The sequence below is a fragment of the Hermetia illucens genome, chromosome 5 (genome assembly GCF_905115235.1).
Source record: "Hermetia illucens chromosome 5, iHerIll2.2.curated.20191125, whole genome shotgun sequence".
NCBI classification, from domain to species: Eukaryota; Metazoa; Arthropoda; class Insecta; order Diptera; family Stratiomyidae; genus Hermetia; species Hermetia illucens.
This window is the reverse complement of record NC_051853.1, coordinates 4,201,940-4,490,297: the sequence shown is the minus strand read 5'-3', so window position 1 is coordinate 4,490,297 and position 288,358 is coordinate 4,201,940. Positions and strand designations below refer to the sequence as shown.

Sequence of the window (288,358 nt, the reverse complement as noted above, 5' to 3'; positions counted from 1 at the left end):
GATTCTTGTTAAAGCGGTGGAGCAGTCCATTAGGTTGGTAGATAGTTTGAAGAGGGTGCAAAGATCGACGAAGATTCTACGTTGTTGGAGGTAAGGGAGACGAAAGGTACGGAGGAGGGCGGGATAGTCAGCACGGAGGAGGTTGATCTTGAAGAAGAGCGAGGGAGGGTATTTGCGCTGTATCTTCTCTAGGGCAAGACAATCACAATTACAGAAGGGGACCAAATCATGGAACAATACTCAAAGATACTTCTCATGATTATCGTCGAAGTTTGCGCCCAGGTTGAGGACAGAGTTCAGATAGAACAGAGAGTAATCATCAAGGGAGTAGGAGAAAGGGGTGAGAGAGGGATAAGTGAGTAACACATCGAGTGACATTTGCTAACATTAAGAGGCAACTTATTAGCGGGGCACAGCTATGGCCCAAAGTACCCAGATTTGCTTGCAGGGAAGCGCAATCCATTAAGGACAAAACAGAGGAAAATAGTTTGAGGTCATCGGCGTATAGCAAGCAAGGACAAGTGAGGATAGTGGGGAGGTCATCAACAAAGAATAAAAATAAAACAGGTTCTAGAATGAATCCTTGTGGCCCACCAGAGGAGGGGGGAAAAGGACTAGAAGTGCAACTCTTAAAGGAAACACTACAGGATAGGAAGGAGAGGTAGTAGGCAAGCCATGTAATAAGTGATGAATGTTGAGAGAGGCGAGTTTGGGCAATTATATCTCATAGTTAACCGAATCGAAGGCCTTAGGAAATTCCGTGTAAATGACGTGGACTTCCTGCCGATAGTTGAGGCGATTGGCCACAAAGTTGGTGAAGTCTTGAAGATTGGTAGCAGTAGATCGACGTTTGATGAAGCCGTACTGCTTCTTAGCTCAGCTTAGTTGGCAACCAGTCATTGACGTACCTCTCGGGAATCTTAGAGCAGGATTAGAAGAGTGAAATAGGGCGGTAATTCTCAGCAAGAGTATGGTCACCGCCTTGGTGTATCGGGAAAACAAGGGCTTCTTTCTACAGGCTGGGAAGATGATACTCTTCGATGCTCTTATTGAAAATAATGCAAAGAAGAAGGGAAATGAACTTAGAGGTTTTAATCAGGAAGAGGTTCTTAAGACCGTCTCGGCCGGGTTCGACATTGGCATCAAGGTTGTCAATGAGGTACTCCACCGAAGAGGGAGTAACGAGGGGAATGGCAGGAGATTCGGAGGAAGCTGTACTCAGAAGGGGGAGAGAGGAAGAAGAGGAAGAGTAGAGGAGCAAAGTAAAACACAGGATAGCTGAGGAGAGGTAGCAGCGAAGCGGGCTTTACGGATATGAGTCCAGAAAGGCTTCAAGTTACCACGCGCCTATGCAACTTCAACACTGTCCAAATAATCCTTCCTAGACTTAATTATCAGCGACTTAACTGAAAGTCGGAGAGGGCTGAAATGGTCAAAGTTTGCACGGTATTCGGTGGATAAAAACTTTTTCCTCGCGGCTTGTTTCAGGCGAAGTTTTTATGGATTAACCGTAATGGGTAGGAGCTCAGGGATTTGGTAGAGAAACGAACATAACTAGGCAGGAGATCAGACAGAATGGAATAAAAGGGGAGGAGGGCTTGGTCGTATGTTAATATTAAGAGAATGGGAGTCCAGTTGAATGACGCCAGAACTAAGTTCAAATCTTCCAAATTGCCATTAAGAAAGTTGAGCTTAGAGGGATTGCGCATATTATGGAAGTTGAGTCGTGGCAGTTGTACCCTGAATTCAAGAGCAAGATGATGGGCATCAGGAGCAACATAGGAAAGAGCAAGAGAAGATTGAGAAAGGAGCCGTTCGGGCATGTTGGAGAGATAGTGAAATTTAGATGATTTGTGGTGCTGTTGAACTGAAGAGCAGCATAGATGTTCATGAAAGTGATTAAAGGAAGAGACGGATGAGAGAAGCAAATTGGAAATTGTGGCGGGCCGGGAATGTTAGGCCAGGAAAGCAAAGGTAGGCCAAAGACAAAGCAGACAATGAAGGGAGGACAGGAAGAAGTAGGTAAGTAAGAACTTCTGAAAGACTGTCGAAAATTGTATCGTATAGATAGGAGGGGCTGAGGCAAGGGAAGTATACGCAACATATAATAAAAGGACTGGCGTTGGTAGGGAAAACACGTAAGGTGATCCGATCATAGGGGGTTGAAGATGAACAAAAGATGAACTTGGCTCGTATGAGGGACTTAACCGCCATCAAGGCACCTTCATCAGATGACTTACCTGAAGCTATGCGATTTCTGTCGAAGCGAAAGACAGAGAACCCCTAGAGGAGCTCAGAGCTTATAATGCTATCAGCCAACTAAGTTCCAGTGGTACGCATGGGATGGTGTTGGAAAACCCGGACAGAGAGATTGAAACACGGTAGCTTGGTACGTAGGCCTCTCACATTTTGATAATAAAGACTTAAGTTACTTGACAAGTTGTTTATGTTGGTCGGCGAGGCAAGCGGGCGACACGGACATTTTTCCTTAATTTATTCCGCTGGTAAGGCTTAATGATTACTCCTTGCGGGCAAAAGAGACAATAGAGATAAACCAGCTTTATTTCTGACGTAAATAAGAACTTCATCAGAAGTGGAATAGGCAAGACTAGTAACGAAAAGTTGCTAAAGCGGTGAAACGACTTGCAGTGACCCTCTGGCCATCCGAGTGCGTATGAGAGGAGCTTTGAACGAAGACGGCTGATGTCTGGGGCACTACTGTGGAAGACATTGATGATCCGGTGGAGATATAGCGCGCTGAAGATTGGTTAGCTGCTACCGAAAGAGCTATGGAGCTCCCAAGTACTCCTAACGGCGGATGAACAGGGAGGGTTCGCCGGGAAGGTGAAAGCTATCGGAGCCACAACAAAACACTGCGAAGCAGTTGGAATAGGCGGGTTCCGTGGACGGGGGACTTATGTATAGCACCCATATTTTGCGCAAATTTTGCGGGCATGTTAGCCGAAGCACGTAGCGGGGATGATCTAGTGGCCGGTGATATATTGACCCCAGATAAAGTGCCCGGTGCCGGATATCGGTAGTAAGCCCGGGGGATACACCAGGTGGCTGCAGATTGGAGTTGGACGTTCCAAATGCTTGCTGGAGCCTGCCGCAACTGCTGTATGCTGTTGTATCGCTGTTGACGCTACTGAGTGCTGATGCAGAAGCTGGATCGCATCAGAGAGCGTAGTATCACAACAACTGTTACAGTGATAGGATACATTCGAACGCCGAGGAAATCCGCGGAAATGCCAAGACATTTAGTTCGATAAGATTCACCAGAGTATCCATCGTAATCAACGAGCGGCTTGATTCAGGCTCATTACAAATAACGCAGCGAATGTCGTAGGTTGGTGAAGATGACACCATAGATTTTGTTGTCGCGAGTGAGTGAGAAGGCTTTTTCACTTCTATGAGCCGTTTAATGGCTGCAGTTTCATATATAGTACTTCCATATAATTCCCAGGTTTAATTTTAGGGACGACTTGTTCAATTGCATTCAGCGTCAAGTTCTCCAGCTTGAGAAGATACTGAAGTATTTCCTCGTTGCTCAAGTTCCTGGCACCTGGAGCAATTTTACTATCGTTTTTCACGTCAAGAGGTGGACATTCCTCTCGATGTCCCCGAATATACCTCTCTTCAAATTTCTTCCAATCAGTTTGTTTAAAGTTCAGCCTGCGGATGCCACTGTCCTTCGGCAGAAGGCGAACTCTACGTCAATCAAACAGAACCTCAATAAGAAGAGCGTTTCGATCGCTATTGTAAGGAAGAGTCTGTAGTTTCTTTTGAGGGTTCCTAAAAATAAAGTTCAGGTGCGCGTCAGCAGTGCACAAATCCAGATAGGAATTTGCCCTGGGCCAGATTGGACTATCTGACCCGTATAATTCTCATTTATCCTCTATCTGGTATTGGTCTATCCAAGATTTGAGGGATACCCCTTCCGGGATTTTCTGTGGTGTTTAGCCACGAGGTATGCCAAATCGCCGGCTATAATATAATAATTATACAGCCTGTTAATTTCCAGTTTCGTAAACAGAGGACGGAATTCGTCCTTGAACTTGGCTCGATTGTTTCCCACTGCTAAGACTGACAGAATGTATAAAGTCCCTCCTCTAGGCAGTGAAAAAAGAGCATAAGAGACTTCCAAACATTCAAATGTTTCAAATTCAGGGCTATTAATATACCAGAAATGATAATGGCGACCCAGAAGTATTCTGGTACCACCTCCCCCATCACAGTTTCGTATATCGTTCCTCACGAAATCAAAATCTTTGAATGTTATCGGAAGTTTCGGACTGAAGTGGGTTTCTGGAATCAAGACAATGTCAGACTTTTGCCTGGCAGTGAAAAAAAGGAGCTCCGCTCTTCGGTGGATTCCTACGATGGAATTGTCGACTTCTTTTGTAAAAGGCATCCCCGGGACAATTGGTACCGAAAGGACAGTATCGTCCAACACCGCTCACACCTTTGTCCTTTGGGCCGATCTCGGCGCCTGCTGCCTTGTGACCTTAACATTAAGGTATTCAGGACATACACGGAACGAGGCCGGATGCGCTCCGCTTCCGCAGTTGATACAGAAGTTCTTTTCTTGCCCTTTGCTTCAGTCAGCAAACATTCGAGAGGCTGTTTCGCCTCTCAGCAGGCGCTCAAAACGAATAGTCTGGTAATTGAACGATCTGATGCCTATCAGATCGCTTCCTCGGCTTTCCGGGCTTATCTGCACGAGGAAGTGTGGCATAATTTGTTTTCCCAAAACGGATCTCCTCGTACTAAAACGCGACACTAAGAGGAACTTGACCTCAGCTCTCGTCTGCCGGAGCATTTTGAGCACGTCGTTTGGCTCTTCCTCCGGATCCAAGTATTTCAGAAGGAAGGTTTGCACCTTCTCTTCCATTGGGGTGTAGATGAACACTAGCTCGAGGACCTCTCATGCTTTCTTGTAATCCGCTGCCTTTTTACATTTGATTTGCACTCTCTCGGCCTCTTCAGGACTATCATTGCCGTATTTGCCACTACTGCAACCTTCCAACCTAGTTAGCATTCTCTTCTGGGACATTTTTACTGTCACCGTTGTCACTGTCTCTTGTACCGTCCGCTTGATGGTTTTCTATGTCCTCCATACGGACAGATTCGCTGCCGAAAACTTGTTGGCTTTAAGGCGGCTCGGCTCCTCCATGGCTGCAGAAGTATTCGAAGAAAGCTTCACTTTTTTCCTGGCTACCTTTGAAAACGACGGGCTCGCCTCCCCAGCCATAAGCTCCACTCCATTTTTTTTTATCAGTATTGACAGTTGATTTTTAAAATCTTCGAGTGTCTTCGCCAGCTCGCCATTTCTTCTTTGAAGCTTAGCTGTCCTTACTTTGATTTTTTGAGGTCTGGATCCCCCTCGTTCCGGACTTCACGGCCGATCCGAGTGCGCCTAGTCCTTATGGTGGGGAGCCGGTTCAGCCCGTCACACGTCCGCGACTTTTTTGACAAAATTTTTCGGGGAAAAAGTAACTTAAATAACAGATCAGAAGTAAGCTAGCTTAAATTAAGTTTAAAATTATATTGTATTGTATGATGCACAGAAATAAGCGCGAAGTTCACAGAAACCATGCACAGGCAAGCTCAATGGTACATAGGTTACCACTGTAAGACATATGCAGCTTTACGTATCGACCTTGATGGTAGCCGTTGAAGGAATTCTCTTCTTTTATTTCCCAACAATATAGTTTTTTCCATTTAAATAATAATTAACGTAGTTTACATATCAATTGCAAACTTATCTTTTCTCCATCATGTATTTTTCCCTTAGTTGTATGCCATTCGATGCATTTTGCCTAACGGTTCGATATAGGTAAAGGAGACATTTGGGAGCTGCTCAATGTGCTTCATTGCTTGAACGTTTTGTTGTTGGCTCGAGGCAGTGCGTGCAAGCGACAAAATTTACCCTAGAGGTGTTGTTGTCACTGCAGATAATGGATTTCTAGTACATTGTACCAGATTTAGATAAAGGATCTGGGTCGAAGAATTATAATTTGTTTAGACTCTAATTTAAAGTTTCGTATTCAAAAATTCAATAAATTTAAAGGGATAATTTTAAGTTTATTGTGCCATTGCTTTAAGCAAGGGGGTTACTTTGTCACAAGGTATAATGTATCCCCTGGCTCTCGTTTACCACGACGAAACACGTTCAGTATAATCTTTAATTAATCATTCCCAATCTTCCGTGCAATCCCACGCATGAAGGCTTACTTGAGGAAATCCTCACGGGTGTTTCTAGGAACTTCAAAGCGTTGATTAATTTTAACAGAATGAATCTTTGCACATGTATCTCCACTCTCTTTCGATTCAATTCAAGTCAGATAATCAGAATATGCAGAAAAGCACATTTGTCTCATTAGCAAATCCCGCGAAATTCCCGGAACTTTTATTACCTTCCGATGTCAATCCTTAAATCTATCAACATATCTAGATAGCAATTATTCATCTAAATTCAAACAGCAAACTCGTCACACATTCTTATCTCCATACGTACTTGCAAAGGATTCTGAAAAGTTTGTTAGATACTTTGTAGAGTTCAAGGCTAGGCTTCGTAGTTACAGAAGAATCTAAAGTGGGTATAATCCTTACGCGCTTTGGGATACATTTGTGTGTATATGTATGAGTGTGTATAAACGAGTGAAATGCAAACAGGACGTCTTTGCTCTTCATTTTGTATGCGAAGAGTGCTATTCTGGCGTGTAAATAAATTTCCTGAATGCTGCTCGACAGTATTAGCTAAATTGTAAATTTCACATCACATTTGTAGATACTTTCTTGGGATAAATCTGAAGTGGTTGGAAAATGACTTTTGGTGATTACAATCGGTTTGTTGATAAATTCGCGAAAACTGTAGACGTAGTTGTGACGACGGCCGTTACGACTTTTGGTAACTGCTTGGATTTGGTTACTTAATTTGCTTGAGCTTTATGCAGGGTGCGGTAGCATAACTTCCTTTTTTAAAATGCGCGCCACTCAATTAGTTGATGTCATAGCGGAGCGCTAGTGGTCTCGTTCAAGAGGGGATACTGTAAAGTTTTGTCCCGACACGGTTCAGTTACCATCATGCGTTGGAATAGTGAGCGTGCCTTTGCCGTTGAGGTTTACTTTTCAAGCGGATGTTCGGTTATTGCATTTCGGAATCGCTTTGATTTAGCCCCGTTGGCTCCCGTCCCAGACCGCAAATCAATTGTTACATGGGTCACTACATTCAGACAAACTGCAAGTGCGACAAAAGGAAGAACTGGAGTCCCTCGGCCCGTTAGATCACCTGAGAACATTGAAGCAGTGAGAGCGTCAATGTTACGATCGCCACGGCGTTCTGCGCACAAACACGCATCTGCCCTTGGACTATCCGATCGTTCTGTGAGAAAAATTCTTCGTGATGATCTTCATTTTCATCTCTATAAGATGGCGATAGTGCAGGAACTTTCAGAACGTGACTTCAATTCTCGGATGAACGCGTGTGAGCTTCTTCTTGATGTCGTTCCCAAGGGTGCTTTTGTTTTTTTTAGCGATGAAGCCCATTTTCATTTGTATGGGTCGGTTAACAAACAAAACATGCGCTACTGGGCTGACACCAACCCTCAAGAATTGCATCAAAAGCCTTTGCATTCACCCAAAGTCACAGTGTGGTGTGCAATTTCCTCAGCTGGAAATATTGGTCCCTAGTTTTTTGAGGAAAATGAGGTTACAGTGACAGTGAATTCGGACCGGTATGTAAACATGCTACAGAATTTTTTTTCCCACGGCTAAGAAAATTTGGATTTGGGGGACACTCGGTTCCAACAAGACGGTGCAACAGCATACACTTCAAGAGCATCGATGGCTGTTTTGAGGGAACACTTTCCAGAGTGCCTTATCTCAATTAGAGGCGATTTGGAATGGCCGGCACGCTCTTCCGATCTGTCCCCTTGTGATTTTTTTCTATGGGGTTTTTTGAAATCCCGTATTTATGTGAACCGTCCAAGAACCCTACAAGATTTGAAGACCAACATCCAAGAAGAAATTGTCAACATAACACCTGTTGTATGCGGGCTACAATACACTAGGTGCGATTAGGAGTTTCTGGTCGTGAATTGTTCCCAAAAAAAAAAACTTTATCTGAGGCTGACAATGAACCGAAGGTTAAATGGCCACAGGGGTTAAATCTGGCCGTTAATGGTGAACTCTGGGTACCAGGCGACAACCAGTTTCAACTAACCTTGTCTCGTCAAAAAGGGCTCTGCTGAGATCGGTTTACTTTCCCCCGTAAACCCAGAGCAGTTAATTATGAAAAATCTAAAAATAGAAAGCAAAACCGGAGCTTCGATATTGACGCTAAAACCTTGAGTGATGATGCAACTCTGAGGCCTTCGATAGAGGGGCTATACTCAGATTCTTCACTCATTCAGTTGGGAGGACTTAAGTTTCGCCTTAAGTTTCGCTTCCATTCGGTAGGTGTATACCATAAAATTTTACTTCTAAATTTTGTCAATGAATGCGTGATAAACAGGATTATGCAGTACTGTTCCTCATTCAAGATTCTAAACGAAGTGTGGGCGGGTGCGCGAATAAACTTGAAGAGGGTCTTTGAGCTGCCATTGTCAAAAGGTCTTTCCTTCGGCTTCCAGATGAGGAGCGCAATGAGTTCTGGAACCTGGTGTCTAGAAAAACCTCTTCACCCCCACCTGGATTGAGAGCAGGAGAGAACGCCGATAGGCCGGGAACTTTCCTTTCACCTTCCACTCTGCACCTCCCTGAACCAGATATTGATCTTAGGGTCGTCAAATTACAAGTCTCGGCTTCTTAGGCTCGCGAAGGGGACGTGCATCCCAAGACAACTCAATCTGAAACGTAGATGTATGATTACCTTTCACTTCTTCATGGGGTACGACGCATCAATCACACCTATGGGTCATCGTTCGCGGTTGCGAGAAATGCCCTTTATCTCTCCCCAATACTTCTCCAGTTGCTCCCACTCCTCCTCTACTGTTCTGTGCCAAGTGCCCTTGGGGCGGCCCACTCGTCGGCTATCTTGAGAGAGTGGATTCCACTTCATGGCATAGCCCGCCATGAAATTGTCGCTTTCCTTAATGTGTAACCTATCGACGGCCTCTTCCGTCTTTCTATCACATCACATACGAGTGCCAAGCCTGAGAACCGACCAAACTATTTGTTTCAAATAGTGTCAGGCCAGCGTACTCCGATGATACGATACAGACAGGTATTGAAGAAAGCTTGGAGCTTTTGAGTAACAGTGGAGGGCAATTTCCATTTGCTACTCACACTACCACAGAACAATCTCAAATTCTTTTTAGTGTTGAGGTGACTGCATTTCCGGACTTTAGACAGGGCAGCGCTATTAATGCGTTGGACACTACCTAGTTTGGGGCCGCCGTCGGTAGAGATGGCGCTCCCTAGATGCACAAATTGATCGACCCTATCGATGCTCTACCCATTAATGCAGATAGGGAGAATGGGATGGCTGCCAAACTTGGTTCTGTTGGTTTTTATCTACAGCCCAACTCTACGCCTCTCTTTCCACATCCAGAGCCATTTGGCCAAAGTCCATGACCTGGCGAGACAGGGAACAGATGTCGAGGTGTTTGAAGAAAGATGTCATCGCCCATTGAATTCCTCACGTCCCCCGGACAAGGCATGAAGAACGCCACCGATAACAAGAAGAAATAATATCGGTGACTCTATTTTGAACCTCAAAATCTCCCGAGATTTTACTTCGGTACAACACGTGACATTTTGTGCATCATATGTCGCTCTGATAATAGCCAATAATTTCTCTGGAATGTCCCTCCTACGTAAAGCACTCCAGATACATTCCCTGTTCACGCTACCGAAAGCTTTCTCGAAATCGATGCAGGTATAGCGAAGATCTATATTCTCCGTACTGTCACAAAATGATCCGTAGGTTGTTGATGTGGTTAATGCAGCAGGATTCGGAGCGGAAATCAGCCTACTCTCTGTCGACCAAGCTGTTCTTTGATGCTTTCCAGGATTACTTTAGCTACTTTAGATACCCCTCCAATTGTCACACTCAAAACGAGGGCCCTTTTTATTGGAATTTTACCGATCTTTTCCTTATTCCATTCTCTGGGAATTGTCGCGGATTCCCAAGATTTCGGTACGAGTAGAAGCAGAAGATCTGCATTAACTGCAGGTGCAGCGATAAATAACTCTGTGGCTAGACCGTCAAGTCCAGCGGCTTTACTCCGTTTGAGTGCATTGATGGTAGAAATGATTTCGCTTCTGTTTCGAGGAATGGTTAGCCATTTTATCCAAAAGAGGGAGAAACTCACCAGATGTAATACGGTTAAGGACCCTTGTGAAGTCTTCTTCCCACCTCTCCAGTTGTTCTTCATTGTGGATGTCCGTTAACGTCTTTTACAGGACCATGGAAAGACTTGCGACCACATGCAAGCTCTTTCCTGATGCGGTGTACAGTTGGGAAATCATTGCTATCTGCGGGATCTTCCGCTTCCCTGGCCAATTCTCTTAGCAACTCTCTTTTGTCACGGCGTATACTACGGTGAACGTCTTGCGACTTCACTTGGTGTCAGAGTTCGAGCGCATCACGCCTGCTAGCTCTCGCAGCAATCAGTTGAGCCTTCAACCCCTTCCCTTCACTGATCCGCTTCCATGACTCCACAGTCAGCCAGATATTATAATGTCCTTTCGGGACGTCGCCAACGACCTGTGCAGCACCAGAGGAAAGAGCATTACTGATGGCGGCCCAACGCTCATCGACATTGTCAAGAGCGTAGATCTGCCGTTCGATCAGTAAGATAGCTCTCCCACTGGGTCGTGCAAGTGGTCGATTTTGAATTTAGGGCGTTGCAGATCCTCAACCCTACGAAAAGTGGCGGACGCAACGCGCAAGCGAACGGAAGTGTCCATCAGATGGTGATACCTATCTAGTCTGACGTCAGACTGCAGATCGCGAAGTGGTCGATCTGATTGTTCGTACGGCGTCGGCCAGTTGGATCCCAGCTGGTCTTATGGCAGGCTCTGTGCTCAAACAGTGTGCCACCGATGACAAGGCGGAGGAAGTTGTAGAAATCCACGAACCTCCCACCAATAACGTTACGATAGCCAAGAGCATGCTTCCCCATCACGTGTTCGACGAACGTGTTGCCAGATCCCACTTTGGCATTCATCCATCACGATCACAATGTCGCCTTTTGGAAGCTTCCCCTGAATCGTGTTTAATTGTTCAAAGAAAGCATCCTTCTCTACTACATTGGAAGTCTGCTTTGGTGCGTAGCATTGTACAATGGGGATACTCCTTAACCTGGAGCGAAATCTAGTAGAGCGCATCTTGCGGTAGCCGTCAAAGTCAACCCGACACCGGATTCCCGTCTACTACCACTTGTCTTTTCAAAGTACAAAACCCATCTCTGGTAGAGGAAGAGGAGCACGCTTCAGAACCCCACCATCTTACTTTACTTAGGCGTAAAATGTACCGTTTAGATCCTTGGAATTCCCACTCAAGTTGGAGAAAACTAGTATTTTGAGGACCCTCGCTACCGTTGGCGAGGAGCTTGCATACAACCAATCATACCAATCGAAAAGTTGAGCTTGCATGTGGCATTCACCACAGTGGTGAACATCCAGAGTTCCTCGGCCGAAGAACCCCCTTGAGAATATGCATGGTTTTTTGGTACTGTCCCTTGAGCAGGACACCAGACGACATTCGCTTCTTAACCGGTTTCCGGTGAACGACTTTCTTGTCGGTCTTTATTTTTGAGGGATCCCCTGACATCAAGGGTTTCGGGTTAGGAGTACTATGCCTGGTACTCACTACACCCAGCTTAACGGCAGTGGATTCTAGGCTGGAAACCACCAGTCCGTCTCCCGTCTCGTTCTGGGAGATCCCTGCGGTTTCAGCACAGCGGTGATATGGTTGGCACCGAGTGTGCTGCTGGCTGCCAGCAGCTCGTCCTCCGATGAGGCACCTGACATCACCGGCACTTCTTCTATCGTCGGTTTGTTAGTTTTCTTTTATTAATTCCCACTGGTCAGGTAGCACTCGGCGTATGCCTTTCTACCTTGGCTTGGAGTCCTATTAGCACCTTCTGCAGTGCAGGGAGGACGATCCCCGGGCTGGTGCTTCAGCTCCTCCTATCGCCAGATCCACTTGCCCCTAGCACAGGACCAGCAGACAAGCGGATCTTCGTCAGTTGGATGAGCCTATTCCCAGCGCGGCTCTACAAACTCTTGACCCGCCTGAAGACCGTTTCCACTGGCCCGAGGAGGTCGTGTGATGATCTGCCGAATTATGCGACTTTATCCTGAAGCCAGGCCGTCTATTGTTCTCGGAAAATTCTGGTGTGACCTGAAGCCCATTTCGTCGAACAGGGAACGATGGATTATAGACGTGGTGGATGCGCTATGCGCTATTTAGGAGATATCAGTCACCATATACTACACAGTGCTCTCCGCTACTCTATTGAATTTTAGGCTACATGCAAAAAGGACATTCGGACGGTCAAAGCTGCTTATATAAGAAAAACACAAAACCGTTCAGCTTCCGGTTTCTCGACCTGCTTAATTATTCAACCAGATGCTCATATCCCTGACATATGAAATTTATCCTAGCTATGCCTTCCCTTGATGGTCTTTTGAGTGGTTGGTTCTTAAACTTTCATTCATTTTCATAGAAGACTTACTCAGGGTTGTTGATATATTCCATCCTAGTTTTCCGTTCCTTTGCTTTTATCTTTAGGTTTTAATTAAAATGGAATCTCCTTATCACATATATACTTACAAATCTCCAAGTTGTGACGCAAATACGTTGAGCCTATTTCAGTGTTGCGACGCATTTAAATAAGGTTTTCCGACGAGGTCTACACCTTCGAATCTGGCCTCGCCACAACGAATCACACGCTAACCCGCCAATGTATTTGTTGAAATGTCCTTCTATCTTGAAATGTCAATTTATGTAGATTTTGGATTGTGTAATCAGTGCCGCTACCACCTAATCCAAGCTTCCAAACCGAACACGCCGTACGAAGAATATTGGAGGTCAACCGAAAGGCTATCAGGCTTCAATCTTTATGTTGGGGATCAAAAGGCAACACTGAATACATTATCCTTAATGCCTGCTGATGCCAATGGAATTTAGTGTGTTTCTTTATCGTCAACATTATATCCGCAAGGCAAGGCAATGGTTGGCAGGCAGGTGGGCGGCATCCACCCAGTGCGGGGCCGAAAACTGCCGGTGACGACGACGGGCGACGCACTTTCACATCTGCAAGGATACAAGGGTTCGCTTCATACCCGGCTCTTTTTGTTAATGAAAGTTTTGACCGGCACCTGATATCAATGAAATTTGCACATAGGAACGCCTAGACAGGAGTCTTCCTCCGGGGGCTGCTTATATTTTGTTATTCATGCAATCTTTGATGATGGGGAACAAGGTTAAGTCCTATCTGGAATATCGTATCAATGATTTAGGTTGCAAAGGCTTCCAGAGTGTAAATAACTAGAAGTTTGCAGATAAAAAGGAAGGTGACGCACCGAACTTGTGTTCGAATGAATAATGATGATTTGCAGTCTGCTACGGAGGAGATAAGAAGTTGATGGAACGAAGATTCCTTTGAGAGATAAGTAGGATTGTAATGAGTTGCTTCCTTCGGGGAAGGATTCAAATTTTTGTTTCTGAGATACTTGTCACGATATAAAACATCTGCTTCGAGTGGTAAATTTTTTGAAAAGCTAATGCATAGACAGGTCCATAGATTTATTCTCCCTGTTGCAACCCCAATTCCCCCATCAACCGAGGTTTTACTTTCTGCAAAGATCATCATCATCAACGGCGCAACAACTGGTATCCGGTCTATGCCTGCTTTAATAAGGAACTCCAGACATCCCGGTTTTGCGCTGAGGTCCACCAATTCGATATCCCTAAAAGCTGTCTGGCGTCCTGACCTACGCCATCGCTCCATCTTAGGCAGGGCCTACCTCGTCTTCTTTTTCTACCATAGATATTGCCCTTATAGACTTTCCGGGTGGGATCATCCTCATCCATACGGATTAATTGACCCGCCCACCGTAACCTATTGAGCCGGATTTTATCCACAACCGGACGGTCATGGTATCGCTCATAGATTTCGTCCTTGTGTAGGCTACGGAATTGTCCATCCTCATGTAGGGGGCCAAGGAGGATTCGGAGGATTCTTCTCTCAAACGCGGCCAAGAGTTCGCAATTTTTCTTGCTAATAACCCAGGTCTCCGAGGAATACATGAGGACTGGCAAGATCATTGTCCGGTACAGTAAGAGCTTTGACCCTATGGTGAGACATTTCGAGCGGAACAGTCTTTGTAAGCTGAAATAGGCTCTGTTGGCTGACAACAATCGTGCGCGGATTTCATCATCGTAGCTGTTATCGGTTGTGATTTTCGACCCTAGATAGGAGAAATTGGCAACGGTCTCAAAGTTGTATTCTCATATCCTTATTCTTTTTCGTGTTTGACCAGTGCGGTTTGATGTTGTTTATTTATTTATTTAATTAACGGACAACAAACAGAGAGAATTCCAATTAATTATTGTCCTCAGGAGGAGGAGGAGAAAGCAAAAAACTTATCCTACGTTTAAAACTACTTAAAGTAGGGAAGTTAAAAGGACCAAGCTGTTTTGCATTATAATTTCGGCAAAGCCTGGGAATCGGGGAATGGAAATAGACTTCGAGCTCCGCGAAGGGCACGTTGAAAATATCTGCGTTACGTGTGTTATAAGACGCAGGACCACAGGTGATCTCGTCAGCGGCGGAGCAGTCCATCAGGCCCGAGCAAAGTTTAAAGAATGTGCATAGATCCAGATAGGACGCTGTTGTAGGAAGGGAAGGTTTAGAAAGCGGAGGCGGGAGGGGTAATCCACACGAGGGAAGCTTTTCTTAAAGAAGAGGGAATGGGTGAATTTACGTTGCACATTTTCAAGGGCAAGACAATCACAGTTACGGGAAGGTGACCAGATCACAGAGCAATACTCGAGGGTATTCCTCACGAGGGAATTGAAGAGAGCTAAGGAGGGTTGGATGGAGTCAAAATCAGAGAAGGAGCGAAGAATAAAGCCTGACAATTTTGCTGCTCGATTGATGACATCGAGGCAATGGGTGTCAAAGCGGAGCTTATTGTCGAAAGTGACTCCGAGGTCTTGCGTGGAATTTAAGCAGGATAAGGAATGTCCGTCAAGCGACTAGGAGAAAGAAGTGGGTGAGGATTTTAGGGAGTAGCACATAGAGTGACACTTTCTGACGTTTAGCGCTAAACCATTAGTCGAGCACCAACGAACCAGAGTGTCCAGGTTATTCTGAAGCGAAACACAGTCCATAGGCGACGATATAGCGGAAAACAGCTTAAGGTCGTCTGCATGGAGCAAACAGGGACAAGTAAGGAGGGGAGGAAGATCGTTAATAAAAAATGAAAATAGCAAAGGACCCAGAATAGACCCCTGTGGGACGCCAGAAGAGGGGGAAAAGGAGCGGGAAGTACAGCCGTCAAAAGAGGCGCGGCAGGATCGGTTGGGAAGGTAAGAGGCAAGCCATAAAACAAGTGGTATGGGAACGTTTAGGGACGAGAGTTTGGATAGAAGTATCTTGTGACGAAAATTAGCGGCAGAGTAAATCACAAGATAATTGGGGGGAGTTAGCTGACAAGCCAGAGAATTTAATGGACGGAGGGGATAACTGGGCAGGGCAGCGGCAGTTGCGAATGTGGGACTAGAAAGGTTTCAGATTTCCGCGCTTTAGTGAGTCTTCCACGTTGGACAAATATTCGTGTCTGGACTTACGTATTAAGGATTTAACCGAGGAACGAAGGAATTTGAAAAAAACTAAGTCAGCAACGTTTCTAGAAGACAGGAACTTCTTTCTCGCAGTCTGTTTTTGACGTAGTTTTTTTGTGAATTTCAGTGGTGAACCAGACGGGGTAAGAGCGTAAGCACTTAGGAGAGGAGGGAACGTAACAAGGATGAAGATCAGATAAAATGGTATAAAAAGTGTTGAGTGCTTGGTCACATGTAAATGGAGAGAGCAGGGGGACCCAGTTGATTGACGCCAAGGCTGAGTTCAGACCTTATATTTTGCCACCATATATTTTGTCTTGCCTTCATTGATGTGCAGCCCAAGATCTCGCCCTAGTCGCCGCCTGCTCGATCTGGATGAAGGCAGTTTGTACGTCTCGGGTGGTTCTTCCCATGATGTCGATATCGTCAGCATAGGCCAGTAGTTAGGTGGACTTGAAGAGGATCGTACCTCTTGCATTTGCCTCAACATCACGGATCACTTTCTCGAGGGCCAGGTTAAAGAGGACGTATGATAGTGCATCCCCTTGTCGTAGACCATTGTTGATGTCGAATGGTCTTGAGAGTGATCCTGCTGCTTTTATCTGGCCTCGCACATTAGTCAGGGTCAGCCTAGTCAGTCTTATTAATTTCGTCGGGATACGGAATTCTCTCATGACCGTGGACAGTTTTACCCTGGCCATGCTATCATAGGCGGCTTTAAAGTCAATGAATAGATGTCGCAACTGTTGTGCATATTCCAACAGTTTTTCCATCGCTTGCCGCAGAGAGAAAATCTGATCTGTTGCTGATTTGCCTGGAGTGAAGCCTCTTTGGTATGGGCCAATGATGTTCTGGGCGTATGGGGCTATCCGGCCTAGCAAGATAGTGGAGAATATCTTATAGATGGTGTTCAGCAACGTGATACCTCTATAATTGCTGCACTGTGTGATATCTCCCTTTTTATGAAGGAGACAGATAATGCCTCGTTGCCAATCGTCAGGCACTGATTCGCTGTCCCATACCTTGAGCACAAGTTGACGAACCACTTGGTGCGACTGGTCGCCTCCATATTTAACCAATTCGGCTGTAATTCCATCGGCTCCTGGCGACTTATGATTTTTAAGCCGATGAATTGCACGGACTGTTTCTCCTAAACTTGGTCTCGGTAGGATGAACATCGAGGTGTATAAGGCTTCATCCTGCTGACTTGTTGATAAAACTTGCGCGCCTGGTGCGGTTGCTCCCTGTACTTTTCGAGTTCACAGACTTGTTGGTTCTTCCAGGCTTCCTTTTTCCGTCTCTGAAGTCGCGTTCTTTGAGAATGCAACATTACTCGGTATGCGGCATTCTTCCGTTCCGTTGCTAGCTTACATTCATCGTCAAACCAGCCGTTCCGACTCCTTTTGCGGCTGGGGCCAAGTATGTTTGTGGCCGTATCCATGATAACGTTCTTCAGGTGATTGTGAAGATCATTTATTGATGCTTCATCTCCAGGTCCTCTGTTGACTGCAGTTATTGCGGCATCCATTTCCCTCTTTTAGGTGTCGCGGAGGGTTGTGTTGTGTATGGCTTCAGTGTTCACTCTCACCTGATTGTCAGAGGGGATTCTAGGTGGTATTGTTCTTCGAGCTCGGAGCACCATGCCAACGAGACAGTGATCCGAGTCTATATTGGCCCCCCTATATGTTCTGACATTCATCAAGGCTAAGAGGTGGCTTCGTAACAAGTTGTTTTCCATGTAGGGTTGTCAGCCCTACCCAACCCCCAACCTGGAGGAGCAGGTGGTCCAGTTTTTAAGCGCGGCAGGCTCTCCTTCATCCTTCTCCGTCTGCAGCTTTTCGTTAAGAAAGAGCTCCCAGCGGTCACCACGTGGAGGTGGAGATAGGGTTTGGTAGTAAAGCTGTTGGTGTTGGTTCAGCAGGCATTTCCCAGGTTTTATGCTCCATCGTGGCTACCAAACCACGTTTCGCCCTGGGACCTATACTACCCTTTGACCATTTGCAAAGATACTTATCCAAAATTTTTAGCAATCAAGCTTTCTACGTGAATGACACGTTGCACTTTCTTAACATGACGTAACCACACTCCTGGAAAGGATAACGAGGCAACCTTAATAACATTTATCTGTGATAAGTCGCATATTAGCGCTGTTCCTGGCGCTTTATAATATTTATGGGCCGTGTACATGTTTGTAAGTAGATTAAAATTTTAATACGGTAAATTTTAATTGAATTTTCCAGGATTTGCATCATATTCAGATTAAGTTCTCTCACCTTCGTGGGAAAGCAAGTGAAATATTCTAATAATATTCGTACACGACGGTTTGCAGACGGGGGTGGATTGCAAACTTGCAAAGTGAGCTTCTTGGCAAACATACTTGAAAATGCTGAGAGTGCAGGTACATGTACCACCAGCGTATAAAATGTTCGCTTGGAAGTGAAACTAATTAACTCGGCACATCAAGGATACGCACGAAGGTGCGAGGAGGTGAAGAGTGCTTTTGGCTGAATCTCATATTACATTTTGGCTTTTATGTTTGAATATGTGGTTGCGACCAGAAGAGTGCCATGCAAGCCGCAGAATATCGTTTGAAATCTCATTCGCGGAATTTTTTGTAAAGAGTTCAAGGATGTTAATATGTAAGTATCAATTTCGTTGAAGGAATTGCTTGATTAAATTTAGATTGCTCATGGTTTTAATTTAAGATAGCTATTGAGTTGTTAACTCCATTCGCGGAGAGGTGGGGGAGAGGCAAAGCCTCTGAGCGCTTAGACCCTAGTGATTCATTGTATTTGATTTCCCTGTCTAACGGAATGTGGAAAGATAGTGGAAAGTTTGGTGTATTTAGTAGCATGAATGCTCAGCCACCTGTCATTGCGGAAAGCTTGCCAATGCTACTGACATCCCAATTGCTGGTTCCGGTCCAGGTAAGGGGGAAATTGAACCCTCTTTTGATAAAGCATCCGAGATTTCATTTCCCTCTATACCACAATGGTCAGGTAGAGTAGTTCCACCGCATTGAATCTAGAAGGAAAGTTGAATCGATCTCTTTTTTTTTGAACAATTTTTGAAGTGATCAAAGGACTATTTAACGTCTCCAATGCAGTTTGACTATCGCTACAGATTGCGATTCAGCTGCCCTTCAGGATCGCATACACTTCAACCTGAAATACCGTTGCATATTGTCCCAAGGGAAAGTCCACTTTTAGTTCTTATTCGAAAGGACTCCTGCCCCAGAATCGGTTCTTTCGCGGCATCATAGGGTTTTTGGAAAGCCGCTCAATCAAAGGTCTCCCTCAATGTCCACAAACACCCCCATCGCATACTCGCTTTTGAGAGTTGCGTTTTCTATAATCAAAGAGTGAAGGGCAGACTCACAGGACTTTTCACGTTGGTAAGCATGTTAGCTTTCATTTAGTGGGTGCAATTTTAGCGCTTTCTCGCGAATGTGACGCTCAACCAGCCTCTCTAGACATTTCAACGAAAAGGATGATGTCTGAAGTTCTTTGGATTAGCATAGTCAAGTAAAGTGCCAAGAGGAGGGCACGTAGTCCATAGTAACACATCCCCGAAAAATATTTCTTAGAAGCTGCTCTAAGTACTCTATACTCTCCTTTAGAATCGTTGGATAAATGCCATCCATCCCAGGTGCTTTGAAGGGTTCAAAGGATAGTTTCGCAGCTTTCGCCTTTTCATTGGTAACAACCGCTTTCGCAGTGTGCCAATTCCCTTTACAATACCTTCGTGTTGAAAGTTTTGCAGAAACTCCCAGGTGGTGTACTTCCAAGAGATTCTGTATAGACTCTACTCTGGTGTTCCTTGAAAGCACCATCTGGTTTTTCAAGAAAGTCCAATTTGGCCGACTCATCCTTATTAAGGACTTTACACAGCTTGGAAGACTCCCTTCCATCTTCCAGTTCCTCACTGTATGCTCTAAAGGAGTCTAGTTTCAAGCAATTAATGAGCCTCTTATATTCACGCTGTGAGTTCCGGGAGTTTAATAAGTTTACATTTTTATTGCTTTTGTAAGGACGATTTAAAAGTCAACCGGTTGATTTCCTGAGTTCTCTTCAAAGTACTCTAAAAGTGTGCGATTCAGAGTTTCCAATTGATCTTCTAGCTGAAGTGCAGATTGTTAGATGAATTACTTCAATTCTTGTTGGCCCCACGAACGAAGGAATGCACCCCTAGTTCGCGGCCATCAGACTAGTTGAAGTGATAAAATCAAGGAACTTCTCTCCTCTAGGATTGCATTTGCTATTGCCCCAACACGCTAAGCGTTTGCATCACAACCTGTTAAGAGTTCAAGGCCACTTGATTCCTGTGTCGGCAGAGAGGACACAAAGAATTATAGGGTAAGTAAGCAGAGGCAACTATGACGTTTTCCCCCTACCATTACTGTGGTACTGTAAGTTAACCGCGACTAGGTCCTGGGAACAGAATTGTTTCAGCATGGTTGCCTCTAACAATTTTGACATCAGGATGCAGGCTCTTGGTCTCGAGGAGCTCTCATGGAAGAAGATCCTGCTCCTTTTTACTGGTCCAATACGGCAGGTTTTCTTAAAACGAACCTGTGGCTCCTGGACCAGAAATATGAAAGGACAGTACTACAATTCACCAGCCTTACTGCCAGTATATAGGAAGATGCTTTGGTATGCTGCAGGTTAATTTGACTAACCTTTGTGTTTGTAGACATAAGTGTAATCTAATATGAAAACCATTGCTGACTGATGAGCCTGCTGCGTTCACTGTAGATCTCACCGGGTTTACCGCATATCCTCACCTTCCACCGGAAGTTCACCTTTCTTGCGTCCGATTTTTCTGGGTATCGGCACACTTGCTGGTGTACCAACGCCCATGTCCTCATTCTTAGGAAACTTCGCCTACGTTCACAGTGTCTTCCGTTGCCGTTCCCTGGGAACCCTCCCAGGTTCATAGTGTCCGGGCTGTATGGATCTGTTTCCACATACCGGAATTAGACCAGTTGCGTCCATACCACAAACTTTTCTTTCTTCTGCTTTTCCAGATAGATGCGGAGGAGAAGGTTCCGTCAGGCAAATCTGTGGTCCCTTCTCCTGTGCGGCTGAAGTTTCCTTCCCCTCCCGTTTTTTGGAAGAGCTAGGCAACAGTGTCACCGACAGACCGGCTATAGCCCTGGAGCTGCTGCGCTATTCTTTTTGGCTGATCGCGCCATAGGTTTTCCACTGAAGTGTCGTATACAGATTTCTCCGTGGGGGAACGTGAATCTGGTGAGACCTGTAAAATGTGTGCCTTGATCACGACGTGATTCTTACCACTTGGAGAGTTACGATCCTTTGCTTTCATCTACATGTGTTTCTGGACATCCTTATTGTAATAGTAAACTGCCACAGGCTCCTCCACCACGACAACATGTCTTATTTCGTAAGGTAAATGTGGCCTTTCTGGGAGAGTGCTGCGAAGAAAGGCTTCTCACATTAACTTTGCATAAGGGAGGATTTTGGCGTGGGGATGGTTGATCGTGGCGATAATTGTTATTAATATAAGAATGTGTAGGTTAAAATGAGGAGACAGATAAAATGTCTAGATTAGGGAATCCAAGGAAAATAGCAGAAAACTTCTAGAATTCACAAACCCTGATCGGATAGAACTTGTATGTCCTTGCTCTCTCCAGGAGTAGCTGAAACATGACCGCGTTCAACAAGACATCAGCTGGGTGAGTGTTTTTCAAAAATAAAAGACAAAGAAGGCTTACAGTGAGGACCAATGCAGAGGCAGTTAATCACATGCTGGCACACCTTTGCCTTAGAAGCGGTTTATAGATATTGGCGCTCGTTTTTATACAGTTGAAAGCACAACGTGAGTGCAGATTGTAACGAGTGTAATCCGCCAGAGTTTAGACCAAAAGATAAATTTTCGTTGTGATTACGAAATAACGCTTAGAAAGGAATAGTCTGCCACCTCATTTCTCACCTTGCCTTCTATATTTTGGAGCTCAACCAGAATTTCAAGCCGGCCAGTAGCAGTATAGAAACGCTTGTGTGAAGTTTTTGGGACTGTCTATGGAATGACTCCATCAACCTCGGGCTTTTTTTGGGGTAGCGACTCTCAGGCGGACTACCGGCTAAAAACCCCTGGAGTGTTTAGGACCCTAATCGGGAACTTGACACATTACTTCAAGTCAGATCTATTCAGTATAGGAGCAAAATCTCGTGGTTTCAGGCAACCTCAGCTACCATTGCACTTCTTCTATCCATAAACCCTTTTCGCCTTAAGAATGCCTTGAGTGTAAGGTGCCACTCGGCTCCACGTGTGCTCGCTCAGCAGTATGGTCTCCGGGGAGCAAAACACCCTCCCATCGAAAGGTGATGTCGATGGTGCATTAACCTTCGGCAGCAGCAAAAGATGTGGCAAGCACTATCCATCACATCCTTACAATAAATGCAGTAGGGCGACCGTAATTACCCGATTGTATGCAGATTGAAAGTACCCATCTCCGTTAGGTGATAGTCAACTTCACCCTGCTTTCCATTGAACCACGGATGGAAATTTTCTATGAGATGCGTGGCCTATCTAGTCCTAGATTCTCTTTCCGAAGATAGTTGCATGCGTAGAGAATACGGGCTCTCCCTTCGCAAGCTTTGGCCACATGGAGAGTGATCACTATTATCATTGGCTCCGAGACGGTACGATAGGCGGACACAACTCCTAGTTCCTTTCGTCTTTCTACTCACGCTAGGCGCTTCCGGTACATTTTCTAACTGAGGGAGTCAGCCCATACTTTGGAGCCGTAAAGAAGGACGGTCTGAATCGCACTTATCAGCAAGCGACGCCTGCTGGATAAGGGACCTCCGATATTGAACATCAGCCGGAAAATCGCAAACAATCTAAGCGGAGCTTCGTCGGCGGCGTGGCGAATCCCCTTGAAGAAGCTCATCTTCGTGTCTGTTATGATGCCGAGGTATTTCACAGCTAGCTTCGACAAAACTAAATTTTTGTCCTGTGGAGTTGGTTGACTTAACTCCCCCCCTTCTAGGTTGCAGAAACCTGGGTAATCCCTTTTTATCGCTTCCTCCACCTCTTTGGTGTTAGTTAGACAATCCAGACCCTTATTTGAAAGGTGCAGGGGAAAGGGGGTGGTCGGTGTTCGACCTAACCTCGACAAATACGTCGTCCGTTCGAGTCCACTGGATACATTTAACTTCTACAACAGCGTCTTCTGATTTGGCTTTGTAGTGGACTTCTCGAAGAATTTCGATGAAAGATCTCCCTTCTTGCGGCTTGATGAGAATGACCGATTTCCTCCTCATTACCTTTTGTCGATTGTGTGCTCTGCCAATAGCAGGGTGAGGGCTCTGCGTTTTGTGCTCTAGCGATTTTTTCCTCAGTTCCTCATCGGTTATCTTCTAGAAGTTTCACTGATGTACAATAAGGTCTAGCAGTTCTTCCATCTCCATTATGCTATTTGTGATATCGATGGAGATCGTTGGTTGGACGATAGTAGTAGCCTTTACTTTCCTTAGAACCCCCCCGCATTTCTTGAGTAGGCTTTCTTCCTGTACCCTTGTCTTTTGGATGATGTTCATCCTCTCTGATGAGATGACTTGCGTTTCCGCATGGTTGGGGAGTTGGTCCCTCATTTTTTTTAAAAAAAAAGGGGTAGTACGCAGCTTACAGTTTGGCATCTTTTCCGAACTCGAATTCGATGGCGTCTTTCATTTTTGACCGCCAGGACTTTAGCCTCTACAGTGTCACTCCCTTTTTCACCTCCAGTCGCCTTCACCGTTAAGACAGTGGACCTTTCTACTGTTTCAGTAATCAGTATGTGACCATCGTAGCTTCACGCTTTTTGCAAAGGAATTTGTAGTGGAATCTCTCATTTAGTTTTTTTTGTCATTTTATTATTATTATTATTCTGTTAAGGGAAAGTCGCACCGCGTCCTTGAAGAACTATTGTGCCCCTTTTACTGGTTATAGTGTACCTGTTGATCATAGTATCTCCAGCAGGCCTGTAACCGTTAGGAACTTTAGTATGTTCCCCACTTCCAGATGTTTCAGCCTTGCATCTGGTATTAAGTGTTCTCCCAGATGTATCGACCTACTTTGCACAAGTGCCGGACACTGTCCCAGGACGTGCATTGAGGTTTCGTCCTCCTCCTCACAGAACCTACAGGCAGTGTCCGTAGATATCCCTAGCTTCCCTAGGTGGTAGTTCAGCCGACAATGACCAGTGAGAATTCCCACTATGAGTCGGAGGTTCTTTTTGGTGAGGTTTAAGCAATCCTTTGTGCGCATGGGTTCGTATCCCCCAATAAGCACCCTGGACTGCTCCATCCCTGGTAGGCCCGCCCAATATAGTTCCCTTAACCGTTTCTCTTCGTTTCTTAGATTCATAGCCATGAAACCGTTTCCGATTCCACAGAAGGGTTCTGGCTCGTGTAAAGGCATCCCTGCTCCCTTCTTGGCTAGTTCATCCGCTGCCTCATTGACTTCCAACCCAGCGTGGCCTGGAACCCAAAGTATCCAGATAAGAGACGGAAACGGCTTACGCTTTCGACCAGGACCGAAACAATTAATTAGATGCTGCCACACCTTTGCTTTAGGGACTTTTATACATTAGAAAGCACAACGTGAGTCCAAATTATAACGAATGTAAATCAACCAGAGTTCAGACCGAAGCTTGGACGAAGCTAGATTTTTCTTAATATTCTTGCAGACCAAACGAAAGGGAAAATTAGCGGTAGTGAGTGAAGAATATTCTGCCACCTTATCTCTCACCTTGAATTCAATATTTTGGTGGCGAGGTGAAATGCATTTACGCATAAAGTGCCGGACTTAACATATGCCTCAGACACATTACTATCACAAGTCCTCTATCCCCTTTTCGCCTTAATAATGCCTTGAGTGTAAAGTGCTACCCGGCTCCGCGTGCGCTCGTTCTGCAGTGTGGCCTCAATGATGGTGTCCGGGGGCGCAAGACACCCTTCCATCGAAAGGTGATGGGGATGCCAGAGAAAAAGTTCTGGTAGGCATCATCTATCACATCCTTGCAACAAATGCCCCGAGTATGGTAAGATTGAAAATACCCATGTCTGTTAGCTAATAGTCAACTTCACCCTGCTTTCGATTGAACCATGGCTGGACGTTTTCTATGAGCTGCGTGGTCTATCTACCCCCAGATTATCTTTCCGAAGATTGTTGTAATGCGTAGGGAATACGGGCTCTCCCTTCACAATCCTTGGCCACATAGAGAGTGATCGGAATAACTCCTGCTATTGCTATTACCACAGGCTCCGAGATGGTACGATAGGGGGATACAACTCGCAGGCTACCGCTATTTAGAACAATAAGTCCTGCTTTGACTCCTGTTGAATCTCCAAAATTCTCCCTTCCGTGTTTCTAATCTCGTCCTCCAAGGCGTCGAGCCTGTTCCGAAAAGAGGGCAATGATGTGTTCGTTGTGAGGTGAATGCTGAAAAACGTTACTTCCGCACAACGAATCGAAATGAAGCCTTCTCCTCAACCTTGAGTCCGCACTCGCAAGTTAATCGTCGATACTGTTCGCTGAGAAGCAACAAGTCAGCTCTTTTTTCTTGGGCTATCTGACCCATCAGGTCGCGAGCAGTTGTACTCCCATGCATGTTTGGTTGTAGGATGTGGATCATGGTCATCTTTGAAGACCTGGCACCATCCAGAAGCGGGAACATAGGTCACAGCTTCTTACTGCACACTGCTGTCCTTGTAAAGAACATAGAACTTTGCCGACTCACACGTCGTCGCTATGTGCCCAGGATCGACACACTTGCAACACAAGGTGCTTCTGTACTGCCCTTCGCCTTATTCTGCAAATAATCCAAGCGATCTTTATTATTCCCCAATGGAGAAGTTGGCTCGTTGTCTTCTCAGGGGCAGTGACAATGGCCAATTTTTGTCCTCCGGAGTTGATAAACCTTAAGGTTGCTCACATGTGGGTTATCCTTTTTATCGCTTCTTCCACCTCTTCCGTGTTAAGGAGGCAATCCCTTACTTCAAGGGTGAAGGGGGAACCCATTGCTTGCGTACCTAGAGTCTTCTGGACAGTTTCACCGAACGTACTCTTCTTATCGGTTCTCCGCCGGATCTTCTGGATGGTTTCACAGAACGTTTTCATTGGCCGGAGCATGCTGTTTTCCACTCGTCCCCACTTGTGGATTGTTTGTTCCCCCTCTGGCCTACTGACAGCATTGCGTTTTGTGCAACTAGGAGTGCAATGGCGATATATTTTTTCCTCAATGCCTCTTCGACTGTTTGCCAGGAGTTTCACTGGTGTACAATAAGGTCCAGTAGTTCTTTCACTTACATTATGCCATTTTTGACATCCGCTGGGAGTAGGACCATCGCGCACTATTGGAATAGCCCTTCTTCCCCTACCCTTATCTTTCGGATGATGTTCACCCTCCCCGGTGAGATGACTTGCATTTCCCCCTGATTGGAGAGTTCATCACCCTTTATTCCCGAAAAAGGGGTGTCATGCAGCTTGGAGTTTGTCATCTTTCCTCGTGGCCCCTTTTCTGAACTCGAATTCGATGACGTTTCTCCTTTTGGTCGCCAGGACTCTTAGCCTCTCCGGTGTCACTCCCTTTGTAACTTCTAGTCGCCTTCACCGTTTGGACAGTGGGTTTTTCTATTTGTTCGGTAAATGACCGTCGAAACTGAGCCTTTCTTGCAAAGGGATTTATTTTATTTTGCTATTGTTGCTCCTTCTAAAAATTTCGCCTATTGCCAGTTTTATTGTCAAGTCAGTTTTTGTTGTTGTGTTGTCATTTTAATTTAGATCTCAGCTGTAAGCCACTATCTCGGTTAGAAGGTGCAGGCACCTTAAATGATCCCAATGAATTTTCATGCAAGCAGGGACGTCACGCGTGGGTTGATATAAATCCTTATTGGAGTTTGTATTCAAAGTCGGAATCAGGCGCTAATCAGGAGTCCATCTAAACTGAGCCTGCACTGCTAAATTAATGGTGTCATAGCTTCGAACGTACTTGTAGCCTTTTTCATGGGATGTCAGTTCAGGTGCGACAAATCATAAACCTATGCAATGCCGGGTGGTCCTTGTTATCGCCGCTCACGGCTACCAACTGGGTGGTATGAGTCGACTCGATTCGGATATAAAAGGATCGTGGTCATTCAGCAACTTTGTTCTGTCTACACGAGCCCGTTTGACCTTCATAAATATACGTGACTACAACTTTGAGACTAAATAATAATTTTTCCTATCTAGGGTCGAAAATTAGCTACGACGACGAAACCCGCGCAGGGTTGTTGGCAGCCAACAAAACCAATTTCAGCCTGCAGAAACTGTTCCGGTTGAAACGTCCAACCATAGGTTCAAAGCTCTTACTGTACAATGATTCTTAAGTATCCCTCAAAGACTTGGGCTCTTGGGAACAAAAACCTTTAGAAACCCCCTTTGAAAAAAAAATCCTTCGAAAGATTTTGGGCTCATATTTGGGGATGTTCGATTCTGTAGCCTATATAAAGACCGTCTGGTTGTGGATAAAATCCGGCTCAATTTGTCACGGTCATCGGGCCACTAAATCCGAAGTGCTGATGATCCAGACGGGAAGGTCTATAAGAGGAATTTCTGTGGTAGAAAAGGAAGGCGTGGTGGACTCGTTAGACAGTCCTTGGGATATCGAATTTGTGGACTAGGATGTTTCGAATTACTACTGTTACTAAGGCAGGCCTACCCCGGATACTGGTGGTTACATCGTCGATGATAATGATTTTGTTCAAAAAGGCTCTACGTAGTAAAATTCTTTGATGTTAAGCGTTCTAGGAAGTGGATCATTCTTAAATGGGGGACATTGGAAAATTTTGTTTTAATTTTTTTTCTTATAGAATGTCAGTGTCGCATTGGAGTGAATAGTTTGACATATTAACAATGGCTTGATGTTCTGGGCTTTTTTTTTTGTGCGTACACGCAGGTGGAAAATCTTAGAAAGACACGTCCGCCGCGTATGGGATTCACACCCACTAAAAATCACCCCCGGTCTTTCCAGCCCCAGCCCCGCGGGACCACCATTGAGGTATTACTTCGCGGGGTAGGTTTGCTCTTAGGCACTCATCCTTCTCCTATTTGCAGCATTCCTCCTTCTTTGTTCCTTCAGCAACTCCTCCTGCATTTGGATGATTGCGGAGCTAACCGAAAGCCACTTCTCCTCGGACTCCAGCATCTCAGTAACCAAGCTCTCCGGGGTCCCGCTCCTGCCCAGCACCTGGTTTAAACTCCTTCTCTCCATCGCAAATCGTGGGCAGTGAAACATCACATGCTCTGGATCCTTCGGTATGCCATCGCATCTGGGACAGTTCGAAGAATCATCCAACCCAAAGCGGTGCAGATACTACCTGTAACAACCACCGTGTCCCGTGAGGAACTGGGTAATGTGGTAGTTAGTCTCCCCATGTTTTCGCTCAAGCCACACCCTAATGTTGGGAATGACCCTATGCGTCCACCGACCCTTCGTAGACTCGTCTCATCTGCGTTGCCAAAGATCAAGCGACTCTGACCTTGCCGCATTTCTACGCTGTGCATGCCCCTCCATACATCTTGCATTGTACAGGACACTCATTTCTTTGGCCAGAATGTCAACCGGGATCATGCCTGCCACCACCAATACTGCCTCATCTGATGTGGTTCTAAAAGCACTGCAAACCCTCAGAGCCATCCGCCGGTAAACCGAGTTCACCTGCTTCCGTCTCTGAGAGTTTGCAAGCGCCTCTGCCCACACAGGCGACGAGTAGAGCAGGATGGAGCGCATCACTCTGGCTAGCACCAACCTCCGGCAATGTTTCGGTCCACCAATATTTGGCAACATTTTTGCAAGTGCCGTGGTGGCACTGGCTGCCTTTTGGCATGCATACTCTAGGTGTTCCCTAAAACTCAATTTGGTGTCAATTATTACCCCCAGGTATTTGATAGCCGGCTTTGATACGACCGTATGTCCACTGACCTCCACTTTTACAGTGTTATTTTTCCTGCGTTTCGTTATTAAGACCGATTCGGTTTTCGCGTCCGCCAAGATCAGCCCGGACTTTTCTAGCCAGGACTTTACCGCTCTCACTGTTTCTGTTGCGTAAACCTCCACATCTTCTGGGTGTTTTGCTGCAACAACCACAGCTAGGTCATCAGCAAAGCCGACAGTCGTAGTCCCCTCTGGGACGGGAAGAGCAAGCACCCCATTATACATGATATTCCACAACAGGGGACCAAGTACCGATCAATGTGGTACCCCGGCTGTGACAATGTACTCTTTGGGACCCTCATCCGTCCCGTACCAGAGAGTCCTCTCTAAGAGGTAGTTTTCCACCAAATTCGCTAAGTATTCGGGGACACCTATGTCAACCAACGCCCCTTTAATTCTATTCCAGTTGGCCGAGTTGAACGCGTTTTTGACATCCAACGCCACCACGGCACAGCAGCCGCCAGAAATCAGTGCACCTTTTGCCAGGTTTACCACCATGCCAATTGCGTCGACCGTAGAGTGGGCGCGTCGGAAACCAAACTGGCGTTCCGACAAACCATTGCTGGCTTCGACGATGGGCAGGAGTCTGTTGTAGATGACTCTCTCCATCATCTTCCCCATTGTATCCAACAGGCAGATAGGACGATACGACGCTGGGTTTCCAGGTGGCTTGCCAGGCTTCGGAAGAAACACCAACTTTAGCTTTTTCCACTGGGCAGGGAATATTCCTTCTTTTAGGCACGCCTTGAAGGTGTTGGCGAAAAGGTCGGGTCTAGTCTTCACTGCCAGTTTCAAAGCTCGGTTGGGGATCCCATCCAAACCTGGGGCCTTGTTGTCACCGAACCTACCACATATTTGCCGCAGCTCCTCCACAGTTATAGGCGGTATTATGCCATCATTTAGCTGGACAAAAATTTGCCTTCCCCTATTTTCGTGGTGAGGGAACAGAGTGGTAACAATGTGTTTCAGGAGGCGCAGACAGGTCACCTGGGGGGATTTCCGCAGCCTTTTCATCACCACTCTGTAAGCCTCGCCCCAAGGGTTTATGTCGGCATGGTCGCACAGCTGTTTGAAGCAGTTCTTTTTGCTCCTCCAAATGGCTTCCTTTAAGCGGCCACGCAATTGCTTGTGTGCCCCCTCTCGACCGTCGCCACCGGGTTTTCCCCTGAGCCTCTGGCAAAGCCTCCTTGCCCGAAAACATGCGGCTCGCAAACTTGCGATTTCGTTGTTCCACCAGTAGTTGGGTTGCCTACTGGGGAGCAATCGCCTTCTGGGCATAGTAGCATCGCATGCTTCCGTCACCCATCGAGTGATCTGGGTGACTTTCTCTCCAGCCGTACCACTCAGGGATATGTCGGATTTGAGCACCGCGAAAAACGTGTCCCCCTCGAAAGCTTTCACTGTCCAGCCAAGCATACTACCCGGCATTCCGCGAAAACTCTTTTTCGAGCTCGATCCACCCTTGATCTCTATGCAGATTGCCTGGTGGTCGCTGTGAGTATAGTCCTCACTGACATGCCAAGCGATTCTACTGGCTAAAGTGGCACTCACGTATGTCAGGTCCACTATAGACCCCAGGCTCCTTCCCCGAAAAGTGTACGAAGACTCAACATTCGCCAGTATCACGTCCAGCTCCGCGAATGCTTCGAGGAGAACACGTCCCCTCACATTAGTTATCCGGCTGCCCCATTCAAGAGCCCACGCATTGAAATCGCCTCCTATTATGATTGGCTAACGTTCTCTTGCATCCAAAACAAGAGCGGCAAGCATCCGCTCATTCTCGACGAGTGTAGCGCTGGGTGGAGCATAGCAGCTGTAGATGTGGGTGCCCTTCACCTTCGCTCTGATGAAGTCCTCCTCCGGGTGCTCCTTTATTTCCTGGAAGGCATGTTCTCCACAAGTCCACAGCGCTGCTTGGCCCGTTTGGTCTTTGACCCAAACGCTACCACCGCGGTTTCGGTATGGTTCACTTAGTATGGCCACATCGATGTTTTTCTCGCGGATGGTTTGCGCGAGTAGATTCTGCGCCGCCTCGCAGTGGTTGAGGTTGATTTGTATCAACCTCATCTGCGATTTGTGCTAAGGGCTCTCCTGTATTCCGGGCACCTGCTGCTGTCCGCAATGTGCCGATGGTTCACACCTCCTTTCCTTTGCACAGTAGACAATTCGGGTCAGCTCCGCAGTCTTTGCTGATGTGGCCTTCTACTTCGCATCTCTTGCCTTGCTTTGACCTGTCATTTGGGTTAGTGCATGACTTTGCAATGTGACCAAAGCCAAGGCATCTAAAGCACCGTTTTAACGCCACCTGTTCCCTAAGGCGACACATAACCCAGCCTATTCTCACTCTCCCTGCTGCTAACAGTTTGAGTGCGTTCTCCACTTGTAGGCTGATGATGGCGGTTTGTATTCCCCCATAGGCTTTCCTTAGGGTTTTCACCACTGACTCTTGTAGTCCGGCAAGATCGAACTGTTTCTCCAACGCTTCGCGAACCTCCTCCTTCGCCGTGATTTCATCTATATCTTTGCAGATTATAGTGATCTCCGGCCTGCTAGCTCTTATGTCGGCTTCCTGCCCTAAAGTCTTCCCGATTTGGCTTAAGAATTTGTCCGCGGTTACATCCTTGGATTTCTTAAGTTCCAACATAAGATCTCCCTTCTGCGACCGTCTAATACGGCTGACGTTGCCTCCCAAATTGTTGAGTTCGGGGTCTGCCTTCACTTTCCTGAGAATGTCGGCGTATGACCCTTCGCCTCGTTTGGAAATGAAAATCACCTCCGGTCTAATCTTCCTCCGATAATTTCTTTTATGCGGTTCCACCTTCCTCCACGCTTCCGCATCCGCCTTTGAAGATTCGATCCCTTTTCTCGAGGTAGCCACTGCAGTATTTTCACTGGTAGCTTCAGACGTACTTTTCATGAACACCGCCTTTTTGGGAGTTGAGTCCTTTTTTCTTTTCGGGGTTTGCTGGCTTGTTGAGTCATTCAGCTTCTCGCGCAGCCTCTTTCCCGGTTTCTCCCCTTTTGTGTTTTGAACCGGCGTTACTTGAGTTGCCTGGTTCACTTTTCCAATCGGCGACTTCCCTACTCGTTCATCCTGGGCCTTGCCGTACGTCAAATGGATGCCTCTTATCATGGCCCTTATATTTTTTGGTGAATGTTCCTGCGCTCCTTTATAAACTAACACAGCTCCATGATCTTTTTACCGAGGGCAGTAAAGGCAGCTCCAGACTGATCATTGCCCAAAACATCGCTCGGGCGAATCGGCGTCAGTGATTCTTCCTCATCGAAGACTCCCGCTATACGTTTCCCACTGGGGGTAGCGATTGTGGGGGTTTGTGCCCGTGTGGGAGGGGATCTGCGAAAAATCGAGCTCCTTCTAAACGGATCCATCACTGGAGCCAGTTCAAGTTCCTCCCGTACGCTTGTAACATTAGATGCCACAGTAGCCAAGGTTCCCACTACTGAGGCACTGCGGTCGTTGGTTATCGACGGCCGGGAGCCCGCTTGCTCACTCCCAAAAACCGCCGGCACTGGGTCTCCGAAGCCCTGCACCGTAACTTCATTCTTCTTCTGCTCCTCCATGTTTGGTTTTATTTCTGGGTATCCTTCCCATAGCCAATTTTTATCCACGGGTGGGCGTTTACTTCCCACCTACCCGGCCTGCGCATAAACATGCCCATACACGCACATCTCCGGATGCGTGTATGTGCATGGCCATGACACATTCACCGAGCATTCCCTTATCCGCACGAAGGGACGCGCCTGATGGGAGATTTGGCAACTCCACACAGACACTCTAACCTCGTCGGCAATGAGGAGGCTGACAGACTAGCTCGCCGAGGGTCTGGATCCACAATGGTGGGGCCAGAACCAGTTCTTGGAATTCGACCATCTACTGTCAAGTCTACTCTGAAGAGTAAAATTGCAAGGATTCACGCAACCGAGTGGAAAAATTTGGACTCTTGCCGGCAAGCGAAAATCCTTGTGAAGGAGCCTAGAGCCACTAGAGCCAATGTGAGGAGGAGGAGGAGACAACCCTGCACTTTTTATGCAGCTGCCCGGCATCCTCAGATCTCAGACGAAGACACCTTGGCAAGGTTTTCTTCAATGAAGAATCTGCACACTCTCTGCCTCTGGAGAATGTTCTCAGATTCGCTAAAGCCTGCAAACACCGTAGGCGTGAAGCCATTGAATAGGCAACTACGGGGATAGTACAATGGGCCTAATAATGGCCTGAGTGCTCGGGGCTGCGGCTCCCCCCAGTTAACTAAAGTAACCATCGTATAACATGTTCTAAAGGTCCGGACCAGGGATAGAACCCTGAGCTGCCCTGGAGTGGTGTTCATTCATTTTTGCCATTTATGGACAGGACCGCTTCCTCGAGTTCCTTTCCAGTGAACTTTAGGAATTCCTCAGTACTCACTCCTTCATTGACAGCGTGAGCTCGGATGAGGTGGACAGTGGTTGTGTTGCGTTCTAGCCGACTTCAACTTTGTTACAGTGGACTTACTGTCATCGCTATTCAATTTCGGTTGTTGTTCCTGAGTTTCTTCCTGTTTTTGACGCTGTTTGGCCCGCTTGGTTATCACTTCGTGGAATTCTTCTTGATACTTTCTCGTCAGCATTTCAACGCTATCTTCCCCTCATCGCCTTTTGCCGATTGCTTGTTCCCCTTCTGGTCGCCTTAGGGCGCTGCGTTTTGTGCAACTAGGGGCTGCACTAGAGGTGTGGTTTTTCTCTAGCTTCTCTTCGGCTGTCTTCTAGTAGTTTCACTAGTGTGCAATAAGGCATAGCAGTTCTGCCATCTCCTTTATGCCGTTTTTGACATTCATGGAGATGTTTCGCTGGACGATGGTAGAAACCTTCATTTTCCTTAGAACCATCCTGGACTTCTTGAGTAGCCTTTATTCTTCTACCCTTGTCTTTTGGATGATGTGCATCTTCTCTGTTTCCACCTGGTTGGGGAGTTTGTCACTCTTTTTTTCAGACAAAGGGATGTCACGCAGCTTGGAGTTTGTCATCTTTTTTCATGGCCTTTTCTGAACTGAAATTCGATGACATCTCTTCTTTTTGGTCGCTTAGCCTCTTCGGTGTCACTCCCTTTTTCACTTCCAGTCGTTTTTAGAGTTGAGAGAGTGGGCCTTTCTATTTTTTCAGTGGGTGACTGTCGTAACTTCGGGCTTCTTGCAAAGTGATTTATAGTGGAATCTCATTTAGGTGTTGCTCCCTCTAAAAATTTCGGGTATTCCCAGTTGTGCCATCGTGTTGGTTGTCGGTGTTGTTATTTTAGTTTGGGTCTCAGCTGCACGCTGCTTCCTCCGTTATAACGTGCAGTCGCCTTAAATGATTCCGGTGAATTTTTATGCGGGCAGGGAGATCACAAATTGTAGTCCACTTCAACTATGTCTGCACTGCCAACTTAATGGTATCCTAGCTTTGAAGGTACCCTGGTACCCTGCCAACAGAATGCCACAGCTGTCAGCTCAGGTGCAACAAATCATAAATCAATGCCATGCCGGGTGGTCGTGGTTATCCCCGTTCACGATAGCTCGCCACCAGGTTCACTAGTTGCTATTTAGGGCTACCAGCTGAGAGGTATGACTTGGTTCGGATATAAAAGGGTCGTGGCCATTCAGCAATTTTAACCCTATCTGTCCGATCCCATTTGATCTTAATAAAGATACGTGACTACAACTTTGAAGCCGTTGATAATTTCTCCTATCTAGGTTTGTTGCAGCCAACTGAACCTATTTCAGCTTGTCGAAACTGTTCCGCTTCAAATGTCTCATCATAGGGTCAAAGCTCTTACTGTAGAATGAACCTCATGTATTCCACAGAGACTTCTTAGGAAGAAAAACCATTACCGCTTTTGAAAAAAAAATTCCTTCAAATAATTTTTGGCCACTATATGCAGATGGTCGATTCCGCAGCCTATATAACGACCTTCTGGTTAAATTTGTCACGGTGGCCGGGTCACTAAATCCGAAGTGCCGATGATCCAAACGGGAAGGCTTAAAAGAGCAATTTCTATGGTAGAAAAAGAAGGCGTTGCGGACTCGTCAGACAGCTTTTTGGACTATCGAATTTGCTGGACTGGGATGTTTGGAATTACTACTATTACTACCTTCGTACTAAGGCAGGCCTACAGCGGATACAGGTTGCTGCGTCGTTGATGACAATGATTTTGCTACAAAAAGGCTCTACGTAGTCAAATTCTTTGAGGTTAAGGGCTCTTGGAAGTGGATCATTTTTAAATGGGGGACATTGGAAAATTTTGTTTTAATTTTTTTTGTCAGTGTCGCATTGGAGTGAATAGTTTGACATATTAACAATGGCTTGCTGTTCTGGGCTTATTTAATGGTTTGATGGTCATACTGTCTGGTATTGTGATCTCAGGTTCAAGTGCAATGATTTTAGAGAGTAGAGCCATTTTCGACTGAACACAAACATATTGAAATGTGTCAAAATGTCACTCCACAAACTCCTCTTACAATCAGTCGTTATCAATTAATAGAGCTCCATTTCTCTAGAAATGAAAAGGTACCCAAGTGAGTAAGTCTAAATACCAAACGGCGAAAGCATTCTACATCTCCTAACTCTTCAGTGAAATTTCCACCTTGTGGCACCCTGTGCTCTTCGGCCTCAATTAATCATCAAACGGAAATTATGCAATGTAATTCGAAGGGAAAAACAAAGGGAAAGGGGAAGCTTCCGGGACACACCGTTCTCTGCCATAGCCATGTATATCCATGCACATATATGGTCATGTATATTTGAAGTTATCCCTTTCGGGTGTTGATATGGACAGATTGACGGGCCAGAGCTTTGTTGGGAATAGGAAATTGTACACATTAGATATATTACACATAGTCGGTCATTTGAGGTTCAGACGTGCAAAGACCTTCATAAACTTGTCAGACATCAAAACGTGGTGATGAGTGCTGGTCGCATTTTAGATGAACTTAGGCACTTTCTGTAGGTAAACACTGGAGCATAGACCGAATGTTCTCTTTTAGTGGTTGAATATAAGCCCGTTGATAGCTGCACATTTATTAGTGCTTGTGGTGAAGGTGGAGAGTCCTTCCCTCCTCAACAGTGAGAGAGGGGCGACAGTTCAACTTTGGGGAGCCATACCTTTTTACCAGGGTATGGTTTCCGCGGATTTTTTGGGGGACCTTCTTCATTTCCCCACATCTTCGCCTTACTCTCTCCTCCTTCGCGGGTTGAGATGGAAAATTGAACTTTACGATGACTTCAAAATAAGTCCCTTCTCTCTGCTGACACATTTTTGGGGTACCAACAGTTTGGACCCTCATACAGGCGTGGGGTTGAAAGTGAGATCCTGCCACTAAAAATGGCTATGAAGTGTCAAAACTTTTTGAAGGTGAGACAATTTTTCCACGAGTTCAGAAAGGGCGAACCTTCTCTGCTTCCTAAATACCCTACCTTTACCTAGTTCATAGTCTGTCTGCACATTTTATTGAAGTCAAGCGTGATCCAAAAGTTGCCCTTCACTGTAGCATGTCCAACTTTCAATGTGATTTCGCTCTCGCTGCCGGCCCAAGTGACAGTAAATCTCGAAATTGGTCGGAAATACTCTACATGATGTTTACATCCTGTCGACTTACAGCTTGCTTTACGCTTCGAATAAGATTTTAGCACCATCACATCTTCCACGGCAACAAAGGAATTTCTCATTTGCTCCTAAAATGGACACGAATTGTATTTGAACTCCATGACAGCACGCCTGTTGTTCCAAGAATTGAGCCTGACTTCGAAAGGGATATCACACGACAGATTTCCTATTTCATTAATCATAGTTCTCCGTATCCTTATGTAGCGCTCGTTATTATCTTGTCGTTTGTCGGAACGAAATGTGTCTACCAAGGCAATTTATAAATGGTATCCTGTTGTCCTCTAATGTGATTATAAACGCTATTAGTAGGATAATGTCCCAAAAACGACCTTAGAGATGAGCCTGGAGGGTTCCATAACGTATTCTCACATCACGTGATGGAGGATTTTATCAAAGAGCGAGTTGGGGAAAAGTTTTCCTTTTCCGTGTAGGAGGGCATATGGAAGTAAATTGGTGGATGATGTGATTTTCCCAACGTGCAGAAAAATGGAGTAAGCAAATGAAAAATGAGCTTCTGTGCTGCAGTTATTGAATTTGTGATGCGAATTTAATTTCACATCTTTATTTGGAATGGAGGCATGTGAGATGGAAAAGCTGATTCTTAGGTTATTCGATTTTAATAACCGTTATCTGGACTTTTTTCTGGTTATCACACGAACGCAAGATGAATCGAATTAGCGTCACTGGTTAATGGTTATCAAATTGGACGGGATGATTCTGCATACCCCTGTTGGTGTGCCCGGATTGACAGTTGTTCCACCCTTCTTCGAAGAGATGGAAATTTACATGAATGAAGCAATTTGGAGATTGAGTCCAAATTGAGCCAAAAATTGCAACCAGTAATAACTATGATGATGAAATCCGCGCACGGTTGTTGGTAGTCAACAGAGCCTATTTCAGCTTACGAAAATAGTTTCGCTCCAAACGTTTCACCATGAGGTCAAACTCTTACTGTACAAAACTATAATCTTGTCGATCCTTATGCATTCCTCAAGAATCCTCCGAAGAATTTTTGTTCCCTTGCATGAGTATGGACGATTCCGTAGCCCACATAACGAGGAAATCTATGAGCGATACCACGATCGTCAGACAGCTTTTAGGGATATCGAATTGGTGGACCTCGGCGCAAAACCGAGATGTCTCAAGTTCCTTACTAAGGCAGGCCTAGACCGGATATCGGATATTGCACCGTTGATGATGGTGAACTTAAGGCAGAGGTAGTACTGTGGAGGCGCTGTAGTGTGGAGCCGTTTAGCGGAGATTCGTCCGAGCTCCACACCAGGTTAGCCAAACTCATCACGGCTGGAACTCACCCGCCTGAGAGGCTCGCCTGCCTGTTGGGGGTACGTTGACAGCCGTGAGATCAGCGGAGCAACCAATTATTTAAAAAATAAATAATAATATAAATATAAATAATAATGAATGGCTGTACGCCACCGCAGCGTCTCAGGGGGTAGGTGAGGAAAGTACAGGACCTTTGCAGTCTTGCAGATTACTCACTAAGGAAGCTATCTCAACACCTGGCAGCTAGGGATAAAATGCAACACCAAAAATGAGAAGAAGGAGAAATTTAAGGTCCGGTACGGATAACGGCGGGAGTCGTCTGACTTGGTGATTGGGTCGGGCTCTCGTAATGGACAGCACGGCGTCGAAACCGCCACGACGACCAGGAGCACAGCTCCGCCTGCTGCAGCTGTTTCGTCACAATCTGTGGCGACCACTTCAGCAGGTTCGCGTAGGAAGCGGATGAAATGGACTAAAGAAATGAATCTCTTCATCATCCGCTCCTATTACGAAATAACCGCGGGGGCAGGTACAACATCTTACCGCCTCTTGTTGCACCAGAGATTCGTCGAGCGTTTCCCGCAATTCGCGCACATGACTGTACAGCGAGTCGCAGACCAGTACTGCTTTATTACTCGCAGCGACACAATCCCGGCCACCATCAGGGAGCGTATTCGACTTGAAGTCATCGGGGAAACTGATGACCGAGAGTCGATGGGGGCAGAGGCGGCAGCATCAACAACACCACGCCGCACTGCAGGTAACAGTTTCAGTACTCGCCGAAGCACTCTTCTCCACCGTCCAGCTGAGGTTTCTGCTGAGGTTCGGGACGAATTCCAAAGAGCGTGTATAGAATTCTCGGATATAGATCGTTTGCATAGACCAGGTATTCCCAGGCTCTATGCATCTCCAGCAACTCCGGGAATTCTATCTCAAATCAATAATGAGATTGCATCCTGACTGTGTGCTGATATGTCGCTGCTGCAACTACAATCACTTGTGTATTGTGGTGCAGTTGTGGCTATCAGACTGCACGGTCAGAAGATTCACTTTCGTGTTATTGGTTTGAGTGACAAAAGAGATCCACCATGGAAAATTCGTCTGGAACGTCGGCGGGACTCACTAAGACAGGACATTGCCAGACTAATTCAGATCAGCACTGGCAATGCCAGCCAATGGGTGAGAAACAAAGTGCAGAGGGTTTACCGGAACTATGCCATCCCCTGTGAGACACCCGTAGTTGAAATTCTGGACACATTAAAACAGAAACTTTCTGTCATATGCAGTCGGTTACGACGGTATGGCGAAATTTATTCCAGACGTGTCCAGAATGCAACATACGCGAGGAACCAGCGGAGCTTTTTCAGATCTCTCAACGAATCCCAACAGAGCGCTCAGACAATATAATTCTCGGTGACGGAAACGAAAGAGTATTGGGGTGAACTTTGGGGGTTGCCTGCCCAACATGCTGAGCATGCTGAGTGGATCACCGCCGAAGGCACCCGCCATGCCAATACACCTGGCATGAATTTTGTGGATGTTACCGAAGAGGAAGTTCGACGAGCCATAAATAGCTCGAAGAACTGGAGAGGTCCAGGTCTGGATCGGGTGCAGAATTTCTGGTATAAGAAATTTACCAGCGTACACAGTCGGTTGGCACGCAGTATAAATGAGGTCATCAGTCGGCCGGAGGAATTTCCATCTTTCCTCACTGTGGGGATTACCTACCTTCTCCCTAAGAAGGACACGATGCAGGAACCCGCAGACACAAGACCGATCACTTGCTTACCAACCCTCTACAAATTCATCACGTCCATTATTAGTAGAAGGATCAATGCGCACCTCGAGACCAACAACATTCTGTTCGAGAAGCAGAAGGGCTGCCGAGTTGGGTCAAGGGGTTGCAAAGAGCAACTCATTATCGACTCGGTAGTTGTAGGACAAACAACTAGAGGCCAAAACCTCTTCAGTTGCTATATCGATTATGCCAAGGCTTTCGACAGCGTTCCGCTTACCTGGCTAATCGATATCCTACATCTGTATCGCATTGATCCGAAACTAATAAAGTTTCTGGCGACAGCCATGGAAGGGTGGCATACCACCTTATCAGACCGTGCATCTGAGGGTGCTAATACCTCAGAGCCCATCCGTATAAGGAGGGGCATCTTCCAGAGGGATTCGTAGAGTCTCCTTTGGTTTTGTATGACACTGAACCCCCTTTCATGGCTACTGAATGATGCTAGAGGGTATGGTTTTGCAATAAAATATGGCCTACGTGCTAAGTGCGAACTGACACACTTGATGTACTTAGATGACATCAAGCTGTATGCTGGTACTGACAACCATCTTAGAAGTCTGTTGCGAATAATAGACATGTTCAGCCGTGATATTCGGATGGAGTTTGGATTAGACAAGTGTCGAATCCAAGCCATCCGCAAAGGTCATCACGAGCCACATGCCGGACATAGCATTGGTGACCTCCACATCGAAGCTATGACCGAGACAGACTTCTACAAGTACGTAGGAATTCTGCAAGGAACCCATGCTCGAGTTGGTGATCTGAAGGAAGCTCTGCTGTCCGAATTCCTGCGACGTGTAAAGCTGGTGCTGAAATCGCATCTTTCGGGGAAGAATAAAATAAGCGCGTTGAATGTATTCGCCATCCCTTCACTGGCTTCTGCATTCGGAATATTGCCGTGGACGAAGACCGATCTGGAAAACGTCCAGCGGCGGATACGGACAACTATGTCCAAATTCCGAATGCATCACCCAAAGTCTGCCGTGAAGCGGATGAACCTGCCTCGTGATATCGGAGGTTGACATGGCGGCACAACATCATCGCCAAGTCGACTCGCTGCGTGCTTATTTTTAGAGCAAAGAGCAGGCGAGTCCCTTGCATGCGGCTGTCTGTAAGGCAGACTGTGGACTGACTCCACTTAACTTGAAGGATCGATCTTTCAATCCTCTGAGTGGGGTGAAGTCGGACCAAGAGCGGATCGATGAATGGAAGTCGAAGGCAATGCACGGTAAACACGTGAATTGTCTTTGGCAGCCATTTGTCGATTTGCATCTGTCGAACACATGGCTGTGTGCTGGGGAGCTCTTTGCTGAGACGGAGGGGTTCATGTGTGCCATTCAGGATGGCGTGGTCGCCACTCGAGCTTATAAAAAGCTCATCATGAAAGAACGGGTGGAGAACGACCAGTGCGGAATGTGTGGTTCGGCGTTAGAGACGTTGACCATCTCATTTCTGGCTGTACTGTTATGGCACTGGTGCAATACATCACTAGGCATAATGTTGTATGTAAGGTTATCCATCAAAACCTTGCATACAAGCATAGGCTGATCATGGGGACATGTCCGGTTTACCGATATGAGCCGCAAGCAGTACTTGACAGTTCTGCTTACAGCATGTATTGGGACCGGCAAGTTCTGACTGATCGCCACACTCTACACAACAAGCCTAACGTACTGTTGGTTGACAAGACGGGTCGCTCCGCGTATATTATTGATGTTGTTATCCCCCATAATAGCAACATTGAACGGAAATACGTGGAGAAGAAGGGAACTATGAGCCATTGGCTCGGGAAATCAAAGAAATTTGTCGTCTCGAGTGGGTGGTTGTAGTTTCCATAATATTGTCAGCTACAGGTATTGTACCTAAATCCCTGACGGCTTCCCTTGATGTCCTGGGACTTTCGCACAGTCTGGTTCAAACCATGCAGAAGTACACCATTCTGCATACGTGCTCGATGTTGCGGGGAGTACTCGACGGATTCTCCCACTGACCTACCACCGGCCACCACCACCAGTGCCCCTTTAGGTTTTAAGTAGGTAGGATCGTCCGAGCCTAAATGCTTGGCACTTAGTGCTAGTAATAGGTAAAATCCGGCATCTGCCGAGATTGTGATAACTCGGAACTAAATAATAAATAATTTAGAAAAGTTAAAAAGTTAAGTAATACTCACGACAGTTAAATAAATTGTTTTAAAAAAATAATAAACAGGTGGCCCTGAGATAAGAAACAGATTAACGTAGAATTGCTGCCAAGTTTTCTGCAACCGAGCGAGGTACCGCAAATTCGTTTGAAAGGACAAGAGCTGGCCAGGCAGACCCCGTAGTCGCATTTTGAGTCCCACCCAGCAGACAGAAACCAGGTGCGCCGTCATTCCCGAACTGCAGACCACAGAAGCCAATTGCGAACGCCTCGCCGTTCCTGATTCGCAGGCACACCGCGGAAACCTGATCTAGGTCCCCAAGTCAGTCTACAAAGAAAAGCCAACGACCTCCGGTATGATCAGCAATACTTCCGCGAATTAACTCGCCGATCAGAGTGAAAATTCGTAAATAGGAAGTGCAAGGAATTCAACCTATCAGGACGACTGCGCCTGTTTTGTTTCGCGTCATCTCGCGTTGAATTATTCTGTTTTGTGTGCCTGGAATTCCGGCCAGAATATTAAACGATTCAAAATCCCGGCATCAGATACCGATACCGTTGACGTTCAAGTGGTTCCGTTCTGGGGGTGAATTCTGCTTCGGTCGTGATAAAGTTTTTGCATTTTTCCCTTGTTGAGGGGCTTAAAGACCTCTTCGTTTTTCTTCCAAGTAATCCATATAATTTAGCAGATGTCGTTTGATTGCAGCACGCCAGATGCCTCAGGCGGCTTCGTACCAGCCCGTGCACGTTCTTGACTTCGAAACACTGAACTCGTTGGGAAATCCGGCGGCGGCTACCTAGTATACAGCTCCACGCTGGTTACCAATATACGATCCCTTGAGCAAGTGCCATTACCTGGCCGACACTGGCGCAGATGTCTCAGTTCTCCCGGTATCGTGGAATCACAAACTCATTCCGCAAAAACTTAAGCTAGCGGCCGCAAACTCCTTAACCATACACACTTATGGCTACAGACAGCTAGATGTAAGTCTAGAACTTCGATGAACGTTCCCATATTGGGTGCAAACTTTCTAGGCCATTATGGATTGCTAGTGAATATGCAGAGTAGATCTTTTCTAGATCAAGTAACTTCGCTCAGGTCTGATGGAAAACTTGCCACCTGCTCTACTGTCAGTCTTCCAATCATTTTTGAAGAAGTAACCGAACCTCGCCCTTTTTCAAAAATACAGCAACATAACTACCGAAAGTTGTCTCTCGCAGCCAATTAAGCGTAGTATACAACACTACATCCGCATTACCACCCCAGAAGCTCGCTAAGAAAGAATTCGATACTCTTTTAAAACAGGGTATTGGCAGACCATCAAATAGGTGTTGGCCTTCTCCACTACACATGATCCTAAAGTCCAACGGCGAATGGAGACTATGTGGCGATTACGTCTGACGTCTGAATGCTCAGACCATTGCAGGCACTCCATTCCACGACTTTGTGCACAACCTTGCTAACTGCCGTATTTTTACGACCTTAAAATTAGCGAAGGCGTCTCTACCGTGTTAGGTGAGGCAGCGTCTGATGAGCTGCCTCTGCCCTGGACGAAACCGTTAGTCCCTATTTTTGAATGCTTGGGTGACATGCCCCAAAAAACGTAAGAGTAAGTTGCTCTCCATTTGGTCCGGTCCAACATCAAATGGATGGGGACTTAGGATTCCTCACTATCCTAAGCAATATTCACACCCTTCGGACTCTTCGAGTTCATAAGCATGCCTTTTGGTCTGTGCAATACGGCGCAAACTATCCAGAGCTTCGTCCACTCTGTCCTGTGAAACCTTAGCTTTTGTTTCGTGTATTTGAATGATGCTTTGGTCGCCTCCTTTTCAAAGTTTGAGCAGTTGGAACATCTCGAATGCATTTTCACTGTCTCCTTGAAATCGGTCTTGTGCTTAACGTTGAAAAGTGCAAACTCCTTCAACAGCTGGTGAAGTTTTTAGGCCACATGATTTCTCTTGAGTGAATCCAACTAGCTCAACAAAACTACAGCACCAACGATCGTGAGCTGTTAGTCGCGTACATGGTAATAAAATACTTCCGATGCTCTTTAGAGCTTGTCCAAAAATGAAATGATCGCCTCATGCAACATGGTCTCAGATTGAACCTAAACAAAACTGAATTTTTGACGACCGATCCCCATGATACAGGCACAATCACTGTCAGCGGCAGTGATCTACCTAGAACTGAGCGATTTAAATACCTCGGGTCAACGCTAACAATCAATGAAGAACTACGTTATGAGATCGCTTCACGCATTCACGCAACCTGAATGAAGTGGCGTTCCACAACTGGTGTTCTTTGTGATCGATGTATTAACAAACGTCTCAAATCTAAAATTTACCACAATGTCGTCCGTCCTGTCGCTTTCTATGGTTCTGAGTGTTGGCCGACTATAAAAGACAATGAACGGTGTCTTGCGGTAATGGAGACGATTGATCACATCCGAAATAAGGATATCCGCGATCGTTATGGGGTTGCACCGATCCTGGAAAAGTTGCGAGAGAGGCGTCTCCGATGGTATGGTCACGCAATTCGTGCAAACGAGAATTCACTTGCTAAGATTGTGCTGAACATCGAAATCGATGGTAAACGACCAAAAAGCAGGCCGAAACAACGGTGGCTTGGTACGCTGGATAGGGATTTAAAAGCCTCGAGATGGCATCCAGATCAGGCCTTTGATAGATCCAAATGGCGAAACCGATCACGACGAGCCGACCCCGCTTGTGAACGGGACAAAGGCTGAAGAAAAAGTAGATTTTACAGCTAGCCAACGCCGAACTGCTCAATGTGCTGCGAGCAGGGATGAGGGTTCCATTTAGGAAAGTTCTACCCAGACAATGTGTTAACACTGTAGCATCGTAGCACCGCTTCGTTAGGCTGCTGGAGAACTGGAGTTCCTGAATAGGGAATTGCGATGGATGGAACTTCTCGGAGACCGAATCCTTCACTCCATCCCCCCTCTCTTCCCGCTCTCAAACCCTTCCTGAGAGAGTCCTCTGCGATTTGGAATTTCCTCCTTCGAGCGATGAAGAGGTTGGTAACCAGTTGGAAGCAATTCCGCCTACTCCGGTGTCCTTGAATTGCCGGGAGCCTAGCCATCGCTGAGATTTATGTCGGGTGTTCCATAGGGTATTTTGCTATCGATGCGGGCAACCGGATACTTACACACCTGATTGCACTACGTGTGCATGAAAAAACGGCCAGAAGGCGAGCACCCTACCACCAATGGCTTCACATCATCAGGCTGGTGGCAGCCCCAGAATATAGGAGAGGCTATACCAAATAATTGACTGATTTGTCATGTATCACCTGCCATAGTTCCTTGGCAATGCGATGATTCCGGGGTGGTATTTAACGACTGCAATCCGTCTGAATCTGACAAGTTCTTAGGGTGTTCTAAAAATAACTTAATAAAAGTAACCGCAATACCTAACTCGGATTTGTGGAGAAGAATTGCAGCCAATGCTGGCAATTAAGTGAACAGTCAATTGATCCCAATGCACCCTAATACTATCGACGCCTTTGCCAGATTTATTTGGGGAGGAGACGTACAAACACGTACCTAGACACTGGCTCCCGTACCAAGTTCGAAAGCAACTCGTGGGTACTCGGAGCTGCATGATACCCACCCGGTGAAAAGTTTTCCAGTACGCATCCACTTGCACTGGGCTGCAGGGAAGAGGACACAATAATTCCTGTAATTATCATCATCATCAACGGTGCAACAACCGGTATTCGGTCTAGGCCTGCCTTAATAAGGAACTCCGAGGTCCACCAATTCGATATCCCTAAAAGCTGTCTGGCGTACTGACCTACGCCATCGCTCCATCTTAGGCAGGGTTTGCCTCGTCTTCTTTTTTTTTACTATAGATATTGCCCTTATAGACTTTCCGGGTGGGATCATCCTCAGCCATACGGATTAAGTGACCCGCCCACCGTAACCTATTGAGCCGGATTTTATCCGCAACCGGACGGTCATGGTATCGCTAATAGATTTCGTCATTGTGTAGGCTACGGAATCGTCCATCCTCATGTAGGGGGCCAAAAATTCTTCGGTCATCGGTAGTTTTAAAGGGCAGGTCGAAGAGAGACGTATGACCATATGTGAATATCGCCCTTTGAGGTAGGACGTACTGTGCTTGGTGGACACTGGAACCTCGGTATCTCCGCTGAACTGGTTGAGCAAGTCCTACGTGAAAAATTAGCCCTGCACGAAAATTACGCCTAACTTTAAAGGCGGCAGATGGAACTCTTCATTTCACGCTAGGAAAGGTTTCTACTACGGCCACGTTTAGGGGATTTACAACTTACCTGGAGTTGTGGATCATCCTCAGCCCAAGTCAAAACTTATATTTAGGAGTTGATTTTTGCGCGCTTTCAATTTAGCGCCTGGCATTTTTCTAACAAGCGGTATTTCGCCTTTGCAAGTTCGAAAGCACCTGTGGCCTGTGGCATGTTCTGTCACCCGTGCGATATCCATGTTTCCCTCTTTCACGAAACAAGGACTAGGACGCAGCATCCCATCACCTTGATGTAGGATATGCCAAACCGATCAAACAGCGTTGCTATACGGTATCACCAACTGTGGAGAAGCTTTTGTGTGCGGAGGTAGAATAGCTGGTGGAAATGGGGGTCGTTGAAAAGTGGGAAGCGCTTGGACTTCTCCGGTGGCGGTGCCTCGATGCCCGTAAAGTCAATGTTTGCACGGTAAAGAGCAATTAATTTGTTTTTTTAATATAAATTTATAATTGTAATCGAAGGTGATGCAATGCCGTACTTTCATCGTAACTGTCATAAATGTTGCTTCATCTGGAGTATATGGGGAGGCTCAATGAGCGACACCGATGACATCTAATTGCTCTCTTATTATTATTATTCTGTTAAGGGAAAGTCGCACCGCGTCATTAAAGAACTATTGTGCCCCTTTTACTGGTTATAGTGTACCTGTTGATCATAGTATCTCAAGCAGGCCTGTAACCGTTAGGAACTTCAGTATGTTCCCCACTTCCAGAAGTTTCAGCTTTGCATCTGGTATTAAGTGTTCTCCCAGATGTATCGACCTACTTTGCACAAGTGCCGGACACTGTCCCAGGACGTGTATAGAGGTTTCGTCCTCCTCCTCACAGAACCTGCAGGCAGTGTCCGTAGATATCCCTAGCTTCCCTAGATGATAGTTCAGCTGACAATGACCAATGAGAATTCCCACTATGATTGGGAGTTTCTTTTTGGTGAGGTTTAAGCAATCCTTTGTACGCATGAGTTCATATCCCCCCAATAAGCACCCTGGACTACTCCATCCCTGGTAGGCCCGCCCAATATAGTTCCCTCAACCGTTTCTCTTCGTTTCTTAGATTCATAGCCATGAAACCGTTTCCGATTCCACAGAAGGGTTCTGGCCCGCGTAAAGGTATCCCTGCTCCCTTCTTGGCTAGTTCATCCGCTGCCTCATTGCCTTCCAACCCAGCATGGCCTGGAACCCAAAGTATCCAGACCTTGTTGGACGAGCCGAGTGTATTCAGTTTCTCAAGGCATTTCCATACCAGTTTAGAGTTCACCTGGTTGGATCTAAGTGCCTTGATCGCTGCTTGGCTATCGGTGAGAATAGCTATGTTCTGCCCCCTGTAGTTCCTTTGCAGATTAAAGGAGGCACATTTGTCTATGGCGTAAATTTCCGCCTGGAATTTGCTAGTGTACCTGCACATTGGCTCAAAGTACATTTTCCTTGGACCAATGACACCGGCACCCGCTCCCTCTGCTGTGAGGGATCCGTCAGTGTACCAAGTAATCAGCTGCTGGTTTAAGCCGTATGTCTCAGCCACGCTCTCCCAGTTTGTCTTGTTACTCCAACGTGTTTCAAACTTCCTATCGAAGTGAAACCTCGTTGCCATGTTGTCCCTCGGTATCAGTAATTTGGGATACCGCCTAGAAAGGATATCAATCTTCCTTCGATTTAGGCAGCTCCCCGCCTCACTCATACTACTGGCCATCCTGAATATTGATCTCCTTGCCTGGATCTGGATGTGCAGATGGAGAGGGGTTAATCCCAGAAGGACCTCCAGGGATGCCGTTGGGCATGCCCTCATTGCCCCACTGATACACACGCAAGCCAGCCTTTGGAGCTTATGTAATTCCTTGGCTTGTGTGCTGAGTTGAGTTCTTTCTGCCCAGATTACCGCTCCATAGGTAATCATTGGCCTTAGTATTGCAGTATATATCCAAAGTAGTATCTTCGGGCTGCAACCCCATTTTTTTCCTGCTATGGATCTGCAAGTCGTCAGAGCCCTCGTGGCTTTTCGGCAAGTGTTTCCGACATGTGTCTTCCAGAGTAATTTTTGGTCTAGCGTAATTCCCAAATATTTGACCTCTGTTTCTCGTTTCACCTCCATATCATGTAATGTTATGGCTTTCAGGTGATCCAGCTTACGCCTCCTTCTGAATGGTACTATGGTGGTTTTGGTTGGGTTGATCCGCAGTCTCACCTTCCTGCACCAGGCACTAGTAACCCTTAATCCAGTTTGGATTCTATCACATAGGGTATCTTCATATTTGCCCCTACAGAATAGAACAATGTCGTCTGCGTAGCCCTGGACTTGTATTCCAGTATTAGTTAACATGTCCAGGAGTTCATCCACTACCATACTCCACATCAGCGGCGATAGTTCTCCACCCTGTGGGCAGCCTTGAGTGGTGTTCATGATAGTAGAATTTGTACCTGTTTGTACCTCTATTTGTCTGCTTTCTAGCATTTGGCCTATCCAGAGTGCCAGGGTGTTTCCCACTCCTTTGCGGCTCAGGGCATCCTGTATCTCTGTGTGCGATGTGTTGTCGAATGCTCCTTCGATATCCAAAAAAAAAGTGCAATTTCTTTTGTTTCTATGGCGTCCCGTAGTACCTCTGTCAGCTGATACAGAGCAGTTTCAGTTGACCGTCCTGTCCGGTAAGCGTGTTGACAGTGATGTAGGGGATTACGCTTTAGAACGTTAGTTCTAATGTAGTTGTCTATGACCTTCTCCACCATTTTGAGTACGAACGATGTTAGGCAGATTGATCTGAAAGATCTAGGGTGAAAAGGATCCTTTTTACCCGCTTTCGGAATAAAGGCCACTTTTGCCCGTCTCCATGCCCTTGGTATGTAACCCAGTGCTATGCTCTCCCTTACCACCCTCAGAAGAGACTCTAAGATAATTCCTAGGCCTCTCTGGATAAGTGCTGGGAAAATGCCATCTACTCCGGAAGATATCAGGGGTTTAAAAGTTCCCACTGCCCATCTTAGCCTACCTTCTGAACATACCTCTTTTGATAGTTTCCAGCTCTCTTTCCTTCCCCTTTTATTCGTTGTTGGGGTGTCAGGCAGATTGTTGTCGCCTGCCGCCGAGGGGTAGGACCCCGGGAAATGAGTTCTGAGAAGCAGGTGTACCCTGTCCTCCTCATTCTCGGTGAATGTTTCATCTTCCTTTTTCAAGCAGACAGAGGATATTCCCCCGCCTTTGGCTACAGCCTGGTTGCTTCTGTGATCTGTTCAATCCCTTCACAGAATTCCTTAAAGCTGTTCCGTTTCGCTTCCCTGACCGCGTTGCTATGCGCAGTCAGTGCATTTTTATACTTCTGCCAGTCCCCGGCTTGTTTTGCCCGGTTAAAGAGTTTTCGTATCTCCGTTCTCATTCTGGCTAGGTTCCTGCTCCACCATGGTACATCCCTTGGTGACTTGACTGTCTTAGCCGGACAGCTGGCCTCATATGCGTCAATGACGATTGTGTTGAGGTCTTCTACCACCGTTTCTAATTCCAATTCACTCCTGATGTCACCGCCTCCTTGAAGGTGGGCAATGTTGTTGCTCAGGTGCGTTGTGCAGGATTCCCAATCCGTTCTCTTGGGATTCCTTATTATTCTTTCTATTTCGGAGTTACCCTCAATGTCGAATCTGATTATCCTGTGATCAGACATTGAGGGTTCATCCGGCACCCTCCAATTCCTGACCATCCCGTTCATTAGGGTATTTCCTAGAGTTATATCTACTACCTCTTGTCTGGTGCTGGTCACAAAAGTTGGAGTGTTCCCTACGTTGTATATTTCTAACTTATTACTAAGAATAAATTCGAGAAGGTACTCACCTCTACGATTAGTGCCGCTGCTTCCCCAGACTTCGTGGTGGGCGTTGGCATCGCAGCCGAGAAGAAGTGGTAACGCCCTCTTCTCGCAATACTCCGTCAACTTTGCGACTTGTTCCGGTGGAGCCCGGCTCTCATCTCCTGATGATACAACTGCCTCTCGAGTGCTCCTCCCGGCTTCCAATGAGACTTGGATAGCCACAATGTCCACGGTTAAGAACTCTGAAAGACATATGTATTGCTCTCTTACCGGGTCATGGACTTTTGCCAGAAGGCACTGGATGGAAGCAAACAGGGTCGAACTGAATAAAACCAAGAATGTCAAGATGGGTCACCAAAATTAACGGTGCCATGTGCAAAACAGCGCTAGATCTACCTTCAGAGTTTCGTCCTAAATCTGAGGATGCAACTATCTTAATACCAATAACAAGTTGGGGTCTATCCAACACCGACGCTGATTTTTATTGGTTGCTTGTATTATCCGCAATTTTTGTTGTGTAGGCTACCAAGGGAAGTGATCTGAGTGATCCATTTGGGTTCATGTGCAACAGATTTGCCCATAGGGTTTCTTCCATAAAAAGACGAACCCCGAAACTTTTGATACTTGGACTGGTAAGTTTTCTGTTTCCGACCTGCTTTAATTTTAGAAAGGACATTTTATAAAGTCGTTTTGGCATAGGTGTCCTTATAATGTCGAGAGTCTCGTCGAAGGGAAAGTAAAAACGTGCAGAAATATAAATTTGAACTCAATACCAACCTTCCATATAGAGACCACCTTCAAATCGATTGATAAGGATAGGGAAAAGCTTAATTGATTAGGCTTGTAAAAATGCTAATGTCCTTGCAAATTAGTTGTCGGTACCTATAAACAGTATATGTAGTAAAAAGCCGACCCTTACTTACTTTCCTGTAAAGGGACAACTTCACCTGTCTAAAACAATTCTATATAAAGCCAAAGTGTCGAGCAAATTTTCTTCTGCAATTGTAGACTTGTCGTGTCCTTCCAAACGTTCTCTTCTGGAGGAGCGTTTAACCATTTAGGACGCATTATCTGCGCAAGTCTTAGGACAAAGGACGAGAATGGGGAGATATTAGGACAACTCTCTGTTGATAGTTAACCACGAGTCCTTATGAAATCCGTCAGTTCCATTCGAGATACACCGGTGGCAACACAAACTTGCATTTACACTGGAGTCGTTTGAAAAAGGCGGCGCGCAAACTGGTCTTTCGTCGCTGACCTCGTGAACGGAACATATGATAAAGTGTCGTAGGTCCGTACATGCTTAACAATAAGGAAAGTGATCTAAGTAAACGTGAACGTGCGGAAGGAGCCAAAATCTGAAGGAGTTAGAACTGGTTCACCGAGTGTCTACGTCAAGTAAGCAGTTTTGTGAAATGGACCATGTTTAATGCCGGGTTGAGGGCATGCAGTTTAGCGATCCTGCTCTTGGTGTTCATCGTCCAGTGGGAGCCATGCATCTCTACAGCTGAAGGTAAGAGGGGCGGACAGGTGGTTTGAATTTCATCCTTTAATCCTTCGGCTACTTGGAATAGTAGCCATACACTATGGTGGAAGATTTTCCTAGTAATATGGCAAACTGCAGCAGGTTAAAGTTGGAATTTGAAGTTCGCCGGCTTTGGTTAGGAGTACATTCTACTTCTCGGTTTGTTGACGTCAAGTGTGAATCCTGCCCACCACTTCGTATTCGTTACATTGGCCATTTCACTTTGTTTGTGCTGACTTTGCTTCGTGGTTGGCTGACAATGGACAGAACAGGATGCTTACAATGGTCGTTGCTGGTCGGTGTACTATAATTGCATTTCAACCCTCAGAAACTTTTGTGGTAATGAGTTCTTAAAAATTCATTTCCTTTTTGAGTTGGTCAGTAAAGTGGGAAACATGGTTCTTGCTGTGGTTTTCACGTGCTCTTGCTTTTTGTGACGTTTAATGTTTGAACATATTTTGTTGCGACGAAACAATAATAGTTGAGTTTTTTGTAAAGGGTAAATTCCCCAGGCGGAATCATAGAGTGCAGGCGAATACAGTGGGAAATATTTGAGTGGACTCTTTTGAAAAGGTTTACAAAGTCGATTAGTACGGGTCCTTTTAAAATCAAAAAGCCTTTCTTGGCATCTATATGGCATTGGAACTACGCGTACTATATTTGTGGTTATTTGGGGGTTTTGTTCTCATTCAAGTTTAGTATTTTGCTATAGTCACCCTTAGAGCACCTCATACCTTACGTTAACAGAATTGGAAATCAATAGTTTTTAGTATTCATAATGGCGTTTCATACCTGTGAGTGCATAAACTACCAAATGCGTATCTACTATCAATATCAACTTACACACGACGGAAATGAGATTGGGGACAATTCCACAAAATCAGCCCCCACTTATCACCAAGGAATAGCATTGGATGACATATGGAATCTGCAGCAATTACTAGGTAAGCTCCGGTACTAAATTAGCTATTTTGGCCACACTTATAATGAGTCTATTTTGGGGGTGTTTCTGCGTCTACCAGTCCTACAGTTCGCTGAATCACAAGATATGTCCTGAAGCGAATATCCCCGAAAAAGTTTCTTGAATTTTAAAGTGTCAGATGACGTGGTAAATCAAAGTGTTCCTGAAACCTTTGTAACCTCTTAGAGCTTTGGTACACTTGCCTATGTATATTCCGAACTACAGTGCATCCACTTGCAGGTTGGTAGCATTCCATTCATTTTTAATATAGTTACCCCCGGAAGGGAATCTGTTCGAGGAAGGACCAAATTGTTATTTGTTGTGGCTAGTACCCATTTTAATTGAAAAGGATATCCAAATTGTCGGCTCGTTTCAGATTTCCTGATTGGGTATGTGCTTGGTTTTACTCTCCACTCATTCCTCATTAGCCGTTCCTGCTAAACCTGATCATACCAAATCATATAAGTTGGATGGGAATAAATATTCGGTCGGAATCTGTCTCATTATAGTTTTCCTTCCAGTAAAATAAATAATTCCCTGTAATCTATTTCACTGTACTGAAATATAAATGGAAGTGTCCAGAAATTTGTTTCAGAGATTTACCAGCTATTTTTCAGTTAACAGCTTTCAGTTTTGAAATATAGTGTCCAAAAGTGGTCAGATGTTGGGTAAAGTTCGTTTGGAGTTTTAAACTTTAGAATATGTTTCCATCTCGGCATTTATCTATTTATGGGAAGAGCTCATCCTCAAATTCCCTGCAGTTTAAGCTTCTTTTTAAAAGGTTTAACTGTCAGTTCTGGGGCTTTTTCGTTACTAAAAATGCAGTTTTTTTGTGTGTTAGTTAGATGAAATTTTTGATACCTCAAGAACCCTAGCCGGTATGTCGTACTCCTTCCACGAGGTAGCCGACTACAAACACCCTCTCCTCAAACTTGAAAACGCTTTAGTATTTATTTTTTTTATTTTTTTTTAATGGCCTCTAAGGTTTTAGGGCTTTGCTTAAGGCTTTGATTACATATTTTATTTAAGGATTGAGGGGTCCGAAATCCACATCAGCTTAATGTCGGATCGGACCAAATGGAGAACAACTTACCACCTCTTTTCCTGGTCCACGGATCCCTTGTTTAGGGTTTATCACCCAAACTTCAAAAATATTAGATGAAGATAGGTTTACGGTTTCTTACGAGCGCAAAGGCAAACCGTCAGACGCTGGCTCATCTCTGCCCTGGAAGCAGCGTGACCGAAGCGGAACCCAAATGTTCATCGCTTCTTCATATAATTCGCGAATTATATTGAGCGTAAATCCGCCCATACTTTGAGTCGAAGCTTGACCAGAGCTGAACATATTTTGTTCAAGGTCGTATTCTACGAATTATATAAAGAATATACATATTTATTTAAAAAACTGCGCTTACACCTAGAGCGCGAGAAGGCTTATCTACTCACTTATTCTAACTTACTTAAATCTAATATTTGCAATAGCGCATACAAATGTACCTATGTACCCCTACCAGGCAAGGAGTGCTCACAATTTGGCAAGGCCTTAAAAATGTGTGGAACTCAACCCCATTGAGTTACCCTCCAGATACAGTTGCCTCATAAGTGGATTGAGATGATTCTCCTTTCTTTCGATTTTATCCTTGCTCGCGTTGCAGCCGCACTTCTTGGTTTTCCAATTGTACGACAAGCTGATGCAGGATTTCAAGATTCTGCGCTCGAAGGACACACATTTCTTCATTGGCTTTCATTCCTAGTTTCTCTCCTATGCACTCGGATGGCCCTCTGCTGCTAGTCACATCACCGCCTAAGCAACTTTTCGTTACCAGACTTGCCTATTCCACTTCTTTTGATGAAGTTCTTAATTATGATACATGAGAAGTAAAACTGGTTTGTCTCCGTTGTCCCTTTCATCTCCTCCGACCGCGTAATTGCATCCTTCAAAGCGACGTATCCACATGACTTCGATGCCACCGCCAAACAATCCTTTTGGCCGCAAGGAGTATTTGTGGCGCAGCAGGGTTCGCTACCAGTGGTCGAGGAAGAAGGATGCGATATTAATTATGCCTTACCAGCAGAATAAATTTTGAACAAATTTCTGTGTCGCCCGCTTGCCTCGCCGGCCAGCATAAACAACTTGTCAAGTAGCTTAAGTATTAATTGTCAAAATGTGAGTGGTTTGAGAGCTTGGTACGTCCCAAACTGTCGTGGTTCAATCTTTCTGCCCTGGCTTTCCAACTCCATGTCATTTGTATCACTGACATCACGTGGCTGCATGATAGGATTTTGAGCTCTGAACTCCTTCATGGTTTCTCTGTCTTTTGGTGCAACAGGGATCGCGTAGCGTAGCTTCAGGTAAACTGGTGGAGGTGCCTTGATTGCGGTTAAGTCCCCACTACGAGCCGAATCCTGATTTTAGGACCTAACATGTTTTTCCTCCCAATGGCGGTCCTTTTATTATATGTTGCTTATACTTCCCTCGTCTCAGTTCGTCCTATCTGAACGATCAATTCTTCGACAGTCTTTCAGAAGTCCCAGCTGTAACTTTCCCCTTCCTTCCCTTCATTGTCCTCTTGACTTTAATCTACCTTTGTTATCCTGACCTAATATTCCCGGCCCGCCATAACTTTCATTTCGTTCCTCTCATCGGTTTTTCCCTTTATGCACTTTCATGAACACCTGTGCTGCTCTTCAGTTCAACCGCACCACAAATCATCTAAATCATACTCTCGATCGAGTCCTCTCCAACTTGCCGGAACGGCACGTTTCTCAATCTTCTCTTGCTCCTCCCTATGTTGTTTCTGATGCCCATCATCCTGCTCTTGAGTTCGAGGCACAACTGACACGCATCAACTCCCATACTATGCGCAAGTCCTCTAAGTTTAACTTTCGTAACTTTGAGGGTTTGAACTTAGCTCTGGCGTCAATCAACTGGGCTCCCATTCTCTCACCATTAACCTGCGACCAAGCCCTCTTCTCTTTTTATTCCATTCTGTCCTGTTTATTCTTGTGTTCTTAGTTACGTTCCTTCCTCCTTCGAATCCTTGAAATCCTACCCAGTATGGTTTACTACTGAAATCCATAACTAAACTTCGTCTGAAGCAAGCTGCATGGAAAAGGTTTTCATCCACCGGAAGTCATGCAGACTTTGACCATTTCAGTTAAGTCGCTGCTAGTTAAGTCTAGGAAGGATTATCTGGACAGTATTGAAGTGGAATTGACTCATGGTAATTTGAAGCCTTTCTGGTCTCCCATGCCTAACGCCGGTAATGCCTCCCAGTCCCTTCCCACTTTCATAAAATTCACTGGCTCCACTGCCACTTCTCCTCAGCTATACTGTAATTTACTCCTCGGTTTATAACTCCTCTCTCCTTCTTCATTTCTCCCCTTCTCAGTACAGCTTCCTTCGAATCTTCTGCTATTTCCCTCCTTACTCCGTCTTTGGTGGAGTACCTCATTGACAAATTTGATGTCAATGTCAGACTCGGCCCCGATGGTCTTCCCAACCTCTTCTTGGTTAAAACCTCTAAGTTCATTTCACTTCCTCTCTGCATTATTTTCAAAAAGAGCTTCGACGAGTGTCATTTTCCTAGGCTGGGGAAGAAGCCCTTATTTTCCCCACACACAATGGCGGTGACCATAATTCTGCTGAAAATTACCGCCCTATTTCGCTCCTCTCATCCAGCTTACTTGCTTAAAATCTCTCCCTTCCCTTTTGTCTCCTCTCTTGGTGGTTGCTCTCTGCCCTATCCGAACTCTATCCTCGACCTGGGCGTAACTTTTGATGACAAATTCCGCTTTGACAGTCATTACTTCGATATTATTATTATTCTGTTAAGGGAAAGTCGCACCGCGTCCTTGAAGAACTATTGTGCCCCTTTTACTGGTTATAGTGTACCTGTTGATCATAGTATCTCAAGCAGGCCTGTAACCGTTAGGAACTTTAGTATGTTCCCCACTTCCAGAAGTTTCAGCTTTGCATCTGGTATTAAGTGTTCTCCCAGATGTATCGACCAACTTTGCACAAGTGCCGGACACTGTCCCAGGACGTGTATAGAGGTTTCGTCCTCCTCCTCACAAAACCTGCAGGCAGTGTCCCTAGCTTCCCTAGGTGATAGTTCAGCCGACAATGACCAGTGAGAATTCCCACTATGATTTGGAGGTTCTTTTTGGTGAGGTTTAAGCAATCCTTTGTGCGTATGGGTTCGTATCCCCCAATAAGCACCCTGGACTACTCCATCCCTGGTAGGCCCGCCCAATATAGTTACCTCAACCGTTTCTCTTCGTTTCTTAGATTCATAGCCATGAAACCGTTTCCGATTCCACAGAAGGGTTCTGGCCCGTGTAAAGGCATCCCTGCTCCCTTCTTGGCTAGTTCATCCGCTGCCTCATTGCCGTCCAACCCAGCATGGCCTGGAACCCAAAGTATCCAGACCTTGTTGGACGAGCCGAGTGTATTCAGTCTCTCAAGGCATTCCCATACCAGTTTAGAGTTCACCTGGTTGGACCTAAGTGCCTTGATCGCTGCTTGGCTATCGGTGAGAATAGCTATGTTCTGCCCCCTGTAGTTCCTTTGCAGATTAAAGGAGGCACATTTGTCTATGGCGTAAATTTCCGCCTGGAATATGCTAGTGCACCTGCCCATTGGCTCAAAGTACATTTTCCTTGGACCAATGACACCGGCACCCGCTCCCTCTGCTGTGAGGGATCCGTCAGTGTACCAAGTAATCAGTTGCTGGTTTAAGCCTACTTCGATATCACCAGCCGTGCTTCCAAAATGTCAGGTTTCATACTGCGTTCTTGTACTTATTTCACCTCGGTCCAACCCTCATAATGCTTTTTAACTCCGTCGTGAAAAGCATCCTTAAGTATTGTTCCGTGATTTGGTCCGTAATTGTGGATTGTTTTGTCCTAGAGAAGATATAGCGCAAATTAACCCGCTCGCTTTTCTTCGAGATGAATTTCCCCCATGTTGACTCTCCCGCCCACCCCGTACTTTCATCTCCCTTACCGAAAAAATCTTCCTCGATCGTTGCACCCTATTCAAACTTTCTACCGGCCTAATGGACGACTCCACCTCTGCTGATATCGTTTTTTATAACGCGTCATACAACACGCGTAACGCTGACATTTTTGGTGTGCCCTTCGTGGAGCCTGTGTCTTGAAGGTAGCTGAATGCTTGTTGAGTCCCGTGCTTGGCCCGTGCTTCGGAATAATGCTTTTCTCACCGTAGTATTGGACTAACTCCAATGTCCACGCTTACTCGAAAAGCTTGTCCAAGTTAGAAAGGAGAGAGACGGGCCTGAAGTTTTGTGCTCCCTGAGAGCCGCCTTTTTTCTAAATGGCGACTATCTTCGCCACTCTCCTAGTGCTGGGAAAGTAACCATTGTTAATGCAGTTGTTGAAGACTGCAAGAAGGACCTCCATTGTTGTCCTAGGGAGGTTTTTGATGACAATATTTGCTATGTTATCCGTTAAGGTTTTTAAAGACAGCTTCGGGATGTGATAAGCTCAAAAAGTTTTTTGAGTCCGGTGGTGGTGATGGTTTGGAGGCGGAGTCAATTTAGTTGAATGCTCATGAAGGAAGTCTTTGTTTCCCGAATCTACAATTGCAGTGGAGGACGGGTTGTTTCTAAGTGGAGCAAGTGAGTTCCTTGTTACTGAATTGTCCAACCAACACCACCACATATTCGATGTTAATTCTGTTGCCATCTTTCTGGAAATTGCGCTTGAGATCACCGTGCCAAATGTACCTGATTTTCAGATGTTTTATTATTTCGTGGGGTAGATTTCGTTAGCGCTTAGGAATATATTATGGAGATGTTCCTTATCCTGGGACGAAATCTCCTAGTTAATATTCTGCCTAGGGCATGGGGACGCCTTCCAAATTCTCGCTTGCTTCTGATGCGCTTACTAGAGTAATATAACGATTAGTTATCCTCAGAGCCAGATCATCTAACCTTTGTTAACTCTAGAATATCTTACCTACATCGCCGGGATTCCTGGTCAATTTCAATGGAGCCCTGATGCTGTTGCCGAGTATCGCTTTCAAATTCCAGAATAAAATTGAAGCATAAATAAAATACGAGAATTGCAGGGTTCTAGGCCACAAGTCTCTGGCTCTCTTAGCCAGCCTTTATGGCAATCAAAACATGCTTTGAATGAATTTTTAGATACGTGGAGACTGTATACAAACCGATAAAATCCAGGCAAAGAGGCCTGGAATATGCTTGTGTATCTTTGGGGCAGGGACGATGTAGCTAATTGGTCCGTGACACCTGATGTTAATGCACTGATGTGTCGATGACGCTTATATGGCTTTCATGTGTGTGCTTCCTCATCCTATGCGTCAAACCATAAATAGCGGCAGAAGATCATATGCCCGCGAGCACGTGGACACGTAGGACCAATGCACTTCATCACATACAAGGCACTAACGCCAGGCTTTATGAGTCGAATTTTTAGTACACAATTACCGTTGACACCTTCGGGCAAACCGCCTTCGGGCAAACAGCCTGCGGGCAAACCGCCTTCGGGCAAACCGCCTCCAGGCAATGCACAACCCAAGAGCTGTGCCAAGGTTCAAGGGAAAGGAACCGGCAGCGGCCTTCGGACGATCCTAACACTTCGACACAAAAGGCAGCAAAGAGGGCTTTGCCGGCAACGGCTAGGCCTTTATTTGCAGCCAAGGCTATCGAAGCCGATGAATGGGTATGACGACTCTAATCCATCCGGTTACGATACTGAGCAGTGCGAACAGCTTAGAAAGAAACTCCTCCTAGCTGTAAGGACTGCGTCCGCGCAAGGCATTAAGCTTTGTTTTGAGTCGGTAGGTGTATACCGTAAAATGTTACGGCTGAAATTCGCCAACGAAGACACGATCGAGTAGCTCAGGCAGTACTGCTTCTCCCTTAACGATGTGTGGGAGGGTGCATGACTAACCTTGAAAAGGGTCTCTGAGCTTCCGTCGATCAGAAAGTGCTTTCTCTGGCTTTCAGAAGAAGAGCGAAATGATTTTGGGGTTCTGGAACAACTTGGTGTACAGAACAACCTCAACACTGCCACCAAGTTGCTGCTAGGCAGCAAAACAGGAGAAAGAGCCGATAGGCCGAGAACTTTTCTCACTATCGGCGTTCCCGAACCCGATGTTAAGAAGGCTCAGGAAAAATCGAGCTACCGGCTCTACTATGGGCTGGGGACCGTCACGTTACAAGTTTCGGCTCCTTAAACCATTGAAGGGGACATGCAGCCCTCGGCATCTTCATCTGAAACGTAGATGAGGTGCCTCATTTCCCAAATAAATTTGCAGCATAAATTTGCACTTATCAGTCGTCGGATCAATAGCTGCAAGACATTTATATACCTCATACAAGAACCGTGGGTTGTTGGTGGGGTAGTCAGGGGCCTAAACTTCCCACATGCTGACCTATTGTATGCCAATGGAAGCGATCGACCCCGCACCTGCATGGTAGTCTCCAAAGACTTCCAGGCTAACCTGGTTAACGACCTATCTGATGGCAACACCACATTGGCTAAGCTAACCATAACAAGTCAACAGGGAGATAAAGAGATACTATGGTGCTCAGCATATTTCCCCTACGACGCAGAAGACGTTCCCAGTGGAACATTCATCAGAGCTATCCAATATGCCAAAAGTAGAGGCATGGGGGTAATAGCAGGATGTGATGTCAACGCTCACCACATATGCTGGGGAAGCTCGAACATCAATGCAAGAGGATCGAGACTACTGGAGTATCTAGTAGGAACCGATTTGCAGATCCTAAATGTGAGTAATGAACCCACTTTCTTCAACGTGGTCAGGCGAGAGGTCATCGATATCACGGTGGCATCTCCTGACATCGCGTCTCTGATCGGAGAGTGGAGAGTATCAAACGATATCACACTCTCGGATCACAAACGTATTGATTTCGTTATGGGCATGGATCCACCTCCACCTCCATTTCGGAATCCGAGGAAGACAGATTGGGTGATGTACCAAATATAATTGGGCGCCCGAGTTACGATCCCTGGGAAGCGCATCAAATCCATTACTGGAATTGAGAAGACAACCCAGATGATCACAACTAGCATGAGAGAAGCTTCCGAAGAAAGCTGTCGTCCACTCAAGATGCCAAAGAAGGGTAAAACACCATGGTGCAACTCGGATTTGACAAAACAGAGTAGAACGACAAGGATGCTCCTCAACCGTGCTCTGAACGGTGAATCAGGCACTAGCTGGAATCACTATAAAGAGGCACAGAAGGCTCTAAAGAAGAGCGTAAGATCGGCTAAACGATCATCTTCGAGACGTTTTTGCGAAGAGACTAACTCCCTTGAGGCAACCTCAAAGCTGAAGCGGATTCTGGTCAAAGAACGTAGCCAGAAACTGGGTTAGTTACGTTTACAGAATGGGAAGTACACAGAAAGCGATGAAGAAACGGCAAATCATTTGCTTGAAGTGCACTTCCCAGGCAGCATCCAAAATCTAATCTCGGGGCCAACAGGTGCATACAACCCTCAACCGAGAGGTTGGAATCTGGCGTGCAAAGTAGTATCACTGGATCGATTGAAATAGGCATTTAACTCGTTCCATAGATACAAGTCTGCAGGTCCGGATGGCATCATCCCTGCGCTAGTAATAGAGATACGGCAAGACAGCATGGAATCGAACCGCGGCTAACCAGTTGGATCCTTCACATGCTAGAGTGGAGAAAAATCCACAGATCGGTCGGCCAAAAGTCTATTGAAGCAGGATGTCTCAGGGACTGCCCACAAGGAGGGGTTCTCTCTCCACTGTTATGGCCCTTGGTAATGGATATCCCGCTGTGGCTCCTGGAGGACAATAAAGTCTTCGCGCAAGCAGTTGCGGACGACCTAGCCGTAATAATTACCGGCAAGTTTGCGGACACAGTGACCGCTTGAATGCAACTCTGCATAAAATCCACAGCTGGTGCCTCCGCAATGGACTCACGGTAAACGCTAGGAAGACTGGACTAGTTATGTTCACTAGGAACATCAGGTGGGGCAGCTATACACTACCCACCTTAGCAGGGGCGGAAATCCAGTTGGTACAGACAGTCAAATACTTAGGAGTACTTAGTTAACGTGGAAGTATCATATCCAGGAAAAATATCAGAAATCCTGCAGATTGCTCTGGTGCTGTAGGAATGCGATATGTAAGACCTGGGGATTTTCACCCAAACGTATATACTGGATGTATACATCCATAATAAAACCCATTTTGATGTATGCATGCATCGTCTGGTGGCCAAGACTGAACTTTGCTAACGACAGGAAGTTGCTAACACAGATTCAGAGACCTGGTTGCCTAAGTATTACTGGAGCAATGGGTACTACGCCGACTGCGGCACTTGAAGCTCTCCTAAATTTACCCCCCATTCACTTGGAGGTGAAACAGAAAGCGGCCAATGACGCATATAGGCTCGATACCATTGGGGCGTGGAAAGGCGGCCAATCAAACGGACTTGCGTCTATCTGGAAATTCCTTGAAAACATCCGGTAGCCCTGATGCGGACCGATCATATGGTTGCCAGATTCGTCTTTGAAAAGACATACACTGTCGTAATCACCGGAAGTGGAGAATGATCGACAAGTGGCCATGAGTCTTTTCAGATTACAGACCTAATAATCTTCACCGACGGGTCAGTCATGGAGGATGGATCAGGTGCAGGGGTGTTCTCGGAGAATCCGGTCATAGAACTTGCCCGATCCCTCGGAAAAATGACGACCATATTCCAGGCGGAGATATGTGCTATTTGATTGGCAGCAGAAGAATGTCTGCGACAAAAATGGAGGGGTCGCACCATTTGAAACTGTTCCGACAGTCGGGTGGCATTATCAGCAAGCCAGTTGGTATGGAGTTGTCATCAGGTGTTGCTGAAACTTGGCCGACTGAACGAAACATTCCTGATGTGGGTGCCGGGGCACTCTAACATCGCCGGTAATGAGGAGGCTGACAGACTGGCTCGCCGAGGGTCTGGATCCACAATGGTGGGGCCAGAACCAGCTCTTGGAATCCGACCATCTACTGTCAAGTCTACTCTGAAGGGTGAAATTGCATGGATTCACACAATCGAGTGGAGAAATTTGGACTCTTGCTGGCAAGCGAAAATCCTTGTGAAAGAGCCTAGGACCACTAGCGCGGCATTTTTGTTGTCCCTTAAGAAGTGGGACATGAAAACCCTAGTAGGGCTTTTGATGGGACACTGTCCCTTAAACTACCATATGGAAAAAATTGGGGTAGTGGTATCGACTATGTGCAGCCAATGTGAGGAGGAGGAGGAGATGGCCCTGCACTTTCTGTGCAGCTGCCCGCATTCTCAGATCTCAGACGAAGACACCTTGGCAAGGTTTTCTTCAATGAAGTATCTGCACACTCTCTGCCTCTGGAGAATGTTCTCAGATTCGCTAAAGCCTGCGAACACCGTAGGCGGGAAGCCATTGAACAGGCAACTTACGGGGATAGTACAATGGGCCTAACAATGGCCTGAGTGCTCGGAGCTGCGGCTTCCTCCAGTTAATTAAACTAACTAACCGTTCACAGGTGACGATGCGCAATGATTTTTCTGCACCATAAAATATCGAACAATGCGCTAAGAATTGAATCTTTTGTATTCATTCTTCTTGCTCGGTTGCTACGATAACTCCACCTATTTTCCCCTAAAATATTGCCGCTCGAATTAGTGAATATGTGTTACTCAGTCACGTGCTAGTGTTCAAATGTATTCTCCATTAAATTAGGTTTATGTTGTTGGTTTCTGCATTCGATTTAACACGAAAAACAAAAATATTAACGGCTCATGTAGCCCCAAGGGGATGCATCATTTTCATTTATTGCCATAAATATTTTAGTTTAAATTAAAAAGCCTTGAAAACGTCCATGTCCCACCACGAATTCAAAATTATATTAATGAACTAAAATCCCATGGATATATTTGTGACAGGAAAAGCAGAAAAAATACTTCGCACTGATTTCATCATGGCTCCACTGCTCACATGGAAAAAATTGTCATGAATTCCCAAGGCATGAATAAATTTTACGCTTTTGCACTGAAATGTAGGTACAATATTTACCTTTGGAATTATCCTTCAAGTTGGCAGAGGGGAACACCAGGACGTAATGGAATGTCATCATTTGCAAGGTTCAAGGGATCGCTCCCATTTGTTCCGACTACCGGTGTCGCCTCCTTGCTGAGGACATTTTTAAATAGGCTTAATGCAGGCAAGCTCATTTACTTAGATTGTGCCCCAGCCAAACCTCCAGCAAGGACGTCGATGATGTGCTAATGCGTTGGTATCTCACTCCATTATCCTCGGCACTTTCAATATCTCAAGGTAACAAGGGACTGGATACCTTTAATTAACACATCTTGTTTCCTGTTTTGTGTGAGGGTACTTCCCTGCAGATCGGTCTTTGCTTGCGACGTACCAGAGGATTTAGGGAGAAATCTGCAGGATTATATCTGGTAAAAAATGTTATCCTGTTTTAATTGAGAATGCCCTGATGGACTTTGCAAGATGGTTAAGGATATTTTCGGGTAGACTTCGTCATTCTTTTGTCACCAACCGTACTGGAATGGAAAAAGTGGTGGAAGGGGAAGAGTTTCATAGAAAACATCTTGCATGAAGGCACCTGGCAAGAATTATATACCAAGCTCCGTCAAAATCGGAAGCTGTTAGAGAGATTCACATCACCAATTTTGACTGAATGTCATTATTAAATTCTACTCAGCATTCACTCCCGTAACGAGCGGTTCTCCATTGAAAACTCCTCCATCTTCCCCCATCAAATATTCACCTGATAACTTCACATCCTTATATCCATTCTTTTCCTATCCTCTCTACATCATCCTTTAATTGATTTCATTCCTTTTGAATACTAGCCAGAATCGAAACATCTATGAAAACAGCTGCCTGGCAAGCGATGCCGTTACGAAGAGGGAAGAGGGTGTCGCCTCTTCGGAATATTTTCACAGTTTTTCCACGTTTTCCTTTACCATCGCCATCATCGTGATCGTCGTCATTTCCACCGTCATCGTTATTCTTTGACTGAAATTCTCACAGGATTATCCGAACAGGATACAATGACGAGGAAGTGGCGTTTTATATTATAATACGGAGTATCGGAGGAGCGGCTGATTCCACACAGTCTATGTCACAAATCTTTTGAGAGGTCAAGGGTCGCATCACAACTGCTTCGACCACCGTGAGCCGTTGGTACCAATCGAGGAATCCTAATAATTTTCACACAACAGAGGTGTCTGGAAAGTTCCATAAAATCAGCTCATCAAATGTTTCCACTGGAATAGATGAGGATTTTTCCGTCTGAATGTTAAATGTATTTACGTTTTCTCGTTTTTTCTTTAACTTGGTCCTAATTCAAGGAAGACCTATCATAAGTTCACAACTACAGTTTGAGTCCGACAAATTTCCAGCATCTAAAATGATTTTTCCTTTGGCTTATGCTTACTTCTGCGTTTTTCCTTCTTTTCATATTTTTATATTCATCCTTTCGAATTTCTCTCGGGGTTTAGGAAGATTTTTGTAATGCAAGGCAAAGCACAGAGAGGAGAGTTAATTCACAAAAGTGGGATATATGCTCATGTATAATTTATAATCGTGGCCGAAAATAAGTTATCCTTCGGTTGATTATAAAATTTTGTTCAGGGAATTTAACACATGTCTGCATGTTAGTGTATGTACATGAGGATGGAGCCGGCCGTGTTCTGCATTTTAGGTTGGAGGCGGTCTTATTGAAAAAAGCCAGGAAGGAAAGTGAAACTAGTCATATACGTCCTCACTACTTGCTCCGCTACCTAGTTTGCTTGGTATCCATATGCATAGATGAACAGTCCCTCATTTCCATAACTAGGTTTGGATGGTCTAGATTGGATTGACTATGACCAATTACAAGTCACACCTAACCCAAAAAGAAAACAAGTTGGAAACTGCAAGCTCGGCCCTTCAAGGAAGAAAATTTTGTGGAACGTTTGTGTCAGAACGCTTGGATCTTTGATGGCTTCTATTGCACAAACCTCATAGTATGTGTAGTATTGCAATCTATTTGCATGTGATGCTTTAGGATACAGTAAATTGTGCGGGGGTAGGTAGGTAGGTATCAATGGCCGCTCCGAGGAGCCCAATTAGCGCTTTGGTGCGTCGTTTTGATGCACAAACTCCTAAGACCGTGACTGTTGTTATAGGAACAGGGAAGCAGAGTCCTGCTGGCTCAGATCTTCAGAGCCAGCCCGTAGCATTCACGAAGGAAAGCAGCTCTCCGACCTTCCAGCTAGAAATCTCACTGAGGTCCCCAAAGAATGGTTTACCCAGTGTCCGCAGCCTGACTCTAGCCAGAGCTGGGCAATCGCAGAGAAAGTGCATGAGGGTTTCCCTTCCTTCTCCGCAGCTTCGGCAATGCGAGTTGTAGGGTATGCCGAGCCTAGCGGCATGGTCCCCTATGGGCCAGTGCCCCGTGCAGACCGCCGTAATCTTGAATGCATTCGCACGCGTCTAGCACAGGAGCTCTCGTGATCAGGCTATGTTATACGCGGGCCAAATTCTCCTTGACTTGGCACAGCTTGTAAGCCTTCGCCATCTCAGACCAGCGGCTGCTAGGTAGTGCGAGTAGACTCGGCCCCCGACAGCCGCCTGCGGAACACCGACCGTATTCACCGAGGGACTGCCAAGAGCAGAGCCTTGCCTGGCCAATCCGTCAGCCCGATCATTTCCCTCTATGTTCCTATGGCCGGGAACCCAGAGGAGAGTGATCTTGAGCGCCCCGCCCAGATGGTTGAGCGTGTCTCTGTACTGCCCCACCAGCCGGGAAGATGTCGTCGTTGAGTACAAGGCCTTGATGGCCGCTCGGCTGTCGGTCAGAATGGCTATGTTACGCTTGGGGCTCGAATCACGCTCCAGCCATCGATAGACTTCCAATATCGCCAGTACTTCCGCCTGGAATACACTGATGAAACCTGGGAGACCATACGACTTGGATACACCGTGTGTATTCGAGAAAACCCCCGCGCCGACTCCATAGGCCATCTTTGATCCGTCTGTAAAGAATACCGTGTCATAGTCTTGTAACACGCCGCCGGTCTTCCACTTTGCCCTGGTTGGAAGGTCCACAGCAAAGTTTCTCGTGAAGTTCAGCTTGCGTGTGACATAGTCCGTGGGGGATGCCCAGATTTCTCGAGGTATTTCATCTAGAATGTTGCTGTGGCCGTAGGACTTCGCTGCCCAGCATCCGGACTCACGTAGTCTGACGCCACTGCACGCTGCAATATATTTAATGTGGAGGTCTAGGGGGAGGAGATGCAGGAGTACATTAAGAGCACCTGCCGGGCAGGACTGCAGAGCCCCCGTAGCACCTGCACACGCGGTTGTTTGAATCCTATTAAGCTTCGTTCTATTGTATTTCTTCTTCAAAGCCTGCCACCATACAATAGATCCGTACGTCAGGATCGGACGCACTACAGCGGTGTACATCCAGAGAACCATCCTCGGCCCGAGACCCCATTTCTTGGCAAAGGTTCTCTTACAGGCATAGAAGGCTATACAGGCCTTCTTAACCCTCAGTTCTATGTTCAACCTCCAATTTAGCTTAGGATCCAGGATTACACCCAGATACTTTGCATTAGAGGAAAGAATCAATCTTTGTTCATTCAGCCGTGGTAGATGGAATTCAGATGTCCTTGTCTTGGTGGTGAATAGCATCAGTTGCGTTTTGGTTGGGTTTATGCTGAGTCCGCATCTTGCGGCCCACAGGCACACCTTTTGCAACGCTCCTTCCATGATGTCGCTCATAATGGACAGAAACATCCCTGATACTAATATCACCAAGTCGTCGGCATACGCCACCACCTTCATCCCGCTGCTGTCCAATGTACGTAAAATTTTGTCCATTACTATTAACCAGAGCACCGGTGAGATAGCACCACCCTGGGGCGTGCCTCTGTTCACAGCTCTGGTCAAGTGGTTGCCTCCCAGATCGGACTGGATTATCCTGGTACTCAGCATGGATATAATCCAATGCGTGAGATACCTCTCCAATCCAATACCGGTGAAGGCTTCCTTGATGGCGTTGGTACTGACGTTGTTGAAAGCTCCTTCTATATCCAAGAAGGCAGCAAGGGTATACTGCTTGTACTGCAGCGACCGCTTAACCGTGCCAATTACCTCGTGGAGGGCGGTTTCTGTGGATTTTCCTTTGAGGTAGGCATGCTGGGACTTAGAGAAACGCGTTCTCTCCATAATCGTCCTTAAGTGAATGTCCAGGACGCGTTCTAGGGTCTTCAGCCCGAAAGAGGTCAGGCTGATTGGCCGAAAGTCCTTAGCGGACTCATGACCTCGCCTGCCCGCTGTCGGTATGAAAACCACCCGTGCGCGCCTCCAGGACTGCGGTACGTATCCTAAAGTGATGCAGCTCCGGTAAATCTCAACAAGCCACGGCACAACCCTTTCCTGCTGCTTCTGTAGCATGACTGGCATTATGCCATCTGGGCCTGGAGATTTGTATGCGGAGAAGCTGTTTATAGCCCAGCCGATCCTATCCCCGGTAATTACCGATTTGATAGTCTCGCACAGCTGGGGTTGCCGCAAACCCTCCAAGCGAGGTTCTGACTCACAGTCCTCCTCGCTGGAGGGAAAGTGCGTTTGCACCAGCAGCTCCAAGGTTTCACTAGAAGATTCCGTCCAGGAGCCTTCCGACTTTTTAAGGAAGGATGGACTCTTATGTTCCTTGGACAGAATCTTATTGAGCCTCGCGGATTCACTAGTGCTTTCAATGTTCTGACAATAGTCTAGCCAAGACCGCCTCTTGGCGGTCCTGATGGCCGACTTGTACTTCTTTAGGCAGCCCTTGTATGGCTGCCAGTATTTTTGCCTGTAGCAGATGTTGAAGATTTCTCTGATCAGCTTCCTGAGACTAGAGAGATCTTCGTTCCACCACGGTGGCAGGATCTTTTTGCTGTACTTAGCAGGGCACGAGACTTTGAAGGCGGTATAAAATGCCTTCTCCAGAGCCCCGACCTTCGACTCCAGTTCGTCTGTCGTGCCAATCCTACCAATTTGCGCACCGGAGAGTTTGTTCTTAATTACCTGACCAAACTTTCTCCAGTCGATCCTCCTGGGGTCTCTAAAGGGCTTGGAGACCTCTGCGGCGAGATCTAGACTGAAGAGTATCCAACTGTGGTCAGAGAAGGATCTCTGATCAGACACTCTCCAGTCCTCCACCCTAAGAATCCCGTTGTCGGTTATTAGGGTGACATCAAGGACCTCCTCCCAACCGTCACAGTTCTCCGAGCAGGGGAAATGAAAGGTTGGTGTACTGCCCCTGTCACACCGATAGATTTGAAGTAATAATAAAATCAAAGAATGACTCACCTCTTTCGTTGATTTCGGAGCTGCCCCAAAGGGTGCCTTGCATTTGCGTCGCAGCCTATCAGCAGGTTGGCTTTGTTTGGTGTTATGGTGTCCATCAGATGTTGTAGTTCTTCTGGCGGAGCTGATCGGTCGTGAGCCATGTACGCCGAGGAAATATACACGTTCCCTGCCCCCACCTGCTCCAGCTTGACCGCAACTAGGTCACTGGAACTCAGGTCCGGGCACAGGAAAGCGTGCAGACTCTTCCTCGTAAGAATACATGCTCTAGGTTTAGCCTGATCAGCGTCTACTGTACTGTGGAATAAATTAAAATATTTGCTTTGGAGCCCTTTGATGGTTCGGTCGCTTCCGACCCAGGGCTCCTGTATTAATGCGATGTCGATGTCTTCCTCTAAGAGGAAGACGAGCAGATTAGCCGAGGCACGCTTCGAGTGCTGCAGATTTATCTGCGTTACCCTCAGCATGATCTGCTTGCGTGGGGGGGTTTGCCGGGCCCCGTCGGACCGTCGATCGTCATCTCCTCCAACAGCTCGTTGGCGGCGTCGATTGGGTCAAGATCGCCGTCCGGTTTTGCAGAGCGGAACACTTTTACTTTGGCATTCCTGACTCCGAACCACACTTTATAATCAGCCTTTTTCAGTGCCTCCAGGCACTCCTCGTTTATACGGAATAGTATGGGCTGGCTGTTTATCTGAGGTTCCTCCTCCTTTATAACAACCCAGTCGTCCATGGGAATCCCGGGGTTGTGAAGGCGCAGGAAATGGACGAGCTTGTCCTTCTCCATGCGGATCTTCGGCAACCAAATGGGAGCGACCGGTCTCCTGGGAATCTCGTCGTAAGGGATAATCTTGAGCTTAATGCCCTCGCAAGCGTCGCTGATCTTAGCGACGCACGGCCGAGAAAGTCCTTAGAGAACGTGGAACAAGCTATTACGTGGAACCCACGGATCACCTGAGATGAATCAAAGTGGGGAGTGAGTCCCGGGTGTTGGCTCCGGTTTCCACGAGATGTTCATAGACCATGCCCGACAGCCTAGCCTCAACACTGGTCCACACCTCCAGCGTTAGTTTGCCGCTAGCAGAATTGCCATCCGCCAGCGCCACACGTAAGTGACTCCTGGCCACATCGCTGAAGGGCTTCGCAGTACGTGGCCCGCCGGTTGACGGTTGCTGTACAATTTCCTCCGTATGTTGCTTGGCGTCTGCGCTCTTGCCCACTCTGCTCCGCTTCTTATCTTGTTCGACCTCGTCTTGAGATCGGTTGCATTTTAGAGCAATGGGCTTCGCCTTCTGCTCGTCAGCCCGGCGTTTGCTGTTGTATTCATCAACAATCGCCTGGTATTTAGCGAGGTCTTTTTCATCCCGCTCGTCGACAGTACCGGCCTCCTTATTTTTGGCAATCTTGCCGAGAATATGCATGGCCTTTTGGCAGGACACCCGTGGACCTTCGCTTCTTAGCCGGTTTCCCGCGACCGACATTCTTGCCGGTTTTCGCTTTCGAGGGATCCCCCGACGCTGAGGGCTTCGGGTCCGGAGTACTATGTCTGGTACTCGCTACACCCAGCCTGACGGCAGTGGATTCCAGGCTGGAAGCCACTAGTCCGTCTGACGCCTCGCTCCGGGAGGTCCCTGCGGTTGGTTTCAGCACAACGGTGCTACGGCTGACAGCGAGTGTACTGCTCGTCGCGAGTGTGCAGCTCGTCCTCCGATGATGCGCCTGGCATCATCGCCTCCTCTTCTATCGTCGTTTTGGTTTTTTTGTTAATTGAGTCTTGATCCCACGAGTAGTCCGGGAAGAATGTCCACCCTGCTTGGCCCGACCACCAGGGTAAGGGTCTTATTTGAAACTGAAGGTGCCCAAGGTATTCAGAGTTCGCATACTAAAGACCAAGCTCCCCATTGGCCACGCAGCCCTCGGCGTATGCTGTTCCACCTTGGCTTGGGGTCCTATTAGCACCTTCTCCGGTGCAGGAAGGACGATCCCCGGGTTGTTGCTTCAGTCCATCCCCCCGCCAGATCTACTTGCCCCTAACACATGGCCAGCAGACAAGCAGATCCTCGTCAGTTGGATGAGCCTACCCCAGCCCGGCCCTACACACTCTTGGCCCGCCCGAAGACGGTTTCCAGCGGCCACCACGCGGAGGTCGTGTGAGGACTTGCCTAATTATGCAACTTTAACCTGAAGCATAATCAGACCAGGCCGCCGTAAATTGTGCGAAGATGATAACTTTTACCTACTATAACTTTGCTAATAATAACAGGATTTTCACCAAACTTTCTAGTATGATGGTCTGCATATGTTGTGACCTCTACTACTGGCACTTCTAAGATGAGGAGAGGTTCCATTAAATTTCCAAACATATAAATAAAAAAATACTACACTTTCATCAACCCTTACTTAAAATGACTTCTTCTATCTCTCCCTACCTCACATTCCTACTTCACCACTGATGGTAAAACTGAACCTTGCTTCGGTTCTAACTTGGACCTCCCTTCCGGTAGGTATCAGTACCCCACCGAGAAGCCCAATTGCACTCTTGTACGCCATTTTGATGCCACAAATTCCAGGTCTTGTTATAAGAGGGCCAAATCCTCTTTGATTGAGCCTTCACGCTCTGAAGTGCACTAACGAATCATATGAGACCGTACGACTCGGCTAGTCTGTGTGTATTCGAGAAAACTCTCGCACTAATTCCACAGAGCATCTTTGATCCGTCAGTGAAGAATACTGCGCGATAGCCTTGTAACTCTTTGCCAATTTTGATACTGTTCTGGTTAAAAATCCACAGTCCGATAGCACCTGCACACGTGATCCTTCAAATCCTATATAGCTTCGTTCTATTGTACTTTTGGTTCAGCACACGATAGACCCGTGCTTTAGGATGGGAGGAACCGCGTAGAAAACTATACAGACCTTTTTAGCCCTAAGTTCTGTGTTCGATTTCGAATCTAACTTTATTATCCAGGATTCCAGGATATACTTTAGATTGAAATAGAGAGACAATCTTTGTTCATTTAGCAAGAGTATGACGCTTGTACGTGATCGCTCAACCGTGCTACTTACTTTGTAAAGAGTGGTTTATCTGCATTTGCCTTTGAGATGGACGTACTGCGACCTGAAGAAGGGCGTCCTCTTTATAATCGTCCTTAAATGGATGTCCAAGACACGCTCTAGAGTTTACAACTCGAAAAGGTGATGCTGATTGATCGAAAGTCCTTCGGGGACTCATGACCGCATCTAGCCGTTCTTGGTATGAAAACCTTGCGCGCGCCTCTCCGGGAGGTTGGTACGTATCCCAAAGATGTCGACAAATCAAGGTACAACCTTTCCTTGCTTATTCTGTAGCATGGCTGGCATTATACCAGCCGGAGAAACCGTTTGTAACCCAGCCGATTTTAGTCTCAGTAACTACTGATTGGATAGTCCCTAACGACTGAGACTACATCACCTCTAAGCAAAGCTCTGACTCACAGCCCTCCTCGTTGGCAGGAAAGTACTCCTGAATCAGCAGCTCCGGCTTCTGACCTCTGATCAGACAAAATCCGCTATTTGTACTGCCTCTGCCACATACTCATTTTTTTCGTTGATTTTCGAGCTGCCCCAAAGCGTATCCTTGCATTGGCGTCGCAGCCTATCAACAAGTTGGCTTTCATTGATGAGATAGCCGACGTCAAATGTTACAGTTCTTCTGTGAAAGCGGCGGCTGAGGAAATAAACACTCCCCCCTCTCCAGTGAGGCTGAGGAAATAAACACTCCCCCCTCTCCAGTGACTTAGAACTCAGGTGTGGACACAGAAATGAGTATCCTCCCTGGGATACATACTCTAGGTCTGTCCTGATCAGGCCCTCTTGTGCTGTGGAATAAATTAAAATATTTCCTTTGGAGTACTTTGATCGTGCGCTCGCCTCCGATCCAGTGCCTTTGGATTAGTATGACGTCGATGTCTTCCTCTAGGAGGAAGGTCAACAGATTACCTAAGGCGTACTTTGAGTACAACCAGCACTTCCAATCACTTTTCATTTATGCGGAGCAGATACATGTTGGATGTTCACCTGAGGTTCATCCTCTTTGCTAATCAACTAGTCCGTCGTGGGTATTCTGCGGGTTAGAAGACGGATAAGACGAGCTGGTTGTTATCCATACGGATTTTGAGCAATCAGATGTGGACGATTTGCCTCTTGGGGATTTGGTCGTATGGGATGACCTTGAGGTGTATGCCCTTCCAAGCGTCGCTGTTCTTATCGATGCACGAATCGAGCCCTCATCTTGGGATCAATGGCGCTTGAAGATGGTGAGCTTGGCTTTGCTGGTTTCCCAGGTGTTGTTTTATTGTATTCTTCAACAATCGCCTGATATTTAGCTAGGTTCTGCTCTTTGACAATACTGGTTTCGTTATTCATTGCAATGTTGCTCAGTGTAAGACAAGGTATTTGCGAAAATCTTCTGTGAAATCCGCTACAAGGTATAACTTGAAGACGATGGAGCAGAAGTGTTTTCCATACGGAAAATGAAGGATGGAGGAGACCTCGTCGAACTATGCCGGAAAACTGCTAGCAACGGAGCGTTTTGCGAGTCGGCCAAGGGTCTATTGGGGGATAGGCTATGTGCTCTTTAGAAATCCGAGATTTGGACTGCCTCACAGAAAAGGTCGAAGTGAAGGAGGCCTTAAAGCAAGAATGTCCAGGGATAGCCGATGTCCGGATTGGTATGACTTCTGTGAATGCTCGAGGCCAAAAACTCGATGTGGTGGAATCCCCGAGCAATATGCGAGGAAACTTCTTAGCAGTGGGGAAATCAAAATTTGATGGATAGTATCCAGGGAACGAATGCGGATTCTGGATTTCAAATTATGGACACACGTCAGCAACTTGCAAAGGACCGGACGGGATGCGAGCATACTGGGGATGCGGTTTGGTACGTCACCAAACGAAGGCCTGCAATGAAAGCGAAAATTGCACTCTCTGCAAGGATCGTTGCGCGCATGGTGAACGCGCAGCACACACTGCGAATTCAAGACGGTATCCAATATTTGCAGTGTAGTTATGTACACACTCATCTCGGAGATAGAGCTGCAGATTGGTACTGTGATTACCATCAGTCTGTCGGACAAACCGAGTGGACCTTTAAGGTAAGGCTCTTCGCCAGCAGTTTAAGGATTCTTTAGGTCATTGGAACATCCTTGAATTGCTGCGAGACCGCATGTAAGGTCTATCCGAAGATTTCGACAGTTATCATAAAGCTGTGCGTTCGCTAGCCAATAGACTAGAAAATCTATCGACGGAAGACAAACTGGTAGAGTTGCTGCGTCGTAGGCAAAGACCTGACTTCAGAGGCATCTTCTCTGCTTTCCAGCTAGTACGGTTCGCGATCTATGTAAGTTAGTGCAGTAAAGCGAAATTTTAGAGGAATATCTCTCAAGCAGGCTAACCTGCTAACCAATTGTGCAGCTATCCTGCTGAATCTGAAGAGGGTGTTGACTCTGAGATTCAAGATAGTAGTTCCGATTTGGTCCACTGGAATTGTTGATAGATCACTAGTTATTTCTAGAAAGCCGATGCTTTCGGTTCTGAGGCCGTTGCACGAGAGACTGCAGTAACACCAAGCGGGCAGATAACAGATCTTCGGAGTAGCAGAGGTGGCGACGCGAAAACTTGAGCGTTTTATGCTTCACTTACGTCAATACTGGTGGTGAATCATGCGCAAACGTCGTCTCTACTACTCTGTCGTTCTCAAAAATATGCCCAATGATGATATTTGGCCGCATGCGGATGTCACAGTCTTGGGTGAACGTGTCTAAGGACTGATTGATATCGGAGTCACCGTAGGTTGTTTGGCTTCGGATTTCGCCCGGAAAAGTATTAATGACGGCCGATAAAAGTGGGAGAGATTACGCATTGAACTCAGGACAGCCGACGGATGCTGTCATTGGCAGTTTTCGGTTTTTCGAGTTGAAGGGTTTAGGATGTACAAGTCTAACGACACATGTCGTCGATGACGGGAATAATAAACCTATCAAACAGAGACACTTCTCATTCTCTCCCATCATCGAATCATCGAGGAATCGCAAAGCGCATGGCCTTCGCCAGTCACCCTTTGATGAAACCTGATAAAGTGCGGCTTTGTCTTGATTCCCAAAAGGTGAACAGTATCACTTTGAAGGATACATATTCTTTATCTTTCTTCGACGGGATTTTCAGTCGTCTTCCGAAGGCTGGATTTATTTCTAGTCTAGATTTGAAGGATGCGTTCTCACAGGACGACCACTCTTTCAGTTCGTAACAATGTCAAAATTAGGTTCTGCAATTCACTTAAAACTATGCAGCGATTGACGGACAAAGTAATCCCTGCCCAATAATGCCGTCAAATTTTCGTATATTTAGGTGATATGCTGCTCATCACAGAGACCTTCGACCAGCATTTACTACTCTTAAGCGATGTGGCTCTCTGTATGAGACACACTAGCCTGACAATGAACATCCGGAAGCGCAAATTTGTCATGAAGGAGGTTCGATACTTGAGGCATATCATCAGTACTGTAACGATTTGCACCGATTCCAATAAGGTGCACGCCATCAAAGATTTTTGGCAGCCGAAAACTTTTAACTACGGTGGGTTCTTGAAATGTGCGGGTATTACCAGCAATTTATGCCAAATTACGCTTTGACGGCACCGTTGACAGAAATGCTTCAGAAGAGGCGGCAGATTTGCTGGACTGAGGAAGCCCTTCGGTTTTCGACGCTCTGAAAACGAGTCTCTTTTCGGCTCCGGTCTTGCACAGCCCCGACTTCTACAAACCTTTCGCCATACAAGCTATAGGAGCGGTGCTGATGCAGAAAACAAAGGAGAGAGATGAACTTCCGATAGCGTATATGTCAAGGAAGCTTACTCAGTCCTAGCAAAACTGAACTGTCAACTGTCACAGGAATGTTTGGCAGCGGTGAAAGCCGTGGGCAAATTTATAGCGTACATTGAGGACACAACACTCGAAATGGTAACTGATCACTTTCATGGTAGGCTAGTCAAATGTGCATTGAAGCTTCAAGGATTCTCGTTCATCATTAAATACAGGAGGTGCTCAAAGGAACCCTCCCCACACATTCCCGAGCCTGGGTAGCACAGAGGCGTGCAAGTACGTGTTGACAGTGCACTTCGATGGAGATTCAGTTTAGCTAATTTTTTAGGTCTTTGGGATAGCTCTTCCCTCTAGGTCTTCTGCGGTCACTTACGATGGTATTTTAACAATCGCAATCCATATTTGTCTTAACATTTTCACAAGCAGTTTCCACCATGCAAAACAAGAAAGCGCCGGGCCCTGACAGCATCCTGACGGAAAATTATAAACTGGTGTCTCGCCAACGGTCGGACTTCCGGAAGTCGTAGTGTTCAACGCTTACCTAAAGATGAGCTTTTCTCCTTGTCGCTGGGAGGTGCCGGGACTCGCGCTAATCAGCAAAGGAAAAAGATACCCTTAGCTGCTGTCTGTATACAGATGGCTGTGTATGCTTGACATTGCCGGGAAAGTGCTTGAAAAGTTCATCAGGAATTGACTGGTTGAAGCGAGTTGTGCTGCCGGGGACTTATCGCCAAACCAGTTTGGGTTCAGAGAAGGGACCTGCACGGTGAATGCATTTATGGAGGTCGTAGTTGGAATTGCCCCAATTCCGTAAGATGGACAGATGTGCTAGGCACATTAGGCAACTCATTATGCTTTAGGGCAGGGTTAGAAAGGGTGCGAATTAAGCCACTAGTCAATACTATTGATTTCAGGTGTTGCAAATTAGAGCAACTAGTCACACAGTATTCTTGCCACTAAATAAACATCAAACAAGCTGACTGGCAACAAAAAAATCATTCTATCATTCAAAAATGGTCCAAAGGGAGCAACCACCATCAGCTTTCCTCTATTCCAGTGTTTATTGAAATCTCAGGAGTAATAAATCTAAATTATACTCACCGGTTTGAATGATTCCACTTCAAAACCGTAAATATAATAGAATTTAAATCTCTTTTTCAGACATTTATTTAAATAATAAATGTTGTTTGTTAGCATACCTCAATGGGCCTGCCACGTTTGTATCTTATGCTAAGTACTTGCTTGTGACTTTTTCGACTGATTTTCCCTCGATTTTCCCACCTGAAACTGCCGCATCATCCACCGAACATCGTACCAAGGGTATGAGAAAAACTGTTTTCCTTCCTTTTAAAGTATAAAGTCATGTTAACAAGAAGCATGCTGCAGGTGGTGGATTGATCCTGTAGTCAGGAAGAATTTACAACGGAGATAACGAATGAACCGCGTGAGCGTGACGGTGCGGCAGAGACCTTGAGCTTTCCCCGAGCATTCTATTTTATGTTATCCGGCTTTTTCGCCCACGACAGTAGGGAATGGATTGCTGTATCTTATAGGATGGATATGAGTATACTGCGTCATAAAAATAAGTTTTCACTTACGGAATATTAGAGGAAGAAATCTTCAGGATCCAGGACTGAATGGCGAATAGGATTTAGGAGACAATCAACAGAAGTGCGTTTATCAGACGAACTTTGAGCAATTTAGAGGTTTTATCTGTGATATTTCGATCAAGGATCCTATCTACTCCTTTTAGCTGGGCTATGGTAATGAGCCCCTCACATTTGAGCAGACCTGACTAGCTGCAAGTTGTATGATTGTCTTCTTTTATATGAATTTCCTTAAAGCGTTTACCCATACCCGTTGTTGGAAATGAATACACCGGTAATATCCCAGGAGATGTATCATTATTTCTTTCCAACCTGCCTCCGCTATAAACTTCCTTAAATAAGATACTTTTCTCAGAATGTAGATGTATTACATAATATATAACTCAACACATACGATTCAAACAAAAAACGGCTGAAGCAAGAGCAAGCTCTTATGGGGAACCCCAAGAAATGTTTAAGGAGTTGAGTTGGAAAATATTTTTTCCACATTTGTTCCAGATTACACACATGCCCACATTTCTTCCATTGTAGAAAGGTGTAATAAATTCTGCTGTTTACCATGCTTTCTCATATTTACCTTCCCAATTGGATTATCAACGTTATCGTAACGCTTTATCTCGTGTATGTCCGTAGGTGGTAAGGGTATCCGCAAAAAGCAGGAGCTAACAAGCGTATGATAACAAGTGAGGAGCACGCAGCAAACTTTCGAGGATATGAAGAAATTGCTGTGAAGACATTTTTCAACAAAAAAATTTGATTACATCGAAAATAAATTCAAGTTTGAAATCAACATTTCACAGACGCTCTCTTTGCTTCTTGTTTAATGAAAAATTATTCGAGAGATTTTACCTGAAAAACGCTTGAACCTGTCAGAATACGACAGAATAGGACTCATCTTGATTCAAGGACTTTTAATTTGAAATGCTCTTTGAATTCGTTGGAATCGTTCTTCTGATCTTCTGCATCAAGTGATTTCTTTATTGACCAAATTGCCTGGTAAAGTGGAAGTGTTGTCCTTCCCAGCCTCATTGATAAATTGCGGAGTCTATTTTTAATCCGGCCTCAATCGAGTCCTCTAAGGCATCTTGAATTTTTAAAATAGAGTTTCCTCTAGCACAAACCTCACCCTGGGTCCTTCCATCCTGTTACTGATTACAAAGCAAATCGAAGCAGACAAACGAATTACACCTTGGAAGAGTGCACACCAGAATCGAATAATGAATGAGCTCGGATAGGATAAATTAATGGCAACGACCAGCAGCAAATTAACCGAAACCCATTTTCGATGATTATGGCCCGGCAGCCGAGATGATGACGGCAGAAGCGCTGGAAAGTGGCGTTGAGGAAAATTAGCTATTTAATTTTGAATTCCGGTTCACTTTCCACAGAAGAAATTTTTGGGAAGGTGAAAGCATCTTGATTTATATCCACATAGGAAATTCAGGAGCAGTTTTCAGTGGAAAGTTTGTTTCCGAAATGCGAGTTGGCTGAAGTATATTTCACCTGGATATTCTTATATGGAGTGTTGTATATATCGATTTTGTGGTTTTGACTTTTGAGAACGTGTTACGTACTCAACAACTGTGGCCCCACGTTGGGCGCCAACTCTGTTACGATGAGAGTTCAGCATTTGATCACCTTGGCACAGTCACCAAGGTTGTCACCCAACCAAACTCCTGTAACAGGTTTGCCAGTCATGAACCCCGACTGCCCAAGATAATATATGAAACCGGACGGCACGTGCTGGAGCTAACCCGAATGCTAGCAGTTCGGCGAGATGAGGCTAGGGTTTTTGGCTCTCACATATCATCTCCAGTCAGGATACAGAGATTTTATCACGTGCCTTGACTCAGGAGTCAACAAAACTAAACCCATCCCATCACCATCATCATCAACGGCGCAACAACTGGTATCCGGTCTAGGCCTGCCTTAATAAGGAACTCCAGACATCCCGGTTTTGCGCCGAGGTCCACCAATTCGATATCCCTAAAAGCTGTCTGGGGTCCTAACCTACGCCAGCGCTCCATCTTGGGCAGGGTCTACCTCGTCTTCTTTTTCTACCATAGATATTGCCCTTATAGACTTTCCGGGTGGGATCATCCTCATCCATACGGATTAAGTGACCCGCCCACCGTAACCTATTGAGCCGGATTTTATCCACAACCGGACGGTCATGGTATCGCTCATAGATTTCGTCATTGTGTAGGCTACGGAATCGTCCATCCTCATGTAGGGGGCCAAAAATTCTTCGGAGGATTCTTCTCTCGAATGCGGCCAAGAGTTCAATTCTTCTTGCTAAGAACCCAAGTTTCCGAGGAATACATGACGACTGGCAAGATCATGGTCTTGTACAGTAAGAGCTTTGACCCTATGGTGAGACGTTTCGAGCGGAACAGTTTTTGTAAGCTGAAATAGGCTCTGTTGGCTGACAACAACCGTGCGCGAATTTTATCATCGTAGCTGTTATCGATCGTGATTTTCGACCCTAGATAGGAGAAATTGTCAACGGTCTCAAAGTTGTATTCTCCTATCCTTATTCTTCTTCGTGTTTGTGTTTGACCAGTGCGGTTTGATGTTGTTGGTTGATTCGTCTTCGGTGCTGACGTTCCCACTATATATTTTGTCTTGCCTTCATTGATGTGCAGCCCAAGATCTCGCGTCAATCGTCGCCTGTTCGACCTAGATGAAGGCAGTTTATACATCTTGGGTGGTTCTTCCTATGATGTCGATATCATCAGCATAGGCCAGTAGTTGGGTGGACTTGAAGAGGATCGCACCTCTTGCATTTACCTCAGCATCACGGATCACTTTCTCGAAGGCCAGGTTAAAGGGGACGCATGATAGGGCATCCCCTGGTGGTAGACCGTTGTTGATGTCGAAAGGTCTTGAGAGTGATCCTGCTGCTTTTATCTGGCCTCGCACATTGGTCAGGGTCAGCCTAGTCAGTCTTATTAGTTTCGTCGGGATACCAAATTCTCTCATGGCCGTGTACAGTTTTACCCTGGCTATGCTATCATAGGCGGCTTTAAAGTCGATGAATAGGTGGTGCAACTGGTGTCCATAATCCAACAGTTTTTCCATCGCTTGCCGCAGAGGGAAAATCTGATCTGTTGCTGATTTGCCTGGAGTGAAGCCTCTTTGGTATGGGCCAATGATGTTCTGGGCGTATGGGGCTATCCGGCCTAGCAAGATAGTGGCGAATATTTATAGATAGTACTCAGCAACGTGATACCTCTATAATTGCTGCACTGTGTGATATCTCCCCCCTCCCTATGAGACAGATAATGCCTCGTTGACAATCGTCAGGCATCGATTCGCTGTCCCATACCTTGAGTACAAGTTGATGAACCACTTGGTGTAACTGGTCGCCTCCATATTTAACCAATTCGGCTGTAATTCCATCGGCTCCTGGCGACTTATGATTTTTTAGCTGATGAATTGCACGGACTGTTTCTCCTAAACTTGGTGGTGGCAGTATTTGTCCGTCGTCTTCAGTTGGTGCGACCTGCGGGACCTCCAACTCGCCGATGTTCTGGTTGTTCAGTAGTTCATCAAAGTACTCAACCCATCGCTCTAATATGCCCATTCTGTCGGAAATCAGATTTCCCTCTTTGTCTCGGCAGGATGAGCATCGAGGTGTATAAGGCTTCATCCTGCTGGCTTGTTGGTAAATCTCCCGCGTCTGGTGAAGTTGCTCCTTGTACTTTTCTAGTTTACAGACTTGTTGGTTCTCCCAGGCTTCCTTTTTCCGTCTGTGGAGTCGCTTCTCCGCTCGACGGAGTTCGTGATAAGTCTCTGCGCGTGCCCGCGTTCTTTGAGAATGCAACATTACTCGGTATGCGGCATTCATCCTTTCCGTTACTAGCTTACATTCATCGTCAAACCAGTCGTTCCGACTCCTTTTGCGACTGGGGCCAAGTATGTTTGTGGCCATATCTATGATAACGTTCTTCAGGTGATTATGAAGATTATTTGTTGATGCTACATCTTCAGGTCCTCTGTTGACTGTAGTTATTGCGGCACCCATTTCCCTCTTATAGGTATCGCGGAGGGTTGTGTTGTGGATGGCTTGAGTGTTAACTCTCACCTGATTATCAGAGGGGATTCTAGATGGTATTGTTATACGAGCTCGGTTTGCAGGATTGTAAAGCGGCGACTGCACTTATCAGTCGTCGGATCAATAGCTGCAAGACATTTATATACCTCATACAAGAACCGTGGGTTGTTGGTGGGGAAGTCAGCGGCCTAAACTTCCAACATGCTGACCTATTGTATGCCAATGGAAGCGATCGACTCCGCACCTGCATGGTAGTCTCCAAAGACTTCCAGGCTAACCTGGATAACGACCTATGTGATGACGACACCACATCGGCTAAGCTAACCATAAAAAGTCAACAGGGAGATAAAGAGATACTATGGTGCTCTGCATATTTCCCCTACGACGCAGAAGACGTTCCCAGTGAAACATTCATCAGAGCTATCCAATATGCCAAAAGTAGAGGCATGGGGGTAATAGCAGGATGTAATGTCATTGCTCACCACATATGCTGGGGCAGTTCGAACATCAGTGCAAGAGGATCGAGACTACTGGAGTATCTAGTAGGAACCGATTTACAGATCCTAAATGTGGGTAATAAGCCCACTTTCTTCAACGTGGTCAGGCGAGAGGTCATCGACATCACGGTGGCATCTCCTGACATCGCAGCTCTGATCGGAGAGTGGAGAGTATCAAACGATCTCACACTCTCGGATCACAGACGCATTTATTCCGTTATGGGCATGGATCCGCCTCCACCCACTCCATTTCGGAATCCGAGGAAGACAGATTGGGTAATGTATCAAACAGAATTGAGCGTCCGAGTCACGATCCCTGGGAAGCGCATCAAATCCATTGCTGGAATTGAGAAGACAACCCAGATGATCACAACTAGCATGAGAGAAGCTTTCGAAGAAAGCTGTCCACTCAAGATGCCAAAGAAGGGTAAAACACCATGGTGGGACTCGGATTTGGCAAAACAGAGGAGAACGACAAGGATGCTCCTTAATCGTGCTCTGAAGAGTGAATCAGGCACTAGCTGGAATCGCTATAAAGAGGCACAGACGGCTCTAAAGAAGAGCATAAGATCGGCTAAACGGTCATCTTGGAGACGCTTTTGCGAAGAGACTAACTCTCTTGAGGCAACCTTAAAGCTGAAGCGGATTCTGGTCAAAGAACGTAGAAACTGGGTTATTTACGTTTACAGAATGGGAAGTACACAGAAAGCGATGAAGAAACGGCAAATCATTTGCTTGAAGTACACTTTCCATGCAGCCGACCCCTCGGAAAAATGACGACCATATTCCAGGCGGAGATATGTGCTATTTCATTGGCAGCAGAAGAATGTCTGCGATAAAAATGGAGGGGTCGCACCATTCGAATCTGTTCCGACAGTCGGGCGGCATTATCAGCACTAAATGGCAACAACATATCAAGCCAGTTGGTGTGGAGTTGTCATCAGGTGCTCCTGAAACTTGGCGGACTGAACGAAACATTCCTGATGTGGGTGCCGGGGCACTCTAAAATCGCATGTAATGAGGGGGCGGATAGATTGGCTCGCCGAGGGTCTGGATCCACAATGGTGGGGCCAGAACCAACTCTTGGAATCCGACCATCTACTGTCAAGTCTACTCTGAAGGGTGAAATTGCAAAGATTCATGCAACCGAGTGGAGAAATTTAGACTCTTGCCGGCAAGCGAAAATTCTTGTGAAGGAGCCTAGGGCCACTGGAGCGGCATTTTTGTTGTTCCTTAAGAAGTGGGACATGAAAACCCTAGTAGGGCTTTTGACGGGACACTGCCCCTTAAACTACCATATGGAAAAGATTGGGGTAGTGGTTTCGGCTGTGTGCAGCCAATGTAAGGAGGAGGAGGAGACAGCCCTGCACTTTTTATGCAGCTACCCGGCATCCTCAGATCTCAGACGAAGATACCTTGGCAAGGTTTTCTTCAATGAAGAATCTGCACACTCTCTGCCTCTGGAGAATGTTCTCAAATTCGCTAAAGTCTGCGAACACCGTAGGCGGGAAGCCATTGAATAGGCAACTTACGGGGATAGTACAATGGACCTAATAATGGCCTGAGTGCTCGGAGCTGCGGCTCCCCCCAGTTAACTAAACTAAACTATACAAGCTCGGAGCACCAGGCCAACGAGGTAGTGATCCGAGTCTATATTGGCCCCCTTATATGTTCTGACATTCATCAAGGCTGGGAGGTGGCGGCGTTCGATCAACACGTGGTCAATTTGGTTGAAAGTGGCCCCGTCTGGAGAGGCCCACGTATGTTTGTGGACCGCTTTCCGCGCAAACCAGGTACTTCCAAAAACCATTTCCTGTAACCCTGCTAACTGAATAGTCCGCAGTCCGTTATCATTTGTTTTTTCGGGTAAGCTATGGGAGCCAACGAATCGCCTGAATACGAGCTCCTTCCCTACTTGGCTGTTAAAATCCTGGAGTATGATTTTAATATCATATCTGGGACAGGCTTTGAGGGTTCGTTCTACTGCCTCGTAGAAGGTATCCTTCTCCGATTCTGCAGTCTCCTCTATAGGGGCATGAACGTTAATGAGGCTTATATTTCTAAACTTGCCTCGCAAGCGCAGAGTGCATAGCCGTTCGCTTATGTTTTCAAAGCCGATAACAGCAGTTTTCATTTTTTTACTGACTAAGAAACCTACTCCGAGCACATGGTTTACTGGATGACCGCTATAATATATGGTGTAGTGGCTCTTCTCCAGGAGACCGGTCCCTGTCCATCGCATCTCTTGCAACGCTGTTATATCAGCCCTATATTGGGACAGGGTATCGGCCAGCTGCTCATCAGCTTTATCTCTGTACAGGGAGCGCACGTTCCATGAGAAAATGCGCAAATCGTTAATCCTTTGTCGTTGCCGGGTTCGTCGTTGTAAAGTCCATCCTGTCCGAGGCTCCTTTCGTGGCTCCGTAACATCGGTTTTCTGTGTAGGGTTGTCAGCCCTACCCAACCCCCAACCTGGAGGACCAGTTGGTACAGTTTGTCCCGTTTTTAGGCGCGGGAGACTCGCCTTCATCCTTCTCCGTCTGCAGCTTTTCGTTAAGAAAGAGCTCCCAACGGTCACCACGTGGAGGTGGAGATAGGGTTTGGTAGTAGATCTGTTGGTGTTGGTTCAGCAGGCATTTCCCAGGTTTTATGCTCCATCGTGGGTACCAATCCACGTTTCGCCCTGGGGCCTATACTACCCTTTGACCACCACCACCAACTACTGTATTGGAGACATGAAGTCTCGAGGCGGAGTGATACCACCGAAGATTTCATTCCCAAAGGAGCTAAAATGCCAAATGGTCTATTAAGGGAGAAGACTAACTCACAAAAAAAAAATATAATGCGCGAGGAATGGACTGGGAAGGATCAGTTCTGAACCGATTCGGATATCTACGTGATGAGTGGACCTTATCTTCATTTCTTCTTGAGGGGGAGGGGGGGGCAGATGATGTGATGGTCCTGCGGCGCCTCACTCGCACCTAATCGTTCCCCCCTGCCGCTTCAAACCTATGGGGGGAGGGGGGCTAAACAAACGGGAGGATCGACGCCTTCCTGGGGAGGTCAGAGCACAAAACAACCTAGATTCAATCTATAATTCCTTTAATACAATCAAAATTCCTGCAGAAAGCTAATTCCTCAAGGGCAATTTTCCTTTTCGTGACCGAAGTCTGAAGATCCAAATTTGGAAATTTCGAATCTGAATTTCAAATTCAATTCAAACCTGGAAAGCGCCAGCAAAAATTATATCCATGAAACAAATGTTCGTTATTGATATCGAAATTTCGAGGTGCAATAATTTTTAAAATGTCGTGACTATCCCAATTTTTATAACAGAGGTAAGAAGGCGGGACCTTCCCTTCCTTTCCTTCCCCTGCTTTTTACCTATCTGTCTCCTCCTCCTTCAAGACTTACAACGATCGCATCTCACAACTTCCAGTTTGAAGAATCATAGCTTTGAGAGGGGTGGGGGTGATTACTAGGAAACTTTAGCAGGTTTGGAGAAGGGGAATTTCTTTGTGGATAAATGGATAAAATTGCATTTATTAATTACAATTATTATTTAATTATTTATTTATTTGATTAAATTGATTTAATATTTAAAATTAATAATTAGTGAGGAGTCCTTCTCCTCATCGTGTTCGTTCTGTCTCCAACTGACACCCAATAACAATTTTCGCTGACCTCGGCAACAAGTACCAAAGCAACCACGTCATCTTTTTCAGACACGAGTTGGATATCGTAGGTGAACTGGCTGATAAAGCCCAAGTGCCGAAGTGACGCTTTGTCGGGAATAATATGAACGCCGGCCTTCAAGGGAATACCGGAAGTATTTAATTGCGAGGTACGCCGGGAGGAACTTACAATCTTAGGGGCTGTAGTTCCGTTGAGCGAGATTGAGCTGTTTGGAGGAGAAGCCACTTTTTGTTGAAGAGCATCACCTACGGTAATGTCTGAGACATCGACGAATACGGCTAGGGGTGGATCTTGCTGAGGGAATGCCAGAAGTGTAGCATCCACGAGCTATTGCTTGGTGATCTCAAACGCCACAAAATCAGATGGGAGTCTTTGGTTTTCGGCCCAGACAAGAAGGCGTTAAGGATTGATTGATGGTGGACGGCTTTGGTCAAGAAACGGCGATAGAAGTTCAACATGCCCAAAAACCTTTTGAGATCCTTGACAGATTTTAGATGTGGGAAGCTTGAAATTGCTTGCACCTTGGCTGGGTCCGGTTGGATGCCTTCAGGGGTAATCAGGAATCTTCCCTGCGATAGTAGGAATTTGCACTTATTAACGTTAACTCGAGGTGCTCTAAATGCTCAGACTCAGGGGCAGACGCAACCAGAACATCATCCAAATATACGAAACAGAAGTTCAGGTTTCGCAGCACAGAGTGGATGAATCTCCGGAAAGTTTGCGCCGCGTTGCACAGTCCAAAAGTCATCCTAGTGAACTCGAAGATTCCGAAAGGTGTGTATATTACCATTTTCGGAATGTCTTCGGGAGCTACCGGGATCTGATGGGATGCCTTAACTTAGTCCAAGGGCGACAAAATATGGCAATTTGCGATAGAGTGCGCAAAATCATGGATAAGCGGGATGAAGTATCGGTTTGGAATCGGCTGAGCATTTTGTGATGAACTAAAAGGCATTGCGGGGATCAAACGACCATCCAGAGTGGCCGAGGATGACCTAGAGAGCAGATCTATTTAAAAAAGCTAAAGAGTTGGCAAAATTGACTGTGAAAGTCCGCCCGGAAATACTGCAGACCCATCGGTGGGCTCGCCTCTAAACTAGCCAGGCTCGGGAATGCGAGGAGGGGGTCCTTTGAGCGCTGCAATCCCTCACGTGTTATTACACAAAATGCACGTGTCTATACCAGTGCGTTGATCCGCACCGGATCTTGATGACCTAAGGGAAGGGGTCATTGGCGACCTGTTATATATATTCACTAGCAATTCATAGTGTCACAGGAAATCCGCATTTAACATGGGTATGCTGATACCGGCGATAATGAAGCGCTAGAAAAACACTCATCGCAGTTCTAAACTCAAATCTCAAATCTGCCTGTAGCCATATGTGGGGATCAACGAAGAATTTGCTGCCGCGAGTTTTAATGATTGGGATATTAAAAAAAGCGAAATTTCAGCACCTGTATCGATCAGGTAGTTGCGCCGGCTCAATGGGTCGTAGATGGTGAGGCGACTTGGTCTTGCCAGAACTCCCGGCAAGTCTAATTTGTTTGGTGAGGATTCTAGAGGCTGGTATATTTTTTTGGGTTTTTTTTTTCTCTGCGCACCTAAGAGGGTACCAACATGCCCCGACGACCTACTAACGGAGCACCAAAGGCCTCTGCCAACTTAGAGATGGTGACTTTTAATACTGCCACCATCGATTGCTGCTAAGCCACCTGGCTTTAGTTTTCGCGAGGCACCTCACCAACCATGGGTCACACGTGGACCTCATAAGGTAGCCATTAATAAAATCGGCTACATGACGAAACCCGATGAAATCGGAGTCTTTGTCGAACTTGACCAGAAGACGACGCAAGAGTACTTTCTGTGATGCGGCCAAGAAGTTATTGGGGAAGAAGACTCTTGTTTCTGGTCTAGAGTCTATGTGTTCTCTAAAATTCCGAGATCTTAACTGCCTCACAGAAAAGGTTAAAGCGGAGGAGGTCATAAAGCATGAATATTTACAGGTTACCAATGCCCGGATAGGTATCACCTCTGTAAATGCTCGATGCCAAAAACTCGCTGGAAGTCCGCAAGCAATATGCGAGGAAACTGCTTAGCAGCGGGAAAATCAAAATTAGATGGGTAGTGTGTAGGGTATGATTGCAGATAGTCTCCGCAAAGTGCTGCAGGTGTCTGGACTATGGACACACGTCATCAACTTGCAAGTTACCGGAGAGGAAGGCAGCATGCCGGAGATGCGGCCATGTAGGTCATCAAGCGAACACCTGTAATGAAGGGGAAAGCTGCGTTCTCTGCAGGGATTGTGGCGCTTCTGGTGAGAGCATTCCACACACTGCGGGCTTACGACACCGTGTGAAGCTTCCATGCTACGGAAAGGTCCCAGCCGTGACAAGCCTTCTATGTACTGGTGGATGGCTGAAATTGCCGACGTACGAAAAGAGTGTCTAAGCTCCGCCGTTTGACATAACCCTTTCACGCCAACGAAAAAGCATGCGCTATAAAGTCAAAGTATAAATCAGCAAAAAGCAGACTCCACAGTGCGAAAAATAAAAACAAAACTCGCAGCTGGCAGATCCTGGTCAACAAGGTGAATGAAGACCCGTGGGGACTTGACTTATCACCCGGAAAATCGTGGCTCTGCGAAAGCCCTGCATAGTAAGTACCAACCAGATGAACCGCAGTGTACGAGCATTATTCCCCAGACATCCTGTACGGGATGATGTCAATAACGCGCAAAGCGTCGAAGTTTGCCCGCTTTTCACAATGAAAGAGCTAGAAGAAGCGGTTCTCACCATGAAAAACAAGAAGGTCCTAATGGTATCTTGACGGAAGTTTACAATCTGGGGTTTCGTCAACGGCCAGACTTGCTGCTTTGGGCACTCAACGCTTCTTCGGTTGTGTTTGTTGTTTTTTCAGGCTTGTTTCATAATGGAAAAAAAAGACAATTATTTTCTATAAATGCCGAATTGTGAGTTGTTTATTCCTCATATACCGGTATTTCGACTGCCAGTTGTCCTCTTCCTCAGTGAGTTTTTGTCGAAATCAGAGGTATATGAGGAATAAGAAACTCACTATTCGGCATTTAAAAAATAAAGTTTGTCTTTTTTTTCATTCATCTTTCTCTTCGCTGAAATAATAAAAAGTTGTTGTTTCTTTTTCGTTGGTGTGAATATTTATTCTTGCAAATACCGATATTTCGGGAACCACTTGTTCCCTTCATCAGTGCTAACTTGTTAGCACACCAATTTATTCTTGCAAAAACCGATATTTCGGGAACCACTTGCTCCCTTCATCAGTGCTCGTTGGTGTGGTAACAAGTTAGCACTGATGAAGGGAACAAGCGGTTCCCGAAATATCGGTTTTTGCAAGAATAAATATTCACACCAACGAAAAAGAAACAACAATTTTTTATTATTTCAGATAATTAATCGTTGGAAACGCCGCATAATTTCACTCAGATCATTCTCTTGTTTGAAGGAGAGCATTTTTTCTTGTCGCAGGAAGGTGGCCAGACTCGCGCTACTCACCATGGGGAAAAGGAGACCTGCAGCTTGCATCTGCAGAACAACCGCTGTGTATGCTTGACACGGCCGGGAAAGTGCTCGAACGGGTCATCAGGAGTAGACTCGCTGAAGCGATCCACACTGACGGGGACTTATCCCCAAGGCAGTTCGGGTTCAGAACAGGAAGATCTACAGTGGATGGTGGTCATGGATGCGGTTCATCGAGCCGAGGCACACAGCCGCCGATCTTGACGTATAGTGCTCTTCATAACGCTTAAAGTCAGAAATGCCTTAAATTCAATAAGATGGGAAGATAGACTAAGCACATTAGAAAACTCATTCCACGTGGCAAGGTATATGTTGCGGATATTGAGAGATTATCTGTAAAACCGCTTTATGCTCTATGAGACGTTAGAGAGCCAGAAGAGGATAGAAATCACGTCGGGATTAGCACAGGGATCTGTCCTAAAGCCGGACCTCTGGAATCTTTTCTACGATAGCATGCTTGAACTCGATATGGAGAAGAGGGGAAGAGTCGCGCCTAGTCGGTTTTGCAGACGGCATTGCAGCACTTATTGCCGGACGCTTTGTTGAACAGGTGTAAAGTAGATTTGGTATATTGATGCGGCGGGAAACGGATAGATGGCTGCTCATGGTTTTAGTTTTGCGCTGGAAAAAACCGAAGTAGTCATTTTGACCAGAAACAGAATCCCGACCCTACGTCCCATATCTGTCGACGAGTTGACTATAGAGCAAAAACCAGCGGTTAAAGGCTTTGGTTTAATGCTCCACTCGAAGCTGAATGATCGCAGGAGTGCCCTCCTTGCTAAGGAGCGTAAAGCTGTCTACACCCACATGGGCGAAAAGTTAAGAGAGGTGGTTGCCCATGAAGAATGTCAACGCACCCTTACCGAATGCCAATTCTCTTGGCAAAATGAGCCAAGCGCATTGAAAATTTAGATTTAGATAGGTGAGATTGGTTACTTCCTTACCCAACTTTTGAACGGGCATGGACGTTTTCAGTCTTAACTGTACAGGATTGGGGAAGCGTGATCTCCGAATTGCGTGTTTTGCTATGGAGTGGCAGACAACGCTGAACATACCTTTTTCTCTTGCCAAAGGTGGGATGGCTTTCGTGAGCAGCTTTATGCAGATACAGGGGAGCTCTCTCCAGACAACATTGTCAAAGAGATGATAAAGAGAGCTGGCAGCTGGAGTCGTATTGCGCATTATGCTCAGGCTCTTCTTATTGCGAAGAAGATTGAATTCGACCGGCGGAGGGAACGGATGGCAACGGGTGCCCTGAACTAACAACTCCCTGCCTCCCGTCCTGTTGGTGAAAAGGATTCCCTGACTTGAAGGCTCCCAAAGCCGGGAGAGCGGGAGAGGTAGCCCGAAGCAATGTGTCAAACGAGTCCAGACTAGTTCTCTGATGACACTCTGTGCGTAAACACATTCACCTACCCTACTCCCAAAAAAAAAAACAAGCTAACTTACTACAAAGCAATAAAGAATTATCAATATCAAGTGAATTGCCAGGAGTACATAAATATGAATGTTTAGGGGACTGCAAAATAGAGCACAATATTTCAAATTCGTCGAACAACAAAAAAGGCACATCGTCATGAATAGTAAAGATACTTAGCAATTTCAAAATGAATGTTTTCCCACGAATTTACTCGCTCCGACTGCCAAGTGTCTTTGTTTTACACCCACCAAGGGAAGCAAAAAAGGAAAATTATGTTATGTTTTGAGACAGGACTTCTCAATTATCCCAAATAGATTACTGAGGCATAAATACCATTTCGGGTCCTATTTTGAATATTTATCAAGTTCACCAACAAAATTTTCCACACGACATTATTTCAGGCTCATTCCCGCACATCAAACCATTTCCCTTCAGAATCCTAATATTTATGGGTCAACAGGGTCTCTATCTTGGGAAATTGCTGCCAAGCAAACCGGGAAAGAGGGCGCAACACGAAAGACGAAGTTTTTTTTTCCTGTATTTGTTATTGTTTTTATCAGTCCCAAGTTATATGTATAACTACGTATGTCCTTTTGGGAAAGTTTCTTTTTCGCGAAAAGTATCATCTCGAACGCCTGAAGAAATGTTTCCAGCTTATGTTTTTCTTCTGGAAAACAAACACCCACACGCACACAGATCTAGATTCGCACGCGAGATGGAGGGGGTTGGGAGCGTGGGCAACCTTATGAGCCTTGTATGGGATTTTGATATATAGCGGTGGACAAGACGAGCGGTGATATGAGTGCTTGAAGTATCCCCTGCCATGCTGAGGTTGCATAAGGGCTCTTCAGTGGTTGGAAATGAAAACCATATAATTGGCTGTAATATCAGTGCTGTCATCTCGCCTTGAGAATTTCCCGGAGAGAGTTATCTTTTGAGGAGAAAAACAATTGACGGCTTCGAGAAAAGAAAGAAAAGTGACAAGAAATTTGGTAAACTGACGATATCATGACGGAATGCTTTTATAAGTTCTGGAAAAAATTTAATTCTGCTTCAAAAGTTTGTTTATTACATAAACGGAAATTTTGCTCACAAATTGACGTTAGGAAGCTTAGAAAGTTATTTACAGCTTCTGGGGTTAAATGGAAATGGGGATGGAAAATTTGTAGAAAAAATTATATTATTTGTGCTTCCCCGAAAAAAAGAGTCGCGATTTATGGTATTGACAGCATGACTTTTTGATTGGAGGAAACTCATGTCAAATTTTGCGCATACCAAGCTAAAGGATGAATTTCTACATTGAGTTGGACGGGAATGGGGTAAAGTGGCAAAATTGTACTTCGCGATATTTGAATTTCTCCCTCTTGCTGTAAGTTTGATATTGAGCGAATTAAACCCCTAAAAAAAGTTTTCTGAATATTGAACCTGGGACATTTCAATGACATAAAATATAAGCTCTTCAAACAATTTTTAAAATGTGTGTACTGTAGTGACCGCGGCTGCGCGACGGGAGCGGAATCTCATTCGGCTCTTTCTTAATTAATTTGCTGAAACAATGCATTTAATAGTGTGCAATTGCCTTAATGTTCGCCATAGATTGCACATTATTGAATGCATTCGGGCGAATTGATCTTGACAAGAGGCGAATGATTTGCCGCATCCGCAGGCGCATGCGCATGTTGCCGCAACATTGCCTAGCCCAGATAATAATAGCGACAGATAATAATAGTTCAATATAATTGAAATTAATTTTTGTTTATCATCGTTTTCTTTGTAAACCGGCCGCCAACCGAGCTCGGAGTGACGACCTGGGTGAGTTATTGATTTTATTTTCTTTTTATTTTTATTTATTTTTCTTTCTTTTTATTGTTATTTTTTTTTCTGTGAATTTTACCAATTGTTTATTTTTATTTTCATTTTTATTTGTTATGATAAATGTCATGAACTTTGATAAACAATGAAGTGGGAACAGGAAGTCCTCAAACCACTATTACCTGTTTGAGGACTTCCTCCCTTTCAGATCCCCCCCCCCTCCCCCCGCGGAACTGTTTTATAAGGGACATCCTCAAAGTAATAACTGGCCTGAGGATGTCGAGGTAGGGTGGGAACCTCAGAGGCCGTGCCTCGTACCAGATCTGAGGCGGAAGAGACGATCATTGAGACAGTGAACCGTCGTGGATCTTCCCCTCCTTGATCGCGGCACTCGGGTCCGGAGACTTACGGCTCCACACGCGCGGTCGAGCCGTTTTTTGTTTTTTTTTAATTTCCAACGTTAGTTCGTGTTCTGTTTGTCCTTCGATAGGCCGTCGCGAAATCCGTACTAAGGTCGAGTTTAAAATCAGGTGCGGACCCACGCATCGGAAAAGGCACGTTGTTTTGAGTAGTGAAGCGTGAGGGATCAAAGCGCTCAAAGGACCCCCCCCCCCCCCCACATTCCTGAGCCTGGCTAGCACAGAGGTGTGCAAGAACGTGTCGACCGAGCACTTTGATGGAGCTTCAATCTTTGTGGGTGGACCTTCACGGTCAATTTAGCGAATTTGTTTAGATTTTTGGGATAGCTCTGCCCTTTAGGTCGTTATCGGCCACTCAGGATGATCGTCCTGATCACCTATCTCCATTTATATCATTACAGTACATAGCATGCATAGTTTACTTCGAATAGAATTTTTTATAATTGAAGCAAACTTTTTAAAATTTTGCCTAAAACATCATACCTAGATTGCCATTGATCCAATGTAATGATGGTAAAATCTTTGAATAATGATTACTTCCATCACTTCCTATTAATTGATTCCAATAGTCCTTCACATATTGTCAGCGCAACTGGTGCTCAGTGGTGGCTAGAAGGAAGACGGGACAGCAACCTTGTCGGCTGAACCAAAACCAAGTGGCCGAGGAGAACCTCCATAGTGGCGTCACCGGGAGACGCTGTATCGCATTGGCAGTAGGCGAATGCTCCAAAGGCCTAATTAGGGAGATCAGACCCGAGTCTGCACGGGGACTCATCTGAAGTGGCAATAGTCACGAAACCTTACCAGTGGTGGCATGGGAACCGAGATAGCCCCTGAATTCCCTACAACTCCTGTTGTATGTGCGTTCAGCTCGGTTGTTTGCGGTTGGGGGTTGTGGTTGCGTTGAAGCGAACAGAGACCTTCGGGTCTCAGCGTGGTGTTGCGTTTCAACACGGGTGCCGTACTCCTTAGTTCGGTAGAGATTTTGGTACGTCTTCCATCCACCGGTATGAATGCTAAGCCATGCCGTCGGTATAGGCTACTACCGTCGTAGCTTGCTGCGGCGGGGCTCTGACTGTGGTCACAAAGTGAATCCGTGACTTAAGAAGTCCGTGGGATTAAGTCCACGTGACTAAGTCCACTGACGTAACTGTCAGCGCAACTGGAATCGAGGATGGAAGAACACCATCTGACTGGCAAGAAAATACTACAGTTCTAATATGGAAAAAGATGGGTAGTCCAGCAGAATGTTCAAATTACCGTCCGATCCAGTTACTTTCCCATACCATGAAGATTTTTGAACGCATTCTTGACAACCGTATTCGCGAAATCGTTGAAATAACCGTTGAAATAACTCATCTGGTATGCTCTACGACAATACTTAGTGCCAGAAAAACTCGTGCGCTGGGTTCACGATCCGGAAAGTAAACTTCGAAGTGTGGCGGATGTATCAAAACCCTTTCGTTTCTCTGCCGGGGTTCACAAAGAAAGTGCCCTTCCACCACTATTCTTTATTCTTGTTATGGACACTGTCATACGGGATATCCAACGTCCAGCGCCATAAACACTGCTTTATGCAGATGACGTTTTCCTAGCATCTAATAGCAAAAATGATCTCGAGCAACTTGTCCAAAAATGGAATGATCGCCTCATGCAACACAGTCTCAGATTGAATCTAAACAGAACTGAGTTTTTGACGACTGATCCCCATGAAACAGGCACAACCACTGTCAGCGGCAGTGATCTATCAAGAACTGAACAATTTAAATACCTCGGATCAAAGCTATCAGCCAATGGAGAACTGCATTATGAAATTGCTTCACGCATTAACGCAACCTGGATGAACTGGCGTTCCACAACTGGTGTCCTTTGTGATCGACGTATCAACGAACGTCTCAAATCTCAAATTTACTACAATGTCGTCCGTCCAGTCGCTCTCTATGCTTCTGAGTGTTGGCCGACCATAAAAGACAATGAACGGCGTCTTGCGGTAATGGAGACGACGTTGGACTAGTGGCGTCACACGTTTAGAACACATCCGAAATGGGGATATCCGCGATCGTTATGGGGTTGCACCGATCGTGGGAAAATTGCGAGAGAGGCGTCTTCGACGGTATGGTCACGTAATTCGCTCTAACGAGAATTCATTTGCCAAGATTGGTCTGAACATCGAAGTCGATGGTAAACGACCAAAAGGCAGGCCGAAACAACGGTAACTTGATACGCTGGAAGGGAATGTAAAAGCCTCGGGATTACATTCAGATCAGGCATTTGATAGAGCCAAATGGTGAAACCAATCAATCGAACCAAAACCGCCAGTAAACGGGACAAAGGCTGAAGAAAAAGAAAGGTATCTGCATTAACAGAGAAGTGGAACATGGAGGGAAGGCAAGGGATGTGACATAGTGCGTCCGATTTTATCTGCATAAAGACAGCTTGCAATTTAGAAGGAGTAGGATCGAATTGAACAGTGTAATATTTGGTGAGGAAATTTGGGGTATTTTTTTCATGAAATTGAATAACTGTGGATGATAACGTAGGAGAATTCAGAGCTTGAAATTGGGAAAGACATAGTGGAAATACCGCGAAATATAAAAGATAGGGGAAAATATCCTCCCGGAACACCAAGAAACCTGCCGTCTAGATCACCTCTACATAACTTGTACGAAGAACCAAAATTCATAGGCTTACTTTCTTCGTCAGCAAGGTTATACTTAACTATCTTAACTTTTCCGATAATTCGAGCCTTTGCAGACTCCTGGCGTAGAAAATGATTAAGTACAACAAACAGTTTCACATGGTACACCCACCCCTTACGGCAGAATGATCTCTGGATCTTCCGGAATCTCGATCGGCAGAAAACAAAGGTTCGCCACGTCTACCTACTTCTTCTGGCAGCCATGGTAACAGACGGTGACGGGTCGAACTCTCCCATCATCTCCTGGATGGACCTTCCAAATTGGTGTCAACGGCATTTTGTCGGCAGTGTGTCATGTTCTCGTGGTAGAACCAGCTGTCGAATCCTTACGTTAGGGGCCTCGTTAATCCATTTTGATCTGGCCTGTAAATTATGCAAATACTCTTGAATCCACCTCTGCCAGAAAGTCTACCTTTAATTGTTGCCACCGCTCGTGCAGACTCCTTTGAGTCCTATCAAGCTCAGGATTGGTCGTTGCATAAAAAAATGTCCTGGCGTTAGCGCTTCGAAATCGCCAGGATTGTTTAAGAGTGTCTAGAGATCTTGAGTTCAAGCAAGCCTTCAACTGACACAGTATAGTCGCAAATTCTTCGAAAATTGGAATTATTTTCGCTTCATCGAGGACGCACTTTAGGTGTTGTTTAGCTGACTTCACTGCTGCCTCGCAGAGCCCACCGAAGTATCGCGTGCACTGCGGAAATAAATTTTCAGGTAATACCGTCTTTCGTGGATATAGCTGCGACCTTCTTCGTTGCCAACTCTATCGCCTGCTGCATCTCCTTAGTACCGTGATCACTATCGATCCGCTTCTCCCAGTGAATCTGTTGAATGCTTTCAGGAATACTTCGGTAGACAAGTCGCTCACAAGTTCCAAATGCACAGCTTTGGTCACCATGCATATGAAGACACAAACGTATCCTTTCAGAACAGTGGTAGACCAGCCTTTGGACATCCGTGTCCTAAAGAGACCTGCGTGGTCCACTCCGCAAAACGGCGAGCTGGAGATGACGAATGGCAAGAATGTTCCCCGTCAGTTGCTGAGTACGACCGTTCTTGTATCTAACAAAAGTCAGACAACGTTTTGAATCACCTTCTTATCGTTCAGCATACAATATCGAATCCTCAAATAATTGCGGATTCCGGCTCAATAGGTTACGGTTGGCGGGTCACTTAATCCGTATGGATGAGGATGATCCCACTCGGAGAGTCTATAAGGGCAATATCAATGGTAGAAAAAGAAGACGAGGCAGACCCTGCCTAAGATGGAGCGATAGCGTAGGTCAGGACGCCAGACAGCTTTTAGGGATATCGAATTGGTGGAGCTCGGCGCAAAACCGGGATGTCTGGGGTTCCTTATTAAGGCAGGCCTAGACCGGATACTGGTTGTTGCGCCGTTGATGTTGATGATGAATAAGCTTCTACTTGCGACAGCCCCCAATTTCGTTCGGTGCACAGTAAATCTGGGGAAATCAAACAAACCATGTTCCACATTTTAAACCGTATTAACGCATATAACCTCCATGTCCACTCAGGAATTATACCAGCTCGTGATTTAATTCCCCGTGGCTTCATCCAATCCATCTTCGAATATCCAGCGACCAGTTTGTGATTCGTCCCATCTCCTTTGCTATACTGCGACAGATTCTCGCTGTGGCAGCTGCCATCGAAGTGCGCAATACTCCCCGGCTGAATACCTTTTATCATGGAGACGCCGACCTTCGTTCGCTAGGGTACCTATCGGGAGCATTCCTGCTAATACGCTTGCTGGTTCTCCTGATGTTGTTCGGTAAGCACGGCATGTCCGTGTACTTAGCCAATACGCTTAGCTAACTGGCTTCCTATAGTTCAGCTTATCCTTCAGCACAGTTGCCCATCCTGTATCTGCGTAAAAGAGCACAAACACACAACTGACTACCCTGGAAGGAAGATGATGTAGGCTTTGTCTTGAATCACCAATGTTCGACACTATTCTCGAGATCGTTGAGAGCGATGGAAGACGCTTTAGATGTAGCTCACTCAATGTGTTTCTTGGAGGTAAGCCGATCGTTCCTCCCAATTATTTAAGCGTTGGATGGAAGTATACTACTTGTCCACTAAATTTTAATATCCACGGTTGTTGCCTTGTTTTGCTTGCTGATTAGCATTACTTCTGTTTTATTTTCAGCAAATAGTAGCCCAGAATTTTCTAACCAAGAACTGATCTACCATCGTCTAATTGGTCATAGCAAGGGACCTAGCACAGAATCCTGTGGCACACCGCATGTCGGGAATATTTTCAATCCATCGTCGGAGTACAATGTACATCGGGACCTGTAGTTTGACTAGTGCCTCGATGACTTTTTCCTATTTTGCACAGTTGGACGCATTCTTCACATATAGTGTTACCACTGCACAGCATCTGCCTTCCTCTATTGCAGTCTGTGCCAGACCAGCCACCATACTGTTTCTCTCCACGGTTGGCCTTGCCTTGCGAAATTCAAATTGTTTGTTAGAGAGGCCTCCTTCCTTTTCCGCAACAGCGGAAGTTTGTTGTATATTAGCCACTCAAATAGTTTGCGATGGTATCGACCATCGGTCTGTATGAGAAGGGGCTACCCGACTTACCTGACTTTAGAATGAGTATGAGATTTTGTAACTTTTTCTCAAATGCATACCATGAAAAAATTTGGGCAAACATAGTGGATGCTGCACTGGCTGCCACTTTCAAAGCGGTATTGGGCATGCCATCTAGTCCTGGGGCTTTATTTTTAATCAGTTTGTTTGCTGCCCCCAGAAGTTCCTACTCTACCTCTGCAGGAAACTCGTCGGGGTTTACATGCAATGCGGAAGCCTCGCAAACTGTACATCTTCTGGGAAGAGACTGTCCACTATCTTCTGTAGTAACTTAGGACAAGTAATCGGTGGAGAGCGCTTGCGTTTTAGTGATGACATCACTGATCTAGAAGTGCCACCCCATGAACCTGAATCAGCTTCGACACACATCCGTTTGTCATGCAAAATGAGCAAAAATTTATGATAGCTACTGGCAATTCTTTCCTCGCGTTCTTATATTGCATGTGCAGTTCCTGGAACTCAAGCCGGTTCTCCTAGCTTTGCGGCAGTTTTTCCGACATTCCTCGCTTTCTAAGTTCCAGTAGAAATTGGGATTTCGTTTTTGGAAAGTTCTTCATCAAGGCATAGAGGTATCGCCTGCCCGCTGCAATTCTTGCACGACCTCAGAAAATTTTTCTTCTAAGCTTGCATCATTACCAGCGTACTAGCAAACTCCCTTTTGTGATGGTGCCTATTAGGCTGAACGACACGGAATTTCGAACATTTCGGAGCTGGAGAGGGTTACGCTCGTCATCATTCGCAGCGGCCAATAGAGCCTTCATCGATCCGCATCCATAGCCCACATCTTGTGATATCCCATCGGGACGTGACCGACCAGTTGAATAGCAGCAGAGATTGGAGTATTTTTAAGGAGGATCCAATGCTTTCCGATCAGGAAGATAGCTCTCCAATTGTCGAGCCACAGCTGGATCATGTTGGACTTGAGGGGTCGCAGCTCTTTAATATTCGAGAAGAATCAATATAAGGAGGTACTTGGCAAGAGATACAGTGTTTCCTGTCTGGGGAGGTCGTTTCCTGAAAACATATCCTTGCGTTTAAGGAAACTTGGAAGTCAGCTGTGTGTGTTTGACTTAAGTATACCACAAATGGATAAATTTCCCCCAAATCGAGATTCAGTCCATCTTATCGCACTGCCGCGCAACATCAAACTATCAGAATAAAGTAAAACTGCCACTTTAAAAACCATGGCTGAAGGGTAGGTACTTCTTTCTCTGATCCAGTTCCCCATGGAAATTGAGTATTCGGCTGTATGCTCGTCCAGTATTCGCGGATACAAATTATCCAGAGAGACGACCAAATAGCTCCTGGAAGCGTGGTTATAAGCTTGTGGCGTGAGAGACATTTTGAAGCGATGAGCGTGTAAATTGAGTGTTTAGCGGAACGGTTTTGGCACTCAAACGGAGTTTTAGGGTTACAAAGTTGGGTGATGCTAATATTTTTTGAAGAATATCCCCCATTCCGTTGGTATATACAAGCTGTCAGTATGTGGCTACCAGGCCGGGCGACATATATCATCACTACGTTCCGAAATTAAGAAATTTTAGCCTACGAAAGTGGCAACCGTGTAGAAAACAATAGTTCAACCTTCCGAACGCCGGTCAACATTGCAACTGTCGTCGCATTAAATAGTAGCCACAACAGAGTGGAGTAGTTATCATGTACGCGCGACCATTGCTGGCTTCCGCAAAGCAGGCAAGACTGCGAATCAGATATATATGTTGCTTAAGCATGTAAAGGGCTTGACAAACAGAAATCGGACTGTCCGCGCGAACTGTCCGGGCCGCAGTCCATCGTGGGCAGGTAATGTCAAACAACACCCGCACTGTTTACAGCGGACTAGTTGTACACAAAAAGTCCTGTCCGCGCGCCGAAGCCTCTCAAAAAGTGCAAAGGGTCCAGTGCGGTGATCACTCCAGGTCTGTGATGGTTTGGTGCGGGATATCATGGTGGGATTCCAATCTCATCCACTTCTGCGAGAAAGGAGTGAAGACATTGGAAACTGTCTACCGAAATATTAGAGCGAGTATTGAAGGAGACTCGGTTTGCCGGCATCAATTTGGTCTTCCAACAGGATTTATAAAGGAGAAGGAATACATCATCGATAACCTACAATAAAATGCAGAACGATTATATTCTCGTAAGAGCCACTTCAGATATGGTGCTCCCAGGGTGAATGTGAGGCACAGTCCCATAAGTTGACTATGGCCTGGCAGAAACCAGACCAGCTTACATTTGCAACTGTCAACCCAGTACCGTCACTAGATTTAGTATAGTATAGTCCTGAAATGCGCTTGAACTCCCCCATTGCAAAGTCGATCAAGCCGAACAAGGACAGCTGCTAAGTTTTTGATTAGGTTAAGAACTTTTAATTTGGGTAATGACGTGTTGAGTTGAGACCAAAAGACTATACTAGTTGGGCGAAGTCGACCTGGAGATATCTCAAAAACCTAAAAAAGTTGACTATGAAATTTTTCCCGCAAATACTGAAGCTCTACTGAAGTGTCCCGTTGACAAATACTTGCATACTTTTGTATTAGCCAGATTAGAGGGTCCTTTTGGACACTTCAGTCCCTAATGTGTCATTTTGAACAATTTCACGTCTCCTTTTAACCGATGCGCGGGACCACACTGGAACCTGAACTACAAACAAGGAAAAAAAACACCCAAGGCTTAACTGAAAAAAAAAATATGGGCCCGGTTGCCCACAACCCGAGACCTGTATGCTGCGACCGGGAGGAAAGATCGACGATATGTACCCGCAATCGATGCTTCTCCTTCTTTCGGCAGGTGCCATTGAATGATGAAATGAAGGGGATCGAACCATATCTATCTCTATTCCGGGAAAAGACCTCCAAGCAATTTCGTCTTGTATGGTATGGCCGAGACAAATCTGCTGTCACTTGTGACGATGCATTTTATTGCAATCAATGCAATCATAAATTATCATATATGGAAATTATATACTAACAAGTTGCTCTCTCCATGGTGACAAGGACATATTGTTAGGAGTACTGCGACCTTCTTTGTATAAAAATTTCCGGACAGATATTCCACATCCCTGTTCTTCGAACAGTGGTTGAAACCAATCGTCCATTGTGTAAAAGAAGAACTTAGCAAAATAAACTTATCGGTTGATATGCAAACCAACTCTTCTTTCTTTCCACTAGCCTAGATTGCTGGACATCTTTGAATTTTATCACCGGGTTTTCTTTTGGGATTTTTATTAGAGTCACAGTGAACGCGTGACCAACAATAACTTTTCAAAAAGCGACCGCAAGACACTACGATTGTCCTAGTCGGCCGTTTCCAAATTTGGAGTTAGTTTCAATTGTGACACCCCTAGAATTCAGACGACTCAACTTCACAATGGATGACGACCTAACTGCTCCTTAGCGATTCAAAATAAATATCTGATTTTACAGAAATTTAGCGGTTTTGAGCCGTCCGAAAAATGTTCAGCAAACCCCACCAATCTTTGATTTCTTCAAGAAGTTATCTAAAAAAAAAAAAAAAATAGGAGATGATTACAAAATAGAAACAAGAAAGAAATGATAACCTCTCAATAAAATCTCGCGATTTCATTTCACTTCCAAATGTGATTTCTCGTGGTCAAAATCCGCCTCCTCGTTTTGTCGGCACAAAGAACAGATCACACTCACTCTAGCAAGTCCGAAATCTGAACCTTCTTCACCAACAGCCAAAAATGATCTCCTCTGCCCATCAACTGTCTCTTAATCAGCCGGTCCCGCTAAGCCTAGCCTTGAAATTCGAGAGTGCAAGTTGCCAGCAGCATACGCAGTAGCGTTGACGAAATGGAAAGTACCTGAGCATTGTCGTGATACAAGGTTCTCTCTGTAAGTACCAGATCATTGGACGACGCGAGCGTACAATTTCAGCAAAATTGAATGATCAAAAGATGCACTGGCAGTCTGAACATGCGGTATGAATTCTTTGTGGATGACACCGTTAATGTTGAAAATATAGACAAGTATTGAGCTCAATTGCGACCGCGATATTCGTGTTTTCCAGGAGTACCGCCGGCTATTTTTTTGCCTACTTTCCTGTACCCTAATTTCTCAGCCACTCCGAGTCGAATTTTCCGACTCGTAGATAACCACAAATCACGTGCCTGCTCGTTGTAATGATGGTAGACCCCTTGACAACATTGGGGGCAGCATCTTTGATAGCATATCAAAGACCAAGTAGCAGTGTGTTAGGCGGCGAGGTGTCAGATTCAGGAGTTACTTTGTTTCGGTCGGTCCTAGCATGCTGATGGGGAGTACCATCGCCACATTCTTTAATCGGTGGAACATCCTGGGACCTTAGAACCTTGGGACCCGAGTTTAGAAGGCAAATTCTCTTCCCCGAAAATTTGGAATCCTGCCTTTTGAGGTTGAATATAGAACATCATGGGGTGGCAGGTAGATCCTCTATGCTTCGAATAAGGCCTGGCTATTTAATTTACGCTCACGGGGGCTATGGGCTTTCACCTTCCCATCACAGTGTGTACAAGTGCCAGGCCTGTACGTTGGAAATAATATTAAAGACCGATGTACTCCGATGATACGACGCAGAGAGGTATTGACAAAAGTTGGAGCTTTTGACTAATAGTGGAGTCCACTTTCCATGTGATACTCCCACATAGTAACACAGAAAGAAGGATTTAGCGCTGTTAATACGTCGGGCAACATCTGGTCCGGCGCCACCGTCGGCAGAAATGCCTCAAATTCAAGGATGTATTATAGGAAAACCTTAAAAATCGATTGAAAAATCCTAAAGTTGCTTTCTCCAAGAGTACTATCGTAAGAGAAATCTGGGTACTAACCATTCACTCCATGTATCAGATTGAGTATAGCCCCTTCACTCCAACCACCCTCGTAAATAGTACGGGCTGGCTCTAAAGAACTAAGCAGGCTAAATTCTGCCCCTTGTCCTTCCCACAGCAATCACGGCCTTAGGAGAGCCCTAAACGAGTTCTTCAGAGTGACCATTGATCGTAACAAACTAGGCTCCCTCATTTGAGAGTCAATTGTGATTAACAGACTTACTGGCAAATAGGGAGCCAGAAAATCAATTCAGTATGGATTGCTTTAGTCAAAACCTGGGAAACTAGATAAGCAATATATGCCAGGCATTTCATAAATAGTTCTCATTTGAAAACGTTATTTCAAATTAACCACGAAATGCGACCTCTCCCAGTCCCAACCCCCAGCTCTTTGCCAACAATACCATCATATTAATCACAATTTGTACCTTTCGCGACAACGCCAATTACCCTCATCAACTTCACTCTCCCAGGGAACTTATTCATTCATATTCCCATAACGAAAGTGGAAAAGCCTCCATGAAATTTTAATTCACTGGTATTGTTTGAATAATCGAAAACCTAACGTTTCGCCACCACCATCACTATGTGCGAATACGCCGGGAAAACAGGCTCCTGCTGAGCATCATCATCGTAAAATATGACTGCGCGGTATTTACAGATCCTTTTGGGAATTCGATAAGCTAATTTGTTAAATTTTAACGATCCATTACAGATTCCATGGAGATAATAATTGAGCGTACGTTGTGGAATTCCGGGCGCCTGGGAAGTCCTTTGAGGGAGCGCCCCCGAGGAGGTAGAAGGTGTCAACTTTTAACAGTCACATTATCAACTTAATAAATGCAAATTTGTGACTTTACCCTCATGCGGTTGCTTGTGGTCGCACATCCCCTTGTACCTACTTTAGCAGGTCTATATATGTACACATGACTACTTATGTGCTCCAGCACCCCAGCTTCATCCAAGAGGAATAATGTGTGGCTTTAATTATCGTTTACGGGCTGATTGTAATCGGTTTATTGGAACCCAAGCCTGGAAGCTAATTAGGAAGATTGTAGAGAAGATAAAGCCATTCTATGAATTTGAGTGAAGCCAACAAACGTTATAATTATTGTTCAGATTGAAACACAAAGCGAGGATGTAGTCAAATTCAATTGCAAGGATAAGAATATATCTTGGTAAAGGAAGCCTCGCACATCCTCTGGTTGGTTGAGGAATAATTGATGCCATACTGCAAATTATGTCCTGATTAAATCTCACAATGCCTGTCAGGTGGAGTGTTGCTTGTCAGGGTAAAGCCAACACCGATTACAATAATTTGGGAATAAACCTTCAACGTCTCTGCCATGGGAGATACTCATCGAGCCTCATTAAAATGGGGATGCAAAATGTGTAACTATTACTGGAGAGTCATGATGGAACCAACTACGGAACAGCTATAAAATTTATTGGTATCAATGGCATAGCTTTATTCGTCGCGTGTAAGTTTATCGTTCCCCATCAAGAATTTAATAAACTTCATTTCAATCCCGGAAGTCTGAACCAGGGCCCAAATTGACCAAATGTGCCCTTGTACCCTGAGACTTGGTTTCTTGGCTACATCACAAATGTGCAGTACTACCGATCAACGGAACTGCTGTAGGCAGTCTTGCCGGTAGCATGCGAGGCCAAGTTGCAGATCTACGCTATTCCGCCCGTCCTAGAGGCGTTGATGTAGGCACTCCAGTCGCCGATATATGAGTCGCAGCCCAGGATCTTCGTTTATCCGGATACTGCAGCGGCGTCGATGTTGGTAGTGCAGCCAGCACTGGTTGGAGAACAGCACCAGGTCTCCGTTTGTCTGCCCATCCTGGAGGATTACGAGTTGATGCCAGTGGAGTTGATGTAGGCAGCCTTCCCGATAGCACGAGAGTCTCAATGCCGGATCTTCGTTATTCCGCGCGTCCTCCAGCCGCCGATATGCGAGTCGCAGCACCAGATCTTCGTTTATCCGTATATCCCAGTACCGTTCATGCTGGTTCTCCAGCCGGCACGGTTTGGAGGACACCACCAGATCTTCGCTTGTCTGCCCATCCTGGAGGACTACGAGTTGATGCCAGTGGAGTTGATATAGGCAGCCTTCCCGGTAGCGTGCGAGACTAAGTTGCAGATCTTCGCTATGCCGCGAGTCCTAGAGGCGTTGATGTAGGCTCGCCAGCTGCCGATATGCAAGTCGCAGCCCCAGAGCTTCGTTTATCCCAATACCCCAACGGCGTTGATGTTGGCAATGCAGCCAGCACTGTTTGGGGAACAGCACCTCATCTTCGCTTGTCTGCCCATCGTTAAGGATTACGAGTTGATGCCAGTGGAGTTGATGTAGGCAGCCTTGCCGATAGCATGCGAAGTTCAGTTCCAGATATTCGTTATTCCGGCCGTCCAACAAGTGTTGATGTAGGCACTCCAGCCAGTGATACGGAAATCGCAGCCCCAGATCTTCGTTTGTCAGAACATCCCAGCGACGTTGATGTTGGCACACCAGCTGGTACTGCTTCGGGAACAGTACCAGATCTTCGCTTGTCTGCCCATCCTGGAGGATTACAAGTTGATGCCAGTGGAGTTGATGTAGGCAGCCTTGCCGATAGCACGGGAGTCCCAATGCCAAATCTTCGTTATTCAGCGCGTCCTGGAGGCGTTGATGTAGGCAATCCAGTTGCCGATATGCGAGTCGCAGGCTCTGATCTACGTTTATCCGGATATCCCAGCGGCGTTGATGTTGGCACTCCTTCCGGCACTGTTTGGGGAACAGTTCAAGATCTTCGCTTGTCTGCCCATCCTAGCGGATTACGAGTTGGTGCCAGTGGAGTTGATGTAAGCAACCTTGGTGGTACCGTGACATCTCCAGTACCAGATCTTCACTATTCCGCTCATCCTAGTGGCGTAGATCTTAGTGCCTTACACCCTCCGGGAACTGTTCATCAAAAATTACTTAGTGACCGTCAGAGTATTCGATCGGACTTCGGAAGAGGTGCAACTCCAACACTGAGCAGGCTTGGTTTAGAGATACCAACTGATAAAGTGCAAGTGATAAGCCCAGATGCTGTTTATTCTGCTCATTTCACTGAAGCAGGAATTGAATCGTATGATAGCGACCGTAGTGCGCTAACACAGGCCTTAAATCGTGGGATCCGTCGTGATACTGACTTGAGCGTAACGGGAAGTGCAGCTTCAAGACCTAGTAGCATTGTTCAGACCCTACCGACCGGGGCGTTTTCTACTGCTAGACCAGACGCTGATTTTTCTGCCCCACCCGAAGAAGTAGAGATAGATCGCTTGGACACCGACCCTCGTGCGTTGGCACCAGCCCTTACCCAATTTGGGCAATTAGAAGCGATTGATGAAGGAGCACTCAGTAGCACTTGGCGATCTGGCTTGAGTGTACCGAAGGATGCAACTTCAAGGCACGTGGATGTTGATGTAGGATTACCGGACAGCAGTGTGAGTGCCGTGAGACCAGATTTTGGTTATCCATATCCACATACACAACGTTTGCCAGAGGAGAGTTCTGGATCCCGTATGGACTTGACTAGCAGTGTGCCTTGCGGTAAACCATATTTAGGTCGTCATTGCAGTTTCATCGGATTTTGGCCACAAGGTCCTTTTGGGCCTTTTTGGTGTTTTACAGCGAGTCCAGCTGAGTCTCATGGTATTAACAGCAATGTTGGACACTGTCATGCTGGTCAAATAGTGGAACAATCGAAAGATTTGGAGTTGACTGCTTTAGCAGAGCCGAGAATGGCCGATACCCAAGAAGATAGCTATTGTTTGTGTCCTGCAAAAATACTTGAGGCGTTAAGGTCTGTCAATCCACGTTGGGAAGCTTGTCCTCCATGCTGCATATATCCAATTATGAGTCCTTTCGCCCTATCTCATAATGCTTGCTGTTGCCCTTCTTTTTGCCCCGCTATCGTTGGAAACCATGAGTCCGGTGACGGTCGAACTTGTGAATGCGGATGTCAAAATTGTTGTAGAGGGCATCGAACAATAATGGCAGAATAGGGGAGTCGGCATTCCGTTTAGATTGAAACTGGTGCTGGTTTGAATTCCATACAATTCGTTCTCGATAAACTTGGGGTGAGTTAAGACCGTGAGATTTTGAGAAGTTCATAATATAAACTTATTTTCTACAGCACAACGGGGCAGCAAATTTCGACCCTCTTGTCTGCATTAGAAGGTTTAGTTCGGTTAATAAGTACCGTGCTGTGAAGAAAGTATCTTTCTGGATAAGTAAATGGTGATGAGGAATTAGTTTTAAGCGGTGCCTATTATACCCTTAATTTATTATATTTATTTATGAATGATTTGAAATAAAGGAGAAAGGGAAAAATTTGGTGTGTATTTATCTATTCGTGCAAATAGAATTTTGATCTGATAGGGTTAATTAGGTATCAAACAGACTAATATGTATGAATGTTTGAGGTGGGGGGAGGGAAAACCTCTGAGCACTCAGACCCTAGTGGTCCATTGTACACGATTCCCCCGTCTAACGGAATATCCCGGATTCGTTTATGTATCGCAGGGTTCCCTTTAGTGGATGTTGGGCTACCCGCCAGAGATGTGGTATATCAGCACCAAAAGCTACTTTTAGCACTTTATAATTTTGCAATTCAGAGTTTTCAATTGATCTTCTATCGCCAAAGAAGTCCTCAGTCTCCAAGGGAACTCCACTTTGTCGCCAAGAAGTTCATTGAACTTTGTCCAGTCTATTAAAAGTTCAAGGCCACTTGCCTTTTACATACACAAAGAAGCAGACGCAACTTTGACGTTTCTCTCCTTGTCATTAACCTGATATTGGTAAGTTGATTGCAACTAGGTCCTGGGAACAGAATATTATTAGCATGGTTCCCTTTAACAATTTTGCCATCAGGATGCAGGCTCTCGGTCTCGAGGATATATCATCGAGGAAGATCCTAGTCCCCTTTACTGATCCAATGCAATATATTTTGTTAAAGCGAACCCATGGCTTTTGTACCAGAAATATAAAAGAACGGTCCTGCAACTTATCCATCCTTGTTGTCAAGAGATAGGAAGAGGCTGCAGGTTAATTGAACTAACTTTTATATTTATAAAATTTTATTTAGGAATTGAGGGATTCTTAAGCCCGCCATCCACTTACTGGATAGGCGAGAAGAGCGATCAAAGTTTTGGCAGCCTACACATTAATTTGCAGGCTTGGCCCTCTGCGGGGGAAGGGAACCCAACAGGCAATACAGCAGCCTGTGGCTGTAACAGTGCTTGGATAGTGTGCCATTAATGAGCAGGCGGAAAAAGTTGTTAAAGCCTATCTTGGCAAGCCACCCACTAAAGTCACAGTGCTGTCGAAGAAAGAACTGCGTTGCACACACAAGGATGGACCCAGCAATGAAGTGAGATGAGCGCTCCGTGCAACATACAGAATGAAAACTACCAAACAGCTAGCGGAAACCCTTTCTCCCTATAAGGCCGACTTAAAAGTTTTCCAGAGAAGACTAACTTTACCACATATTATAGTATAAACGCCACACAGTAAGCTATATGGTCAAAGTAGATTTTCTTCCCTCTCAGCGTCTCAATTTAAAGATCGTTACCTTCATCGCTGTATCCCTCTTTGCCTTTCAGAAACTCACCAACCGCGTACTAAAAATAATCTGTGTGCATTCTTGACCTTTTTTATCGATGGAGGTGGAAATCTTAGAAAAACACTGCCGAGTAAGGATGCAGCAGTGTCTGGGATTCTCACCCAGTAAAAACACCCCCCTCTCCATTTTTCTCTTTCTTTCTTCCCCACAGAACTGCCGCAAAGCATTACTTCGCGAGGAGGACTCCGCTTTAAGTTACCATCCGGGCATCAGTAACGTCTGGACATTCACACTTTATGGCCTCCTCCACTTTGAAGTTTTCTGTGAGGCAATCAAGATCTCGGATTTCTAGAGAGCACATAGGATCTAGGCTAGAAACAAAAGCCTTCTCCCTCAATAACCTCTTGACTGTTTCGTAGCACGTACTCTTGCTAGTCCTCTTCATCCTAATTCGTCGAGAACTCCGCCACCCTTCGTTTTCCTTATAGAAGGCACCTCCGCACCGTTGTCTGCGGCTTTCGTCTTGTAGCGGATTTCCGCAAATGACTTGCACTCCGTCGGCTTAATGAGCAGAGCCGTCGGTCTAGGTCTTCTTCGTTTCCCCGTCTTTTCTGCTGCTGGCTTTTGGTCTCTAGCGGCATAGTCAGTTGTTTTCTCTTATCTTTCTTCGCCTTCTTTTTTTGTGCCTAGAAACTGCTTTGCTTAAGTCTCCTTCAGTCACGTCGTCCTCTTTCCGCTTTTTTCCCTGTTCACTTTTCAATGGGCTATCTGCGGTCCGTTTGGCACTAGCAGTGTTCTCAACCGGGAATACGGCGGTTTCTGGTTTCCAATCGTTTTCTGCCGCTCTCTATGTCCGTCTGTAAAGGAGATGTAGTTAAATAGTTTTTCCAGTTCCATCAGCCCGTTCTTGACGTCGTTGCTGACGTTCCACTGGAGGAACGTTGCCGATCGCATATGCTTCACCACTGCCGCACCTTTCGTGATGAGCCTTTCCTTTTCAGCTCTAGCTAGGACCCCCGAATGTACTTGTACTCGGTTCGTGTCCGAATCTACCTGCTCAGGAATAGCGCTTTTTTTGGAACAGGGCTATTGGAGTTTCCGTCCCCGTAACGTTAGTCGCGGCTCTTGGTAAGGCTTCCTCATTATTTGGGCGTCCCGGCGTCATATCGGGTATGTCAGTCCTCGCTGCCTCTTACACTGATCGCCGAGGTGAACTACGCATTTTTTTGCTGCGTCCAAATGCACTCAGCTCGCGCATCGTTTGCAAGGGCGTGCACTGCAATAGTCAGGAACTGTTGTGCCCTCGGGGACACAGCCCCTACCCTAGTTCCCTGAGGTCTGACCTACGTTTGGCTGTTCCCGGAATTGACGGGCGAACGTGCGTTGACTCGGGCAACGCGGTCTTGTAGCACCGGTTCAGTTCACACTATCTGATCAGGGTCGGAAGGCAGAGCTAAGCTCACATCACCCCATCACTGTCGATGGTTCCGGGGACTCCCAGTGTGTATCGACCATTGGCGGTTCGTTCTTCACGGAGGTGCTTTCTCAAGGCTAACACCTAGAACTCAGGTATACTGCCAACTAGGGGGTCAGAACTATCTATTTGGGGACGTTACACCTGTATCGCAAGCGACCTATTAAAGATTGCTGACAACCCCTGAGGAAAGTTAGTTGGTTACGGTTAGGCAAGACTGCAGAGATTTGGAATGAGTTGGAAAAAGTATCTTAATATTTCTGAATAAACGTAAAGATTGAAAACATTGTACATACTCTTAGCTCATCCATTTATTTGTGTAATTGAGATTCAGAATGATATTATCCTAAGAAAACTTTCAAATTAAAGGGGGATATGACTTCCGACGCCTCAATTAATATGTATTACGGTGCTCATGTAGCCGAGGAGCATCTAAATACATGTGTACATATTTTTATTCTACCAATTCATTTTGAAATTCTAAAAGGCTTGAAGCAACCATAATTAGTACGCTCTTTATTCAGTAAAAATACACGGAACTCTCTGTTCTGACACCGTCACAATCCCGACCATTTTATGGAGAAACTACAACAATTCATTATTTGTAATTCACAAATCCCTGACAGGAAAAGACACAAAATTTATTTATGATTGGAATTCAGGTGTTCAAGTTGGAATATTCATTAAAACTTTCTCTTCATTTAAAATGCTCGTTAGAGGTACGGGGGTGGTTTCCGAGTATATCCCCTTTTCAACTCAGTGTCGATTTTGAATGAAGTTTTCCGCTCCACAAAACTACACCACACTAAAGGGTAGTTTTCACATGATATTGAATTAACTGGTGTAAAAATGAAGCTACGCGAAAAAATAAATAACGAATTTAGGGAATTCATCTCACTTCAAAAATATAATTAGAAATAAGCAAGGGTGGGTAGCGCCGTGGTACGTCGTTATTCCGAGCGGTTAGTATTACATATTTTTCAGAGCTTGCCTTATTTGCCATCAATTATCACTTGAAAATCATATCAGAATAATTCTGTTGTTGGTAAAGTTAAAAGAGCTAACTATGTTGTTTCAAAAACACTCTACAATCACACTAAATTCTTACAAGTAGCCATTGCAGAACGTTCTTGCATATGGCGCTATATTGCTTTGTACCCAGGTTCCAAACGAAACACTTCTTAGCATCACTTTATCCTGTGACGAGCGAATGAGAGACTCAATTCCTTGCATGCAGCATGTTTCTTTTCCGCTTACTTGACTCCCTTCAACATCTCCATTACCCTCCGTTCAATTTCCTATTTGCCACTCTGACATTTTTGTTTTTCAATTTTATCATTTTCTTCACAAAATCCCCACACTCCCACAAAATCTTAGAATTCATTGATAATTTTAATTTAATATAGAAAATTTCCAGCATTTCAAAAGTGATCATTAACTTTTTTGTTGTTGTTCGCATATAGATTGCATATTACGAAATGCATTCATAACGTTTTTTTTTTGACTAGAGAGAATCATGTTGGGTTCAGACGGGAAATATATAATTTCCCAAAAATGGTGCCAAATGTAAGCCTGTCCACCACAAAAACTGCTCCCAAAGAGAGGTTGCTGAGAGTGCGAACAATTAATGTCAGCGATGTAGTTCAATTGCACAGAATCGTCTCAGACGACTTTTTCAAACCGGCCTCAATCCAACAGCGGTACAGTTAGATACCAGCATAGGCAATATTTCTCTCTAGCCAGAAACAAGCGTTGTGAAGGCATTTCGAAATATATAGCATAATTAAATCTTTGTGCAAACAGCAACAAAAAGGTTAATGATAGTTTTCGATTAACCTTGAAATATTTGAATGAATTGAATGAATTTTAGGATTTTGTAAAAGTTAAAAAATGGTTTTTTGATCAAACTGTGAAAAAAAAAACAAATAAAAATGATCATTTTAAAATTATTGAATGAATGTGAATGTTGGAATGGCAAATAGGGGTAATGGTGCTGTGGAAACAAGAAATTGATTCTCTCTTCCGCCCAGCACAGGACGACAAGAAGTAAATAATAGGGATGCGAGAAGCCACGGATACTACACGTCATTAAAACAATATATGTGTCTCGACAAAATCGCTAGCCCATGATGGCCACTTGTCAGCCATCTAAGAATAGATATGTGGAATTTCCTTTATTTTATTTATTTATTTATTTAGAAAGGTCTGGTTCGACACAAGATTTGGAGTGGTCATGAATATGGTGGATTCAATAGTTTTTTTACAGCATCAACACATGGAAACAGCTCTGTATGTCCTTAAACAATAAAAGCCTTCCGCAGTGTGACGTGTCTGGAGGCTGGAACCGGACTGATGGCCTGGGTGAGACGTCTCAGGCCTATGACGGTGGATTGGTAAGTGGATGACTACGTTTTGTAAAGAACTCCCCCGGTACTCTTAGTGTAGTGTCGAAGAGCACTCTTACCGGGAAGGTCTATAAATGCTTCCTGAATACGTGCGAAAAGCGAGGTGAAACATTGGTCAAATTGCTGGCCATGGTACGTTCAAATTGCACACAAGGGTCGCTTTTAGCCGGTGATGGAAGCTCTGGCGACCTTCAGCGAACGTAGTTCGAAATTTGGTAGAGAGGTCAGATGGCATGGGGTGGCTCCAGAGTAGATTCGGATTTCCTGAAACTCTCGATAACTTGGATCGTGTATGCCACAGGGTTGATCCCAGTCTGGGAAATGAAGTCACTGAGTTATTCAACATGCCCCTTATCAACAGCGCACTTGTCGGTTTTTAGATGTGTCTCGCTCTGAGTAGAATCTGGAAGAGTTTACGGGGTTAAAGGGTATGTCCTTGTCGCTTTTGTACCCGCCGTGTCGGTCTAACTGCACGGTCTTTTTAAGATACGGATTGTACAGGTTCAGCATTGAAACCGGTGAATGTAAGCCTCTGCCAAACTAAAGAGAACAACCTCTAAGTTGTACGCTTGAGATCTGGTGTTACGTTAAACGTAACCATATCCCCATGAAACTCAAATTAGGAGGCCCACTGCTAATAACAAGGCCGAGAACGGAGAGAGAATTCTCTCGATTTCCATGGTACCAGATACCCTCTGGTAGAATTTCGTGGCCAAAGGCACTTCAGATGAGTCCCTCTGCAGACTCGAGAGTCTGATCGTTCCAGGCCTTTGAGCATTTGCCTACCTAATGACGACCAGCAGGTCAATGTGAATACATTGCTTCCGTTGCCACCATATGAAAGTTCTCCTTGGCCACTTTGCTGGCCCGTTTCCTCTCCCTCCTTGCGATTTCAGAGCCCCAGAGGTTAGAGATGCCTTTGGCGGTTGTGCGAGGCGATGAATATGTTATCAAGATACCATCTCACAAACGAACATTAAGTCATAAGATAGTTTGTTGTCTGTTGGAGAGACTGAGCCGCCTTGCATCGATGAGCCCATCGATGAGCGAGTAAATTCAAAGTAGGCCGAATGGGGTCGTGATTATCTTTGGGATATCCTTTTCGACGATGGAAATTTGGTGGGATACTTTATGAAGAGGCGCTGAGGCGTCTGTAGTCTTTCGTAATTTTTCACAAACCTTTGCCTTGGAGATGGGTAAATCCGGTTGCGCCACTCTGCAGGATCCTGGATTGCTACTTAACTGCTTTTAAACGGGCGCCTATGAGCCCTCAAGAGCGCTCGAAAGCGGGAGGGCACGAGAAAAGCGGGCAACGAAATGATGCTGCTCAGCAAAAATATTTCGTTGAACTCGCTCATCAGTACTAAGTATCTAAGGCCTAGTATACTGCGCGCTATGTTCGTTTGTCAAATGGTGGAAATACTGTGGACTGCTGCTTTGAAGTCATGCCAGCTAGCGAGTTAACCAATTTTTCTCCGTTGATGCCAATAAGCAAACCGTGATACGCCAGAAAAACTGATGTCCACGATGATAGAAAGCCAAAGTAACATGAGATCGGGGCAATCCTAGGCTCAATGATAATATATGCGAACCAAAGGTGTTTATTGATGACACGTTGGCTTCACGAAGCGTAAGAGATTGATGTTGAAATTGCTTTCGTTTAACCATTCCTTTCTGTGCAAGAGCGTGTCCTGTTTACGTTAAAGATAGACCGATCTGCTGGAACGATTGCTACGGGGCGGAATTCCGAATTTTGGTACGGGGCAGTTAGTGATCAGAAGGTTGCGTATTCATATCATGTCTGGGTTACCACGTCTTTAGATGCGACCTGTACCACCAGCTAGCCCGGTCGTCGGTCCAAATATGGGAGAATCCCTATTGAAATTGTCAGTATTGAACAAACTCTGAAGTCTCTCAAAATGCAAGTAGAGTTGGGTTATGTTGCGTAGCTCGTTTCCTAGGTTCCACGAGGAATAAGAGAAGGCCACCCGAATAGCTGTATTCTATATCTGAGAAGACAAAAATCGGAAAGTTCTCTTTACTCTCTGGTCATTATGGCTAAAAAGTTCTCTTCAAACAATGCCAAATGCCGCAGAATCGGTTGCAAGAAGAGTCGTAATCCTACACGCATTTGTGTCCGCCTGGCTCAAAAACGTTACAATTGGGGCGCGAATCATGCTTCAGCGATTGACAGACTTCCAGTATCGCCAGAACTTCCGCTTGGAATACACTTGTAAATCCCAGAAGATGGTACAACTCTGCCATCTGAGAACACTTCCGTAATGGCTCTGCAGACCAGGTGGAGAATACTATGTCAGAAGCTCGCAATCCATCGCCAATTTTCCACTCTACACTTGTTCGAAGGCGGGATCTCAAATTCCTCTTGGATGCCGGGTTGTATGTGGTGTAGTCCATTGGGAATGATCAGACTTTCCGAGGTACTCCGCTTATGCTGTTTCTACGACCGTAGGGTTTCATCGTCCAATATCCAGATTCATGGGGTCTGACTGAACTGCTCGATACAGCATATTCAATGTGGTGGTCCGGGAGGAGGTGATGTAGGGGTACGTTGACGGCATCTGCACGTTAGGATGGAACAAACGAACAGAGAGCTCTCCTCAGTCGGAGAATCTATTCCTTAGCGAAGCTCCTCTCGCACGCGTTGAAGGCCATTCAGGCAACCTTGGGTTCCATGCTTAGTCCTCAATTTAACTTAGGATGCAGGACACACTCAGGTATTTTGCATTGGGGTCAAGTACCAATCTTTATCCATTCACCCGCGAGACACCTTTATCTTGGTCAGTTCTATTCTGGCTGGATTTATGCTGAGGTCGCAACTTATAGGACACAGGCACACCATTCCCATGCGCCCTCCCCACTTTCACTCACAACAGAAGCAAACAGAAGCAAACATGGTTGATGTTAATACCACCAAGTCGTCGACATAGGCCACCAGCTTCACGCAAATCCATGAGCGATATCATGACCGTCCGGTTGTGGATAAAATCCGGCTCAGTAGGTTACGGTGGGCGGGTCACTTAATCCGTATGGATGAGGATGATCCCACCCGGAGGAAAGTCTATAAGGACAATATCTATGGTAGAAAACGAAGACGAGGCGGATCCTGCCTAAGATGGAGCGATGGCGTAGGTCAGGACGCCAGACAGCTTTTAGAGATATCAAATTGGTGGACCTCGGTGCAAAACCGGGATATTTGGAGTTCCTTATTAAGGCAGGCCTAGACCGTTGATGATGATGAAGGGTGGGTAGTGCCGTGGTACGTCGTTATTCCCAGCGGTTAGTGTTACATATTTTCAAGTGCTTCCATTATTTTTAATTACAACCATATCACATAACAACCGTGGCTAATTTGTCATGCTATTATCGTTTGTAATTATGGTGGTTTCTCAGCAACCCGCAATTGCTGTAGTGTCCATGGCTTAGCGACAGGAGCAGTATTCCATTTGCCTTTTCCGGGGTCAGTTTGACCAAATAATGCATTCAATAATGTGTAATAGTCACTTTATCCTCACAGTTTTTCTACCCCTTTAATTTTCAACAACTGATCCCTAACCTTTAAATCTCAAAGTCCAAGTCAAATTAAACAATTTAAAATTCTACTTTTTCATAATTTTCCAATGGTGCAAACCAGAATTGACCGGGCCAACCGTTCCCTGACCCTCACAAACTTGTCCATATTGTACATTATTGAATGCAGGCAAGCGATTCATCGTGATTGAGAGGAATGACCTACTGCACACTTCAGCACAACAGTGTACAGTGCTGTTGACACTGAGCCGCCATGGACTTTTAAGAGGATAAACCGGGAACGAAAATTATCGGGACCGGTTGACCGATTAACAGCGGAACAGTTGAACTGGGGAGTTGAGATTGTGTACTGCAAGAGAATAGAAGTTTAACTAAAGTCAAGTGGTCCAAGAAGTTCTGTTTGTGCTTTTTTCATAAAATCCGGACGTAACAGAAAATGATTTAAGTTGAAGAAATTGTGTCGAAATTTCTTCCAACACGCTCGACCCAATGCTGATTTCATTCTATCCTTAACTGTTTTCTTCATAGCCCATGCAAATCATTGGAATCGGCCTAGAGTAGAAATTGTATTCTGTTGCTGATAGCTGGTCAGCACCGAATTCCGCTGATTGGTCAGCCGTTGTTATTGGGGGAACAGCTACAGTTACAATATATCATCGTCCTATTGCGAAAGAGTGAAGGGCTTCGGACTTTGCCAAAGTGAACATAATTCATTCGTAACAGACAACAGTATTTCACTAGGTGCAAGCGAATCCTCGTATTTGTATTTCTATTCAGAATGCAGCGCGGACCCACGTGAATACGTGAATTTTGTGCAATGACACGTGACGGATCGGAGTGTTCAAAGGACCCCTACCCCTCATTTCCAAGCCTGGCTAGCACAGAAGCGTGAAAGCACGTGTCGGCAGAACACTTCGATGGAGTTTTCGGCTCAATTTCGCTCCCTTTTTTTTTGGGAGACACCTCAGGCCCTTCACGATGGTGGGTCGGTGAGGGGATAACTACGCGATGAAAGAACTCGCCTGGTACTCTCAGTGTAGAGTGGTTGGCTGAGGGGGCATGTAAATTTTCCTTGAAGGCCGTTTGAAGGTGAACCTGTTGGTAAAAGCGCTGATCATGGCATGTTTAAATTGTATATAAGAGTCGTTTCCAATCTGCTTTGGAACCTCTTGACCGCCCGTATCTGATTCGCACCAAAGAGTCTGGCGAATTCAGTGAACCTCGCTGATTCGTCCAAGGTAAAAGTCAATGATGGACCAAAGACGCAGATCTATGGTGTCGGTTTCCTGCAGAATTTATCGGAGTTTAATATGGAGGTGTTTTTACTAATATCCTTCCAGATGGGCCATAAGGCGTACCGTATCTTCAATACTCGGATGCTTCCTGCTGTGAAGCACGTCGAAAACTATTTTGTGGGGTGTGGCTGTAACGTATGATCTGGTCAGCAAAAAAAAGTGGAGCGGCTGTGGATAAAGAACGACTGGGGGTGTGTCTTAACAAGGGCCTGAGTACTTGAAAGAGCGTCAGTTTTACGTGAGAACCCACAGCGTTGGTCCAATCGGGTTGGAGGCGCTCTTCGTGATTATTCGAGATAACGAATATAGCATCTTCCTAATGTAGATTCGCACAAAAGATAGTCCATTACGCATCAGATAGACATTGAAGAGCGAGTAAATTTAAGAAGGCTGAATGGGGTCGTGATCATTTTAGGATATCCTTTTTAGCGATTGAAATTTACGGCGGTATTAGTCCAGAGCAGTTTAGGCGTTTAAGTGCCTGTAATCCACCGTAATTCGTCACGAATCGTTTACCTTCGAAACGGAATAAAGCGGGTTGATCCATTGCCTTTATAAAGGGTGCACGACACCCTGCTTGAGCAAGAACCTGAACTGCTCCTTAGCTGCTTCTCAACAGGCGATAATGAACCTACACAGACGCTCGAAAACTGGAGGGCCGGTAAGGGCGGATAACGAGATGGTAGTGCTGCGCGGTGATCATATGTTATTGAACTTGCTCATCAATGATGACTATATGAGGCCCAGTTTACCAGTGGTATATCGGCCTGTAAACCGGTGGAAATGCTGTGAACTGCTGCTGGGACTATTAAATTGTGTTTTGAAGCGATGCCAGTTAATGAGTGAAGTAACTTTTTTCTTTGGCGTCTATAAGCGAACTATGATACTCCAGAAAATGTACGCCAGCATTGGTTGAGTTGATGTCCGCGATGATAAGCCATCAGTGATAAGATCGGCATCTGCGAACAAGAAGTGTGAATTGTTGACTTGCTAGTTGCTCCAAGCGTAAGAGGTTGAGGCTGAAATTGCTTTCGTTTAACTGAACTGAAGGAGCGAGATAACAGGTCCCGAATAGCAATAATGAAGGGAACAAGTGGTTCCCGAAATATCGATATTTGCGAGATTAATAAATATCACTAGCGAATAGAAAAAGGCAAGTCTTAATTAGCTCAAATAATTTAATCGCTATCAACACATCGAAATTAGACTTAGGTAACACTCTGCTACACTGTGCGTATCTGAGAAGACTTCCGCAACGACTCTGCAAACTATCTTTGAGTCATCGATGCAAAATACTATGTCAGAACCTTGCAACACATCGCCAATCTTTCACTCAACACTTATTGGAAAGCCCGCCTCCAAATTCCTCTTGAATGGCGGGTTGTGTATGGTGTAGTCCGTTGGGGATGCCCAGACTTTCCGAAGTACTTCGTTTAAGATGTTACTACAAACTTAGGGTGACATCGTCCCACATCCGGACACACGCACTGTGAGAGAAGTAGTCGATAGTGCATATTCAATGTTAGGGTGCAGGGGGAGCTGATGTAGGGTTACTTGGGCGGCATATGCCATATTTTTTTTTTTTCTTTGTGCGTACACGGAGGTGGAAAATCTTAGAAAGAAACGTCCGCCGCAGTTCCGCCGCCCGAACGGCGGAACTACAGCGGGCGCGTGTGGGATTCACACCCACTAAAAACCACCCCCGTCTCTCCAGCCCCAGCCCCGCAGGACCACCATTGAGGTATTACTTCGCGGGGTAGGTTTGCTCTTAGGCACTCATCCTTCTCCTATTTGAAGCTTTCGTCCTTCTTTGTTCCTTCAGTAACTCCTCCTGCATTTGGATGATTGCGGAACCAACCGCAAGCCACTTCTCCTCGGACTCCAGCATCTCAGTAACCAAGCTCTCCGGGGTCCCGCTCCTGCCCAGCACCTGGTTTAAGAGCCTGTGCGTCCACCGACCCTTCGTAGACTTGTCCCATCTGCGTTGCCAGAGATCAAGCGACTCTGACCTTGCCGCATTTCTACGCTGTGCATGCCCCTCTATACGTCTTGCATTGTACAGAACACTTATTTCTTTGACCAGAATGTCAACCGGGATCATGCCTGCCACCACCAATACTGCCTCATCTGATGTGGTTCTAAAAGCACTGCAAACCCTCAAAGCCGTCCGCCGGTAAACCGAGTTCACCTGCTTCCGTCTCTGAAAGTTTGCAAGCGCCTCTGCCCACACAGGCGACGAGTAGAACGGGATGGAGCGCACCACTCCGGCTAGCACCAACCTTCGGCAATGTTTCGGCCCACCAATATTTGGCAACATTTTTGCAAGTGCCGTGGTGGCACTGGCTGCCTTTTGGCATGCATACTCTAGGCGTTCCCTAAAACTCAATTTAGTGTCAATTATTACCCCCAGGTATTTGATAGCCGGCTTTGATACGACCGTATGTCCACCGACCTCCACTTTCACAGTGTTATTTTTCCTGCGTTTCGTTATTAAGACCGCTTCCGTTTTCGCGTCCGCCAAGGTCAGCCCGGCCTTTTCTAGTCAGGACTTTACCGCTCTCACTGCTTCTGTTGCGTAAACCTCCACATCTTCTGGGTGTTTTGCTGCAACAACCACAGTTAGGTCATCAGCAAAGCCGACAATCGTAGTCCCCTCTGGGACGGGAAGAGCAAGCACCCCATTATACATGATATTCCACAACAGGGGACCAAATACCGATCCCTGTGGTACCCCGGCTGTGACAATGTACTCTTTGGGGCCTGAAAGGTAGTTTTCCACCAAATTCGCTAAGTATCCGGGGACACCTATGTCAACTAACGCCCGTTTAATTCTATTCCACTTGGCCGAGTTGAATGCGTTTTTGACATCCAACGCCACCACGGCACAGCAGCCGCCAGAAATCAGTGCACCTTTTGCCAGGTTTACCACCATGCCAATTGTGTCCACCGTAGAGTGGGCGCGTCGGAAACCAACCTGGCCAGCAATGGTTCCGACAAACCATTGCTGGCTTCGACGATGGGCAGGAGTCTGTTGTAGATGACTCTCTCCATCATCTTCCCCATTGTATCCAACAGGCAGATAGGACGATACGACGCTGAGTTTCCAGGTGGCTTGCGAGGCTTCGGAACCAACACTAACTTTTGCTTTTTCCACTGGGCAGGGAATATTCCTTCTTTTAGGCACGCCTCGAAGGTGTTGGTGAAAAGGTCGGGCCTAGTCTTCACTGCCAGTTTCAAAGCTCGGTTGGGGATGCCATCCAAACCTGGGGCCTTGTTGTCACCGAACCTACCACATATTTCCCGCAGCTCCCCCACAGTTACAGGCGGTATTATGCCGTCATTTAGCTGGACAATTGCCTTCCCCTATTTTCGTGGTGAGGGAACAGAGTGGTAACAATCTGTTTCAGGAGGTGCGGACAGGTCACCTGGGGTGATTTCCGCAGCCTTTTCATCACCACTCTGTAAGCCTCGCCCCAAGGGTTTATGTCGGCATGGTCGCACAGCTGTTTGAAGCAGTTCTTTTTGCTCCTCCGAATGGCTTCCTTTAGGCGGCCGCGCAATTGCTTGTGTGTCTCCTCTCGACCGTCGTCACCGGGTTTTCCCCTGAGCCTCTGGCAAAGCCTCCTTGCCCGAAAACATGCAGCTCGCAAACTTGCAATTTCGTTGTTCGACCAGTAGTTGGGTTGCCTACTGGGGAGCAATATGCCATATAGGCCTGCAGAGTCCTAGTAGCACCTGCGCGCAGGACCACACCGTAGAACTGTACATTAGGATGGAACGAATGAACAGAGAGGTATTCTCAGTTGGAAAATCCATTTCTTAGTAAAGGTCCTCTTGCACGAGTAGAAGGGAGGAATGCTTAGTTTTCAATTTGACTTAGGATACAGGACCTACTCAGGTACTTCGCATTGGAACCAAGTACCAATCTTTGTCCCTTCAGCCGCGAGGACCCTTTGGCTTGGTGGTAAATGGCATCAGTTTCGTTCTGGCTGGATTTATTCTGAGGTCGCATCTTGTAGGACACAGACACCCTGAGGTGTCCCTTTGTTCACAGTTCTGGTCAAGTGGCTATCTCCCAAATCAGATTGAATTAGATTGAATTATTCTGATCTTTGAGAGGTTTGGCAGTTACGTGACTGAATGTTTCGCCTATATCCAAAATAATTACCTCGCGGAGGGCGGTTTCTGTAGATTTACCTTTGAGGTTGTGGTACCGAGATTCGGCTTTTCGATCCTTTGTTTAAAGAAATGATTAATTTGGGGTCAAAAATTCTACTTCAGGGAGGTGAAGCTGCTGATAGTAAATTTCGGTAGTAATTGTCCGATTTCTTGGAAGCAGGCTCCAAAGGACAGGGGCGAGGCAGCATCTGAAGAGTCTCATATACCTTTGATGGGCATGGCTTCTTGTTAACTTGTTATGGGGACCATTCTTGATTACTAATTTCACAGCAGAAGATTACAATTTCACACAAAACATCACTCCTCCTTTTAGTGGCACGAAAAGGTGACACCCGTCGCTTGTCATTTTCTGGAAAAGAGGATAACATAAAAGCACAGGCTTTCGTCCTGTATGAATTTCATTCGTCCAAGTAGAATTTCCGAAATTAAAATTCACATGGACTAATACCTTGGGATATGGTATGTGCATTTAATTCAGTCACATGCAGTCGACGCAAGGCTGTTTACTTTGTAGAGTTGAACAAGGAGGTGCATAGCGTCCAATAATGGAGAAGCGACATCCACGAAATGGCTCCATTATCTGGGATGAGTTCTCCCCTTTCCTTCTACGGTAACCAGATGTCATGAAAAATAATTTTTGCATTGTCAAGTGGTGAATTTATTAAGAGAGCAGAGGGTGCTCAGCTAGCATTTTCGAATAACAGGGAGCATAATATGCATCCCTCTTTATATACATATTTACATTTCCCTTTCAAAATAGCAAGTTTGCAGTGAAACAGTTGAAGTGGAGTCTTATGTTCGTCAAACAGAGATCTCAAAGGAGGATCAACGATGTATGAGATTTTGATTGAATTGCAAAAGATATGAATATACGCATCAGAACATCACAAGCTTCCTCAGTCTCTTCAGCATTATTTTAGCATTCAACCTCTCAATTTTCCAGTCGAATCCCAACTGGAGCTGATTTCATTTCTGCATACAAAAATGCAGCACTAACGCTCTTATGTGCACACAGGAATCAAGTGGAAGCACAACAGCTTATGGCATAAAGCATAACTTTCAATCTCATCCATAAACTGCGGTAGAAGCGACAGTAAAACATAGCGTGCTCTTGAAGTATTCGTCAAGTCAGTGAAGCTTGTGTCCTTATGTCGCAATTCTCGATGGTGGCTTTAGTTCCCCAAATGCCGAATGCCGTCACGATCCCATGTCAGTGGCAACTATAACTGACGCCAGTCACGATTCTCCAGTGGATTTAGAGCGACAGGATTTCTGGTATCATGCTGCTGTATTCCTTTCATAAACGCGCATAACACAAGCTCAGCTATGTGGAAATCGCACAAGGATGGCATGCCATGAAGAGAATCGTCCTTTTGGCCAACACAGCACTACATACACCACGTTATATAGTATCCGCGATTTGCGCTGCAGTGGAAATATAAAAGTGGATTTTCAGAGGCACAATAAGGAATCAATTATGGGACATTCAGAATACACGTAGCACATCCTGGGTGCAGTTTTGCAATGAAATGTGCAGCCATGGATTTTGCATGCGCTGAGTTTGATTTGCTTTCTCATGGGCCCCCTTCATTTTAATCTGCCAAAATGGAAGCAATATTTGGAAATAAAGATATGAAAAATAAAGAGATGCATTCGCATAAGGACATCCTGCTTTCAATTTGAAGAGTTGATGAACCAGAAATTCTGGAAAAAATTTATCGCTACGTATTTGCTTTACGTAGACTCTTATCACTGGGTTGCGTAGCACCAGTATAAACCCCCGTTCTATAGCTTTAACATAAACGTTAGGTAGGTATCAGTGGTCGCTCCGAGGAGCCCAATTAGCGTTTTGGTACGCCGATTGTATTCGCCGAGGGACTGCCAAGAACAGAGCCTTGCCTGGCCAATCCGTCAGCCCGCTCATTCTCCTCTATGTTCCTATACCTGGGAACCCAGAGGAGAGTGACCTTGAGCTTTCCGTCCAGACGGTAAGGGGCGTCACTGCACTGCCTCACCAGCCGGGAAGATGTCGTCGTTGAGTACAAGGCCTTGATGGCCGCTCGGCTGTCGGTCAGAATGGCTATGTTACGCTTGGGGCTCGAATTACGCTCCAGCCATCGACAGACTTCCAATATCGTCAGTACTTCCGCCTGGAATACACTGGCGAAACCTGGGAGACCATACGACTTGGATACACCGTGTGTATTCGAGAAAACCCCCTCCCCCCCCCCCCCCATTGGGCCATCTTTGATCCATCCGTAAAGAATATTTTGTCATAGCCTTGCAACACACCGCCGGTCTTCTACTTTGCACTGGTTGGAAGGTCCACAGCAAAGTTTCTCGTGAAGTTCAGCTTGCGTGTGACATAGTCCGTGGGGGATGCCCAGATTTCCCGAGGTATTTCATTTAGGATGTTGCTGTGGCCGTAGGACTTCGCTGCCCAGTATCTGGACTCACGTAGTCTGACGGCACTGCACGCTGCAATATATTTAATGTGGCGGTCTAGGGGGAGGAGATGCAGGAGTACATTAAGAGCATCTGCCGGGCAGGGCTGCAGAGCCCCAGTAGCACCTGCACACGCGGTTCTTTGAATCCTATTAAGCTTCGTCCTATTGTATTTTTCCTTCAAAGCCTGCCACCATACAATAGAGTCGTACATCAGGATCGGACGCACTACAGCGATGTACATCCAGAGAACCATCCTCGGCCGGAGACCCCATTTCTTTGCAAAGGTTCTCTTACAGGCATAGAAGGTTATACAAGCCTTCTTAACCCTCAGTTGTATGTTTAACCTCCAATTTAGCTTAGGATCCAGGATTACACCCAGATACTTTACATTAGAGGAAAGAACCAATCTTTGTTCATTGAGCCGTGGTAGATGGAATTCAGGTATCTTTGTCTTGGTGGTGAATAGCATCAGTTGCGTTTTGGTTGGGTTTATGCTGAGTCCGCATTTTGCGGCCCACAGGCACACCTTTCGCAATGCTCCTTCCATGATGTCACTCATAATGGACAGAAACATCCCTGATACTAATATCACCAAGTCGTCGGCATACGCCACCACCTTCACCCCGCTGCTGTCCAATGTACGTAAAATTTTGTCCATTACTATTAACCAGAGCACCGGTGAGATGGCGCCACCCTGGGGCGTGCTTCTGTTCACAGCTCTGGTCAAGTGGTTGCCTCCCAGATCCGACTAGATTATCCTGGTACTCAGCATGGATATAATCCAATGCATGAGATACCCCTCCAATCCAATACCGGTCAAGGCTTCCTTGATGGCGTTGATACTGGCATTGTTAAAGGCTCCCTCTATATCCAAGAAGGCAGCAATGGTATACTGCTTGTACTGCAGCGACCGGTCAACCGTGCCAATTATCTCGTGGAGGGCGGTTTCTGTGGATTTTCTTTTGAGGTAGGCATGCAGGGACTTAGAGAAAGGCGTTCTCTCTATAATCGTCCTTAAGGACGCGATCTAGGGTCTTCAGCATGAAAGAGGTCAGGCTGATTGGTCGAAAGTCCTTCACGGACTCATGACCGCGCCTGCCCGTTTTCGGTATGAAAACCACTCGTGTGCGCCAACAGGACTGCGGTACGTACCCTAAAGAGACGCAGCTCCGGTAAATTTCAACAAGCCACGGCACAACCCTTTCCTGCTGCTTCTGTAGCTTGACTGGCATTATGCCATCTGAGCCTGGAGACTTGTATGCGGAAAAGTTGTTTATAGCCCAGCCGATCCTATTCTCGCTAATTACCGATTTGATAGTCTTGCACAGCTGGGGTTGCCGCAAACCCTCCAAGGAAGGTTCTGACTCACCGTGCTCCTCGCTGGAAGAAAAGTGCGTTTGAACCAGCAGCTCCAAGGTTTCGCTAGAAGATTCCGTCCAGGAGACTTCCGACTTTTTAAGAAAGGATGGGCTCTTATGTTCCGTGGACAGAATCTGACTGAGCTTCGCGGATTCACTTGTGCTTTCGATGTTCTGACAATAGTCCAACCAAGACCGCCCCTTGACGGTCCTGATGGCCAAATTGTACTTCTTCAAGCAGTCCTTGTATGGCTGCCAGTATTTTTGCCTGAAGCATGTGTTGAAGATTTCTCTGGTCAGCTTCCTGAGACCAGAGAGATCTTCATTCCACCACAGTGGCAGGGTCTCTTTGCTGTACTTAGTAAGGCACGAGACATTAAAGGCGGTATCGAATGCCTTCTCCAGAGCCCCGACCATTGACTCCAGTTCGTCTGCCGTGCCAATCCTACCAATTTGCGCATCGGAGAGTTTGTTCTTAATTACCTGACCAAACTTTCTCCAGTCGATCCTCCTGGGGTCTCTAAAGGAGGGACCTGCGGCGAGATCTAGACTGAAGAGTATCCAACTGTGGGCAGAGAAAGATCTCTGGTGAGACACTCTCCAGTCCTCCACCCCAAGAATCCTATTGTCGGTTATGAGGGTGATATCAAGGAGCTCCTCCCAATCGTCACAGTTTTCCGAGCAGGGGAAATAGAAGGTTGGTGTATTGCCCCTGTTACACGCCGATAGATTTGAAGTAATAATAAAATCAAAGAATGACTCACCTCTTTCGTTGATTTCGGAGCTGCGCCAAAGCGTGTGCCTTGCATTAGCGTCGCAGTCTATCAGCAGGTTGGCTTTCTTTGTTGTTATGGTGTTCGTCAGATGTTGTAGTTCTTCTGGCGGAGCTGATCGGTCATGAGCCATATAAGCCGAGGAAATATACACGCCCCCGCCTGCTGCAGCTTGATCACGACTAGGTCACTGGAACTCAGGTCCGGGCACATGCTCAAGGTCTATCCTGATCAGCGTCTTCTCTGCTGTGGAATAAATTAAAATATTTGCTTTGGAGCCTTTTGATGGTTCGGTCGCTTCCGACCCAGGAGCCCTATTTATTAATGCGATGTCGATGTCTTCCTCTAAGAGGAAGACAGGCACTTCGAGTGCTGCAGATTTATCTGCGTTACCCTCAGCATGATCTGCTTGCGGGGGGGGGGGGGGGGGGCTCGTCAGTCCCCGACGGACCGTCGATCGTCATCTTTTCCAACAGCTCGTTGGCGGCGTCGATTGGGTTTAGGTCGTCTTCCGGTTTTGCAGAGCGGAACACTTTTGCCTTTGCATCCCTGACTCCGAACCACACTTTATGGTCGGCCTTTTTCAGTGCCTCCAGGCACTCCTCGTTTATACGGAATAGTACAGGCTGGCTGCGTGTCTGAGGTTCCTCCTCCTTGATAACAACCCAGTCGTCCATGTCGTTTGCTATTGTATTCATCAACAATCGCTTGGTATTTAGCGAGGTCTTTTTCATCCCGTTCGTCGACAGTACCGGCCTCCCTATTCTTAACATTCTTGCTGAGAATATGCATGGCCTTCGGGTACTGGCTCTTGAACAGGACACCCGTGGACCTTCGCTTCTTACCCGGTTTCCGGCGACCGCCATTCTTGTCGGTTTTCGCTTTCGAGGGATCCCCCGACGCTGAGAGCTTCGGGTTAGGAGTACTATGACTGGTACTCGCTAGATCCAACTTGACGGCAGTAGGTTCCAGGCCTGAAGCCACTAGTCCGTCTGTCGCCTCATTCCGGGGGGTCCCTGCGGTTGGTTTCAGCACAGCGGTGCTGCGGCTGGCATCGAGTGTACTGCTCTTGACGGCTACTGTCTCCTGGCTGGAGGCCAGCAGCTCGTCCTTCGATGATGCGCCTGGCATCACCCCCTCTTCTTCTATCGTCGTTTTTTATTTTTGTTTTTGTTTTTTGATAATTGAGTCCATGTTTTGGCCCCACGAGTAGTCCGGGAAGAATGTCCACCCTGGCTGACCCGGCCACCAGGGTAAGGGTCTTATTTGAAAATGAAGGTGCCCAAGGTATTCAGAGTTCGCATACTAAAGACCAAGCTCCCCATTGGCCACGCAGCCCTCGGCGTATGCTGTTCCAGCTTGGCTTGGGGTCCTATTAGCACCTTCTCCGGTGCAGGAAGGATGATCCCCTGGCTGTTGTTTCAGTCCATCCCCTCGCCAGATTTACTTGCCCCTAACGCATGACCAGCAGACAAGCAGATCCTCGTCAGTTGGAGAAGACTACTCCCAGCCTGGCCCTACATACTCTTTGCCCTTTTCGTGTCCATTTATCCATCCATTCTGATCCCTTGTGCTTCCTGCGATGCTTCCTGTTACTTATGTTCCTCTATTCCAGTTATGACATTCACTTCTAAAATTGCGCATAATTGTTACTTCCATCAACTTTACAACTTGGCCAACCATCGCTTCCATGTCACTATGCGAATTGTAAGGGCTCAAGTTCCTATCCTATGCAACCTCCGGCTTTGCACTGTCCTTGCTTAAAAAATTTCTTGCTGCTGTTTCGTAGCTTCTCGCATGGCCTCTTCCTGGCATTTTACACCTTCACTTAAGACCTCCTCTCCATGGTCTACTGCTTCTCAGTAGTTTCGCTCCTGCTGTTAGTCACCTTCTGATTGATCACTTTTTGTGATTTTCGCATATCCTTGCTGGTATTCTCATGCAACTTGTCAACTTCCTCCTACCATCTTTCAACTTTTTGGAGCATCTCTTCCATCGGCTTCGGAATCACTTTGACGCTGTATCACTTCCTTCTGTATATTCACATCTTGATACATCGGCTTTTCATCGTTCCGCTCTACAGTCACTTCACTTTCCCTTTTCCTTACCCCCCCCCCCCCCCCCCCATCCTACCTTTCCTGAGGCCATCCTTCTTTGAACAGGATGGATGAGTCGAGGTCGTGGGATTTCCTCACGAAGGTGAGAAGATCGCGGAGAGTACCTATTTCTAAGTAGCCTCCGCCTGAGAGTCCTTTTGGATTTAATATTATTGAGGATATTGCCCGGGAGGGAGATGAGGTTGCGGTAGTTTAGGGAACGGGGGACACACTTGCTGAATTACTTCGTCAATACAAACTGGTTAATCGATGGTGTATATGGGAATAACAGGGGATGAAGTTTGGATTAAAGGGTCTGGTTGATACGTTTCCAGTTTGCGTTCTGGAAGTCCCGGACCGAGGGGGGAGTATGACGTGTTCGGTGTTGAGAATGATGGCATCATGGTCGCTGATGCCGGGATTGCTTCGAGGAAGAGAAAGGAGTTCGGCGGATTAGGAATAACAGAAAAGTTACAACTAATCAGAAAGTGGTCGAGATGGGAGTGGTAGTAGCCTTTATTGCAGGTGGCAAGAGCCAGGCTGTAATGAGCTAAGTTGGTGGAGGGGTGGGACATTTTGAGAAAACGATGGAGAATTTCCCTGTTCTGGTTTGACCGAACATCAAAGCAGGATGGGTGCCTGACTTTCAAGTCTCCACCGATGATTAAAAACCAGGGCTTTTTGGAAGAGCAGGGCTGTGGTGCGCAGAAAAACTGGATCCGAATGAAATCAAGGGAGTCAAACTATTGGTTGGAATAGTATACGGAAGCAACGAAGACCATGGATGATTCTTTCGTGACGATGATGGTGGATTCAAAAGATTTGAAGGTGTGGGAGGTGGGGACAATTGCGTAGATAGGAGTTTGTCGGAGATGAGAATGGCCGTTCCACCCCAGATATCACGCCGGGGTTCCGGGGACTCCAAGTTGGACTGTGGTCGGTCAATCCGAAAGAAATTTGAAATTTGGGAAAGAAGGATTGTATCTATAGTTCAACCTGGTTTCACACAGAAGAACTATGTGGGGTTTGTGCTAGCCAAGAAATAACTCGAACTTATGCCTACGCGCTCGGCCGATGACGAAGTTGATGTTCAACGCGATTATCTTTACGTCCATTAATGGACGTCAAAATACCGACCATAGAATTCAACATTTGGAGGAATTCTTGTGATTTCCTCGCGAATTCAAGGAAGTCGGGATGGGAGATGGTTTCAGGGAGGATATTGCGGGAGGGAGTGTGCGTTGTGGTTCCTGTTCTCGAGGCGTCATCACAGTCATGGACGGACGAACGCGGGATTGGTGATACGGAGGGCAGTGAGTCGGGTAGTTTGGGTGGGAAGAGGACAGGCGGGAGATGCAACTTTCTGTGGGTTCCTCCTCGCCACTACCCAGACGGAAGTGCTTGCTTTGATTTTTTGACTCGCCCCAACCATGTAGGGGTATGGAGGTATCAGTGGTCGCTCTGGGGAGCTCAATTAGCGCTTCGTGCTTCATTTTGATGCCACAAACTCCTAAGACCATGACTGCCTGCTGTTATAAGACGGAAGAGGCAGAGTCCAGCCGGCTCAGATCTTCAGGGCCAGCGCGTAGTATTCACGTAGGAAAGCAGATCTCCCGCGTTACAAATAGAAATTTCCCTCGGGTCCCCAGTGTAACCTAGCTCTAGTGAGAGCTGGGCAATCGCAAAGGAAGTGCCGGAGGGTCGCCCCCCCCGTCCCTTTTCCGCAGTTTTGGCATTGCGAATTGTAGGTTATGCCGAGCCTGGCGGTATGGTCCCCTATGGATCAGTGCCTCGTGCAGACTGCCGTAATGTTGTATGCGTTTGCCCTCTTCTGGCTCAGGAGCTCTCGTGATCGGGTTTTGTTATAAGAGGGCCAACTCCTCCTTGACTTGCCCCACATGGTGAGCCTTCGCCATCTGAGGTGCGCGGCTGCTAAGTAGTTCGATTAGATTCAGCCCTTGACAATCGCCAGCGGGACACCGACTATACATGTCGAAGGACTACCAATAGCAGAGCCCCGCCTGGCCAATCCGTGGATGGACCATGTGCGCAATTGCATTTGAGACAAATGTGGGACAGGTGATAGTTAGTTGCTGCGTTTTCCCATTCGCTGGCAGATTTTTGCATTAGGATCTGTTTGTTTCTAATTTGCTCGAAACGAAGGATGGTATTCTGGGTTGCTTTGATGCCTTTGATCTGCTCCGTTGTGACGAAAGACTTGACAGCAACGACGTTGGAGGCCCCTTGGGTATTCAGCTCTTGAAAGATCTCCTGAGAGGAGAAGGTTGCGTCTAGGCCTCTGAGGATGTGGCTGTTTTTTTTTTAGGAGGGGAGGATATAAGTGAAGAACATGTTTTTGTTCGCCACTAGGATGTTTCTAGCCATGGCGTAGTCTTCTTGGGACTTGGTTAGAATCTTATGAACGTTACCCCTCTTTTTGATTAGATATTTCTTTGAGAGAGCACGGGTTATATTGGCTTTCCTTAAAGCTTTCAAGGCTTATCATAACGAGATGTGGTATCCTTCGACTAACCACTTTGTTTCCAGTGGATGCCGTTGAGTTGCTAGCAGTGGGATTAGTTGTGGTGGGCGGTTGCGCGATTTGACGATGTTGGTACGCCGAGTTCTTGTTTGGAAGTGAGTTGGGTTGGAGGCTCCATGGGAGGTCTCCATCTACTCTAGTTGATAGCTTTGGTTGTGCCCGGTGGTGAGGGATTGAGTGCCAAAAAGGTTCGGTTTATTGTCGCCTGTGGTGACACGATGGTGACCTCAAGCCCTAGGATGAGGTGCTCTTCGCGAGCGTTTTGGACGAGAAAACGTCGCTCCCGTCCGAGCCCCCTTGTAGTTCAGAGGTCAGGCTGTTAGTGCTCTTGCGGCGCTTTTTACGCGTCACCTTAATGAACCCTGGTGATTCAGAAACACTCACTCTGTAGAGACGGTTTTTCGGTATAGTGTAACTATCAGTAATTTGCTGCTTTGTTGCACGTCTGAACTTGCACGACAATGAAGTGGCTTGGAGATGTAAAATGCGCACTTTATATAATTTGTAGCACATGATATGATTACGAATTATATTGAGCGTAAATCCGTCCGGTCGGGTCTGGTCCGAAATCAATTGAATGCGGACTCAATCGTCAAACCAAATAAATCCTGTTTTGAGTTTGAGTTGATGAACCAACTCCTGCTGCATGTGGAATCTAGTCTATGAATCTACAAACTGAAATCCAGAAATTGTCGTTTCCAAGCGTGAAATATCGTTATTATTCTCACCATTGCAGTAAGAAACGCTTATATGAATATCTTGGGCAGCTAAGGAAATAGGGTTCCAGATTTTCTTTGCGCCACACGCTCTCCTGCAATACTACTATTAAAAGATGATATTAGTGGATTGCTTCTGAATGCGTTCATAATAAGTCACAAAAAGTTGTCGAGCAAACTTCTCCAACACTAATCCTATCAGCCCTGAAAGACAAACGGATTGGCGAAACCTGGGCGTTCAAATATTTTTTTAACTGCATACAATTCAGGCTTTTCGCGAATATTTCCTCACAAGAACAACAAGAAATCAGAAACTTTCCAATCGCTTGACCAGCTATCGTTTTATCTCCTTGGCGGGAGTGAAACAATTACGGATCTCGAACGGCGTCGATCCGTTAGAATATAATGCACTTGATTGTACGCAGGCATGGGCATAAACATAACATTGTGATTCTGACGATTAGAAAAAAGACTGAATGTACATGTCCCACTACTGGCTGCATGTTAGACTATGCGCCTTTGGGATATTGCTGGTTAACAACACATTATCTGCATTTGATTGAAAATTGGAAAAGATTGATGCTGGTCCAAACATAATAATGGCACTTGCGACTAATTAAAATGTAAAAGCCACAGCAAGTAAGAACTGGGGGCGATTATTCTGAACTCCAAACATAGTACACAATTCTGCGTCTAGCTTTAGCTCCTGCACCAATACTCATTTCACAATTCTTCAAAGGTTTATTGGAAAAGGTGATCCTGATTGAAATTAAATTAGAAAATCAAATTGAATTGTTTTTTTAGATTTCCTATGTATGCTATGCCAAGAGCAGGGCTTATAGTGACCAATGAGTACATACTTCTCATCCCCGAGGTTCCAAATAATCTGCCATCAACCAGAACAATTCTCAAAGGAAGTGGTTTCCTAAAAACCTAACCACAACCGAAAGGGATATATTCAATCAAAATTTAAACAAGCCCCTACCAAGTCTCTCAACATATTCAATTTGCCAGTAGCTACCATCATCCCCCTTGTTTGAATCATTAAGCAATTCAACCTTGCCCCATTCAGAGCTAGAATGTGTAGTAGCTTTCAGAGAAATTACCTCAATTCAGGCATCGTATATCATGAAGGTAACTAGCAGGTAACCGGCAACAACAACCCTTAAAGGTCTTAGCGTTCAACTATTTGAATGAATGTTGTTATAAAAAGGATGTTGTGCTCCACAAGAAAATACGAACATAGACGAGTATTCAAAGGGTGAACCAACCGAAAACATAGTTTAGAATCTTTTCATTTAACGGGTGCAAATATGTGTGTTATAGGTATGTAGTGCTATAGACATGCCGTCGAGGTAGACTACATATATATACACACAGGGCAGTTAGACTATCATGAAATCTACTTTACGCCGTTCCTGCACATTGTGGAGGAATGGCCTTAGGGTGTATGTTACGCTGTTCAATAATTTCCAGCACGAGTGGTGTTGTTTGAATGCAGACTCAACGAACCAGAAGCAAAACTGGTTGCTAACTAACTTCTGTGAATGGATCCTCGGAATGAGACCAGTTAAGTAATAAGCAAGTATCACGTCTTGCAAGGAGGACGAGTTGAGTAATAAGAAAGTATGACGTCTTGCTAGGTAATCTGTTGAGAGATTCTGTGTTTGCATGGTAGCAGGGAGATATATCGTGTGTCGCCTGGTAAACCATCATTCTTGAGATCCCTCCCTAAGTCCTTTTTTCTTGGATATTGCAACAGTTTACAATCTTTGGGAATAGTCCTTCCTATTTACAGAAAATTAATTCGTTTGAAGTGCGTTCGTTGACCAATCTTTAGATATAAGAAGGCAGCACACGGTTCCTGAATATAAATAGTACACATGTACATATATATACAGTGATCCCAAAGCCAAAAAAGTACCGGAAAAGTGCAACTAAAAAGAACCGCTCAAAAGGAATCGGTATTATTTTTTCCTTACGTTGGTATACATTTCCTTAATTGGCCAACAAAAAAAATTAGCACGATCTGTCAGCTTGTGTGTTTACAGTAGCTGTCAGTGTCAGTTAACCTCAAAAATGCTCTGCGAATTTTACTATGGATAAAATAGTTGAACAAAGAGTTTGCCTCAAATTTTGTGTTGCAAACGAAATTTCTTGTCCTGATTCTTTGAAAATATTGAACAATACCTTCGATGACTTACTTATGTCAAAAACGCGAGGGAACAAATGGTACAAATAGTTCAAAGAAAGCGTGAAATGGTGGAAAATTTCCCTCGTTCTGGACGGCCTTCAACCTCTACCACTGACAATAACATTGACAAAATAAAGAAATTAGTGGTTGAAAATCGCGGCTTTAATTTTAGAGAGTTGGGTCGTGGGTTGAGCATTGATAAAATGACCGTTCATTGAATTTTAACCAACATTTTGGATATGAGACGCATCGCTGCAAGGCTGTTTGCAAAAGAACTCAATTTTTTGCAAAAAGAGCATCGGTAAAAAGTTCGCTTAAGGCAGAAATGGGCCGGTGAATATTATATGGGTCTGGGGTGTAAATAATGTGGACCTAGATTTCGTTCAGAAACACCATTAAACTCGACACAAAATAGCTTCATTCACAGACCACATGTTCGTACCAAATTTCGTGACAATTAATTCCGTCGTTTCCGCACAAATCTGGTGTGGCAGACAGATAGTCAGACAAGAGAGTGATATTCTGTAGCTACGGAAAGCGTATGGTGGTACGAAAACTGCGTCGATAAGTCTACCTCTTGAGCGGCGAAAAGAGTTCTTATTGCCAGCAAGGTCCGAATTGGTTGGGTCGTCTGCCGGCTATCAGATCTCACTGGAAAGATACTTTACGTGTCTAGATTTCGGGCTCATAGGTTGGGTGGTTTCTAAGAATGCCCTCCCCCCCCACTATCCACTTTGCAACAAACGCCAAAACTACGACTGTCTTTGACAAGTACCAATCGAGACCTTTCATTTGATACCGAATACGACTGTATTCGGTGAAAAAAGATTTACACCCCCTTTTGCATGTGTCCCCTTAAACTAAATGTTGAAAGATGTAACTTATTGTATGTATGGGCGTTCACAATCCCCCTCTTGTTACCAAATTTGTGTCGTGTCAATCGGTATAGCCGTTTCCGAAAAAATGCGTGTGACAAAACAAACAGATTGAAAGTCATTGAAATGCTTAGAGGGTTTGCGGCAACCCCAGCTGTGCGAGACTATCAAATCGGTAATTACCGAGGACAGGATCGGGTGGGCTATAAAAGGCTTCATACAAGCCTAGAGGCCCAGATGGCATAATGCCAATCATGCTACAGAAGCAGCAGGAAAGGGTTACCGGACCTGCATCTCTTCAGGATATGTACCGCAGTCCTTGAGGCGCGCACGAGTGGTTTTCATACCGAAAGCGGGCAGGCGCGGTCATGAGTCCGCTAAGAACTTTCGACCAATCAGCCCAGAAGACCCTTGAACGCATCCTGCACATTCATTTAAGGACGATTATGGATTCTCTAAGTCCCAGCATGCCAACCTCAAAGGAAAACCGCCCTCCACTAAGTAATTGGCACGGTTGAGCGGGCGCTGCAGTACAAGCAGTATACCCTTGCTGCCTTCTTGGATATAGAAGGACATTTTGACAACGTTACCAACTCCATCAAAGAAGCCTTCACCGGCATTGGATTGCAGGGGTATCTCAAGCATTGGATTATATCCATGCTGAGTACCAGGGTCATCTAGTCGGATCTGGGCGGCAATCACTTGACCAAAGTTGTGAACAGAGGCACGCCCAAGGGTGGTACCATCTCACCGGTGCTCTGGTTAATAGTAATGGACAAAATTTTACGTACATTAGACAGCAGCGGGGTGAAGGTGGTGGCGTATGCCGACGACTTGGTGATATTAGTATCAGGGATGAATGGGGTCTCCGGCCGAGGATGGTTCTCGGGATGTACACCCCTGAAGTGCGTCCGATCCTCACGTATGGCTCTATTGGATGGTGGTAGGCTTTGAAGAAAAAACACAATAGGACGAAGCTTAATGGGATTCAAAGAACCGCGTGTGCGGGTGCTACTGGGCCTATGCGGCCTTCCCGGCAGATACTCTTAATGTACTCCTGCATCTCCTCCCCCTAGACCTCAACATTAAATATGTTGCAGCGTGCAGTGCCGTCAGACTACGTGAGTCCGGATGCTGGGCAGTGAAGTCCTACGGCCACAGCAACATCCTAGATGAAATACCTCGGGAAATCTGGGCATTTCCCGCGGACTATGTCACACGCAATTTGAACTTCACGAGAAACTTTGCTGTGGACCTTCCAACTAGGGCAAAGTGGAAGACCGGCGGTGTGTTGCAAAATTATGACACGGTATTCTTTACGGACGTATCAAAGATGGCCTATGGAGTCAGCGCGAGGGTTTTATCGAATACACACGGTGTATCCAAGTCGTATGGTCTCCTAGGTTTCGCCAGTGTATTCCAGGCGGAAGCACTGGGGATATTGGAAGTCTGTCGATGGCTGGAGCGTGATTGGAGCTCCAAGCGTAATAAGCCATTCTGACCAACAGCCAAGCGGCCATCAAGGCCTTGTACTCAACGACGACATCTTCCCGGCTGGTGGGGCAGTGCAGAGACGCGGTGAACCGTCTGGGCGGCACGCTCAAAGTCACTGAATGAGCGGGCTGACGGATTGGTCAGGCAAGACTCTGCTCTTAGCAGTCCCTCGGCGAATAAAGTCGGTGTTCCGCTGGCGGCTGTAGGGGGCCGAACCTACTCGCACTACCTAGCAGTCGCGGGCTAGAGTCAGGCTGCGGACACTGGGTAAACCATTCCTTGGGGACCTCAGAGAGATTTCTAGCTGCAGGGTTGGAGAGCTGCTTTCCTTCGTGAATGCTGCGGGCTGGCTCTGAAGATCCGAGCCGGCTGGACTCTGCCTCCCTGCTCCCATAATAACAGTCACGGTCTTAGGAGTTTGTGGCATCAAAACGGCGCACCAAAGCGCTAATTGGACTCCCCGGAGCGGCCACTGATACCTACCTACCTACCAGTGAACCGATTTTAATAAGGTTGTGTTACAAGGCCGACATACAGACATGGAATCGATTCAAATAAGGTTTCGTTTCACACGAATCCTCAAATTGTGTTTGATACAGGATTTTAAAATCTTTACTCCACCTGACATATCTATACATTATCCTTGACAGTTTCAAATTCAGATGGAAAATATTCAGATTCTGAATTTACAGGAGTATAAAATATATAATATTTCCCAGGATTTTATTAAACTTTTTATAACATGAGATTTCCTGGAGGTAAATCCAATTCGATTATAAATGTCAGCGACGCATTCACACCTCTGAGAATTGGTAGGGGGTTTATATGTCCTATTTCAAACTTTTCCCGAATATGAAAAATAGGCCAAGGGACTGTCACTTTCCGATTATAATGGGAAAATTTCTTATTTCCATCTGAAAATAGAATTCCCAGGGGTTTCCTTATGTTGAATTCTTATAGAAATCAGTTTTGTGAATTTGCCGGATATGTTGTCACTTTTCAATACCGTTTTTACTAACTTCACGCTCACAAGCAGACCGGAATCAATTTGAACATGTTCATTCTGCAAATCTGTTGCTCAGATCCCCAACCAACTGTTCTCCAATAATTCATTCAATTACATTTCACGTTAGCCTAATCACAGCATGACGTTTTCTGTCCATTAAGCAATTTATATTGAAAGCATAATAAGGCCACGGACGAATCTGATTTTTTTTCGGATTCTAAATCCCAGCGTTATGCCATCTGGCAACTCATCTTAAGGCCATCCATCATTACACACAGACCACATTAGGGCTACTTCTCGACTGGTCTGGCGTTCGGGAAAGAAAATGCTTTGTATGGGATATTTTCAGGAGAATTCTTCAATCTAGATACACAAGTCCATATCTCAGCTCCTTCTCCCAGGCTCGAGTTTTTGTATTCAGATACGGTTCGCGAATTTCCTTTGAAATCAGCTGTTCAATATACTGTGGGTAAAAAGCACTATTGCCGAAGGATGAGGGGATCCTACTTTAATCGTAAACGTTTATACTAATCGTTATGGAATCTGAGGGGTTTTCAGATAATTCTAACTTTATGGTAAATTATTCCGCAGGTTTGAGCACGTATTCATAATACAATTGGGTGCCCAGTGAATCCCTAATTTCATATTAATGCAAATAGTATATCGTTCGCCCGAATTGATTGCAGTGTATTATCTCGAGGACATGGGATATCGGCGCCTTTGTTCCCTATCAGGATTTGCCGAGAGGTATACATTATTCTTCAACGGTTTCTTCTCGTGTCCTCGTTTCAGTCAGTCCTCCAGCGTGCACAGTTTTCAGTTTCAAAAACTACTAATTGAAACTTATCTGGGCTTAGTGAATTGGCCTATGATCGGAGATCTTCCTGGTTGGCCGGAGTCGACCCAGAGGGAGGAGCTATCCCAATAACCTGAAAAGTTGACGAAATTGGCCAAGAAGGCACAGCCATAAATCTTGAAGCTCCAGTCCACACGTGCTTGCACGCCTCTGTGCTAACCTGTGCAGTAGCCGTTTTGAACACTTCAGTCCTTCAAGTGTTATTATACAAAATTTCACGTATCCTTGAATCGATGCGTGGCTCCGCATCGGAACCTGAAAAAGGAATATCGCTTTTGGGCCATAAAAATAGAGGATCCCTCTAGTATTAGTGTGATTTTCTCGGGAGGACAAGGGGAGAGGGGTCCTCAAATAAAAAAGTTACGCAATGGAATTCTTCTTCTTTTTCTTCAGCCTTTGTCCCGTTCACAAGACGCCGTTCATTGTCTTTTGTAGTCGGCCAACACTCAGAACCATAGAGAGCGACTGAATGGGACGATATTCCGGAAAATTTTAGATTTGAGACGTTCGTTGATACGTCGATCACAAAGAGCACCAGTTGTGGAACGCCACTTCATCCAGGTTGCGTTAATGCGTGAAGCAATTTCATAACGCAGTTCTCCATTGGCTGATAGCGTTGACCCGAGGTATTTAAATCGCTCAGTTCTGGGCAGATCACTGCCGCTGACAGTGATTGTGCCTGTTTCAGGGGGTCGGTCGTCAAAAATTCAGTTTTGTTTAAATTCAATCTGAGACCGTGTTTCATGAGGTGATCATTCCATTTTTGAACAAGTTGCTCGAGAACATTTTTGCTATCTGATGCTGCATAAAGCAGTGTATAGGGCGCTTGACGTTGGATATCCCGTGTGACGGTGTCCATAACAAGGACAAAGAGGAGTGGCGAGAGGGCACTTCCTTGATGAACTCCAACAGAGACACGAAGCGGTTTTGATACACCCGCCATACTTCGAACTTTACTTTTCGGATCGTGGTAGAGCAATTGAACCCAGCGCACGAGTTCTTCTGGCATGAAGTGTTGTCGTAAAGCATACCAGATGAGTTCGTGTGGTACACGGTCAAACGCTTTCTCTAGATCCAGAAAGGCAATGTAAAGAGGGCGATGCTTCTCACGGTGTTTCTCCATGAGTAACCGCGCAGCGTGTATTGCGTCAGTAGCTCCGCAGTTCTTGACAAATCCGGCTTGATTCACAGTTATTTCAACGATTTCGCGAATACGGTTGTCAAGAATGCGTTCAAAAATCTTTATGGTATGGGAAAGTAACCGGATCGGACGGTAATTTGAACATTCTGCTGGGTTACCTTTCTTTTTCCATATTGCAACAGTGGTACTTTCTTGCCAGTCAGATGGTGTTCTTCCTTCCTGAATAACCCGATTAAAGAGTTCACTGAGCCACAGCGTTGGGTCCCAGCTCTTCGCTTTCCAGAGCTCAGATGCGATGTCGTCAGGTCCTGTTGCTTTCCCCGATTTCATTTGTTTTATTGCCTCCTCGACTTCAGTTGCGCTGACTGGTGGAACTGCTCCAAATGTCGGCAATGATTGTGGAAGTGGAGGATGGGCAAATTCTTCAGTTGAAATCTGCTCGAAGTATTCTCGCCATCTATCCGTTGCGGCTCGACGGTTGGTAAGCAAAGTACCGTTCTTGTCATTAACACAACAGAAGTGTTCGATATCCTGTGTGCGTTCATCAAGGCTTTTAGCAAGTCGATACAGATCTCTCTCGCCATCCCGAGTGTCCAGTTTATCGTAAAGATTTTTGAAATGGTTCGCTCGGGTGACAGCGACCGCTTTCTTTGCTTCCCGGTTGGCATTCTTATAAATTTGCCAATTAGCAGGCGTTTTATCGTCGAGAAATTTGTGGTAAAGGCGTTTCTTTTCACGGACCTTCATTTCAACATCATCATTCCAAAGCCAAGTATCTCGATTGATGTACCGCTTACCCGGCTTGGTGACCCCGAGGGTTGCAGAGGCCGCTTTGTGGATCGTGTCTTTCATTTGGTACCATGATTCTTCCACATTCGTAATGGTTGACAATTGTATGAGTGAGACCGTTTCTTCATTCTTCTCACCAAATCGCCACCATTTAATGCGCGGCGGACCAGTGCGTTCCTCACGCCGTTTTATCGGTGGCTTAATTCGCAGGACAGCAATCAACGGCCGATGCTGAGGTGCGATGGTCTCATAGGGAACGACTTTGCAATCAGTGACAGTGGTAAAATGTTGACGTCTTATGAGAATATAGTCGATTTGCGTTTTATTGTTCCCACTATAAAATGTGGGAAGATGAGACAATCGTTTGATGAACCATGTATTCATAAGTACAAGGTCATGGGTGTCCGCAAAATCGATTATACGCTCGCCACCTTCATTGCGCGCTCCGAACCCCTTTCCCCCATGGCACCTGTTACCGTCTGCCTTTTCACAAACATGACCATTAAGGTCGCCGGCAATGATTATGTAATCGTCAGCAGGCAGGTGACAAGTCTTTTCATCGAGAAGTTGCCAGAAGGCATCTTTCTCGGCATCTGGTCGGCCTGTCTGTGGTGCATACGCGGTGAAGAAGTGAATAGTGCGATCAGCTGATATAATGGTGAGCTTCATCAGCCGATCATCAAATCGTTCGACTTCTTTAATGGCATCACGGAAACCCTCTGAGATGGCAATGCCAACACCATATTGAGTGTGTGGGTTACCAAAATAGAGAGGTTTGTAGCCATTTTTACCGCGTTCGCGTTCAATGTCGCAGCTTTTGGAACCAGACCATCGGGTTTCTTGCAGAGCGCAGATGTCAATGCACCTTTTCCGAAGGGCTCTTGCGAGTTCCTCGGTCTTTCCAGTTAGGGTACCAACATTTAGCGTGCAGACACGTATTTGTTTTGTTCGTTGTGTGCGGACTAACTTGCTTACGTCCTGACGCCGTCCATGTGTCAAGAACCCTTGCCCATTTCTCGACAGGACCGGGGCCCGTCCTGCCGCGTCGACTGAGGTGGACGCCCTAGTATTTCTCCGAGGCCTGTGACTTAATCCGATCATCTTGTTTGTAACGACATTGTATGCATTTTCTTGGTCGACCTGTCGCGGGGCCTGTCACCAAGAGAGATCAGGTAGGATTTAGCATAGTAGAATAACTCCAACTATACTCTATTTATCTCTTTCCCTGATCTCAGCATTTTATTTTTGTTTTACTGATGATAGTACAGAGTACGTTGCCTCAAACCCTCCTCCTTTACCTGGGCTTGGGACCAGCATACTATGTTAATAGCATGGCGGAGTTTCCAAGAAGACACCATGTACCATCTTAATCGTTCTTTTAGAGTGATCAATTGTTGCAAATGATGACGCCCCTTCTTTCGTTTCTTAAGACATTCTCCAACGAATGGTCTCAAATGCTTGTCGTAATAAGCTTTCAGGCGATGCTCCCTTAATTGGAGCCGCCTTATTTTATTTCTCATTCGCTCAATTGCCCCATCATAAATTTGGAGTTCCATGATTGACAAGAGCTGAATGTGAAAAGACTGGACCCAGGCCCCTTTTTTTCAAAAGGATAACCGTTTCCATACCGGAGCGGAAATTGACTCGGTGAATGGAGAGTTGATTTTAATTATATACAAAAGAAAATTAGCTTTTATTTGGACCGCTTTCCTCCTTGGTCCAGCTATGAAGCTGCCTTAGCTAAGACAAGAAAACCTTTAGTAAAAAGCAACACAGATGACATTTTCTTTTCCGTTTTTCTTGCAAAACCAAAAGGCTAATCTAGATCAAGACTGAGAATTGTGGGGAGCAATATCATGTGAGCCTACATATTCCAACATATGAGGTTTCAGCAAAAACTGACTCAATGCATCTTCTCAAATCACACAATGATCAGATACGCAAAAACATTCGAAATCATAATATCATCATACCCTTAATAGTAGTAAGGGAGAGTTATTGATATTTTAAGACGAGTTTTCCTTTTCTTTATAAAACCATGCTACGCCAACCTATCTAGTTTTAACTCTGCGCAGCCTTAAAATTCCGTATAGATCACCTGGTTGCCCACTCACTGTTAAATGTCATTCTTGGTAATTACTGAAAACTAGAGAACCCCCAAAGTTCCTTCGCGAAATCTATCTATCTATGTCCAATGCAACTGGAAGAAACCAGGTAGGTAGTATTTTTTATAGGTTTATACGGTTTTAAGATTGAGTCTTGTTCCACATCCATCAGTTTTTGTTTGGAAAATTATAGCCACTTGGAAAAAGCTTCAGATGACGTTCTCCTGTCCGACCCCTTGATGGGAATGATAATGTCGCGATGGTGTAAACTCTTTTTATCGGTAGCGTTTAGTTTACGCATGTTACTCTCAGAGGCTTTGTCCTGTACTGTAGTCTGAGGTAGTTTACTACTGCTCTTAGAATGTTCAATCGATGAATATGGAAACTACAAAATTGGTCACTTTACGTGGTAAAGGATCACAGATATAGCAGTCGAGGCATGGGTTTTGAAGGACTCACTAGATTCAAGCCCATCGAAAAATTTCACGCAGTCAGCCAGGCAGAAGAGTACAGCAACTCATATAATGAGAGAAACTGGAAATCTAACTTCGACTGGTTTGTCTAACGCAGGCTAAATCTGGTCTGACGGGAGCTTCACTTCTACTTGATGCCAGCGCAACTGATCGAAGTGCGTTAACCAGAGAAGGGTTCCAGCCAACAGCATCGAAAATCACTAAAAAAGAATGCGAAGTTTCTGGGAAATGCAAACATGAGGTTTCCACATAATTAGGTGTGGCAATATTCAAAGGCCTCGGACGGAAGGAAGCAACATTTTCAGAGAAGGTAGAACAAGCTGGTGACAAGGTGAGACCCATACTAAACGATCTAAAAACCGATAACCTGTGTCCTTATATCAAATTTGTTAGAAGCAAATATGCTGAGACCTTGAAGCTCCAGTCGACACGCGCTTGCACGCCTCTGTGCTAACCTGTCAGTAGCCTTTTTGCACACTTCAATCCTTCAAGTGTTATTATACAAAATTTCACGTATCCTTGAACCGATGCGTGGCTCCGCATCGGAACCTGAAAAAGAAAAAAAGGAATATCGCTTTTGGGCCATAAAAATAGAGGATTCCTCTAGTATTAGTGTGATTTTCTCGGGAGGAGAAGGGGAGAGGGGTCCTCAAATAAAAAAGTTGCTCAATGGAATTGATGTGATGAATAACATGGTTCAACCCAAAAATAATCAACGATGAACTTATAGCCCTTCCGACATGCTCAAATCCTCTGCGCTTACTTTATGGCCGCATTCCACCATATGTTATGCCACCATAGATTTAGTAGATTTTCGGGAGCACTTGATAGCCAGCTCTGCCTCCTTCATGTGCTCCCTAAATCTGGTAGTTACCAATCTTTTTGTTTGCCCGATATACACCTTTGGACAATCTGAGCAGGCGATTTTATAAATGCCGCTCATCTCCTCTACCGTTTTTCGTTCTTTCTTCTCAGCCAGCTGGGATTTTAGCTGGTAGATATGGCTTGATCCTACCAGCTGTAGGTCAAACCTTTTCAATGTCCTTTGCATGTGTTTTGACAGATTTGAAAAGGTGACACTTGATCGTTTTTGAGCGGTTGAGGGTAATTGTTGGCTATATAGTGTAGTGAGGTTACTACGTTCTAACCTTCGTGTGTGTTTCCTAATCATTGTGTCTATGGTGGGGCTGGTGTACCCATTCTTCTTAGCTTAGCTTATCTGTCCATGAGAGAGAGAGAGAGAGTTTTTCGCTCCGGTAGTCCCCCTCTGTGAGAGGAATTGTAAGGAGGCGGTGGATCATAGTTCCATAAGCAGCCATTTTGTGCTGGTAGCTGTGAAATGAAGTGGCCGGGATTGTATACTGAGTGCTGGTCGGTTTCCTGAAAATAGAAAAAGAAAATTGTCCGTTTTGACGTTTGATTAGTAAATCTAGGAAAGCCAATTGGTTGTTAACTTCAATCTCATGAGTAAAGGTTATTCTAGGGTGTAGCGTGTTGATTTTATCCAGCATATTTTGGATACTTGTGTCCGGGATTACTGTCAAAATGTCGTCCACGTACCTGAACCATATATTTGGCAATAATCCATCCTGCACCATTTTTTTTTTCAGATTATTCAGGTGTTCTAAACTAATTTCAGATATTTCCAAACTAACTTCAGACTTTTCCAAGTCAATTTCAGAATTTTCCAAGTCAATTTCAGACTTTTCCAAGTCAATTTCAGAATTTTTCAAGTCAATTTCAGAATTTTCCATACAACTTCCAAGACTAATTTATATATTTATATACCAATTAGTACATAATAACGATGTTCGAATATTGAATGACCGGACAAGAGGAAACCTCGACCCTGAATTCAAACTTGACCAGTTCATATATTTCGGAATGCAGGCCTAACGGTTAGTCTGGTTCAGGCAAATGAAAATGCTTTTTTGCACGACATTCAGTGCGCTTATCTTATTCTTCCCCGAGAGATTTGATTTCAGCATCAACTTTACACGTCGCAGGAATTCGGGCAGCAGAGCATCCTTCAGATCACCAACTCGAGCATGGGTACATACAGCATTGTGCCTGGTGGTGTATTGCACCGGTGCCATAACAGTGCATCCAGAAATGAGATGATCCAACGTCTCTAACGCCGAACCACACATTCTGCATTGGTCGTTCTTTACCCGTTTTTTCATGATAAGCTTTTTATAAGCTCCGGTGGCGACCACGTCGTCCTCAATGGCACACATGAATTCCTCCGTATCACCAAAGAGCTCTCCAGTACACATCCACCTGTTCGACAAATGTAAATCGACAAATGGCTGCCAAAGACAATTCACGTGTTTACTGTGCATTGATTTCGAGTTCCATTCAGCGATACGCTCTTGGTCCGACTTCACCCCACTCAGAGGATTGAAAGATCGATCTTTCAAGTTAAGTGGAGTTAGCCTACACTCTGTCTTGCAGAGGGGACTCGCTTGCTCGTTGCTGTAAAAGTAAGCGCGCAGCGAGTCAACTTGGCGATCATGTTGCGAGGCCACGTCAAGCAATACCCTACCTCAGATGTCACGAGGAAGGTTCATCTGCTCCACGTCAGAATTTGGATGATACATTCGGAATTTGGACGTAGTCGTCCGTACCCACCACTGGACGTTTCCCAGGTCGGTCCACGGCAATATTCCGAATGCATAATCTAGTGAAGGGATAGCCTATACATTGAATGCACTTATTTTATTCTTTCCCGAGAGATGCGATTTCAGTACCAGCTTCGGACACCAGAGCATCTTTCAGATCACCAACTCGAGCATGGGTTCCTTGCAGAATTCCTAGATACTTGTAGAAGTCTGTCTTAGTCAAAGCTTCGATGTGGATGTCACCAAAGCTACGTCCGGCATGCGGCGCGAGATGACCTTAGCGGATGACTTGGGTTCGACACTTGTCTATTCCAAATTCCATCTGAATATCACGGCATTTAGCAAGTAGGCCACATTTTATTGCAAAACCATGCCATGAAAGGGGGTTCAGTGTCATGCAAAACCAATGGGGATTCAATAAATCCCCCTGGAAGATGCCCCTCCGTATATGGATTTGCTCTGAGGTATAAGCACCCTCAGATTAAGGCACTGATAAGGTGGTATGCCACCCTTCCATGACTGTCGCCAAAAACTTTATTAGTTTCGGATCAATGCGATACAGATGTAGGAAATCGATTAGCCAGGTATGCGGGACGCTATCCAAAGCCTTGGCATAATCGATATAGCAACTAAAGAGGTTTGTTTGACCTCTAGTTGTTTGCGCTACAACTGCCGAGTCGATAATGAGTTGCTCTTTGCAACTCCTTGACCCAACTCGGCAGCCCTTCTATTCCTCGGACAGAATGGTGCACATAGACCCTTCCACTAATAATGGACGTTATGAATTTGTAGAGGGTTGGTAAGCAAGTAATCGGTCTTGCATCTGCGGGGTACAGCACTGTGTCCTTCTTAGGGATAAGGTACGTAATCCCCTCAGTGAGGAATGGTGGAAATTACTTCGGCCGACTCATGACCTGATTTATGCTGGGTGCCAAACGACTGTGTACGCTGGTAAATTTCTTATACCAGAAATTCTGCAGCCGATCCAGACCTGGGCCCCTCCAGTTCTTCGAGCTGTTTATAGCTCGTCGAACTTCCTATTCGGTAACATCCGCAAAATTCATGCCTGGCGTATTGGCATGACGGCTGCCTTCGGCGGTGATCTACTCAGCATGGTGAGGGGTCGCCCCCAAAGTCCACCCTAGCATTCTTTCACTTCCCTTACCGAAAACTGCACTCTCTGGACGCTCTTTTGGGATTCGTTGAGAGATCTGAAAAAGCCCCGCTGGTTCTTCGAGTATGTTGCATTCTGGACACGTCTGGAGTAACTTTCCCTATACTTTCGTAACCAACTGCATATAATTGAAAGTTTCTGCTTTAGTGAGTCTAGAATTTGGAAGATGGAGAAGAGCGCTTCGGCGAGTGCTGAAACTGTTGCTTACGGTGCGGGGTGGTGTTGTTGATGCCACCGCCTTTGCCCCCATCGACTCTCGGTCACCAGTTTTTCCGATGACCTCAAGTCAAACACGCTGCGTGATGGTAGCCGGGATTGGGAAAACGGTGCTGGTATGCAACTTGCTGCACAGTCACGTGCGCTAATTGCGGGAAACGCTCGACGAATCTCTGGTGGAACAAGGGCGAAAGATTTATTTATTTATTTAATGATGACAATACACAGAAAGCAAATTTCTTATTACATATTGCCCTCAGAGGGAGGCATATTTTGCGCTTAGAGCTAGAGAGGGACATAGAGTCAAAGGAACCAAGCTGTAGGGCATTGTAGGACCGGCAAAACCTCGGGATCGGAGAGTGAAAGTAAATCTCGAGTTCGGCGAGGGGTACATCAAAAATGTCCGCATTACGTGTGTTATGAGACGAGGCGATACGGAGAGTAATATCCGAGTTGGCGGAGCAGTCCATCAGACCATTGCAGAGTTTGAAAAGAGTACACATATCAAGGAAGATACGGCGTTGCTGTATGGAGGGGAGATTGAGGGTGCGGAGTCGTGACGGACAATCAACCCGTGGAAGGTTCTTTTTATAAAAGAGGGTCCGGGTGAATTTGCGTTGTACAGCTTCAAGAGCGTGGCCGTCACGGATGCGGTAGGGGGACCAGACTACAAGGCAATGATGTTTTTGACAAGGGAATTGAGGAGGGCTGGATTGAGGTAAAGTCGGACGAGGAATGTAGGATAAAACCAGACATTTTGGAAGCTCTATTGATGATGTCAACGAAGTGGGAATTGAAACGAAGTTTATCGTCGAATATTACACCCAGGTTTTTGAAGGAGGTCAGTAGTGAAAGGGGTTGACCACTGAGAGAATAGGAAAAGGATGATGGGGAGGGTTTAAGGGAATAGCGCATCCAGTGGCATTTGTTGACATTCAGTGTTAGCTTGTTGACCGAACACCAACGGGCTAAATTATCAAGGTTGGATTGTAAGAGAGCACAGTCCAATGGAGACGAAACAGAGGCAAACAATTTAAGGTCGTCTGCATAAAGCAAATACGGACAGGTGAGGATGGAGGCGAGGTCATTGATAAAAAACAGGAAGAGTAGGGGGCCAAGTGTAGAGCCTTGGGGAACACCAGAGGAAGAAGAGAAGGAACCAGATGAGTGACCATGAAAAGAAAAAGTCGGGCTTGGGATCGGCTACGACGGAGTTTATATTATATATGCTGCATACATGCTTGAATGGAAAAAATTCCCGAAGGTCACTTATGTTTGGTTATTTTTTTAGTCTCATCAAAAGAAGATTTAGAGCAACACATCGAAATGTGGGATTGGGTTGCAGAAAGACATCTCAATGGGTAGCTCCGCTTGACTACTAGGAATAAGCGTTTTATTTCCTGTCACTAATAAAATGAAAATAAACCTCCATTTGAACCAACTACAAACCTGCTGTATAGCCTTCAATTTTGAAAACGTTAAATTAGTACTCGAGAACATCAGGCCACGGAACCTCATTAGGCAATTCAACATCAATAATCAGCACTTCATGGGATAGGACAATACTGTAGGAGATAGTCTTTCCTTTGCTGAAGAAACTAAACTCATCAGAGACGAAGCAGCGTCACACTTGTAGAGGAGTAGAGCTCATCCATCCCTCGGCAAATGCCAGAAGAAATTCACATCCCCACCAGCCATAAAAAGGTCGTTTCTGAACCCATCTGTAGTCGAATCAACCGAATTACAAGAAAACCTTTTTCATAAACTATTATGGGTCAGAATTGTGGCTTCCTAACATGTTATTTCTGTAGTACTTGCTTGCTGTAGAAAGTGACCAAAAGAAGTAGACATTTGTGCGTTAGAAACCTGCAAATTTCGAAACTACCTTGCTGCCAACGCGCCAACAACGATTTGGATAAACATTGATCTTACAGCTACAAACTTTTGCTATCAAAAAACAATTTATTGATGATCCTTAAGCTTAGATGAACCTCAGCCGAGGGCGCTCAGAATGCTCATTTGGGCCAACTTGAGTGAGAATTCTAACGATATAAGCTAGATATTCTGGGCTTAGGCAAAGTGAGACGACTGAGAAAGCTGGATTTCTAGTAGCACTATGTCTTTCCCACGTACTCGAGGAGAGCGATCAGACCTGAGTCTGCAAGGGACTCATCTCCACTCGCCACGAAGCCTCATCGGAGGTTATCCGGTACCATGGGAACCGGAACGACCGTCTGAGAGCATATGCTCCAGAAGAATTCCCGGAGGATGTGTTCTCGGCCCGGTTATTTGCAGTTGGCCCCCTAGTGGGAGTTTCATGGTGGTTGTGGTTATGCCTACATTGCGGGCAGAGCTCCTCGGAGCTCAAGCGTGGAGTTACGCTGTACAACTCGGGTGCCGTACCCCTTAGATGCGGCAGAGGTGTTAGATAGGCCTCGCATCCACTGGTATGAATGCTGAGCCTGCACTCAGTATAAACCAGGACCCGCTGTGCTTGCATGGCGGGGCTCTGATTGTGGTCCCAAAATCAATCCGTGTCCGAAGAGGACCGTGGGATTATACCTACACGGCAGGTACTCACGTTAAACCTCCAGGACTTTCAGCACTATGTCTTTATACTCTGGGAGATGTAGTAGTAATGGGCGAGAAGCCGACGGGCTCTTTTGGCTGAGAGCTGATTTCTGACGGGATTTAAATCTTTCAGACTTTTTCGGTTCAATTCGAACACATTACAATTACTTTACCCTCGAGTATCCGAGATCAATGTCCTGAGTCAGTTCACCAAACATTCAGGTCATGTGCCTTCGGGAGTCTGAAGAAGAAGCGAGGCTCCTGCTTGCTTGTTGACTTTGTTTCTCGCTTCCTGTTTGCATTCCTACTGAGGGACATATTTCATTGAAATCACTTTTACTGACTTGATTACCTTCCAACATACCGATCCTAGTCACCGTCGAAATCATGGAGATAGGAGAAGTAGACAACAGAGCGCTGTCTACCACTGATATGCTGGTCTTACGTCTTTTGCGCCCCTTACCGATAGCAGAAGAGTCTGCTCACCAGGATTCTTAACTTGTCCCCACCTTTCGCCGAGGATTACGGCTCCTTGCGAAATCTGTGGATGTAGTAGTCAGACTTTGTGGTGCAGCAACACTCTCGTTCTCATTCTCAAGTAGCTTCACCATTCTTTCATTATTTCCAGTGACTTTTTTCTTGAGCAAGATGTACGTTGATGTCGTTGTGCATCTGGTGGTACGCGAACAGTTGGTTGCCGCTGCATGACCGGTAGTCGGCCCGGAAATCTGGTTGCTCCTGAGGTGACGTTCCAGGCGAGTGATTCTATAACTGAGCTGGCTGATGTTGTTGAGATACTTAGTGTGGATGGTCGTCGGCCTGCTCTAAAATCGCTGGATTTAAATAGTCTTTTAAAAGTGTTTGTGCAACCATGTTAATGGTGCAGTAGTCGACTCTTTTGATCATGCAGTATGGACCCGTGTACGGCTATTCTAGAGGCTTCTTAATGCGGCGGAAGACCCAAATATAAGTGACCAGATCTTTAAAAACCAATGGGTGCTTCGCTGCACGGACAAATCGTCTTGAATAGCCAGCGTCAAGTGATTATGAAATCGTGTGGACCGCTGCTTGATATACTTTCTGATATGACGAATTCACCTAGGTTATGAAGCCATGTTCCGAAAACCATTCAGGTAGGAGAAGCCTAGACGTCTTCCTTAAAGATGGCACATATTTTTTTTTATGGATGGAGGTGGAAATCTTAGAAAGACGCTGCTGCGCCAGGTTGCAGCAGTGAGTGGGATTTGCACCCACTAAAACCATCATCACTCTTCCACCCCTCCTCGCGGGACCACCGTGAAGTATTACTTTGCGGGGGAGGCTCTGGTTCGCTACACTAGCTCGTCCATGTCGCGTCTCCGTCACGCCGCCTTCCAAGTTCGTTCCAACTCCAGGAGTTTTGTCTGCACCACGGCTACTGCCTCATTTACCGCCATCCAGCTTTCCTCCGATTTCAGCATCTCTTCCATCAGGTTGGAGGAATCGATGTCCGCCCCCAAGATGCTGTTCAACTTCCTTTCTGCTGCAGAAATCTGGGACAATGGAACATAACGTGCTCCAGGTCCCCGGGTGTAGCACCACACTGAGGACAGTTGGGAGACTCGTCCAACTCGAAGCGATGCAAGTACTTCCTATAGCCACCGTGTCCCGTAAGGAACAGTGTCAGGTGGTAATTCAATTCTCCGTGCTTTCGGTCGACCAATTTCTCGATACTACCAATGATGGGATCAATGTATGGGTCCACCGGCCCTTGTCGGAGTTATCCCACCGTTGTTGCCACTTGTCACACAATTTTCTCCTGATGGCTTTTCGGAAATCTGTATTCACCTCGGCTGGATCTGCCTTCCATTTTTCGTGGAGCCAGTGTATCTCGCTCGCTAGAAGACCAATAGGGATCATTCCGACGATGACACACACTGCCTCCGTCGACGCCGTCCTAACTGCGCTGCACACCCTTAACTCGATTGGCCGGTATGCCGAACTTATCTTTCTCCGGTTTACAGCGTAGTTCAACGCCCCTGCCCAGACAGGGACCGCGTATAGCAGGATCGACCTCACCACTGCCGCGATGAGTAGCCTGCGACTATACTTCGGCCCTCCCACGTTAGTCATCATCCTTGCAAGGGATGAGCTAGCATTAGCTGCCTTCTCCCGTGCATAATCCAAGTGTCCTTTGAAACTCAGCTTGGCATCGATCATCACCCCCAAGTATTTGACAATTGATTTTGAGACGATCTCACGATTACCAACCCCGATATTAACCATGTTGTTCTTCCTGCGGATGATAATGAGGACCGTCTCCGTCTTTTCGTCCGTCAGGCCTAGCTTGGCCATTCGTAACCATGACTTGATGATATGAATGGCTTCATTTGCATAAAGCTCCACATCATCGGGATGCTTTGCAATTTGCGCAAAACCAATCAGCGTTGCCTCCTCCGGCACGCGTAGGCCAAGCACTCCGTCGTACATTATATTCCCAATATAGAACCTTGAGACACACCTGTATTCCTTCGGCCCGTCGTCCGTCTCGTACCAGAGAAGTCTGTCTGAAAGGTAACTCTCGATTAGCCGTGCCAAGTAACTGGGGGCACCCAGTTTGGCCAAAGCGCCCTTAATCCAGCCCCTGTTGGCTGAGTTAAAAGCATTGTTGACGTCCAGCGTCACCAGAGTACAGCATTTGCCCATGGCCATTGCATTTCGAACCAATTCCACGACCTTTGCTACTGCATCGACCCTAGAACGGGCTCGCCGAAACCCATATTGCCGCTCTGAAAGACTAGCCGCAAGCTCGATGAACGGGAGCAGCCTGTTGTATATCACTCTCTCCAACATCTTCCCCATGGTGTCTAAGAAACAAATAAGGCGATATGACGAGGGCACGCCGGGTGGTTTTTGGGGCTTCGGTAGCAAGACCAGCTTCTGCCTTTTCCACTGGGTGGGAAATACTCCTTCCGCCATCCACGATTCGAATGTGCTTGCGAACCACCTTGGTCTGGGATTGACTGCCACCTTCAGAGCCCTGTTCGGAATTCCGTCCAATCCCGGAGCCTTGCTATCCCCAGTACGTCCGCAGACTTCCCGAAGTTCCTCTTCGGTAACACCAGGGATCGAGAAGACGTCCTGCTGAGCTGCCAGTTGGTGTCCACTTTCATCCTGCTCCTGCTGCGGGAAAAGAGTTGTAATTATTTGCAACAAGAGCCCTGGGCATTTCTGGCCGCGGATCTTATTCATTACAACTTGGTAGGCTTTACCCCACGGATTCGTATTAGACTCTGGTAGCATTCTCCTTTGCTTCTTCGAATGGCCTTCTTAAAATTGCTTCGCAGATCCCTGTATTCCTCCTCACGCTCCTGGTACTCCGGCCTTTCTCTTGTCCTGTGGAAAAGTCTCCTTGCTCGGAGACAAGAGGATCTCAAGGCAGCGATCTCTTTGTTCCACCAGTAGTTTGGCCTCCTGCCGTGGTATAAAAGTCGTCGTGGCATCGTAGCGTCACATGCCTCGGTTACACGTTGAGACAGCTGTGTGACCCTTTCCACCGCTGTTCCATCCGGATCATGGGCTCCCTCCAACGCCGCCAGGAATATCTCCTCCTCGAAATCTCCAATAGACCAGCCAATCGCTTAAGCCTTTCTATCTCCAGAGCGTTGTTGATTGCTTCCTTGGTTTTTAATGTTGAGGAAGATGGCCTGGTGGTCACTGTGGGTGTAGTGCTCACTCACCAGTGAAGTGCTAACAAATATCAGGTCAACGATCGAATCCGACCCTCTACCTAGAAAGGTGGGCATGCATCTAACGTTGGCCAGCACGATGTCCAACTTCGCAAAATACTCCAGCAGAATTTGACCTCTGGTGTTCGTCGATAGGCTTCCCCACTCCAGGGCCAACGCGTTGAAATCGCCCGCAATGATTTTAAGGCTGCGGTTTCTAGCGTCCAACACCAGACTGTCTAACATATGCCGAGCAGGAAAGCAGGTAGTGCCTGGAGCCACACTCTCTCTCTGGATCGTACGTAAGTGCAGCTTTTGCATGTGATTAACCGTAGCGTTCTTCTGGGAGTAGTCCGACTTTGTGACAGAGAGCCCCTACGAGTTCAACAAGTTGAAGAGTAAGGTCCTCCCCAAACTACTTTTGTTGGTCCCTCTACAGTGAGGTACTAGATGAATGATATTGCTTAGGGCCAGCCTGTGTAGCGGTTGATGATAGCGTGACAGTTTTCGTCCCCATCGCCCAGTGGCAGTTTGATCATGTCGATATGAAGATGTCAAATCTATGAAGAGGCCAACTGGTACTTTGTAACTTCCAAATTGAACACCGTTGTGCTTGTTGATAAGAAGGGACGTAGGCAGGCAAAGGGACTGTTTCTATGCAAGAGGGAGCGTTGGTAACCGAGTTCTTAACGCCAGGCATATACTCGTATTCTATGCAGGTCCCGAATTAGCTAATGAAGTCGAGATACGGGCTCTGACGATGCGGTCTAGATTTCATATGGGTGCTTCATCGGCATTTTATCAGACTTTCTGGTTGTTTGAGTTCACTATCCCAATTTTTATAACGAAACGAGAAAGGATATCAAACATTTTGAATTTTTTCTCATTTTATAATATCATCCATTATTCAGCTTATATATACCATATGCTGGATTGACCGGTGTCACGTCAGCAGTGATGGATGTGCACTTTCCTTTCCTTTCGTTTCTCCCTTATATCCACTGCTCTGGAACATCCTAAACAGTAGATCTACATATTAAGAGTCGCCTTGCATTTAATTTTATTCACTCCGCATCATTCCTACCCTGGAAGTCCTAACGAATATGAATGTCCTTTGCCGAGTGTACTTGTGAGCTCTCCATCAATTTCCATATCTTCCTTCCACCCCGAATAGAGAAAAATGTTGTGTAATGCTCCTGACGTTTATTTCAAGTACGAAATAACGAAAAAAAGGAACGAAGGAGCAGATACTCCCAGCCATCGAAAGTGAAACGTCTCTCAATGTGTTTGAATTATCCAATGGGGGCAGGACCGATGCCACCAGGGCGATATCCTGCCGAGTGGGTAGCTTTAACCCTAATAAAAATCTGTGATAATGGTGTCAAGGAAAATTAGCTTTAACGCTTGATACAGTGCAACTTTGCAATCCTTCCACGCGAAAAGTCACGTCCCAGAGTGAGCCAACCCTCAAGGCGCATCAATGGGCTCGTGCTAGAAATCTCAGATTGAGCCAGAGCGTTTGATAGCGCAAAACGGTTGGTTATGAATGGAGACAACAACGTCATTGTGGGTAGGCGTATCGCAAGAATTTATTGTTGCCATCGCAGAACCATGGGGTTGTGAACGGCAACGCAAGACATATTGAAAATGAAGTGATTCTCAAAGAAAATAATCAACATCACAATAAATCCCTGAAAATTGCTGACAGATTTCCCAGTGGCAATTGAAACGTTCTCCGTGGAAGCATAGTGTGAGGGGCGCTAAGGAGGGGGGTGAACAACTGTTTCAGGTAGATAGACGAGAAAGCCAATACTCAATATGGATTTCACTGTCAAAGGCGTTCGGATCTGTGTTTTAATTAAAAGAAGTTTGCCTTTGTTGTTGATTTCATTTTCATCGTTAATTAATATTTCATCCCCGAAAAGAGGCAAAAAAAAAGTTATATCAAATTAACGGAGTGAATATTTTGCGTTTCTAAATGGAAGGGATCGGATAGTGATTTGATCAGGTCCCAAGATTTCCATTTTTTGGTTGAAATTAATTTCAAAGATGCCAATAAAATGGTGACGGGAAAAATTATAATGAATCTGAAAATTCAAAGTTGATATTTTTGAGATGAAATTGTTTGCATTTTCGTCTGTATCGTAAGTTAAGGTTTCGCTTCTCACCCTCCCGAATTTATTCTTAGAAAGGGTTGAATTTAGTATGAATCTTGTATCTATAGCTTGTAAAAACCTAAGGGAAGAGGATGATCAAACGAACATCCTTAGTGGCCGAAGACGACCTAGAGGAAAGAGCTATCTCAAAAACCTAAATGTTGGCGAAATGAGCCGTGAAGGTCCACCCGCAAATACGGAAGCTCCATCAAACTGCTCGATTGAGACGTTCTTGGACACCTCTGCGCTAGCCAGGCTAGGCAATGTGGGGGGGGGGGGGGGGGGGGGCAGGGCTTCTTTTCGCGCTTTGATTCCGCACGTGTCATTTGTACAAAATTATCGTGTCTATACCGATGCGGGGATCCGTGCCGGATTTAAAAATGAGACAACGAACAAAGGAATTCGCGACGACCTAACGAAATAAATCAGAACGCGAGCTAAACCTGGAAAAATAAAAAAACAAGTCGGAATACCGGAAGCTCGCCCTTCGGGTATGAAGGTTTTCTGTTCATCTTATGTGAGAAACTTCTACGCACATTTTTTTATCCGTATATAACTGCAAATCCAACACATTCCTTCATATTTTTCCAAACTACAAGATATCATCATCATCAACGGCGCAACAACCGGTATCCGGTCTAGGCCTGCCTTAATAAGGAACTCCAGACATCCCGGTTTTGCGCCGAGGTCCACCAATTCGATATCCCTAAAAGCTGTCTGGCGTCCTGGCCCACGCCATCGCTCCATCTTAGGCAGGGTCTGCCTCGTCTTCTTTTCCTACCATAGATATTGCCCTTATAGACTTTCCGGGTGGGATCATCTTCATCCATACGGATTAAGTGACCCGCCCACCGTAACCTATTGAGCCGGATTTTATCCACAACCGGACGGTCATGGTATCGCTCATAGATTTCGTCATTGTGTAGGCTACGGAATCGTCCATCCTCATGTAGGGGGCCAAAAATTCTTCGGAGGATTCTTCTCTCGAACGCGGCCAAGAGTTCGCAATTTTTCTTGCTAAGAACCCAAGTTTCCGAGGAATACATGAGGACTGGCAAGATCATAGTCTTGTTACAGCCATAGATATTATCCTCACCCTAAACAAAAACAAGTCGGGAACCCGAAAGCTGGACGCTTCAGGTACGAAAGGTTTTGTGTACGTAGCACGTACTATGTGCATATTTTATGTGATGATATTGACATTAATAGCCTTGAATTTGCAAAGAATCAACAACTTTGACGGATTATAACTTTGTTAGTAATAGTGCGATTTCTACCAAACTTGGAAAGATCATGCTCTATATTTTAGCCTACATCACTGCCTACATCGTGGTGCTAGGATAAACTTAAGGAGGGACAGTGCAGCCAATTACTAAAAATTATGGTAATATACTATTATTAACTTCGGAGCCCAAGCACCATATAGTGGCAGTCTCCTGATTTTTTTTCAGATTTTTCGGTTTGGTAGTTCCTGAGAATGGCCCCCTTAAAGGAATGGTCACTTTCAACCCCTCGCACTCCCCACCTTTCCAACAAATGTCAAAACTAAGACCGGCTTCGAAATGTACCAAACGAGGCCTTTAATTTGATACCCCACATGACTATATTTGATGAAAAAAAAATTTACAACACCCTTTTGCATGTATGAGGACCCGCCCCCCCTTAAATTCGTTGTCAAAGGATGTATGCGTGAGCGTTCATAGTTCCCAGCTTTATACCAAATTTGGTGACAATGGCTGTAATCGTCTCCGAGAAAAATGAGTGTGACGGACGTACAGATAGACAGACAGTAAACTGATTTTAATAAGGTTTTGTGTTTACACAAAGCTGCCTATTTTAAATTTCTAAAGTGTGGAAATGGGAAATGGAAATGTGCAGATATCGGAACCGGATGTATTTTGAGCCTTAAATTTCATACCCCGTGATTTTTTTTTCTGATTTTTCGGCTGGAGGGGTTCTGAGAACGGGACCTGTTACACTTTTTGGGGGTCATATTTTGAGCCATCACCCCCCTATGCTTCATCCGATATCAAATATGGGACCAGTTTCTAATTGAGCCTATTCATTAATACTCCACATGGCCACATTCTGTGAACAAAAAAATTTTGCACCCACTATTCACATGTATGGGGAGCCCCTCTTAAACTTAACACAAAATGGCGCCACTTGCTATATGTAAAATTAACAACAGACCACATGTTCTTAGCAATTTTCGTGACAATCGGTCTAACTGTTTCCGAATAAGTCGGGTGTAACCCACAGACAGACAGATGCTGGATGCTGGATGCTGTTCCCAATAGAGCTCTTAAACTCGCTGTTAAGACGAAACCCGACTGGTTTATCAGCGTATTTGAAACATGCATGATAGAAGAAGTTTTCCCCGACCTTTGAAAGAGGCAAAAACTAGTTTCACTACCGAAGTCGAATAAGTACCCAGGACATCCATCATCATACCGCCCGATTTGCCTTATCGACAAAGTCGAAAGGGCCTTATTCAATAGACTTCTCCCTATTATAGAATATAAAGATGGACTATCGGAGCGACAATTTGGATTTCGACAAGCCCCCTCAACTATCGACGCCGTAGACGTTGTTTTGAAGCTGGTTTGAGACGCGATGTCGGCTAATAAATGCTATGCTGCGGTGACGTTGGACGTCAAAAATGCGTTCAATTCCGCTAGTTGGGAGTGGATAAAAAACTCACTGGCTAAAACGTTTGTCCCTAGTTATTTGACTAACCTCTCAGAGAGAACACTTTGTTACGATATAGATGAGGAATCCAATCAGTACACTGTCACCGCAGGAGTACCACAGGGCCCAGTGTTGGGTCCTCTCCTGCGGAACGTGATGTACAATGGGGTCCTTGTCCTTCCCGTGCCAAAGGAGGCCATAATAATCGGTTTAGCAGATGATCTAGCTGCGGTTGTCGTCGCGAAACAACCTGAAGACGTGTACGCTAACGAAACTATTAGCACCATAAAAGCGTGACTGGAGATGGTTCAGCTTTATCTTGTGGAACAAAAGACGGAGGCGGTCTTGATTACCAACCGTAAGAAGAGAAATATGGTTAATATTCGTGCTGGTGGTCACATCATCACTTCGAAACCGGTTATCAAATACCTGGGGGTGATGATTGACACTAAAATCAATTTAAAGGTACTCCTGGATTATGCCTAAGAGAAAGCAGCAAATACCAGCGTATCATTAGCGCGGATGATGCCTAACTTTGGAGGCCCAAGATACAGTCACAGATGACTTATGGACGGAGTGGTTCGCTCCACACTATTATACGCGGCACCAGTTTGCGAGGAAGCACTAGCATGTGAGAGTAATCGGAAGAAGATAGACTTACCGCTTAGTGGCGCTAAGGGTGTACAGCGCCTTCAGAACAATATCAGGCGACAGACCGTGTGTTATTGTGGGAATGATCCCAATAGACATTCTGGCAAGTGAGACTCGCTGCCTATACAAGAAAAGGAAAATTAATCCATCTGAAAAGGATGCAGAATACCGAAAGGCGGCAACGTGAGAGTTGCTGGAAAAGTGGCAGCAACGGTGGGATGACTGGCAGAGTGGTCGCTGGAACCCACACTTTGATTCCCTGTATTGAGGGGTGGATCGAGCGACGACACGGCGAGATGAAGTACCATCTGACGCAATTCCTGTCAGATCATGGTGGTTACAGGAAGTATCTGCTCTAATTCAACCTGGATGATTCTTCCTTTTGTCCTGAATGTGGTTGCATCCCTGAGGACCCGGATCATGTTATGTTCCACTGTCCACGATTTTAGTCACAGAGGAGGAGCGTGGACGACTTGCTGAAAATCAACTTAAGCCCGCAGAACATCGTCGGGGAAATGCTGAAGTCGGAGAGAAATTGGTGTACGGTGAACTTCGCAATCAAAAGTATACAGGAGGAACTTGTAGAAGCGGAGCGCGCAAAGAGGGAGCGAAGAACGAAAGGTTTGGTCGCTTAAAGGGCAGTCCACCCCGCAAAGTAATGCTTTGCGGCGGTTCCGCGGGGAAGAAAGAAGGAGAAAGTGGGGGTGGTTTTTAGTGGATGAGGATCCCATACACTGTTGCAACCTGGCGCGGCAGTGCCTTTGTAAGATTTTCACCTTCATCGATTCTAATAAGATTTTGTTTCATACGAAAACTGAAAAAAAACGGCTCGACTGCACGTCTGGAGCCGTAGGTCACCGGACCTGAATGTCTGGATCGAGAGGGAAGGTCCACGATGGATCAAAGTCTCGATCCTTGCTTCCTCTGCCTCAGGTTTGCGGCCTTTGAGGTTTCATCCCATCCTTGACATCCTCAGTCCATTATTTGGAAGATGTCCCTAATAAGGTTTTGCGATGTCAAGGAGGAGGAGAAAGGAGGAAGTCCTCAAATTAAAAAAATATTAACTCAAATTAAAGGAAAAAAAGTTACAACTTCTTCACTCCGACCTCGGCGTGGCATCTGCATCTTTTGTTTTTTTATGAAAAAAATTACTTATCTCAAAGAAAAAGGAAAATAATAATCCGGGCAAGAGCGAATTTTGAATTCGACATCAACAGGAAACCGACCCAGACCCAACGAACCTTCACATATACCTCAAACCACGATTTTCACTATAAAATGGAGGTACACAACTTTATGATCCACAGGATGGTCAAAACCCCGCTCTATGAGGAGAGAGGAAATAAAAAAAAATTATAATCTGGAAATAGCCAAGAAAAACGGATTCAACAGGAACCTTATCGAAAATCGGATCAAAAAGAAACTACGTCAGGCCTCAAGACAGTAACCTTCAACACTCCTCCTGGAGGCGAACACAGAACCTAAGCATTGGATAACATCAACCTACTCGGATCGGACGCAGGCTGCTACATAATGAGGATTCCGGGTCACCTCGACCAGCAGACGATACCTACTTAAGAACAGGTTACAATCAGTCAAGGATAAAAAGCGTGTACGGGAAAACGCGGTATTTATAAGATTTCCTGTCGACTACGACAAGTTTTACGTAGGGAAAACAAAACGACTAGTCCGCGCCAGGGTGTTAGAACACTTAAAGGAGGCCGAATCTGCTGAAAATAAGAATAACCCACACATAAGGTCCGCGGTTGGCAGACATATAATAGAGCAGGGGCACCATTTGTCGTTGGATAACGCCAATATCTTGCAGGAAGTGAACGACATTAGGAGACTAGATTCTTAAGAGAGTCTCCATATCTCGAAAATCTCCCCAAAAAAAGGCTAAGCAGGGACATGGGCAACAATTTTTCCAATATCCAATCGGAAACCACTTGCTCCCTTCATTAGTGAAAGAGACTTGTTAGCACTGATCAAGGGAACAAGTGGTTCCCGAATTATTAGTATTTGCAAGACCAATAAATTAACACTAGCGAATAGTAAAAACAAGTTTTTATTATTTCAAATAATTTAATCCCTAGAAAAACCCTAGAATCCCCACCCAACCCACGAACCCACTGGGATTCACCTGGTAACAAACAAATACACGAATCTGAAATTCGGGAGACAATGGCCCAAGTGCCATCCCAGCCTCATCATTTGTTACCACATGTGTGCAGAATAACTTCCTTTCCTCCCCGTTACAGAGAACTAGATAATAAAATAAGCAAAAGGGATCCCCAGAATTCAATCTTCTTCGTTTGGAATCAGAGAGCAAAGTGAGGATGAATCATTTTGGACGCAACGGCCAAGCTTGTAGTCAACTACCTCCGTAATCCATTAAAGATTCATCTCACCCATCATTTCATTCCTACGTAGACGAAAGAATATTTAATTTTCAAATTCTGAAACATAAAGCTAGGGAAGGACACTCGTCAGAAGTTCGGACGGCAATACCTTTCAGCATATAGTCGCAAAGGTCCGTAGATCCAGAGACTTCTGGAAGGCATTTACCTACGAGACGTTAAGTCTCAAAGACAAACACAACAAAGGACTAGCTCTTGTGGTGTTCTACCAAGGATAGGGCAGGAAACTCTCCTTTACAAGGTGGGAAAGGGAACTGAGGCTTAGAAATACTTACTTCTGAGGAAAAGGCGTGAAACCTAAAACTAGAAATGTGAAGGCAAGTGTACGTGGAGCCTAGCCGGGAACAATGTCCGACACCATAAAACGAAGCTGTGAGCCGGAATAGGTTATCTTCCACTAATTCAGGAAACTAGTAAATAAGAAATATTAGGCCTGAATCCAAGAAATGTTGGGCCCCACGTTGGGCGCCATTTTTTAATGAACCTGTTGGGAAATAAGATAATCAAACAAACATCCTGAGTGGCTGCTCGGTTGATACGTTCTTGCATGCCTCTGTGCTAGCCAGGCTCGGGAATGTAGGTGTGAACTCTCTACCAATAGATAAATTCCAGGGTCGAAACCTTACCTCATTCAACTTTGCAAGGAAATGTTTCTCTTTTGTTGAAAAACACATAAACGCTATTTACCGGAGAAGCGGGGGGCTGGTACTGGGAGTATCGGCAAGGAAACCCAAACAATCAATGGTCGGATCTGTGGACGCTCTCCTCGATCAATTCCAGAATCGTTTGCGAGACATTGATCTCCGGAATCGGACACAAAGAGACGAAGAATCCTTCGCAGAATTCTACAAAGAGATCCGAGAGTTTGGTGTCCAGACTTCAGCAACCAGTCTAAATAGGCTCAACTGGTGGAAATTCTGCATGGCAGCCTGAGACGCGAGATCGTGCGGGCAATTTTTCCTATTCACATAACTACAATTTCCGAGTTACTTGGATGGGTGAAATTATTGAAAATCGGCAAGACCGCATTGCTGTACGCCAGCTGGTTAAATTGCCGGATTCAAAGCGCCATTTGTCGAAAGTGCCCTTTTGTCAAAGTGCCAACCAGGATTGCCTCGACATGCGGAAAGAGGAGGTCGAAGCTGCACAGCTCCGTGGTTGCTAGAACTGCAGGGGTCTGGGACACCAGTGGCACGGTATGGAGGAGTTACGTCAGTTTTGCTATGACTGTGGAACTCCTAGCATCATGAAGCCACAATGCCCTTAACGCGCGTTACCAAAAAATTGGAGAATTTGTTCCCCTGTTGAAGTGAGCTGCAAACCTCAATTGTCACCTCAATATTAGTCGCCTCGACTGCCAGTCCGCCTTCCGTGTTGAAGCGGTCCGATAATTTGAATATGATCTACATGGATTTGACCCCACCACTTTTTTTTTTGGCGAAAATCGATGTTTGCGATTCTGAGGCCGTTGCACGGAAGACTGAAATAATACCAAGTGGCCAAAGAAGGGATCTTCGGAGTAACAGAGATGGCGACGAAAAAGCGCTCAAAGGACCCCTCCCCCACATTCCCGAGTCTGGTTAGCACCGAGGCGGGCAAGAACGTGTCAACCAAGCACTTTGATGGAGCTTGAGTATTTGCGGGTGGGCCTTCAGGGTCAATTTCGCCAACTTTTTGGGTTTTGGGATATCTCTCCCCTCTAGGTGGTGTCGGTGGTCGTTTAGTCAAACTATTTCTGTACAGGCTCATTACATTACATTCGTCTGGTTTCAGTTCATCAAATTAAAGCCTTCAGACTTTATTTCGATTAAAATTGCGTTAGCGGAAAATAACTTCCTTGGACACTCTTTCGCTCTGAAATACACCAATTGGGAGCTTTATCCTTAGTTCAGATAATAATCCTTTGGTTTTAAAACTTAAATTCGTTAAAACTACGATCCTGGATGGCATGCATTATATCTGACACATTCATTGCCCAATAAATCCGCTTCCCGGAACAATTCATACGAAAGCCTATCACATGAACGCAAACAAGTGCTGTAGCAGTTCAATTAAATTTTTATCCTTTCCATTCAACTTTATCCGGTCTATCTAAATTTAATGCCGAGCAAACTCAATTATTTTTCCGATATAGGTAGTACGTGCATAGCGATGAGTTGTTTTATTCATTGACGGGCTTGCGCCATTTTTAAAATGCCTTTTTCATTAAAACACAATCAGGAATTTATTACTATTCCTGATCACCAAATTGAATTAAATTTCTCTAAGTTCATAGCATTCATTGGGACTGTCTATGGCATCAAATCTACCAATCCCAGTTCAAAGGGGTATCTAATGGCGAACCAAATCCACTGTCCATGTACATGTCCTGGAAATTAATCTATGGAAAAACCAATTTATATTTGATACGTTTTATATTTGCTCACATTTATACCAATGATGTGTCACTGAATATTGCAACTGGTGTTGGGTTACATAGTTTAATGTTATTTTATTTGAAGACCTAATAACACACCCGGAAAAGCTAATTTCCACTACCGTTTTGGACTACGGACTTGTAGGGATACAAATGTCATGTTATTGAGTGGCGTAAATCGACCAAAAATTCAATTGCTGCCTCATTACGTTTTGAACGTTTTCATTTAACGTAGGGTCAGAGCTCCATAAAACTGGAAAATGGGTTATGCTAGACTAGAGATATTATCCCTGTACAAACAAAGCCATAAGCACTCTATAATCCCTTGTTCTGGTTGCATCACTTCGATTCGAACTAGTTTTTGGTATTATGGGACGAGCACCTTTTTTGAAAAACCGCAGCACCCAGGTGTCGTCCCCGTGGTTGAAGTGCTGATACTCTCTGAAGGTTTCCACAGCTCTTGATTAAGATGGAATAGAATTCGCTCAAAAAAAGAAGTAATTATCGGCTATCAATTACTTTCACGAGCTCCACTCTACTTTATTCAACTCATCCAGGAGATCCGCACTCTTGAAACCCCGTTTGATAATATCTGATTGATTTCTGACCCTGACCTGTGAGGTGATTCTTGTTTGCTGCTAAATTTTCCATGACCACGAAAGAATAAGCTGTTTGAAGCTGCTTCGAGGGGGCCGAGCTCAAGGAACCAGGCACTCCCTATCGGAAATGCATAATTTTCGTTCGATGTTTTCCGCGTCAACTTTCAGAAAAATTTTAAATCAATAGAACCACAATCGCAGTTTACCCAAGGCTTTACCATCACTCCATGTGAACTTAAGAGGTGACGGAATCCGTCGAGTACTCCCCGCAACATCGAGCACGTATGCAGAATGGTGTACTTCTGCATGGTTTGAACCAGACTGTGCGAAAGTCCCAGGACATCAAGGGAAGCCGTGCGGGATTTAGGTACAATACCTGTAGCTGACAATATTATGGGAACTACAACCACCCGCTCGAGACGCCAAATTTCTTTGATTTCCCGAACCAATGGCTCATAGTTCACCTTCTTCTCCACGTATTTCCGTTCAATGTTGCTATTATGGGGGATAGCAACATCAATAATATACGCGGAGCGACCCGTCTTGTCAACTAACAGTACGTCAGGCTTATTGTGTGCGGTATGGCGATCAGTCAGAACTTGCCGGTCCCAATACATGCTGTAAGCAGAACTATCAAGTATTGCTTGCGGCTCGTATCGGTAAACCGGACATGTCCCCGTGATCAGCCCATGCTTGTATGCAAGGTTTTGATGGATAACCTTACATACAGCATTATGCCTGGTGATGTATTGCACCGGTGCCATAACAGTACAGCCAGAAATGAGATGGTCCAACGTCTCTAACGCCGAACCACACATTCTGCACTGGTCGTTCTCCACCCGTTCTTTCATGATGAGCTTTTTATAAGCTCGGGTGGCGACCACGCCATCCTGAATGGCACACATGAACCCCTCCGTCTCAGCAAAGAGCTCCCCAGCACACAGCCATCTGTTCGACAGATGCAAATCGACAAATGGCTGCCAAAGACAATTCACGAGTTTACCGTACATTGCCTTCGACTTCCATTCATCGATCCACTCCTGGTCCGACTTCACCCCACTCAGAGGATTGAAAAATCTATCCTTCAAGTTAAGTGGAGTCAGTCCACAGTCTGCCTTACAGACAGCCGCATGTAAGGGGCTCGCGAGTCGAGTTGGCGATGATGTTGTGCCGCCACGTCAACCACGCCCCTACCTCCGATGTCACGAAGCAGGTTCATCCGCTCCACGGCAGACTTTGGATGATGCATTCGGAATTTGGACATAGTTGTCCGTATCCGCCGCTGGACGTTTTCCAGGTCGGTCTTCGTCCACGGCAATATTCCGAATGCATAAGCCAGTGAAGGGATAGCGAATACATTCAACGCGCTTATTTTATTCTTCCCCGAGAGATGCGATTTCAGCATCAGCTTTACACGTCGCAGGAACTCGGACAGCAGAGCTTCCTTCAGATCACCAACTCGAGCATGGGTTCCTTGCAGAATTCCTAGGTACTTGCAGAAGTCGGTTTCGGTCATAGCTTCGATGTGGAGGTCACCAATGCTATGTCCGGCATGCGGTTCGGATGGCTTGGATTCGACACTTGTCTAATCCAAACTCCATCCGAATATCACGGCTGAACATGTCTATTATTCGCAACAGACTTCTCAGATGGTTGTCAGTACCAGCATACAGCTTGATGTCATCTAGGTACATCAAGTGTGTCAGTTCGCACTTAGCACGTAGGCCATATTTTATTGCAAAACCATGCCCTCTAGCATCATTCAGTAGCCATGAAAGGGGGTTCAGTGCCATACAAAACCAAAGGGGACTCAATGAATCCGCCTGGAAGATGCCCCTCCGTATACGGATGGGCTCTGAGGTATTAGCACCCTCAGATGTGCGCACCGATAAGATGGTATTCCACCCTTCCATGACTGTCGCCAAAAACTTTATTAGTTTTGGATCAATGCGATACAGATGTAGGATGTCGATTAGCCAGGTATGCGGAACGCTATCAAAAGCCTTGGCATAATCGATATAGCAACTGAAGAGGTTTCTTTGACCTCTAGTTGCTTGTCCTACAACTACCGAGTCGATAATGACTTGCTCTTTGCAACCCCTTGACCCAACTCGGCAGCCCTTCTGCTCCTCGGACAGAATGTTGTTGGTCTCGAAGTGCGCATTGATCCTTCCACTAATAATGGACGTGATGAATTTGTATAGGGTTGGTAAGCAAGTGATCGGTCTTGTGTCTGCGGGGTCCTGCACCGTGTCCTTCTTAGGGATAAGGTAAGTAATCCCCGCAGTGAGGAAAGGTGGAAATTCCTCCGGCCGACTCATGACCTCATTTATACTGCGTGCCAACCGACTGTGTACGCTGGTAAATTGCTTACACCAGAAATTCTGCACCCGATGCAGACCTGGGCCCCTCCAGTTCTTCGAGATGTTTATAGCTCGTCGAACTTCCTCTTCGGTAACATCCGCGAAATGCATGCCAGGTGTATTGGCATGGCGGGTGACTTCGGCGGTGATCCACTCAGCATGCTCAGCATGCTGGGCAGGTAACCCCCAAAGGCCACCCCAATACTCTTTCGCTTCCGTCACCGAGAACTGTATTGTCTGGGCGCTCTGTTGGGATTCGTTGAGAGATCTGAAAAAGCTCCGCTGGTTCCTCGCGTATGTTGCATTCTGGACACGTCTGGAATGACTTTCGCCATACCGTCGTAACCGACTGCATATGACAGAAAGTTTCTGTTTTAGTGTGTCCAGAATTTCAACAACGGGTGTCTCACAGAGGATGGCATAGTTGCGGTAAACCCTCTGCACTGTATTTCTCACCCGTCGGTTGGCACTGCCAGTGCTGATCTGAATCAGTCTAGCAATGTCCTGCCTTAGTGAGTCCCGCCGACGTTCCAGACGAATTTTCCATGGTGGATCTCTTTTGTCACTCAAACCAATAACACGAAAGCGAATCTTCTGACCGTGCAATCTCATAGCCGCAACTGCACCATTATGCACAAGTGATTGTAGTTGCAGTAGCGACATATTAGTACACAGTCGAGATGCAATCTCATCATTGATTTGAGATAGAATTCCCGGAGTTGCTGGAGATGCATAGAGCTTGGGAATACCTGGTCTATGCAAAGGATCCATATCCGAGAATTCTATACACGCTCTTTGGAATTCGTCCCGAACCTCAGCGGAAACCTCAGCTGGACAGTGGAGAAGAGTGCTTCGGCGAGTACTGAACCTGTTGTCTGCAGTGCGGCGTGGTGTTGTTGATGCCGCCGCCTCTGCCCCCATCGACTCTCGGTCACCAGTTTCCCCGATGACTTCAAGTCGAACATGCTCCCTGATGGTGGCCGGGATTGTGTCACTGCGAGTAATAAAGCGGTACTGGTCTGCGACTCGCTGCACAGTCACGTGCGCGAATTGCGGGAAACGCTCGACGAATCTCTGGTGCAACAAGGGGCGGTAAGATGTTGTACCCGCCCCCGCCGTTATTTCGTAGTAGGAGCGGATGATGAAGAGGTTCATTTCCTCAGTCCATTTCATCCGCTTCCTACGCGAACCTGCTGAACTGGTCGGCACAGGTTGTGGCGAAATAGCTGCAGCAGGCGGAGCTGTGCTCTTGGTCGTCGTGGCGCCTAGACGTCGAACCGCCCCACGACTAGCGGTTTCGACGCCGTGCTGTCCATTACGAGAGCCCGACCCAGTCACCAAGTCAGACGACTCCCGCCAGTTATCCGTACCGGACCTTAAATTTCTCCTTCTTCTCATTTTTGGTGGTGCATTTTATCCCTAGCTGCCAGGTGTGTAGATAGCTTCCTTAGTGAGTAATCTGCAAGACTGCAAAGTTCCTGCACTTTACTCACCTACCCCCTGAGACGCTGCGGTGGCGTACAGCCATTCAGACTGAAGCTATCCATCCCTCCTCCTTTCACAACCGGGCTTGGGACCGGCTTCGGCGGAGTTATTATTATTATTATTATTTTCGTCGAAGTGACGGTCGAGTTGTTTCTATTTGGAGGTAAGTTTAACTGGGCGAGACTCCGCAGGTATTTGAGCTTTCCTAGCGTTCCAGGAAATCTTTTCATTGTTCTTGGTCAGAACGAAATTTCTTGGTCTGTTGCTGCCTATCAACCTATTTTTGTGTCCAAACCTATTAGGTCCGGGCTTTACATCTGCTAGCTTGAGAGTGAGTTCTTTGTTACGGAATTGTCCAACCATTTGACGTATTAGTGTGGTCAAGCAGTTGATCCGAGAAATCTTGAAAGAGTATTCCTAGCTGTTTAAGCGTAAGATACGCCTGCTTGGGCCAAGCTTTGCGACATCTGAGTCACGGTCTGTTTGGCCGTCAATGCATCTTTTTTACTATGCCAGCTTCCCTTCTGGCAACCATGTCTTTGTATGCCGGGCATCCGCGTTAGTTGGTGGGATACCCAGTCTGGCCGCAATTGCAATAGGATGGCGTGTCTTGGGCATTCCTCTCGCACGTGGGTTTTTGTTCACTTCACGCACCTATGCACAATAGAGCAATTGAGGGCGATGCCCCCCAAGTTTTGGCAATTGTAGCACTGCACATCCTGAATAGACTTGTCTTTCTCAAGCAAAATCTTTCGGTGGAGTATATACTTCACCTTGAATGTTTCATTGAGCTTTTGAGAGGGCTTGAAGGTAGCTATAAACATCCCCGATTGCGACTTCCACGGGGATGTTGTATTTAGGTTATGAATAAGGTTGTCAGCTCCCGTAACCAGGTTCGACAAGCTTTTGACCTTCAAGTGCGGGTGCTCCTCATTGAGCTCTCGCATTATGTTAGCCGGGTCAGCCTCTCTGTGGAGACCGCGGATTACCAAGAATTGAGCCGTTAAGGCTGGTGGGGTGCTTGTTGTGACGTGCAGCCCCCTCTCTGCAAAGATCAGGGTTCTGTCGGCTTTCGTATTCTTTAGGGTTGGTTTCAACCTTTTTCCTTTTAATATCCGGGGGAACTGAGGTATATTAATTTTCTACCCAGTAGAAGTAGGTGGAAGAACATTTTTTTTCGCCAAATTGAGTCTTTTTTTTCCAACAGTTCGGCATTAAATTGGTATGGTAGAGTTCTGTAACCTTTTAGCCCTTCTCCAGGTAGTCAAAGCAGATTACACCTTATGAATTCTATAAAGCGGTGGCCATCACCATTTCGGCCGATAGGACAGTCTTCGGCTTTGGAGCCCATTCGAACTCCACAGTTTCCACTGTCCCTTGGCGTCTCCTGCATACCAGTCGATCGCGAAATAGTGTCAAACACTGCTCCTGCTCTCTTCTTGTCCGGGGTGGTCATTGCGCCGACAACTTTCTCATGTCCAAAATTTCATGCAGGATATGACCCACGCGTTTTTTTGGGATTTTTACTGTCTCAACTATCTCGCGAACCTGCAACCGGCGATCTGCCAATACCAGATCGTGAATTTTTGGCACCTGGGTGTGGCTCATCAAAAACCGAAGTACGACCCATTGAAATTCGTTAAACTATTTTTTTTGAATCAAAATAGCAGGAGCAAAGTTACTGTACACAGCATCCAGGCGCTCTTTGATTTCGCTACGCGATTTCCTTTCCAAAAACAAGATTCGAATCACGGACTGATATTGCTCTTTCTCCATTTTTCTAAAATCCGCGGACAAGCTCGGTTTCATACGCGATAAAAAAAAACACGATTGGGCTGAAATTATGACAGTAAGCGCCTACGAGAATGCATTACACGATAGCGAATTTCAGTCCGATATTTCGGGAACCACTTCTTCCCTTTATCAGTGCTACAAGGACTTGGTATTGCAAGATTGATAAATATTACTAGCGAAACGAAAAGGTAAGTCTTAATTATTTCAAATAATTTAATCGATAGAATCACCGTGAGATTACACTTATATAAGACGTTTCTTGTGAAGCGCCAAACTTCCGGTTTTCTACTTGTACAGGGTGCGGCAGCATAACTTCCTTTTCTCAAAACTCAATAAAAACTATTGTATGCATCGGAAAATATTTTTTTTTTTTGTATAATGTACCTACATGTCTGAAGTTTTTATTTACATTGTTTTGAAGATCAAATCTGTTAGGTGACGTCCCCCATTCTGCATACATTGCGTAAACCGATTTCTAGCGTTTGTCATGACTCTTGTTAGCATAGCAGGTGTTATGTTGGCAATTTCTTCTTGGATGTTGGTCTTCGAATCTTGTAGGGTTCTTGGACGGTTCACATAAACACGGGATTTCAAAAAACCCCATAGAAAAAAAACACAAGGGGACAGATCGGGAGAGCGTGCCGGCCATTCCAAATCGCCTCTAATTGAGATAAGGCGCTCTGGAAAGTGTTCCCTCAAAACAGCCATCGATGCTCTTGAAGTATGTGCTGTTGCACCGTCTTGTTGGAACCAAGTGTCCCCCAAATCCAAATTTTCTAGCCGTGGGAAAAAAAATTCTCTAGCATGTTTACATACCGGTTCAAATTCACTGTCACTGTAACCTCATTTTCCTCAAAAATCCAGGGACCAATAATTCCAGCTGAGGAAATTGCACACCACACTGTGACTTTGGGTGAATGCAAAGGCTTTTGATGCAATTCTCGAGGGTTGGTGTCAGCCCAGTAGCGCATGTTTTGTTTGTTAACCGACCCACACAAATGAAAATGGGCTTCATCGCTAAAAAAAACAATAGCACCCTCGGGAACGACATCTAGAAGAAGCTCAAACGCATTCATCCGAGAATTGAAGTCACGTTCTCAAAGTTCCTGCACTATCGCCATCTTATAGGGATGAAAATGAAGATCATCACGAAGAATTTTTCTCACAGAACGATCGTGTTTGCGCGCAGAATGCCATGGCAATCGCAACATTGACGCTCTCACTGCTTCAATGTTCTCAGGTAATCTAACGGGCCGAGGGGCTCCAGTTCTTCCTTTTGTCGCACTTGCAGTTTGTCTGAATGTAGTGACCCATGTAACAATTGATTTGCGGTCTGGGACGGGAGCCAACGGGGCTAAATTAAAGCGAATGCACGCTGTGTTGCAATAACCGAACATCCGCTTGAAAAGTAAACCTCAATGGCAAAGGCACGCTCCTCACTATTCCAACGCATGATGGCGACTGAACCGTGTCGGGACAAAGCTTTACAGTATCCTCTCTTGAACGAGACCACTAGCGCTCCGCTATGACATCAACTAACTGAGTGGCGCGCATTTTAAAAAAGTTATGCTGCCGCACCGTGTATTTACCACGTTACAAGGAGTTTTCCTACCAAAAAATGCAGGTACTTATCTTGCAAGCAATGAAGTCATTGTTGCGTGATCCAACGGCCTGGAATTGAACGTACTCTAACATTCAACATTTTCATCCCACTGCATCCCCTGCTTTGATCAAACAGGGTTGATCCTATATTTTATGTAATTAGGTCAAATGGGAGACGACGGAAAGTCTATAACTCGTAAGCGCGTCTCTAACTCAAATCAGGATATGAATGCACTTTTCAAATAGTGCAAGCGAATGTTTGAATAAGCAAACTTCCCGCTTGAAATTATTTATTTAAAATTCTAATTAGTTCAGATACAAATACATACATATATGAGCACATACTTCACAGCTCGATGGGGCTCATTTCAAAGTGCTGATACGCTCAGGTAGTTTGTTGTGTATTTGATATGAAGCAAAGAAAGAATGTCGGCTGAGGACAGGATAATCGATATCCTAGATGTGAGTACTCAAATGTGTATCACCCAATGTTCAAATGTATATTGTACACTCATATTTACGTACACACTTCCATAGTGATGTACGGTATCGATTATTTGTAGGAAACTAGGACGAGTTGAGGAAGCATAGTGAAATTCGATCCATTCCTTTAAAATGTTTTTGATAGTTTTAAGCCAACAAAATCCGGTTATAATTACATTGAAGCAAGTACTATGGAGGATGTTATATGTTTTCTTGATGTTGCTCCACTCCAGCTTCATAAGTATATAGACTTAGCTGGGATGGAAATGATGGAATATTTAGCAAAGTTCTATCAGTCAATTCAGTTTTGAAAGAACGAAAGTATCCTAATCAAGACTGGAAGTTCCAGGGAGCCGGAAAACAGTTCAAATGTAAACATAAAGGAGGGATCCACACCACACATTGTAAAAAAAATTATTCTGGTAAACATAAATTTAATGGAAAGACACGAAATAACGGCCGTAGCTACTGGGGGTCTTCTTGTAACTGACTCACTTTCTCACGCAATTTACCCGCCCCCTCGGGTATCAGATTGCCTATCCAGGCTCGCTTTACTTTCCTTTCCGCCTGAGGTTTCGAGCTTATTCCAAGAAGGGATTAGCTTTCTGGTGTGCTCGGCCCCATTTTTTAAGGCTTTGCTTGTAAAACAAAACCTTATTAAAATCGGTTCAATGTCTGTCTTTTTTTTTTTTGAGAAGGTGGAAATCTTCAAAAGACTCTGGCCTGGACACGCCAGAGATTTTTACCCACTAAAACCACCCCCGACTGTGTGCATCATTTCGGTTGCCAGGATGTCAATCGGCATCATTCCCGAGATGACGAACGCCGCATCGTCTGAGACGGTCCTGAAGGCAGAGCACACCCTTAGGGATATTCTTCTGTAAACCGTACTCAGTTTATATGTATTGCCTAAAACCTGCAGTGCTTTTCCCCAAACTGGGACTGCATACACCCTGTCTATGAGCAGCTTGCAAGTATGCCGTAAGCCTCCTACGTTCGGCATCATCCTCGCCAGAGCAATACTCGTGGTGGATGGTCTTTTACAAGTATGCTCTATGTGCTGCTTAAAATTAAGTCCTCCGTCTTTTTTTTTTTTGTACGTACACGGAGGTGGAAAATCTTAGAAAGACACGTCCGCCGCAGCTCCGCCGCCTGAACGGCGGAACAACAGCGGGCGCGTGTGGGATTCACACCCACTAAAAACCACCCCCGGTCTCTCCAGCCCCAGCCCCGCGGGACCACCATTGAGGTATTACTTCGCGGGGTAGGTTTGCTCTTAGGCACTCATCCTTCTCCTATTTGCAGCTTTCCTCCTTCTTTGTTCCTTCAGCAACTTCTCCTGCATTTGGATGATTGCGGAGCCAACCGCAAGCCACTTCTCCTCGGACTCCAGCATCTCAGTAACCAAGCTCTCCGGGGTCCCGCTCCCACCCAGCACCTGGTTTAAGCTCCTTCTCTCCATCGCAAATCGTGGGCAGTGAAACATCACATGCTCTGGATCCTCCGGTATGCCATCGCATCTGGGACAGTTCGAAGAATCATCCATGCCTGTAACAACCACCGTGTCCCGTGAGGAACTGGGTAATGTGGTAGTTAGTCTCCCCATATTTTCGCTCAAGCCACACCCTAATGTTGGGAATGAGCGTGCGCGTCCACCGACCCTTCGTAGACTCGTCCCATCTGCGTTGCCAGAGATCAAGCGACTCTGACCTTGCCGCATTTCTACGCTGTGCATGCCCCTCCATATGTCTTGCATTGTACAGGACACTCATTTCTTTGGCCAGAATGTCAACCGGGATCATGCCTGCCACCACCAATACTGCCTCATCTGATGTGGTTCTAAAAGCACTGCAAACCCTCAAAGCCATCCGCCGGTAAACCGAGTTCACCTGCTTCCGTCTCTGAGAGTTTGCAAGCGCCTCTGCCAACACAGGCGACGAGTAGAGCAGGATGGAGCGCACTACTCCGGCTAGCACCAACCTCCGGCAATGTTTCAGCCCACCAATATTTGGCAACATTTTTGCAAGTGCCGTGGTGGCACTGGCTGCCTTTTGGCATGCATACCCTAGGTGCTCCCTAAAACTCAATTTGGTGTCAATTATTACCCCAGGTATTTAATAGCGCAATGCTGACCACATTGCCTCCTAGTGTACCGTTACGGTCTTGAATGAAGTGCTCTAACACACTTCAAGGCCCTGATCCAATATGGATCGTTGCGCCAACGATTATTATTATTATTATTTAATAGCCGGCTTTGATACGACCGTATGTCCACCGGCCTCCACTTTCACAGTGTTATTTTTCTGCGGTTCGTTATTAAGACCGCTTCCGTTTTCGCGTCCGCCAAGGTCAGCCCGGCCTTTTCTAGCCAGGACTTTACCGCTCTCACTGTTTCCGTTGCGTAAACCTCCACATCTTCTGGGTGTTTTGCTACAACAACCACAGCTAGGTCATCAGCCAAGCCGACAATCGTAGTCCCCTCTGGGACGGGAAGAGCAAGCACCCCATTATACATGATATTCCACAACAGGGGACCAAGTACCGATCCCTGTGGTACCCCGGCTGTGACAATGTACTCTTTGGGGCCCTCATCCGTCCCGTACCAGAGAGTCCTCTCTGAGAGGTAGTTTCCACCAAATTCGCTAAGTATCCGGGGACACCTATGTCAGCCAACGCCCGTTTAATTCTATTCCAGTTGGCCGAGTTGAATGCGTTTTTGACATCCAACGCCACCACGGCACAGCAGCTGCCAGAAATCAGTGCACCTTTTGCCAGGTTTACCACCATGCCAATTGCGTCCACCGTAGAGTGGGCACGTCGGAAACCAAACTGGCGTTCCGACAAACCATTGCTGGCTTGGACGATGGGCAGGAGTCTTTTGTAGATGACTCTCTCCATCATCTTCCCCATTGTATCCAACAGGCAGATAGGACGATACGACGCTGGGTTTCCAGGTTGCTTGCCAGGCTTCGGAAGCAACACCAACTTTTGCTTTTTCCACTGGGCAGGGAATATTCCTTCTTTTAGGCACGCCTCAAAGGTATTGGCGAAAAGGTCGGGCCTAGTCTTCACTGCCAGTTTCAAAGCTCGGTTGGGGATGCCATCCAAACCTGGGGCCTTGGTGTCACCGAACCTACCACATATTTCCCGCAGCTCCACCACAGTTACAGGCGGTATTATGCCGTCATTTAGCTGGACAAAAATTTTCCTTTCCCTATTTTCGTGGTGAGGGAACAGAGTGGTAACAATCTGTTTCAGGAGGCGCGGACAGGTCACCTGGGGTGATTTCCGCAGCCTTTTCATCACCACTCTGTAAGCCTCGCCCCAAGGGTTTATGTCGGCATGGTCGCACAGCTGTTTGAAGCAGTTCTTTTTGCTCCTCCGAATGGCTTCCTTTAGGCGGCCACGCAATTGCTTGTGTCGTCGGGGGTTTTCCGGGTTTTCCCCTGAGCCTCTGGCAAAGCCTCCTTGCCCGAAAACATGCGGCTCGCAAACTTGCGATTTCGTTGTTCCACCAGTAGTTGGGTTGCCTACTGGGGAGCAATCGCCTTCTGGGCAAAGTGGCATCGCATGCTTCCGTCACCCATCGAGTGATCTGGGTGGCTTTCTTTCCAGCCGTACCATTCAGGGATATGTCGCATTTGAGCACCGCGGAAAACGTGTCCCCCTCGAAAACTTTCACTGTCCCGGCATTTTGCGAAAACTCTTTTTCGAACTGGATCCGCCCTTGATCTCCATGCAGATTGCCTGGTGGTCGCTGTGAGTATAGTCCTCACTGACATGCCAAGCGATTCTACTGGCTAAAGTGGCACTCACGTATGTCAGGTCCACTATAGACCCCAGGCCCCTTCCCCGGAAAGTGTACGAAGATCCAACATTCGCCAGTACCACGTCCAGCTCCGCGAATGCTTCGAGGAGAACACGTCCTCTCACATTAGTTATCCGGCTGTCCCATTCAAGAGCCCACGCATTGAAATCGCCTCCTATTATGATCGGCCAACGTCCTCTTGCATCCAAAACAAGAGCAATAAGTATCCGCTCATACTCGACGAGTGTAGCGCTGGGTGGAGCATAGCTGCTGTAGATGTGGATGCCCTTCACCTTCACTCTGATGAAGCCCTCCTCCGGGTGCTCCATTATTTCCTGGAAGGCTTGTTCTCCACAAGTCCACAGCGCTGCTTGGCCCGTTTGGTCTTTGACCCAAACGCTACCACCGTGGTTTCGGTATGGTTCACTTAGTATGGCCACATCGATGTTTTTCTCGCGGATGGTTTGCGCGAGTAGATCCTGCGCCGCCTCGCAGTGGTTGAGGTTGATTTGTATCAACCTCATCTGCGATTTGTGCTAAGGGCTCTCCTGTATTCCGGGCACCTGCTGCTGCCTGCAATGTGCCGATGGTCCACACCCTCCTTTCCTTTGCACAGTAGACAATTTGGGTCAGCTCCGCAGTCCTTGCTGATGTGGCCTTCCACTCCGCATCTCCTGCATTGCTTTGACCTGTCATTTGGGTTAGTGCATGACTTCGCAATGTGACCAAAGCCAAGGCATCTAAAGCACCGTTTTAACGCCACCTGTTCCCTAAGGCGACACATAACCCAGCCTATTCTCACTCTCCCTGCTGCTAACAGTTTGAGTGCGTTCTCCACTGGTAGGCTGATGATGGCGGTTTGTGTTCCCCCATAGGCTTTCCTTAGCGTTTTCACCACTGACTCTTGTAGTCCGGCAAGATCGAACTGTTTCTCCAACGCTTCGCGAACCTCCTCCTTCGTCGTGATTTCATCTATATCTTTGCAGATTATAGTGATCTCCGGCCTGCTAGCTCTTATGTCGGCTTCCTGCCCTAAAGTCTTCCCGATTTGGCTTAAGAATTTGTCCGCGGTTACATCCTTGGATTTCTTAAGTTCCAACATAAGATCTACCTTCTGCGACCGTCTAATGCGGCTGACGTTGTCTCCCAAATTGGTGAGTTCGGGGTCTGCCTTCACTTTCCTGAGAATGTCGGCGTATGACCCTTCGTCCCGTTTGGAAATGAAAATCACCTCCGGTCTAATCTTCCTCCGATAATTTCTTTTCCGCGGTTCTACCTTCCTCCAAGCTTCCGCATCCGCCTTTGAAGGTTCGATCGCTTTTCTCGAGGTAGCCACTGCAGTAGTTTCACTGGTAGCTTCAGACATACTTTTCATGAACTCCGCCTTTTTGGGAGTTGAGTCCTTTTTTCTTTTCGGGGTTTGCTGGCCTGTTGAGTCATTCAGCTTCTCGCGCAGCCTCTTCCCCGGTTTCTCCCCTTTTGTGTTTTGAACCGGCGTTACTTGAGTTGCCTGGTTCACTTTTCCAATCGGCGACTTCCCTACTCGTTCATCCTGGGCCTTGCCGTACGTCAAACGGATGCCTCTTATCATGGCCCTTATTTTTTGGTGAATGTTCCTGCGCTCCTTTATAAACTCACACAGCTCCATGATCTTTTACCGAGGGCAGTAAAGGCAGCTCTAGACTGATCATTGCCCAAAACATCGCTCGGGTGAATCGGCGTCAGTGATTCTTCCTCATCGAAGACTCCCGCTATACGCTTCCCACTGGGGGTAGCGATCGTGGGGGCTTGTGCCCGTGTGGGAGGGGATCTTCGAAAAATCGAGCTCCTTCTGAACGGATCCATCACTGGAGCCAGTTCAAGTTCCTCCCGTACGCTTGTAACATTAGATGCCAAAGTAGCCAAGGCTCCCACTACTGAGGCACTGCGGTCGTTGGATATCGACGGCCGGGCGCCCGCTTGCTCACTCCCAAAAACCGCCGGCACTGGGTTTCCGAAGCCCTGCACCGTAACTTCATTCTTCTTCTGCTCCTCCATATTTGGTTTCATTTCTGGGTATCCTTCCCATAGCCAATTTTTATCCACGGGTGAGCGTTTACTTCCCACCTACCCGGCCTGCGCATAAACATGCCCATACACGCACATCTCCGGATGCGTGCATGTGCATGGCCATGACACATTCGCCGAGCATTCCCTTATCCGCACGAAGGGACGCGCCTGATGGGAGATTTGGCAACTCCACACAGCAGTCCTCCGTCTATCATCACCCCCAAGTATTTGATGGCCGGCTTGGAAATGATGATACGATTCCCGATTCTAATGCAGGCGTAATTTCTTTTGCGGCGCTTAGTGATGAGGATCCCTCCCTCCCTCCCCTCCCTAACCAATCCTTAACAGCACTGATTGCTTCGCTTGAGTACAACTCAGCATCCTCGAGATGCTTTGCAACCGCAACCAGTGCTATATCATCGGCATAACCACCACCATGGCCTCTTCCGAACCGGAAGGTTGAGTACATCATTATACATGATGTTCCACAGTAGTGGGCCCAGTACAGAGCCCTGTCGGACACCCGCGATGCGAACCTACTCTTTGGGTGCGTCATCGGTATCATACCAGAGTGTCCGCTCTTTCAAGTAGCTATCGTTAATAGCGGCGAGGTAGGTGGGGACTTTCGTATAAGGTTCCAATTGGCCGAGTTAAATGCATTCCTCCCATCCAGGGTCACCACCACGCAATATTTGCCAAACCAGCAACCATTTTGATGGCATCAATGGTTTCTGGCTTTACGGAACCCATACTGCCTATCTGAAAGACCCCCTTGGCTCTCGACGATTGGAAGTAATCTATTATAAATGACCCGCTCCAACATTCTCCCCATAGTGTATAGAAGACATGTGGGTCTATAGGAGGACGGTTCCCCTGGAGGTTTGCCAGCCTTAGGCAACAGCATCAGCTTCTGCCGCTTTCATGGCGCAGGAGAGATACCCTCGGACATGCACGTTTCGAACAGCTCCGCAAACATATCCGGTCTACATTTGGCGGCAAGTTTGAGAATCATATTGGGTATGCCGTCTAGACCCGGGGCTTTACTACTTTACCTATTCGACTGCAGGTCTCCATCAGCTCATTCCCTCCTACTCCGCTAGATGGCGAGCTTGAGGTTCTTGCGAGCTTCCCTAGAGGCATGCTTCTTTTGTCCTTGATCGATCCTAGCTATTGCCTCCTGAGCCATTCGTCTGGCTCTGTGGCAAATCGATCGAAGGCTGGCAAGTTCACTATTCCACCAATAATTGGGTCTTCTACTGGGGAATGAGCATCTCCTAGGCATCGACGCGTCACATGCTTTATAGATGCTCTGTGTGACATGGAGAACTCTATCCGTGGAGGTGCCTGCTTTGCTAGGCAAGTCTAGCCATACCTCCATGAATGTGTGCTCATCCATCGCTTTGGCAAACCATCCTGATGTTCTTCTGGATTTCGGCTTCCGGGGTGCGGGTCTCCTGCCTTCTGGCTCTGCCCTTAGTTCAAAGGTGATTGTCTGGTGGTCGCAGTACGTGACCTGTCTGTCTTTTTTTTTTTTTTTTTGAGGAGGTGTAAATCTTCAAAAGACACTGGTCTGGACACACCAGCGTATGGGATTTTTACCCACTAAAACCACCCCCGACTCCCTCCTTGCCCCGCGGAACCACCATAAGGTATTACATCACGGAGCGGAGTCAGCTCACTCTAGCTTTGTCACCTTTATATTTATTTATTTATATTATAGCAATACGCGGCGCACGTGACCGTGCTTTTCTCCTCTCCTCTGCCTTTCACAGTTTATTTTGGATAGATGCGATCATGCAGTTGACCGCAACCCAATTCTCTTGACGTGCTAGCATTTTCGGCACCAGATTTTCTGGTACCAGTACCTCTCCTAGAGTCTCCTCTAGATTCCTCCTTTCTTCCACAAATCTCGGACAGTGGAAGAATACATGCTCTGGATCCTCTGGGACTCCAGCGCAATTTGGACAGTCGGGTGAGGTCTCCAATTTAAACCTGTGAAGGTATTGGAGATAGCCTCCATGCCCCGTGAGAAACTGGGTGAGATTATAATTAATCTCACCGTGTCGTCTCTCCAGCCGCCTGTGAGTCCACCGACCCTTTCCCGAGCGTTCCCACCGCTCTTGCCATCTATTTATGGATCTCTCCCTTTCAGTCTTCTTCGCCCACGATGAGGAAGAGGTTGGCTTCGCATTGTATATGTTCGCCATCTCATCTGCCAAGATATCAATCGGCATCATTCCAGAGACGACGAATGCTGCATCATCTGAGACAGTCCTGAAGGCAGAGCATACCCTCAGGGCTGTCTGTCTGTCTGTCACAAGCACTTTTATCAGAAACGGCTAAACCGATTGACACGGAATTTGGTGAGAAAGTGGGAACTGTGGACCCCCAGACATGCAGTGAGTGATTTCCTTCTACGTTGAGATTTAGGGGGAGGGGGGGGTCGCCATACATGTAAAAGGGGGGTGTACAATTTTTTTTTCACCGAATGTAGTCATGTGGGGTATCAAATGAAAGATTTCGATCAGTACTTTTCGAACCTGGTCTTAGTTTTGAGATTTGTTAGAAAAGCGGGGAGTGGGAGAGGTGGAAAATGATGATTTTTTTAACGGACCTATTTTCAGAAACTACCCAACCGAAAAATCTGAAAAAAATCATGAAGCTGCCTCTATATAATTTTCACCTTGGACCAGGGAGATGTTCTGAGATTTTGGGCTTGATATTGGTAAGACATGGACGAGAGTTTGGTTAATATCTTATAGGGTCCATCTCTCTTCGGGAGTTCGTTAGAGTCGTCATTTTAAGTGGGAAGTTCTACCAAACGTTGAGAAGTTGGCTGCTCTACTAGTAGTTTTACATCATTTGGAGTTCATAGCGAGACGTACGATAGCTCTTCAGAATGTGGCGAATGGCTGAATCTAATTTTCGCAATGCCTTTCGATTCTCAGATCCCCATACATGTGTTGGGAAAAAGATATGACGTTATCGTGAAACGGAGAGAAAATTGCAATGAACTAGAAGAATCCGTGTCAGGATATACTGACGTCTTCTACACCGATGGCTCAGAGACAGAAAATGGTTCTGGAGCAGGAGTCTACCTCTCGAATAAAAACGAGAAGTGGCCTTTTTCTTTGGGACAATACACAACGATCTTTCAGGCTGAAGTGTATGCGATCCTAAGGGCGGCAACCTGGATGATTGACGAGCGGTTGAAGGGCAGGTGCATTGCAATCTGTAGCGACAGGCAAGCTGTATTGAGGGCGTTGAGTAATACTTTGATCACCTCAAAAATCGTTCAGGAATGTAGAAGCCGTTTGAACTCTGTTTCTAGATTCAATTTGGTGGATTTACTCTGGGTACCTGGTCATTGTGGTGTAGAGGGAAATGAAATCTCGGATGCATAAGCAAAAGAGGCTTCAACTTTCCCAATGCCTGGACCGGGACCAACAATTGAAGCGTCGGTAGCATTGGCTGATGCTGCTATCAAAAACTGGGAACAAGCTTCCCATAATGACAGGTGACGAAGCCTGAATGCTGCTAGGCACACGTCAACGTTCATTATGGAAATTTTCAAATTTCAAACTGTTTGACGTTTCATAGTGATGATTTCCCTGATTACCAATTTCGCTGGAGTAATTTTAACCTTTCAACCGTCAGTAGTTTGTGAGACACCGTCAGACAGTAAATCAATGGTAATATTATTTTGTTGCGCTGGAAATGATAATAATTGCTTTAAAACATTTGTCATTTACCTTCATGGCTGACAAGTGATAAGACTTTCAATTTTCTAGTTGATGGACTGTTTCTATTTTCCAAGCCTTTTTTAAAATTCTGTGTGTGCAAAAAAGCTTTTAATCCGGCTCTAGTCTCGCATTTTAAAATATAATGAATCGCAAAATCTGAATTGCTCTGCTGCTCCAATATATGGTTCCAGATAGTACTGGCGCACTCTATACAATGGAGAATAAATCTTTCAGAATAACTACATTTTCAGCACTAAACCTCACACATCATCTACTTTATTTACAGCTCCAATCTTTAATCTCTGAATACAAGACTCTGCATCCTCCCGCTGCATTTTCCCACGATTCTCAGCTAAATTCCCGAGAGTTGGAAAATCATTAAATTATGTTCTCCATACCATCCATTACCTGAAGTTCATCCTTGTGAAGACGAAGGTGAAGGAACGCGGGCATGCTTTAGAACAATGCCAGTTTAGTGCAAAAATAAACCTGGCGAAAACTCACAATCTTATGGGCTTTAGAGTCGGAACTCTATTATATTCTGGTACGAGAAATATTCACATTATTCAACCCAATGCACCCGAGTGGATGCAGTTGCATTTGAACTTGCAAGTCAAAGCTGCATATACACATGTTCATACATTTGCCCCGATGTATGTGGACAAATGAAGAAGAGTCAGGACAACCCTCTGTGCTCCTTCATTGTATGCAATGCACATGTACATATCCGAACCCCTTTCCTGTGGGGGGTGAAAAATGTCCTTGCCATTTCATCTCATGGAAATGTTGAAAAGTGCCCGGCAACCTTCTTTGCTGTGACTCTTCCTTGGATAGTTTAAGCTAGAACTTGAAAATTGGACATGTTCGATTTTCCACTAAGCATAGAGAAAACTGTGCTGGGTAGGTCGGTAGGTAGGTATCAGTGGCCGCTCCGAGGAGCCCAATTAGCGCTTTGGTGCGCCGTTTTAATCCCACAAACTCCTAAGACCGTGACTGTTGTTATGGGAGCAGGGAAGCGGAGTCCAGCCGGTTCGGATCTTCAGAGCCAGCCCGTAGCCTTCACGAAGGAAAGCAGCTCTCCCACCCTGCAGCTAGAAATCTCTCTGAGGTCCCCAAAGAATGGTTTACCCAGTGTCCGCAGCCTAACTCTACCCAGAGCTGGGTAATCTCAGAGAAAGTGCATGAGGGTTTCCCTTCCTTCTCCGCAGCTTCGGCAATGTGAGTTGTAGGATATGCCGAGCCTAGCAGCATGGTCCCCTATGGGCCAGTGCCCCGTGCAAAAGCTCCCTCTATATCCATGAAGGCAGCAAGGGTACACTGCTTGTATTGCAACGACCGCTCAACCGTGCCAATTACCTCGTGGAGGGCGGTTTCTGTGGATATTCCTTTGAGGTAGGCATGCTGGGACTTAGAAAAAGGAGTTTTCTCCATAATCGCCCTTAAGTGAATGTCCAGGACGCGTTCTAGGGTCTTCAGCACGAAAGAGGTCAGGCTGATTAGTCGACAGTCCTTCGCGGACTCATGACCGCGCCTGCCCGCTTTCGGTATGAAAATCACCCGTGCGCGCCTCCAGGACTGCGGTACGTATCCTAAAGAGATGCAGCTCCGGTAAATCTCAACAAGCCACGGCACAACCCTTTCCTGCCGCTTCTGTAGCATGACTGGAATTATGCCATCTGGGCCTGGAGATTTGTATGCGGAGAAGCTGTTTATAGCCCAGCCGATGCTATCCTCGGTAATTACTGATTTGATTGTCTCGCACAGCTGGGGTTGCCGCAAACCCTTCAAGCAAGGTTCTGACTCACCTTCCTCCTCGCTGCGTTTAAACCAGCAGCTCCAAGGTTTCGCTAGAAGATTCCGTCCAGGAGCCTTCCGACTTTTTAAGAAAGGATGGGCTCTTATGTTCCTTTGACAGAATCTTACTGAACTTCGCGAATTCACTAGTTGTTTCGATGTTCTGACAATAGTCCAGCCAAGACCGCCTCTTGGCGGTCCTGAAGGCCGACTTATACTTCTTCAGGCAGTCCTTGTATGGCTGCCAGTATTTTTGCCTGTAGCAGATGTTGAGGATTTCTCTGGTCAGCTTCCTGAGACTAGAGAGATCTTCGTTCCACCACGCTGGCAGGGTCTTTTTGCTGTACTTAGCAGGGCACGAGACTTTAAAGGCAGTACCGAATGCCTTCTCCAAAGCCCCGACCTTTGACTCCAACTCGTCTGCCGTGCCAATCCTACCAATTTGCGCACCAGAGAGTTTGTTCTTAATTACCTGACCAAACTTTCTCCAGTCGATCCTCCTGGGGTCTCTAAAGGGCTTGAAGACCTCTGCGGCGAGATCTAGACTGAAGAATATCCAACTGTGGTCAGCGAAGGATCACTGGTCAGACACTCTCCAGTCCTCCACCCTAAGAATCCTATTGTCGGTTATTAGGGTGATATCAAGGACCTCCTCCCAACCGTCACAGTTTTCCGAGCAGGGGAAATAGAAGGTTGGTGCACTGCCCCTGTTACACACCGATAGATTTGAGGTAATAATAAAATCAAAGAATGACTCACCTCTTTCGTTGATTTCGGAGCTGCGCCAAAGCGTGCGCCTTGCATTAGCGTCGCAGTCTATCAGCAGGTTGGCTTTCTTTGTTGCTATGGTGTTCGGAAATATACACGCCCCCACCTGCTCCAGCTTGACCACGACTAGGTCACTGGTCGGGTCCGGGCACATGCTCAAGGTCTATGCTGATCAGCGTCTCTTGTGCTGTGGAATAAATTAAAATATTTGCTTTGGAGCCCTTTGATGGTTCGGTCGTTTCCGACCCACGGCTCCTGAATTAATGCGATGTCGATGTCTTCCTCTAAGAGGAAGGCAAGCAGATTAGCCGAGGCGCACTTTGAGTGCTGCAGATTTATCTGCGTTACCCTCAGCATGATCTGCTTGCGTGGGGGGTTCGTCAGCCCCCGTCGGACCGTCGATCGTCATCTCCTCCAACAGCTCGTTGACGGCGTCGATTGCGTCTAGGTCGTCGTCTGGTTTTGCAGAGCGCAACACTTTTACCTTTGCATTCCTGACTCCGAACCACACTTTATAGTCGGCCTTTTTCAGTGCCTCCAGGCACTCCTCGTTTATACGGAGGAGTACAGGCTGGCTGTTTGTCTGAGGTTCTTCCTCCTTGATAACAACCCAGTCGTCCATGGGAATCCCGGGGTTGTGAAGGCGTAGGAATTGGACGAACTTGTCCTTATCCATGCGGATCTTTTGCAACCAGATGCGAGCGACCGGTCTCCTGAGAATCTCGTCGTAAGGGATGATCTTGAACTTAACGCCCTCCCAGGCGCCGCTGATCTTAGCTACACACGAACCGAGAAAGTCCTTAGAGAACTTGTCCATGCAAGCTATTCCGTGGAACCCACGGACCACCTGAGATGAACCAAAGTGGGGGATGAGTCCCGGGTGTTTGCCTCCGGTGTCCAGGAGATGCTCATAGACTTAGCGTGACAGCATGGCCTCAACACAGATCCACACCTCCAGAGCTAGTTTGCCGCTAGCAGAATTGCCATCGCCAGCGCCACACGTAAGTGGCTCCTGGCCAATTCACTGAAGGGCTTCGCAGTACGTGGTCCGTCGGCTGACGATTGCTGTGCAATTTCCTTCGGATGTTGCTTAGCGTCTGCGCTCTTGCCCACTCTGCTCGGATTCTTATCTTGCTCGACCTCGTCTTGAGATCGATTGCGTTTTAGAGCGATGGGCTTCACCTTCTGCCCGTCAGCCAGGCTTTTGCTATTGTATTCATCAACAATCGCCTGGTATTTAACGAGGTCTTTTTCATCTTGCTCGTCGACAGTACTGGCCTCCTTATTCTTAGCAATCTTGTTGAGAATATGCATGGCCTTCTGGTACTGGCTCTTGAGCACAGGACACCCGTGGACCTTCGCTTCTTAGCCGGTTTCCGGCGACCGACATTCTTGGTCGGTTTTCGCTTTCGAGGGATCCCCGACGTTGAAGACTTCGGATTAGGAGTACTATGTCTGGTACTCGCTACACCTAGCTTGACGGCAGTAGGTTCCAAGCTGGAGGTCCCTGCGGTTGGTTTCCGCACAACGGTGCTACGGATGGCACCGAGAGTACTGCTCTCGACGGTTACTGTCTCCCGCTGGAGGCCAGCAGCTCGTCCTCCGATGATGCGCCTGGTATCACCCCTCTTCTTCTATCGTCGTTTTTGTTTTTGTTTTTTTTGATAATTGAGTCCATGTCTTGGTCCCACGAGTAGTCCGGAAAGAATGTCCACTCTGGCTGGCCCGACCAACAGGGTAAGGGTCTTATTTGAAACTGAAGGTGCCCAAGGTATTCAGAGTTCGCATACTAAAGACCAAGCTCCCCATTGGCCATGCAGCCCCGTATGCTGTTCCACCTTGGCTTGGGGTACTATTAGCACCTTCTCCGGTGCAGGGAGGACGATCCCCGGGCTGCTGCTTCAGTCCGTCCCCCCGCCAGATCTACTTGCCCCTAACACATGACCAGCAGACAAGCAGATCCTCGTCAGTTGGATGAGCCTACTCTCAGCCCGGCCCTATATACTCTTGGCCCCCCCGAAGACGGTTTCCAGCGGCCACCATGCGGAGGTCGTGTGAGGGCTTGCCGGATTATGCAACTTTAACCTGTGTGCTGAATGGAGGAAACTTCCTTCTCACAAACTGTTGTTGTTCTTCAACAAACAACAGAGGCTACTTCCACATTTCCCGCATGGGAAAATTTCAGAATAATAAATGTGGGAACATAATTACACATCATTATCATAAAATAATTATCAATTGAGATTTATTCTAAACTGAAGTGGGTTTTTCTGGGAAAATTCTTTTCATCCAAAAGAGGTGAGCCTCATGATATCACAAACATTTTATCCGGAACTAGGACACCTTCCAGCTCCTCTGTTTACAAACGCTGCAACAGCAATCCTCCGTCGTCCCTCATACAACGCTGATTTAGCGCACACTTGTTATCGTTATTGTTCTCGTCATTTGCAAATTTATATTTGCATAGTTTTGTGTCATTTCTGCGATTAACTATGCTGCAACACGCTCACGTATACGCCAACGCTATCATTACGACATGACATACTAATTAGCATTTATTTCGCATCGCTCTAGAGTCCTTCTCAAACAAGGTTAAATATTCCAGCAGAAGCACTGACAGATATCCTGACTGGCCTCTTGTGAGACGAGGGCCGGAAAAGAGGAGACGCTGGAGCCCGTGAAAAGAAACGTCGCAGTCAAGTGCCATCGTATTCTATTTTCTTAATGACTTTAATTAGAACTCATTGGATTACTCTTGTAAAACCCGTTCGCCTTTGCACCTGTTTCACTCCGCATCCTCCCACCCCCAAAATGTTCCTGCTCATTGGTGTCCTGGCACATAAATTCCTCTGCTTTGACCGTCATCGCAAATTAATGAAGTCATCTCAAGATTTGCGGAATTAACCATTCACTAACGTTTTTCTTGGTGCGAAGGTTCTTTCGAGACAGTTTTCGTGGAAGCCACCAGGAAAAAGTTTGGAAGACAAGGCGGAAAGCACTCGGAAAATGGGATACAAAATAATGAAAAGTGTGCTCTTAATTTATTTGACAGCTCAAAGGACGATTTCTTTGTTGTATTTCCAAGATGTATTTTTTCTAGCGGAAATTGGACGTTTTTTGCGTTCTCGCGATACGTCTGCCTCAATTGTGTAGCGGAAAATTCAAGTCAGGACATTAAGTTCTTCTCTTATGACGTTAGCCGATAATTGACAAATGAAAGCGACTAATTTAAGTGTTCTTACTTGGTTCCTGCACAAACAGCGTGTTAATTTTGGCACTAAAGAGACTGCATTAGACTTTAGACTTAGAGTAGACTTTTACCAAAACTTCCAAAATCCACCCTTAGTAGTTAATCCATTAACATTCAGTTTTTAAAAGAAATCACTAACACGTTCGTCGTCATGGAAGAGGTAAGCTAATCAGTCGTTGCTCAATTCTTCCCTGCCGATCAGCGTTACCTAAATTGGCTATAAATATTTTTGGCTCCAGTTATCGACTTCAATTTTGGCTGGTCTAAGCCTGGACAACAACTTTTTGTTTGAGGATAGAGTGGTTCTGAATCGGCCGTTTTGGATTGGATATTTTGATATATAGTATATTCGCCCAAAAAGAGGAGACCGTGCACTCGGAGGAAAACGTAAATTGCTCTTCAAAGTTAGTGCTGGACTACTCAACTCTCAAAGAAAAACATGTCGGGAAACTGGGTGCTTCGGGTAAAAGGTTTTGTGTTCATCTTATGTGAGAAACTGTCTATGCACGGTTTTCCATTCGTATATAGCAAAAAAATCCAAAATATTCCTTCTTTAATTGGCAAAATCTAGATATACGTAAGTAAGTTAGAGAGCTGTCAAACGAAGTTCATTACACGGACTTGTATGGCGAAGTATAGAACAAGTACGATGCGCATAGCGGGACGCAAAATAGTTTGGAAAAAATTACTTTTGCAATGGGTGACAGATAATAAATAATTTTTTGACAGTTCACGTTATTTGCAATATGGCGTCGCTTTACGTTTTCGGGTGTTACTTTTGAATCTAATTAGTTTGAATGAATTCGTTTTGAAAATTGCGGAAGGCACTACTTGCGTTCCAAATGCTAATTATTAATGTCATCTGCATTAGTCCCATCGTTTCCATTCATAAAAATTGAATTTAAGCCGGAGGTATGTGCACCTCTAGTGGTATTTAATTGAATGATATTCATAATATAAAATATGGGAAGATGCATGCACTAATTGCATAAATTTGAAGATTATGTGCAATGTCGTGGGGGGATATGTAAAAGAAAGAGAAAGGTCCCCTCTTTCCTCAATCCTTCAATGATAAAGGTGAGTATGATGGGAAATGCGAGAGGTCCTCTCTCCCAAATCCTGTTGAATAATTGTGTCGATTAAAGATATGGCAACTGGACGATATTGTGTTCACTACTCGTTAAAAAGTTGCGGGACCCGAAAACTTTTGTATCATAAATAATTTTATTGGCAGGGTAACTATCGTTGCGATGTTCAAGAAGCTATACAAAGGGCGGTCCCCTTGCCATTCCACCCACTCTCGTACCTGCGCGGGGCCCCCTCCACCTCCATTAACTTATCACTCTCCAAGGGGATTGTAAACTCAACCTTTACCATAATTTTTTCTAGTATTTGGGCGGTAATTAATTTTTCATCGTGAAGTAGCAAACAAACTTTGCTTAGGTCAAATTGCATTACTTAATTGGGTGTTTTGTTGATGATATACGAAGATACTTTTTCCGAAAAATCTCCGAAAGTATTTGGGCCCATCCTCAAAAACAATTTTTATAATCAAGAGGGGTAGATAAATGGAATTCTTGAATTAGACTAACTGAGAGCCTCATGCGATAACAACACGTGAAATAGCACATAATGACGTGTTACTAGTACGACTTCCAACTTGTAACTAATGCTTGAACAAAATTTTACCAAGTGAATGAAAACTGCAATCGCACAACATGGGGGGGTCCCCCCCCCCTAACTCATATAAGATCAATTTATATGACTCTATATAATTTTGTGATTTCATCCAAACTTCGCAAGATTGTGCCTTATATTATCCTTTGTACCAATGGAATTTCCGTCAATTTTTTTCTGTTGGATAGGTTCTGAGGACGAGACCTGTTTCACTTTTTGGGGCACACATTTTGAGCCCTAACTCCCCTATGTTTCACCTATATCAGAGCCTATTTCAGCTTACAAAAACTGTTCCGCTCGAAACGGCTCACCATAGGGTCAAAGCTCTTACTGTACAAGACTATGATCTTGCCAGTCCTCATGTATTCCTCGGAAACTTCGCTTCTTAACAAGAAGAATTGCGAACTCTTGGCCGCGTTCGAGAGAAGAATCCTCCGAAGAATTGTTGGCCCCCTACATGAGGATGGATGATTCCGTAGCCTACATAACGACGAAATCTATGAGCGATACCATGACCGTCCGGTTGTGGATAAAATCCGGCTCAATAGGTTACGGTGGGCGGGTCACTTAATTCGTATGGATGAGGATGATCCAGCCCGAAAAGTCTACAAGGGCAATATCTATGGTAGAAAAAAAAGACGAGGCAGATCCTGCCTAATATGGAGAGATGGCGTAGGTCAGGACGCTAGACAGCTTTTAGGGATATCAAATTGGTAGACCTCGGCGCAAAACCGGGATGTCTGGAGTTCCTTATTAAGGCAGGCCTAGACCGGAAACCGGTTGTTGCGTCGTTGATGATGATGATGAAGTCACTCATGATGTGCGTTAACGCATCAATAGGTTTCTGTAATGAAATTTTTACAGATTTTGAGTATGAAAAGAGCAGGAAAAGTGGGAAATCAACAACAATGAAGAACTATACTGAAATGTGTTGCAACAGCTGCTTCATGGATATGATGCCTAATCTAAGGCACAATCGTCCTAGTGGAAACATTCTAGTTTGCCATGTTCGAAGGGAACTCATTGTTGTTTTCGATTTTAACTGCACAGGGTGCTATGCGTTCTTGCCACAAGGTCAGATGATCAATGAGCAATACTACCTAGAAATTCAACGTCGTTTGCATGAAGCATTCAGCAGACAACTATAATGATAAAATGAGATTTGGTGATGGTCAGAGACCATCCTGAGTGGCCGGAGGCAACTTTGGCCTATTATAGCTTTGTTAGTAATATTGCAATTTCCAAGAAACTTGGCAACATCTTGCCTTATATAATAGCTGCAGCATTTTATGATTCTACGATGAACTTAATGGGGGTTCCCACTCAATTTTTAAGAAAGTATAGTAGTATACTATTATTAACTTTATATGAGCAGGTACCAATATGAAAGTGTCTTGAGCGGTAGGAATTAAGCAGGGGCAGCTTCGTATTTTTTTTCAGATTTTCCCGGCGGATAGATTCCGAGAATGGCCTCATTAAGGGGAGTCCAAACCCAAAAGTGATCAAATATTTTATTGTTTTCCACAGAGGCGACAACTTTGGTGTATTATAACCTTGTTTTTCGTGAAGTACTGACCGAGATTTTCATTTAATACCCCAGATGACTATGATTGGTGAAAAAAATTATACACGGCCCTTTTGTATGCATGGGAACCCCACTTAAATTCGAAGTAGAATTTGGTGTCAATAGCTATAACCGTTTCCAAGAAAAATGCGTGTGACAGACGGACAGACAGACAGCATTCTTTGCGATGGGATCCTTCCGGAGGCATGGAAAAGCCAAAGGTTATTGCTGTTTCCTAAATCTGGTAAGCCTTCTGATGAATCAACGTCCTACTGACCTATAAGTCTATTGGATACTGTGGGGAAAATGTTTGAGCGAATAATCTACAACAAATTGCTCCCGGTTGTAGTAGAGGGTCCGGGTTATCAGACCGACACTTCAGCTTCCGTACGGCCTGATCAACGGTCGACCCCATTAAACGGGTGACTGGCTTAACTGGAAATGCGATGCAATGAAGGAGTGGCACTAGCCCTTGCTGTGAAAAGTGCGCTCGGCCAGTTGGAACCTGATAAGGGGGTCATTGGGGGCGATTGGTATACCCAGTTACCTAACTGCGCTAGTCGACAGCAATTTAACAGATAGAAGGCTCTGGCGACAGCTTAAATTTCAATTTGGCAACGGGCACACTAGTTGTAAGAAAAGACAAGAGATCGCTCAGAAATACGTATGTGTCTTCGGCTCCTCGTCCTCAAAAGCAAGTGCCCAAAACGTGTTCCCCCAGGATGTGCCTAGCTCAAATGAAAGAGCACCTTGCAGGGCAAGAGGATGAGCGCGCCTAATGGGACTTGGAGGGCCTTTCAACCACCGCAGGAATAAAGGACAGTCAAGATTATTCCCATACCCAAAAACCACATTGATCTGAACAATACATGAACCAGACCTATCTCCCTAATAAACACTGATGCCAAAATTCTAAACAGTATGGTCAAGGATAAACTTTCCTCCTTTCTAAAAACAAAAAACGTGCTTGCGAAGCATTGCAATGCGTACAGAAAAGTCTCTGACCACCCTCGAGTCAAAGCTGGTGGCAGGATGCAAGCAATGATGGTCCTGCTGAACTGAATGGGGTAAAGATGGCCACGCAAATGGCAAAGGAAAGATCAAAACAGAAGATAGCAATAATCGCAGACTCCCAAAAAGCCTGCACTTTTCTGGAGAAGCAAGACATCAGACATATCATCGTCTGGGAAATAATGGATATAATAGCGAACTCTAACTTCGAAGAAAGAAAAATACTGTGTTGCCCAGCCAAAAGTGAAATTATGTTGAACAAGATAGCGCACTAAGCGGCAAGGCAGCTCTAATCAGCAGAAGCACCATGGTTTCATTTTCTGTAGCTGAGGATATACTGTGGATAGTGCAGAATAAAGTCAAGGAGAACTGGCAAGATGGATACCAGGTAACGCCGAGATTAAAAGGATATGACCTTTCCGGAACCACCATCTCAACAAATAGTGTATCAATTGTAAAAACTTTCAATAGACTTTACTCAAACCCTGTCTAGAGCAAACCTTTCCTTCTGAAGATTGACAAAATCAACAATCACAATCACACCTTATTTTTGAGTATAGGAGGCACAGTGTGGCTAGAAACAAATTCAATTGGAAAGAGTCTTTCACCTCCCTAAGAGTTTTTTTAAAAGAAGGAAACCAACTACAGATTGATTATTATCACAAAAAATATTATAACAAAACATTGTGCTTGTTCAGACAGGCTCCGACACAATTGTGCTTGTTGTGTTGGCACAAAACGTATTGAAACATACGAGTCCGGCAAGACAGGGCCCTGGGCCCAAAAACCGAGTGACAGCTGGCACACATAGGCCGAAAGCCTGGTCAATTCATGTCCCCACGTACGATCATCGTGGGGCGGACCAGCGAACTTAGCTCTCTCTGTTAGTCTACCGGTATGTCATGGGACCACTAAAACCTACAACAACAACAGCTGATTTGACATTTCGCCGCAATGTTTTTAAGTCACAACGCGCTCCTTCGGCGATTACCTACCTTGTCGTGGTGAGGGAGCTCAGTAAGGAAGATCCTCCAGGAAACGGGAGGTGACACCTGAAGCCAAGCGGTAATCAAAACCCCAAGCCAAGGTGTGACTACCGTGCCGAGGGCTGGATGGTCACAGGGGCTAAGATGTAGCCGTAAACGGTGAACTCTGGGTACCAGGCGACCCCCAGTTTCAACTAGCCTTGTTTCGGCAAAAAGGGGCTCTGCCGAGATCGACTTACTTTCCCCGGTAAAATTGAGGCCATGGCAGCCAACTATGAAAAAAAGAACATAAACATAAACCTATTAAGCAAACACAGTTAAACTTCGATCGTGACGATCCAACCTCGAGTGAAGGGGCAACCCTGAGCTCATCGATGGAGAACCTGAGTTTAGACTCAAATTCCCCATTTATTCAAGTGGGAACCAATCCAATTGGGACCCAGTTCTTAACGGACGAGCCGAAGCAGGCTCCTTCTGTCAGCACTCCTGACCCCAGGCTCCAATCGGGGCCACTTGCTGAGGCTAAAGTCTTGCCCATGGCTAAGCACCTATCCACGGACAGCAAACCTTCTTCGCGCAAACCGCTTTCGGGCAAACAGCCTCCAGGCAAACCGCCTTCGGGCAAACCGCCTTCGGGCAACGCACAACCCAAGAGCTGTGCCAAGGTTGAGGGGAAAGGAGTGTTCTGGGCACCTGCGGTTAAGGGGAAACCGAAGCGCAGCGGTCCTCGGACGATCCTAACTCTTCGAAACAAAAGGCAGCAAAGAGGGCTCGGCCGGCAACGGCTAGGTCTACATTTGCAGCCAAGGCTATCGACGAAGACACGAACGAGTGGCTCAGGCAGTACTGCTCCTCTCTTAACGATGTGTGGGAGGGTGCGCGACTAACCTTGAAAAGGGTCTCTGAGCTTCCATCGATCAAAAAGTGCTTTCTTTGGCTTCCAGAAGAAGAAAAGGTGTTGGGGTTCTGGAACAACTTGGTGTACAGAACAACCTTAACACTTCCACCTGGTTGCTGCTAGGCAGCAAAACAGGAGAGAGAGCCGATAGGCCGGGAACTTTTCTCACTATCGGCGTTCCCGAACCCGATGTTAAGAAGGTTAGGGAAAAATCGAGCTGCCGGCTCTACTATGGGCTGGAGACCGTCACGTTACAAGTGTCGGCTCCCAAAACCATTGAAGGGGACATGCAGCCAGTACTTAGGAGTACATTTCGACTCCAAGTTAACGTGGAAGCATTATATCCAGGAACAATATCAGAAATACTGCAGATTGCTCTGGTGCTGTAGGAATGCGATAGGTAAGACCTGGGGCTTTCACCTAAACGGATATATTGGATGCATACATCCATAATAAAACCCATTTTGATGTATGCATGCATCGTCTGGTGGCCAAGACTGAACTTTGCTAATAGCAGGAAGCTGCTAACGCAGGTTCAGAGACTTGGTTGCCTAAGTATTACTGGAGCAATGAGTACTACGCCGACTGCGGCACTTGAAGCTATCCTAAATTTACCCCCCATTCACATGGAGCTGAAACGGAAAGAGGCCAACGGCGCATATAGACTCGATACCATTGGGGCGTGGAAAGGTGGCCAATCAAACGGTCACGCGTCTATCTGGAAATTCCTTGAAAAGCATCCGGTAGCCCTGATGCCGACCGATCATATGGTTTCCAGATTCGTCTTTGAAAAGACATACACTGTCGTAATCACCGAAAGAGAAGAATGGTCGACAAGTGGCCATGAGTCTTTTCAGATTACAGGCCTAATAACCTTCACCGACGGGTCAGTCAGGGAGGATGGATCGGGTGCAGGGGTGTTCTCGGAGAATTCGATTATAGAACTGGCCCGACCCCTCGGAAAAATAACGACCATATTCCAAGCGGAGATATATGCCAAAAATGGAGGGGTCGCACCATTCGAATCTGTTCCGACAGTCGGGCGGCATTATCAGCACTAAATAGCAACAACATATCAAGCTAGTTGGTGTGGAGTTGTCATCAGGTGCTGATGAAACTTGGCTGACTGAACGAAACATTCCTGATGTGGGTGCCGGGGCACTCTAACATCGCCGGTAATGAGGAACCTAACAGACTGGCTCGCCGAGGGTCTGGATCCACAATGGTGGGGCCAGAACCAGTTCTTGGAATCCGACCATCTACTTTCAAGTCTACTCTGAAGGGTGAAATTGCAAGGATTCACGCAACCGAGTGGAGAAATTTGGACTCTTGCCGGCAAGCGAAAATCCTTGTGAAAGAGCCTAGGGCCACTAGAGCGGCATTTTTGTTGTCCTTTAAGAAGTGGGACGTGAAAACCCTAGTAAGGCTTTTGACGGGACACTGCCCCTTAAACTACCATATGGAAAAGATTGGGGTAGTGGTTTCGGCTATGTGCAGCCAATGTGAGGAGGAGGAGGAGATGGCCCTCCACTTTTTATGCAGCTGCCCGGCATCCTCAGATCTCAGGCGAAGACACCTTGGCAGGGCTTTCTTCAATGAAGAATCTGCACACTCTCTGCCTCTGGAGAATGTTCTAAGATTCGCTAAAGCCTGCGAACACCGTAGGCGGAAAGCCATTGAATAGGCAACTTACAGGGATAGTACAATGGGCCTAACAATGGCCTGAGTGCTCGGAGCTGCGGCTCCCCCCAGTTAACTAAACTAAAACTAAAAAAGTCACAACGCGAAGGCGACCAAAAACTGACATATCGTTCGCGATTAGACCCAAGCTTCAAACGGTACGCTTCGCGAGGTTCGCGCTTACTTATGTCGTTTTGTCCGGCGTGCTCAAATGTTAGTTAGAAAACTAAAAGAAACTGAAAATTCCTAGAATGTCGAAAAGAAACAATGTTCATTTATCATATATCGACATTTAGAGGATCAGTTGTACAATTTCTCAATGGGTTTGAGGGAGCCACACCTTGATGAAACTGTGAAATTGGGTGTTACCTTAAAACAGAGGGGGTTGCGTGGACCAAAAATAGAGGGTGAAAATTTCTTCTCAATCGATCCGGTCCACCATCAAGTGTTTGGCGGACTCTGAGCTACCTCAATTCCTAAAAAAAGTGTACTAATACATATTGAAAAAAGTGTAAAATTGAAGGAAAAAATTAGTTTGGAGTGTTATTTTTTTGACATTGGTTTTCCTTTTTATTTCTACCTTGTTAGGTTATTGGACATATCCAGAAATCTAATATTTCCATACATTTGTATTCAAATACATAGGAGCTTGGCCAGACCACATGAACCAAACCGACGATTATCGGAACTATAACTTTGTTAATAGTACTCGAATTTCCACCAAGCTTTCCAGTATTATGGTCTATACCATTTGCAAGTCAAATTAACGCTCTTACAAATTAAATTAACACTCTAACAAATGAAATTAACACTCTCACAAATGAAATTAACGCTCTAACAAATTAAATTAACGCTTTAACAAAATGTTTTAAGACGTGGAAATAACGATGTTTCAATACAAATTAAGTATTTTTCAAGGCAAGTTATCGATATCTTGAATGAAATTCATGGGCTGCCAAATGAAAATAACGCGAATAAAATCGTTTACAATAAATTATACGTACTTATTCAACTCCTTGAGGATAATTAGTTAAAATAAGATGAAATCAATTTTAATTTAATTTTAACTTTAATTTTTTAGTTTCATTTGGCAAAGCGTCAATCTAATTTATTAAAGCGTTAATTTCATCTGCTAGAGCGTCAATTTCATTTGTTGAATCATTAATTTCATTTGTTGAAGCATTAATTTCATTTGTAAGAGCGCTAACTTGACTTGCAAATAGTATATATCAAGGTCTACATTATTCCAATCGCCAAGGAGAAGCTTATAGCGGATTTTCAATTAAATTCGTAAAATGCAATATTATTAACTTCATTTGAATAACTGTTGGAATGAATAGTTTTTCATAAATGGCTACATTCAGAGCAAACAATTTTGCACCTATATTGTCTTGTATAGGAAAACTCCTCATTTTCTTACAAGAAATACATGCCTCTTCCCTGGAAATATTTAGAATAAGAGCAGCAGATATGGGTTCTGCCAATGAATTATATTCAAATGCTATAGCCCAACTATATAGCAAACATACCCCACTCTCAAGATTATGGACGCCAGAAGAGCTTTTTTCCATAAACAATAAAACAAATACGAGAAAATTTTATGCTTGCTCACACATCATGTGCTCGATCCCTTTACTAGCCTCGCATCCCCGTTTTTACGAGATATCTGTTGCCTAGACAATTTTCCCGAAAGTAAATACAGCCCGATATTTGCATTTGCAGGATACAGTACACATAAATACATTCATACAAGTTTCCCATCTCCATCATCCATCTGTGTCTATCTAGCCATCGTCAAAGGTAAATAAACACAAAGGATAATGCTTTTGTCTACACGCTCCAATGTCGACTGGGATCTATTTGGGAATAGATTGCAAAGTAATAATACGGGATTCTCCTTTTTCGAGTGTTAAACAATATCAGCAGTAGCGCTTTATTCGCAAAAGTTCACTTCAGCTCGACCTGACAAGGACGATCTGGAACAACGCTCAAAGGAACCTCTCCCGCAGCCTCCCACCGCCATTTTCAGCTGCTCGCCGTGTATCAATAGGATTTCAGATTCGATGCGTGAAGAGCCCTAGATCCTGGCAATAATAATGTTTACATAAAATGTTGAACGCGAGTAAATCCAAAAGCAATAATCTAACCGCAATGATGAAATATTGAAGGGATTTCAATGGATTCGATGAGGTGAAGTTTTAGACGAGTTTTGAATGGAGTATTCGCGGTGAGTGTTGTTTGGCTGTTTGCTGTTATAATTGGAAGCGATTCCAATGGATTTCTGGCAAATATAAACCAATTTAATGAGGCCTTTGCCGAGATAAGCTCTATTTCTCTCCTCTCAGTGAAATCTGAAACCGCCTTGACGTTGCCTTAGCATCGCCTACTCAAATCGATATTCCTCTGAAGCTGAGGTGGAAGTAATCATTAGACGTGATACGAAGATATGATATTAAACCAATAAAAAAAACCAAAACGATATGTTTGAGATTCCCTCAAGAGACAACTTCAATTGATTGAAAAAGGAACATTCTGTCTGGTTTTAAAGGTCTACGGTAATAACACAAATAACCCTGATACGGAAGGAGTCCCTCATCCTTTTAAGTTGACATCTCTTTTAGTTGGGGAGTAAGATACACTCAAAGTATTCCCTGGTTGCCGTAAAGAGCGACTAAAAGGAAAAAAATGTGTGGGTTAGCAGCCTTCAAGCTTCGAAACCTACCCCCATTCGAAATGCCAATCACGGGTAAGACCTTTATCGATACAATATCTATCTATAAAATACAGGAAAGGATTGCTTCCTGGAATGTGCACACGCTCTTCAACAGCGACATTGAGAACTGACAGAATGTTGGCTTCTGCAACTTGAGGGACAACATCCCCCTGTTGAGCATCTGCCTCTCCAACAATATGCTCTTGGTCGACCCCAACACTTTGGTTGACTTCGCTGAGGAACTGGCTGTTCCTCAGTAGCATGTATCATTAGGCATGTTTTATGTTAGCAAGTCATTTGGTTTTATTGCTTCCAGTACCTATGAGACTATCGCACCTCAACATCGGCCGTTGATTGCCGTCCTGCAAATTAAGCCACCGATAAAACAGCGTTAGGAACGCACTGGCCCTCCGCGCATTAAATTGTGGCAGTTTCGAGAGAAAAAACAAGAAATGATGTCATGTACGGGATTACCAACCATTACGAACGTGGAAGAATCGTGGAACCAAATTAAAGATATGATCCACAAAGCGACATAGGAAACTTCCGGGGTCAACAATCCCGGGAAGCGGGACATTAACCGAGATACTTGGCTTTGGAATGACGATGTTGAAATGAAGGTCCGTGAAAAGAATCGCCTCTACCACAAATTTCTCGATGATAAAACACTGGCCAATTGGGAAATTTATAAGAACGCCAACCAGGAAGCAAAGAAAGCGATCACTGTCATCCGAGCGGCCCATTGCAAAAATGTTTAGGATAAACTGGACACTCGGAATGGGAAGAGCGATCTGTATCGAATTGTCAAAAGCAGACACGAACGCACACAGGATATCGAACACTTCGGTTGCGTTAATAGATAGATGACGAGACTTCTGCTGAAAATTTTGTTCATCCTCCACTTCCTCAATCATTGTCGATACTTGAAGCAGTTCCACCTGTCAATGCAACTTTGAGAGTCAGAATCGCGGAGCGTGTGTCCTTGGGACCGCATCTGGATGAACTCAAGCCACAGTGTTCTAAGCTTGTCAGCGAGTGTCATTGTTAACGTGCCTCCCTGTAAGTCGTACGGTCTCGAGCGACGCCATGAAGGTGTCTTGTTGGGTGCTCTTCCTCTTGATCTGGAGGTTGTCCGGCGTGCCACGGCCTATAAGATCAGGAGGGGAGTACCTTTGATGCAAACAGGCTTAGTAAGTGTGGATCAGGTGGTATGAGGGTGTAACATCTAAGTGGCAGTTTAGATGGAATAAATGTGGGAAAAGGGCAGGTCACGTATGAGTACATCAGAAATTGTCTACCAGAGGAAGTTCTGTCGTACACTTCGGGCTTCAGATAGGTTTCCTCCTGACGGGGCATGGCAGCTGGAATGAGTTTCTCTTGTTGCGGAACCTTGCCTCCAGTCAGTTTTGTGTTCTGTGTGGGGCAGACTCAGAGGACTCGTTCCATGTCCTCTGTGTCTGTCCAGCTTAATGTGGCATCCGTAAAATAGACGACAAGGGCGTTCTCCTGGTGAACGGAATATATGATTTTAGCCTTGCTAACAGTGATACACTTCAACGCGCTAATGAATTCGTTGGAGAGTGCCATACTCAGTACTCGAGGCGGATGATCAGACCCGAGTTTGCAAGGAACTCATCTGAAGTGGCTCTTCCCACAGTTATCTGGTGCCTTGGGAATCGGGATGGCATATGCTCTGGAGGATATGCCCTCAGCCCGGTTATTTGTGGTTGGCCCCCTTGTGGGAGTTTCATGGTGGTTGTATATTTATTTATTTAATTAGTTAATGAAGACAATATACAGAAAATAAATTCCCTGCTACATATTGTCCTCAGAGGGACCTTACGCTTAGAACTAGAAAAGGAGACAGGGTCAAAAGACCCAAGCTGTAGGACGTTGTAGGACCGGCATACCCTCGGAATCAGGAAGTGAAAGTAAATCTCGAATTCCGCGAAGGGTACTTCATAAATGTCCGCACTACCTGTTTTATGAGAGGCGGCGCGGAAAGTAATATCCGAGTTGGCAGTCCATCAGGTAATTGCAGAGTTTGAAAAGAGTACACCTATCAAGGAAGATAGGCCGTTGCCGCAGGAAGGGGAGATTGATTGAGCGGAGTCGTGACGGATAGTCAACCCGCGAAAGATTCTTTTTCTAAAGAAAGGTCCTGGCGAATTCGCGTCGTACTACTCCAAGACCGCGACAGTCACGAATGCGGAAGGGGACTAGACTACACAGCAATATTCAAGCATGTTTCTGACAAGGGAGTTGAAGAGTGTTAAGGAGGACTGAATTGAGGTAAAGTCGGAGAAGGAACGAAGGATAAAACCATTCAGCTATATTGATAATGGCAACGAAGTGGGAATTGAAACGAAGTTTGCTGTCGAATATTACACCCAGGTCATGGAAGGAGGTCAGTAGTGAAAGGTCCACTAAGAGAATAGAAAAAGGAGCGGAGACGAAATAGAGGCAATTTAAGTTCGTCTGCGTGAAGCTAACACGGGTAGGTAAGGATGGAGGCAAGGTCATTGATAAAAAACAGAAAGAGTAGGGGACTAAGTATAGAGTATAACCATGAAAAGAAACTTTTAGGGAACGGTATGAAAGCTAGGAGAGAGTTTAGAGAGGAGAATTTTATGGTCAACGGTATCAAAGGCTTTGGGGAAATCATATAAATAGCATATATTTCCTTCGAATTAAAGCATTTAGCAACGAAGTTGGTAAAGACCAAAAAATTTGAAGCCGTACATCTATGTTTCACCAAACCATGCTGCCCTTTGACAATGAGGTGACTGAAGTTTGCGGTCAACCAGTCGTTGGCGTATCTTTCGAGGATTTCGTATCAAGAGGAGAAAAGAGAGATGGGGCGGTAGTTCAGATCAAGAAAAGGGTATCCGCTCTTAAGGATAGGGATAATAAGGGCCTCTTTCAAGAGATGGGAAAAGCAGTATTCTTCTAGACTTTTGTTGTAGATTATACCCAGGAGGAGGGATATGTGTTTTCTACAGTTAAAAAGAAAGTGGTTAGGAAGCCAATCGGGGTCAGGTCCGACATTGGGATGAAGATTACCAATGAGAAACTTAACCAAGCAAGGCGTAAAGAAAGGAGTGGACAGAGATTCGAAGCAGTTTGCAGTTAGAAGAGCCGTAGAGGGTGGAGAGGTCGAGGGAGAAAACACGGAAGAGAAGTAGGTGCAGTGAAGGTCGCAGGATTGTTGTGTGGAGCTGATAGTTGCAAGCAGGAGAAGAAGGGCGGTTGTGGTTATGTCTACATTGCCGGCAGAATTCCTTGGGGCCCAAGCATGGAGTTGCTCTGTACAACTCGGGTGCGGTACCCCTTAGTTGCGGCATAGGTGTTAGATGGGCATTGCATATACTAGCATGAATGTTGACCCTGCATTCAGTATAAACCAGTACCACTATGCCAGCCATGGTGGGATATTGATTGTGGTCTCCAAATCAATCTGTTTCCGAAGAGAACCGTGGGATTATGCCTTCACGGTAGTATTCACGTTGAACACTCAGGACCTTCACGTCCGCGCAACTCAAATAAAGGAAGTAAGAAACACCGTGAGGAGCATCGCCCTCTTTACATTTCATTTCTGGATCTGGAGAAAGCGTTTCACCGTGTGCCACACGAACTCATCTGGTATGCTCTACGACAGCACTTAGTGCCAGAAGAACTCGTGCGCTGGATTCAATTGCGCTACCACGAACCGAAAGGCAAAGTTCGAAGTCTGACGGATATATCAAAACCGCTTTGTGTCTCTGTTGGTGTTCATCATGAAGCGCCCTCTCACACTCCTCTTTATTCTTGTTATGAATAATGTCACACGAGACATCCAGCGTCCAGCGATGTTTTCCAAGCGTCTAATAACAAAAATGGTTTGGAGCAACTTGTCCAAAAATGGAATGATCGTCTCATGCAACACGGTCTCAGTTTGAATCTGAATAAAAGTTGTGGACGACCGATCCTCATGAAACATGCGCTATCACTGTCAGCGGCAGTGACCTATTTCGGGTCAATGCTATCAGCCAATGGTGAACTACGTTATGAAATTGTTTCACGCATTAACGCAACCTGGAGGAAGTGGCATTCTTCAACTTGTGTTCTTTTTCGATCGACGTATCTAAAATCTACCGCAATGTCATCCGTCTTGTCGCACTATATGATTCTGAGTGTTGACCGACTATAAAAGACCATGAACGGCGTCTTGCGGTAATGGAGGTGAAGATATTGTGTTGGACTAGTTGCGTGACACGTTTTGATCATGAGGATATCCTCGATCGATATGAGGTTGCACCGATTCTGGAAAACTGCGGGAGAAGCGTCTTCGATGGTATGGTCACATGATTCGCGCTAACAAGAATTCACTTACGAAGATTGGTTTGAACGTGGATGCCGATAGTAAGCGACCAAAAGGCAGGTCGAAACAACAGTGGGTTGATGCGCTTAATGGGGATTTAGAAGCTTCGCGATCGCATCCAGATCAGGCATTTGATAGAATCAAATGGTGAAACCGATCACGACGAGCCGATCCCACTTGTGCATGGGACAAAGGCTGAAGAAAAAGAAGAAGTAATCTCATTATATTAAGTTAATTTTTGGATTTCCTTATTTCCGTGTGATCATAGCCGGTGGCTACGTTTAATTGCTTGGTCTTTGATGACTTCCCTAACCAACTATACTTTCAGGTCCCTATGCAGATCCTCATACGAATAAATCAGGTAGCGTCTACTATGCTTCTAAGCACATTATTTTGGAAAGTTTGCGTGAACCTCAGGTTTGATTCTTCACAGTCCCAGAGCTGAATGCTGTACGTCCATGTGGACCTTAGGAGGACCTAGGTCATTCATTCCGGCCGATTTTCGCAGCAAAGTATACACGATCTTGCCCACCCAGTCATCATGACGACAAACTGGTTACTCACTGGAAGATACTTCTGGCGCTCCATGAACAAGGTATACTCTTGGGCCAAACAGTGCATCGTGTGCCAAAAGTGCAAAATTAACAAGCACTTAAGAAAGGAAGTAAGTGTACTCCCCCGGTCGAGGAAGCGCTTCCTCCCCATCCATATCGAAATGATTGGCCCTTTGCGAGACTCGCACGGATACAAGTATTGCTGCACAATCATCAGCAGGTTTACGCGGTGGTCTGAAGCAGTACTTCTGGCACAATCATGTGCCGAGACCTTCTGTCGAGAGTGTCGTGAGTCATCATCACGGACCTCTTTTCTCGGAGTTGGATAAGTTCCTTGGATTTGCGATCCTTGCCTTTCGGTTTCCTCGGCCTTCGCAACGTCCACCGAGAAGAGTTCGTCCCAGCCCCGCGAAGAGGGTGTGTGGGGAGAATCTGCGACTTCCCGCCGACCCTGCGCTAGACATTAGAGCAGGGTTAAGTGACTTCGGCATGCTGCGTCTGCCCAGAGACGCGGTTTTGAAGCTGCAGTGCACACCACCTTCCCGACACGCGACACCGGAGGTCGACACCTCTAGGAACCTTGATAAATGCTCGTAGATCCTCATTCGGGTAAAGCCGTTACAACCACCATAAGAGGGCCCCTTTAAAGTCCTGGATCGACGGGCGCACTCCTTCAAGTTAGACGTTCCAGCCGGGCCCAAGTGGGTCTCCTTTTTGAGATTGAAACCGTACGATGAGCCGGCGGACGTTTCAAAAAAGCGCCCGCAAAGCGCAAGTTTCGCCCAGTAGCCCCATTGTCACCGGGTCAGTTACGAATATCGCAAGTTAATCTTGTAAATAAGTAGCCGCGGACAAGCAGAACGTTTCCCTTTGTGTTCGTCCTCCCTTACCGATTCTTCCCGTTCAGGGGGAGTAAACCTCCTTAACAAATCCGTAATCCGGAGTGAAGGGATCGACGCGCCTATCGGATGAATTGCAGTGACGTTACACTGTATTTCAGCGACTCCCCTCAAAATACCTTCCCTGCCTTTGGAGGTGACCATGGGGCATTGCAATATTGGGGCTCTGTTGCAGGGTTGACTGCTTCCCCAATACTCGTGGGAATAAAATTGGGGAGAACAATTTAAATTCTTTTAATGGGACCCCAGGGACACAAAGACAGTACCCAACACGGTTAAGGGTCGTTCAACAACATCAGAGCGGCTCTCCGCCCTTGGATGTTTTGGCGGTTATGCCGTCAACCACCAGGGACGGGAGACCTAGGGGTCGTATGGTTTGGACGAACCGACTCAACGAATTTATCGTCCGCGCCTATTACCGTGTCACGGATTTGGAACGGAATCCATCAGGGTACAGACATCGACTACATGACGCGTTCATAACCCGATTTCCGGAGCTAAGTCATGTTCCGGAACAGAACGTCGTCAACCAGTACCGGGTGATCGTGAATAACAACCGAGTTGCCTTACCAACTAGGCAACAAATCTTCCAAGAGGTTTCACTTGAGCTCGGGCTGGAGTCATCAAATTACCGGACTAGTCAAAGGAGTAACACAAGTACTCCACCTGTAAGGCACTCCATGAATCTAGTAGTCAGGAGAGGCTTAGTAACTGGGGATGTCGACCCAATTTATAATGAGGCTTTGACCGCATTCCAGGTCGCATTCACAGAGAATGGGATCCCATGTCGAATGTTACTTCAGTCCAACAGAAGATCGACATGTGGAAAGAGAAACCCATTCACGGAGGTCATATCAAAAATTTGTTGGTGTCAGGCATTGGCATCGAAGCCTCCAACAAATGGTGTACTTTTCTATGAGACCGAAGCATTCCTAACTTCTATTCAGGATGCTTCGCTCCCAATAAAAAATTATAAACGGTACATTCTTCACGACTCCTCAATCACCAACTCCAATTGTAGGTTATGCAACTGTGAGGAGGAGACCATCCAGCACATAACATCTGCGTGCAGGATGTTGAGCAGTACCGAGTACACCAATCGTCATAACTCCGTCTGCAAGATTCTCCATCAAAACCTTGCATTGAAGTATAACTTAGTGGCAACCTACCATCCTTACTATAAGTATACTCCGCAGAGAATCTTGGAAAATGATCGGGTCAAACTACTGTGGGATCACACTATTGCCACCGGAAAATGATCGGGTCAAACTACTGTGGGATCACACTATTGCCACCGACACAGTGTTAATCATAACAGACCCGATCTAGTTCTGATTCTGAAGGAAGAACGAGCGTGCTTTGTAATCGATGTAGCCGTACCGTTGGACCGGAACACTGTTGAAAAACAGCACGAAAAAATCCGAAACTACGGCCTCTTGGCAGACGATATGAAGCAGACCTGGAGACTACAAAAGATCGACGTAGTCCCAGTAGTAATTTCAGCGACGGGATTAGTACCGCAGAACTTACATAAAGCGCTGAAAACGCTCGATCTTAGGGCTGGACTATACATGGAGATGCAAAAAGCGGTTATCCTTGCAACCTGTGCTATAGTCCGAAGAGTCCTGTCCGGTAACAATCTGACCTAATGGGTTTCAGTCTTGATCCGCACTGTCTTCGATATAAGATCCATGTCTCTGTAGTGTAGAACCTCCGCGTCATTGGCTGAAGTGTTTGCGACAATCGGAATGTAGTAATACATTTTCGCATGGTCGCACACACTTTGGGTTAAAACGCATCATCACTGTGATGCGGGCCTTTGGATGTTGCCTTCAGCCCATCCTTAGGTTGGTCGCCCCTCGGTCCGGTTGGGCGGGAAGAGGGTCCGTGGGCTTTTTTAACTATATCTACTCCAGATCACCTATCACCTTTTATATGAATCCAGTTTTATCACTTTGAAAGTAAAATCCAACTCTAATACATGCCTTCGCATAACACTCTCCAATAGCTTCCATAATTTGCTTGTTCAAGCACTGTCAATATAACCAGGTCCTCGGGCTCAAAACTTCTTAGCCCTTACTGAAATCTCCCTCATCAATGCGGAATTGCACAACAGGATTAGGCCAACGAGGAATTTCATTCAAGTGTGCGATTGCATCCTCCCTTGCGTAGGTCACGATATCACCCTCCAAGTATCCGGAATGCACCCCACAGATTGTCGCCGCTTTCTTTGGTCCCCAGTTCGAAGGACTATGGAGTCAAATGGGTTGATTTTGAGTTGCTGGCATACTTGGCAGGCGGCGGGCGGATAACTTTTACTCTTGAAATTGTTGCACTTTGCACTCTGACGTGAAACTGCACGCCCCTAATTAGAATTAGCACTGGAATGAAGCCCATTGTTGAACGTAGTCCTTACAAATTTAATTTTTGGTAGTTAGACGGTCGTTCTTTTGCAGAGATGAAGTGCGAAACCTAAATGGCATCTCCTCAAGATTGGGCTTGAGTTTGATAGAGATATGGGACAGATATTGTGTTCGGGAATGGCTCAGGAATTTTCACTTCTACTTCAAATTTCATTAAAATTCATTAGATGGAACTTTCCCATTCAGCTTTCAGCCAGTTAAAATGCCGACTGCATTCTATTGTCCTCAAGATGGATATCGAGTTTGAGTGTTAAGAAATACTGCAGATAGCGAATTCAGATACTCAGTAAGAGTGGAGAAGCATGTTGTAAGGGACAGTGACTGTCTAACGTGTTCTTGGAAATATTCAAATATTATTCTTAATATTACTCGTACGTGAAATGCTTTTGCATGAATGAAATTTATTCAAAAGAACTGACATTTTGTATCATCTTTCTTTGCAGATTTTCCATCAGATGCTTCATCAACTGGAGACGACTATGTAAGGTTTTGTAGAAAATCAAAATGATGTCCTGAGTTGTAAAGATGCAGAGACTATAACATAATAACAATATGCACATACAAACGTAGATATCTGACTAATGGAAAATACTAACTAGACATCGATGAATCGGGGCATACTCCATGCTTACTTTGAAATTGTAATTGATTTTTTCATCGAAGACGATTTTCGCCAATTCTTGCAATTTGGCGATGAGATTTTCAATTTAATCTAATTTAAGTAATAGGACTCGAACGCTCACTTTTTAAAATTTTATAGAAAACAATGCGGATTGTAATGCGTCACACTGTCTGGAATTCGGTGAAGTCTGCGATTTAAAAGAAACTTTTTTCCATAACGAAAAAAATCTTAAAAGCCATTAAAAACATGATGAGCGGGAGAAAATTATTGATTGAAAACTGGGGATTGAGGTTTAAAATATGCAGTAAATAAAGTGTAACGGCTTCAATTCTCAGAACGGAATGAAATCGACATACAGTCACTCAAAGTGAAAATGATCCACCCATTGAAAATGACTTTAGTCGAGTTAGATTAAAGTATAGTTAATACAAATGAATTTATTTCAACGTAATAATAATTCTTGATATGTTAGTAATAAATACTCAAGATATATTTGAAATTAGTGTATTTTCTTTGCAGTTACTTGTTAATATTTGTCATTGGTCCGAATATGGGGTCAAAGTGAAAATGATCCAGGCAACTTATTCCAATGAACTTGGTACTAAACTTTTGTGATGTACTGTTAAAATGCGTAGCTGTGCAACTGTGCAGTTGACTATAGCCCTTCGCTGAGTGCAGTCATCAGTTACATTTCTATTTCGGCAAGTTTTCTAGTGAAATGGGTCGACACACGACGTACGAAGAGCGGGAGGTAGTGATCCATCATTTTATGCTTGGAAAAAGTAAAAGAGCGATAGCGAATATTGTTAATAAAAGTCCTTCAACTGTACAACATATAATTGAGCGATTTAGAGAAAATCGCATCGGTAATAAAGTTCGTATAAGTCCTAAAAAGGCTTTTTCCGAGCGTGACGAACGATGGATTTTAAATTTGGTTCGAGACAATCCTAAAATAAGTGCATACGTGTAGAAGTTAAAAAGCATTTAGGTATCAAGGTCTGCGACGAAACAATCCGAATCGTTTTGAGAAATCATGGATTTAACAACAGAGCCCCTCGAATAAAGCCGTTAATTAGTCCAAAAAATAAGCAACGCCGGCTAGAATTTGCAAATCGTTACTATTCACACGGTCCAGAATTCTGGAACAACGTTATCTTTGCAGATGAGAGCAAATTTAATGTTTTTGGATCCGACGGAAAAGTTCGAGTATGGAGAAAGAAGAATGAAGAGTTAAATTTGAAAAATTTACAAGCGAGCGTAAAACATGGGGGCGGTTCAATAATGGTTTGGGGTTGCATGGCAGCCAATGGGGTCGGGAATATTTATGTCATAGACGGCAATATGGACAAATTTATGTACCTTCAAATTCTAAAGGACAATTTACATGCCAGTGCCAGAAATTTGGGTCTTGAAGGGAATTTCCAGTTTTACCAAGATAACGACCCCAAACACAAATCGTTTCTCATTCGCGAATGGATGCTCTACAATTGTCCTAAGGTTATCGAAACTCCACCACAATCACCAGATCTGAATGTTATCGAGCATTTGTGGGACTTTCTAGACGATCGAATCAGGCAACATAGAATATCTAGCCGAAATCACTTAAAGCAGGTTATTTTGGAGGAATGGGCAAAAATTCCATCAGAATTCACAAAAAAACTTGTTGAGTCAATGCCAAGAAGACTGTCAGCTGTTAGGGTGGCTAAAGGGCTTCATACTAAATATTAATTAGCTAGAAAAAATTTTGAATTTATTTTGTTTTTGCCTTTTTTATTTTAATGGATTATTTTCACTTTGACTAGGAATTATGCATTTTTATGTTTATGTTATTATATTTATAAATGAAATAAATTTTTTGTTTTTTACAAACTTAAAAGTAAACGAGTTCATCTTAAGCAACATTTTTTTATTTATAGTAGTTCATGATTTACTTATTTTCAATCAGTACAACACATTTTAACTGCTTTATACCGGGTGGATCATTTTGACTTTGAGTCACTGTAAGTCTAAAAACATATGCTACTCCTCCCTAGCTTTCCCGGGAGGTACTTTAGCCTACAATAAACAGTGAGTATTCCCACTATGGGGGCTTTCTTGGTGAGGTTTAAACAACGCTGCAAACGCTTGGGTTTTTCTGAGTGAAATTATGCGGTGTTTCCAACGATTAATTAATTGAAATAATAAAAACTTGTTGTTTCTTTTTCGTTGGTGTGGATATTTATTCTTGCAAATACCGATATTTCGGGAACCACTTGTTCCCTTCATCAATGCTAACAAGTTAGCACTTTGTTTCATTTGATTTATCTTTCTGCTTTGAAAATTTAAGTGAAAATAATGAACCAATAGAAAAGTCATTGTATAATGTACGCGAAAAGGATAAAAAAAGATAAACATGGAATATAACAATACATTCCATATTTGTAAACTAAGAAACTTAAATATTAGTTTGTACAGAGAAGAAGGCTTACCGGATCTTTTATCTTATTATACAAACAAATCTATGATCCTAGATAGTGGGAAATCCACCATCCTCAGTATGCTAGGTTCAGTTCTTTTATTGAAGATTTTTTTCCATCTTTGGCAAAGAGCTATAATCTGTAAAAGTGTTGAATTTTCAACAAAATCAGATTTTTTTCTGACATTGGGTTTATTTTTGAGTAAAATTCGCTTTAAATAAGTAATCTCCAACGTAAATTTGCCTTCCTCCGTCCCAACCCCAACAGATAATATGAAACAAAGATCTTCGTCGGGATACGGGCCCTATACCCTTGGATTTTTGGATAAAAAAAGGCGGAAGTTGCAGTGCATAGGTCACACATTTTGGAAAAAAACAATTTCATCGCTGACAAGTAGGTCACTTATACGGCGTAGAAAAGTGGGGCTGGTAGCTGACGTGAGGGGACTTATTCGAGTATTATGTCTTGGCAGTGTCGCAGATGGGATGCTTAATCTCCCGGATCCATGGTCTGCTGTGGTGGTAGTCCAAAAGTGAGGTCGCCAAGAATCCGGATTTTTTTACAAAACAGAATTCTTCCAGTTTACGCATGCACCGGTCATCATCACCGGTGGCATGTACTGGTGCCAGCCTCGTTGTCCTTCGTTAGTCAATTTAGACAGATTCGCATTTACAGTCATGTTGAGCCCTTCGACCATTCCGTTCGATTGTCGGCTCAATGGCGTTGTCTTCGTTTTATGAATCTCCAGTGGTTTGCGCATTCGTCCGAAGATGTTGGATTCAAAGTTTCTTCATTGATCGGAATGTTATTCCCAAGGAACTCCAAATCTGATAACTCATTTCGTAATCAGCTGATCCATAATGGTGGTAGTCTCCTGATTTGGAATGGCATAAGCTTCCGGCCATTTGCCGAAGTAGTCCATCGCAACCAACACGTATTTGCTGCCTTTTTCAGGCTCCAGAAACGGTCCAGCAATATCGATAGCTATTCTTGCAAACGGTGCTCCCACCTTGTACTGCTGCTTTCTCCGTCATGATCGACGTTGTGTTTTTATACGTTCAAGGGGTGCAATTACGGCACCAGTCCTCCACGTCATCACGCAAGTGGATCCAATAGTACCTCCCGCGCACTTCAGCTAGCGTTCTATTTCTAACTTGTTAGCACTGATGAAGGGAACAAGTGGTTCCCGAAATATCGGTATTTGCAAGAATAAATATCCACACCAACGAAAAAGAAACAACAAGTTTTTATTATTTCAATCGCTTGGGTTTGTTATCTCCCAGAAGCACCCTGTACTGTTCCATGCCTAGTAAGTTCACCCAGTATTGTCCTCTCAACTGTTCGTCTTTGTTCCTTATCATCATGACCATGAACTTGTTTCCGATCCCACAAAAGGGTTCTGGTGTATATAGAGACGTTCCAGCTCCTTCCTTGACCAGTTCATCTGCTAGTCAAGTGCTTTCTAACTCAATACACCCTCAAACCTCGTTGTGCTAACTAAGTGTATTCAATTTATGAAAGCGTCCCCATGCCAGTTAAGAGTTCATCTGTCTGCTTGGATTACGATCAGAATAACAATATTCTACTCTCTATTGTCCCTTTGAAGGTTGAAGGAGATACATTTATCTATGGCGTATAATTCATCCTGGTGTACTCATTCATTGGTTGAAAGTGCGTTTTTCTTTGACTTCCTGCGCCTGCTCCCTCTGGTATGACAGATCTTTCAATGTACCAGGCAAACATTTATTGGTTTAAGCCGTAGGGCACTGTTACGTTTTCCCAAAATTACTCTGGAAGACACATGTCGGAAACATTTGTCGGAAAGCCACGAGGGCTCTGATGACTTGCAGATCCATAGCAGGAAAAAAATGGGGATGCAGCCCAAAGATACTACTTTGGATATATACCGCAATAGTAAGGCCAAGGATTATCTATGGAGCGGTAATCTGGGCAGAAAGAACCCAACTCAGCACACAAACCAGGGAATTACATAAGCTCCAAAGGCTGGTTTGCGTGTGTATCAGTGGGGCAATGAGGACATGCCCAACAACATCCCTGGAGGTCCTTCTGGGATTAAACCCTCTCCATCTGCACATACAGATGCAGGCAAGGAGATCAATATTCAGGATGGCCGGTAGTATGAGTGAGGCGGGGAGCTGCCTAAATCGAAGGAAGATTGATATCCTTTCTAGGTGGCATCCCAAATTACTGATACCGAGGGACAACATGACAACGAGGTTTCACTTCGATAAGAAGTTTGAAACACGTTGGAGTAACAAGGCAAACTGGGAGAGCGTGGCTGCGACATACGGCTTAAACCAGCAACTGATTACTTGGTATATTGACGGATCCCTCACAGCAGAGGGAGCGGGTGCCGGTGTCATTGGTCCAAGGAAAATGTACTTTGAGCCAATGGGCAGGTACACTAGTATATTCCAGGCGGAAATTTACGCCATAGACAAATGTGCTTCCTTTAATCTGGAAAGGAACTACAGGGAGCGGAACATAGCTATTCTCACCGATAGCCAAGCAGCGATCAAGGCACTTAGGTCCAACCAGGTGAACTCTAAACTGGTATGGAAATGCCTTGAAAGGCTGAATACACTCGGCTCGTCCAACAAGGTCTGGATACTTTGAGTTCCAGGCCATGCTGGGTTGGAAGGTAACGAAGCAGCGGATGAACTAGCCAAGAAGCGAGCAGGGATGACTTTACACGGGCCAGAACTCTTCTGTGGAATCGGAAACGGTTTCATGGCTATGAGTCTAAGAAACGAAGAGAAACGGTTGAGGGAACTATATTGGGCAGGCCTACCAGGGACGGAACAGTACAGGGTGCTTATTGGGGGATACGAACCCATGCGTACAAACGATTGCTGAAACCTCACCAAAAAGAACCTCCGAATCATAGTGGGAATTCTCACTGGTAATTGTCGGCTGAACTATCACCTAGGAAAGCTAGGGATATCTACGGACACTGCCTGCAGTTTTTGTGAGGAGGAGGACGAAACCTCTATACACATTCTGGGACAGTGTCCGGCACTTGTGCAAAGTAGGTCGATACATCTGGGAGAACACTGAATACCAGATGCAAAGCTGAAACATCTGGAAGCAGGGAAAATACTAAAGTTCCTAACGGTTATAGGCCTGCTTGAGATACTATGATCAATAGGTACACTATAACCAGTAAAAGGGGCACAATAGTTCTTCAAGGACGCGGTGCGACTTTCCCTTAACAGAATAATAATACGTTTTCCCAGATTACTCTGTTTTTGAAACTTTCAATTGAAATGAAAGTTCATAATCATGCTCTTCCTTTGTGTTAGTATTAGGCTGTTGCATGTGAAATGGCCGATTTGGCAATCAAGTGAAGTTAGTTGCGATTTCGCTGTATCAAACCACCACAAGTTGGCGCTGTTGGTGTCGGATAATGACGTATAAATACCCTTACATTTAATCAAAGAGTCATTTCAGTTTTCACCATCGTTGTGATAACAGTGGATAAAAAGGAAAAAAGGATCGAAAAGAGCCAAGAACGTATACTTTTTTCTGTATGAGTTCAAACTCGATCATAAAGCAGCGGAGGCGATCAGGAGCGAATCACACGGCGGGGGTTCGAAAAATTCTAATCAGGCGACTTAAACCTTCAAAGTGAGCCAAGTGGACATCCAGCACTATCGATTGACAACGACGAGCTGCGTTTGTTTGTCGAATCCGACACACGTCAGTCTGTGAGAGACATTGGAAAGGAACTGGGCGGACACTATTCGACAGTTTCCCGGCACTTGCAACTTGCTTGGAAAGGTGAAAAAGCTCGACAAATGGGTACCGCATGCCCTTACGGAGCAAAACATGGCGCTTCGAATGAACATTTGCAGTTCTTTAGTCTCCCGCAATAAAAGCAACCCCTTTTTGCACAGAATAGTGACATGTAATGAAAAGTGGACATTATACGATAATCGTCGCCGATCAGCGCAATGGCTAGATGCTGATGAGCCACCGAAGCATATGCCGAAACCGAGCTTCCATCCAAAGAAAGTAATGGTGAGTGTTTGGTGGTCTACAGCTGGAGTTATCCACTAATCTTTCTTGGCACCTGGAGAAACGATAAATGCACAGGAATACTGTGCCAATTCGAGGAAATGGATCAAAAATTGAGTATTCAACGGCCGAGATTAGTCTGAGATTTCGTTTCAAAAGAGGTGTAGTAATTATTTTTACAGTTTTGTTGAAAACCAAATCTTGTTAAAATCGGTTCACTGTGTTTCTATCGATCTGTCACACAGACTTTTCTCAGAAACGACTGTACCGATTTATACGAAATTTGGCGGCAAAGTGGAAACTAAGAATTGCATTGTTCCACGTTGAACTCAAGGGGAGCCCTCGCACATGTAAAAACGAGTGCAGCATTTTTTTCGCCGGATATAGACATGTTGGGTACCAAATGAAAGGCCTCGAAACAGGAATTAGCATTGACATTCGTCAGAAACAGGAATAGTGTGGGGATTCAAAAAGTGCCAAATACTTCAACCACCCGTTCTCAAAACCCACCTAATCAAAAATTTGAAAAAAAAGAGATTCACCCAAATCTCAAAATACTCTGCGCTGCGATACCTGCTCAAATGAAGTTAATAATAGTAAGTTACTATATTTTGAAAATTTGCTGCGAATCCCTCTTAAGTTCGTCTTAGATCCGTAAAATTTCAATAATATAGGTTTTAACAAGAAGCATCATATTGAAAAGTTTGGTAGAAATCCGACTATGATTAACAATAGCGGGTCAAAGTTGTCTCTTTCTCTTACTAGTTCCTAAGCGATATAATGACAGCGCCACAGGGAATTGAATATCGGATATATTCATCGTTTATATACTAGGAGCTATATAAAAGTGGAGCAATGATTCCGAATCGTCTGCCAATCAATCATCGGCCGCGTATACAGTCGGAACTGCTAGCTGGACTCCACACTGGCAGGCTTACCGGAGTATGTATCACTGGTTTGAGGCATAAAGTATTCAGGGGTAAGAATCGGCATTTTAGACATTTGCTCTTTGTCACCTTTCAACTAGGTTGAAAAGTTGCTGCAGTTGCTCAATACATTTGCGTCGAACACAGAGATGGCGTCATAGGTAAATCAGCCCGCCATATAACCTTCAGAATACGGCCTCAAAGCACCTTTAAAGGTGGGTGGTCGAAAAAATTAATTGCAGTTAGATGACATGCTACAAAATTCGCAGTATGGCTGTCTTGCCAGCTTATCAAAAAGAAACAAAGAAAACCGCCTTCAAATTGCCTCCCAACATTCCCAACGTTTCCTGCACCGAACCTATATGCCAAAATGAGGAAAAGAAAAGGGTAGATAGCTTCAGGAGAAACACCGAAGCCAAGATTTGAATAGGATCTCCATCAATGAGGAGAACCTCAAAAATTGGTTCAACTAGTTCTTGGACAGAAGACTGGATTTTTAGCGGATCAACAAATTGGCCGAAAGATGGGGGCAGGTCGTTGACATACGTTATGCTTTACTTCTCTTCTGAGTTATCACAATCTCGGCAGATGCTGGATTTTACCTAATACTAGCACTAAGTACCAAGTATTGAGGTTCGGACGATCCAACCTACTTAAACGATAAAGGAGCGCTGGTGGTAGTAGCCGGTGGTAGGATAATGCATCGAGAACTTCCCGCAACATCGAGCACATATGCAGAATGGTATATTTCTGCACGCGATGCCGGTCTTGTCTCCCCTCTTGGTCCTTGCGCAATATTGATTGACCGGAGCTTGTAGCGCTGCGGTCGAAACATCGACTAAAGTTAATGGTCCTTGCAAGACCTCGTGCATAAAACGTTGAAAGATTTGCGCGGCGTTACGGAGACCAAAGGTCATCGCCGGAAAATTAAACAGACCTAACAGTGTAGTGATCGCCGTTTGGCTGACATAGCCTTCGACAACAAGTATTTTATGGAAGGCCTTCAACAAGTCGTTTTCAGAAAACACACGTTTGCCAGCAAGGTTCAGGGTGACATCCTCGATGTCTTGCATCGGGTGTTTGCGTTGAGGCGGTGGTAATCTTGGTTCCGGCGCCAGAAACCGTCTTTCCTCGGCACGAGTTGTATGGGGCTTGCCCAGGGACTTTTAGAAGGTCGGTAGTAATCTTTGCTTATCATAAGCTGCAACTTTCAAATTTTTAGGGTTAAACCTCCGAGGGCGATCTGATACCGGTGGGTCGTTTGCCGTGAGGAGCCGCACCTGCTACGATTTGATAAGCTACCCAGGCGGCTTATTTCCAACAGCAGCTCTTCAACTTACTTTGCCAAGGAGGCGATCTCGGGAATGGGATGCGAACAAGTGTTGTTCTGAACGCTCGATACGACGTTCGGCACAGAGACGCTGGCGACGTGGCGATATCTAACCTCTCCAGGTCATATTAGCCGTTAGCGGTAATGATGGCACGGACGTGGGGCAGGAGCCACAGCCACAGCGATTTTACCAGAGGCTCTGGCACGCATCTCCCAGGGGTGCACTGCAGGAATTGCAATGGGCGCTGGTCGTCCAGCTCCAGATTGAAAAAGAATTAGTACGTCTTCTCGTCTTCGTTACGCCAAACACGGTGATATGACTTTGCTTAAGCATCTGGTATCTATTAGTGTCGAGTAGTGTCTGTCAAATGATCGCCACTTGGGCCAGAATTGACATATCCAATTCGGCTATAACTCTGTCGAATCGCGCTGCGTCGCTCGTCATACGGTTGTTTCGGAACTGCGCCTCGACGCGTACGAACCTCAGATCTGGCTTGCTTTTCCAGCAGCGGAGGCCTGGCCTTCGTCGGGGTCGTAGAAATTGCAATTCGGTATTCTTAAATGCAAATCGTTACCTTGGCGAGATCACCAATGTGTCTTCCTTCCTCCTTAGGTACGGAATACGCCAATGATGAGAAACTCAGCACTTGAAGAAGTAACAACAACGGTTTTATTTAAGTGAAAAGGAATTTAACAAGTTTAAAGAATTGTGGGTTAGGTGTTGACCGGTTGGCTGCTTCAGATCCCCCCGGTCGATATGTGCGATGTGGACAAATATCTCGCGCCCCTGATGGTGAGCGCGACAGCACACCAACTTCCCTCAGGACCGCTCTCTGTTGTCAAACACGGGTACTTATTGAACTGCTCTCGTATATTGGAGCTAGATATCGCCTAACTATTATAGTTAGCAGCCTTAGATCTGTAAAGACAATACAAGTTCAATAAGAAAATACGTAAATTATCAGTCCTTATCCGTTCTTGGGTTCACTGTAAGAGGTAGGGTTGTAAACTCTTAAAAAAAAAACCCTTCACATGGAAGATCAGTTCAACTTTTTCTGTATGTAGTCTTATGTTAAGAAAGAACTTCAGCAATCCTCACGTGAAGGTTTGGGTTTGGAGACGAAGTTGTTGGTATTGGAGCTTTGTTGTCCTTTGACCCAATATGCAAACATTATTAAAAACTTGGGTATTAAGCAGAGATTTATGGATTCTTCCTTGTTGAAATAGATAAAGAAGATCTAAAAATAAGAAGAAAAGTATTTGGTGGTTGATCTTAAAAGAATCCTTGAAGCTTTTTTTCTTCGAGTGGCTCATGTTTCGTGGTGATAATTAAAGGTTGGAGTCTCAAAATAACGAAAAGTGTTTGATACGCTTAGAAGTAAAAAGTCAACCGGACATTTTTCTTGCTGATAATATTCAAAACTTAACATCAAACAAAACTTCGGCAAGACTTCAGCTCAGAAGCATCCTCAAATGCCGAAAAGGATATAGACAGACAGTTTGGTACTTAAGTAAAATTTGACTTACAAAATATTAGGAATTCCACAGAGAAATCTTTTCAAAAATTTCAGATACAATCCATATTATTTATATCATTTGTAATACGACGAAAAACTATTAGAGGGAAGGATTTCTCCTGCCAATATCACATAAAACCCCTAACGAATAGCTTTTTGGGTCAATCAACTGTAAAACTTTTATTACCCAACGAAATATACCCCAGACAAACAGAATGTCCTTTTGAAAAGAAATTCTGCTTAGCAGAGAGGACCAACTTGCCATTGAAATATTTATTACCCATCGCATTATAGGGCTCCTAAAATGTCCTTTATGTTCTCTTGTACATTTCCGACTGGCGAAAAAGTAGATGAAACTTTTATTAGGTACTTTTCCTGTCAATAATGCCTAGATTCACTCATCATCTGAACGTAAAACGTCTTCACGGGGGTATTGAGGGTAGACATTAAGCAGCTCTCTCACTTAATTCTACACGCGCTATTTTCATTTCAAACTCGTACCAACAGCATTTTATGACTTCCTTTTCTTTGCATTATCCTTTCATAGATTTCATACAATCAGCAAAGCTTTTCAACCGAGACCCCGTCACTGGAAGCTAATAATTTCAACGACTTGGACAATTACTATCTAGACGAAGACGAAAAGGAAAATGAAGATGATGCTCCCGATGAGGATATTGAATCGATATCAAATGGGAAAACCGCACCAAAGTCTTTTAAAAATGTCGAAGGAGAGCATATCGTATACGGCGATATGGACGGCGACATAATACTCAAAGGGTTCAATACTGGCAAATGGGAGCATGATGAAAAGGAATCGACAACAGCATCGTCAACGGCATCGTCAACGACAACGACAACCATCTTGCCATCAACCACTGTTACGTCTAGTTCGGCTAAGGAGCAAACGATCATGGACAATGACGACGAGGAGGGTGGATTCCCACCCATGAAGAACGGGTCAAATGGCTACAAGAACTGGCTAACGAACCGTAAAAGAAGAGGTAAGTCACACACGTCTTTGAGGTAAGCGTGGCGGTGAATATTCAAGTGCTCACCATCATGAATGGAGGGAGAGTTACCATTTTATGAAAGTGTATTCATTGGTTATCTTTTTATTTGTATGCAATTTGAAAGGGAAATAACAAGATAAAGCTCCTTTAACGGAGAGCAATTTCTATACACATGAGACAATTCAGTGGGGATGAAATCAATTAATTTTCCTCGACAAGAAATTCAATTATTCACGCATTTTTCCATTGTCCTAGACCCACTCACGGATGTCCTAGCCATTGTTTCCCCTCCCTTCCTAATTTCCCCATACTCATCTGTCATAATGTTCCCGGCCTTCCACCGAACCCCAGTAAATCCTTCCACCCCTCACTTCGCTTCAACCTCTCCAGAAATTACTTAAACGGCACTCTTGATTTGGTCCTATCCACATTGCCTATGCATTGCTTTTCCCAATTCTCGGATGCTCCTCCTTTCGTCGCTCCTGACGTTTATCATCCTGCTTACGCTAGAATCAATTTCCATGTTGTCCGCCCGCCTGATATGTTCAAATTTCGAGAGGCCAACTTCGAACGTTTGGATTCAACGCTGTCCAAAATCACTACCACCAAAATCTAGGAAGCACATAGTATCTGGCTGGTTTCAGCGCTGCCTTAGTTTGCGGAAACCTCAAGCCCTTTTGGTCTTACATGTACAATACCATCAATCCCGCCAAGCCTTCTCCCCTACTAATCACTACTCTGTTGACTCGCCGCAATTATCGTGAGCTTACTTTTGCTTTTCCTCAGTGTTCAAGCCCTTTTCTCCTTCTCCAGAACAACATTCTGGACTGCTCCATTCCCGATAGTCTTGCCCAGTATAGTTCCCTCAACTGTTCCTTTTCATTTCTTAATGTCATAGCCATGAATCTGTTTCCGATTCCACAGAAGGGTTCCAGCCCGTGTGAAGGCGGCCCTACTCCTCTCCTGGCTAGTTCGTCCGCTGCCTTCTTCTCACAGTACTTCACCAGTTTAGCTCCGCGGAACCCGGATGTCGCCTCTTGGGAAGTAGCCCGATGCCACGACTGCCTCTCAAGTGCTCCTCCCGACTTCCAATGAGACTTGGATAACCACAAGGTCCTCGGTCAGGAACTCTGAAAGACTAATATGTTTTAAATTACGTTTGAGAATTATACAAGTTCTTGGTTTTTCGGAAGAGGAATCCCAAATTACCTACGTGCTTCGGATCTACCCAACCCCCCGAACCAGCCCCAGTGATTGATTCAGTCCTTTCCGCCTGTCTTTCCTCGGCTTTTCCCTGTGCATGTGGTCAGGAAGGTTGCCAAATCTATAGTTGATATCAGACGTTAGGAAGGAAACCAGCCCTCAGTGGCGAGGGTGCTAAATGGTATCTGCACCATCTAAAGGAAAGCCTGAAAACAGAAGAGGCTGTTAAGAAAACTCAGGATTGACCTAAATGTTCAGCTTCGAAGCCAAGCAGGTAGGGAGCGGTGGGGATCAGCCCGCAAAAAGGGAATGCTACTAAGAAATCCAAACCGGACCTCAAGAAGGGGGAAATCCCTCGATGTTTAGGGGTGAAGGAAGGTGCCGGTAGGTAGTTATGTTAATACGGTAAAGAGCATTCGATTGGTAATGCTGCCGAAATTATTTCCGGAGCAGGAACTAATAGAAGCCCTCATCGCCATGAATATGTGTGAATACGAAGCTCGCCTTCACTGGCATAGGCTTTGGACCAAGTCTTATACTGGTGAAATGCGTGATGGAAAACACGGCGAACTGACTTAGGATTATAGTCTCCAAATTGCCGGGATAGAAGGGAATGAAACTGCCGACATGTGCTGAGGGATGATATACCAGAGCACACATGGTGACGGCCGCAGCGATTCAGACGACGAAGCCTCTGCGTCTCATCATCACTTACAATATGAACCACTAGTCACGATAATAGAGGCTTTTCATAAGCGAGGAAAATTGCAAAGGTAAGCTTCTTCCGATTGGGGTAGATGACCCAACTTTGGAGGCAATTAAACGTCATAACTGTCTGATGAATTACATTCACGGCAGTAAAGATGTGCCCGTCTACAGGGAGAAACCTTGGAAAGATACTTTAGAGGGCACATCGGAAACACTATTGAGGTTCCTGAAGAAATCGCAGATTCTATAGAGTCTGAAAAGGAGCAAGCTAGCGGACCTGCTGTCCATACAACAAAAGAAGTTAGACGACCAGAACTAGGCCTTCTAGGAGTCAAGTCTGAGAGCGAAACGGGAGCGAGTGCCACATCGGAGAGGATCACGCTCCAACATTGGATAAGAGCTAGATGCCCTAGTTGAGCCAATGGCGAATACTAAAAAGTAACTCCACGATAATTGCGAGATAAATTTGGGGGAAGTCTGGGCGCGATTGATGGTGTTGTACATGTGGGAACAAAAGGGTTTAAGGTTTCCGCAGACCAATACAATCCCAAGACTAGCCAAATACTAGCGGGGAGCAACGAAGATTAGCCCGTATGGAGGGGATGCTCCCAAAAAATCCAAACCTGAACCCAAGAGAGAAGAGAACCGGGCAGGTCAGGGGTGAAGGCAGGAATCTGGAAGCTCCCCATTAGCTACGTTAGCGCGATCAAGGGCATTCAAGTGGCCATACTGCCAAAAATGTTTCCAGAGCAAATACAAACGTCGGAGATGTTTTCAGACGTACCCTTGCTGGTCTGCGAATTTCATTGGTGGTGGTAGCCGTAGTAGGCCAAAGTTAACTTTGGTTCCACAGTGTGTGTATTGCACGGTGTCCTATTTGTTGTTGTTTGCCTTTTGATATTTTTCACTGTAGCACTCAAGGGTCAAAAAGTTCCCACTAGTATGGGGGCTAAGAGATTCGCCGTGTCATAGCCCCCCATAGCACGGGAAGGTCAAATTTACTCATTGAGGTCCTTTCGAATACAGTCAGTTACCCCTGACTGCAAACTATCCCATAGGTATAGCTGGGATAAAACTCCGAATTAAGGGAGGTAGTTTTTTGATTCCTCAGTCTAGATTCGTAGCGATTTGTGGATAGTAGCGTCACTTCGAACAGGGTGTGACTGTCATCACCTACTAACGGTCTTGGTAGACAAGAGGCTTAGCATTTTTTTTTTTTTGAGGAGGTGGAAATCTTTAAAAAACTCTGGCCTGGGCACGCCAGAGTGTGGGATTTTTACCCACTAAAACCACCCCCGACTCCCCCCCTACTCCGTGGAACGACCTTTAGGTATTACATCACGGGGCGGATCAACAGAGACCACTGCTCAAAAAGCGGGGACAAACAAAAGCACGTCTCAGATAAATATATCAGACGTCAGGAAGCAGGTAGGCCTCAGTGGTGCAGGTGCTAAATGGTACCTGCGTTATCTGAAGGAAGCATACCTTTATGGGAATGAAGAAAGCGGGGAGCAGCTAAGATTAGGCCGCATGGAGGGAATGCTCCCAAAAAAATCCAAACCTGAATCTAAGAGAGGAGAAAATCCGGACAGGTCAGGGGTGAAGGCAGGAATCACGAAGCCCACCATTAGCTACGCCAGCGCGATCAAGGGCATTCAAGTGGCCATACTGCCAAAAACGTTTCCAGAGCAAATACAAACGTCGGAGATGTCTTCAGACGTACCCTTGCTTGTCTGCGAACTTTATTGGTTGTAGCAGCCGCAGTAGGCCAAAGTTGACTTTGGTTCCACAGTGTGTGTATGGCACGGTGTCCTATTTGTTGTTGTTTGCCTTTTGATATTTTTCACTGTAGCACTCAAGGGTCAAAAAGTTTCCACTAGTATGGGGGCTAAGAGATTCGCCGTGTCATAGCCCCCCATAGCACGGGAAGGTCAAATTTACTCATTGAGGCCCTTTCGAATATAGTCAGTTACCCTTGACTGCAAACTATCCCATAGGTATAGCTGGGATAAAACTCAGAATTGAGGAAAGTATTTTTTGATTCCTCAGTCTAGATCCGTAGCGTTTTGTGAATAGTAGCGTCACTTCGAACAGGGTGTGACTATCATCACCTACTAACGGTTTTGGTAGACAAGAGGCTTAGCATTTTTTTTTTTTGACTACCCACTAAAACCACCCCCGACTCCCCCTACCCCGTGGAACCACCTTTAGGTATTACATCACGGGGCGGAGTTAGCTTACTTTAGCTAGGTCTCCCCTCGTCCACCCGCGGGGTCCGCAACCGCGCCCTCCTCACTTCTTCCGCTTTTCGCAATCCATCCTGGATTACAGCGATCATGGAATTGATCGCATCCCAGTCTTCCTGACAGGCTACCATTCTCCGGACAAAATTTTCCGGTGATAGCACCTCACCTAGAGTTTCTTCTAGGTTCCTCCTTTCTTCTACGAACCTAGGACACTGAAAGAAAACGTGCGCTGGGTCCTCTGGGACCCCGCAGTTTGGACAATTAGGCGAGTTGTCCAATTTAAACCTGTACAGCTATTGACGGTACCCTCCATGGCCGGTGAGAAACTGGGTGAGATTATAATTGATCTCCCCATGCTTTCTCTCCAGCCACTCCCCGATGGAAGGAATCAACCTGTAAGTCCAACGACCCTTTTCTAACTGGTCCCATCGCTGTTGCCACCTCCTTATGGATCTCTCCCTTTCGGCTTTTTTCACCTGAGATAAGGGTGAGATGGACCTGGTGTTATAAATGTTCATCATTTCGGTTGCCAGGATGTCAATCAGCATCATTCCCGAAATGACGAACGCTGCATCGTCTGTGACGGTCCTGAAGGCAGAACACACCCTTAGGGATGTTCTTCTGTAAACCATACTCAATTTATGTGTATTGCCTAAAACCTGCAGTACTTTTGCCTAAACTGGGACTGCATGCAGCATGACAGAACTCACCACCCTGGCTATGAGCAGCCTGCAAGTGTTCCACGGGCCTCCTACGTTCGGCATCATCCTTGGCAGAGCAATACTCGTGGTGGATGCTTTTTTTGCAAGTATGCTCTATGTGCTGCTTAAAATTTAGTCCTCCGTCTATCATTACCCCCAAGTATTTGATGGCTGGCTTGGAAGTGATGATCCGATTCCCGATTCTAATGCAGGCGTAATTTCTTTTGCGGCGCTTAGTGATGAGGACCGCTTCCGTCTTTTCCTCCGCGAGTGCCAGTCCAGCAGTCCCTAACCAAGCCTTAACAACACTGATTGCTTCGCTTGAGTACAACTCAGCATCCTCAAGATGCTTTGCGACCACAACCAGTGCTATATCATCGGGGTAACCTACCACCGTGGCTTCCTCCGGAACCGGAAGGTTGAGTACATCATTATACATGATGTTCCACAGTAGTGGGTCTAGTACAGAGCTCTGTGGGACACCCGCGGAGACAATGTACACTTTAGGTCCATCATCGGTATCATACCAAAGTATCCGCTCTTTCAAATAGCTATCTATAATAGCGGTGAGGTAGGTGGGAACACCAATCGTCGCCAGAGACTTTCGTATTTAGTTTCAATTGGCCGAGTTAAATGCATTCCTGACATCCAGGGTCACCACTACACAATATTTGCTGGTACAACCCCTTCCGTGAATTGCATCTTCGGCCAAGCCAGTAACCATTTACGGAACCCATACTGCCTATCTGAAAGGCCCCTTTGGCTCTCGACGACTGGAAGTAATCTATTATAAATGACCCGCTCCGAGATTTTCCTCATAGTGTCTAGAAGACATATGGGTCTATAGGAGGACGGTTCCCCTGGATGTTTGCCAGCCTTAGGCAACAGCACCAGCTTCTGCCACCTTCCATAGTGCAGGAAAGATACCCTCCGACATGCACGTTTCGAACAGCTCCGCGAACATATCCGGTCTACATTTGGCGGCAAGTTTGAGGGCCTTATTCGGTATGCCGTCTTGACGGTCTTGCCCGGGGCTTTACTGTCCCCTATTCGACTGCAGATCTCCATCAGCTCATCCCCGGTGACTGGTGGAATCGGTGTCACATTCAGGGGCCGCTGGAAGGTGTCAGTACCCCCTTCTTGCTGGGGAAATAACCCCTGGATTATTTTCAACAAGAGTGTAGTGCACGTGATCTGCGGAGACGATCGGCGTCTGAATCGTGCTGTCACGATTTTATAGGCGCTACCCCACGGAATTATGTCCGCTTCCGAACAGAGCTCCTTAAAACATGCCCTCTTACTCCGCTGGATGGCGAGCTTGAGGTTCTTGCGAGCTTCCCTATAGGCATGCTCCTTTTGTCCTTGATCGATCCTACCTATTGCCCTATGAGCCGTTCGTCTGGCTCTGTGGCAAATCGATCGAAGGCTGGCAAGTTCACTATTCCACCAATAATTGAGTCTTCTACTCTGGAATGAGCATCTCCTAGGCATCGACGCGTCGCATGCTTTAGAGATACTCTGTGTGACATTGAGAGCTCTATCCGTGGAAGTGCCTGCTTTGCTAGGCAAGTCTAGCCACACCTCCATGAATGTCTGCTCATCAATTTGCTTTGGCAGACCATCCTGGTGTCCTTCTGGATTTCGGCTTCCGGGGTGCGGGTCTCCTGCCTTGTGGCTTCAACCTTAGTTCAAAGGTGATTGCCTGGTGGTCGCTGTACGTGAAATCCTCACTAACTTACCAGGACATGTTAGGTGCTAACGCAGGGCTGATAAAAGTCAGATCTACAATTGACCCAGTTCCCCCTTTCCGATAAGTGTTTATATCGCCTTCGTTGACCAGAACCACATCCAACTGGTTGAATGCTTCTAATAAGCACTCGATAGCCCACGCATTAAAGTCACCGGCTATCACCTTTGGACTCCGTCCCTTTGCATCGTGAATAAGATCGTCTAACAGTCCTCAAACTCGGGCAGTGTGAGGCTCGGTGGGGCGTAACAGCTATATATGAATATACCGCTTATTTTTGCCCACACAAAGCCTCTAGCCGCCTGACCCATGCTATATTGTATGGCTTGACGACCGCACGCCCATATCGCCGCTCCACCAGTCGAATCTGTGACCCATACAGCACCGTCAAGATTTCTGTACGGTTCACTAATGATAGCAATCTCCATTGCGGACTCGTAAGTGGTCTACGCAAGCAAATCTTGTGCGACCCTGCAATGATTCAGGTTCATTTGTATTAACCTCATTTTTTCACTGCAGTTAACGCCTTCCTAAATTCTGGGCATTTCCCACTTCCGGAAATATGCCGGTTATCCCTTCCCTCCTTTTCCTCGCACAAAATGCATTTGGGGTCTCTATTGCACTCCTTGGCAATATGTCCTTTTTCCCCACATCTTCGACATCGATCGGACCGATCGTCGCCGCTAGTGCATGCCTTCGCGAAGTGTCCAAACATTAGGCATTTGAAGCACCTTTTTAAGGAGATCTGTTCCCTTAGTCGGCAAACAACCCATCCAATCCGAGCCTTCCCCACGGCCAACAACGTCTGCGATGACTCCACTGGCAGTCGAATTGTGGCCGTTTGAGTACCGCCATAAGCCTTTCTTAGGCTCACGATGGATTCTTCCCTGAAATCCTCCAACTTGAATTGTTCCTTCAAGGCAGTGCAGATCTCTTCTCTGGATGTTACCTTATCGAGATCCTTACACTGAATATAGATCTCATGTTTTTGGGAACGAACCGCGATATTCTCCCCAAGTGAGTTTAAAACTTGGTTACGAAAGTCGTCAGTTTTACCCACGCTGGATTTTTTCAGCTCAAACATGAGATCACCTTTCTGGGTCCTCCGGATTTTGCTAACATTTCCGCCTAGGTCTTTTAGGTCGGGGTCAGATTTCACCTTCTTCAGTATCTCCGCATATGTTAGATGTCCTCTGCTGGAGATTACAATTGCCTCCGGGCGAATTCGCACCTTTGGTTTCTTATTTCTTTTTTTATTCACGACCTTAGTCCAACCATCGTTCTTATTTTCTTTCAGTTTCGGTTCGCTAGCCGACTTTCCTACTTTTGGTACTTTGGGCCCTTCTGAACTTTTAGTTCCCTTTGTTGGACTGGTCAAGACCCCTTTTTTCCTTTTTGGGGCCTGTTGATTCGTCAAAGCTTCCCCCTCCTTGTCTCTCACTCTTTTACTTGAGCGAAGGTCGGCGAATTTGTGCTTGGGTGTCACTTGGGTCGCCTGTGACACTGTTGAGGCTGGGATGTCCGGCTTTTCATTAGGCTTTCTTATTTCTTCCTGTGACCTATTATAAAGCACCCTCATGGCTCTCACCATGTTCTTAATGGCTTGGTGCACGTTGTGCTTGTCCTTGATGAATTCGGACAGCTCAACTATTTTAGTCCCAAGCTGCATAAAAGGTAGTTCTTCTGGGTCAGGGCTCTGTTCTCGGTGAGTCCTGGCCAGACTACTCCTTTTACTGACTCCTTCACCTTTTTCAGTTGCTGAGCTCCCATGAGCTTTCTCTTTTGCCGGCTTCGATATTGGAGGAGATCGTAAAATTGATGAGCTTCTCCTGAATGGATCTATTTGCTGCTGCTGGAGTACCTCTTGATCAGATCCGATGGGTGTCGAAATCGCCTTTTTTGGCCAGCTATCTCCTTTTAGCCCATCATTCTTTGCCTTCGCAATTGGTGTTCTTGGCAGAGTTGTGCTTCGTTTGAACACCTCCTTCTCCAAATCTAAAACACTTGTAGTATTAGATGCAACGGTGGCCAAGTTGTCCACCACCGAAGCACTGCGGTCGAGGGATATCGACGGCCGGGAGCCCGCTTGCTCACTCCCAAAAACCGTCGGTATTGGGGTTCCCAGCCCCTGCACCGTAACTTTACTCCTTCTCAATTCGTCCATGTTGGTTTTATTTTCTGGGTGTCCTTCCCATAGCCATTTTGGTCCACGCACCAGAGATGAGCAAACACTAGCCCATGCACAGTCAGAAAAGAAAAGTGCATGAACACATATTTACACATCAATAGGTATGCCCCAATCCGCCAGCTGGGGTCGCGCCTGATGGGAGATCTGGCCACTCCTCACAGTCTGGGCAGCACGCTTAAGGTCACTCTCCTCTGGGTTCACGGGCATAGGGGGGGTGACGGATTAGCCAGGCGAGGCTTTGCTCTTGGCAGTCCTTCCGCGAATACAGTCGGTGTTCCGCTGGCGTCTATCAGGGGCCGAGTCTACTCGCACTACATAGTAGCCGCAGGTCTAAGATAGTGAAGTCTTACGAGCTGTGCCAAGTCAAGGATAGTTTGGCCCGCTTATAACATAGCCCGATCACGAGAGCTCCTGTGTCAGACGCGTGCAAATTTATTCAAGATTGCGGTAGTCTGCACGGGGTACTGGACCATAGGGGACCATGCCGCTAGGCTCGACATACCCTACAATTCGCATTGCCGAAACTGCGGAGAAGGAAGGGCTAGAGCCAGGCTGCGGACACTGGGTAAACCATCCATTGGGGACCTCAGAGAGATTTCTGGCTGCATGGTGGGAGAGCCACTTTCTTTCGTGAATGTTAAGGGCTGTCTCTGAAGAGCCGAGCTGGTTGCACTCTGCCTCCCTGCTCCCATAACTGTATGGATGAGGATGATCCCACCCGGAAAGTCACGGTCTAAGGAGTTTGTGGCATCAAAACGGCCCACCAAAAACTTATTGGGCTCCTCGGAGCGGCCACTGATACCTACCCTACCTATCCCCGTAGATCCTACCTACCGTCCGTAGATAAAATGATTTATCCAAAACTGATTTCATATTAAAATAGCAACACCATTTCATTTCACACTTCCATTGTCAACGACGTTAACTCGGTTATTCTTTCTTTCCATTCGCTTCCAGCGCACTCATCCTTTGAGAAATACAAAGCATATCATCGCAATTACCGACGCTTTGGTCACAGGGGACACAAAAAAGCCTTCGGAAGATACAAAAAATACGAGCACCATCGAAGCAAACACAAAAGTGGCATGTTCCATCATCATCAGCATCAGCACCACAACCATTTCCATCAGGCAACCACTTTCAATGACAAACCATACTATCAAGGACAAGTGAGCTACTATCGAAAAGACGATGAAACCATTGATGACCCCGACGTTGGAGTCGTCGTTGCTGACAAATCATTTCATTTGCCTGCGAAAGTGCGAAGCTCCCAACACTACGGACAGTATCGTCGAGCTGGAGGAGGCAGAAACGGAGGTATCGCTAATAGCTATCGATCCGAGGAATATCCTGTTCGAAGTGTCAAATGGCCACATCTTCGACGAATCGAATATCAAATCACAAAGGATGAACGCCGCGAGCAGGATGAAAATGATGATGAGGGTGAACTTCCGCCATATATCAGGAAATACAATAGACGTAATAAGCAGTTACTCGATTTGCTGGAAGGCACGATACCCCCTCCCACAACTACTACTTTCTCTGCGGCCCCAATACCGGCAATGGTACAGTATAGTGATTTCAATGATGACGACAGTGAGAGAAGGAATAACAGGAAACATAGCAGGGCAAGCCATCCTGAAGGACGCACCCACTATCACAATCATAAAAATCCCAAATGGATTATGGAAGATTTATTTGAGGAGCAACGAGCGAATCCAAACAACCCGAAAATTGAAGACGACCAATATCCCAATGACTCTCTGATGCCTTCAAAATCACCAACTAGTGCAGAAGCCAAGAGAATCAGCGATATGGACTACAAAAACGTTTTGAAGCGAAAAGATTTTTCTGATGAAGATGAGGATAGCATAGAGAATATGAGCAAGGATGAGGACGACGAGCACCTGAAGTCAATACAGCAGAACGAACTTCCCACTCGGAGCGTCATCAGCGACTTGCGAGTATCCGAAAAAACATTGTCAGGGGATGGTAAAAGTTCGCAGAAAGACGCCGTTGCTCCTCCCTCTAAAACAGGAAAACCTGGTGACAATCTTGCCGCTAATTCTGTAGCATCCCCAACCGAAACTCTTAAAATATCGCCCAAAGCGAATCAGTTCATCTACCATCGTGTCGCCTCGTCAAGATCTGTGGGCACAGGGACTAATATCAGAGGCGTTGATGGAGGTTCCCGAAAACAGCGACTGCCATTTGTTGCAATCACAGATCGAAGATTGGAAATGTCGAAGATGCAGAAACCAACTGCAGATTTCCAACAGAATCACTTGCCATTGCCTTAAAATCCAAGACACATTTAGAAAGTAGTGCAACTATGATAAGCATAAAAATCAATATGTATTCTATATTTAATAGGGAATGTATCTTTCGTACGGAAATAAGATAGTAATCGTTCATCCATTGAAGTGCGGAGCTATTTTCAAAAGTATGAGTTGCACTTGGGCACGAGGAGGTGCTCAAGATGTTAAAAGGGGGCAGAGCACTACTGCAAAGTGATTTTGAGTGATGCCAAGCTTGCATTTCCTTACGACCGGATGAATGATTAAAAAGTTGTGGTAGAATACAAACTCGTAGATTGAATATAACTCCATTAGTGGGAAAATGATTGACCATCAAATCCCTACATAGCTGAATGAAATGTCAGTTCAACATAGGAATCTTTAGGCAGGTTCAAACTCGCTTGCTAATCCGTAATTCGGCAAAATACATTAGCCCCAACGGGAGGAAGACGTCCTGGCTAACGATAGTAGGTTGCCATTCAGCGTACCATTATAGGTGCTTTTACCTATAATTTAAGTTCACAGTTAGTTTATCTTATCGCGGAACTGTAGAAGGTCCTATCCTTACACTTCCTCTCGGCCCGTCGAAACACACTTCCACATGCTCTACATTTTTTCCACAATAAGGAACGCTCTATATCTACAAATCCGTCTGCTCATCAGAGGGTAAAATTGCACACGTTTTCATCTAAATTTCCCACATAAAATGTATAATTTTCCACAGTCTGCATACCGTGCGGCCACATTTGCCAGCAACGCAATCATCATCACCGTCACCATCACACTTATCTGGCTCGGAAGCAAAAAGCTTCTTCCGTACATGCAGTCTCAAGTTTCCATTAACATCCTTGTAATTAAACTTAAAACATCCCCTTCCACACAAGACCTGACCACCCCACTCTCGAGTGCGCCCCCCCCCCCCCCGCAGTCAAATCGTGTAACTCTGCCAGCCCTTCCGGAGTGTGTGTTCGACTCCCCCGTACAGTTCACAGTCGACCTTGTTCCCATTACAGGAAGCATTCGGGTCAAGATAGAATCAGCGCTTATGAGAAATAAGGTCAGCAATTACTCAGAAATGTACTCCTGGGCCATGTCCACTGCGCCCCACGTTACATTCCGCCTTTTCCTGCCTGAGTCGGTAGAAAGGACTTCGGCTTAATTGTGATTTTATCAGTGAACAGTAAAAACTGACCATAACTTTTATTATAAGTGCTACATAGTGACCATTACGGAAGGACTTTCTGTCTCCTCGCCCTCGACTTCCTTCTACGTTCTCAACTTATCACTTTCGCTCGCTCAAGTCCGAACTGGCACCCGCTTAACTACTTGCTACATTCTTAGATGAACCCCATCTTAAGGGTAGATAGTGGCGCAGGAACCATATCTAAAAGGACTGTGTGGACGTAGACAAAAAATACGCTCATTATTTCCTAAACGAGTTTACTTTTCTTGGACATAGACGCGAACTTAGAGGACAGAATATATAAATTAATATAGAGAATGGTCTATTGTTATACATATCACGAGATAATGTTATAATGTGAAAACGTAATAAAACATGAAATAAAGATAAGAGAATAAGGAAAGTTAACTGTTTTATAAATAATAAAAGGAACTGATCGCAGTAAATATTCGTTTTTCTGTCCTGGCTTTTGGAATAGGTTCGCCCAGACTGAATATCCCCGAAGGTAAGTGTAAATCCTAGAAGCAATAGGGAAGTATCTTTGGACTGAATTTAAGTTCGACTTTAAGAAGTCTTGAAGGATGCAAAGATATAATATAGCCACGGAGTGTACCAGATGAAAAATCTCGATCAGTACTTTCCAAAGCATGTCAATGCTGAGCATAGGTGTACGGGAGGAACTTGAACTGGCTCCAATGATGGATCCGTTCAGAAGGAGCTCGATTTTTCGCAGATCCCCTCCCACACGGGCACAAGCCCCCACGATCGCTACCCCCAGTGGGAGGCGTATAGCGGGAGTCTTCGATGAGGAAGAATCTCTGACGCCGATTCACCCGAGCGATGTTTTGGGCAATGATCAGTCTGGAGCTACCTTTACTGCCCTCGGTAAAAAGACCATGGAGCTGTCTGAGTTTATAAAGGAGCGCAGGAACATTCACTAAAATATAAGGGCCATGATAAGAGGCATCCGTTTGACGTACGGCAAAGCCCAGGATGAACGAGTAGGGAAGTCGCCGATTGGAAAAGTGAACCAGGCAACTCAAGTAACGCCGGTTCAAAACACAAAAGGGGAGAAACCGGGGAAGAGGCTGCGCGAGAAGCTGAATGACTCAACAGGCCAGCAAACCCCGAAAAGAAAAAAGGACTCAACTCCCAAAAAAGCGGAGTTCATGAAAAGTACGTCTGAAGCTGCCAGTGAAAATACTGCAGTGGCTACCTCAAGAAAAGGGATCGAACCTTCAAAGGCGGATGCGGAAGCTTGGAAGAAGTTAGAACCGCGGAAAAGAAATTATCGAAGGAAGATTAGACCGGAGGTGATTTTCATTTCCAAACGAGGCGAAAGGTCATACGCCGACATTCTCCGGAAAGTGAAGGCAGACCCCGAACTCACCAATTTGGGAGACAACGTCAGCCGCATTAGACGATCGCAGAAGGGAGATCTTATGTTGGAACTTAAGAAATCCAAGGATGTAACCGCGAATAAATTCTTAAGCCAAATCGTGAAGACTTTAGGGCAGGAAGCCGACATAAGAGCTAGCAGGCCGGAGATCACTATAATCTGCAAAGATATAGATGAAATCACGACGAAGGAGGAGGCTCGCGAAGCGTTGGAGAAACAATTCGATCTTGCCGGACTACAAGAGTCAGTGGTGAAAACGCTAAGGAAAGCCTATGGGGGAACACAAACCGCCATCATCAGCCTACCAGTGGAGAACGCACTCAAACTGTTAGCAGCAGGTAGAGTGAGAATAGGCTGGGTTATGTGTCGCCTTAGGGAACAGGTGGCGTTAAAACGGTGCTTTAGATGCCTTGGCTTTGGTCACATTGCGAAGTCATGCACTAACCCAAATGACAGGTCAAAGCAATGCAGGAGATGCCGAGTGGAAAGCCATATCAGCAAGGACTGCGGAGCTGACCCAAATTGTCTACTGTGCAAAGGAAAGGAGGGTGTGGACTATCAGCACATTGCAGGCAGCAGCAGGTGCCCGGAATACAGGAGAGCCCTTAGCACAAATCGCAGATGAGGTTGATACAAATCAACGTCAACCACAGCGAGGCGGCGCAGGATTTACTCACGCAAACCATCCGCGAGAAAAACATCGATGTGGCCATACTAAGTGAACCATACCGAAACCGCGGTGGTAGCGTTTGGGTCAAAGACCAAACGGGCCAAGCAGCGCTGTGGACTTGTGGAGAACAAGCCTTCGAGGAAATAATGGAGCACCCGGAGGAGGGCTTCATCAGAGCGAAGGTGAAGGGCATCCACATCTACAGCTGCCAAGCTCCACCCAGCGCTACACTCGTCGAGTATGAGCGGATGCTTGCCGCTCTTGTTTTGGATGCAAGAGGACGTTGGCCGATCATAATAGTAGGCGATTTCAATGCGTGGGCTCTTGAATGGCGCAGCCGGATAACTAATGTCAGGGGACGTGTTCTCCTCGAAGCATTCGCGGGGCTGGACGTGGTACTGGCGAATGTTGGGTCTTCGTACAATTTCCGGGGAAGGTGCCTGGGATCTATAGTGGACCTGACATACGTGAGTGCCACTTTAGCCAGTAGAATCGCTTGGCATGTCAGTGAGGACTATACTCACAGCGACCACCAGGCAATCTGCATAGAGATCAAGGGCGGATCGAGCTCGAAAAGGAGTTTTCGCAGAATGCCGGGTGGTATGCTTGGCTGGACAGTGAAAGCTTTCGAAGGGGACACGTTTTCCGCGGTGCTCAAATCCGACATATCCCTGAATGGTACGGCTGGAGAGAAAGCCACCCAGATCACTCGATGGGTGACGGAAGCATGCGATGCTACTATGCCCAGAAGGCGATTGCTCCCCAGTAGGCAACCCAACTGCTGGTGGAACAACGAAATCGCAAGTTTGCAAGCCGCATGTTTTCGGGCAAGGAGGCTTTGTCAGAGGCTCAGGGGAAAACCCGGTGGCGACGGTCAACAGGAGGCACACAAGCAATTGCGTGGCCGCCTAAAGGAAGCCATTCGGAGGAGCAAAAAGAACTGCTTCAAACAGCTGTGCGACCATGCCGACATAAACCCTTGGGGCGAGGCTTACAGAGTGGTGATGAAAAGGCTGCGGAAATCACCTCAGGTGACCTGTCCGCGCCTCCTGAAGCAGATTGTTACCACTCTGTTCCCTCACCACGAAAATAGGGGAAGGCAAATTTTTGTCCAACTAAATGACGGCATAATACCGCCTGTAACTGTGGAGGAGCTGTGGGAAATATGTGATAGGTTCGATGACAACAAGGCCCCAGGTTTGGATGGCATCCCCAACCAAGCTTTGAAACTGGCAGTGAAGACTAGGCCCGACCTTTTCGCCAACACCTTTGAGGGGTGCCTAAAAGAAGGAATATTCCCTGCCCAGTGGAAAAAGCAAAAGTTGGTGTTGCTTCCGAAGCCTGGCAAGCCACCTGGAAACCCAGCGTCTTATCGTCCTATCTGCCTGTTGGATACAATGGGGAAGATGATGGAGAGAGTCATCTACAACAGACTCCTGCCCATCGTCGAAGCCAGCAATGGTTTGTCGGAACTCCAGTTTGGTTTCCGACGCGCCCACTCTACGGTGGACGCAATTGGCATGGTGGTAAACCTGGACCCGGATACTTAGCGAATTTGGTGGAAAACTACCTCTCAGAGAGGACTCTCTGGTACGGGACGGATGAGGGCCCCAAAGAGTACATTGTCACAGCCGGGGTACCACAGGGATCGGTACTTGGTCCCCTGTTGTGGAATATCATGTATAATGGGGTGCTTGCTCTTCCCGTCCCAGAGGGGACTACGATTGTCGGCTTTGCTGATGACCTAGCTGTGGTTGTTGCAGCAAAACACCCAGAAGATGTGGAGGTTTACGCAACGGAAACAGTGAGAGGGGTAAAGTTCTGGCTAGAAAAGGCCGGGCTGACTTTGGCGGACGCGAAAACGGAAGCGGTCTTTATAACGAAACGCAGGAAAAATAACACTGTAAAAGTGGAGGTCGGTGGACATACGGTCGTATCAAAGCCGGCTATCAAATACCTGGGGGTAATAATTGACACCAAATTGAGTTTTAGGGAGCACCTAGAGTATGCATGCCAAAAGGCAGCCGGTGCCACCACGGCACTTGCAAAAATGTTGGCAAATATTGGCGGGCCGAAACATTGCCGGAGGTTGGTGCTAGCCGGAGTGGTGCGCTTCATCCTGCTCTACTCGTCGCCTGTGTAGGCAGAGGCGCTTGCAAACTCTCAAAGACGGAAGCAGGTGAACTCGGTTTACCGGCGGATGGCTTTGAGGGTTGCAGTGCTTTTAGAACCACATCAGATGAGGCAGTATTGGTGGTGGCAGGCATGATCCCGGTTGACATTCTGGCCAAAGAAATGAGTGTCCTGTACAATGCAAGACGTATGGAGGGGCATGCATAGCGTAGAATTGCGGCAAGGTCAGAGTCGCTTGATCTCTGGCAACGCAGATGGGACGAGTCTACGAAAGGTCGGTGGACGCACAGGCTCATTCCCAACATTAGGGTGTGGCTTGAGTGAAAACATGGGGAGACCAACTACCACATTACCCAGTTCCTCACGGGACACGGTGGTTGCTATAGGCAGTATCTGCACCGCTTTGGGTTGGGTGATTTTCCGAACTGTCCCAGATGCGATGGCATACCGGAGGATCCAGAGCATGTGATGTTTCACTGCCCACGATTTGCGATGGAGAGAAGGAGCTTTAACCAGGTGCTGGGCAGGAACGGGACCCCGGAGAGCTTGGTTACTGAGATGCTGGAATCCGAGGAGAAGTGGCTTGCGGTTGGCTCGCAATCATCCAAATGCAGGAGGAGTTGCTGAAGGAACAAAGAAGGAGGAAAGCTGCAAATAGGAGAAGGATAGGCACTCATCCAAGAGCAAACCTACCCCGCGAAGTAATACCTCAATGGTGGTCCCGCGGGGCTGGGGCTGGGGCTGAAGAAACCGGGGGTGGCTTTTAGTGAGTGTGAATCCCACACGCGCCCGCTGTTGTTCCGCGGTTCGGACGGCGGAGCTGCGGCGGACGTGTCTTTCTAAGATTTTTCACCTCCGTGTACGCACAAAAAAAAAAAAAGGTGTGTGTGTGTATGTGTATGGTGGGGGAGAAGCTACAGCTTCTGAGCACTCAGGCCGTGTTGGCCCATTATACTCGCCTCCCCCGTCTAACGGAATATTCCGGACTCGTTAACGTATCGCAGGATTTCCGTTAGTGGATGTGATGCTACCCGTCGCAATTGGAGGACATCGGCACGAAACATCTGATGCCTGATGCGTCCATAGGCGGGGCATTCACATAGGAAATGCTCCGTGCATTCCGCTTCCTCATTACAGGAGGGACACGTATCATCTTCGGTAATTCCTATTCTGAACATATGCCCAGCTAGTGAATTATGGCCTGTCAGAATGCCCACAATACACCTGCAAGTCCTCCTGCTTTTCGACAGGATAAACTTTGCGATACGTATGTTGGGTTCTGGCAGGAAAAGTTTGGTGTGTCGAGCAGCATTTAAACTCTGCTACCTGTCGTTATGGGAAACTTGTTCTCAGTTTTTGAAAACAGATTTAGCTAATGCTACTGATACCCCAATTGCTGGCTCCGGTCCCGGCATAGGGGAGATTGACCCCTCTTTCGCTAAAGCGTCCGAGATTTCATTTCCCTCTATGCCACAGTGACCAGGTACCCAGAGTAGTTCCACCATATTGAATCTAGACATAGAGTTCAAACGGTTTCTGCATTCCTGAACGATTTTCGAGGTGATCAAAGGACTGCTCAATGCCCTCAGTGCAGCTTGACTGTCACTGCAGATTGCGATGCGCCTGCCCTCCAACCGCTCGTCCATCACCCAGTTTGCCACCCTTAGGATCGCATAAACTTCGGCTTGAAAAACCATTGCATATTGTCCCTAAGGAAAAGCCGACGTATATCCCGCCACGCATTCCTCTGGGTCTTCCCAGTCCTCTCTACGCTTCAGGGTAACTACATATCTTCTACCAAACAGATGTATGGGGACACGAGAATCGGAAGGCATTGTAAGAACTGGATTCCGTCCTCCCAGTAACTGTTCCAATGCTCTGTGCCCCCACATCCGTTGTTTTCCCATAGATCTAATCGAATTAGCCTATGAGCTGCTCTCATTGCAGCGCTTTGAATAAATGTATCCAGGGGCTGCAAATTGAGTAGTGCATTCAGAGCTGCGCCGGATGTCGTGCTCATGGCACCAGTGATACCCAGACAAACAGTTCTTTGCAGTGTGTCTAGTTTACGGTGAAGACCTTTTTGTCTCACCTTAACCCACCACACTACGGATGCATATACGAACATCGGCCTAATGATGGCAACGTATATCCACATTACCACATGAGGCCTGAGTCCCCATGTCGAGGCAAAGGTCCGTCTGCACAGCCCATAAGCTGTGAGAGCTCGTTTCATCTTTACCTCTACATGTTTGTTCCAAAGAAGTTTTTTATCTAGAGTGACCCCCAGATATTTCACTTCTTCGGAGAGTTGAAGGGTAGTACCCCTCATCTCAGGGAGACAAAGTCCATCCAGTTTTCTCCTTTTTGTGAATAAAACCATTGTGGTTTTATTTGGATTAACTGACAAACCATGTCTAAGGCACCAGCTGTCTATCAAATCAACGGCACGTTGTATATTCCTACACACCGTTCCAAGATCCCGATCAACAGCAAGTACAGCCACGTCATCAGCATAAGCTTGAGCGTGTATTGGCAAATTTTGCAGTTCGCATAGCAGTGAGTCGATCAGCATACTCCACAGAAGCGGTGAAAGCACACCTCCTTGGGGACAGCCCTTCGTCGCTTCTGTAGTCATGTAGCGATCGACCCCTACCTCAGCGCACAACAATCTTTGCGTTAGCATAGCATGGATCCATTTAATTAAAGCATTATCAACACAATGCGCTCTGGCGGCATTGCAAAGTTTTTGAAAAGGCGCACCGTCGAAAGCCCCTTCAATGTTCACAAACACCCCCATCGCGTACTCACCATTCAAAGTTGCATCCTCTATCTTTGTGACCAAAGATTGAAGAGCAGACTCATAGGACTTGCCACGTTGGTAAGCATGTTGGTTTTCACTAGGTGGCTGTGACCGAAGTGCGTTTCCACGAATGTGACGCTCCACCAGTCTCTCCAAACCTTTTAGCAAGAATGAAGTCAAGCTGATCTGTCTGAAGTTTTTTGAATTAGAATAGTCATCTTTCCCAGGTCTCGGTATGAAAACTACCTTAACCTGTTGCCAAGAAGAAGGCACGTAGCCCAGAGCAAGACATCCTCCAAAACTATTTCTTAGAGGTCGCTCTAAATGCTCCATAGCCTCCTTTAGCATTGCCGGATAGATGCCATCCATGCCAGGTGCTTTGAAATGTTCAAAGGACAGTATGGCAGCTCTCACCTTTTCATGGGTAACAACCGCTTTCGCAGTGTTCCAGTTCCCCTTGCAACGCTTGCGTGTTGAAGGGGTTGCAAGAACCGTCAACTCTCCTCCTACCACTTCTCTCACCCGTTCCCCCGGGTGGTGTACTTCCAGGAGGGTCTGTACTGAGTCCAGTCTGGAGCTCGTGAAAGTACCGTCGGGTTTTCTAAGAGAATCCAACTTGGCCGACTCATCCCTTTTGAGGGCTCTGCACAGCCTTGAAGTTACGCTCTAAAGGAGTCTCGTTTCGAGCACTTCACGAGCCTCTTATATTCACGTTGTGAGTTCCTGAAATTTAACCAGTCTTCGTTCTTGTTACTTTTGCAAGGACGATTTAGAAGTCGCCTGGTTGATTTCCTGAGTTTTTGCAGTTCTCGGTTCCACCAAGGAACCGTTTTACCGCTTTGGCCTCGGGAAATAGGACAAGCCTCTTCATAGCACTCTAAAAGTGTGCCGTTCAGAGTTTTCAATTCATCTTCCAGCACCAAAGGAGTCCTTAGTCGCCTAGCGAACTGTACTTTATTGCCAAGAAGTTCATTGAACTTTGCCCAATCCGTTCTCCTAGGGTTCCGCCTTTGTACTGCAGACTGAGCATAGGTATAAAGGAGGGTTATGGATGGGGAAGGGTGGCGCTACACGCTCGACTCCAATGTTTCAGATCGTTGTCCTCTTGAAGGATCCAGCTTTAATTTTTCTTGATATACCATTGCTTAGCAAATGGTAACAAAGCCTTTTATTCATTTTTTCGGCATTTAAATTCTCGGTAAATAAGAACAAAGTACCGAACCCTTTGTTTGAGAAGCACCCCCAAACATGGACCTTGACACAGCAGCTCCACGTAAAGTCAAAGTTGGATCTTTCGAGAACAATGCGAGAATCTTTTTTTCGTCTTTTTTTTAGACTTTGCTTGCACTTCCGCGATCAGGAAAATCATCAACGTTACCGACCTTTTTATAGCGATTTATCCACTTGCTAACGAACTGCTTCGATTTTCCCATATATTTCGCAGTAGCAGTTTGCGTTAATTGGGGTCCTTTTTCATGCAAACATAGAAAAATTGCCTCAAAGCGAGAGGCGTAAACAGCACTCATTTCGAAAAACCACTCAATTGAAGTCATAATTTGACAGAGAGTTGACTTTTTACAAAAAGGACTGAGGTGCCCTCTATGTCATAGAAAAAGAAACAGGACGCTCTGATTTTTTATCTACGTGTAACAGTGACCACGCTCTTATGTAACAGACTGTATTGTCAGAATAACGAAAACATCAGTGTATCCGCGAGGCTCAGTGAGATTCTGTCCAAGGAACATAAGAGCCCATCCTTTCTTAAAAAGCCGGAAGGCTCCTGGACGGAATCTTCTAGCGAAACCCTGGAGCTACTGGTTCAAAGGCACTTTCCCGCCAGCGAGGAGGACTGTGAGTCAGAACCTTGCTTGGAGGGTTTGCGACAACCCCAGCTGTGCGAGACTATCAAATCGGTAATCGGTGGGCTATAAACAGCTTCTCCGCATACAAATCTCCAGGCCCAGATGGCATAATGCTAGTCAAGCAGCAGAAGCAGCAGGAAAGGGTTGTGCCGTGGCTTGTTGAGATTTACCGGAGCTGCATGAAAGGGTTGTGCCGTGGCTTGTTGAGATTTACCGGAGCTGCATCTTTTTAGGATACGTACCGCAGTCCTGGAGGCGCGTACGAGTGATTTTCATACCGAAAACGGGCAGGCGCGATCATGAGTCCGCGAAGGACTTTCGATCAATTAGCCTGATCTCTTTCGTGCTAAAGATCCTAGAAAGCGTCCTGGACATTCACTTAAGGATGCTTATGGAGAGAACGCCCGGCATGCCTACCTCAAAGGAAAATCCACTGAAACTGCCCTCCACGAGGTAATTGGCACGCTGCCTTCTTGGATATAGAGGGAGACTTTAACAACGTCAGTACCAGCGCCATCAAGGAAGCCTTGACCGGTATTGGATTAGAGGGATATCTCACGCATTGGATTATATCCATGCTAAATACTAGGAAAATCCAGTCGGATCTGGGAGACAACCACTTAACCAGAGGACCACTTGAACAGAGGCGCGCCCCACGGTGACGGTGATATTGGTATCAGGGATGTTTCTGTCCATTATGAGGAGGACATCATGGAAGGAGCGTTGCGAAAGGTGTGCCTGTGGGCCGCAAGAAGCGGACTCAGCATAAACCCAACCAAAACGCAACTGATGCTATTCACCACCAAGACAATTATACCTGAATTCCATTCACCACGGCTGAATGAACAAAGATTGGTTCTATCCTCTAATGTAAAGTATCTAGGTGTAATCCTGGATCCAAAGCTAAATTGGAGATTGAACATAGAACTGAGGGTTAAGAAGGCCTTCTATGCCTGCAAGAGAACCTTTGCAAAGAAATGGGGTTTCCGGCCGAGGATGGTTCTCTGGATGTAAACCGCTGTAGTGCGTCCGATCCTAACGTATGGCTCTATTGTATGGTGGCAAGCTTTGGGGAAAAAATACAATAGGACAAAGCTTAATATGATTCAAAGAACCGCGTGTGCAGTTACTACTAGCACTCTGCAGTTCTGCCCGGCAGATGCTCTCAATGTGCTCCTGCATCTCCTTCCCCTAGACCTCCACATTAAATATGTTGCAGCGTGCAGTGCCGTCAGACTACGTCAGTCCGGATGCTGGGCGGCGAAGTCCTACGGCCACAGTAACGTCCTAGATGAAATACCTCGGGAAATCTGGGCATCCCCCACGGACTATGCCACACGCAAGCTGAACTTCACGAGAAACTTTGCTGTGGACCTTCCAACCAGGGCACAGTGGAAGACCGCCGGCGTGTTGCAAGATTATGACACAGTATTCTTTACGGACGGATCAAAGGCGGCCTGTGGAGTCAGCGCGGGGATTTTCTCGAATATAGAATTTCCAAATCGTATAGTCTCCCAGGTTTCGCCAGTGTATTCCAGGCGGAAGTACTGGCGATACTGGAGTTTAGCCATTCTGACCGACAGCCAAGCGGCCATCAAGGCCTTGTACTCAGTGGGGGCATCTTCCAGGCTGGTGAGGCAGTGCAGAGACGCGCTGAACCGTCTGGGCGGCACGCTCAAGGTCACTCTTCTGTGGGTTCCCGGGCATAGGAACATAGAGGGGAATGAGCGGGTTGACGGATTGGTCAGGCGAGGCTCTGCTCTTGACAGTCCTTCGGCGAATACAGTCGCTGGCGACTGTCGGGGGCGGAGCCTACACTACCTAGCAGCCGCGGGCCTAAGATGGCGAAGGCTTACGATCTGTGCCAAGTCAAGGAGAATTTGCCCCGCTTATAACATAGGCCGGTCACGAGAGCTCCTGTTCCAGACCTACAATTCGCATTGCCGAAGCTGCGGAGAAGGAAGGGAAACCCCCTCTCATAAACCCACTTTCTCTGCGAATGCCCAGCTCTGGCTAGAGTCAGGCTGCGGACACCAGGTAAACCATTCTTTGGGGACCTCAGAGAGATTTCTAGCTGCAGGGGAGAGAGCTGCTTTCTTTCGTGAATGCTACGGGCTGGCTCTGAACATCCCGGCCGACTGAACTCTGCCTCCCTGCTCCCATAACAACAGTCACGGTGTTAGAAGTTTGTGGCATCAAAATGGCGCACCACAACGCTAATTGGGTTTTTTCGGAGCGACCACTAATACCTACCTACCTACCCATGTCTCTTGTTAATGGAAACCTTTACCATGGTGTCTTAAACTGAAGTCGATTTAACGGTTATTAATTACCGTCATGTTAGCGGGCAGATTATGGGACCACTTGAATGCATGATGAACTTTAGGAAGACTGACCTAGCCACTTTCACTAGGAACGTTAGGTGAGTAAGCTAAGATACCCTCTTTATCAGGCTTGGAAATTTTTAAATGTTGAGGAGTCCATCTCAATTCTAAGCTAATGAGGAAGCATTTTTTCCAGGAACAATATCAGAAACCCTGTAAGTTTCCCTGGTGTTGGGAACATCTACAAAAAACTCATTTTACTGGTGGCCGAGGCAGAATTTCGCTAATAACGAGTGCCGGCTAGCGTAGATCCAAAGACTCAATTGCCTAAGTATTACCGAATGGATAGCTAGGATAACCCTCATCTAATTAGGGGTGATACGGAAAGTAGCCAACGACGGCCATGGTATAATCATGTCCTTATCTAGAAATCCCTTGGTAATCGTCCGGTGGCTTTGATGCCTCCTGATTATATGGTTTCCAGATCTGTCGTCAAAAAGTCGTACTCTGGTGATCAAGTAATCACGCAAATGTTTTAAAATTAAAGACTTAGTCATCCTCATTGAAAAGTCAGTCGTGGCAAGCAGATTGAACGGAGGGATGTTTTCGAAACTACCGATTATAGAACTGGTCCAATCCCTTTGGAAAAATAACGACAATACTTCAGGTGGAAAGTGAAAGTCCTGGAGGTTTAACATGAGTACCTGCCGTGAAGGCTTAATCCCAGGGTCCTCTTCGGAAACGGATTGATTTTGGGACCACAATCAGAGCCTCGCCATGCAAGCACAGCGGTCCTGGTCTATACTGAGTGCAGGCTCAGCATTCATACCAGTGGATGCGAGGCTTATCTAACACCTCTGCCGCAACTAAGGAGTACGGCACCCGAGTTGTACAGCGCAACTCCCCGCTCGAGCTCCGAGAAGCTCTGTCCGCGATGTAGGCATAACCACAACCACCATGAAACTCACACTAAGGGGCCAACCGCAAATAACCGGGCCGAGAACACATCCTCCAGGAATTCTCCCGGAGCATATGCTCTCAAAGGGCCATCCCGGTTCCCATGGTACCAGATAACCTCCGGTAAAGCTTCGTGGCAGAGCCACTTCAGATGAGTCCCTTGGAGACTCGGGTCTGATCGCTCTCCTCGAGTACGTAGGGACGGAACTCCCCAACGGGTTAACTGGAATCAGCCCGAGGCGGAGAACCGCAACGGAACCTTTCACCAGCTAACTAACGCTCTGCGTACAATACTTCAGGTGGAGATAAACCTTGGAGTCAAAGTGGCCAATTTCCGTTGCATATTAAGCCGAACTCTGTGGAACCGGCGACACCTACAATTAAACTTGGCCGAAGAACCGTGACGTGGGTACCAGAGCATTCTAACATTGCTGGTAATGAAAAGGCCGACAGATTGGCTCGCCAAATGTCTGTCTCCTCAATGGTAGGACCAAAGTCACCATATGTCCATCTACCGTCAAACTTTCTCAGAAAGGTGAAGTTAGAGGGTTCACATAGCCCCAGTGAAAAATTTGAATCTCTACCAGAAGGTAAAAATCGTTGTGCGAAGGACCGAGATCTCTACGGCGACATTTTTATTGTTCTTTAAGAAGGGGACATGAAAATACTGAATACGTAGTTTTAGGAGACAATACAGTGGGTCTTATGCTTGGATTTGTCTCCTTGATTATACTGGCCAAGTTCAGTTATTGTCTAAGGGTTTCAGTGTCAAATACTCATTACTCGTTCTCCAAAAAAGGCTTCAACACCACCGCAGCTAAGCCGAGCTTTATAAATGCAAACCTACCAGATTTAATTGGCAATGAATTGCTATCCGCTGCATGAAATACCAACCTAATATCGATGTATATGTACCAAATTTAAAATTCTGAATGTATCTTTTACCTCTTTTGGGGTTTTTTTTTTTTTTGGGGTAGGGTAGGGGAATACATTTACGCACACAGTGTTGGACTCCCGATTCGGTACGTCGTCGGACTACCAACTAAACACCTCCCCATCGTCAGAGAGCTAGCCTGGAACCGTTTGTCACATTACTTCGGGCTAGTCCCCGAACTCTCCCGCTTTGCGGAGCCTTCAAATCAAAGAATTCCTTTCACCAACGGGAGGGGAGAGGAGGAAGGGAACTGTCAGTTCAAGGAATCCCCTGCCATCCGGCTCCTCCACCGGTCGAGTTCTATCTTCTTAGCAACGAGAAGGGCCCGAACGTAATGGGCAACACGGTTCCACCTGTCAGCAGTCCTCAGCATCTCTTCGACAATGTTGTCTGGAGAGAGATCCCCTGTGTTTAAATAGAGCTGCTGACGAACCCCATCCCACTTTTCACAAGAAAAAAAAGTGTGGTGAGCGTCGTCCACAACTCCATTGCAAAACACACAATCCGGAGAACGCGCCTTTCCAATCTTGTGCAGGTAATACTGAAAACCTCCATGCCCACTTAAAAATTGGGTAAGAAAATAGTCAGTCTCACCATGCTTCCGATTTAGCCACGCACCTAAGTTGCCGATGAGCCGCGCAGTCCATCTGCCTCTAGTTTCGTTTTGCCAAGAGAGCTGCCACTCGTCTAGAGTGTGTTGCCGTTCTTCGCGAGCAACCATCTCCCTTGCGCTTGTATATGGCCTGACGCTCCCTAGCAAGAAGGACAACGGGGATAACTCCCGCGATCACCATCACGGCCGGTTCAGAGACAGTGCGCACGCCACCCGTGAAGCTCGCCGTCTCTGTACTCGCGCGAGGCGTTTACGACATACCTCCTTTTTAAGAGCGCCAGCCCATACCTCTGCGCCGTAGAGCAGGGCAGACTGCGTTGAGCTCATCAGGAGACGTCGCCTACTAGACGTAGGACCCCCAATGTTTGCCATTAGCCTACTTAACGCCGAAACTCCAGCCGTAGCCTTGTTCGCTGCTGCTTGGATTTGCTCAGAAAAGCTCATCTTTGAGTCAAGAGTCAACCCGAGGTACTTTACCGTTGATTTTGACTCGATAATCGACTCGCCGAACGATATGGGATGCAGGGTCGGAATTCTCTTTTTAGTCAGGATGACTACTTCGGTTTTTTCCAGTGCAAGGTTGAAACCATGAGTAGTCATCCATCCGCTTACCCGTCGCATCAATATGCCGAGTCTGCTTTGCGCCTGTTCGACAGTGCGTCCAGCAACAAGCGCTGCGACATCATCTGCGTAGCCGACCAGGCGCGACTATTCTGGCATGTCGAGTTTAAGCAGACTGTCATAGGTAGCGTTCCAGAGGTCCGGCCCTAGGATGGATCCCTGTGCTACCCCCGATGTGACCTCCATAAACCTTTGACTCTCTAGTGTTTCATAGAGCAGGGAGCGGTTCCTCAGATAGTCCCTCAAAATCCGTAAGAGATAGTTCGGCACGTTGAAGGTATTGTCTAGTGTGCCTAGAATGTCTTTCCATCTTACGGAATCGAAGGCGTTTCTGACATCAAGCGAAGAGATTGTATCCTTAGGAAAATTCGAGGGAAAGACCTTACTATGTTGTAGGAGCACACTGGTATTTAGTAAAGCAGAAACTAACAGGGTACATGCATACTATAGTTTACCAGTTATGTCGTGCACCAACCCCTCAAAGGTTGAATTTGAATCGTAAAGAAAGGGACCAGTACCGACTGCTGCAAAAGTGCAAAAGTGTAACGTCCTGAATTCACTTCCGTGACTCCATCCGAGATTGACTCACGCTTCCTCTATCAACCATGGGAAGCAAATAATTCAGAAGTCGTAACTTTCCCAATTCATGAATTCAAATATCTCCTGCAAATGAGAGCATGTGATTTCCCACCCGGCAGTCCCAATAACGCTGCAACAAAACCATATTAACTCATAAAATCCTCTTTACGACATATTGTAATCATTGGCCATAAATCACATTTGAAAATATTGCCGCTGTTAAGGATTACATAATATCGCGAGCGTGCAAGGAAGATATCGTCAACTCCCACCCCGGCCCAGGTCTAAGGAACTAGGCACTTGAGGCACAAGGTCCTTTGAGCGGGCCGAGTTCGCTGAGGATATTGGAACTAGGAACGGTTGTTCATTTTTCATTGCACAAAACCACCCTTGCTGGAATTGGGCTTTCGTTTTCAGCATGAAGTAACGTACGAGGCTATCTAGAGCTGCAATATCATGGCCCGGGGGATATTGGCACGGCATAGGGATGATGAGTTGCCGCGTTGCCGGTGCTTTAGCGTTAAATCACCCGTAAATTTTCCGTTTTTGCATAACTCCAGCTTTCGGAGTAATGCTGAGCGGTACCGCGCTACAATAAACGCCAAGTGGAGCACTTTAGCTATAAGTCTAAAATAGATTCCTTCTGACACGCAAAGCTCTCGTTATTGCCTTAGCGGATTTTCCTTTTTTCGCTTATATCAGATTCAATTTGGCTTTCAGGCTCCTCAGCCAGGACTAACATTTGTTATTGTTATCGTTCGTATTGTTGCTTTTGTGCCTTTTCTGTTGCTCGTGTTCCTCTCGGCTCTTGCGACCTACTAAGGCTGCAAAGTCATTAAATCCCAAGTTTATGCCGAGTATGGAAGTTTCAGAACATATAATTTCATGCATGCAGGTACAGCTTGTCATTAAGGTAATTTTTATAGACGGCGGAACAAATGGGTAGAAGCGCTGCTAACACAATCGAGAAAACAAGTTTTGATGTGAAGAAGTGTAACATATATACGTACATATGTAAGTATGTACACACAATTAAATCAAAGAATTCCTAATTACTCTGCAAGAAATACGTTTCCATCATCCTCCCTCAAAATTTATAGGAGAACTGTGAGGACGCAAAAAATATAGGACAAACGGTTTCGTCCAGGGCAGAGGCAACTCGTCAGACGCTGCCTCACCTCTGCCCTGGGAGTAGCAGGATCGTGAGTGGCATGAGATGGAAAACGCTCTTTTATTTATTTGGAAAAACACGCCAAGGATGCGAATTATATGCAATTGAAACCGCCAATAGTTTGAGCCTAAGCTAGGCTAAAACTAAATTTTTGTTTAGGATAAGTGAGGGATCCCTCTGATGCCACTCACGGTCACGTTGCTCCCAGGACAGAGGTGAGGCAGCGTCTGACGAGTTGCCTGTGCCCCAGACGAAACCGTTTGTCCTATATTTTTTGAATGCTTGGTGGCCATGCCCCAAACGAGGGTCCCGTGGACCAAAAAGACGTGAGAGTAAGTTGCTCTCCATTTGGTCCGGTCCAACAGCAAGTGGTTGTGGACTTAAGATCCCTCACTTATCCTAAGCAATGTGGAGACGCAATTTATGAGAACTTAAGCATTCCCATGAAGGAAAAACTGATTTCCAGAATAAATCCATGTTTGAGCGGAAAAAGTAATTTCTTCTATTTTTATCTAATTCATCTTGGGATAACGTTAAGAAAATTTGTTAAAGCTTGGAGACGAAGCACATTCACCCCCAAAACGTTTCTCGGTCTTTGTGCAGGTTAAGTCGAAAATATTCAGCCCACAGTGGCTAAGCCACGGCTACACATCTCTGCTGGGCTATGTGGTCCACTTACCCCAAAATTCACTAACCCAAGATTGGTAGCATGCGTTGAAAATACCCTCTCTTTTTGAGTGATCACTTCCTTGCCTTTTCTGAGGTAGCAGTTCGATTGGAATTATTTATGGAATCACCAATATCTTTGGCTTGGAAACTGCATTACTCGCTTGCTGTGTATCTGCTTATTAACTTCAGTAGCCTATACTTTAGATCCCTAAAGAAAAACGGACTAAACCGTGTTCATCACCTTCGGCTCTATAATTATGTTGAAATATTTCAGCGTTGGCTTGAAATTGACCATGACTTCGCCGGCTGGTATAGAAGAAACTGTGGAAATACTCTCTTTGTTTGTACGATCACTGCAGTTTTCTAGGGAACTAGAGACAGTCTACGTCAAGTTATTCATCTTCTGACGCGCCATCGGGCTTCTTCGACCACACCTGCAGCTACTGGTACCACCACACCATTCGCGATTCCTCGGGTACTTTGAATGACTTCAGACTATCATATGATTCGTCCGAAGGTTCCAGGCTAAAAATAGATCCATAATTCGCCCTCGATATGACCTTCATTCTTAGTTGTCATTCCTGGATCTCGTAAAATAATGGTGCTTTACATAGTCCATCAATGCCGACAAATGATTTTCTAATGGTTCTAGCATGCCGGTCCATCTCGCGGAATTGAAAGCGTGCCAGCGTTACGAGAAAAACCACTAGTCGACATTTCGGCATTGTCGGCTGCCTGGCTCACCCGGGTCACTCCCCTGATGTGTCAATTATGAGTCGTCTCCGTCTGAAGTTATGCAAGTTTTGAAAACAATTCACCCGCAACGCGAATAGCATCTGCCAATCTTGGTCCGACCAACTTCTCGATCAGCTTTCCCGGTGCGCGTAACATGACAGCAAATGGAACCCTCCATCCTCCTCTTGGAATATTTATCGGTCCATCGTACAACCGATACATTAAATAAGTTTCTTTCCTCATCGAAATAGGACGCAACCTTCCAAAATTTATCTTCAAACCAGTCTCTCTCTTACCAGGAAGTCCAGCAGCATGTCCGCCTGGGACCGGAGGTCAACCTGGTTAGTAAGCTGGTCGCGATTCAGCGACGATGTTCTGGGAGTTAAATAGCTGGATTTGCTGTCGCAACACATACACCGCATGCGCGTACTTATCAAGAACCAAACCTTAGACGAGCTAACCAGCTCACGAAATGGGTCCGAATGTCTGCACGACTTTGCTCCCACTTTCACGGCCCACGATAGCCTCCTCTGGCCGCCCCTCCACCCTCGCACCAGATTTAGTAGTTTCAAAGCTCACCATCCTGCTATTGGCTATAGTTCAACTCTCACTAGGCAGGCACTTCAACAGCCTCGAGACACCAGCGATCTCCAACGAGGCCGCTCGACTTCTCGAGGACACCATCAAACGGGTGGCCGCTCCGCTACTAAGTACCCATCCCCACAGAAGACATATGAAAGACTGTCGCTAGGACTCTGGACTGCAGTGCAAATGATGCAACGCGCCCTAAACCTGTAAACCTGTTCGTCCGTGTCTGCCAAGGTGACATTCTAGTGTTTTCATCACCATCATCGAGATCTCCAGCTCCTTGACGTACTCCATGCTTCGAAGCTCGAGCCCAACTGGAGTAAATGTCAAGTTGACCTACTAGAGGTTATCTTTGCTGGCTACCACGTCAGAGAGGTTTTCGGCTACCAGCGCCAAAAACAGAAGCCATTTCGAAGTGCTCCAGGGCAGTGAACTCTTCATAACTTAGATGCTTTCTTGGAATGCTACTTCCGTCGCTGAATTCCACTTGCCGGGGGTTGTTTTACGAAAAAAGCCGCATAAAATTAAACCCCTGACAACAGTCTGCATTTGAACGCTGCAAGCAAAGCATCCTTGCAGCCGTCAATTTCGGACCCACAAGAGCGGCCTTCTGTTCGCATGGAACAAGATGTACCGCGACATCAGGTCAATATTTGAACCAAGAAGAAAGTCACATATTCACTCCCTTCGCCAGACGCGAAGGTCATTGGAGAGGGAGTGACTGTGGCACCCCACGATTACTAGCCAGGAGCTTCACGAGTGCTTGCAGTCAACGCAGCCCACACGGCATGAAGGGAGAAAGGAGGGCCAAACTTCACACAAAACTAGCGGCAAACAGTACTTTCAGGAGCAAATATTATGAAACCACTAAAAGGTCAGTGATGGCGAACCCATTACCCCCACTATTAAGCGAAAACTTTATAGTAGACTTAGAAAGAAACTGTAACATTTGCCCACTGATACACGAGCGAGTTCCTTCAGTACTTTCTACCATAGTTAAAATTACATCGCGACGTCTCAACCAGTTCGCTGGAATGCAGAAACATCTCCTTGGTCATGTTGCTGTGGCCGGTATCTCGAATCATACCATATGTATTGGAATGCTGAAATGCCGCCTATCTAGATACGGCTCACCGGGCCCAGCACTTAAAAACTGATTAGAGAGAACCGCTCTTTTCTATATCCCGCAGTTGGTCCATCTGATCTTCATTTCTCCCCCACCTAGAGGAGGCTTCGCTGTTTTTTTTTTTGGAGCTAGCTATGACCAATTGTTAAACTCAAGCGTTCACAGATGTGAGTCATACCTATGTAAACCCTCCTTGTCACTTCTTCTACGTCTTCCATATCCACAAGAGAGGTGAAGGGGAGGAAGACGGGGCGCTGTCAGCTGAACCAACCCCAAGTGGCCGAGGAGAACCTCCACGTGGTGGCACCGGGAAACGCTGTATCGCATTGGCTTGCCGGCCGTGATGCAGTAGGCGAATGCTCCAAGGCTTAATTAAGGCCATCAGGCCCTAGTCTGCACGGGGACTCATCTGAAGTGGCTTCGGCCACGAAACCTTACCAGGGGTATTATTATTATTATTCTGTTAAGGGAAAGTCGCACCGCGTCCTTGAAGAACTATTGTGACCCTTTTACTGATTATAGTGTACCTATTGATCATAGTATCTACCTAGTATCTACCAGGGGTATACTGGTACCATGGGAACCGGGGTAGCCCCTGGACTCATACACTTCGGGAGAATTCCTGTCGTATATGAGTATAGCTCGGTTGTTTGCGGTTGGCCTATGGGGGCTATGGTGATGCTCAAGCGAGAAGAGACCTTCGGGCCTCGGCGTGGTGATGCGTTTCAACACGGGTGCCGTACAACTAAGGAAGTTCGATAGAGATTTAGGCAGGTCTTGCATCCACATATAATTTTCGTGCCCACTTTCGAGGTTTAGATGACATTTGAATCACGACCTTCCTCCACGACAGCCCAAAGCCTTAACCACTTGAGTCATCCGGACACCGCAGCTTATTGGATATGTGAAAACTAAAAACAAAAATTGGTTTAGGTTAAGGTGGGCCGCCGCAAGCGCATCATGTTATCTGGCCCTCTAAAAAGAGGAAAAGGAGATGAGGATCACTCGTCGCGTAGGTGAAAGAGACAGCTCAAGGCTAGTCTTTCCCCGTACATCCCACGAGCGTTCGTTTTCTTTGTGATTTTGTCCCCTCCCTTATTAGACCGTTTGGCAGTTTAGCTATTCTTGTGAAGGAATTTTCGATGGTATCAACCCGCCTCGAGACTATACGTCTCTATTAGAGTAGTTTACCACAGGTGGGTTTAGCTCTTTTGTATTAAGTCTAGCCGCGTGAGTAAAATCCCTGTGTCCTGACAGGGAGATAATATTTGGGAACCAAGACCATCTGCCCCGATCACGCCGAATTGCTAGCATTCGGGTTAATTCCAGCACGTGTCGTCTGGTTCCACATATTATCTGGCGCAGTTGGTGTTCACGAATGGCAAACCTATTAAGGGGAGTTTGGTTGGTTGACAGTTTTGGTGACCGTGTGGGTAGCAAGATGATGCAAACGGTGCGCACTTCGTAACACCCTTTTCTGTTGATCTTTATTTTTCTTCCGCCGCCATTTATTGAGCTCTAGCGTTGGCAGATGTGAATCCTGCCTTGAGATTGGTTATATCTGGGTAGATGTACCTTATCTCTTCCTCTATGTCTTCCTTGTCTATAAAAGAATCCCGTTTTTCAAGGCTAGGTGTCGTTCAAAGCTGGGAACTGCTGCTTTTGTCCCCAGAATGCTCTCGACTGTTTCAAAACCATTTTATTCTTTTGAGTCCTAGACTGAAATTCGGCGTTAGTACGCCAACGGTTTGGATTCACTAGAAAGATTTGATATCCCCCTTCTTGCTACTCCAAGCATGTCGAAGGACTTGCACAGGAGGCCTGCTTTCTTTCAGCTTGATGAAAAGATCCTATGACCATGGAATGGTTAAGAAGATGAACATTTTTTTGTGAGGGTATTCTATCTTTTTTGTATTTTTTTTATATTGGGTTGGGGGAAAAGAACTGTCGTATTTTGTCAATAGATGGCGACACTTGAACATATCTTGTAGCGACATGGTAATGACATGACAGCACCAACATAGCAACACCTTTCAACAGCTGATATGCTCAACAAAGTAACGTCACTATATGGATCGGCAAGGATATAAATTCGACGCCATCCGACTCTTTTACACACTCTTTCTCTCGACCTTCTCGGTGTTTGTTGAATAAATGGGTAGAACCTTAAAAACATACTTTTTCATGTTTCTACATTGGTGACCCCGACGACTAGAGTTAAAATAAAAAGTGCAGTGATCTTAAATTTCTATACGTTCAATCGACACTAAGCGCGAGTTTCAAAATGGCCACCGAATCCAAATCGCCAGAGACACCGAAAACATCCCTTCAGAGTGATTTCCGGCCGCCGATAGCTGATCGACCAGCAGGCGTATTCGTGGAAGCGGCACGCATACAAAAATTTCCGTCATGTTATCGACCCGACCCGGCATTTTGGTTTGAGCAGGTAGAGGCTGCGTTCCACACTAATCACATCACGTCGGACGAAACAAGATTTAAGTACGTGATACAATTTGCCGAGCCGGAAATCCTTCCGCATGTGATCTCGATAGCACGCAATCCTCCGGCAACAAATAAGTACGGAGCCGTGAAGGAGAGGATATTGGCAGCATTTGCAGAGTCCGCCGAATCCAAGCTGCAACGACTTTTCCAAGGGAAGAATTTGGAAGGAAAGAGACCATCGCATTACCTGCAGGACTTGCGAAACACTGGCGGAGAGCAGGTAACTGACGCCATGCTAAGATCGTTGCTACTTGAGCAATTGCCCGAAAACATTCGAATGGTGTTAGCGATTTCTAACGAAGCAGACGTCGATAAATTGGCGAAAATGGCGGATTTAATGATCGAGATGCAACAACTGCCTTGCATATCCACCGTTCAGAAGGCATCCACGGAAAATGATGTCTTGGAGCAAATATTGAGCCGAATTGACCGACTGGAAATCACGACACGCAACCGGTCCCGATCCAAACAACGGAGCACCAGAAAGCAAAGATCAGGTTGACGAAATCGAGGGTTTTGCTTCTTTCATCAACGGTTTGGGAAACAAGCGCGTAATTGCCGACCGCCATGTAAGTGGCAAAATAATTCCGCAACTTCGGAAAACTAAATTCGTCGTCCCGAATTTCGGCGGTCGAGGACGACTCCTCTCACAGTAAACCCAGCCGATTATTAGTACTCGATCGGAAAAGCTGCATGCATTTACTGGTGGATACCGGTGCTGATATTTCAGTTTTGCCTAAAGACAAAAATCAGCACACGCCAATGCAATTTCAGCTTTATGTCGCCAACAATACGTCGATCAAAACATATGGACATCAAATCATAACGCTCGACCTCGGCTTACGACGACCGTTTACCTGGAGGTTCGTTTTAGCGGATGTTCGACAACCAATAATCGGTGTCGATTTACTGCACCATTATGGCTTATTAGTGGACCTACGCAGGAGGAAGATAATCGACGAAAAGGCCAACTTATCCTGCATCGCAAAGCTCACCGGCACCATAACTTGTGGTATGACAACACTGAAGTCTAGCGAAAGTTATCATGACATTCTGAGAGATTTTGTCGACATTACAATTCCATCTGACGGAGCGAAAGTGATGGCTCATGATATCTACCACCATATCCTGGCTAAAGGACCGCCTGTTTTTGACCGACCCAGACGATTAACGCCCGAAAAACTCCGCGAAGCAAAGGCCGAATTTGACTACATGCTACAACAGGGAGTTTGACAAACATCGAGTAGCCCATGGGCGAGCCCGTTACACTTGATACGGAAGAAAAACGGACAATGGAGACCATGTGGAGATTATCGGCGTTTGAACGCTATCACCGTCCCAGATAAGTACCCCATCGCTACAATCTTGTGTTGTACTTATCGCATCGGGTCATTCTATACGGCGATTTGAAGACAACAATCTATGCTACAAGTGTCTCTTTGACAGTCTTGTGATCGGACATTTTAGTTTCAAGTTATAGCGCGTCGAAGATAGAGTCCACCAAGCAAGAAATTCGTAAAATTTAACGTTTTTACTACCTGAGAGTTAAAATGCAACGAAGGTGGCCGAACAAATTTATCAAGTTTGTGGGCCCGATACTGTAACGATTCGCACAGCACGTTTCGATCGATTTCGTTCTGGTGTAGTGGATGTCGAAGATACACCGTCGTAGAAACCGATAAAATCGTCGAAATCATCCAAATAGACCGGCATGTGAGCATTTGCTCCATTGGCCAGGAACTGGGCATAGACCATAAAATCGTTTGGAACCATTTGCAGAAGATTGGATTCCAAAAACGCTGGATGTTTGGGAGCCACTCGAGTGGACGCAAAATAATCTCTTGGACCGAATCAACGCCTGCGATGCACTGCTGAAACGGAACGAATTCGAAACATTTTTGAAGCCGACGGTGATTGGTGATGAAAAGTGGTTCACGTACGAAAACCTCAAACGAAAAAGATCGTGGTAGAAGCACGGCAAACCGGTCCAAACCATCGCCAAGCCCGGATTGACGGCCAGGAAGATTTTTCTGAGTGTTTGGTGGGATTGGAAGAGAATCATCCACTATGAGCTGCTCAACCATGGCCAGACCCTCAATTCGGTGCTCTACTGTGAGCAACTCGACCGTTTGAAACAGGCGATTGACCAGAAGCGGCCAGAATTGGTCAATGGGAATAGTGTTGTGTTCCACCAGGACAACGCTCGGCCTCAAATATTTTTCATGACCGGCCAGAAGCTTCGGAAGCTCGGATGGGATATCCTATCGCACCCACCGTATAGTTCGAACCTGGCACCAAGTGATTACCATCTCTTTCTGTCCATGCAAAATGCTCTTTGTGCTACTAAGTTGGCCTCAAAAGAGGCTTGCGAAAACTGGCTGTCTGAGTTTTTTGCTAATAATATAATTGCCTTCTAAATGGCAACAACTTTGCAAAGAAAACGCATATTTGACTTTAATCGGATAATTCTAAGTATGTTAAATAAAGCCTCAAATTTATTTATTTTTTATTTATTTTTCCCCAACCCAATATGTGTTATTGGAAAATTGAAAATCTCCTTTCTCATTTTTTTTGAAAATTGTGGGGTCCTAAGTCCGCATCAACTTAATGCTGGACCGGACCAAATAGGGAGCAACTTACTCCCTCTTTTTTGGTCCTCGCACCCCTTGTTTAGGGCTTAGCACCCAAACTTTACAGGCGATGACGGCTTTACGGTTTCTTACCAGGGCAGAGGCAAATTGTCAGATGCTGTTTCACCTCTTCACTGGGAGCAGCGTGACCGAAGCGGCTCGCAGATGGGAAATGTTCTTTTATATAATTCGCAAAACACGACATGCCTACGAATTATATTGAGCGCCTTATTGACCAGAGCTTGGACAGAGCTGAAAATATTTTTTTTGAGCATTGTGGGGTCCTAAGTCCGCATCAACTGAATGCTGGGCCAGACCACTGAACTGGAGGTGCGGCAGCGTCTGACGTTTTGCCTCTGCCCTGGTAAGAAACCGTAAAGCCGTCATTGCCAGACTCGTTTCTTACTTTCAAGTTTATCAGTTATGGTTTCCAATTCATTCTACTACAAAACTAGAGAACGTTTTACAAATTACTACAGCTTAAATCGTCCTTTGCAAATCAAAAATCTTATTCCGCTCCCAAAAAATTCAAGTCGGTCCATTTTCCAGCTATGATTATATGATATGACCATTATGTCATTTTCATTTTTCTTTCATGTTCAATTGAATACCTTAACTTACCCTAGCATGTTTTCCCAGCAAATACGCCGGGGACCTTCCTAGCAACTTCTGATTTCCGTCATATATTCACATAATACACGGACTACCTTCAAAACTTTTCTATAAAAACTGACTCAAAGCAAATAAAAAAATGTAAATCTCACATCATATCGCGTAAAAATGTGCAGAAGAGCGAAAAGTGAAGAGAAAGCTGAACTGAATCAAATAAAAATAAAATTTATTTTCCGTGAATTTCGTTGCGCTGCTACTGCCTGCGTCCCACCATCATGGCTTGAATTTTTCTCCATTTTCATGGCTGAAATATCAAATTGATTCGCTCAGTGTGAGGCACTATGAGCACGGACTATGACTGACTGGGAAATGAGGGTCTCGTTAGATAAAATTTATGCCGCAAAAAGGAATTCGAAATTTGCATACGGTCCTTTTGAAATTTAGACGGTCTTATTCTTCCTCCTCCTCATACAAGCATACCACGTTCGTTGCTACGCCATCATGTCAGTCCTTGGTCCTGCTGAATGGCATTACATACTTGTATACAGATTGATCTAAATAAACTGGCTCTGGTGCTTAAATATGGTAAAAACGAACAAGCCTAGAGTGTCGGGGCCCAGCTACTCCGACTGCCGAATTTTACGAGCCAGTTAAAATTTCCACACATATCACATATGTGACAACGGTATTTCATGCGACGACATTTTTATAATAATATTTTGACTTTGCATGCAATTCATTCGATCAATATCTATGTATATTTTATTAGATTTTATTCCGGTTCGATGACAACAACGTTTCGAAAATATGAAGGAAGCGCCCTTGACGGGGGATAGGGGTCTTCCCTGAGCACATGACGAGAGGCGAAAAATGTCATAACTCCACTGGAAATAAAACTTTTATGGATATCGATTTGATACAAGATTTTAATATGAGGACCCCGAAAGGGTGCTGAATGTATAATAATAAACCCGAGATGAGATAGGACCAGGTAATTCATTGTTGAAATTTGTATTCATCATTTGAGGTGAATGGAGAAATCAAAGTTACGCATTTCTGAACAAGACCATCAACATCGAATTGAAATCATCTTAAGCCCTACAGGAAAGTGATAAAAAGATATCTGGATGTACATATATATTGGCAGCGTTGTTTTCAGGATGAGTCACATCGACTCAGCCATTATTTTTGATAGTCACCCCACAGACCTTACCACCTACAAGGTTCTAGCTTTAATTCATACTAACAATTTTTAAGAATAATGTAGCACCATCCTTAGTGGCCGGAGACGATCAAGAGAGATAGGTAGATGGTAAAGTTGACCGCGAAGGTCCGCCGGCAAATTTAGAAGCTCCATCGAAATCCTCCGTCAATACTTGCTTGCACGCCTCTGTGCTGGCCAGGCTCCGGAATGTGGGGGGTCCTTTGACCACTCCGATCGCTCATGTGCCATTTTCACAAAAATTTACGTGTCCTTTCCGGTGCGTGTGATGGAACCGGAAAATACTCAATCATGCCGATTCGCATGTACCTATCGAACCCGTTCAAGACTGGAGCCAGCAATGCTGACAGAATTTCCTCGTAGTTACTTTTGTTCTTTCCTGTTGACTACTCTCTTCAATCTTCCATGTTTGGTCGGACAAAGGGTATAATCCTGGACCTGGGCGGGCGTGAGTTCCGTTGCATGCGGTTAGTGGAACTATACTGTTCCTCGTGAGATTCCCGTGACGGTGACCTCCTCTGCGATCAATGCGCAAGCATCCAGCTCGCACCACCTGAGGCCGCCCCGTCCTAGTTGTCAAGGGCGGATTGCCCACAGCCAAGCAACGCACAAGTTTTCCCACTGCACACTTTCGAGTGTGAAAAACTAGGCGAATCACATTCTACTAAATTTTGTGCGCGGATTCCTTTTTGTTACCGAAAAATCAGAAAAAAGGACGTCAATACTGACACATCAACTTGCAGCGCACACAATCCCTTTGAATGGACTCGCTCAGGTGACGTCTGTTGTTCACCAATCACTGGCACATAAATCCTGTCTCCTAAAGCAGTTGTCATACGGGCAATCTGGCATTGTAGCTGATACTTCGGTTACGAAACAGCGGAATATGTGTCCACTATTGTGTATTCTTCACGATCTTTGAAATAAGCAGAGTTTCTTTACCTGAATCGGTACCACCATCCAATATCAATCAATGGAAATCCGAGGAATTCGCCTTCTTCTTCATTTGAAAAATGCAAAATGAAATGCAAATTCTTGGAGTTGCTTAATCTGGGCCTTCTCCTCTTTCGAACGCGGTATCGCCCATGGAAATTCGAGGAATTCGCATTTTTCTCCATTTTTCCGACCCGGGGTCAAGGAAATTCTCATTTTTTCGCATTTTCTTAGATTTCGTACAGGTCGGATGGGCACCCGATTTTCCCCAATATCTAGGGTTTCCAACATCGAAGCGTGAAAATTCTTGGTTTTCTTGAATCTGGGCCGTTTCCCATTTCGAACGAGATATCGCCGGTGGAAATCTGAGGAATTCGCATTTTTTCTTCATTTTTCCGACCTGGGGGTCGAGGAAATTTTCATTTTTTCGCATTTTCTTTTTACAGGTAGGACGGGCGCCCGATTTTCCCCAGTTCCCGCGTTCCCGACATCGTAGCGTGAAAATTCTTGGGGATCCTGAATCTGGGCCGTTTCCTATTTCGAACGAGATATCGCCCATGGAAATCCGAGGAATTCGCATTTTTCTTCATTTTTGCGACCCGGAAATTTCCATTTTTTCGCATTTTCTTAGACTTTGTACAGGTCGGACGAGCGCCCGATTTTCCCCAATATCTCGCGTTCCCGACATCGTGGCGCGAAAATTCTTGGTTTTCCTGAATCTGGGCCGTCACCTCTTTCGAACGAGATATCGCCCATGGAAATTCGACGAATTCGAATTTTTCTTCATTTTTCCGACCCGGGGGCCGAGGAAATTTTCATTTTTTCGCATTTTCTTAGACTTCGTACGTCGGACGGGCGCCCGATTTTCCCCAATATCTCGCGTTCCCGACATCGTCGCGTGAAAATTCTCGGAGTTGCTTAATCTGGGCCCTCTTCTCTTTTCAACGAGATATCGCCTATGGAAATCCAAGGAATCCGCATTTTTCTTCATTTTTCCAACCCGGGGGTTGAGGAAATTTTCATTTTTTCGCATTTTCTTAGAGTTCGTATAGGTCGGGCGGGTGCCCGACTTTCCCCAATATCTCGCGTTCCCAACATCGTAGCGTGAAAATTCTTTTGGTTCCTGAATATGGCCCGTCTGCTTTTTCGAACGAGACATCGCCCGTGGAAATCTGAGGAATTCGCATTTTTTCTTCATCTTTCCGACCTGAGGTTCGAGGAAATTTTCATTTTTTCGCATTTTCTTTTTACAGGTAGGACGGGCGCCCGATTTTCCCCAGTATCTCGCATTCCCGACATCGTAGCGTGAAAATTCTTGGGGATCCTGAATCTGGGCCGTTTCCTATTTCGAACGAGATATCGCCCATGGAAATCCGAGGAATTCGCATTTTTCTTCATTTTTCCGACCCGGGGGTCGAGGAAATTTTCATTTTTTCGCATTTTCTTAGACTTCGTACTTCGGATGGGCGCCCGATTTTCCCCAATATCTCGCGTTCCCAACATCGTAGCGTGAAAATTCTTGGAGTGACTTAATCTGGGCCCTCTCCTCTTTCGAACGCGATATCGCCCATGGAAACCCGAGGAATTAGAATTTTTCATCATTTTTCCGTCCTGGGGTTCGTGAAGATTTCCATTTTTCCGCATTTTCTTAGACGTTGTACAGGTCGGACGGGCACCCGATTTTCCCCAACATCTCGCGTTTCCAACATCGCAGCGTGAAAGTTTTTAGTTTTCCTGAATTTGGGCGGTCTCCTCTTTCGAACGAGATATCGCCCATGGAAATCCGAGGAATTCGCGTTTTTCTTCATTTTTCCGACCCGGGGTTCGTGAAGATTTCCATTTTTTCGCATTTTCTTAGACTTCATACAGGTCGGGCGGGCGCCCGATTTTCCCCAATATCTCGCGTTCCCAACATCGTAGCGTGAAAGTTCTTGGTTTTCCTGAATCTGGGCGGTCTCCTCTTTCGAACGAGATATGGTCAATGGAAATTCGAGGAATTCGCATTTTTCTTCATTTTTCCGACCCGGGGCTCGAGGAAATTTTCATTTTTTCGCATTTTCTTAGACTTCGTACTGGTCTGTCGGGCGCCCGATTTTCCCCAATATCTCGCGTTCCCAACATCGTAGCGCAAAAATTCTTGGTTTTCCTGAATCTGGACCGTCTCCTCTTTCGAACGAGATATCGCACATGGAAATCTGATGAATTCGAATTTTTCATCATTTTTCCGACCCGGGGGTCGAGGAAATTTTCAGTTTTCCGCATTTTCTTTGTACAGGTCGGAGGGGCGCCCGATTTTCCCCAATATCTCGCGTTCCCAACATCATAGCGTGAAAATTCTTGGTTTTCCTGAATCTGGGCCGTTTCCTATTTCGAACGAGATATCGCCGGTGGAAATCTGAGGAATTCGCATTTTTTCTTCATTTTTCCGACCTGGGGGTCGAGGAAATTTTCATTTTTTCGCATTTTGTTTGTACAGGCCGATTTTCCCCAGTATCTCGCGTTCCCGACATCGTAGCGCGAAAATTCTTGGTTTTCCTGAATTTGGGGCGGGGGGGGGGGGGGGGGGGGGGGTGGGGATGGGTCGAGGACATTTAATTTTCCGCGTTTTCTTAAATTTGGTCGATCGGGCACTCCCCAATATCTCGCGTTTCCAACATCGTAGCGTGAAAATTCTTGGTGTTGCTGAATCTGGGCGGTCTCCTCTTTCGAACGAGATATCGCCCATGGAAATCCGAGGAATTCGCATTTTTTTTCATTTTTCCGACCCGGGGATCGAGGAAATTATCATTTTTTCGCATTTTCTTAGACTTGATACAGGTCGGACGGGCGCCCGATTTTTCAGAATATCTCGCGTTCCCGACATCTTAGCGTGAAAATTCTTGGAGTTGTTGAATCTGGACCGCCTCCTCTTCCGAACGAGATATCGCTGCGGAAATCCGAGGAATTCGTATTTTTCTTCATTTTTCCGACCTGGGGGTCGAGGAGATTTTCATTTTTTCGCCGAAACACGAAAAACCAGGCTATAGTGATGTTCGATCCTCCTGGGAAAGTCCATCAAGTTAGAGAGTGTAGGAAGAAAATAAAGGGAGACTGGTTAATCCGACGGCCGATTAATGCGGAGCCAGTTAAGAGGGAGTCTGGTAGTACTTAGTTCCGGTGTACACTAAATGCCGAACTGTTCTCTATGTACCTCTCTATGTATGTTCCACTGGTCATAGGGCAACATAACGGTGTTGGTCAGAAGATCAGACAGCAACTCCATTGCGAATCAAGCACTGGAATTCTTGTGGATTCATCTTTGTATAGTCCCTAATGGGTGCCTTATGGAAGTCATAAGATGAGCTATAGTCAAGAATGGACACCGATGAGCGTAGGTTTGGTTGACGCGCTATTGCTTGGGGATGGAAAGAATTACTGATTTCACTAAAAAGACCTGACAAGCCTATAACAGCGGGACTACACAAAGGCAAACACAAACTACAATATCGAAAGGCAGAAACTCAACCAACTGGACCATTGCACCATTAAATAACTCGACCACTGTTAATGTCAAAGTCCCAAAATGACCTCAAGCCAAACATTCTTGAAACAACGTCCCATTAAAATTTATTTGATTAATAACAAAAATAAATTGTTCAACTCAAGCATAAAACAATTTCCTGGGGACGTTCAACAATTTTCCTTTTTTATCCAGTTAACTTCCAGTTACAACTTCCAAACTAACAAAACTGAAATCTTTATGAATAGCGCAGAAGAATAAAATGCTGGAGAATATAAATCTTTAGCCCGAAGATAAATCTTGGGTTGCATCGTCATTCATTTTGTATCACTTCCACAGGAGAATGTTGGTTAGCCCGTTTGCACTACATTTCAGGACATGACGTGCATACTAACCAGCTCAGCCAAAGAGTGGAGGACTCCGACGAAAACAACAATGAATACAAACTTCTCAGATATTTTCTGAGACCACCCGGCCAAGAAGTCTATTAGAAGTTTTTCCGTTCCAACATATACAATCCTCCCTCACTATTCCTCTGCATATATATATATTTATGCTATCCAGATTGGAATGAGCATGACCAACCCTCAAATCTTTCTTAGTTTAGCAGTTTCACTGCGGCGGAAGGTATGGAGGTGTGTATATCATGGAGACATGTAATTTCGACTCCTCCAAGAATCCCAATTTCCGCTTTATGGTCAATTTAATTGAATAACACAGGAGACTGAGGATGTTCGTATGAAGTGAATATTTTGTAGCCCAATCGTTGTTGAGATACATAAATGAGGAAAAACAGGGGATTACAGTGAGTAGATGGAATAGCTCAACATTCATGTTTTAGTCTTCAGAAAAAAATGGATTTACGGCTTATGTACATAATTGATTCAAACGAATGGGTTTATTATTAAATACGGAGGAACGGAGGATTCATCGTGTGTTGGAAAAGGTAATCGAAGGACTATGTCAATGCTGAACAAGCAGAGATTCGATCGAAAATTGTTTATTCAACACGTGACGGTATTAACCTTAAAGGAGTACTTTTCAACGATTTCCAATTTCGAACAAATGTCAAACCTAGGACCGGTTTCGGATAGTAGTAACCGAGACCTTTCATTTGATACCCCACATAACTATATTTGCTGAAAAAAATGTACACCCCCTTTTTACATGTATGAGGACCTCCCCTTAAATTCGATGTAGAATGCTGGAACTCACTGTATGCGTAAACGTTGACAGTTCTCACCTTTAGATTTTGTGTCAATCACTGTAACCGTTTCCAAGAAAAATGCATGTAACAGACAGACAGGCAGACAGCTTGACAGACAGACTGACAGACAGATAGGCGCATTTTCCCGGAAGAGTGGAGGAAACAGAAGTTTGTGCTAATCCCGAAGCCAAATAAACCTTTGGATGATCCTTCGCCCTATAGGTCTATATGCCTGCTAAACGGTATCGGCAAACTTTTCGAACGGGTCATCTTCAATAGGTTTATACCAATCACAGAAAAGGAGGGTGGGCTTTCCGACAGGCAGTACGGATTCCGAAAAGCAAGATCTACTGTCATTGCGATCAGCATGGTTACGGAAATTATGGGAAAAGCAATGGAGGCCAATAAATATTGCGCGGTAGTGGTAGGATTGGTGAACACATCATACAGTCGCTTCCGGAGTAGCTACATTGTTGGTAAGAATGTTACCAAATATAGGTGGTCCTAGGCAAAACCGTTGGCTTCTTATCTCTATAGTTGTCAGCTCCATCTTGCGTTATGCAGCTCTAGTCTGGGCAGCGTCTTTGAAGTTGGAAGCAAATAGAAGGAAAATCACGATTACCGTGCAACATTAAACGGAGCAGCCTATCTAGCTGGCGCGTGATATGTCCTGGCAAGTTATCGAGGACTTCACATAAAGCGACCACCAGGCAATCACGTTTGAACTAAAAACAGAGCCACAGGGCAGGAGGCCCGGACTCCGGGAGCCGTAATCCAAAAGAACACAAAGATGGTCAGCAAAAGCAATGGATGAACAAACATTCATGGAAGTGTAGCTGGACCTGCCTAGCAAAGCACGTACCTCCACGCATAGAGCTCTCCATGCCACAAAAAGCACTTTGAACGTATGTAACGCACTAGAAAGCCCAACTATTAATGGAATAGTGAACTTGCTGGCCTTCGACCGATTTACCACCGAGCCAGACGAAGGGCTCAGAGGACAGTAGGTAGGATCGATCAAGGGCAAAGGCCAAGAACCTCAAGCTCACCATCCAGGGGAGTAAAAGGAAATGCTTTAGGAAACTCTGTTCGGAAGCAGACATAAATCTATGGGGTATCGTCTATAAAATCGTGGCAGGACGGTTCGGAGGCCAGGGGTTATTTCCCAGCAAGAGAGGAATACTGACACCTTCTGGGGGCCCTGATTGTGATGCCGATTCCACTAGTTGCTAGGGACGAGCTGCTCGAGATCTGCAGTCGAATAGACGATAGCAGAGCCCTGGGTCTAGACAGCATACCGAATAAGGCCCCTAAGCTTGCTGTCAAATGTAGACCGGATATATTCGCGGAATTGTTCAAAACGTACATATCCTAGGGTATCTTTCCTGCATCATGAAAGCAGCTAAAGTTGGGGCTGCTGCCTAAGCCTGGCAAAGCTCCAGGGGTTCCGTCCTCTTATAGACCCATATTGTCTTCTAGACACTATGGGGAAAATGTTGGAGCGGGTAATTTATAATATATTATTCCCAGTCGTCGAGAGCCAAGGAGGCCTTTCAGATTGGCAGTATAGTTTCCGTAAAACCAGATCAACCATTGATGCCATTAAAATGGTTGGCCGAAAATGCAATTCGCGGAATAGGTTGTACCAACAAATCTTGCGTAAAAGTGACGCTCTAGGTGAGGAATGCATTCAACACGGTCAATGGGAACCTTCTACGGCGATTGGTGCTCTCATCAACCTCGCTGATATTATCGATAACTACTTGCAAGAGCGGACGCTTTGGTGTAATACCGATACCCGATGTCCCACAGGGATCTGTACTAGACCTACTACTGTGGAACATCATGTATAATTATGTATAAAACCTTCCGTTTCCGGAGGAGGCCACGGTGGTGGATTACGCCGACGACATATCACTGGCTGTGGTCGCAAAGCATCTCGAAGATGCTGAATTGTACTCAACCGAAGCAATCAATGTTGTTAACGCTCGGTTAGAAAGTGCCGGATTGACACTCGCGGAGGAAAACACGGAAGGGGTCCTCCTCGCTAAGCGCCGAAAAGAAATTACGTCTGGATTAGAATTTGGAGTCGAATCATCACTTCCAGGCTGGTGATCAAACACTTGGAAGTGATGATAGACGGAAAACTCAATTTTAAGCAGCACATAGACTGGCAAAAAACCATCATGTTTATGGTTCTGGCAAGGATGATGGCGAAAGTAGCAAGCCTGCGGCATAGCCAGGTTGATCAGTTCTACTTTGCTATATGCAGTCCAAGTTTAGCCAAAAGCGCTGCATGTTTTAGACAATGCACATAAATTGAGTCCAGTCTTCAAAAGAACAGCCTTTAGAGTGTGTTCTGCCTTCAGGATAGCCAGGATGATGCAGCGTTTGTCACCTCGGGAATGGTATCAACTGGCATCCTGGCAGACGAGAAGATGAACATATATAACATCAGGTCCATTTCTCCTTTATCGGAGGAGGAAAAAGTCGAAAGGGAGAGATTCATAAGCAGATGGCAAAAGCAATGAGACTATTCAGAAAAGGATCATTGGACTTATAGGTTGATCTCTTCCACGGAGCTCGAGAGAAAGCATGGTATCTCCCCATGTATTGTAAAATTGTAAGTTCACCGCAATTTACCTCCGGCCAAGGAGGACATCGTCAATATTTGTACAAATATAAATTGGACATCTAATCTGATCGCCAAACTGCGGGGAGGTCCCTGAGGACTAGTGAATACAATTAAGAACGGTTCTCAACGCAGGACTAGCCTCTACAAGGACAAAGATAGAAACATCATCAACGATGCCTTCAGAATCTGACACCTGACGTCCCCATACAAGTAGTCAAGATCGATGGCGGTATTGGCCTGGGGGGGGGGGGGGGGGGAGGCGGACGGGTTTCCAGCCGAGCTGTTAAAATCCGGGGAAACGGGTCTACTAAAGGCGATACACGAACTGCTGCTGCGAATCTGGGAGGACGAGTAGATCCCAGACGACTGGCGCAGGAGCATCTGCCACATCCATAAAAACAGAGAGAGATTCCGTTGTGAAAACTACAGAGGCATTTCATTAGCCTGTTCGTCCTAGAAAATACTGACGAAAATTCTGGAAAATAGACCAAGACCATACACCGAATGACCCATTGACGAGTACCAAGGCGTTTTCAGGCTGGAGTCGCTTTACAACCAAACAGCGTTTTACCGTTAAACTATTCCTGCAAAAGTGCTGGGAATATAACGTTGACGTGTATCAAATCTTTTTCGACTTCAAGCAGGCATACAACAATATAGATCGCGGAGTTCTGTACAACATAATTCAGAAATTTGGTATACCAGCTAAACTAGTACGACTGACGGTCACAGGTCAGGATCCAGAACAGGTTGACTGATCTTTTTGAAGCACGTACTGGTTTGAAGCAGGGCGACGGATTGCTGCCGATGCTCCTCAACCGAGCACTCGAATACGATATCTGAGCAATGGATACCAACACCAGGGGGATGCTACTCATTAAGTTGACACAATTGTTAACGTACGCAGATGACAGCAAGATCATGTCTCGAAACCTGACGGATGCAGAGGGACTTCTGGATACTCTTGACACTTCTGCAAAAGAAAATATTAATGCAATCAAGAATTAGGAGGCCAGCTCAGGTGAGCATCAACGTAGGAGACTTCAACATCGAATTCGTAGACAAAGGGCGCCAATGAAACTGACTAGGTCAGGCGATTGATACAGCTAGGAAATAAGATTCTCTTCTCGGCCTTCCTATAATGAAATCGAAGGATGTGCACAGAAACACCATATTCCGCGTTGGTGTGAAACCTGGACCCCAACCCAAACCTCCGAAAATTTACTAAACACATTCGAAAGGAAAGTCCTTTGGCGAATTTCCGAAGCAGTTCGCGACCGTGATGGATGACGCATTCGGTACAACCATGAGTTGTATGAACTGTACAAGGAACTATGACACCCTCAATGGGTAGGCCATGTCCAACAAATGAGCAACGATCGTATGTCTAAAGAGGTTCTGAACGGACGACGTATCGACTGAGCAAGACTACCGGGAAGACTGAATCACGGTGAAAGAACAATACGTACGCCGAGGAACTACTGGAATTCCAAGATTGGAGGACGCTGTCACGTGACCGAGGTAATTAGAAAACAACGATCCAAGCGTCCATTGTCCGACGTCGGACTCTAGTGCCACGATGATGATGAAGGATTGAGGGCAGTTTTAAGATTAAATGTTTTGCGACTCCCCGGTATAAACTAAAAGATAAAAGTTATCTTTAATAAATGCATCAGTTAAATCCTCCCCACGTAAGAAATAAACTTAACTCTGCCATGCTATTAACAGCGTAGTCTCAGCTCCTGAGATGCCGCTGACTGGCTCTGCGTATACCTCGCCGGCGACTGCAGCCAACAAAACTGGCGCCATACCTAAGTCGCACCGGTCGACTAATTCTAATTCTCTGCCTCTATCTGCCTCGCTCTATTCCAGTGTGTCCATAAAAGATGGTATCAACCCGATGACGTCTGCTAGCCTACTGAAAAATCCTCCATCCGAGGGACAAGTTCCCTACGCAACATCGGATGCGCTACGAAGTTCTGACGTTTATACTACAGTCGCTACATTAGCACCACCGCACGCTCCCTCCTGTGTATCATCGACGCCCGCCACCGCTGAATCGCAGGCCCTTCCGACCTCATGTCGTCCGAGCGGCCCCCAATTGAACGTCGCCTCGCCACCGAAACAGCTGTTCGTGTCAAGGCTAACGTACTCCACTACGCCCGACGAAATTCTGGCCTATATCAGAAGCAAAACCAACTCAACTTTGTCACCTCTTTCCTGTGTGAAGCTGACGAAGGATGGCTCTCCCGACTTCGATGCTTCGATGCTATCGTCCAATCCTCCTTTTGTCCACAGGGGGTCTTCGTTAAGCCTTATCAGAGGTCTAAGATTCGCGAAAATTTCCGGCCCGCTCGCCTGCCTCGCCAAACTTGAATGAGTCCAATAACTAAACGCTATTTTATCAAAATGTAAGGGGTCTAAGGACCAAGCTGTCGGATTTCAAACTGTCTGCCTTAGCATTCCAACATCATGTCATTTGCATTTCTGAAACCTGGCTGGATGACAGGATTTTAGACTCTGAACTCCTCGAAGGTTACTCTGTCTTTCGTTGTGATAGAGACTGCGTTGCGCTTGGCAAGACAACTGGCGGAGGTGCCCTAATAGCTGTTAAGTCCCCTCTCCGTGCCGAAATCATCTTTTCTTCCACCTCCTCCTCCTACGATTCTGTTACCATACGTGTCCTTCCGCCAAACGTATGTCCCTTTATCATATCGTGTGTATATTTTCCCTGCCTAAATCCGCCTTCTCTGTACGAGGATTTCTTCGACAGATTATCAGAGGCCCTAACCGTTTTGTTTCCCTCACTTCCTTTCATCCTCTGTGGTGACTTTAATCTTCCTATGCTCTCCTGGCCCGTTACACCTGGCCTTCCCTCCCTCCCTAATAACTCGACCCACCCTTCCCTTCCTCTATCCACTTTCATGTACACCAGTGGGGCCCGCCAATTTAACCTTTCTAGAAACCACTTAGATCGCACTCTTGACCTTGTCCTCTCTAACCTACCTGAGCGTTATCTTTCCCAATTCCTTCATGCTCCGTCTTACGTTACCCCTGACGTCCATCATCCTGCTCTCGATTTCGATGTTCAGATATCCCGACTCCACTCTCCTGTCGCTCGCAAGCCTACCAAGTTCAACTTTTGTAAGGCGAACTTCGAAGGTCTGAACTCAGCCCTGGCGTCAATCAACTGGGTCCCCCTCCTCTCTCCACTTACGTGTGACCAAGCACTCAACACTTTCTATACCATTTTATCTGATCTTCTTCCTTGTTACGTTCCCTCCTCTCCTAAGTGCTTACGCTCTTACCCCGCCTGGTTCACCACTGAAATTCACAAAAAACTACGTCAAAAACAGACTGCGAGAAAGAAGTTCCTCTCTTCTAGAAACGTTGCTGACTTAGTTTTTTTCAAATCCCTTCGTTCCTCGGTCAAATCTTTAATACGTAAGTCCAGACACGAATATTTGTCCAGCGTGGAAGACTCATTAAAGCGCGGAAATCTGAAACCTTTCTGGTCCCACATTCGCAACTCCCGTTGCCCTGCCCAGTTATCCCCTCCGTCCATTAAATTCTCTGGCTTCTCAGCTAACTCCCCCCAACTATCTTGTGATTTACTCTGCCGCTACTTTTCGTCAGTCTATGTTCCTCCCCCTTTCTCCGAATCCCTCCCGATAGTAGATGTAGTCTGCCCCGCATCGCCTACCCCTACCCCTTCCCCTTCTTACCCCTATCCTTGTCGAATACCTCATTGGCGAACTTGATGCCAAGGTCGGAACTGGCTACGATTGTCTTCCAAACCTCTTTTTGCTACAAACTTGTAAGTCCATCTCCCTTCCCCTATCTCTTATTTTCAACAAAAGCCTTGAAGAGAATCATTTTCCCAGCTTGTGGAAAGAGGCTCTCATTATCCCCATTCACAAAAGTGGCGATCGTTCGCTTGCCGAGAATTACCGTCCCATTTCCCTCCTCTCCTCCTGTTCCAAAATCCTGGAAAGATATGTCAGTGACTGGTTGTCCGCCCACTTTGGCCATCACATAGTGAAAGAACAGCACGGCTTCGTTAAACGTAGGTCCACTGCTTCCAACCTGCTTGACTTTACCAACTTTGTCGCCAAATGTCTAAATTCACGGCAAGAAGTGCATACCATTTACACTGACTTCGCGAAAACCTTCGACACTGTAAATCACAAGATACAAGATACTTCTATCCAAACTCTCGTCCCTAAACGTTCCCATACCACTTGTTTTATGGCTTGCCTCTTACCTTTCCAACCGATCCTGCCGCGTCTCTTTTAACGGCTGTACTTCCCGCTCCTTCTCCCCTTCTTCTGGCGTCCCACAGGGGTCTATTCTGCGTCCTTTGCTATTTTTATTTTTTATTAACGACCTTCCTCCCCTCCTTACTTGTCCCTGTTTGCTCTATGCAGACGACCTTAAGCTGTTTTCCGCTATATCGTCGCCTATGGACTGTGTTTCCCTTCAGAATAACCTGGACACTCTGGTTCGTTGGTGCTCGACTAAAGGCTTAGCGCTAAACGTCAGAAAGTGTCACTCTATGTGCTACTCCCTAAAATCCTCACCCACTTCTTTCTCCTACTCGCTTGACGGACATTCCTTATCCGGCTTAAATTCCACTCAAGACCTCGGAGTCACTTTCGACAATAAGCTCCGTTTTGACTCCCATTGCCTCGATGTCATCAATCGAGCAGCAAAATTGTCAGGCTTTATTCTTCACTCCTCCTCTGATTTTGACTCCATCCAACCCTCCTTAACTCTCTTCAATTCCCTTGTGAGGAATACCCTCGAGTATTGCTCCGTGATCTGGTCACCCACTCGTAACTGTGATTGTCTTGCCCTTGAAAATGTGCAACGTAAATTCACCCGTTCTCTCTTCTTTAAGAAAAGCTGCCCTCGTGTGGATTATCCCTCCCGCCTCCGCTTTCTAAACCTTCCCTTCCTACAACAGCGTAGATTCTATTTGGATCTATGCACATTCTTTAAACTTTCCTCGGGCCTGATGGACTGCTCCGCCGCTGACGAGATCACCTGCCGTCCTGCGTCTTATAACACACGTAACGCAGATATTTTCAACGTGCCCTTCGCGGAGCTCGAAGTGTATTTTCATTCCCCGATTCCCAGGCTTTGCCGAAATTAACACCATGAGAAGCATCGCCCTCTTTACATTGCCTTTCTGGATCTAGAGAAAGCGTTTGACCGTGTACCACACGAACTCATCTGGTATGCTTTACGACAACACTTCGTGCCAGAAGAACTCGTGCGCTGGGTTCAATTGTTCTACCACGATCCGACAAGTAAAGTTCGAAGTATGGCGGGTGTATCAAAACCGCTTCGTGTCTCTGTTGGTGTTCATCAAGGAAGCGCCCTCTTACCACTCCTCTTTGTTCTTGTTATGGACACCGTCACACGGGACATCCAACGTCCAGCACCCTACACATTGCTTGATGCAGATGATGTTTTTCTAGCATCTGATAGCAAAAATGACCTCGAGCAACTTGTTCAAAAATGGAATGATCCCCTCATGCAACACGGTCTCAGATTGAATTTAAACAAAACTGAATTTTTGACGACCGATCCCCATGAAACAGGCACATTCACTGCCAGTGACAGTGATCTGCCCAGAACTGAGCGATTTAAATACCTCGGGTCAACGCTATCATCCAATGGAGAACTGCGTTATGAAATTGCTTCACGCATTAACGCAACCTGGATGAAGTGATGTTCCACAACTGGTGTTCTTTGTGATCGACGTATCAACGAACGTCTCAGATCTAAAATTTACCGCAATGTCGTCCGTCCTGTCGCTCTCTATGGTTCTGAGTGTTGGCCGACTATAAAAGACAATGAACGGCGCCTTGCGGTAATGGAGGCGAAGATACTATGTTGGACTAGTGGCGTCACACGTTTAGATCACATCCGAAATGAGGATATCCGCGATCGTTATGGGGTTGCACCGATCGTGGAAAAGTTGCGAGAGAGGCGTCTTCGATGGTACGGTCACGCAATTCGTGCAAACGAGAATTCACTTGCCAAGCTTGGTCTGAACATCGAAGTCGATGGTACATAAACGACCAAAAGGCAGACCTAAACAACGGTGGCTTGATACGCTAGATGGGGATTTGAAAGCCTTGAGATTGCACCCAGATCAGGCAATCGATAGATCCAAATGGCGAAGCCGATCACGACAAGCCGACCCCGCTTGTGAACGGGACAAAGGCTGAAGAAAAAAAAAAAGTAAGAAATAAACTTAAATTCTTAAAACATGAAAACATGAAACGAAACACCCGCATTTCATTCACCTGATTATCTAACCTTGTTATCTCCACGGATAGAGTCACCATTCATTGAAATTTACATTGAAATTCATAACATAAACTTATTTGCAGATTACAGTGTACGAATATATTGGAGTCCTTATTGCAGCTACCTTCCATACCCAATCTGTTATCTACGAACCAACTATGCCATATATACACCAATTCGAGCCCTGGCTTTGGGCCAACTGATATTAACTTAGTGGGCACTCCGACATCCACCTCCGGCAGAAAACGAGACATACAGGGAATACCTTCCCGACTGCTATCATTCTCCAACCGAATTACTAGGTCCCTTTGGCTGGGTGTCGTCCTATACCAAATAAGCGCACGTTTTATCTTTATGTTTATGGATGGATACAATGCGGTGCCATATTCACATACATGTGAGAAGGAAAGTACTGCAACCCCCGCTCCCAGGGCCAATCCAACGTTGGTATGCTGAAGGACCATTTAAATTCTAACATCAACAATATGTTCCTGTATGTTCCGTTGCAGAGTGCATAACGTTTTGTGGGAAAATTTCTTCCTGAAAGACAAAGTACAAGTGAATCGGTCTCGTCCTGCCTTCGGTTGGGTATTGTAGGTGAGGCCATTGGAAACACCGAAAAGTGAAAGTCACTTACTGGGATGTTCTTTACAAATTACGTTCTTCAGTTAATTCCGTACAACATGGTCCAAATTAAGACGCAAAGTTTTAAATTAAGTTTAACTACTTTGAAGCGTAATTGTTTAAATGCTGGAAGTTTGCCCGGGGGAAATTGAATTTCACGACTGCGAAAATCTATGAAGTTCTGATGGAACCAGAGAGGAAGTAGTATTTGGAGTGGAGACAAAGGGTATGGCCAAATAGAGTGAACGAACTTTGTCTGTTTGTCTGTCTTTTTAATTGATAGAGATGGAAATCTTAGAAAGACACTGCCGGTTGCAGCAATGTGTGGGACTCCCACCTACTAAACCTTCCCCACTTTCTTCTTCTTCCTTTCCCGCGGAACTGCCGCAAAGCATTACTTCGCACGCAACCGTTCTTCACGTCCTCCGTGCGTGCTCCGTTTTTGCAAGTTCCTCCTGAATATTTTTGGTTGCAGTTACATTACACCAGTTTCCCTTCAACTTCATCACGTCCCCGACGATGTTCTGCTGGCTTATGTTGATTTTCAAAGAGTCTTCCAGGTTCCTCCTCTCTGAGTAAAGTCGCCAACAGGGGAACATAGCATGCACCGGGTCCTCAGGTGTGCAACCACATTCAAGACAAAAGGGAAAATTCTGTCAGATGATAGTTAACCTCAGCGTGTCATCGCTGAATCCACTTTTCAATACGGGGAATCAAAGTGTGGGTCCAGCGACCCCTCTGCGAGTCATCCTACGTTGCTCCCTCCCGGTATTCTGAATCCTTTTCAGGTGGATTCGTTCTCCTTCGCTTGTACAGGCAGCGTGCCTCACTTGCAAGATTGTCCACCGGAATCATTCCTGCAATAACAGACGCTGCCTCGCCTGAGATTCTTCTGAAGACGGTGCAGAGCAGAGCGGTAAATCATGATTATTCTCACATGCTAGTGTTTCCTCCAAAACTGGTGCCGCGTATAATGTTATGCAGTGAACCACTTCGGCCACAAGTAAACTGCAAACGTATCTTGGACGTCCGCTGTTAGACATCATCTGCGCTAATAATACGCTGATATTTGCCGCTTTCTAACAGGATAGTCCAGGTGTCCCTTGAAATTGATTTTAGCGTCAATAATCACTCCAAGTATTTGATAACTACCAACACGAATATTAATCGTTTTCCTTTTCCTACGGTTGGTAATCAAGACCGCCTCCGTCTTTTTTCCCGCAGTCAAGCTGAACCACCTCCAGCGACGCTTTTAAGGCGCTAATGGTTTTGTTGGCGTACACTTCAACGTCTTCCGGTTGTTTCGTGATGACAACTACGGCTAGATCATCTGCGTCACCGATTATCGTGCTCTCCATTGGCACGGGAAGGACAAGGAGCCTATTGTACATCACATTCCACTGAACCATGTGGCACTCCTGCTGCGACGATGTACTGCTTGGATCCCTCATCCGTATTGCAACGTAGGGTCCTCTTCAAGAGGTAACCTTCAGGGGCGTTTAGTCAAATAACTAGGGACTCCCATTTTAGCCAGCGAGCTTCTTATCCACTCCCAGCTGGCTGAATTGAAGGCATTTTTGACGTTCAAGGACCCCACGGCACAGCATTTATTAGACGACATCGCATCTCGAGGCAGTTTCAAAACAACATCTACGGCGTGGTCCATGTGCTCGGAGTAAGTTTCTTAGTCAGCCAAAAAATGAAACCTGCTCTTATCGGCTTTAAAAATATAAGCGAAAAACTATGCACTCTGCATTTGCGAGACAAGTTTATAAATATAAGCCTCATAAACGTTCACGCCCCTACAGAGGAGACTGCAGAGTCGGAGAAGGATACCTTCTACGAGGCTGTTGAGCGGACCCTCGAAGCCTGTCCCAAGTATGATATCAAAATAATACTTGGAGATTTCAACAGTCAAGTAGGGACGGAGCGCGTATTCAGACGATACGTTTTCTCCCATAGCTTACATAGGGATACCAATGATAACGGATTGCGCATTATCCAGTTAGCAGTATCGCACGAAATGGTTGTTGAAAGTATCTGGTTTGCGCGGAAAGCGGTCCACAAACAAACGTGGTCTTCTCCAGTCGGGACCACTTTCAACCAAATTGTCCACGTGCTGATTTAACGTCGAACCTCTCAGCCTCGATGAATATCAGAACATAGGCGGGCCAATAGAGACTTGGACTACTATCTCGTTGGCATAGTGCTCCGAGCTCGAATTACGACTTCTTCTTTCTTTTTCTTCAGCCTTTGTCCCGTTCACAAGCGGGGTCGGCTCGTCGTGATCGGCTTCGCCATTTGGCTCTATCGAACGCCTGATCTGGGTGCAATCTCGAGGCTTTCAAATCCCTATCCAGCGTATCAAGCCACCGTTGCTTAGGTCTGCCTTTTGGTCGTTTACCATCGACTTCAATGTTCAGACCAATCTTGGCAAGTGAATTCTCGTTTGCACGAATTGCGTGACCATACCATCGAAGACGCCTCTCTCGCAACTTTTCCACGATCGGTGCAACCCCATAACGATCGCGGATATCCTCGTTTCGGATGTGATCTAAACGTGTGACGCCACTAGTCCAACGTAGCATCTTCGTCTCCATTACCGCAAAACGCCGTTCATTGTCTTTTATGGTCGGCCAACACTCAGAACCATAGAGAGCGACTGGATGGACGACATTGCGGTAAATTTTATATTTGAGACGTTCGTTGATGCGTCTTTCACAAAGAACACCAGTTGTGGAACGCCGCTTCATCCAGGTTGCGATAATGCGTGAAGCAATTTCATAACACAGTTCTCCATTGGCTGATAGCGTTGACCCGAGGTATTTAAATCGCTCAGTTCTGGGCAGATCACTGCCGCTGACAGTGATTGTGCCTGTTTCATGGGGATCGGTCGTCAAAAATTCAGTTTTGTTTAAATTCAATCTGACACCGTGTTGCATGAGGCGATCATTCCATTTTTGAACAAGTTGCTCGAGGTCATTTTTGCTATCAGATGCTAGGAAAACATCATCTGCATAAAGCAGTGTGTAGGGCGCTGGACGTTGGATATCCCGTGTGACGGTGTCCATAACAAAGACAAAGAGGAGTGGTGAGAGGGCACTTCCTTGATGAACACCAACAGAGACACGAAGCGGTTTTGATACATACTTCATACTTCGAACTTTACTTTTTGGATCGTGGTAGAGCAATTGAACCCAGCGCACGAGTGCTTCTAGCACGAAGTGTTGTCGTAAAGGATACCAGATGAGTTCGTGTGGTACACGGTCAAACGCTTTCTCTAGATCCAGAAAGGCAATGTAAAGAGGACGATGCTTCTCACGGTGTTTCTCCATGAGTAACCGCGCAGCGTGTATTGCGTCAGTAGTTCCGCAGTTCTTGACAAATCCGGCTTGATTCACGGTTATTTCAACGATTTCGCGAATACGGTTGTCAAGAATGCGTTCAAAAATCTTGATGGTATGAGAAAGTAACCGGATCGGACGGTAATTTGACCATTCTGTTCGACTACCTTTCTTTTTCCATATTGGAACAGTGGTACTTTCTTGCCAGTCAGATGGTGTTCTTCCCTCCTGAATAACCCGGTTAAAGAATTCACTGAGCCACAGTGTTGGGTCCCAGCTCTTCGCTTTCCAGAGCTCAGATGCGATGTCGTCAGGTCCTGTTGCTTTCCCCGATTTCATTTGTTTTATTGCCTCCTCGACTTCAGTTGCGCTGACTGGTGGAACTGCTCCAAATGTCGGCAATGATTGTGGAAGTTGAGGATGAGCAAATTCTTCAGTTGAAATCTGCTCGAAGTATTTTCGCCATCTATCCGTTGCGGCTCGACGGTTGGTAAGCAAAGTACCATTCTTGTCATTAACACAACAGAAGTGTTCGATATCCTGTGTGCGTTCATCACGGCTTTTAGCAAGTCGATACAGATCTCTCTCGCCATCCCGAGTGTCCAGTTTTTCGTAAAGATTTTTGAAATGGTTCGCTCGGGTGACAGCAACCACTTTCTTTGCTACCCGCTTGGCATTCTTATAAATTTGCCAATTAGCAGGCGTTTTATCGTCGAGAAATTTGTGGTAGAGGCGTTTCTTTTCACGGACCTTCATTTCAACATCATCATTCCAAAGCCAAGTATCTCGGTTGATGTACCGCTTACCCGGCTTGGTGACCCCGAGGGTTGCAGAGGCCGCTTTGTGGATCGTGTCTTTCATGTGGTTCCATGATTCTTCCACATTCGTAATGGTTGGCAATCGTATGAGTGAGACCGTTTCTTCTTTCTTCTCACCAAATCGCCACCATTTAATGCGCGACGGGCCAGTGCGTTCCTCACGCTGTTTTATCGGTGGCTTAATTCGCAGGACGGCAATCAACGGCCTATGTTGAGGTGCGATGGTCTTATAGGGAACGACTTTGCAATCAGTGACAGTGGTAAAATGTTGACGTCTTATGAGAAGATAGTCGATTTGCGTGTTATTGTTCCCACTATAAAATGTGGGAAGATGAGACAATCGTTTGATGAACCATGTATTCATAAGTACAAGGTCATCGGTGTCCGCAAAATCGATTATACGCTCGCCACCTTCATTGCGCGCTCCGAACCCCTTTCCCCCATGGCACATGTTACCGTCTGCCTTTTCACCCACATGACCATTAAGGTCACCGGCAATGATTATGTAATCGTCAGCAGGCACGTGACAAGTCTTTTCATCGAGAAGTTGCCAGAAGGCATCTTTCTCGACATCAGGTCGACCTGTCTGTGGTGCATACGCGGTGAAGAAATGAATAGTGCGATCAGCTGATATAATGGTGAGCTTCATCAGCCGATCATCAAACCGTTCGACTTCTTTAATGGCATCACGGAAACCCCTTGAGATGGCAATGCCAACCACCTACAATCCCCTCTGATAATCAGGTCAGATCGAATACTAAAGCCATTCACAACACAGCTTTCCGCAACACCTAGAAAGGCGAAATGGATGCCGCCTGGAGATGAAGTCTCCACAAATGATCTTCATAACCACCTGAAGTACGTTATCATTGATATGGCCCCAAAGATACTTGGCCCCCGCCGCAAGAAAATTCGGAACGGCTGGTTTGAGGAGGAATCTAAACTAGCAACGGAACGGAAGAATGCTGCATGCGTACAAACTTATCCCAAACTCCTGCGAGCGGAAAAGCGACTTCACAGACGGAAAAACGAAACCTGGGAAAATCAACAGGTCTGTGAACTTGAAAAGTACAGGGAGAAACTGTACCAACAATTCAGGAGGATGGAACACGTCAACGCTCATCCTGCCGGGAAATCTGATTTCCAACAGAATGCGCATATTAGAGCGATGGGTTGAGTACTTTGATGAGCTACTGAACAACCAAAACATCGGCAAGTTGGAGGTCCCGCCAACTGAAGACGACAGACTAATACTGCAACCACTTCGTATAGAAGAAACAGTCCGTGCAATTCATCGGCTAAAAAATCATAAGTCGGCAGGAGCCAGTTACACCAAGTGGTGCAGCAACTTGTGCTCAAGGTATTGGACAGCGAATCAATGCCTGACGACTGGCAACGAGGCATAATCTGTATCATATATAAAAGGGAGATATCACACAGTGCAGCAATTATAGAGGTATCACGTTCCTGAGTACCATTTATAAGATATTCTCCACTATCTTACAAGGCCGGATAGCCCCATACGGTCAGAACATCATTGGCTCATACCAAAGAGGCTTCATCATCATCATCAACAGCGCAACAACCGGTATCCGGTCTAGGCCTGCCTTAATAAGGAACTCCAGACATCCCGGTTTTGCGCCGAGGTCCACCAATTCGATATCCCTAAAAGCTGCCTGGCGTCCTGACCCACGCCATCGCTCCATCTTAGGCAGGGTCTGCCTCGTCTTCTTTTTCTACCATAGATATTGTCCTTACAGACTTTCCGGGTGGGATCATCTTCATCCATACGGATTAAGTGACCCGCCCACCGTAACCTATTGAGCCGGATTTTATCCACAATCGGACGGTCATGGTATCGCCCATAGATTTCGTCATTGTGTAGGCTACGGAATCGTCCATCCTCATGTAGGGGGCCAAAAATTCTTCGGAGGATTCTTCTCTCGAACGCGGCCAAGAGTCCGCAATTTTTCTTGCTAAGAACCTAAGTTTCCGAGGAATACATGAGGACTGGCAAGATCATAGTCTTGTACAGTAAGAGCTTTGACCCTATGGTAAGACGTTTCGACCGGAACAGTTTTTGTAAGCTGAAATAGGCTCTGTTGGCTGACAACAACCGTGCGCGGATTTCATCATCGTAGTTGTTATCGGTTGTGATTTTCGACCCTAGATAGGAGAAATTGTCAACGGTCTCAAAGTTGTATTCTCCTATCTTTATTCTTCTTCGTGTTTGACCAGTGCGGTTTGATGTTGTTGATTCGTCTTCGGTGCTGACGTTCTCACCATATATTTTGTCTTGCCTTCATTGATGTGCAGCCCAAGATCTCACGCCGATATCCGCCTGCTCGATCTGGATGAAGGCAGTTTGTACGTCTCGGGTGGTTCTTCCCATGATGTCGATATCGTCAGCATAGGCCAGTAGTTGGGTGAACTTGAAGAGGATCGTACCTCTTGCATTTACCTCGGCATCACGGATCACTTTCTCGAGGGCCAGGTTAAAGAGGACGCATGATAGGGTATCCCCTTGTCGTAGACCGTTGTTGATGTCGAATGGTCTTGAGAGTGATCCTGCTGCTTTTATCTGGCCTCGCACATTGGTCAGGGTCAGCCTAGTCAATCTTATTAATTTCGCCGGGATGCCGAATTCTCTCATGGCCGTGTACAGTTTTACCCTGGCTATGCTATCATAGGCGGCTTTAAAGTCGATGAACAGATGGTGCAACTGTTGTCCATATTCCAACAGTTTTTCCATCGCTTGCCGCAGATACAAAATCTGATCTGTTGCTGATTTGCCTGGAGTGAAGCCTCTTTGGTATGGGCCAATGATGTTCTGGGCGTATTGGGCTATCCGACCTAGCAAGATAGTGGAGAATATCTTATAGATGGTACTCAGCAACGTGATACCTCTATAATTGCTGCACTGTGTGATATCTCCCTTTTTATGTATGAGACAGAGCCAATCGTCAGGCATTGATTCGCTGTCCCATACCTTGAGCACAAGTTGATGAACCACTTGGTGTAACTGGTCGCCTCCATATTTAACCAATTCGGCTGTAATTCCATCTGCTCCTGGCGACTTATGATTTTTTAGCCAATGAATTGCACGGACTGTTTCTCCTAAACTTGGTGGTGGCAGTATTTGTCCGTCGTCTTCAGTTGGCGGGACCTCCAACTAGCCGATGTTCTGGTTGTTCAGTAGCTCATCAAAGTACTCAACCCATCGCTCTAATATGCCCATTCTGTCGGAAATCAGATTTCCCTCTTTGTCTCGGCAGGATGAGCATCGAGGTGTATAAGGCTTCATCCTGCTGACTTGTTGGTAAAACTTCCGCGCCTGGTGCGGTTGCTCCCTGTACTTTTCTAGTTCACAGACTTGTTGGTTCTCCCAGGCTTCCTTTTTCCGTCTGTGAAGTCGCTTCTCCGCTCGACGGAGTTCGTGATAAGTCTCTGCGCGTGCCCGCGTTCTTTGAGAATGCAACATTACTCGGTATGCGGCATTCTTCCGTTCCGTTGCTAGCTTACATTCATCGTCAAACCAGCCGTTCCGACTCCTTTTGCGGCTGGGGCCAAGTATATTTGTGGCCGTATCCATGATAACGTTCTTCAGGTGGTTGTGAAGATCATTAGTTGATGCTTCATCTCCAGGTCCTCTATTGACTGCGGTTATTGCGGCATCCATTTCCCTCTTATAGGTGTCGCGGAGGGTTGTGTTGTGGATGGCTTCAGTGTTCACTCTCACCTGATTGTCAGAGGGGATTCTAGGTGGTATTGTTATTCGAGCTCGGAGCACCATGCCAACGAGGTAGTGATCCGAGTCTATATTGGCCCCCCTATATGTTCTGACATTCATCAAGGCTGAGAGGTGGCGGCGTTCGATCAACACGTGGTCAATTTGGTTGAAAGTGGTCCCGTCTGGAGAGGCCTACGTATGTTTGTGGACCGCTTTCCGCGCAAACCAGGTACTTCCAACAACCATTTCGTGTGACCCTGCTAATTGAATAGTCCGCAGTCCGTTATCATTTGTTTTTTCGTGTAAACTATGGGAGCCAACGTATCGCCTGAATACGGGCTCCTTCCCTACTTGGCTGTTAAAATCCTGGAGTATGATTTTAATATCATATCTGGGACAGGCTTTGAGGGTTCGTTCTACTGCCTCGTAGAAGGTATCCTTCTCCGACTCTGCAGTCTCCTCTGTAGGGGCGTGAACGTTTATGAGGCTTATATTTCTAAACTTGCCTCGGAAGCGCAGAGTGCATAGCCGTTCGCTTATACTTTCAAAGCCGATAACAGCAGTTTTCATTTTTTGGCTGACTAAGAAACCTACTCCGAGCACATGGTTTACTGGATGGCCGCTATAATATATGGTGTAGTGGCTCTTCTCCAGGAAACCGGTCCCTGTCCATCGCATCTCTTGCAACGCTGTTACATCAGCCCTATATTGGGACAGGGTATCGGCTAGCTGCTAATCAGCTTCATCTCTGTACAGGGAGCGCACGTTCCATGAGAAAATGCGCAAATCGTTGTTCCTTTGTCGTTGCCGGGTCCGTCGTTTTAACATCCGTCCTATCCGAGGCTCCTGTTGTGGCTTCGTAACAGGTTGTTTTCCGTGTAGGGTTGTCAGCCCTACCCAACCCCCAACCTGGAGGACCAGTTGGTACAATTTGTCCCGTTTTTAGGCGCGGGAGACTCGCCTTCATCCTTCTCCGTCTGCAGCTTTTCGTCAAGAAAGAGCTCCCAGCGGTCAACACGTGGAGGTGGAGATAGGGTTTGGTAGTAGAGCTGTTGGTGCTGGTTCAGCAGGCATTTCCCAGGTTTTATGCTCCATCGTGGGTACCAGTCCACGTTTCGCCCCGGGACCTATACTACCCTTTGACCACCGAAAATAATTACAGCCAGAAAAGTGGCTATTTCTACGACTTTGGTCCCAGAATAAAGGTGTTTAAGAGCGAAAGTCCAGATCAATGCATTTAACGACTCATTGTTATCCTGGGTCTCTGCTCCTAAACATCTGTTCAAGAGATCATCTCGTGACAAATCTTCGTAGATTGGTTTGATGACTGTTTGAACTTCTTCAGTTAAAGGTGCCTTCTCGTGGTGGAAACTATCCAGTTCTCCTTTAGCTTCCGCTTTGTGCCATTTGCACCAACTGTCCTCGCCTGCTGGACAATTTTGACGCTGAGGATTTTCGTCTGTAGAGCATTTATGGAAGAAAGTTTCCCAAATTTCTTGCTTCATTCCTTCTATCAAATTTGCGTGTCGACGAATAGGTAGCCCAGAAAATGTAGTGAGGTCGTTAGTAACCTTATCAGTAGGTTTTCCAGCCCCTTTCCCACCAATGCTTTGCATTTCTAAGCCGCGTTCCCATTCTTTTCTCAACATGTCCTACGCATTCCTTTTTAAGGTTTTGTTTGTAAAACAAAAGGGAGTGCGGGGGGTTGAAAGTGGACATTTTTTTAACGAACCCATTCTCAGAAACTACCCAACCGAAAAATTTGAAAAAAATCAGGGGGCCCTCACTATATGGTGCCTAGGCTCCGAAATACCCTCCATACTGATACCTGTTCAAATAAAGTTAATAATAGTACATTACTATAATTTTTAGTAATTGACAGGAAAACCTTCCTTAAGTTCACCCTAGAATCACAAAATTTTGCAACAATATAGGCTACAGCATAGAGCATGATCCTGCCAAATTTGGTGCAAATCGCACTATTACTAACAAAGTAATACTAGGTCAAAGCTGTCGCTTCTCTGCAAATTCGAGACTATGAATGTCAATATCACTTGAAAGTGGCTATTTTCACATAATATACGCATATTTTACGTGCTACATTCTAATGGGACAAATGCACACCCAAATCTCTTTATAAAAGAAATACACAAAACCTTTGATACCTGAAGCGTCTAGTTTGCGGTTTCCCGACTTGTTTATTACTACGTATATTTTATTATTTACAGAAATACCAGAGAAACCTCCAGCAAAATCCAATATACAATATACAAAACTTACCGCAATTGGAACATCCATGTTCATGCTTGCTAAAAGTTTCTTTGCTGATGTTTGTAATGATATGAGTGGAAATAGGAGATCAGATCGATCATCCTAAGTGGCCGATAACGACCTAGAGGGCAGAGCTATCCCAAAAATCTAAACAAACTGGCTAAATTGACCGTGAAGGTCTGCCCACAAAGATTGAAGCTCCATCAAAGTGCTCGATCGACACGTTCTTGCAGCCTCTGTGCTAGCCAGGCTCGGGAATGTGGGGGGGGGGGGTCCTTTGAGCGCTTGGATCCCTCACGCTTCACTACTACAAAACAACGTGTCTATTCCGATGCGTGGGTCAGCACTGCATTCTACAATAGACGTTAATTAGGATTTCGCGACGGCCTATCGAATGATAAACAGGACGCGAACTAAAATTGGAAACTAGAAAAAAAACACGGCTCAACCGCGCGCGTGGAGAGGTAAGTCTGTCATTACAAATGGCCCCCAACGTGGGGCCCAACATTTCCTGGATTCAGGCCTAATTTCTTGTTTGCAGGTTTTCTGAATCAAGTGGAAGATAGCCTATTCCGGCTCACAACTTCGTTTGGTGGTGTCGGATAGAGAATCAATAGATTCTCAATATTGTTCCCGGCTAGGCTCCACGTACACTTGCCTTCAGATTTCTAGTTTTAGGTTTCACGCCTTTTTTCCCGGAAGCAAGTGTTCCTAAGCCTCAATTTCCTTTCCCACCTTGTAACGTCGAGTTTCCTGTCCTATCCTTGGTAGTATACCATAAGAGCTAGTCGTTTGTTGTGTTTGTCTTGAGATTTAAAGTCTCGTAGGTGATCGTCTTCCAGAAGCTTCTGGATCTACGGGCCTTTGCGGCTATAAGCTGAAAGGTATTGCCGTCCGAGCTTCTGAGGAGTGTTCTTCCCTACCTTTATGTGAAATGGCTATCTCTTCGTTTCAGAATTTGAAGAAAATTAAATATTCTTTCTTCTTCGTAGGGATGAAGTGACGGGTGAGATGAATCCTTGATGGAATACAGAGGTAGTCGGCTATATGCTGTGCCGTTCCGTCCTCAATGATTCATCTTCACTTTGTTCTCTGACTGCAGACGAGGAAGATTGAATTCTGCGACGGGGAGCAACTCGATTGTTGTCTCTTCATGAAAAAACACTGTGTGTGGAAGTTTTCTGCATACAGATGGAAAAAAATTTATGAGGTTGGGATGGCTTTTTGGTCATCCGAAAGTTCTGCGGGAATTGAACATGGAGTTGACAATTTAGAGAGAGAGGAATCCTCGCAATTCGCTTTTCTTTTTTTTTCACTATTTTCTTTCTTTTGCCTTGTTTTTTTTTGCTTCTTTTTCTTTTCGATTGATCTCCTATTTCCACTCATATCATTACATGTTGATGCGGAGTCGTTTTTCTTCTCTGATAAGTATCGATTCCCATGAAATACTCGTTTTTTAGTGCGAGCATGACGTTGAACGTTAAAGCGATCTCCCTTCGTACGATCCATTTAAAAAAATCACTGAACACACAAACAGCACAATACCTTCAACAAAATATAACTGAGTATAACTTGAAATCTAACCCGACACACGGGATGACCCCCTTAAGTAACATTTTCCCACTTCCCACTTCCCCCTCCATCGTTTCTGTGAATTCTATCTGCGGCAGATTCTGGGGCAGTCTGGACCACCACGACGAATATGAGCATTACCGCTGCCCCAACGATAGTAAATCCAAGACTCAGACCAAAATCGAGTGTAATCTCAGCTTGTACTGGCCGAAAAACTTGAAGTCTGACTTCTGCAATTGGTGGTGAGCTGGTGAGTGAATTGTAGGTCCGTATTTTGTTCAGGCTCTCTAGTGTCATTGTCATCGTGAAGGCTAAAACCACCCGTCTGTAGAATACCGATTTTAATGCGAGTTCGCGACGCTGCCCGTTCAGGTTAGGGAGACCGTCGCGGCTCCGTCGCCGACATATAGGCAGCTCCTGCTCGCAATTAACTCTTTCCAAGTCGTTCTGTTTTTCGAAGCAACATACAACGGGCATATCGGTTTGTATGGGCGTTCAATGTCCTTAAATATCTTGGGTGAACATAGAAAGCTCTTGCTGAGGCGATTACATGATACGAGCTCGTCCTCACTGAGCTCGAAATAGTTTTCGTAATCGTAGTCAACGGCGGCCATGGGAAAGTTGACCTGAAGGACCAAATACCGCCCTTCCCCATCAGGTCGGGGAATTGCTGGAAACGTGAAATCACCGATAGCCATGTGATTCAATTATGCAGAGGCAGCCGAAAATCTTCATTTGCTCATCATCTCTAGTGAGCAGTATGTGTTCCAACCGCATTGGTAGTATTTCAAGCTTGGGTCCAATTTTGTTACGACCCTCATCCACAGCTTTGATAAGCGAATTTTTCTCCGTCTCCGTGGCCATAAAGCGTTGATATAATTCTAGAGTACTTAGTGTCCAGCTCGTCATAATAATCCACAGCCGTTAAATATGGGGACACCACCTTAACACTTGGACTTGCCGAGTTAACTCCCCCAAAACAGCCACTCATTTCGTTGACTGTTCTGATGACAGAGTTTATTTTCCCGACAAACTCTTCCAATCGATCAGAGACCGCTGCATGATATGCCTCAACCCGAGCGTTCAAAAGGACATTTTGCCGGAGGCTCACGAGCTGGTCATGCCGGAGTTCATCGATATCTCTATATACTTCGTCTTTTACGCAGAAAAGGGTGGTTAGAACCTTGGTCAGTAATCCCTTTTTTGTCTCCTTACTTCCGGGACGTTGAGTACCTCCTCGATCTTTCGGCCGATGTCTTCATATTTGAATTGAAGATGAATTTTTGAGACATCACGGCACATCTCTCTGGTTTGTCTTAGCACCTCTGACATATTTTGGCGATCCTGGATCATCGTCACGTACCACTTTTGATCCTCACGCATAGAATCCAACCTGTGCTATCCACAGCTTGTAGTAGTTTGTCGTTATGTTTCCCGCAAACATTGTTCCAAAAGATAGTATTATTATGGTCAGGTTAAGTAATGGTCATGCCCATAAAAATGAAGCTATCTTTGGTATCTTTGGGCATTTCGCGTTCCCCAACTTCCATTGTGTGAAGCTGGCCGTTTTCGTTTGGCAAAATTTGTTTCGGAAGATTCCACCTGTTGATCGCTTGGCAGCTCTACCAGCAGGGAACACAGATTGACAGTACCAACTTGTCTCCTCGAAAAGCCGTGATACTGACCTGTAACCGCTCGAACTGCTCCGACGTCTCCTGGATGGATGGCACATATACGCGCCAATTACCACTTCATCGGGGTGTCTCCCTTTCTCGTATCGTTACCAATTGATCGAGTCTCACAATTGGGTTTCCTTTGTCCAATTTAGTCCGAACCTGTCAGTGGTACGTTCTCCAAGACGTTTGATGGATGGCCTTAAGCTGATGACATCGTTCGTAAAGGTCCTGTTGAGTGATCTAAAAAGTGTCCAGGAGTCAGGGCCTGAATATCATCTGGATTGCTAGAGAGCGGAACGAGTTGTCTAGAGTTTAGGCATGCCTCGATCTGGCAGAGAATCATAGTAAACTCTTCGAAAGTAGGCACAACCTTCGTTTCGTCGAATACACGCTTTAAATGGCGTTTTGCAGGTTTTACTGCTGTTTCCCAAAGGCCGCCAAAATGTGGTATGCGACTGGTATAAATTTGAAGGTAATGCTATCTTTGGCCGTTATGGCTCGGATTTTCTCTGATGCTGTCGTTATTACATCCTGCGTTTTCTTGCTGATCTGGTCTTTTGCTCCGATAAAATTAGTTCCGTGATTACTGTAGATTTCGGAGCGTAGGCCTCGTCTCGCAATGAACCTCTTAAATGCAGCCAGAAATGCCTGGGTTGAAAGATCGCTCATCAACTCAAGATGTACAGCCTTCGTGACCATCCATACGAAGACGCAAACATACCCCCTCAAAGAATTGGAAGCGCGTTTCGACGTCCGCGTTCTAAATGGGCCTGCATAATGTACTCCACAGTGTAAAAAGTGGGGCTCGGAGAGGATCCAGTACCCGCATCCTCAACTATCCAATACCGCATCCTCAATTAGCTTCGAACGATAGAAAGACCACCATGCAAAGTATTGCGGTGAACTTCTCGTATAAGAAGGCAGGTTACATAAAGGTCCCTCAGCAAGATGTTTATGATCGGCGGGCATGTACGCATTCCACAGCCTTCCCTCAACCATGAGCAAGCTTGGATGATCAAGGAAAGGATTCAAGTTTCGTAACCTTTTGGTGACCGGAATATCGTTCTTATCCTCGATCTCCATAGCAAGCGCGATCTCTTGGAGTTACCACAGGATTCTAAGCCGACTTTGCTCGTATTCTACGAAGCAGATTGTTCCCTTCGTTCAAGTGATGAAACGGAGCATGTAGGCCACGACGACCGTTATCAACCTTGAAAACGTTGAGTATCATTCCAACAGAATCCTTAGTCGAGATACTGGTGCTTCCAGAAGCCATGCATCTTTGAGCGCAGTCCGCAGGATTATCTTTGAACCTGGAGTCTATGATCTTACAGTATATTACCGTATATTACAGTATATCACAATATATCAGTCGTGAGATTACGGAAATTGGATTGCCAGTCTGGAAAGTGTTAGGCCATCATTAGCCATCATTAGATATAAAGGGATGGCAGCCTGGAAGTTTACAAGTATATGATACCAACATAACCCACTGCCACTTATGTTGCATTATATTAGGTCCGTTGTCTTTGCTGCGAACTTAAGGGCATGTTATGGTCCCTCCTTTCTTGGCGGGTTCGACAATGCTCTACTAACAACAAAGTGAAATCCATTACAAAATCCAGCTCGAAGATAGCGAAGCAGAAGTTTCTTCAATTCGAAAAACGAAGGGTGGTGGAGTCCTAGTCGAATTAGGCCCGAGGATAACAAAGAAAATGACGTTCTGTGAAGCAGTCAAAGAGTTTCTGAGAGAGAGCTCTGGTGTCCAGCCTGTAACCCATGTGCTCTCTGGAAATCCGAGACCTTGACTGCCTCAGAAAAGAACGAGGTAGAAGTTGCACGAAACGCGAATGTCCGGAGGTAACCAATGCCCGGGTTGGTATCACCTCTGCGAACTCCCGAGCGGAGCAATATGCGCTTCTAAACAGCGGGAAATCAGAATTGGTTGGGCAATGTGTAGAATACGAATCTGGACTGCCCCAGCCAAATTTTACAGATGTTTGGATTATGAGCACACGTCTGCAACCTGTCGAGAACCTGACAGAAGGCAACATGTCGCAAATGCAGCCAGGCAGGCCATCAAGCGAAGACTTTCAAAGAAAAAGGGAGCTACATCTTATGAAGGGGCGTGGTGGGTCTGATGAGAATATCGCGCAAACTGCGGGTTCGCGGCGGTGTCCAGTCTTTGGAGCAGAACTGGAAAGAGGTAAGACGCGACCTATATGATTCGCATCCTACAAATCAATATACACCGGAGTGCAACCCCTCACGGATCACTAACGCCGTTCGTTGCGAGGACCAAAGTTGATTTAGTGTTAATCAGTGAGGAGTACCGAAACAAGGACACCGCTACCATTTGGGCTAGGGGCGCCACTCTCCTTAGAGTTCTTCCCCACGGCGGACAGGCGACTTTGTCAGGATTCGGTGTTTGTGGATCACGTTTATACAGGGTGCGGCAACATAACTTCCTTTTTTAAAATACGCGCCACTCAGTTACTTGATGTCATAGCGGAGCGCTAGTGGTCTCGTTCAAGAGCGGATACTGTAAAGTTTTGTCCCGACATGGTTCAGTCGCCATCATGCGTTGGAATAGTGAGGAGCGTGCTTTTGCCGTTGAGGTTTACTTTTCAAGCGGATGTTCGGTTATTGCAACACAGCGTGCATTTCGGAATCGCTTTAATTTAGCCCCGTTGGCTCCCGTCGCAGACCGCAAATCAATTGTTACTTGGGTCACTACATTCAGACAAACTGCAAGTGCGACAAAAGGAAGAACTGGAATCCCTCGGCCCGTTAGATCACCTGAGAACATTGAAGCAGTGAGAGCGTCAATGTTGCGATCGCCACGGCATTCTGCGCGCAAACACGCATCTGCCGTTGGACTATCTGATCGTTCTGTGAGAAGCCCATTTTCATTTGTGTGGGTCGGTTAACAAACAAAACATGCGCTACTGGGCTGACACCAACCCTCGAGAGTTGCATCAAAAGCCTTTGCATTCACCCAAAGTCACAGTGTGGTGTGCAATTTCCTCAGCTGGAATTATTGGTCCCTGGTTTTTTGAGGAAAATGAGGTTACAGTGACAGTAAATTCGGACCGGTATGTAAACATGCTACAGAATTTGTATCTGAAGCGTCCAGCGCTCGATTTCTCGACTTATTTTTTTCTTACCTTCGAGGCATTTTTATGATCGGAAAAGTGTACTTGAATGACTGATTTATTATTAGGTTTTGGAATGTGCACCTCCATCGCTAGGTAAATGGAATGTACATATTTATGTGTGTGTCTATTACTAATAAATTCCTATTTCCTCGCAGTTCATTTCCCGTCAATATCTGCCACTTTATACACAGCCAATCGACGTATGTAAACCCTACACTAAACCCCACATGTGTAGGTATGTTTGCTCGAAAACAACATCACCTGTTAGCGCCCTCCATTTTCAGCACTCCACATTATCCTGGAAGAAAAAAAAAAACCAAGTAATTGAATTTCGCCCCCGTGAACGTGTGTATTTACGTCGAAATTAGTTGCGGCTTGCTGGTCGACTATTGCAAGACTAACAAGGAAACCCGTCAATTCGACGTTCATGTATTCGGGACAATGGCATCAAATATCCGGAACAAAACCCTAATTGTCCGGAAAACTTAACGTTAGAACATTTCCCGTTTCAAATCCGGACCGGACGAACCGACGAGATGGGCTTTTCCCAGTTTCGGAACTTCTCTGGCTCATGCTGTAGCTGTAATGGTTTGGAAAATGTTCAAGGGATGGTACAACCCCAGTTACTAGCATCACAAATGGGTCTTTCCTTCTGCATTTAGGAGGGTAAAATGTATATTTATTTTGTGGTCAGAATTTCGAAAACTCAAAATGAGGAGAATGCCAACGTAACGCAACAATTCATTATCGTAAAGTTTCCCATCACATACGCACATTTGGGGAATACAAAAAAAAGATCCTTTTATTGTCTTGAATTGCGATGGTTGCATTTACAGACTGGCAAACAAAATATTGACAACACGCTGATATTGAAGTTGAGACCGTATCTTGTGTGATGGCCGAGATACAAGCAACAGACAGATGTTACCTCCCTCATTTAGTAGCTTATTGATTAGATACATAAAGCACCCCATCTCTCTCCTGCCTTGGCCATTTAGGCATTACCTCGCGGGGCGAGCTTGCCTTCCGTAGACATTCTTGTTTTCAGCTCTGCAGTCTTGCAACTCTTTGCCTCCTTCAGCAG

At 45.8% G+C, this 288,358-nt stretch overlaps 1 protein-coding gene across 1 annotated transcript; it reads left to right on the top strand.

Moving 5' to 3' along the window:
• The first annotated feature begins 50,915 nt into the window (after positions 1–50,915).
• LOC119657974 lies at positions 50,916–229,064 on the top strand. The gene is made up of 4 exons (XM_038065186.1): positions 50,916–51,252; positions 205,605–205,642; positions 216,598–217,054; positions 226,814–229,064. The coding sequence occupies exons 1-4, from the start codon at positions 51,162–51,164 to the stop codon at positions 228,154–228,156; spliced, it is 1,929 nt and encodes a 642-aa protein (XP_037921114.1). The 5' UTR covers positions 50,916–51,161; the 3' UTR covers positions 228,157–229,064.
• The last annotated feature ends 59,294 nt before the right edge of the window (positions 229,065–288,358 follow it).

Excerpts from the sequence above, each read along its gene's own strand:
- LOC119657974 (XM_038065186.1), top strand. The coding sequence starts at position 51,162 with ATGTTTAATGCCGGGTTGAGGGCATGCAGTTTAGCGATCCTGCTCTTG. Across the intron at positions 205,643-216,597 it reads CATCAACTGGAGACGACTAT|ATTTCATACAATCAGCAAAG; the intron begins GTAAGGTTTTGT and ends ATCCTTTCATAG. Across the intron at positions 217,055-226,813 it reads AACGAACCGTAAAAGAAGAG|CGCACTCATCCTTTGAGAAA; the intron begins GTAAGTCACACA and ends ATTCGCTTCCAG.